General features: G+C 43.4%; 1 protein-coding gene, 2 non-coding genes and 1 pseudogene across 3 annotated transcripts; all 4 read left to right on the top strand.

The window, feature by feature from the left end:
* Positions 1 to 147842: 147842 nt before the first annotated feature.
* Positions 147843 to 148349, top strand: LOC120990738 (annotated as a pseudogene).
* Positions 148350 to 241195: 92846 nt separating this feature from the next.
* LOC120992504 (cytochrome c oxidase subunit 7C, mitochondrial) lies at positions 241196 to 244294 on the top strand. Its single transcript, XM_040421519.1, has 3 exons — positions 241196 to 241354; positions 243154 to 243293; positions 244214 to 244294. The coding sequence occupies exons 1-2, from the start codon at positions 241277 to 241279 to the stop codon at positions 243268 to 243270; spliced, it is 195 nt and encodes a 64-aa protein (XP_040277453.1). The 5' UTR covers positions 241196 to 241276; the 3' UTR covers positions 243271 to 243293; positions 244214 to 244294.
* On the top strand, positions 241515 to 241578 carry LOC120992650. Its single transcript, XR_005777047.1, has one exon. It is a non-coding gene; the product is annotated as a small nucleolar RNA Z39 (small nucleolar RNA).
* LOC120992649 lies at positions 244079 to 244139 on the top strand. The gene has a single exon (XR_005777046.1). It is a non-coding gene; the product is annotated as a small nucleolar RNA Z39 (small nucleolar RNA).
* Positions 244295 to 288358: the final 44064 nt, after the last annotated feature.

Genomic DNA, 288358 nt, shown 5'->3' on the forward strand with positions numbered 1-288358 from the left:
AGTGTGTGTCAGGCCCTCTTCCACTGACTGTAGTGTGCCCACTGCCAGTGCCAACCACTCATACCGGGTGGCACAGTAGCTTGCCGATAAATAAGGCATTTAATTTTTACACTTTAGTGTAATTTCAGTTGCTTGCCTGCTGCCAGTGTGTGTCAGGCCCGCTTCTACTGACTGTAGTGTGCCCACTGCCAGTGCCAACCACTGATACCATCTCCCCGTTCGAAAAATCTATTCAATAAATGGCACCCAGATTGGGGACGTTAGAGGGATTAAACTGATGAGAATAGTACTACAGAAAATACCACTCATATCGGGTGTGACAGTAAATTGCACGGCGCAGACGCAGTCACCGTGGATAAAAACAAAGGGGAGGGAGCCAGCGTTTTTTTAACCATCTCCCCGTTCGAAAAATCAATTCAATTGACCTTTCGGGGACCCTTGGTGTTGTACGTGGCTGGGTGGAGGAAGAAACCTTCAATGACATCACCGGGACGTGGCTAGCTTGGTATCCAACCTTGTGCAAATGGGGAGTTTGCGGTTGTGCAAATGAACTGTTTGCGGTGCATTAAAAGGGGAGTTTGGTCTGTCAATGTCTGTGATGCGGGCGTAACCCTTACACTACCTGATCGATACAACATCATACCTGATCGTATACACACACTGGATGTTTTAAAGCACGTTATTCCAAACAATTTAGGAATGTTAGTTGATTTATGCCCTTTATGGATTAAAACCCGACTCTGCGTCCACTACGTAATTTTCCATGGGAGTTTTGCCATAGATCCCCCTCCGGCATGCCACAGTCCAGGTGTTAGACCCCTTGAAACAACTTTCTCATCACTATTGTGGCCAGAAAGAGTCCCTGTGGGTTTTAAAATTCGCCTGTCTATTGAAGTCTATGGCGGTTCGCCCGGTTCGCCAGTTCGCGAACATTTGCGGAAGTTCTCGTTCGCTGTTCGCGAACTGAAAATTTTATGTTCGCGACATCACTACCTGCAGCCAGTGTACTCTCTGAATGTGTATTTAGCACGGCAGGAGGCGTCATTACAGACAGACGCAGCCGCCTGTCCACAGCCAACGTGGACAAGCTCACGTTCATTAAAATGAACCAGGCTTGGATCCCTCAGGACTTGTCTGTACCTTGTGCAGAATAGACAGTTCTAACAGCCTCAACCATCTATCCTTGTACTCAAGTGCACTTATTCCTTTTTTTCTTTTTTATATGTCCCAATATTTTGGGGGATACCCCTACGTAAAAATGCAAAATAACACACATCTGTGTTGGCTAGCTATTCCTCCTTCGCCGCCACTTCCACCTAGACTGCCACGTGAGCCTACACGGCCACATCCACCCATTCACCGCCTCCTCAACCTCTTCCTCCTACATCATTCCTAATTTTGTATTTTTTTAAGGTCTTTTATGTTTTTTTAATTCATTTTCCTATCCATATTTGTTTGCAGAGCATTTGCCATGCTCTTAAGCACATTTTGCTGCCTTTTGCAGCCCTCCAGCTATTTCCATGACATTTTTACAGCCATTTTAGTGCTCAAAGTTTGGGTCCCTATTGACTTCAATGGGGTTCGGGTTCGGGGTCAAGTCCGGGTCCCGAACCCGATTTTTTTTTTCAAGTTCGGCCGAACCCGAACATCCAGGTGTCCGCTCAACTCTATACATAACTTTTACTGCCCACTGGTTGAACCTTGTGATGGCCGTCAAGAATGTAACCCGTGGCACCCGTGTGGATTTGGTGTTACCCCCACGGATTGCATGCAGGCCTGCCTCTTCTCCTCCTCCTACTCCATCCTCCGTCTCCTCCTCAGCTGACTCCTCCTTTTCCACTGCTACTGCCTCTTCCGCTGCACCTTCCCCAGCTCCCCAGAACCTATTCAACATGCCAGGTCAGACGTTGCCATGCTGTGCTGCGGCTGTTGTGCCTGGAAGCCAAGAGCCACACTGATCCTGCACTGCTTTCAGCTCTGCGGTCACAGGCCGATCAATGGCTAACCCCGCTCAATTTGACAGTTGGTAAAGTGGTGTGCAACAATGGTGCCAATCTGCTGAGCGCGCTGAAACGGGGCAAAATAACACACGTGCCGTGCATGGCACACGTCATGAACTTAGTCGTGCACCGATTCGTAGTCAAATACCCCGGGGATCAGGACGTCTTGTGGCAGGCCAGGAAAATCTCTGTCCATTTTAGAAGATCTTACACGGTCATGGCTCGCCTTGCTGACGTTCAGCGGCGACACCACTTGCCCGTCAGACGTCTGATTTGTGACTGCCCGACGTGCTGGATTTCCACCTTGTATATGCTTGATAGGCTTCTCCAGCAGAAACGTGCCGTTAATGACTACCTGTGCGAACTCTGCGGCAGGACAGGTTCTGGGGAGCTTGTTTTTTTACCACCACACCAGAGGCTGCTCATGCGCGACGCATGCAGACTTCTGCGGCCATTTGATGAGATCACCAAACTGGTCAGTCGCAGTCAGGGCGCCATCAGTGACATCGTACCTTACGCCTTCTTTCTGGAGTGTGCATTGCATTGTGTCATTGATCAAGCTGTCGAGGAGCAGGACCAGGAAGATGAGGAAGTCGCAATGCTGAATGAATTCCCAGGGGGGCTACTCCATCTGAGACAAGTCAGCAGGAGTCTGAAGAGGAGTCAGAGGAGGATGGTGGCTGGGGGAAAGAGGAGGAGCAAGAAAAGCAGGCTTTAAACTTTTCTAGGTTCGCTGTTGTTGTCCTTGGATAGGGGGAGGATACCGAGGATGACATTCTCCTGGGCGATGAGCAGGAGCCAGGCCGCTCCACCGCTTCCAATTTAGTACAAATGGCGGCCTTCATTCTCAGACGTCTGGCACAATGAAAGGTATGAAGTGGGCTCGGCATGCATGTTGGTTCCAGCATCCCTTGGAAGTAATGAAAGCCATTATGGCACCAAAAAGGGTAAAAGGCAGAGTGGACCCAGAATGCATGTGGAACCAACACTTCCTGAACTTTATAGCGGCCATTATGGCGCATAACAGGTAGTATTTAGTGTTAGGTTCCCGTCTTACAGAGATCGCCTTGACGTTTGGCAGACGGGCTCAAATGTTTTTGTACAAAATGCATTTGCCAAGCATCTCACTTTATAAATAAGTGTAGCATTAGTACTATAATATTTTTTGTGACTATAGCATTATTGTACTTTATCTGGTTTGCAGAGTGCTGTTGCATTGTCTTTTTTTCTATGTTTCTAGCCATGGCAGCGTGCTCCTGCGCATTGGGATGTGCTGACTAACCCCCTTTTCTTTCGACATGTTACCAGCATCATAGAGGGCTGTCAGAATGCATCATTTCCAGGCCTTGCTGCGAAAGATGCTGCATTCTGCTGTTGCGGGCACTGGCAGAGGAATTTCCACCCACAGAGAAACAGTTGCGAGTACCAATCCTACAGCGCATGCAAGAAGAGGGTTTGAAGATGTGTTGGTCACTTCGGATATGAGATCATTCTTGCAGCCAACCCATCGACAGCCGCCCTCCGTATCCAGCCTCACTGAACTCCTAGACCAACAGGTGTGCGACTACATCGGGTTAACGGCCGATGTTGACGCTCTGAGAAGCGAGGAACCCCTGGACTACTGGGTGTGCAGCCTTGACCTGTGGCCAGAGCTGGCAAAATTTGCCATGGAACTTTTGGCTTGCCCGTCATCTAGCATCCTGTCCGAAAGGACGTTCAGCGCAGCAGGGGGGATCGTGACCGATAAGCGCACTCGTCTAGCTCACAACAGAGTGGACTACCTCACACTTCTAAAAAGGAATTAGGCATGGATCTTGGAGGAATTCAACACCTGTGACGACCACGTGTAATTTAATTTCCTCAGCCCACACATATCCGCCACCACCCAGAACAAAGAATGGTCCTTGTCTTATGTATATACAGCAGCATAAAAGTCCTTTTCAGTCAGGTGAATGCCTAATTTTTGGGGTCTCTACTCCAGTGGCTTACAGTAAAATTTTTATCCAGTGACCGCCTAATGTACCTCCAGACACATAATCACTAGTTCTTTTCTGTCAGGTGAATGTCTAACTTTTGGGGCCTGTACTGGCCTACAGTAAAATTGTTATCCACTGACTGCCTAATATACCTTCAGCCACATAATCACTTGTTCTTTTCTTTCAGGTGAATGACAAGTTTTTGGGGCCTGTACTTCACTGGCCTACAGTAAATTAGTTATTCAGTGGCCGCCTAATGTACCTCCAGCAACATAATCACTTGTTCTTTTCTGTCAGGTGAATGCCTAATTTTTGGGGCCTGTACTGGCCTACAGTAAAATTGTTATCCACTGACCGCCTAATATATCTCCAGCCGCATAATCACTTGTTCTTTTCTGTCAGGTGGATGCATAATTTTTGGGGCCTGTACTACACTGGCCTACAGTAAAATTGTTATCCACTGACCGTCTAATATACCTCCAGCCACATATTCACTTGTTCTTTTCTGTCCGGTGAATGCCTAATGTTTGGGGCCTGTACTCCACTGGCCTGCAGTAAAATTGTTATCCACTGACCGCCTAATATACCTCCAGCAACATAATCACTTGTTCTTTTCTGTCAGGTGAATGCATAATTTTTAGGGCCTGTACTACACTGGCCTGCAGTAAAATTGTTATCCACTGACCGTCTAATATACCTCCAACCACATAATCACTTGTTCTTTTCTGTCAGGTGAATGCCTAATTTTTGGGGCCTGTACTCCACTGGCCTACAGTAAAATTGTTATGCACTGACTTAGAAACATAGAATGTGTTGGCAGATAAGAACCATTTGGCCCATCTAGTCTGCCCAATATACTGAATACTATGAATAGCCCCTGGCCCCATCTTCTATGAAGGATGGCCTTATGCCTATCCCATGCATGCTTTAACTCCTTCACTGTATTTGCAGTTACCACTTCTGAAGGAAGGCTATTCCATGCATCCACTACTTTCTCAGTAAAGTAATACTTCCTGATATTAGTTTTAAACCTTTGCCCCTCTAATTTAAAACTACAGTATGTCCTCTTGTAGCAGTTTTATCCTGCAATCCATGTACTAGTTTAGCAGCTCTTCTCTGAACTCTCTCCAAAGTATCAATATCCTTCTGGAGATATGGTCTCCAGTACTGCGCACAATACTCCAAATGAGGTCTCACTAGTGCTCTGTAGAGCAGCATGAGCACCTCCCTCTTTATACTGCTAATGCCTCTCCCTATACACCCAAGCATTTTGCTAACATTTCCTGCTGCTCTATGACATTGTCTGCCTACCTTTAAGTCTTATGAAATAATGACCCCTAAATCCCTTTCCTCAGATACTGAGGTTAGGACTGTATCACTGATTTTATATTCTGCTCTTGGGTTTTTACGCCCCAGGTGCATTATCTTGCACTTATCAACATTGAATTTTGATTCAATGTTGACGGTCTAATATACCTCCAGCCACATAATCACTTGTTCTTTCCTGTCAGGTGAATTCATAATTTTTGGGGCCCGTACTTCCGTAGCCTAAAATAACATTTTTCTAGGCTGCAGCAGGGCACATTTTTGAAAGTTTCCCTTTAAGATGCATAAAATGGCCCCTGATTAAAATACATATTTTTTGTGAGAATTTTTGCCATTGACCCCCCTCTTGTATGTCACTGTCCATGTTGTGGGACTATTTGTGCACTTCTAATAAGTATTTGGTGGCTGCAAATATGACCTGAAGGTTTTTCAGGTTTGCCTGCCATTAAAGTGAATGGAGCCTGCAGCGAACACGCGGTTCACGAAACGTCCCGGCCGATGTTCGTCTATCACTACAAGAGAACCCCACAAAAATATGAACCCAAAAAATGGAAATAAATAAAGAGAAATCATATATTGAACCACGCATCATATTCCTCCTAAGTGAAAAAACAATATACAGCCTGGTCCATAAATATTGGGACATCGACACAATTATAACATTTTTGGCTCTGTACACCACCGCAATGGATTTGAAATGAAACAAACAAGATTTGCTTTAACTGCAGACTGTCAGCTTTAATTTGAGGGTATTTACATCCAAATCAGATGAACGGTGTAGGAATTACAACACTTTGCATATGTGCCTCCCACTTGTTAAGGGACCAAAAGTAATGGGACAATTGGTTTCTCAGCTGTTCCATGGCCAGGTGTGTGTTATTCCCTCATTATCCCAATTACAATGAGCAGATAAAAGGTCCAGAGTTCATTTCAAGTGTGCTATTTGCATTTGGAATCTGTTGCTGTCAACTCTCAAGATGAGATCCAAAGAGCTGTCACTATCAGTGAAGCAAGTCATCATTAGGCTGAAAAAACAAAACAAACCCATCAGAGAGATAGCAAAAACATTAGGCGTGGTCAAAACAACTGTTTGGAACATTCTTAAAAAGAAGGAACGCACCGGTGAGCTCATCAACACCAAAAGACCCGGAAGACCACGGAAAACAACTGTGGTGGATGACCGAAGAATTCTTTCCCTGTTGAAGAAAACACCCTTCACAACAGTTGGCCAGATCAAGAACACTTTCCAGGAGGTAGGTGTATGTGTGTCAAAGTCAACAATCAAGAGAAGACTTCACCAGAGTGAATACAGAGGGTTCACCACAAGATGTAAACCATTGGTGAGTCTCAAAAACAGGAAGGCCAGATTAGAGTTTGCCAAACGACATATTAAAAAGCCTTCACAGTTCTGGAACAACATCCTATGGACAGATGAGACCAAGGTCAACTTGTACCAGAGTAATGGGAAGAGAAGAGTATGGTTAAGGAAAGGAACTGCTCATGATCCTAAGCATACCACCTCATCAGTGAAGCATGGTGGTGGTAGTGTCATGGCGTGGGCATGTATGGCTGCCAATGGAACTGGTTCTCTTGTATTTATTGATGATGTGACTGCTGACAAAAGCAGCTGGAAGAATTCTGAAGTGTTTTGGGCAATATTATCTGCTCATATTCATCCAAATGCTTCAAAACTCATTGGACGGCGTTTCACAGTGCAGATGGACAATGACCCAAAGCATACTGAAAAGCAACCAAAGAGTTTTTTTTAAAGAAAAGAAGTGGAATGTTATGCAATTGCCAAGTCAATCACCTGACCTGAATCCGAGCATCACCAGGGATGAAACCCAGCGTCTGGTGATGTCTATGCGTTCCAGACTTCAGGCTGTAATTGACTGCAAAGGATTTGCAACCAAATATTGAAAAGCGAAAGTTTGATTTATGATTATTATTCTGTCCCATTACTTTTGGTCCCTTAACAAGTAGGAGTCACATATGCAAACTGTTGTAATTCCTACACCGTTCACCTGATTTGGATGTAAATACCCACAATTTAACGCTGACAGTCTGCAGTTAAAGCACATCTTGTTTGTTTCATTTCAAATCCATTGTGGTGGTGTATAGAGCCAAAAATGTTAGAATTGTGTCGATGTCCCAATATTTATGGACCTGACTGTATATATATACTCATTATAAAATTTGGTGAAATCTTTTTCTCTGACTCGTACAAAACAACTGATATATTTATCACGAGTATGACATATTCTTGGCTATTCTTAAAAGTGGTTTATGGTTTCACATTCATTTTCAACAACCCAAAACTTGGCTTGCTCACAGATGGGTAAAGAGTGCGACAAACACCGTCTGCCAAGCAGCTGATGACTTGCGGAGTGCAGGTGAACTGGTGTAACAGTAAGAGGTGACAAAGAGCATTTGGATGAGAACACAAACTATCACAAGTCTGTTAAGCTCTGGGATGTGCTACTTATGTAACTGTTCCTACTGCACTGTGTATCATAACAATAAACAATGTTGCTTTTTTTCTTTAACAGTATTTCATGGACAGCTCCACAAGTGGAACAATATCTCAAAGAAAAACAAAAATTATGATATATTGCAAGGAGCCATATAGTAAAGCTCAAAATTTGCACTTTACTTGACATCCAAAGCTGCGGTAAAATGGTCTGGCTTCTCGAAAAATCTCACAGTTTACATAGATTTACAGCTGATCAACTAAGATGCAGCTGTCTGGAAGATGAACACTATTTATATCACGCTGAATCTCAAGCTTAGTCCGAAACTATTCAACTGAAAACGCGTGTCCCACAGAGCACCATATCAGCTGCAAACGTGATTGACTTTCTAGCTTCTGCAGTCATTTCACTAAGATGATCCTATAATAGGTACAATTTTATTTTTCTTGCAAATTTAATAGCTATCAGTATTAAGAATGTTTTATACTTACAGCAATGCTTTGAGGTCAATGTATTTTTTATAGAGGACAGATCCTATCATGTACAATATAATGACATTTTACTGTTGAAAAATATAGTCATCATTTTTCCCCCATATAGCAGAAAGATAAAGTACATTGCTAGTCATTAAACTACATACAAGAAATTATTCTGTAGCTTAAAAGATGACATTAATGAAAATGCAATTCTGAATGACTGAAAAGAGATTATGGCTAGAATTTGATGCAGTGTGTAGCAGAGGGCAAGATAAATTGAACACCATTGCTTCTAAACATACAGGAAATATGGCATATATTATTCAACCTCCTACATGGTTCAGAGATGCTGATTAATCAACACTAATGCCAGCCTTTACTAGTCCATTGAAAGGGCTGTCTAATCACAAGCAGCAACTTTAACTCCTTTCTGACATCTGCTATACAAATTCAATGGATATTAGGTCTTTAATGATGGTGCGCACTCAGAAGCTGAGCAGACACCATGGCCACCGGGTGCCTGCTGTTTTACATAGCAGACACTATAAAGCAATGTCCATGACTGGCAATAATGCAGATCATGGACATTTAACCCCTCAGATGTCGTGATCAATTGTGACCATGGCATTAGAGCGGTGAAACCCCGGGAGCACTGCAATCCCGATGCCCTAACTCAGGGATAAGCAACCTTCAGCACTCCAGCTGTGTTGAAACTACGACTCCCAGCATGCACACTTGCCTAGCTGTTTTCAGAACTCCCATAGAAGTGAATGGAGCATGCTGGGAGTTGTAGTTTCACCACAGCTGGAGTGCCGAAGGTTGCTGACCGCTGCCCTAACTGCTCCCCTGCATTAAAGTCAAGGCAGCCATTTGGGTTGCTATTGCAGCTATTGGGCTTCTGAAGGATGCAAGGCCTGCCACAGCAATGCTCTTATGGAACAAAGGCTGCAATGTTAAATTGTTGCAGTCTATGAGAGCAGCAATCAGACGATCACACATTAAAGTCCTCTAGGGGGACTTAAAATATGTGTAAAAAAAATAAAAAAATAAATATATACACTCACCTAAAGAATTATTAGGAACACCTGTTCTATTTCTCATTAATGCAATTATCTAGTCAACCAATCACATGGCAGTTGCTTCAATGCATTTAGGGGTGTGCTCCTGGTCAAGACAATCTCCTGAACTCCAAACTGAATGTCAGAATGGTAAAGAAAGGTGATTTAAGCAATTTTGAGCGTGGCATGGTTGTTGGTGCCAGACGGGCCGGTCTGAGTATTTCACAATCTGCTCAATTAATGGGATTTTCACGCACAACCATTTCTACGGTTTACAAAGAATGGTGTGAAAAGGGAAAAACATCCAGTATGCGGCAGTCCTGTGGGCAAAAATGCCTTGTGGATGCTAGAGGTCAGAGGAGAATGGGCTGACTGATTCAAGCTGATAGAAGAGCAACGTTGACTGAAATAACCACTCGTTACAACCGAGGTATGCAGCAAAGCATTTGTGAAGCCACAACACGCACAACCTTGAGGCGGATGGGCTACAACAGCAGAAGACCCCACCGGGTACCACTCATCTCCACTACAAATAGGAAAAAGAGGCTACAATTTGCACGAGCTCACTGTTTAAAACTGGAAAAAAGTTGCCTGGTCTGATGAGTCTCGATTTCTGTTGAGACGCTCAAATGGTAGAGTCCGAATTTGGCGTAAACAGAATGAGAACATGTATCCATCCTCTGATGGCTACTTCCAGCAGGATAAAGCACCATGTCACAAAGCTCGAATCATTTCAAATTGGTTTCTTGAACATGACAATGAGTTCACTGTACTAAAATGGCCCCCACAGTCACTAGATCTCAACCCAATAGAGCATCTTTAGGATGTGGTGGAACGGGAGCTTCGTGCCCTGGATGTGCATCCCTCAAATCTCCATCAACTGCAAGATGCTATCCTATCAATATGGGCCAACATTTCTAAAGAATGCTATCAGCACCTTGTTGAATCAATGCCACGTAGAATTAAGGCAGTTCTGAAGGCAAAAGGGGGTCCAACACTACTGTATTAGTATGGTGTTCCTAATAATTCTTTAGGTGTATATATATATACACACACACACACACACATTCAAATCAAGCCCTATCATCATATTCAAAATAAATAAACAATAAAAAATAAATAACATGTGTCCCAAAAAGCCTGTACAATTAAAATTGAAATATATTTATCCCTTATGGTACATTTATCCTTAAAGGGGTATTCCCATCTCAGACAATGGGGGCATATTGCTAGGATCGAGAACGGAGCAGAGAGCGCTGTGGCTGGAGGACCCCAGATTTCCCGGGGTCCGTCCACAAACAAGCGCTAATCCCCGCCTCTCCCATAGAAGTGAATGAGAGCATGCCGCGCATACGTGGCCCATGTTTCCATTCATTTCTATGGGGCAGAAGGCAATAGTCGAGCCAGCACTCAGCTATTTTCGGCGGCCCCATAGCAATGAATGGAGGGCAGCTGTGCATGCGCAGTGTGCCCTCCTTCACTTTCGGGGCTCCGTTATCGATATAGGTGGGGGTCCCAGCGGTGGGACCCGCACCTATAAGACAATGGGGGCATATCCTAGCGATATGCCCCATTGTCAGAGATGATAAAACCCCTTTCAGGGTACATTCACATAACCGTATATATTTTGCAGTCCACAAAATTCAGATCAGCAATAAAAAAGGATGACGTCCGTGTTGCATCCTTTTTTTTCAAGACCCGTTGACGTTATTGGGTCCATTAACTGCATTTTGTGGCTAAGTATAGGACATGTTCTATCTCCTGAGGACAAAATATACGTACATACAAATCATCATTGTGCTTTCTGCATCTGTATGTCTGTTTCGCAGAAACATAGACAGTGTCCTATACTTGTCCGCAAAATGCAGTTAACGGACCTATTGAAGTCAATGGGTCCGCAAAAAAAAATGGATGCCATACGGACGTCAATTATATTTTGCAGATCCGCGTTTTGCAGACTTCAATATACGGTTGTGTGATGTACCCTTATGGCTGAATGCACACGGCCGTGTTCCGCGGCCGAGAGCGGTCCGTTGTATGCCGGGCTGGATTCCTGTTCAGAGCAGGAGTGCACGGCGTCAGTGGTTGCTATGACGCCGTGCGCTTCATGTCGCCGCTGCACTACAGTAATACACTATACGAGTGTATTACTGTAGTGCAGCGGCGGCATGAAGCGCACGGCGTCATAGCAACCAATGACGCCGTGCATTTCTGCTCTGAACAGGAATCCAGCCCGGCATACCACGGACCGCTCTCGGCCGCGGAACACGGCCGTGTGCATTCGGCCTTACTGTGTGGTACAGCAGAGCTTTAACCTTAAACACAACTCTGGGATTTCTTGATTTTTCCATAGACAGGCAAATCAACTTAGATATCACTGTCTTACGTTATATAAATCAGCGAGATGTCATTATACACAAAACAAACCTTTCAATGATAAATGATCTGTGCAAGCCTATATGTGTATAGCCAGAGACAGCGAGAACACACGTTAGAATACAATTATTTATTGATGCATAAATCACATTTTCATCTTTCAAGGATACTTTTCCTAGAATGTCAGCTCATCGCCTACTTTACAGACGTTTCAGTGACTCCAGTAGGCAGACCACCTTGAGTTATGAAAATGGAAACGAGAAAATGCTTTTTGTCTTCTAGTTAAACTCCACTGCCCTCTACAGTCAATGCTTCCCACTCTCCACAACGGGGAATTTTCAAACATGTTTTGCTTGCACAATTTGGTTCGGGAGATACAGACTATGATTAATTAAAGCACTAGACACAAAGACAAGCTGATTAATTAAACTCATCTAGAAACTTTGGCTGTACCTTGGACACATTACATTGCATGAAATAAAGATATTAATCACTGGCCAGAAAAGTATATTAGAACAAAAGCAAATTAGCTTAAAACATGGGCACACGGGTCCGTTGTTATGTTATCAGGAGTTCGGGGAAGTTCTTCCCAGGTCAGCTGATAAACATCCAGCTAACTTGTAAGGTAAGCAGCATTTACTGTAGATACAAAGGGATAGAAAACTTGTCCAAAACGATACAACAAATAGCAGCAAATACAAAACATAAAGGTAATACATGTCATGATATTTAATGCCATGTAGACCAATCTTATTTATGTTTTTGATATGGATATTCATTATCATTTTACTGTAAAGCAGAATTTACTTTTTTTTTTTGAACCTTAAAAATTTGAATAAAAAAAGAATTTTAACAGATTTACTAATGTGATTTGCTTCAAAACGTTGTCTAAAAAAGTGGAGCAAATGGGCACATCTAGGATTTCTACACTTTTTTCAGACACTCATGGCAAAGGGGGAAGGCTTTGAGGAACTGGTGGAGCTTCACAGTGAAGGGGATGGGGCCTAGATTGTGACATTTTGCACCAAAATTGTGCCACTATTTTGGGGTAAAAATCTGTCTGAAAGTAAGCCAATCAATAGTTTTTATAGAGTCAGAGAAAAGTGTCTATCCCTGCACTACATGTATTATTCAACCTGAGCCACTGTGATAAATCTGGTGCAGGTCTAGACAGTCTGACATTTATGACATCTTTAGGATTAATAAATCTGGTCCATAGTGTGCAGTCTCACCCTAAACAAGAGGCATAAGTCATACAGTACTGCAAAATAAATGCTACTGCAGTCACATTACAACAACAGGACTGTATCACCAACAAAGGTTGCTTCCTAAGGGAACACTTAGTGCTCATAGATATGAGCAAGTCTCACCCGTGGGGCCGTGGGTGCTGAACTGTGTTTAAAACAGACAGCACCTGCAGTGAAAACTGACCCATTAAAGATCATGGGTTTATGCACTGATGCATTTTTTCACATATTAATTTGTTCCACTACAAATTTCTTTTATTAATTATTTTTGAAAAAGTCACAAAGTTTCAAACTCACTCCACTAAGCAAGTGTCGTGTAGAAACTGCAGTGGCCTGTCTAGTCAAAAGTATTAGTTGTCAAGATGCACCAAATTTAACAAACATTCACTGCCTGATTAATTTGGCACAAAGTACCCCAACACAGACGTGACCAAAACAAACTAATATTAATGTTATGGTGGCTCAGTGGTTAGCACTAGTGCCTTGCAGCGCTGGTGTCCTAGGTTTGAATCCAACTATAGACAACATCTGCATGGAGTTTGTATGTTCTCCCTGTGCTTGCATGGGGTTTCTCCAGGTACTACGGTTTCCTCCCACACTCCAAAGACATACTAAGAGGGAACTTAAATTTTGAGACCCTTTTGGGACAGCTTGATGCTAATGTCTGTAAAGCGCTTTGGAATATAGCAGCGCTATATAAGTGCATAAAATAAATAAATATATTCCCCCCACAGAGTTCAGACGAGGATGCCATGAAAGCTGCATGAAGCCAAATGCATGCAGAGGTACACTAGAAACATTATGTATCTCTAAGGCTCAATATAAAACAGTTGTCATATGGCCTTGTGCCTAAAAACAGTCAGTTGAAAGGAGGCATAAAGAATAAGTAAAAAAGGTCTCAACCAGAAGAAGGGCTACTCTTGTCCAAGGCTATATCTGGTATTGTACTTCATTCCATTGTAATAAATTGCGCTAGATGCAATAGTACTGTACATACAGCCCACTGAAAAGAGTGGTTCTGCTTTTGGAACAAAAGAAGACCATATTTTCTAATCCTGCATCATAAACAACATAGTCCATACAATGAAAATGAATTAACTTTGTGTAACATGCATAATCTGTGCTAATCTATTTTCCAATTACTGTTTGATAAACCACATCTTGCATATTGAAATGCTTTAATAGTACCAGGTGCACAGTCTGTTGATTTCTTCTTAACTGAAAAGAAATGCTTCTTTCTATAGTAAAGTTAATACTATTCACTGACGATTACCTCAAAATGACCACATATCACAGAAAAAATGGCATACTTACTGGTACAAAGTTAAAACACTAATTCACAACTTGACACTGCCAAGTCCAATGGTATATGATGGAGGTTACACATCTGTAAAAACACTGGTCCTCTCAGGCAACTCGATTAGAAACTATCTCATGCTAAAATTTTAAATTCTTCTGCTGCATTATTTCTGGGCAGAAGAGTGCTGTTTTGACAACATGCTCTACTGACCAGAAATTATAATTTAGGTGACTGCATGAACAAGTTTCACCCAATGAATGAGTGTTTCGCTCGTTCATCGGCTAATCGGCTGCACCTTTAAACAGGCAGATTGTCAGGAACGAGCACTTGTAGGAACATTTGTCCCTGATAATCTGGCTGACAATCGGGCTGTGTAAATCTGCTATTAGGGACAATGATGGGAAGAGGAGATAATCCAACAATTGAACAATACCAAGACCTATATCACAATTAATCATGACTCTACCCAAGAAATACTCAGAACTATCCTCCATTATAAATATGGCTAAAGACAAGGGTGTGATACATAAGCATCTTGAAGAATATCTCACTCCAGCATATTCAAGAATTCCCTTTTGTATACCCTACCCAAGAGTCATAAAAACTTAGGATACCCCCCACCCCCCAAGAAGAACCATTGTATCTGACTCTTTATTTCAACCAGCATTCAAGATGTTAGATTATCTACACCATGTGCTCAATTGGCAAAATTCTTCCATAGAGACATCAGAGATTTCCTCATTAAAATTCTCAAGAATTTGGATCTATTCAGCCTCTACACTAACATCCCCACAGAGGAAGATATTCAATGTATTAACCTATTTCTGACATTGCAATTTTGTGTTTTTGCATTTTTGAGAGACCTTGTATCTAGAGATGAGTGAAGTTTTGAAACATTAGATTCATCTGCTTTTCTGAAGTTCGACAAGATATTAGATTCGTTATGAATTACTTTATCCTGACTTGCTTTCCATTGTATGGAGCGGGCGCAATGACAGGGAAAGGCATTCAACTCAGATTGCAGCTTCTGTGACTCACATTAAGCCTTTCAGGGTTTAGTCAGGGGTTAAAAAAAAAACTCATCTACTTGCTGACGGAGAGTCCTTACGCTCCAGTCTTGATTGAAGAACAGCCAAAAAGGACCTGCGAGCGTGATGACGTCACTGCTGATGATGTCACTGCGCGTGCCCAGTGTGATCACGTGGTGAGGTCATCATGCTCGCTGCAGGTCTTTTGGCAGGTTTTCTTCAATCAAGACGGGAGAGGACAACCTCTCTGCGAGCAAGTGGATGCGGTAAATAATTATTATATTTTTTTCAGCCATTTTAGGAAAAATTTATTTGTTACTACGAAGTGAATTCCAGAATTTTTCCTGAAGTTCAGGTCGAAGTCCACTTTGGATACTTCTATTTACTCAGCACTACTGGTATCTACTGACATACACTGACATAATGCTGTCAGTATAATTCAATAGATTGTCGGTATCACAGGGACACACCCATGTTCACCATTAAGTTCACCATGAAAATGCAAACTAATCTGCAGGCAGCATGTTGTAAAGCAGGAGGAGATGAGTAGATAAACATATTCTGAACTTTGAAATCAAGGAGGCGGTCTTATTAGTGATTGGCAGCTATCGCTTATAGCGGGAACGCAGCTAATCAGTGATAGGACCAACTCCTTGACTTAAAAGTCCATGTTGAGCAGGATTTTAAATAAATAAAAAATACATTTTACTGAACCGTTTCCCAGAAAACTTTATAACAATCTGCTCAGCTCCTCCTGGTCTAAAACATGCTGCCTACAGCTCCAATGTTCAACATGACAGATTTTCTTTAATTGCTATATGAGAGCAGTATTCTAACGACCAGGAAGAAGCGATTGTAGAGGGAAACAGGCTGTTGTCCATACATCAAATTAGAGATGAGAAATGTTTTAAAAAATAAGATTTGGGCCCTTCACTGAATTTCTCCAAGAAATTCACTTTGTTCTAAATCAGTGATGCCCAACCTACGGCCCGCGGGCCAAATGCGGCTCGCGAAACCGTGTCACGCGGCCCGCGCAGTGACCGGACTTTATCAGTGCAGGGCGCGCTGCGAATGGCACAGGCAGCAAAGCGATGCTGTCTGTGCCTGCAATATCCCCGCCCAGCGCCGCCTCCTAGCTAATTTATTCACTGCACTTGCCTCTGTGAAATCTGTGAATGACACTGAGGGGGGGATATCTGTGGATGACACTGAGGGGGGATATCTGTGGATGACACTGAGGGGGGGATATCTGTGGATGACACTGAGGGGGGATATCTGTGGATGACACTGATGGGGGGATATCTGTGGATGACACTGAGGGGGGGGATATCTGTGGTTGACACTGAGGGGGGGTGTATCTGTGGATGACACTGAGGGGGGAATCTGTGGATGACACCTAGGGGGGGAATCTGTGGATGACACTGAGGGAGATCTAGGGAGGGGTGTGGGGATGTTGGGGTGGGAGCTCTGGAAGGGGTGGGAGGTCCGATAGGTATGTGGGGGTGGGAGATCCGGGAGGGGGGGGCCCATAATTTTTTTTTGCTATGGGGCCCATTCATTTCTAGCTACGCCCCTGATTGGTAAGATTGGGCAGGCACTGGAGCGATAGAGCGCCCTGCTGTAGGAGAAGCGGGCGGGAGATGAAAGGAGGAGGGGCCAGCTCCTGGTGGTGTCGGGCACACGGCGCAAGCATGGCGGTGGAGGATCTGACTGAAGCCTAAAGACCAGACATCAAGGTAGACCTGCAGAAGAAGGTGACAGCGCAGTATGTGATGTATACATGTGTGTAATGTATGTAGTGCAGTGTGTGATCATCACATACTGCACTACATACATTACACACATGTATACATCACATGCCCCCTCACAGTAATAATGCCAAGATATGTGCCCTCTTCACAGTAGTAATGCTCACACATGCCCCCTCACAGTAGTTATGCCCAGATATGTGCCCCCTCACAGTAATAATGCCAAGATATGTGCCCTCTTCACAGTAGTAATGCTCACTCGTGCCCCCTCACAGTAGTTATGCCATGATATGTGCCCTCTTCACAGTAGTTATGCCCTGATATGTGCCCTCCTCACAGTAGTTATACCCAGATATGTGCCCCTCACAGTAATAATGACAAGATATGTGCCCTCTTCACAGATGTAATGCTCGCACATGCCCCCTCACAGTAGTTATGCCCAGATATGTGCCCCCTCACAGTAGTTATGCCCAGATATGTGCCCTATTCAGAGTAGTTATGCCCTGATATGTGCCCTCCTCACAGTAGTTATGCCCTGATATGTGCCCCCTCACAGTAGTTATGCCCTGATATGTGCCCCCTCACAGTAGTTATGCCCAGATATGTGCCCTCTTCACAGTAGTAATGCTCACACGTGCCCCCTCACAGCGTTTGCATTTCTTTCTGGCAAAGCTACCTGGTTCCGGCCCGCAAAATTTATACCAAGTCTAGTGTGGCCCTCAGACGAAAAATGGTTGGGCACCACTGTTCTAAATTAATTTGTCATGAAGCGCATTAAATCAGGTATCTTGGTGTATATCAATGTGCATTGCAGCAGCAGGAATAGCTAGTCCTTTCTGGTAGTGAAACAGTTACTGTGTGTCAGTATGACAGGGAGGTCAACAACAGTCCTACATAGCTAATCCCTAGCTAAACCAAAAAAAGAACAAAAAAAAGGACATGGAGGCAGTGCCAATAAAGTAGTGGAGAAAAAAAAGGTTGTTTTAATCCATGTTGTGGCAGTACAAACACATGCTTGTAAATCACTTCTGTTAGCTGTAGAATGACTGTGCATCACTAATAGGCTCAGTTCACACTTCACTTAATAGGCCAGTTACGAGTAGAGATGAGCGAATCGAAGTTGACGAAGTGGAATTTGTTCCGAATTTCAGGAAAAATTCAATTTGCACAGAATCTGAATCTCCTCACACTTCGTGGTAACGAATTGCATTTTTACCTAAAATGGCTGCTGCACGTGTTAGGATGGAGCAAAGAACTGTGGGAACAAGGGGTCACTCACAATTTCATGCATGCAGCCAATCAGCAGCCAGCCAGCATTGTGATGTCACAGCCCTATAAATACCCTCAGCCATCTTGGATTCAGCCATTTTCCAGTGTACTTAGAGCAGGGAGAGACATTAGCAGGTGCTAGGGACAGTGCTAGGAAAGACTTGAAAACTTTTATTTTGCTAAATAGAACTTCAGGGAAAGATCATTAGAAGTGTAGGGAAAGGATAGGAAAGAATTATTCCACTGTATTGAAGCAGAACAGGGTCCAATAGGGGAGTGTACGACCTGGGTAATAGGAACAGTTCTATTACACCTTACTGCACCGACTGAGGATCCAAATTGCCATTATACTGCTGCTTTCAGGTTTGCAATAGATGATACCTCTGTAATTTCAGCAAACCTTGCTTGTTATTGGGGTGCAAGTGCTGGGTGATACAGCCATTAACAGGGTGTATTACTAGGAAATATTTATATGTCTTATTAGCCCTTGTGTGGTGCAGTTATATGTTCTAAAGCCGTTTTTGGCATGTATAAATTGAAAAAAAACAAGGGCTTATTTGCCGTTCAGCTGTGCAGTTATATGATCTAAAGCCTTTTTTGGGGTGTATTAGTGGAAAAAAAGGGCTTATTATCAATTGTGTGGTGAAGTGATAAAATTACATTTTTGGCATGTAGTATTTTTTGACATGTATTAGTGGAAAACAAATAGTATTATTTGCCATTCAGCGGTGCAGTTATATGTTCTAAAGCCTTTTTTGGCATGTATAAGTGGAAAAAAAATAAGGGCTTATTTGCCGTCTCCAGTTATATGTTCTAAAAGACTTTTTTGGGGTGTATTAGTGGAAAAAAGGGCTCATTAGCCGTTCAGCAGTGCAGTTATATGTTCTAAAGCCTTTTTTGGGGTGTATTAGTGCAAAAAAGGGCTTATTAGCTGGTGTGTGGTGAAGTGAGAAAATTACAGCCTTTTTTTGGCGTGTATTAGTGAAAAACAAATAGTATTATTTGCCGTTCAGCAGTGCAGTTATATGTTCTAATGCCTTTTTTGGCATGTATAAGTGTAAAAAAATAAGGGCTTATTTGCCATTCAGCGGTGCAGTTATATGTTCTAAAGCCTTTTTTGGAGTGTATTAGTGGGGGGAAAAAGGGACTTAGTAGCCGTTGTTTGGTGAAGTGAGAAAATGACAGTCTTTTTTGGGGTTTATAAATTTCCTTTTTTATTTATTTGATCTAACAAAATATCAGACAGAGAAGTGACAGGCCCTGCACAGGGGAGGGGCAAAGGCCTAAATGTATCTGTCACAGCAGAGTAAGGGGGCATGGCAGCAGGGGCCACTTTGAGAGGCCTGAGCTCACAGTGTCAGCTAGCAGTCATGTCTTGGCCAGCAAACCAGTGGTTCTTGAATGGTTGACTCGGTCATCCACTTCATCTCAAGTGACACCAGACACCTCCAGCCAAAAGTCAGTGGGTTAGTCAGAACCCTTAGTTGGCAAGGCCTGGGAGCAGGCCCTGTGCCCTCACTTGTCCTCAACCTGCCTCTGTTCTTTTCTGTTTCCTCGACCAGAGAAGTATTATATGTTGTGGGCTCTGCTCCACTATACAGTGAAGACGAGCTACTAGAGGACAGTCAGCAGCTACTGCCCAGCTAAGATCTGGAGGAGACATCCGCTGCTTCCTATGGTAGGCGGGCAAGTAGTGATGAGGAGAGTGGCGTGGGAGCTGGTGTTGAGAGTGGTCAGGCTCCTGTCTCAGAGACCGTTGAGAAGGACATCAGTGACATGCAGGCAGTACTCGATGATGATCAGGAGAAGAGGATGGCAGCTTGCACGTGAGGCAGCGGTGGAGCCAGTAAGTCGGTAGTGTGGCCAGGAGTCAGCAGGGTGGCAGCAGTGGGAGGCCTACCTGCCCAGAAAGTAGTGGTGCAGGGTTTTACGGAGGCAGCGGTCAGTCAGTGCGGAGTGTTGGGGGTAAAATCACCTACTAGGCGGTGTGGCAGTTTTTTGTTAAGCTGCCGGAGGAAGTGAACATGGCCATTTTCTGAATCTGTGGGCAGAAGGTGAAGCGTGGCCAGGGTGCCAATGTTGGCACCACGGCCCTGCGTCAACATATTCAGCATCACCATAAAGTGGCCTGGGAGAACCGTGGCTCCAATGTGGTGGTCCAGCCTGCTGAAGCAACCGCTGCATCACCCAGTGGCATGCGCCCGATTTCAGGCATTCAAGGCTCCACCACCTCAGCCAAAGAGAGCTGTCTGTCTTTCTTATCGTCTACTGGTCCTGATGCTCCTCGCCCTCTTACTTCTCATCAGTCATTCCGTCAGCAATCGATCACCAAAGCAATTTCCAAGAGACAACAGTATGCGTGCACTAATCCAACGACGCAGAAGCTGAATAAGCTCCTGGCCAAGTTGCTGGTGCTGTAGTCCCTCTCTTTACAAGTGGTGGACTCTGCACCTTTCAGAGAACTGATTGCTTGTGCCGAGCCTTGGTGGAGAGTCCCAAGCCGCCATTTCTTTCCCAAAAAGGCAGTACCAGCCCTGCACAAATATGTAGAAAAGAAGGTGGGCCAGTCCTTGAGCCTGTCTGTGTCTGCCAAAGTGCAAGGCAGAGCCGACATGTGGAGCTGTAACTACGGTCAAGGACAATATACAGTATGTCCTTTACGCCCCACTGGGTAAATGTGGCTCCTGCCCAGCCAAATCAGCAACTTGGCCAGGTGATGCAGCTTCCGCCTCCACATTCTCACGCCATTGGTCCTGCGACAATGTCCGCCCCTGCCTCCTCATCCTCCACTGTGTCCTCAGCCTCCACTGCAGGGACAATTCACAGTGCCCCACCAGTATACCACATGTGCAGGGCACAGTGGTGTCACGCTGTTCTGCACCTAGTTTGCCTGGGCAAACTGAGTCACACAGGGGAGGAACTGCTTTGTGTCCTTCATCAAGAAATTGAATCCTGACTTTCTCTGCGACAACTCAAAATCATAACCATGGTGTCAGCGCTGCGTCAAGGACGGCTGAGCCATGCGCCCTGCAAGGCGCACATGTTCAATCTGGTTGTCAAGCGTTTCCTGAAGTCTTCCACCCATCGGAAAGACATCCTAAAAATGGCCAGGAAACTTTGCATGCACTTCAGCCACTCGTACATCGTAAAGCATACCCTTCTTGAGCTGTGGCGGCAGAAAAGCATCCCGCAACATAGGCTGATATGGAACGTTTTCCACCATTTGGAATTCCCCCCTCCATATATTGGATCAACTATACGAACAGAGAAAGGCCATAAACGATTTATTGATGATAAAGGCGGACGGAGGTACTCTCTTGTGTAACTTCAATGTTAGCCAGTGGCAGCTCATGCGTGACACCTGCCGTTTGCTTGTCCCCTTTGAGGAGGCCACTTTAATTGTCAGTCGCCAGAACTACAGGATGAACAACGTAATTCCACTGATTCATGTCCTGGCAAATATGCTGGTAAATCTGGCTGGTCAGGGAACTGGAGACGTGGCGCCTACATCTCACGGCCACATGAGGCCTGTGGGAGCTGAACTGGAGGAGGACATTGGAGCACAAGCAATGTGTAGCGAAATGGGTGGTTCTTCGACACAGGTGACAGGAGAGGAGGAGCAGGAGCAGCCGGAGGAGCAAGAGGGAGATGAGGAAGAGGAGGCAGAGGACCCAGACACACCGTGGCAGTATGCAGTGGAGATGGAGGCAGGGAGTTCCTCCAAGTTACTTGCGCAACTGGCCCCCTTTATGCTCACTTGCTTGCGTGGTGAAAGCCGAATTGTCACCATTCGGCAGAGGGATGACTACTGGCATCTCCACCATGTTAGACCCTTGCTACCGGTCCAAAATGGGGGTCTTTTTTACACCCATTGAGAGGGGGGACAAACTGAACTACTATAGAGACATCCTATGTAGTCAGTTGGCCGCTGCCTATTTGCGCCATCGTCTATCGCCTCGCAGGACCGACAAGAGGGGCCCTCTGCGCTCACGTTCCACTGCCATGGCTGCTGTGGCGAGATGGGGGGGTAGGAGCAGTACCAGCTCCATCAGCAGCAACTTCAGTCTAGAGTCGCTGATGAGCAGCTTTTTTCACCCGCCTAGTGAAGAAACTACTTACCAGCAGCATCAGCTAGATATGGAGCAGAACATCCTCATGCTGCTGAACCAGCAGGTGGTGGGGTACTTGGAAAGCATCCTGCCACCCCACACTGAAGATCCGCCGGACTACTGGGCAGCCAAACTGGATTTGTGATCGCAACTGGCCAATTTTGCCCTGGAAAAACTGTCCTGCCAGGCCAGTATTGTGGCATCAGAGCAAGTATTTAGTGTGGCGGGGGCCATAGTTACCCCAAGTAGAACTCGCCTGTCCACCCAAAATGTGAAGAGACTGACCTTTGTCAAGATGAATCAAGCGTAGATAAGCCAGGATTTCCACCCACCAATGCCGGATGCATCAGATTAGATCATCCATGCTGCCTCACCCAAACCTTGACAAAAGAGACGGTTTTCTTCTGGCTACCTTCCTCAGCTACTATTCCGATGCTGCCACCCACCTGATGCCATATATCTGATGCCAAGTGCTCTTTCTTACACCCACCATAATCACCCGGTACTGTTATTGCCACCCACCTCCCCACTCTGTCAGCGGGTCACTCTGTGGTCTGCTGCTGCCACCTCCACACTCTGTCATTGTGCCACTCTGTGGTCTCTTCATGCTACTACCACCTCCACACTATGTCACCTTGCCACTCTGTGGTCTCCTCATGCTGCTGCCAACTCACAACTCTGTCTCTGGGCCACTCTGTGGTATCCTCATGCTGCTGCTTCCACCTCCACACTCTGTCATTGTGCCACTCTGTGGTCTCTTCATGCTACTACCACCTCCACACTATGTCACCTTGCCACTCTGTGGTCTCCTCATGCTGCTGCCAACTCACAACTCTGTCTCTGGGCCACTCTGTGGTATCCTCATGCTGCTGCTTCCACCTCCACACTCTGTCATTGTGCCACTCTGTGGTCTCCTCATGCTGCTGCCACTTCACCACTGTGTGGTCTCCTCATGCTGCTGCCAAATCCCCACTCTGTGACCTCCTCATTCTGCTAAGCTATGTCACTGGGCCACTCTGTGGTCTCCTCATGCTGCTGCCAACTCATAACTCTGTCTCTGGGACACTCTGTGGCCTCCCCATGCTGCTGCTGCCACCTCCACACTCTGTCATTGTGCCACTCTGTGGTCTCCTCATGCTGCTGCCACTTCACCACTGTGTGGTCTCCTCATGCTGCTGCCAAATCACCACTCTGTGACCTACTCATTCTGCTGCTATCTTAATACTGTGTCACTGGACACTCTGTTGTCTCATCATGCTGCTGCCAACTCACAACTCTGTCTTTGGGCCACTCTGTGGCCTCCTCATGCTGCTGCTGCCACCTCCACACTCTGTCATTGTGCCACTCTGAGGTCTCCTCATGCTGCTGCCACTTCACCACTGTGTGGTCTCCTCATGCTGCTGCCAAATCACCACTCTGTGACCTACTCATTCTGCTGCTATCTTAATACTGTGTCACTGGACACTCTGTGGTCTCATCATGCTGCTGCCAACTCACAACTCTGTCTTTGGGCCACTCTGTGGCCTCCTCATGCTGCTGCTGCCACCTCCACACTCTGTCATTGTGCCACTCTGAGGTCTCCTCATGCTGCTGCCACTTCACCACTGTGTGGTATCCTCATGCTGCTGCCAAATCACCACTCTGTGACCTCCTGATTCTACTGATATCTTTTTTTTTTTTATTGAAAATTTTTATTGTTTTAAATTTTTAAAAGCTTTGTACATTTTCCAAGAGGTAAAGTATACAACAATACATGTGACATAAAAAGAAGCGACAGTCACCTATCTTTAGGCGTCACAAGTGTAACTAACTAACGGGCGGTTAAGCCCAACATGACAGGCATCAGCAAGAAAAATCATATGGTTAAATCAAATTGAGCATAGAATCGTGGAGGTTAAGACCAATTACCAGTGGTGGATGCGTATGTATGAGGGGGGGGGGGGAAGATAAGTAAATAAATTTCTATCTAAGAGTGAAAGAGGTAGGGCAATGAATGATAACTGTTGACCTCCGTTCCTAGACAAAATTTCTGTATAACTTCCAAGGTGACCAAGATTTTAAGAAAGAGGATCTAGAGTGCGACTCCCAGTGTGAAATTTCCTCTAGTCTGTAAATCTGGTCAACCTTATTAGTCCAATGCTCAATACTAGGGATATCCGAGGATAACCAGTGAGTTGGTAGCAGTCTAGCAGCTGCCAACAAGAGAGTAAAAAGGGATTTTTTATATGGGCCCAAGCCTTCCATCCCAAGTGATAATAAAATCAATTCAGGAGAGCAGGCGAGGGATGATATACATATCTGGTTACATAGTTGAGTTATTGTGTGCCACCATGGGTTAATTAGGTCACATGCCCACCAAATGTGTATAACGGTTCCTTTAGCTTTGTGGCATCTCCAACACAGATCAGAGGCAGTTTTGTTATATCTATAAGTTTTGTCTGGAGTCCTATACCATTGCATAAGAATCTTATAGCTGTTTTCTTGGATGCGTATGCATCTAGATATCTTGTGTGGAAGGATTAGTATTTTAGAAGTTTCTTGAGGTGTCAAGGACTGTTGAAGGTCTTTCTCCCATTTGCCCACTATTGCGGGCTTAATAGTGGAGGTAGGAGACTTCAGACGTTTATAGATCGTAGAAATAGGTTTAGGGGGATATCTCTTATTACTCAACATTTCCACAAACCAGTTTATTTCTTCTGATGGAGGAGGGCTTTTTGCCTTACTAAGTAACTCTGTTCTAAGGAAATGTAACAGGGTGGGGTTGTGAATCTGCGTCCCCAGGAGTTTGCATATTACCAGGTCAGAAAGAATACAACCCTCAGGATCTAGAAACTGAGATATGGGAATCACCGAGGACCTTATGTGTAGCGGACAGCTTTCTTTCAGCTCTTTGGGGGCCAAATCAATTATATCTTTTATAAGCATAAGTGAGGTGAGAGGCAATGGGGCCCCACAGCTGGACGAGAAACCCCCCCAGACACTTAAAGTGCTGCGTATAAGAGGGTTGGGTATTGAACTTAGGGTCGGGGGTAGTCTGTCAGCCAGCAAGAGGGCCCAAGGAGAGGAGGGGAGGAAAGCGGTCTCCAATGTGAGCCAGGATTTATAAGTGGGTTCTCTAATCCAATCTATAGCTCTAGAAAGCTGGATAGCAAGCATATATGATTTAGGATCAGGGAGGACTATGCCCCCTCTAGCCCTAGGTTTAGTCAAGGTGTCAAAGGAGATGCGCGGGCTTTTACCTTGCCAAATGAACTTGCAGACATGTTTGTTCAGGGAGGCAAAGTATGACCTAGGGATATCAATAGGGAGAACCTGCATCATATATGTGAGTTTTGGCATGATCAGTGACATAAAGATGTTCTTCCTTCCGAACCAGGAGAGATAGGGAGAATCTAGGGAATCCATTTGAGTTGTCATAGATGCTAGGAGGGGTTTGTAATTTAATTTAAATAAATCAGGCAAGTGAGGGGATAATTTGATCCCTAGGTAGGTTAATTGTTGGGTTTGCCAATTGAAAGGGGAATTAATTTGGAGGGAGGAGAGACTGGCGGGAGAAAGGCCCATGTGTAAAACCTGGGATTTGGAGGGGTTGACCTTAAAGTTGGAAAGGGAGCCAAAAAGGCTAAGCGTTAAGAGGATCTTGGGCATGGATCTCTGTGGATTAGTGGTGACAATCAGTAAGTCGTCAGCAAAGGCTGCTAATTTAAATTCTCGAGTCCCCACTTTCAAGCCTTTAATTTCACCGTCCTGTCTAAGGGCTTGAAGAAGAGATTCCATTACAAGGACAAAAATGAGTGGAGAGAGGGGGCATCCCTGCCTCGTTCCATTTCTAATGGGGAAATGGGAGGAGAGAAGTCCATTTACTGACACGGACGCCGAGGAGCAAATGTACATGGAAAATATAGAGTTGATATATTGTTCCGGTATTTGGAATTTAGTCTGATATAAGTCCAGTCAACTCTGTCAAATGCTTTCTCGGCGTCCGTGCCAAGCAGGACCAGGGGGGTGGATTTATGTGAGGCAAAGAACAGGGCATCTAGAATTCTACTGATATCTTAATACTATGTCACTGGGCCACTCTGTGGCCTCCTCATGCTGCTGCTGCCACCTCCACACTCTGTCATTGTGCCACTCTTTGGTCTCCTCATGCTGCTGCAAACTCAACACTATGTCACTGGGCCACTCTGTGGCCTCCTCATGCTGCTGCTGCTCACTCAACACTATGTTAGTGGGCCACTCTGTGGTCTCCTCATTCATTAGATTCCACCTCCACACTATGTCACCTTGCCAGTCTGTGGCCTCCTCATGCTGCTGCTAACTGAACACTATGTCACTGGGCCACTCTGTGTCTTCCTCATGCTGTTGCCACCTCAACACTATGAAAATGGGCCACTCTGTGGTCTCCTCATGCTGCTGTTGCTGCCACCTCCCCACTTTGTCACTGGGTCACTCTGTGGTCTCCTTATGCTGCTGCTACCTCATTACTATGTCATTGGGCCACTCTGTGGACTTCTCAAGCTGTTTTTCCACCCTCCCCACTCCATGACTGTGCCACTATTATGCCTTTTTGGCCTTGTTGACATCATCATTTGTTTGACCCTTCTTCTGTTCTGTCAGAAGGAAGGAAAAATGAGACGCACAACTGATCCTGTCTCTGTAGCAGCTGTAATGCCTGTATGGTCCCATCAGAATTGGCTTATGATTTGGTAGCCAAAAGCAGGAGTGGCTACAAAACACAGAAGGCATGAAAATATTTCATTCACGTGTCATCTCTGTTTTGGATCCACTCCTGTTTTTTCGGGGTTTTTTTTGGCTTTAGCATAACTGATGGATTGCTGACCGAGTGAAGGCAAATGCTCAACAGACAGGATTCGTTTTTTGGGGGGGTTATTGTTCTGACGGCTCAGAGGAAGGGCAAAATAATCAGTGACAACAACACAAACTTACTGCTGACACCCTCTCCACTGTGTCAGGGGGGCTCTACTTGTATAAGCATTTCATAGAACAGGTTCTGTAGACATCTATGTGGAATCAGCTGACGACAAGCTCTTTCACGCTACAGTAGGATCTTGGGCCTCTGCACGGTTCTTTATACCTGGCGCTAACATCGACATGTTATTTGGTCACACTTGAGTTATTTGGTCAGTTTTGGCCCTGTAACTGCCCAAATAAGTGAAGTGTGCAGTGATTCTAAAAGTGACACCTGTCATGTGCGTGTCATACTGACTCACAGTATTGTTTCACTACCACAGCAGATTCCCTATCCATGTTACTGCAAGGCACAGTGTTCTACACCACTATATAGGCTCTCTGCAGCCAGGAAATAGCTGTCTTATAACACGATTCGCCGCAAATAAATTCAGATCAAATCTTTTCAGAAAATTCGGCGAACCGGCTGAATCGAATTTTTTAGAAATTAGCTCATCTCTAGTTATGAGTCAAAAACACAGAACAGGTGCAGATCTTTCTACAATACTTTATTTGAGAGTAGGATTCGTTTTGGCTAACCATACAGTCACTGCTAGAATTAAGTGGCCAAATAACTGATGTGTGAACTCAGCCTTACAGGTTAATGCTTAACAGTGCAGTGGCCCAACATTCTAATATAGAGGGAAAGACCTGTCTCATTTTACACCGTCTGCTTTGTCCACATTGATTGATAGATAACCTATTCTGTTAGACACTGATTCTAATATAGTGTAAAAGAGATGTGTCATTTCACTGTTTGTGGGGTGTCCACATTGATTGATAGATAACCTATTCTGTTATCCACTGATTCAAGTAGTGGCCCCATTGCAGAGTGTGGAGGGTGTCAGCAGAAAGGTTGTGTTGACGTCACAGTTTATTTTTCCCTTCTACTGATCCATCAGAAGAACAGCCCAAACAATCCTGTATTTTGAGCATTCATCTTCACATGGTCAGTATTTGGTTAGTAATTGATCAGTATTTGTAAAGTAAAAACAGGAGTGGGTCCAAAACAGAGATGAAATGTCATGGAAATGTTCTCTTGTCTTCTGTGTTTTGAACCTACTCCTGCTTTTGGCTTCCAAATCATAATGAAATCCTGATGCAAAATTGTAATAGAGGCCTTATGAATGCTCCAAAGACAGGATCTGTTGTGTTTTGAATTTTTTTGTTTTCCTCACAGAAGAACAGTAAAATAAACAGTGATGTCAACAAGGCCAAACAGGGACACAAGTGGCAACAGCACGAGGAGTCACAATAGTAGCCCTATCACAGAGTGCTGAGGGTGTGAACAACATTATGAGTCACAATAGTGGCCAAGTCACAGAGTTGGGGGGGCATCAGCAGTGGCAGTAACAGCACAAGATGGTGGCAGTAGGAGAAGAAGGCAGCAGAGGCAGCAGGCAGGTGGCAGCATCACAATAGTGGCAGAAGTAATGGGCCATTTTTCACAATGATCTGTAATGGCAGTACAGTGCAGTCAGATCATTACTTGCATCAGGCACCAGTGTAGAAACCCTGGCTGATCCATGCCTGATTAATCTCTCAACATTTCCTGTTGAAACTGGGTCAGTTGCAGCCACAACTTAAGTGGGGTGACAAGGTGCAGTCCAAGTATTCCACCACCTGCTGGTTCAGGTTCTGCTCCATTTCTTGCTGCTGCTGCTGGCTGGTTTCTTCAGTAGGCGGGTGTTAGAAAGATGCTCATCAGAAGCTCGAGATTCAAGTTGCTGCTCCTTGGTGCTGCTCCTGCCTCCACCCCCACCCACTTTAGCTGTCATGGAAGTGGAGCGTGAGCGCAGAGGTTCCCTCCCCCCCCGGTCAGACCTTTGTGAGGATGGGGGATGACGCACATTGGCAGCGACTAATTGACTACATAAGATGCCTCGATAGTAGTTGAGTTTTTTATCCCTCTCAGAAGGTGGCCTGGTAGCGAGGGTCTAACATTGTGGAGAATAATCATTCCACTGCCGAATGGTCATAATGCAGCTGTCACTTTGCAAGCAACTCAGCATGCATCCTGCCATTTGCACAAGGGAATGGTAGGGACTCCCCGCCTCCATCTCCACTGCATACTGCCACAGTCTGATGGGGCCATCTGCCTGGTCTTCCTTATTGCCCTCCAGCTACTCATGTTCCTCCTGCTCCTCTCATGTCGCTTGGGCAGATAAAACACCTATTTCTGTATACAAAGACCTCTCTTCTCCTGGCTCCCATGTGCGATCGGCTACATCATCATCAAGTACTCTCTGGTCATCACTTAATATCATCTTCACCAGTCTCATGGCCACGTCCCTGACTACTCGCGACACCTGCTCCCACACGACTGTCATTGCCACTACTTGCTTGCCTACAGTAAGACGCAGCGGACTTGTCCTACAAATCTGGGCTATAACTGCTGACTATCCTAAATAAGCTTGTCCTCGCTAAAAAGCGGAGCAGAGATGGAGGCATACATTACTTGCCTGGCAGAAGGATCAGCAAAGGAAATAGGCAGCTTCAGGACAGGTGAGGGCACAGAGCTTGTTCCTGGGTCATGTGGTATCAAAGGAACCCACCGACTCCAAGCTGTTTGTGTCTGATGTTAGTTCAGATGATTTTGACGATTGAGTCAACCATTCCAGGAGAGCAGGATTGGTCAACAAAACACGACCACTAGATGACAGTGGCAGCTCCGGCCTGTTGCTGCAGCAGCTCCTACCATACTCCACCTTCTTCTGTTGCTGCTTGTGCCAGCTACAGCAACATTCTTTCCACTGCACATTCCTTTGGAGGGCCCAGGCAATTGTCTGTTAGAGATACTGTACAGTAACACTAACTGTATATGTAAAATATTGAATAGATTCAGTGCACACGCAAATGTAATAAAAATATATCTTTTAATCTTCCAAGGGGTATTTATATATGAGTTCCCACTGTCTCAGCCCAAAAAATTAAAAATAAGGATAAATCATAATTTCAAGAATTGTTTCTCAGATGGATGATGATTATGACGATCATGGTGACCTTTTTCAAGTATCATCTGTGCAAAATAAGAAAGGGAAAGGGTGAGAGGCATGGAAAAATTTAGAAAATGAACAATAAAAAATCAAAATAGAAGACGTATTCCGTATTGGATGGCTCAAAAATTCAAAGAGTACATAAAGAGCACAAGCAGAATGGATATAGCAGGTGTATTATGTGGTCAAAAATGAGGCAAACAATTAGGAAAAAATTCTAAGATAGCTAATATATGGTCTGGATGTAGACTGGGGCAAGTAATTGATATGGAATGAAGGAAAAGGGTAAATGGAAGGGAAAATGGGCTATGTGCATACTGGAGAGTATTGTGTGTGTGTGTGTGTGTGTGTGTGTGCGTGTGCGTGTATGGAAGGTGTGAATGAATCTATGTATATGGGAAATGATTGTAATGTTCTAGAAGTAAACATGGGAGGGATATAGGTAATCAGAAGCAATAAGTATATGCAGTGGAAATGGTAACAGAAGGTGCAGTATGTATGTATGCGGAAGGTAAATGGGTGATAAATATTTGGTAAACGTGTGGTAGTAGGAAGAAAGAGATAAGTGACAGTAGACATAGGTTATGTACACTGGGGATGGTATGTAAGTACAGTTAGCAGGTATGGGGGAAGTAAATGCATGGTATGGCAGTATGGAAGTGGAAGAAGGATGCAATATAGAGGGGTAGGGATAAGCAGCTGGTGGCAGAAGGTCATATGCAGAAAGAACAGGTATGGCGGAGGAGTTATCACCAATGGGTGATCCTGAGGGGCAATAGTGCTGAGACCAGGGCCGAGTGTAATGGCTGGCCCCCTTAAATAGAGCAGGGGGAAGTTTGCCTGGTGGCGTGGTGACGGAACGTACCGCCGGCGGCGAATGACGGGATGACGTCACCCGCAGCATGAATGTGCGTGCTGGCAAGGAAAAGTAATTTATACATGGGGCATATGTGATTAGTGCCGCGGGTGACGTCATTACGTCATTCAATTAGATAGCTCTCTGCCTTACACTGCTTCAGCACCTCAGCTTCAGATTACAGTCCCTGCACTATCCCTAAACTGTCCCTTTCACACTGGCAATTCAGTATTCTCTTTTTCTACAAATCGTCAGCACTACTATCCCTCGCGTAACTGATAATGCCATGCAGTCAGCAAATACGCAGATAGCCATCACAGCCCTTTAAAAGCCTCATCCTGTGCGGTCTCCGCCATTTCACTGTGAGTTGAGCATAGGGAGAGACGTGGAAGCGCTGTTGCACTAGGGATAGTAGTGCTGACAATCTGTAGAAAAAGAGAATACTGAATTGCCAGTGTGAAAGGAACTTAAATCTGAAGCTTAAGGGATCCATAGGAAACACCATGATAGATTCAAACTGTGCTGTCTCGTATGCATCCATTCAGCTTCAGATTACAGTCCCTGGAGAAAATGCACTTTATTAGATATGCAAATGAAGTCCAAAATGCCCAGTAGGGCATCAACAACTGTTTTAAGAGCCCAGGACTGCCTCCTCTAAGTACCATGTCCACCTCTCCCATCTGTAGCATTACCTCCCCTATGTGCTTTAAACTCTGCCCCTTTTCTTAGACATCACTATTTCACTGAACACCTGTGCAGGAGTAGAGCATGAATCTGTCTGCGCACTGCCTTCCCTGCCGTGGGCATTGGATTCACTGTATGTATAGCGGAAGAAGATGGGTGGAGTGGAAAGCGCAAGGGAAGATAATGCTAGAGGTGAAGATGCAGGCTTGGGCTCTTCCAAGAGGTGGGATGGGGCACTAAGTGGGCCTCATTTGCATACCGATTAAAGTGCATTTTCTGGTACAGATAAAGCTATAAGAGATATGATTAGACAGATGTACATTCTATTGGTGTTGCTTACATATAGTAGAAGATGACAGATTCCCTTTAAGGTCCTTGAACAGCTCTTGCACATATTTATGCCTAGGGACTACCATAGATGTATGCAACTGTGGCAATGCAGTCATCACTTCAAAGTTGGGCAGTGTGAGTGGCCATTGGCCCCAGGAAGCATTGGGACCCTAGCAGCTACCAAAACCATCCAAATTATAATCCAGCATTTTTCTGGCTGATTACAGTCTCTGTCTCTAGTGCTTCGCTGTGCCAGTCTGACGCTGTCCAAAACATGAATTTTGTGAGAGTTATCATGAAGGTCTATGCAATTACAGTCACCATCTCATTGTTGGAAGCGCTCTTTGTAAATTCAGTTACTTTGAGTCTACTGGAACATGTTATGTTATAGGCATACCATATCATCACTTAATAGGAATTGGATCATTTACACTTATTTGATCAAAACCTACGCTTCAAAAACAAGGCATATTTATGTTATAGCCCTCATGAATATGTTATATGGCCAATTACTTCCAATAAAAACATCTAATTAAGTTCCAACTAATTTTCAAATTGAAAGAGAACATTTTCTGCTCCTGTAATTACTAAGCAGTGCTCAGTCATTGCAAAAAGGATCCATTGAGACTTGATTTCGTAGCTGCTAATGATAATTCATTTGGATTGTCTTTAATTGCATAGCATATGAGGAGGAATTCAATGTGTTTATTTAAATGAAAATAAAGGTGTAGTGCTACTTACTCTGTATCCTGCCGAGATGACAGACTCATTATACCAAATATCACTTCATACTCTGTTTCATAGTGGTTTCCACTTTTACATAATTTCAAGAAAAAATTATATTTGCCAGTTACAGGATACTGAACCCAAACGCATCCTTTATACACTGCTCAAAAAAATAAAGGGAACACAAAAATAACACATCCTAGATCTGAATTAATTAAATATTCTTCTGAAATACTTTGTTCTTTACATAGAAAACGAGAGAAAGGAAGCTCAGAGTACCAAAAATAATAATAGCAAAATTGATATTTTATTGAATCAAGAACATGATAAAAAAACACACATATACAATTGATGCCAAAGACAGGGAAGGGGGAGCAGGGAAGGAGAGAACAAGCGCCACCCTGGATGACCACACAGGTCACAAAATACATAAATACATAAATAATAATATTAGGATCATGAAAATGCATAAGGTACAGTGACCGGCTCATGAAGCGTATACAGAAAATATATACCCCCTGACGAAGGCACGCCGAAACGCGCGTTGGGGTAGCGCCATCCTGGTTCTTTGTGTCCACACTAGGTCCATTTTGAGGTAAGTGTTTGATCATTGTTTCCCTCCCACGGCTTATGTGCCGCCGATGCTGAGACCTCTCACTTGGCGCTATCATTATCCTGCTGGCTTCATACTATTCTTATACTTTACTCTGGTCAGCACAACATGCACTATTGCCGTGGTTGGCTTCCTCATTGATCTTTACCTTACCTCATATCATCATTTATATATTTTCTGTATACGGTTCATGAGCCGGTCACTGTACCTTATGCATTTTCATGATCCTAATATTATTATTTATGTATTTATGTATTTTGTGACCTGTGTGGTCATCCAGGGTGGCGCTTGTTCTCTCCTTCCCTGCTCCCCCTTCCCTGTCTTTGGCATCAATTGTATATGTGTGTTTTTTTATCATGTTCTTGATTCAATAAAATATCAATTTTGCTATTATTATTTTTGGTACTCTGAGCTTCCTTTCTCTCGTTTTCTACCATTGCACTCGGAGCTTGTACCGAGTTATCTCCTTTTCGGATGTCCCAGTACATCTATACTGAGTAGGCACTGTCCCTCACTTGTGTCTGGTACATCCGGGGTCTTTCTCCCCTTTTCTTTGTTATTTACATAGTTGAATGTGCTGACAAAATCACACAAAAATAAAAAAATGGAAATCAAATTTTTCAACCCATGGAGGTCTGGATTTGGAGTCACACTCAAAATTAAAGTGGAAAAACACACTACAGGCTGATCCAACTTTGATGTAATGTCCTTAAAACAAGTCAAAATGAGGCTCAGTAGTGTGTGTGGCCTCCACGTGCCTGTATGACCTCCCTACAACGCCTGTGCATGCTCCTGATGAGGTGGCGGACAGTCTCCTCCCAGACCTGGACTAAAGCATCTGCCAACTCCTGGACAGTCTGTGGTGCAACGTGACCTTGGTGGATAGAGCGAGGCATGATGTCCCAGATGTGCTCAATTGGATTCAGGTCTGGGGAATGGGCGGGCCAGTCCATAGCATCAATGCCTTCGTCTTGCAGGAACTGCTGACACACTCCAGCCACATGAGGTCTAGCATTGTCTTGCATTAGGAGGAACCCAGGGCCAACCGCACCAGCATATGGTCTCACAAGGGGTCTGAGGATCTCATCTTGGTACCTAATGGCAGTCAGGCTACCTCTGGCGAGCACATGGAGGGCTGTGCGGCCCTCCAAAGAAAGGCCACCCCACACCATTACTGACTCAATGCCAAACCGGTCATGCTGGAGGATCTTGCAGGCAGCAGAACGTTCTCCACGGCGTCTCCAGACTCTGTCACGTCTGTCACATGTGCTCAGTGTGAACCTGCTTTCATCTGTGAAGAGCACAGAGCGCCAGTGGCGAATTTGCCAATCTTAATGTTCTCTGGCAAATGCCAAATGTCCTGCACGGTGTTGGGCTGTAAGCCCAACCTCCACCTGTGGACGTCGGGCCCTCATATCACCCTCATGGAGTCTGTTTCTGACCGTTTGAGCAGACACATGCACATTTGTGGCCTGCTGGAGGTCATTTTGCAGGGCTCTGGCAGTGCTCCTCCTGTTCCTCCTTGCACAAAGGCGGAGGTAGCGGTCCTTCTGCTGGGTTGTTGCCCTCCTACGGCCTTCTCCACGTCTCCTGATGTACTGGCCTGTTTCCTGGTAGCGCCTCCATGCTCTGGACACTACGCTGACAGACACAGCAAACCTTCTTGCCACAGCTCGCATTGATGTGCCATCCTGGATAAGCTGCACTACCTGAGCCACTTGTGTGGGTTGTAGACTCTGTCTCATGCTACCACTAGAGTGAAAGCACCGCCAGCATTCAAAAGTGACCATAACATCAGCCAGGAAGCATAGGAACTGAGAAGTGGTCTGTGGTCACCACCTGCAGAACCACTCCTTTATTGGGGGTGTCTTGATAATTGCCTATAATTTCCACCTGTTGTCTATCCCATTTGCACAACAGCATGTGAAATTGATTGTCACTCAGTGTTGCTTCTTAAGTGGACAGTTTGATTTCACAGAAGTGTGATTGACTTGGAGTTACATTGTGTTGTTTAAGTGTTCCCTTTATTTTTTTGAGCAGTGTACTTATGTACATCAGAGAGGAATTTATGTGCTGACTACATACTGATCCGTCCAGAGTCTATAATGAAATATAAACACTACATACAAAGGGGTGCATTTATTAATCTATTTAGGTTGCAAATTTTGTTGCCCGTCACTCACTTCACGTTGTTTTTGCTGCAAGGAATTTTCCAGGTCATTACCCCCAGGATAGTCTATAATCCACTGTGTCTACAGAGCAGCAACCAGCAGTTGAAGGCAAGGTTGATCTGACCACAGGTCAAATTTAGAGATGTCATTTTAAGGTCTTGGGCCCAATGCAAAATCTGGTACTGAGTTCTCCACCTACCATATGCTAATTATAAAATCAGTGTCCTCTTATGTGTCAGGACAGATATTGGGATCCCTCAAGCATCCAGGTTTGACTGCTACCTCTGATCAGATGGCAGTGATGCCAAAGAACAGTGGAAAGGCAATGTTGCAAATGTAGGCAAATGATTAAGATCATAAGTCAGCTATCTGAAATGTCACAACCAAGGAGAAGAACTGAAAACATAAGCCAACAAAGGGCAAGGAACCAGGATCATCCAAGAATACAATATATCAAGAATATAGGTAGGTCTTAGGCTAACCATAAACATGTCCAAAGATATCAAATATCTCTTCTGATCTGATCTCCACATGAATGCCTACTTACCTGTACATGTATGTGTTGTGAATGGTGAAGGGGAGAAAGCTGCTACCAGACTCCTCTGGCAGCCGCTTATCTCCCGAAGAATACAATGGATCAATCAGTTGAAACCCAATGGCTCGATCTTTATCTCCCTCTGGGATGACAGGGGGAGTCTAGAGAATCCCATATACATTAGGTGGTCAGTGGGACCTGCCGACATTTATCTAATTGTATGGCCCTCTTTAGTTTGGAAGTGGATAGCCTCCTTAACCCATTAAGGGCACAAACATGTTGACTTTAAGAGTACAACAAATGTGTTCAATCTGACTACAGGATGAGTTGTATTGTGAGAAATCAGAAAAAAAAACTTTATAGACATCTATATTAAAATGTAGTCTCAGAATGAAAGTATACATTTATTTGGGCTCTATATTACCGGTCTATATAGCACAGTTGAGTTTTGCTTTCTTTAAATACAAAGACAACTTCTATTGTACAGGTTCTTTATGGTTTGGTTAGGATTTTTGGAGTATTATACAATATATAGTATTTGTACCTAAACAAAATAATAGTGCTGCATAAAAATGGGAGTGCTCAAATGTAATATGCATCAGCAAAGCAGTGCCTAAAGAATAATCTTTAGAAGTGATTAAAAAAATAACTTTTAATAGTGAATAATTGTATAAAACAGCCAATAAGAAGATCCAATATTGATGGCCGCAAACTCAAAGCATTTTGCAAAGGGAAGTCAAATCTTTTCCCAGGAACCCAGATGGGTAGTACAGTATAACATCTAATATATATGCAAAAAATGTTACCTTGCAGATCAGCTTAAAAAAACAAATATGTGTATCTCCTTCCAGAATGAAGCGATAGAAACATTTGCAATCTAAAATCCTTTTATGTGAGACGCATATTCCTGAGCTAGAGCGTGAAGTGAAGGGATTATTAAGTCTAACATCTAACTGAAAATGACATTAGACTATTATGGACTACTAATTGTCAACTAAATATCATATAAAGTGTTAGAAATTATTTTGCGTGACACTAAGGAAAACATCTTACGAAGCCTCTGGTAATGAGTGCTGTACTTTGTCACTGATGTGAATAATTTGATATTCTGGTGCAGTAAACAGCATTAAAGGTTACTAAATCTTCCAAGGAAAAGAATTTCACAAGGTGGCCATTTCAAGATATTCGGTTATAACTGATAAGGAGCATGAGTCAGTAGATATAGGATACTCTTTAATGTAGCTACAGAAATATGGTTTATAAAAATATATCCAGTAACAATAGTTTACCTGGAAACTACGGTATTAGCAAATGTCTCAAGTAGAGATGAGCGAATTTCATATTTAGAAATTCGCTCACACTCTGCTTGTTGGTTAAAGGAAAATTGCGTTATGGATTCCGTTACCATGGACCATAACGCAATTCTATAACGGAATGCATAACAGAATGCCTTTAGATGCATTCCGTTTTTCATTCCAACATAATAGAAGTCTATGGATCCGTCCCGTTTCCGTTATGCAGGGGAGTCCTCCAATCAAGCAGCATGAAAGAAAAAGTTAGACCTTCATAGGGTTCGTGCAAAAGGATGGAAAATTATGCATGCTAGACACAATATTTCTGGATACCTTCCAGATCACATTATTTAATAGCCATACACAGAAAAATATTGAATTTGCTAAGTATACCATTGTGTAATACTTATCGGTAAATGACACACTCACATGAGATTTCTGTTACAGCAATATAAAGACTGAAAAGTGACAGTCCCAAACGCTCAGCTTTATTCTGTACCATGTCAAGTAAATCCTCTTAACACAGATATAAGTTCAAAAGGCCTCTTAGCGATTTAATGGCAATTTAACAACATCCGTTTTCTTCCCCTTCTGAATTCAGTATATTAAGCATGAATAAATAGACATTCTTTGATGTTTTAACACAATAAATGATCATATGTTACACTCGTGAAGTGTTTTCTTTAGAGAAATGCAAGCAATCAATAGCAATACAGCACAGTGCTAATGACAATCCCAATAGAAATACAAAAAAAAAACTAAAAGTACAAGCTCACACGGTTTTACTTCACAGCTCAGTTTTTAATTTTATTTTGTTTTTACACTTTTCAAGAGACTTTGTCAGCTTTAAGAGAGAACAGCTTATCCACAAACACCAGTAAAGTGTTAAGCAGACAAACCAGAATCTATTTAAATGTCTTATACAGTATAAATTACAAATGTTGTCTGAAAAATAGACTCTTGACATGAAAACCAAATCTACATTAGCCAACATTTTGCTAAGATAATGCTATGGAGAAAGCTTTAAAACATGAAAAGTGCATTAATGACTTTACAAACTTGACAAACATGCCTAAAAACGTGAATGCAAAGCTTAGAGATAATTGCCCAATGTGCACTTATCATTAGGCCCCATGCACATGGACGTATGTGTTTTGTGGTCAGCCATTTTTTTTCTACCTCTTGTAGAAATGTCCTACTGTTCTCCGCAAAACAGATAAGAATAGGACCTGTTCTATTTTTTTTGCAGGGCCGCAGAACGGACCTAAGGATACGGACAGCACATGGCATTTTTTGTGGTCCCATTGAAATAAATGGGTCCAATGGGTCCGCATTCATTTCGTGAAAAATGCAAATCAGTTGCGGAGCGAAAATACGATCTTGTGCATGTTGCCTTATGCACACAATTTATAATAGAGAGTCTACAACAATTTTTTATTCTACATCTAAAAAAAATTTTCAAAATATTCAAAACAAATGCCAAAGAATATGGATTAAAGGATATCATTCTTCAGATATGGACCTCAGAGTGTAAATGCAAGTTTCTGGTTTAAAATGTAGAAAAATCAAGTATTATATGCCGTTTACTAGCTTCATGATGCACACTCCATTGATTTCAATATGGTGCAGAGTATTAAGTGCCTTAAAGTGCTGCAACCTTTTACGTTCTTTCTGGTGTCAGATGAAAGAGAGAAAAGAGAAATAAGTAAACACAGAGTTCTGGCACACAAGAATACCAGAAGATCTGCCTGTGGGCCCAGGCTCTACAGCCTAATTATGAAACCAGTAGACTGGAACCTACTGGTAGATCTTTGGAAGGTCCAGCGTAAATAAAAATGCCTTATATGAGTTTTCCCATCAATAAATATCATATTCATTGTACAGCTCATAAAGATGAACGCTGTTTATCATTTACTTGCTATTAACAATCCAGCTAATGGGCTGAGTGCTGGTGCTCAGTCACTTTCCCCACAACCATGTTTCTTCATTTTGACACAGTGATGTACCTTTCCGCTTTGTGTGTCAGGAAGACCATCGTCTGTGGAGCAGCATGGAAAGTAAGCGATTCAAATGTCAACTACCAGAGATTAAAGGGGTTCTCAGGAATTAAGAAAATGAAAATACTTAAATATTACTTTTTTATAAATATATTCTCAAATACCTTTCATTAGTTATAATTAGAGATGAGCAAATCGAAGCTGACGAAGTGCACGGAAGGAGAATTTCCTCGCGCTTCGTGGTAACGAAATGCATTTTTTCCTAAAATGTCTGCTGCACGTGTGAGGACATGGAGAAAGGAACTCTGGAAAGGCGGGATCACCCATAAAGCCATGCTTACAGCCAATCAGAAGCCAGCCAGCCCTGTGATGTCACAGCCCTATAAATAGCGGCAGCCATCTTAGATTCTGCCATTTACCAGTGTACTTAGTGCAGGGAGAGACGTCTGCAGGCGCAAGGGACAGTGATAGGAAAGACTTGATTGTGGTGAAAAAACAATTTATGAGTGCAGCGAAAGGATAGGGAGGAATCGTTCCACAGCATTTGTGTAGAACAAGGTTCAGTAGGCGAGGTTGACTGGGTAATAGGAACAATGCTATTACACCTTGGTGCACTGACTGGGGATCCAAATTGCCATTATACAGTTCTGTCATTCCAGGAAATAGTTCTTGTTATTGGGGTGCAAGTGCTGTTTGAAAAAGCCATTAAAGACTTGATTGTGGTGAAAAAACTATTTATAAGTGCAGGGAACGGATAAGGAGGAATCATTCCACAGCATTTATGTAGAACAGGGATCAGTAGGGGAGGTTACTAACTGGGTAATAGGAACAATCCTATTACACCTTGCTGCACAGACTGGGGATCCAAATTGACATTATACAGCTCTGTCATTCCAGCAAACCGTTATTGTTATTAGGGTGCAAGTGCTGTTTGATACAGCCATTAACAGGGTTTATTACAAGGAAATATTTCTACAGTGCGTCTTATTTTCCCTTGTGCGGTGCAGTTATATATAAGCAGTTTTTGCTGTGTATTAGTGGCGAAATAAAAATATATTCGCCGTCCAGCGTAGCACTTATCTGTTGAAAAGCCTGTTGTGTTGTGTAAAAGTAGAAAAAAAAATTGGGCCTAATTGCCGTTCAGCTGTGCAGTGATATATTCTACAGCACTGTTTGCCGTGTATTAGTGGAGAAATAGAAATATATTCGCTGTTCATCATTGCACTTATCTGTTGAAAAGCCTTTTATGTTGTGCAAAAGTAGAAAAGTAGAAAAGAATTCGGGCCCAATTGCACTTGTGAGGTGCAGTGATATATTCTAAAGCCATGTTTGCCGTGTATTAGTGGCGAAATAAAAATATATTTGCCGTCCAGCGTTGCATTATCTGTTGTGTTGTGTAAAAGTAGAAAAAAATTAGGGCCTAATTGCCATTCAGTGGTGTAGTGATATATTCTAAAGCCCTGTTTGCCGTTGTGACGAATACCACACCTCGTACCTGCTTGACGTCGCCTACGTCGAGCTCACAAGATGCGGTATGGTCACGGGTTACCAAAAATGTGACGTTACGCTCTCCAGAGGAGCAGGTAAGGTCAGCTTGGTACAGTTTACACAGACACCTCCTGTCCACGCGGGCACAGAGAGGCAACAAGCTGAGAGAGCCTTTTCACTGCTGCAGTGAAAACATTGCTGTTTCAGCCCGGGTATCTGCCACCAGCTTCTTTTTTTATATAAGCGCAGTCCACTAACGGGATTATATAGGGTGAGAAACCAACCCACGGTAGCTTATAACTAGGCCAAAACACGGACGTGGGGATTCGTGATCGAGATACAAGATAGCACAAGATTAAATTATATATTTAATCACTGTAAGGACACACTAGATATAACACAATATACACAGAGAATATATACAGTGGTCTGAGATTACAGATATAGGTTATATGGGTACAACAGGGTTAAGCAGAGCAAAAGTCAGTTACCGGGTAAGATGAAAGTTCCTTTCGGTTGTGGTGTGTTCTTTGCTGTAGTCACATGAAGGGCAGTGATCTCAGCTAATTCCTGGGTCCCCTAAACACATTACACGATGTGACCTTTCTTCAGAGAAAGACCCGCCCGCTTGCTGGCACAAGCCTTTTAACCTGTAGCCGGCCCCTCCCCTCCCGGCCTTTGGGAGGGGTCCACCCCCCCCTCTGCTGGACTGGCTGCAAATGACCCACAAAACCCTTTAGGGTTTATAGCTCCATTCCAGAAGGTCACAGGGAGATGTTTCTGGGACCAACGGATCCGCCTGGGTTCCGGCTACAACTAGAGTCCAAACATGGTGCTATATATATTCTCTGTCCAGCATTGCACTTATCTGTTGAAAAGCCTGTTGTGTTGTGTAAAAGTAGAAAAAAATTAGGGCCTAATTGCCGTTCAGCGGTGTAGTGATATATTCTAAAGTCCTGTTTGATGTGTATTAGTGGCGAAATAAAAATATATTCGCCTTTCAGGGTTGCACTTATCTGTTGAAAATCTTGTTGTGTTGTGTAAAATTAGAAAAAAAATTAGGGACTAATTGCCATTCAGTGATGCAGTGATATATTCTACAGCCCTGTTTGCCGTGTATTAGTGTCGAAATAACAATATATTCGCCGTTCATCGTTGCACTTATCTGTTGAAAAGACTTTTGTGTTGTGTAAAAGTAGAAAACAATTAGGGCCTAATTGCCGATCAGCGGTGCAGTAATATACTCTAAAGCCCCGTTTGCCGTGTATTAGTGACAAAAAATATATATATTCGCCGTTCAGCGTTGCACATATCTGTTGAAAAGCCTATTGTGTTGTGTAAAAGTTGAAAATAATTAGGGCCTAATTGACGTTCAGCGGTTTAGTGATATACTCCAAAGACCTGTTTGACGTGTATTAGTGGCGAAATACAAAATATTTGATCTAACATTAAATTATTTGATCTAGTAGTACAGTATGTCTGACAGAGAAGTACCAGGCCCTGCACAAGGGAGTGGCAGAGGCCTAAATGTTTCTGGCGCAGGCAGAGGTTGCAGCAGAGTAAGGGGGCATGGCAGCAGGAGTTGCAGCGAGAGGCCTGAGCTCCCGGTGTCATCTAGCGGTTGTGTTTTGACCAGCAACCCAGCACTTCTTGAATGGATGACTTGGTCATCCACTTTGTCCCAAGTGACATCAGACACCCCCAGCTAAGAGTTGGTGGGTTTCTCTGACACGACGCTTAGTTGGCATGGCCTGGGAGCAGGCCCTGTGTCCTCACCTGTCCTGAACCTTCCTCTGTCATTTTCAGTTCCCTCACCGCGAGAAGTACTGTATTATATGCCGTAGGCTCGGCTCCACTTTTCAGCGAGGAAGAGCTACTAGAGGAGAGTCAGCAGCTATTGCCCAGCCAAGATCTGGAGGAGACATCCGCCGCTTCCTCCTCTAGGTGGGCAAGTACTGATGAGGATAGTGGAATGGGAGCTGGTGTTGCTAGCGGTCGGGCTCCTGACCCAGAGACAGTTGAGGAGGACATCAGTGACGTGCAGACAGTACTCGATGATGATGATGATGTAGCTGATCGCACTTGGGAGGAGAGTGATGAAGGGGCTTCATCATCATCGGGAGAAGAGGGTGGCAGCATTCCCATAAGCCAGAAGGTCGTTAGCGTGGGCGGGAGTCAGCAGCGTGGCAGCAGTGGGAGAGCCAAACATGCCGGGGTTAGACCAGCCGGGGAGCCTACCTGCCCGGGAAGTAGCGATGCAGTGGTTCAAAGAGGCAGCGGCGGTAGCAGTCAGTCAGTGCGTAGTGTTGGGGGTCAAATCACCTACTCGGCGGTCTGGCAGTTTTTTGTTAAGCCACCGGAGGAGGTGAAAGTGGCCATATGTAGAATCTGTGGGCAGAGCGTGAAGCGTGGCCAGGGAGCTAATGTTGGCAATACGGCCCTGCGTTGACATATGCATCGTCGCCATAAAGTGGCCTGGAAAAACCGTGGCTCCGATGTGGTGGTCCAGCCTGCCGCAGCAACTGCTGCATCACCCTCCCCACTTTATAATAGGGTCACTATTTTGCCTTTCGGCCTGGCTGACAACATCATTTATTTAACCCTTCTTCTAATCTGTCAGAAGAAAGGAAAAATTAGACACACAACGGATCCTCTCTGTGTAGCAGCTGTAAGGCCTGTATGGTACCATTAGAACTGGCTTATAATTTGGTAGCCAAAAGCCAGAGTGGCTACCAGTGATGGCCAGTAGAGATGTCGCGAACATAAAATTTTCCGTTCGCGAATGGCGAACGCGAATTTCTGCAAATGTTCGCGAACGGGTGAACCGGGCGAACCGCCATAGACTTCAATAGGCAGGCGAATTTTATAACCTACAGGCACTCTTTCTGGCCATAATAGTGATGGAAAAGTTGTTTCAAGGGGACTAACACCTGGACTGTGGCATGCCGGAGGGGGATCCATGGCAAAACTCCCATGATAAATTACGTAGTTGACGCAGAGTCGGGTTTTAATCCATAAAGGGCATAAATCACCTAACATTCCTAAATTGTTTGGAATAACGTGCTTTAAAACATCCAGTGTGTGTATACAATCAGGTATTATGTTGTATCGATCAGGTAGTGTAAGGGTTACACCCGCTTCACACTGACAGACCAAACTCTGACAGACCAAACTCCCCGTTTAACGCACCGCAAACAACCGCAAACAGTCCATTTGCACAACCGCAAACTCCCCATTTGCACAAGGTTGGATACCAAGCTAGCCATGTCCCGTTCCTTGTCCTCACTGACGTCATTGAAGGTCTCTTCCTCCACCCAGCCACGTACAACACCAAAGGTCCCCGAAAGGTAACAACAAGCCCCCAGGGACGCCTGCTGTGGTTGGTCTTCCACCTCCTCAAAGCCACCTTCCTCCTCTTCTTCAGACTCCTCTCTCTGCATTGCCGCAGGTCCAGCAATCGACGACGACAAGGCTGCTTCTAGTGGTGATGGTGACCACAACTCTTCCTCTTCATGCTCATCTGCGGCCTGATCCAGCACTCTTCGCAGGGCACGCTCCAGAAAAAACGCATATGGGATGAGGTTGATGATGTTGCCTTGGGTTTGACTGACCAGGTTTGTCTGCAAAAGGACGCATGAGCCTACAGCCATTGTGCATGAGTGTTCAGTAACGCAGCCAAAAAATACCTAGCTCCGCAGAGGCTGTCCTCTTTTTTTTTTATTAAAAAAATCTGTTCTTATGAGTTTAATCTCTGTTTTGTCCCCTATCAGGGGCCGGTGTATGGAATAGATTTTAGGAACCGGGAGATGAAAAAAGATGGTTGGTCGGTCCTCTTACTTCCAATTTGGGGCACTGCGCGTGCGCCGTGCAATGTACTGTGCCACCCTATATGAGTGGTGTTTTAAGTAGTACTATTCTTATCAGTTTAATCCCTGTTACGTCCCCTATCAAGGGAACGTGTATCAAATAGGTTTTAGACAACCGCAAAGAGTTGTCAATAGTTGACACACTCATGACATAAATTTTATTCCTCTATGCGTCAATCTTGGTGTAGTGATGACTGTGCTCGTGCGCACGTTTGGGAGATTGCAGGCGATGGCGGTTTTTCAAAGCCTATGGTCGTGCTGAAGTAGTTCAGTGACAGTTAAGTGACCCAGAAAACAATGATTCTGCAGTGTGGGCCCATTGTTGGCCTAGTAGGCTTTAATGATCACCTTAGATGATCACAAAGAAAATTAATGATTTTTCTATGAAAAATTATCCAGCCGATCGCTTTTGGTCTGTTCACAATGAAGACACGACCTAATCATCTGGGGTGTGCCAACATTGCCAACACACTCATAGAGGTGATCGCTTTATTGTGATACGCAAGCCCCTTCACCACAACAAGGTAACGATCACGAAGGGGAATTGACACATGTATGTGCCTTTTTTTTGTTTTCTTTTTGCAGCCACAGTGCAGCACCAGAGGCCAGAAAAATTAGGCATGTACACATGCCTGAAAAATTAGGTATTGTTGCAGCGGCCGGAAAAATTTATGTTTTCCAGGCAAAAAGTGCACTAAAACATTGCGGCTTGAACCCTAGTTGGTGGCGGAGAAGTCACGCAAGTCATCCGGCATGCAGGGATTAAATACAGCAGCGTGTGGACCATTTTTATCCCAAGGCATCTCATCAGGCCTTTTTTAGTCAAATGCATCCCCCACTGTCAGTCCCTTTGGGATCCATGCCTCATTCATCTTAATAAAGGTGAGGTAATCTAGACTTTTTTGACCTAGGCGACTTCTCTTCTCAGTGACAATACCTCCTGCTGCGCTGAAGGTCCTTTCTGACAGGACACTTGAAGCGGGGCAGGCCAGAAGTTCCATCGCAAATTGGGATAGCTCAGGCCACAGGTCAAGCCTGCACACCCAGTAGTCAAGGGGTTCATCGCTCCTCAGAGTGTCGATATCTGCAGTTAAGGCGAGGTAGTCTGCTACCTGTCGGTCGAGTCGTTCTCTGAGGGTGGACCCCGAAGGGCTGTGGCGATGCGTAGGACTTAAAAAGCTCTGCATGTCCTCCATCAACAACACGTCTGTAAAGCGTCCTGTCCTTGCCGGCGTGGTCATGGTAGGAGGAGGATTACTTTCACCTCTTCCCCTGTTAGATTCCTGCTGTCCTGTGACATCACCCTTATACGCTGTGTAAAGCATACTTTTTAACTTGTTTTGGAACTGCTGCATCCTATCCGACTTCCGGTAATTCGGTAACATTTCAGCCACTTTCTGCTTATACCAGGGGTCTAGTAGCGTGGACACCCAGTACAGGTCGTTCTCCTTCAGCCTTTTTATACGAGGGTCCCTCAACAGGCATGACAGCATGAAAGACCCCATTTGCACAAGGTTGCATGCCGAGCAACTCATGTCCCGTTCCTCGTCCTCACTGATCTCATTGAAGGTCTGTTCTTCCCCCCAGCCACGTACAACACCACGGGTACCAGATAGGTGACAACGAGTACCCTGGGATGCCTGCTGAGGTTGGTCTTCCTCCTCCTCAAAGCCACATTCCTCCTCTGACTCCTCTTCCTCAGACTCCTCTTCCAGCGTTGCCGCAGGTCCAGCAAGCGATGATGATAAGGCTGTTTCTGGTGGTGATGGTGACCACAACTCTTCCTCTTCCTCTTCACGCTCATCTACGGCCTGATCCAGCACTCTATACCTGCCCTGACCGTGCTTTTCAGACCAGGTATCAGTGATCAGATGGACCCTTGCCCCAACACTGTGTGCCAGACATGCTATGACTTCCTTTTACACAATAGAGTACAGGTTGGGGATTGCCTTTTGTGAAAAAAAAATTGGCTTCTTACGCTCAAACATTTCCTTGACAGACACCTGACTGTGGGCAGATGAGCAGAAACTGCTGAAGGTAAGAGGCGGAGTGGCGGGTGGTTGAGAGGGGGCAAGGAGGACAGCAGTGGTTGACGTGGCTGAAGATGCTGCGCCAGGAGGAGGATGGTGGCTTTGAGTTTGTGTGCTGCTTGTACTCATCATGTGTTGATCCCATAGGCGATTGTGATGTGAGATCATGTGCCTTCGCAAAGCAGTTGTACCTAGGAGGGTGTTGGACTTCCCACGACTCAGTTTCTTTTGGCACAGGTTGCAAATGGCATCGCTGTTATGAGAGGCAGACACACAAAAAAAATACCACACTGCTGAGCTTTGCAATGATGGCATTCTGGTGGTGGCAACAGCATGCGTTGATTGGCGTGCTGTCTGGCTGACCCCGGGTGTCGATACATGCTGTCTGACTGTGCCACTAGCTCCTTGCGACAACCTCCCCCTGCTTCCAACTCATCTCCTCCTCCTCCTCTCTGTCTCCCCATCTGAACTTTCCCCCTGTTCTTCTTCTCTTCGAGCGGGCACCCACGTGACATCCACGCACACATCGTCATCATCAACCGCTTCACTTGTATCTGACAACTCAGCAAAGGAAGCAGCAGCGGGTACAACATCATCATCATCACACCGTACGTCCATGTGTGTAATGCTGCCTGACTGAGAATATCCCTGTTATCTACATCCTCTGGCAATAATGGTTGCGCATCACTAATTTCTTCCAACTAATGTGTAAATAACTCCTCTGACAGATCAAGTGAAGCGGCTGTGGTGCTAGTGTTGGTGGTGGCGGCGGGCGGGCGAGTGGTAACTTGAGAGGTGCCCGAAGATGAGCTGGAGGAGGATGGTGCGTCAAGGTTCCGAGCGGAAGCTGTAGAAGATTGGGTGTCCTTTGTAAGCCAGTCAACTCTGTCCTCATAATTTTTCTAATTCAGGGTACGTGGCCTCTGAACACTGGGCATTATTCTAGGGCCAAAGGAAATCACAGCACCACGACCACGATGGCCCCTGCGGGGTAGCCTGCCTCTGCCTGTCATTTTTTTTTAGATTAGTGGTACTATGCGTGCAAGGTACTGTGCCACCCTATATGAGTGGTGGGCAGTGGGCACAGTACAGTCTGTGGGCCTGACACACACTGGCAGGCAACTGCAATTATATTACAGAGAAAAAAATAAATGACTTTTTTATCTGCAAGGTGCTGTGCCACCCTATATGAGTGGTGGGCAGTGGGCACAGTACAGTCTGTGGGCCTGACACACACTGGCAGGCAACTGCAATTATATTAAAGGGTAAAAATTAAATGACTTTTTTTATCTGCAAGGTGCTGTGCCACCCTATACGAGTGGTGGGCAGTGGGCACAGTACAGTCTGTGGGCCTGACACTCACTGGCAGGCAACTGCAATTATATTACAGAGGAAAAATTAAATGACTTTTTTTATCTGCAAGGTGCTGTGCCAGCCTATATGAGTCATGGGCAGTGGGCACAGTACAGTCTGTGGGCCTGACACTCACTGGCAGGCAACTGCAATTATATTAAAGGGTAAAAATTAAATGACTTCTTTATCTGCAAGGTACTGTGCCACCTGATATGAGTGGTGTGCCTGTGGCCTCTCACACACGGGCAGGCAACTGCAATATATATATAGAAAAAATATATATAAAAGCAGACTGATGTACCAGCCCTAAAAAGGGTGTTTTGGGGTGCTGTCAGGACGCTGTCCTTACAGCAGATGAGTCTTTGAGGACTGGAGTGGACACAGAACACTGGCCTAGCTAACGATTTCCCTATTAATTCAGCAGCAGCAGCACTCTCCCTGCTCTAACTAACACTGCAGCTTCAGATCGAATCTAAGATGGATGCTGTCCTTGTTTTTTGATAGGAGGTGGGAGGGTCTGCGAGGGAGGGTATGCTGATTGGCTGGAATGTGTCTGCTGACTGTGAGGTACAGGGTCAAAGTTTGCTCAATGATGACGTATAGGGGGCAGACCGAACATCGCATATGTTCGCCCGCCGCGGTGAACGCGAACAAGCGATGTTCACCGGGAACTGTTCGCCGGCGAATAGTTCGGGACATCTCTAATGGCCAGTTCGCAGTGTTCTCCAGCGAACACATGCGGGCTGCCATCTTGACTCACAAGTCCGGCGATGCACAGGTAAGCTGCTACCTGTGCCGCGAGCCGGTCTGAAACAAATGTGGTCACCGGGGGCAGGCAGTTCCGAGAACAGCCCGATGAAGGCCCGCGGCGGCTGTTCTCGGAACTGCCTTTTCCCGGTGACCGCATTTGATTTCAGACCGGCTCGCGGCACAGGCACAGGTAGGGGCTTACCTGTGCATCGCCGGACTTGTGAGTCAAGATGGCAGCCTGCATGTGTTTGCTGGCGAACACTGCGAACTGGCAATCACTGGTGGCTACAAAACACAGAAGACATGCAAATATTCTCTGTTTTGGATCCAGAAATACTGGCATTAGAAATACTGATGGATTACTGACAAAATGCTGACCGAGTGAAGGCGGATGCTCCACAGACAGGATCCGTTTTTTTGTGGGTTATTGTTCTGACGGATCAGAGGAAGGGCAAAATAATCTGTGACATCAACACAAACCTACTGCTGATACCCTCTCCATTTTGTCGAGGGGTCTACTTGTATAAGCGTTTAATAGAACAGGTTTTGTAGACACGACGATGTAAAAGAGGTGCGCTTCTTCTTGGCGCTAACATCGACCATTGATACTTGAGTTATTTGGTCAGTTTTGGCCCTGTGACTGCCCAAATAAGTGAAGTGTGCTGTGATTCTAAGAGTGACACCTGCCATCTGCATGTCATACGGACTCACAGTATTATTTCACTACTAAAGCAGACTCCCTATGCGTGTTACTGCAAGGCAAAGTGTTTTACACCACTATAAAGGCTCTGTGCAGCCAGAAATTAGTCATTTTTTAACGTAATTCACCGCAAATAAATTTGGATCAAACCAAATTTTTCCTAAAAATTTGTCGAACCGGAGAATCAAATTTTTAAAAAATTCGCTTATCTCTAGTTATAATGGCTCATTTTGTCTGGGGAGCAATCATCAGGGGAAACAAAATGGCCGCTGTCCAATTAGTTCACACAAAACCTGTCCTGATCACACATGAGGACAAGTTAATTTACAACACTGAGGTAAAGAGCTGCCTCTTCCTCCTCCTCCTCCTCTCTACTTGTCAGGGATTATGATCCTGAATACAGATGATAAGAACTTTAGCTGAATCTCTGGAGAATTTAGTTCATGAGGAGACATTAAGTACACAGAGGATGGACAGGGCAGACTGTGGTAATGTGGGGCTGACATAATGGAGACTGTAAACAAGTGCTGCTGCCCAATAGCCACACTCACCCTCCTCTCGTGTCTCCTCATCTTCTCTATTCCCACAGAGATTCACCTGTATTCAGGATCATGATTCCTGACGAGCAGAGCAGAGAGGAGGAGGATGCAGCACTATGGCTCATTGTGGTGATGTAACTTGTCCTCCTGTGTGATTAGGACAGGTTGTGAGTGTACTGATAGGACGGAGGCCATTTTATTTCTACTAATGATTGCTCCCTAGACAAAGCAAGCCATTATAAGTAATGAAAGGAATTTGTGAATATATTTGGGAATATATTTATTATAAAATAGTATTTAAGTATTTTCATTTTTTTAATTCCTGGAGAACCTCTTTAATGGAGACTGGAAGCAAAAAAAGAAAATTATGGCCTTTTAGGACTTTTGGTATGCGTTTTCGTTTTTCACTCCCTTTGTTCCTGGAGCACAAACTTTTTTATTTTTCCATTCACATAGCCGTATAAGGGCTTGTTTTTTGTGGGTCAAGTTGCAATTTTTAATGGTACCATTTAATATTGCATACAAAGTAGTGGGAAGCTGGAAAAAAATAGCAAATGGGCTGGCATTAGAAAAAATGCAATTCCGCCAAAGTTTTAGGGGTTTTGTTTTCACGGCGTTCCCTATGCAGTAAAACTAACCTGTTTCCTTCATTCTCCAGGTCAGTACCATTACAGCAATACCACATTTGTATAGTTTTTCTTGCCTTTTAATACTGAAAAAAATGTAAAAAAAAAAAATTTTTTAAAGTTTTTTTTGCTTTTCATCACCATTTTCTGACCACTTTACCTTTTATGTAGTTATGTGTATGGAGCTGTGTGACGACTCATTTTTTTGCAGGGCGATCTTTCCTTTTTTTATATCATTTTGGGGTGTGTATGACTTTTTCATCATTTTTTTAACAGGAGAACATAGAATACAAAGAGATGCTGATAGTAAGACATGCAATCGTTTCATGAAAGAAAATTAACTCATTTAGAACTTGGTGGCAGCAACGCATCTCAAAAAAGTTGGGACAGGACATGTGTACCATTGTGTAGCATCCCCTTTTCTTTTAACAAGTCTGTAAATGTCTGGGAAGTGAGGAGACCAAAAGTTTCTTTCCAGATCTGTAAGCTGCCATACCTTTGGTACTTTTATCACCATTTCCACTCCCTAGAACATTGATGGATATGCAAATTGAGTTTTCAATCTTCCAAAGAGCCCAAGCGCTCCCAAATCTGCCCCCTCCAGCTGCAAAGTAACTGATCCTCTTGTCCTCTGTCTGTGACTTCAGCGAGCCTCTGCATTCAAATCTCACACAGGGGCAGAAAGGCAATCTGCCTGCACAATACAGTACATAATGTGGGCACAGGCCTCACAGCATACAAGGCACGTGAAGTCACAGGCAGAGGTGAAAAGGATCACTGACATCACGGCAGAGGGGACAGCCTTGGAAGCACAAGGGCGGAGGAACTGGAGATTGGTGATAGTTTCCCTTTAATTAAAACATGGAGTAAGTTGCACCATGTATTGAGAGGCACATTCTCATGCTCATAATATGTATGTGCACGCTCAATGTAGGCATAGATCTCATTTCCTGTCTTTAGGACAGCCTAAAGAAGCCCCACTTTCATTAAAAAGCATTATTTGGGTACAGTGTGGAGATTTATCATAGACCAGTGCTTTGTACGCTGGTCTTGATATTCCCTGCACTTCCGGAGGATGTGCCTAATTTATGATGAAGTGCAGCCCTCTTTATAAATTAGGGGCATCCTCTGTCAGTCCATGTGACTAAACAGAAATCTATGGCAGATTGGAGCTGCCGTTGACTTCTGTCTTTATCGAGGCCAGAAAACAGGTGTAAATTAAGATAAATGAGCCGGGCTCGCTGGCTCTGCCCTCTCCTCGCCACGGCCCTTTTATCGGAAGTGGCTAGGGCGGATCATAAACACCACTTGCAACAAAATTTTGTTGCAAGTGGTGTTTAAAAAGTTAGAAACATGGGTCAGTACTGGGCCCTATTGTCTTCAATATATTTCATAATGATCTTGTAGAAGGCTTGCACAGTAAAATATCAATTTTTGCAGATGACACTAAACTGTTTAAATTAATTAACACGGAAGAGGACAGTATACTGCTACAGATGGATCTGGATAGATTGGAGGCTTGGACAGCGAAGTGGCAGATGAGGTTTAACACTGACAAATGTAAGGTTATGCACATGGGAAGGAATAATGGAGGTCAGCAGTACATAATCACACAGATATTTAGACAGTACTCCTTAAGTGATGATAATTAATGGTTTTATTTCACTTCATATTATTTCAGCCGGAGTAAGTGGTATATCAGCGCCGGCTGTAAGCACACTGTGGTCTTCAGAGTGCCTGATGAAAGGCGATTGTTAGCCCGAAACGTTGCAACTGATATACCCAACGTTGCAACTGATATACCACTTACTCCGGCTGAAATAATATGAAGTGAAATAAAACCATTAATTATCATCACTTAAGGAGTGCTGTTATTTGTGTGATACCTACAGTTCTTGAGGTGGAGCTACAGAACACAACCCGGACGTGCACCACCCTTGTTTTTTATTGAAAAGAGTGCTTTGGCCTATTTACTTAAAAAGCAGTACATAATCAATGGTAAAACACTGGGTAACATTGACATAGAAAAAGACCTAGGAATTTTAGTGGACAACAAACTGTAGAAACCAGTATCAGGCAGCTGCTGCCAAGGCCAATAAGATAATGGGTTGCATCAGAAGGGGCATAGATGCACGTGATAAGAACATAGTCCTACCACTTTACAAATCACTAGTCAGACCACACATGGAGTACGGTGTACAGTTCTGGGCTCCTGTGAACAAGGCAGACATAGTAGAGCTGGAGAGGATACAAAGGAGGGCAACTAAAGTCATAACTGGAATGGGTGGACTACAGTACCCTGAAAGATTATCAACATTAGGGTTATTCACTTTAGAAAAAAGACAACTAGGGAGAGATCTTATAACTATGTATAAATATATCAGGGGTCAGTACAGAGATTTATCCCATCAGCTATTTATCCCCAGGATTGTGACTGTGACGAGGGGACATCCTCTGCACCTCGAGGAAAGAAGGTTTGTACACAAACATAGAAGAGGATTCTTTATGGTAAGAGCAGTGAGACTATGGAACTCTCTGCCTGAGGAGGTGGTGATGGTGAATTCACTAAAAGAGTTCAAGAGGGGTCTGGGTGTATTTCTGAAGTATAATAAGATTACAGGCTATAGTTATTAGATTTATAGAGAAGGGTTGTGATCTAGGGAGTTATTCTGATTGCCTGAATGGAGTCGGAAAGGAATTTTATTTTTTCCCCAAAATGACAAAACTGGCTTCTACCCCACAGCGGTTTTTTTGCCTTCCTCTGGATCAACTTGCAGGATAACAGGCTGAACTGGTATAACAAAAAGCTCTGCAACTTCCGACAAATATTTTAATTCTTCACTAATTGCAACATCTTTCTGTGCTGTCAGTGGATAATAACATTCTTTCTTACATCCAGACTAAGGACTCTCTTAGGCTAATTAACGGGAACATATTTTTTAAGAACTTTGTTCCCAAAAATTGACCTCTGTAAAGATGGCACCAATAATCAGACAAACGTAGAAAACGCTTGTTTGTCTGTTAATTCGTATTGTTGATGTGGCTGTTGTAGGACCCAAAATCATTGTCAGAAGCAGGGGATGTGCTGTCCACAATATGCAACGAGTATTTGAGACAAACAGTTGTAATTGTTTGATTGGGGGATTGTTTGTCCCCCTTTCACTTTGCATTGTGCAGTGTGAAAGATACGTGTGATCACACATTTACTGCCCAGCATTGGCCTGTGTAAGAAGGCTCTAAAAAGCCTGCACTGCAGACGGATACTGATAGCAAACAATGCACCAACCTGCTGTATCAGGTTGATTTGTCATGCTGCCGATATATTTAACTCACAGGGGATAGCCTCGACTGGATACAGTTAATCTACTTCTTAGCAAAGAGCAGCACTAGGTAGAATATTCAATATCTGACCCAGTTGTTTTTTTTTTACAAACTGTGTTTCTCATCTTAAAAAAAACAATGAAACCTACTTATTTACACCACAGGAAATCATAATCTTAGCACCATTGATTTTTCTAGGGTAAAAAAATATCTACATTCAAGGACAAGAAAAATTACAAACCAAAAGGAGAGATGAATTCTTGGTAAAAGAAACTATAATTGAATCTCAAGAGAATATGATATCAAGGTCAATGAAATGTCATAGCAACTGTGGGAAGTCAGTACACTGTGTGTTACCTGCAAATTTAGAACTTCCCAATTGAACGGTTGATACAGTACTTGGCGGGTTAACCCCTTAAAGAGGACCTTTCACAGTTTTTTTTTATTGTAGATAAATAGCTTTACTTGCAGCTGCTGCTGCCACCATAAATGTTTTTTTTTTAAAATATCGCTCCTGTGCCCCGCTGTGCCCCCCTGTATTTTTCGCGCTCAGTATGCTAATATTGAGCATCGGTAAAGGGAGAAGGAGACAGCAGGGTTTTTCAATGTGCGTCTCCTTCTCCCTGGCTGTGCCGCGATACAATCACAGCGGAGAGCGTCACAGCCAGGGAGAAGGAGACGCCCATTGAGAAACCCTGGCATCTCCTCCTCCCTGTAGCGATGCTCAGTGTTAGCATACTGGGCACAGCGGGGGGCAGGAGAGATATTTAAAAAAAACATTCAGGGTGGCAGCATCAGCGGAGGATACCCCACAAGTAAAAGTATTTATCTACAATAAAAAAAATATGTGAAAAACTGGTCAATTTGGCATTATAAGGGTTTTCTTGTTTTAAAAATGGGCCAAAACATGTTGAGAACTGAACAAAGAATCACTGCTCCCCTTCACCAATCTCCCGCCACTGCTGTTCCCATGCTGCTCCTTATTCTTCTGTACAGCTGTAGACGCTTGGAAAGGCCACTCATGCAAACACTGGTTAGGGTGCGTTCACTGTTTGCTTTCCGTTACACTGATCCATTAGAAGAACAGAAAAACGGATTATTTTGAGCATCAGTTGTTATCAGTTTGTGCCACCTCCGTCAGAGATCAGTTATTTTTCACCATAGAAAATATACCTTTTCTCCCAGCTATGGAAATTATAAACATCACTAATGGGCCAGAATATTTGTAGGTAGTATGTCTGGCATAATAAGGTTATATGGCTATGGGCACTAGGGATAACTTTATGGAGCAGTGTGGATATAAGCCTTATTATTGGTATTATGAGGCACTAATGCAATGGGTGATTGCTGGTATCATGGGATTCTACAGCTGTAGCTAGCGATGGTCTTGCGGTTCGCGGTGAACTTTGCTTGTTCGATCTTCGCCGAACATGCAAACATATGGCGATATTCGCACCCGCCATTTTCTTTTACATTGTGAGAACTTTGACCCATGACACATCCATCAGGTGGTACAGGACAGCCAACTGAGACGTTTCAGCACATGTACACACCCCCTACCTTATAAATAAACCTGATCTGGCCTCCATTTTACATTCAGTCTTTTGCCAGTGTAGGCAGAGGTTGCTGTGTGGAGCAGGGACAGGCTGTTTGGTACACCAAACGCTAGCTAATAGGGGCACAAAAGTCCTTTTAAGGACTGTTATAGGTGTGCTATCGATAGGTGTGACATACTAAGGGTTGTAATATACTTACAATATTCTTTCCAACATAGAAAGTATATTATATTGCAATTGTATTGTGCAGCAGTTGTGTGCGGTTCTGCTGTGATACTGCAGCTACACAGAGTGACAAACGCTATTGGAACAAATCATTTATACTGGTGTGATATACCAGTTGAACCCCAAAAAAACTGATTGAGGCAGAGCGGTTATATACCAATAATATACTTTCTATACAGTGCATTTAGGTAGTGCAGCGTTACCGCAACTGCACAAAGTGACAAACACTATTGGAACCAATCACTTCTACTGGTGTGATTTACCAGTTGCCCCCAAAACAATTGATTGAAGCAGGGGTGTTATATACCAATTATATACTTTCTATATCGTGCATTTAGGTAGTGCAGCATTTGTTTGCAGTTTTGCTGCGTTACCGCAACTACACAGAGTGACAAACGCTATTGGAACCCATAATTTCAACTGGTGTGATTTACCAGTTGCCCCCCCAAAAAACTGATTGAAGTAGGGGTGTTATATACTAATAATATACTTTCTATATAGTGCATTTAGGTAGTGCAGCATTAGCTTGAGGTTTTGCTGCGTTACCGCAACTACAGTCGTGGCCAAAAGTTTTGAGAATGACACAAATATTAGTTTTCACAAAGTTTGCTGCTAAACTGCTTTTAGATCTTTGTTTCAGTTGTTTCTGTGATGTAGTGAAATATAATTACACGCACTTCATACGTTTCAAAGGCTTTTATCGACAATTACATGACATTTATGCAAAGAGTCAGTATTTGCAGTGTTGGCCCTTCTTTTCAGGACCTCTGCAATTCGACTGGGCATGCTCTCAATCAACTTCTGGGCCAATTCCTGACTGATAGCAACCCATTCTTTCATAATCACTTCTTGGAGTTTGTCAGAATTAGTGGGTTTTTGTTTGTCCACCCGCCTCTTGAGGATTGACCACAAGTTCTCAATGGGATTAGGATCTGGGGAGTTTCCAGGCCATGGACCCAAAATGTCAACGTTTTGGTCCCCGAGCCACTTAGTTATCACTTTTGCCTTATGGCACGGTGCTCCATCGTGCTGGAAAATGCATTGTTCTTCACCAAACTGTTGTTGGATTGTTGGAAGAAGTTGCTGTTGGAGGGTGTTTTGGTACCATTCTTTATTCATGGCTGTGTTTTTGGGCAAAATTGTGAGTGAGCCCACTCCCTTGGATGAGAAGCAACCCCACACATGAATGGTCTCAGGATGCTTTACTGTTGGCATGACACAGGACTGATGGTAACGCTCACCTTTTCTTCTCTGGACAAGCCTTTTTTTGCAGATGCCCCAAACAATCGGAAAGAGGCTTCATCGGAGAATATGACTTTGCCCCAGTCCTCAGCAGTCCATTCACCAAACTTTCTGCAGAAGATCAATCTGTCCCTGATGTTTTTTTTGGAGAGAAGTGGCACTCCGATCCCGCAGCTGAATCCTCTTTAGGAGACGATCCTGGCGCTTGCTGGACTTTCCTGGACGCCCTGAAGCCTTCTTAACAAGAATTGAACCTCTTTTCTTGAAGTTCTTGATGATCCTATAAATTGTTGATTGAGGTGCAATCTTAGTAGCCACAATATCCTTGCCTGTGAAGCCATTTTTATGCAACGCAATGATGGCTGCACGCGTTTCTTTGCAGGTCACCATGGTTAACAATGGAAGAACAATGATTTCAAGCATCACCCTCCTTTTAACATGTCAAGTCTGCCATTTTAACCCAATTAGCCTGACATAATGATCTCCAGCCTTGTGCTCGTCAACATTCTCACCTGAGTTAACAAGGCGATTACTGAAATGATCTCAGCAGGTCCTTTAATGACAGCAATGAAATGCAGTGGAAAGTTTTTTTTGGGATTAAGTTAATTTTCATGGCAAAGAAGGACTATGCAATTCATCCGATCACTCTTCATAACATTCTGGAGTATATGCAAATTGCTATTAGAAAAACTTAAGCAGCAACTTTTCCAATTTCCAATATTTATGTAATTCTCAAAACTTTTGGCCACGACTGTACATAGAGTGACAAGTGTTAAGGCTGGCCGCAGGCTAGTCTGGATTTGTGGGAGGGGCCGGTACCTGTCTTAAGCAGTCCGGCTCTCCCAGGCAGCACGTCGGCATTCGGACGTCTGCTACTTCTGGGTGTGACGTCATCAGCAAGCGTCCTGCACGAGTCGAATCTCAGAGAAGCCGGGTGTACCTTTCCCTTCAGTCTGCAAGCTGTTCAGATCGTTTTCCAAGATAACTGGTTTGTTTGGGGAGTGTGGCAACGTGGGGGAGGGTAGGAGGGTGTGTAGAGAGGGGGAAGTGTGCCGGAGGATCGCTTCTCCTCACTGCGTTCAGGCACATGCAATTCAAGTTTTGGCACCAGGGGGCAGCATTGTCACATAGTTGGAGCTCATTGCCTGTCTCAGCATAACCTGTATCTAAGTTCATACAGGGGCTGCGAGTCATCTGGGCTCAGCAGGTTAAACTCTGGCAGCTGGGTCCTGGTGCCATTACTGGGTTGATTACTTACAAGGTTGCTGCTTGTGCACATGTTTGACACTCATCACATACACTACATACATACCTTAGACACATAGTTCGCACATCAGGCAGTTTGACGAAAAAAAAAAAAAAAAAGGGTACAAGTGGATTGTTAAATAAAGTAAAAAAAAAAATAAAAAAAAAAAAGGGTACAAGTGGATTGTTAAATAAAGTAAAAAAAAAAAAAAAAAAAAAGAGTGGGTTGTTCAAATAAGGAACCTTTATCCACCAAGCTTTATCCATACACCTCTAGCATAGGTACATCCGCCAATACAGCTACACGCTCGCACGACATACACATCCCGTTTCATCTCGTAGACTAGTGTCATACGTCATACGGTCTGTTTTCCACAAATCCTATACTTACATACATCACCTACCACGTCTGTAGGTTCGTTAGCCCGCAGTATTCGTTTTTAATTAATCTGCCACGTCACAGATTTACACAAACTCGGGCTCGCTTCATACATCAGTGGAAACGACTATCATACTCCCTGTCAGCCTCGAAGGCTTTTCGTTCAATCGTTTCACGCTGCTGGGGGGCGGGGGGGGGAAGGGGAGGGGCTTATATTCTGTCATCTTGTCTGTCAGCATACGGGCAGCAGGTCGTAGTGAATGTGCAGGCACTAGACCAGCTGCTGCGGCTTCATCCGGTTCAGCCGTTCCGTACATTCCTGGTGGAAGGGTTTTCACGGGGGTTTCACACTGGGCTCATCACCTTGCCCCAGCAGACTTATGAATGCCCCAACTTGCAGTCGGCTTCTAAACATGCTGGTCTGGTGGATTCACTCTTGGCAGTTGAGCTGGACAAGGGTTTCATCATTGTCCTTTCCAGTCCCCCCCTTTCTGCACTTGGAGGGTCAGCCCGGTGGGGGTGGTGCAGGGAAAATATTCCAATAAATTTCGTTTGATTTATGATTTGTCTGCTCCACATTCTTCCCACGTTCCAAGTCTCAACTCGTTGATTCCGTCCGAGGAATTTTCCTTAAAGTATACTTCCGTAGACCAGGCTATCCAGGTCATTCTTCAGACAGGCATGGGGGCTTGGCTGTCCAAAGCAGATGTCTCTGATGCGTTCAAACTGCGGCCCATTAGCCCATCTCTCTGGCAGTGGCATGGCATCAAATGGAGAGATGCGTACTATTTCGCCACCAAGTTGACGTTTGGTTCCAAGAGCAGCCCCAGTCTGTTTGACAAGTTAGCGCAGGCACTGGAATGGATTTTGTTGGAAGTTCAGGGTTGCCAGAATGTCATTCACTACCTGGATGATTTTCTGTTGATCGAAGAACCCTCACAGGCGCCTGTTGACTTGCAGGTTCTCTTGCAGGTCTTCAAGGAGTTAAACATTCCAGTGGCCGAACACAAAACAGAAGGGCCTGCGCAGGTTGTCACGTTCTTGGGGATCTCTCTGGATTCACGCGCCATGTCAGCCAGTCTGCCACAAGACAAACTCGACAGAATCAAATCAGGTGTCCGTTCCTTGCTCATGTATTAGGTTTGCACCAAGAGAGAATTGCAGTCTCTGTTGGGCATGTTAAACTTTGCCATGAGGATCATTCCTCAGGGTAGATCATTAATTTCAAGATTGCTAGTCTTATTACAACAGACCAGTGATTTGGACGCATCAGTGCATCTTAATGCGAACGCCCGAGCAGATCTGTTCATGTGGGACAGATTTCTCAGCGGGTGGAACGGCATTTCCATGTTTATTCCGAGGGCCACTTCTGATTCTCCACACGTATTTTCAGACGCGGCTGCCTCGGTAGGTTTCGCGGCCATATTTGTCTCACATTGGTTCACCGGCTCATGGCCCACACACGTGCTACAAGTGCGGGGGTTTTCTCAGACGTCGGCATTGTTCGGGATCTATCCTATCGTAGCAGCTGCTATAGTCTGGGGGCATAGGTGGTCGGGTCACACGGTGGTTTTCCACACTGACAACATGGCGACCGCAGAGATCATTAACAAGGGCAGATCTAAATCGTTACTCATCATGTCTTTCATGCGTAGATTGACCTGGATAGCTCTGGAACAGGGGTTTCATTTTCATGCCCTGTTTTTGGACGGGGTCAGCAACGTTGCAGCTGATGCTTTATCTCGTTTAGATTTTTCTCGCTTTTTCTTACAGAACCCAGAAGCAGACTCAGTGGGCACCCCGGTACCGGACTGGCGGCTGCTGGTCTTGGATTAGACCCTCTGATGGTGGTCGCCAGTTCACTCATTACCAAGTCTTTGTCGGCCAGTACGTTGCGGTCGTACCGCCGAGCGTGGGTGGTTTTTCGAACTCTCAGTTGGCATATCCTAGAGGTGACACAGGTCAGGTCAAGTATATGGTGGCTTTCGTGTCTTATTGTCATTCGGTATTGGCTTTATCCTACAACACCATTAGGCTATATTTGGCTAGGGTGCAGCATTTTTTGGCACTTCAAGAGCCAGACAGACCCTCTATATTTTCAGCTCACCCGATCAAGGCCATCCTCAGAGGCATTCAAAAAAGCCAGGTCACGGTCAAGTCGGTCCGTCGACCTATTACGGGGGACACGTTTCGTAGCCTGTCGGAAGTTCTCACATTGTCACCATTCGGAGTCCTTCCCAGCCTGGTGATCAAGGCGGCGATGTACTTGGCGTTTTACGGGTTTTTAAGACCAGGTGAAGTGACACAGGCCAGACAAGGGGCGGTGGCTCTCCGCAAGGGAGATTTAGTCAGGATGGGCAGTAACTTTCATTTGCAGTTGCCTCACAACAAAACAAGGCAGGTAGGTCCCGGCCATGTAGTTAAGTTCTTCCAGACCACAAACGCATGGTGTCCAGTGACAGTCTTGGACAACCTCTTGCTGGCCCTTAGTCTTCACAGCCCCACCGACCCATTACTTCCATTCCCTGTTGGTCCACTGATGTCCAGCCAGTTCATCAAACATATTCGCATCCTGTTGACCAGTGTAGGATTGAATCCGGCTCAATTCTCGGGGCATTCTTTACGCATCGGTGCGGCATCCGCAGCGTCCAAGCATGGAGTCCCTGTGCATATCATCAAACACTTGGGGCGCTGGCGCTCGGGGTGCTTTGTACGGTATATCCCGGAGCCACAAGCGGAGCTGGTCCAAGCATTCAGTACATTGGCAGAGTAGCACCTCAGGCCAATCCTTCCCTCACTGGTGGGTTTTGCCCCCTTTTTCAGGCATACCGACCTAGTGAGGCCAAGGCACACCTCAGGCCAATTAGGTAGGGGGGTGGTGGTTGGGCATCTTCCACTCGTTTAGGTCCTGACCACAAGTGTTAAGGCTGGCCGCAGGCTAGCCTGGATTTGTGGGAGGGGCCGGTACCTGTCTTAAGCAGTCCGGCTCTCCCAGGCAGCACGTCGGCATTCGGACGTCCCCTGCCCACCCATTCCCATTCTTCATTCAGTCATTCAACCATCACATTCAGGGTATGCCCCCTTTTTCAGGCATACCGACCTAGTGAGGCCAAGGCACACCTCAGGCCAATTAGGTAGGGGGGTGGTGGTTGGGCATCTTCCACTCGTTTAGGTCCTGACCACAAACGCTATTGGAACAAATCATTTCTACTGGTGTGATTTACCAGATGCCCCCACCCAAAAAAAGTTGATTGAAGCAGGGGTGTAATATACCACTTATATACTTTCTATATACTGCATTTAGGTAGTGCAGCATTTGTTTGCAGTTTTGCTGCGTTACCGCATCTACACAGAGTGACAAACGCTATTGGAACAAATAATTTCGACTGGTGTGATTTACCAGTTGCCCCCCCAAAAAAACTGATTGAACCAGGGGTGTTATATACCAATAATATACTTTCTATATAGTGCATTTAGGTAGTGCAGCATTTGTTTGCGGTTTTGCTGCGTTACCGCATCTACACAGAGTGACAAACACTATTTGAACAAATAATTTCTACTGGTGTGATTTACCAGATGCCCCACAAAAACAATGATTGAAGCAGGGGTGTAATATACCATTTATATACTTTCTATATAGTGCATTTAGGTAGTGCAGCATTTGTTTGCAGTTTTGCTGTGTTACCGCATCTACACAGAGTGACAAACGCTATTGGAACCCATAATTTCGACTGGTGTGATTTACCAGTTGCCCCCCAAAAAAACTGATTGAAGTAGGGGTGTTATATACTAATAATATACTTTCTATATAGTGCATTTAGGTAGTGCAGCATTTGTTTGTGGTTTTGCTGCGTTACCGCATCTACAGAGTGACAAAGGCTATTGGAACAAATAATTTCTACTGGTGTGATTTACCAGTTGCCCCCCCAAAAAATTGATTGAAGCAGGGGTGTTATATACCAATAATATATTTTCTATATATTGTATTTTTCGCCCTATAAGAAGCACCGGCCCATAAGACGCACCTAGGTTTTTGAGGAGGAAAATAAGAAAAAATATATTTTTAACCAATAGGTGTGCTTTTGGTGGGTTTTGAACTAATTGTGGTCTGTGGATGGCGCACTGTTATGGGGGATCTGTGGATGGCGCACTGTTATGGGGGATCTGTGGGTGACGCACTGTTATGGGGATCTCTGGGTGACGCACTGTTATGGGGGATCTGTGGGTGACACTTATGGGGGATCTGTGGGTGACACTTATGGGGGATCTGTGGGTGACACTTATGGGGGATCTGTGGATGGCTCTTATTGGGGTCTCTGGATGGCACTGTTATGGGGATCTGTGTATGACAGTTATGGGGGGGATCTGTGTATGACACATATATAGCATCTTATGCTATGTGTCATCCACAGATCCCCTCCATAACAGTGTCCCTGTAGTGAATGACCCTCAATACAGGGGGTGGAGGTCGCATCTGCTTTTATAATGACAGCGGGGCCCGTGCAGTGACTGTATTCGACTACACAGGCCCCGCTCACTGTATAATCGTATCTGTAATAGTTAATTGTTATGTATATAATCGCATAATCAGCGCCTGTATACTTACAACTACAAGCGCTCGGTAAGTAGCAGAGAGGAGGGAGGAGGCAGGCCGGGAGGCTAGGCGCTGGCAACATGAGTCACTACGTCATGCGCCCATGCCGCCTGCTTCATTCATAAAGTGGGCGGTGCAGGCGCGTGACGTAGTGACTCACGCTGCCAGAGCCCGTCCTCCCGGCCTGCCTCCTCCCTCCTCTCTGCTACCTAATTATATACATAATTAACTATTACAGATACGATTATACAGTGAGCGGGGCCCGTGTAGTAGAATACAGTCACTGCACGGGCCCTGCTGTCATTATAAAAGCAGATGCCAGCCCCCAGCCCCTCCTCCCTCACAGCTGATACACCCGCCACGCGGCATCGTGTTGGGTGTATCATTGAAAATTCTGCAAAATCAGCAGCATTCGCCCCATAAGACGCACTGCTATTTTCCCTCCACTTTTGGGGGGGAAAAAGTGCGTCTTATAGGGTGAAAAATACGGTAGTTCATTTAGGTAGTTCAGCATTTGTCTGCAGTTTTGCTGCATTACCGCATCTACACAGAGTGACAAACACTATTTAAAGAAATAATTTCTACTGGTGTGATTTACCAGTTGCCCCCCCAAAAAACTGATTGAAGCAGGGGTTTTTTATACCAGTAATATACTTTCTATACAGTGCATTTAGGTAGTGCAGCATTTGTTTGCGGTTTTGCTGCATTACCACATCTACACAGAGTGACAAACACTATTGGAACCAATAATTTCTACTGGTGTGATTTACCAGTTGCCCCCATTTTTTTTTTTTTATTGAAGCAGGGGTGTTATATACCAATAATATACTTTCTATATAGTGCATTTAGGTAGTGCAGCATTTGTCTGCGGTTTTGCTGCATTACTGCATTTACACAGAGTGACAAACACTATTGGAACAAATAATTTCTACTGGTGTGATTTACCAGTTGCCCCCCCAAAACAATTGTTTGAATCATGGGTGTTATATACCAATAATATACTTTCTATATAGTGCATTTAGGTAGTGCAGCATTTGTTTGCGGCTTTGCTGCGTTACCGCATCTACATAAAGTGAAAAACACTATTTGAACAAATAATTTCTACTGGTGTGAATTACCAGTTGCCCCCCAAAAAATTTTATTGAAGCAGGGGTGTTATATACCAATAATATACTTTGTATATCGTGCATTTAGGTAGTGCAGGATTTGTTTGCGGTTTTGCTGCGTTACCGCATCTACACAGAGTGACAAACGCTATTGTAACAAATCATTTCTCTTTGTGTGATATACCAGTTGCATTCCAACAAACTGATTGAGGCAGGGGTGTGATATACCTTCTTTCACAAATACTGCTCTTCTATAGGGACTTTTTTCACAGGGTCCTTTTGAAAATGACAGGCAGAGGAAGAGGCAGGCCATTCCGCAGGGGTAGTAGGGGTCGGGCAGGTGCACCAGGCCGGAGCCTAAGTGGGAAGTTGCAGAAGGTGCGTGCGATTAGGTCAAAGGACACACCAGACTTGGTTGAGTGGCTCACTCAGCCTTCCGCTTCTGCACCCTCCTCATCCTCTCTATCTGCACCCTCTTCACTTTCTGCTGTGTGCACCCCCAAAGACACCACCACCACCATATCCCCTCCGATCGAGTCAGAGGAATTATATTCCCATCCATTACAAGACCTTACCGATGTGCAGCCATTCTTGGCATCGGATCAGGAAGAGGAGGTATCAACGGTCGCCACCCAGAAGTCTGACGATCCCCAGATCAGGCCAATGAGGGTCGTCCCCGCTGTTGCTGCCTACTCCAAGATCTCTAATGTCAGTGGTGGTGAAGGTGACAAAATCGATGATGACGTGTCGATGGACGTCACGTGGGTGCCCACAAGAGAGGAAGAGGAGGGGAGTTCAGAGGGGGAGACGGAGCAGCAGATTGGGCGGAGAAGGAGGAGAAGCAGGCAGAACTTACAATGCATAGGAGGCAAAAAGCAGACTGCAAAGTATCTGGAACGAGCCATCCACCATGCACGGCCACATCTGGCGCTCCCAGGACGCCGGCATATGGCTGCGCAGTGTGGGCTTTTTTTAACGTGTCCACTGCTGACAATAGTGTTGCCATCTGCAGGCTGTGCTGTCAATGCATAAGTAATGGTAAGCCCAACACTCACCTAGGGATGACCACCTTAAGAAGGTACCTGGCCTCTCATCACCGAGCCTAGTGGGAGCAACACAGTGAGAACCCATAAAGCCACACTCCTGGTGCTCCCCGTCCTGCCTCTTCTCCTGCTCCTCTCTCCTCCAAGTTGTCCTCAACTCCACCTTCCACAGTGCCGTCGTCGCGTTCATCTGGCAAAAGGCAGGCTTCCTTGCCCCAAATGTTCGAGCGAAAAAAGATGACGACGCCGGATAACCCTCTTGCCCAGCGGCTAAACGCTGGCTTGTCAGAACTGCTAGCCCGCCAACTACTGCCATATAAACTGGTGGACTTTTAGAAAATTTGTGGCCATTGGCACACCACAATGGAAGGTCCCCAAAAGGAAATATTTCTCCCAGAAGGGCATCCCAGAGCTATATGGCCACGTTCAGCAGCAAGTGAATGTATCTCTGGCACACATTGTCGGTGTCAAGATACATCTGACCACAGACACGTGGTCTAGAAAACACAGAAAGGGAAGGTACATAAATTTTACTGCCCACTGGTGAACCTTCTGACGACCGTCAAGCATGCAACCCGTGGCACCCGTGTAGATTTGGTGTTACCACCATGGATTGCAAGCAGGCATGCCTCTTCTTCTCCTCCTCCATCCTCCCTCTCCTCCTCGGCTGACTCCTCCTTTTTTACTGCTACCGTCTCTTCCACTGCACCCCCCAAGCTCCCCAGAACCTATGGTGAGATGTTGCCATGCTGTGCTGCGTCTGTTGGGCCTGGAAGCCAAGAGCCACACCGGTCCAGCACTCCTTTCTGCTTTGTGGTCACAGGCCGATCAGTGGCTAACCCCGCTCAATTTGACAGTTGGTAAAGTGGTGTGCGACAATGGTGCCAATCTGCTGAGCGCGCTGAAACAGGGCAAAATGACACACATGCCGTACATGGCACACGTCCTTAACTTAGTCGTGCAGCAATTCTTTTCCAAATACCCCGGGGTCCAGGATGTCTTGCGGCAGGCCAGGAAAATCTCTGACCATTTTAGGAGATCTTACTCGGCCATGGCTTGCGTTGTTGACATTCAGCGGCGACACCACCTGCCCATCAGACGTCTGATTTGTGACTGTCCGACGCGATGGAACTCCACCTTGTATATGCTTGATAGGCTGCTCCAGCAGAAACGTACGGTTAACGACAACCTGTACGAACTCTGCGGCAGGATAGGTTCTGGGGAGTTTGTTTTAATTTCACAGCGCCAGTTGCTGCTCATGTGCGACGCATGCAGACTTCTGCGGCCATTTGATGAGATTACCAAACTGGTCAGTTGCAGCCAATGCACCATCAGTGACATCGTACCTTACGCCTTCTTTCTGGAGCATGTATTGTGTCATGTCATTGATCAAGCCGTCGAGGAGCAGGAGCAGGAAGAGGAGGAAGTCGCAATGCTGGATGAATTCCCAGGGGGGGCTACTCCATCTGAGACAAGTCAACAACAGGAGTCTGAGAAGGAGTCAGAGGAGGATGGTACCGGGGCGGAGGAGGAGCAAGAAGAGCATACTTTAAACTTTTCTGGGATCCCTGGGGGGAGGAGAACGAGGACGACATTATCTGGATGATGAGCAGGAGCCAGGCCACTCCACTGCTTCCAGTTTAGTGCAAATAGAGGCCTTCATGCTCCAGTGTTTAAAGAGGGACCCCCATATAAAAAGCATAAAGGGCAAGGACCGTACTGCGTGGCAACGTACTTAGACCCACGGTACAAACACAAAATGGACATGTTACCACCATCACAGAGGGCTGTCAGAATGCAGCACTTCCAGGCCTTGCTTCAAGAAATGCTGCATTCTGCTTTTGCGGGCGCTGGTAGAGGAATTTCCACTCACAGAGAAACAGTTGCGGGTAACAATCCAACAGCGCATGCAAGAAGAGGGCGGTTTGAAGATGTGTTGGAGCCGTCCTCCGGATCCAGTCACAGGGAACGCCTAGACCGACAGGTGTCAGACTACATCGGGTTAATGGCCGATGTGGACGGTCTGAGAAGCGATGAACCCCTGGACTACTGGGTGTGCAGGCTTGACCTGTGGCCAGAGCTGGCACAATTTGCCATGGAACTGTTGGCTTGCCCCTCGTCCAGTGTCCTGTCTGAAAGGACATTCAGCGCAGCAGGGGGGATAGTGACCAGTAAGCGCAATTGCCTAGCTCACGACAGTGTGGACTACCTAACATTTCTAAAAATGAATGAGGCATGGATCTCGGAGGAATTCAACACATGTGACGAGTCGACCACGTTTGATTGAATTTCCTCATGACAGCCCACAAATATCCGCCACCACCCAGAACAAATCATGGTCCCTATCTTAGGTAAAAAGAGCGGCATAAAAGGCCTTTTATGTCCGTTGAATGCCTAATTTGTGTGTCCTGTAAATGCCGACAGTTACATATTTATCCTATGACTCCCTAATGTACCTCCAGCCACAGAATCCAAAGTTCTTTGCTGTCAGGTGAATGCCTATTGGCTAATTTTTGGGGCCTGTACTGGCCTACAGTTACATTTTTATCCTGTGAACGCCTAATGTACCTCCAGCCACAGAATGCAAAGTTCTTTGCTGTCAGGTGAATGCCTATTGGCTAATTTTTGGGGCCTGTACTGGCCGACAGTTACATATTTATCCTGTGACTGCCTTAGGCCTCTTTCACACTTGCGTTGTCCGGATCCGTCATGTACTCCATTTGCCGGAGGTGCCCGCCGGATCCGTAACACCGCAAGTGAACTGAAAGCATTTGAAGACGGATCCGTCTTCAAAATGCGTTCAGTGTTACTATGGCACCCAGGACGCTATTAAAGTCCTGGTTGCCATAGTAGTAGTGGGGAGCGGGGGAGCAGTATACTTACCGTCCGTGCGGCTTCCGGGGCGCTCCAGAATGACGTCAGGGTGCCCCATGCGCATGGATGACGTGATCCATGCGATCACGTCATCCATGCGCGTGGGGCGCCCTGACGTCACTCTGAAGCACCCCGGGAGCCGCACGGACGGTAAGAACTCTGCTCCCCCACTCCCCACTACACTTTACCATGGCAACCAGGACTTTAGTGTCCTGGCAGCCATGGTAACTATTCAGAAAAAGCTAAACGTTGGATCCGGTAATGCACCGAAACGACGTTTAGCTTAAGGCCGGATCCGGATTAATGCCTTTCAATGGGCATTAATTCCGGATCCGGCCTTGCGGCAAGTGTTCAGGACTTTTGACCGGAGCAAAAAGCGCAGCATGCTGCAGTATTTTCTCCGGCCAAAAAACATTCAGTTTCGGAACTGAAGACATCCTGATGCATCCTGAACGGATTTCTCTCCATTCAGAATGCATGGGGATAATCCTGATCAGGATTCTTCCGGCATAGAGCCCCGATGACGGAACTCTATGCCGGAACAGAACAACGCAAGTGTGAAAGAGCCCTAATGTACCTCCAGCCACAGAATCCAAAGTTCTTTGCTGTCAGGCGAATGCCTATTGGCAAATTTTTGGGGCCCTTACTGGCCGACAGTTACAATTTTATCCTGTGACTGCCTAATGCACCTCCAGCCACAGAATCCAAAGTTCTTTGCTGTCAGGTGAATGCCTATTGGCTAATTTTTGGGGCCTGTACTGGCCGATAGTTACATATTTATCCAGTGACCGCCTAATGTACTTCCAGCCACAGAATCCTACAAAGTTGTGTGCTGTCAGGTGAATGCCTTTCGCCTAATTTTTGGGGCCTGTACTGGCTTACAGTACCATACTTATCCTGTGAACTCCTAATGTACCTCCAGCCACAGAATCCAAATTTCTTTGCTGTCAGATAAATGCCTATTGTATATTTTTGGGGCCTGTACTGGCCGACAGTTACATATTTATCCTGTGAATGCCTAATGTACCTCCAGCCACAGAATTCAAAGTTCTTTGCTGTTAGGTGAATGCCTATTGGGTAATTTTTGTGGTTTGTACTGGCCGACAGTTAAATTTTTATCCTGTGCCAGCCGAATGTACTTCCAGCCACAGAATCCAAAGTTCTTTGCTGTCAGGTGAATGCCTTTTGTCTAATTTTTGGGGCCTGTAATGGCCGACAGTTACATATTTATCCTGTGACCGCCTAATGTACCTCCAGCCACAGAATCCAAAGTTCTTTGCTGTCAGGTGAATGCCTATTGCCTAATTGTTGGGGCCTGTACTGGCCGACAGTTAAATTTTTTTATCTCTAGCCACATAATCATACCCTTGTCTCACTCCTCTGCCTCTCATTATGGTGGCGTATGAACTGCATTCACCATAAGGATCTTCTAATGTCACAGGGTCATGTGACTGTGCCCCCCACCCTGTACTGTGCCCCTCACCCCGTACTGTGCCCCCTTATACCCTGAATTGTGCACTCTTACCACACCCTGTGCAGTGCCCCTAGTCATTCCCTGTACTGTGCCCTCTTATACCCTTGTTTCAGGTCACGGTATGGCGGTGTTATACAGTCACTGTACAGAGGTATTATCCGGTCAATGTATGGCGATGGTATCCAATAACTGGATGGCCATAACTGTATCCCTTTCCCTGCCCACGCCATCCTTTTTTAGACCTGGCATGAGCGGGAAAAATATACAGATTGCGGTGCTAAGGACCTTTGCTCCACAATCTGTGTCAGAAATACGCCGAACATATTACGCCGTATTTCTATATAATAAATGACCACCTAATTGTATTATTATTCGGGGGTAGGGATAATACCTATATATTATATAGATTATAGTGTATGATACTGTGCCCTGTATTTCCCAGTAGAAAATGATCCTTGGGAAACACAGTCCTCATCTCTGACACCAGGACCAGGTAGTGCTCGGTCAGTACATGGCGACCTCTCCTCTCCGCCACGCTGCTCCGCTGTTTACTGGTGCTTATTCTGACACTAAGGCTGGGTTCACATCCTATATTTGCCATCCATTTAATGCTTACCAAAAATGTATGCATAAACAGATGCTTCAGACTGATGCCGTACAGTGGCGTCCGTTTTCCATACAGTTCCATGGTAGAAAAAATTATTACGTTAACGTATAAAAAAATTTATTGGAGTGCTGCACATTTGTATACATCAAACCAATAGGAGATAAAAAAATTCTAGGCTCCAGCAGGGCACATTTTTGAGAGTTTCCCTTTAAGATGCATAAAAATGGCCCCTGATTAAAATACATATTTTTTGTGGGAGTTTTTGCCAATGATCCCCCTCTGGTATATCACTGTCCATGTTGTGGGACTATTTGTGTACTTCTAGTAACTGTTTTCTGGCTGCAAATGTGACCTGAAGGTTTTTCAGTTTCACCTGCCATTAAAGTGAATGGGGCCCGCCGTGAACTTGCGATTCGCGAACATTTGATCGCGTTCGCGTGATTGTGTTCGTGAACCGTCCTGGCCGATGTTCGTCCATCACTAGCTGTAGCCTCTATGATAACAAGCTACTAAGACTGTAGGCACTATGGCTGGCGTCATAGTTCTCTATAGCTGTAGCCTCTATAACAGGGTACTATGACTGTAGGCATTATGGCTGGCATCATGAGTCTCTATAGCTGTAGCCTCTATGATAACAGGGTACTATGATTGTAGGCACTATGGCTGGCATCATGGGTCTCTATAGGTGTAGCCTCTATAATAATGGGGTACCATGATTGTAGGCACTGTGGCTGGCATCATGAGTATTAGAGCTGCAACCTCTATGATAAAGGGGTACTATGACTATAGGCACTATGGCTGGCATCATGGGTCTCTACTGCTGTGGCCTCCAAAATAACAGAGTACTAAGTCTGTAGGCACGATGGATCTGAATAGTTTAGTAACTAGCTGATTTTATGGGCAACTAAGGCTCTAGGCATTGTAAATTTGGGTTGGGGAATAATGGCTGTATAAATTATCACTGGCATTATAGGAAACTATGCTTGAATATGATGGGATAGTATGGCTTCAGACACTATAGCTTTGGACATCATAGCTGGCTTTTTGAAGCACTGTGGATAGCATTATAGGGCACAATAGCTTTAGTCATTATTGCTGCCATTTTGAAGTACTATTGCTGTGGATTTAGATAGTATTCCTGTAAGCATTATGGCTTTCATTTTGACATAATGGGTCTGATTTACTAATCCTATAAATGGTGTAAACTTAGATGGGCTGTCTAGACCTGCACCAAATTTATCACAGTGGCTCAGGCTAGATGATAACAGTGGTGCAGGGACAGACAATTTTCTCTGAGTCTATACCAACTATTGGCTCCCTTATTTTGAGACAGTAGTTTACATCAGAATTCTGTTGCAAATGTTTAAACTAAACATTGCATGGCATTATGGGGTACTATGGCTGTAGGCATTATAGCCACCATAAAGGGGCACGGTGGTTATATGCACAGTGGATTGCTTTGAAGCTCAGCATGGCTGACATAACAAAGTACAGCATAAGGTATGCAAATTTTTTTTTCAAATTGATCCAAAGTAATTGTAAAAGTTACTCAACGTTATATCTATTCCTTAACTCCTAAATCTAATTAAAGAGTTTTTCTGGGAGTACAATATTGATGACTTTTCCACAATATCAGATCAGTGGGGGTCTGACTCCTGGCACCCCTACTGATCAACTATTTGAAGAGGCTACGGCACTCCGGGATGCCCTAACAGTGCATTTTGGGAATGTTAATAGGAAAGAAGGACTTTTTTTCTGATCTCGAGTCTCCTCTGTGCCAAATTACCACAAATGCCTATAATTGTCATTTCTAACTATGGTAAACAACAAATATTCTTGAAAAACAGAGATCTTCTAATGTGTGCAAAGACACAGAAGTGTGACAACTGCTTTTATAGGCTAGCACTGAAGTCATAGTAGGACAAAGGTTTATAAGTAGGGATAAACAAATTTTTAAAAAATTTATTCAGCAACTTCACCAAAGTTTGCCAAGAAATTTGATTAATTACGATTAATTTGTCACGAATCGCTATAAATAAGGTATACCCAGGACACTCTGCCTTAGGGTACGGCCACACAGAGCCTTTCATGTAATAATGAAGACCGCACTGTATAGTTGTTCTTCATTGTTAATGGTCGGGTGGCTTCTTTAATGCACCTTTAAACAGGAGCTGTTGCTGGTATGGGTTTGGCTGGTTAGGTGGAGGGACAATATGCATATTGCTGTTCTTGCCTGCAATCTCCTGCAGGTTATTTGACAGTAAACACTGAATATTAATCAGCTCTGGCATACCCACTTCTCCAACCCCAGTGCTATCATGCCCTACAGGTGGGAGCCCTCCTGCAATTTGCTTTCCTCCTTTTCTACATCATCTAATATCAATAAGAATATGTCATCAGGAACATCCAGTTCTTCCTTTCTCTGCATCTTGCTGACTTTTCTAAGACATGGAGACTTCGAAGGATGATTTGGAAGTAGTAAAGTCAGCTAAAGATGAGGATGGTCATCATTAAGACCTGGCCCCCATAAGGGGTGCAGACTGGATGGTATTGGTTGGCACGCTGGCACCGGAATAATAAAGGCCTATATCTTATTGGTATTGAATTACATTTATGGCTAATGTAGGAAAAAGTAAATGTAGGAATAAATAAACAAAACTGATGCAGAGTAAGTCTCCTTCACTCTCCCTGTAGTCTGCCTGCACTCTTCCGCTCCAATAATCTTCTATTAATAATTTTTTGCAACACTGTCCCTAGCTCATGAGCACTTGCCACGTCTCTCCCTATGCTCAGCTCACTGGACAATGGCGGAGACCATGTGGGATAAGGGTTTTATAGTGCTGTGACATCACAGGGGATGGCTAACACGCTTTCTCCTCCTCTATCTCCTTCTCCTCATCCTCCACCTCGTCATCCTCCAGAACTGTGCCTTGGCTGGACAATTGTGTACCTGGCGTTTGTGGGTGCAGGAACCCACCCTCTGAGCCACTTGTGAGTGACTGGTTGGAAACCCTATGAAATGATCCCTCTTCCTCCTCCTCCTCCTTTGCCACATCCTCTTCCATCATCAATAGAAGCGTTTTTCAAGGAGGCATAGTAGTGGGATAGTAACGCTGAGAACGGCGTTATCGGCACTGGCCATGTTGGTGGAGTACTCGAAACAGCGCAACAATGAACACAGGTTTCGCATGGAGGCCCAGTCATTGGTGGTGAAGTAAAGCTGTTCCGCAGAGCGACTCACCTGTGCGTGCTGCAGCTGAAACTCCACTATCGCATGCTGCTGCTCGCACAGTTGCCAGCATGTGGCGAGCATGTGCAAGATGGAGTTCCACCTTGTGGGTACTTCGCATATGAGGCGGTGAGCGGGAAAGCCGAAGTTATGCTGCAGCGCTGACAGGCGAGCAGCAGCAGGGTGAGAATGCAGAAAGTGCGCACAGACGGCCCGCACTTTCTGCAGCAGCTCTGACATATCGGGGTAATTTTTAACGAACCTCTGCACCACCAAATTAAGCACATGCACCAGGCAAGGGATGTGCGTCAAACAGGCTAGTCCCAGAGCTGCTACGAGATTTCGCCCATTATCGCACACCACCAGGCCGGGCTTGAGGCTCACTGGCACCAACCACTCATCGGTCTGTTGTTCAAGGCCCGTCCACAGCTCCTGCGCGGTTTGGGGTTTGTCCCCCAAATAGATAAGTTTTAAAACTGCCTGCTGTCGTTTACCCCTAGCTGTGCTGAAGTTGGTGGTGAAGGTGTTACGCTAACCAAATGAGGAGCCAGTAGAGGATGAGGAAGCGGAGTAGGAGGAAGCAACAGGAGGCAAAGAGAAGCGCCCTGCAATCCTCGGTGGTGGAAGGACATGCGCCAAACTGCTATCTGCCTCAGGCCCAGCCGCCACTGCATTTACCCAGTGTGCTGTTAGGGAGATATAACGTCCCTGACCGTGCTTACTGTTCCACGTATCCGTAGTTAGGTGGACCTTGCCACAGATGGCGTTGCGCAGTGCACACCTGATTTTGTCGCCTACTTGGTTGTGCAGGGAAAGGATGGCTCACCTGGAAAAGTAGTGGTGGCTGGGCATGACATACTGTGGGACAGCCACCGCCATAAGGCTTTTAAAACTCTCCGTCTCCACCAGACGGAATGACAGCATTTCAAAGGCTGGTAATTTTGAAATGCTGGCATTCAGGGCCAGGGATCGCGGGTGGCTAGGGGGGTACTTCTTCTTTCGCTCCAGTGTTTGGGAGATAGAGAGTTGAACGCTACCATGGGACATTGTGGAGATGCTTGGTGACCCAGGTGGTGGCGTTGCTGGCAGATCCTGTTTGCGGGATGGCAGGTGCCACTGTCACTCCAGAGGTGGATGAAGAGGCCAAGACTGCAGCAGAAGAGGAAGCAGGAGGAGCCAGAGACCTTTCTTGGTTTTTGAGGTGTTTACTCCACTGCAGCTCGTGCTTTGCACTTAGATCACTGGTCATTGCAGGTTGTGCTCAGGTTGAGAACGTTTATGCCTCACTTCAGGCTCTGATTGCACAGCGTGCAAACCACTCGTGTTTTGATGTCAGCATATTGTCTAAAGAACTGCCAAGCCAGGGGAACTCCTTGGAGCTGGCTTTGGTGTGCTCGGTCCCTTGCTACGTTGGGCAGTAGCAGGCATACTGTCTAGGGAATGGCCGCTCCGCTTTTGCACCCTGCTTCCTCTTCTGCTGTGTTGGTGGCTCTCTGCGACCACCGCCTCTTCCTCCGAACTACACAGGTCACTCGCATGACCTTGATTCCATGTGGGGTCGAGGACCTCATTGTCCTCCACATCATCTTCCACCCAGTCTTCACCCCTGCCCTCCTTGTTAGTCTGCACACTTTCGAAAGCCACAGCAGTTAGCACCTGTGTTTCGTCATCATCCGAGACGTGCTGCGGTGGTCCTCCCATGTACACATCTTGAAACATAAGTGGTTTGGCATCAGTGCACTCAATCTCTTCCACTTCTAGGGCAGGCCTATGTGGATGGCCCTGGGAAACCCTGCAAGCAGAGTCATCAAAAATCAGAAGAGACTGCTGCATGACTTGGGGCTCAGACTGCTTGGCTGATTTGCAAGGGGGTGAGGTGAAAGACTGATGGACATCGGCTGCAGGTGCTTACTCTGATCTTTCAGCAGGAGACTAGGTGGGAGACAAGGTGAAGGAACTGGAGGCACTGTCAGCAACCCAATCTACTATCGCCTGTACTTGTTCTGCCCTTAACATTCGTAGAGCCGCATCAGGCCCGACTAAATACCGCTGCAGGTATTGTCACCTACTCGCACCTGAGGAAGGTGTTTCACTTGTGCGTGTAGCTGGCACAGATCGACTACGTCCTCTCCCTGCAACAGGAGCTCCACCAGCAGCACCACGACCCTTATTCGACGCTCTCCTCATTCTCCGCAAATTTTGTATCTTGACCAAAATGGGTGTTTTTTTCAAAACAGAATAGAACACCAATATCTAACATGTGTGTTTTACACTGACAGATGCAGCCAAGGCTGCAAATTTTGTATTTTGCCCAAAATGTGTGTTATTTTAATAACAGAATAAAACAACAGTATCTAACGCGTGTATTTCACACTGACAGATGCAGCCAAGGATGCAAATTTAGTATTTGGCACAAAATGGGTGTTTTTTTAAACCCAGAATATTACTGCAGTATTTCTAGCTTGTATGTCACACTAACAAATGCAGCATAGGCCCCAGATGTATGGTATTGCCCAAAATGGGTGTTTTTTTAAACCCAGAAAATTATTGAAGTATTTCATAGAAACATAGAATGTGTCGGCAGATAAGAACCATTTGGCCCATCAAGTCTGCCCAATATACTGAATACTATGAATAGCCCCTGGCCCCATCTTCTATGAAGGATGGCCTTATGCCTATCCCATGCATGCTTGAACTCCTTCACTGTATTTGCAGCTACCACTTCGGCAGGAAGGCTAGTCCATGCATCCACTACTCTCTCAGTAAAGTAATACTTCCTGATATTACTTTTAAACCTTTGCCCCTCTAATTTAAAACTATGTCCTCTTGTAGCAGTTTTTCTTCTTTTAAATATTCTCTCCTCTTTTACCTTGTTGATTCCCTTTATGTATTTAAAAGTTTCTATCATATCCCCTCTGTCTCGTCTTTCTTCCAAGCTATACATGTTAAGGTCCTTTAATATTTCCTGGTAAGTTTTATCCTGCAATCCATGTACTAGTTTAGTAGCTCTTCTCTGAACTCTCTCCAAAGTATCAATATCCTTCTGGAGATATGGTCTCCAGTACTGCGCACAACACTCCAAATGAGGTCTCACTAGTGCTCTGTAGAGCGGCATGAGCACCTCCCTCTTTCTACTGGTAATGCCTCTCCCTATACACCCAAGCATTCTGCTAGCATTTCCTGCTGCTCTATGACATTGTCTGCCTACTTTAAGTCTTCTGAAATAATGACTCCTAAATCCCTTTTACTGAGGTTAGGACTGTATCACTGATTTTATATTCTGCTCTTGGGTTTTTACGCCCCAGGTGTATTATCTTGCACTTATCAACATAAAATTTTAGTTGCCAGATTTTTGACCATTCCTCTAATTTTTCTTAAATCCTTTTCCATTTGGTGCATCCCTCCAGGAACATCAACCCGGTTACAAATCTTTGTGTCATCAGCAAAAAGACATCTTACCATCGAGACCTTCTGCAATTTCGCTGATAAAGATATTAAACAATATGGGTCCCAGAACATTTCCCTGAGGTACCCCACTGGTAACAAGACCATGGTCTGAATATACTCCATTGACTACAACCCTCTATTATTGTCTATCCCTCAGTCACTGCCTAATCCATTCAACAATATGGGAGTCCAAGCCAAAAGACTGCAATAAATTGGTAAGCCTTCTATGTGGGACGGTATCAAAAGCCGTACTAAAGTCTAGATAAGCGATGTCTACTGCGCCTCCGCCATCTATTATTTTAGTCACCCAATCAAAAAAATCAATAAGATTAGTTTTACATGATCTCCCTGAAGTAAACCCATGCTGTTTTTCATCTTTCAATCCTTGGAATTTTAGATGTTCCACAATCCTCTCCTTAAGTATGGTTTCCATTAATTTCAAGCTTGTCTTTCACATTGACAAATGCTGCAGAGGCACCAGATATAGGGTATTGCCAAAAATGGGGGTTTATGTTAAACCAGAATATTATTGCAGTATTTCTAGCTTGTATGTCACACTGACAAATGCTGCAAAGGCACCAGATGTAGGATATTGCCAAAAATTGGTGTTTTTTTAAACCCAGAATATTATTGCAGTATTTCAAAGTTGTATATCACATTGACAGATGCAACCAAGGCCGCAAATTTTGTATTTGGCCCAAAATGGGTGTTTTTTTTAAACCCAAAATATTATTGCAGTATTTTTAGCTTGTATGTCACAGTAACAAATGCAGCATAGGCCCCAGATGTAGGGTATTGCCAAAATGGGTGTTTTTTTAAACCCAGAATATTATTGCAGTATTTTTAGTTTGTATGTCACACTAATAAATGCAGCAAAGGCCCCAGATTTAGGGTATTGCCAAAAATTAGTGTTTTTTTAAACCCAGAAAATTATTGAAGTATTTCAAGCTTGTATCTCACACTGACAGATGCAGCAAAGGCTGCAAATTTTGTATTTTGCCCAAAATGGGTGTTTTTTTAAAATAACAGAATAGAACACCAATATCTAACGCATGTATTTCACACTGACAGATTCAGCCAAGGCCGCAAATTTAGTATTTGGCCCAAAATGGGTGTTTATTTAATAACAGAATAAAACATCAGTATCTAACGTGTGTATTTCACACTGACAGATGCAGCAAAGTCTGCAAATGTAGTATTTTGCCCAAAATGGGTGTTTTTTAATAACAGAATAGAACACCAGTATCTAACACATGTATTTCACACTGACAGATGCAGCCAAGGCCGCAAATTTTGTATTTGGCCCAAAATGGGTGGTTTTTTAATAACAGAATAATACACCAGCATCTAACGTGTGTATTTCACACTGACAGATGCAGCAAAGGCTGCAAATTTTGTATTTTGCCTAAAATGGGTGTTTTTTTAATAACAGAATATAACAACAGTATCTAACACGTGTATTTCCCACTGACAGATGCAGCAAAGGCTGCAAATTTAGTATTTTGCCCAAAATGGGTGAATTATTTACAGGGAGTGCAAAATTATTAGGCAAGTTGTATTTTTGAGGATTAATTTTATTATTGAACAACAACCATGTTCTCAATGAACCCAAAAAACTCATTAATATCAAAGCTGAATATTTTTGGAAGTAGTTTTTAGTTTGTTTTTAGTTTTAGCTATTTTAGGGGGATATCTGTGTGTGCAGGTGACTATTACTGTGCATAATTATTAGGCAACTTAACAAAAAACAAATATATACCCATTTCAATTATTTATTTTTACCAGTGAAACCAATATAACATCTCAACATTCACAAATATACATTTCTGACATTCAAAAACAAAACAAAAACAAATCAGTGACCAATATAGCCACCTTTCTTTGCAAGGACACTCAAAAGCCTGCCATCCATGGATTCTGTCAGTGTTTTGATCTGTTCACCATCAACATTGCGTGCAGCAGCAACCACAGCCTCCCAGACACTGTTCAGAGAGGTGTACTGTTTTCCCTCCTTTGTAAATCTCACATTTGATGATGGACCACAGGTTCTCAATGGGGTTCAGATCAGGTGAACAAGGAGGCCATGTCATTAGATTTTCTTATTTTATACCCTTTCTTGGCAGCCACGCTGTGGAGTACTTGGACGCGTGTGATGGAACATTGTCCTGCATGAAAATCATGTTTTTCTTGAAGGATGCAGACTTCTTCCTGTACCACTGCTTGAAGAAGGTGTCTTCCAGAAACTGGCAGTAGGACTGGGAGTTGAGCTTGACTCCATCCTCAACCCGAAAAGGCCCCACAAGCTCATCTTTGATGATACCAGCCCAAACCAGTACTCCACCTCCACCTTGCTGGCGTCTGAGTCAGACTGGAGCTCTCTGCCCTTTACCAATCCAGCCACGGGCCCATCCATCTGGCCCATCAAGACTCACTCTCATTTCATCAGTCCATAAAACCTTAGAAAAATCAGTCTTGAGATATTTCTTGGCCCAGTCTTGACGTTTCAGCTTGTGTGTCTTGTTCAGTGGTGGTCGTCTTTCAGCCTTTCTTACCTTGGCCATGTCTCTGAGTATTGCACACCTTGTGCTTTTGGGCACTCCAGTGATGTTGCAGCTCTGAAATATGGCCAAACTGGTGGCAAGTGGCATCTTGGCAGCTGCACGCTTGACTTTTCTCAGTTCATGGGCAGTTATTTTGCGCCTTGGTTTTTCCACACGCTTCTTGCGACCCTGTTGACTATTTTGAATGAAATGCTTGATTGTTCGATGATCACGCTTCAGAAGCTTTGCAATTTTAAGAGTGCTGCATCCCTCTGCAAGATATCTCACTATTTTTGACTTTTCTGAGCCTGTCAAGTCCTTCTTTTGACCCATTTTGCCAAAGGAAAGGAAGTTGCCTAATAATTATGCACACCTAATATAGGGTGTTGATGTCATTAGACCACACCCCTTCTCATTACAGAGATGCACATCACCTAATATGCTTAATTGGTAGTAGGCTTTCGAGCCTATACAGCTTGGAGTAAGACAACATGCATAAAGAGGATGATGTGGTCAAAATACTCATTTGCCTAATAATTCTGCACGCAGTGTATATCAGAATACAACACCAGTATCTAACGCGTGTATTTCACACTGACAGATGCAGCCAAGGCCGCAAATGTAGTATTTTGCCCAAAATGAATGTTTTTTTAAACCCACAATAGTATTGCAGTTTTTCTAGCTTGTATGTCACACTAACAAATGCAGCAAAGGCCCCAGATGTAGGGTATTGCGAAAAATGGGTGTTTTTTTAAACCCAGAAAATTATTGAAGTATTTCAAGCTTGTCTTTCAACATGACCAATGCTGCAAAGGTACCAGATGTAGGGTATTGCCAAAAATGGGTGTTTTTTTAAACCCAGAAAATTATTGAAGTATTTCAAGCTTGTCTTTCACACTGACAAATGCTGCAAAGGCACCAGATGTAGGGTATTGCCAAAAATTTGTGTTTTTTTAAACCCAGAAAATTATTGAAGCATTTCAAGCTTGTCGTTCACACTGACAAATGCTGCAAAGACCCCAGATATAGGGTCTTGCAAAAAATGGGTGATTTTTTTTAAACCCAGAAAATTATTGAAGTATTGCAAGCTTGTATTTCACACTGACAAATGCTGCAAAGGCACCAGATGTAGGATATTGCCAAAAATGGGTGTTTTTTTTAAACCCAGATTATTATTGCAGTATTTCAAGGTTGTATTTGAATGTCACAAATGAACATATGCTGTGCTGGTGCATTAAGCTTGCATAAAATGGCTGCCGCCACCCACCTGACAACCAGACAGATAAAAGTTATTTTTCTGTGTCACTGGGCTCAGGGCAGGGTAAAAAGTTTGTGCACTGCACCCACAAAACAAAATCTATGTAGATCGCTGAGTTAACAAACACTTCAGATTAAAGATTCTTTCCTATTCTCTCCCTCACAGCAGCAGCATCCTATCCCTACACTAATCAGAGCAGAGTGATGTGCAGCGCTACATGACTCCAGCTTATATAGAGGCTGGGTCACATGCTGCACTGGCCAATCACAGCCATGCCATTAGTAGGCATGGCTGTAATGGCTTCTAAGGGCACAAGAGTAAAACGCTTGTTGATTGGCTGCTCTGCAGCCTTTCAAAAAGCGTCATTAAATCGTCGAATACCGAACCAAACTTTTACTGAAAAGTTCGGGTTCGGGTCCGGGGTCCAAAAATCCTAAAGTTCAGTAGGAACACGAACTTTACAGTTCGGGTTCGCTCAACCCTACTTCCAACTAATTGCTAAAATCCAAAATACCAGAAGACTTTTTGCTTTACATATGAATTTATTTCTTATTGATTCTGTGATGTGCAGCCCAGTTCACAGGGTAATCTCATCATTAGCTCTAAATACATTAGTGATTTGTGATGGAGGCTATTTTTACTGCTCTTCATTATTTACAACCGCCAAGTGGTGTATAATGTCAAATTGTTTATTTTAATTGCTTATATGACTTTAACATGCTGAGTGGTATCAATTTTATCATTAAAAGTTATGTGCAATTTTGCAACTATTTTTTGTGCACTGCTACATCTAATCTAACTTCTATATAAAGTCTTGATTAAAATATCTTATAGTTTTGCGTGTAAAATTTCGACGCAGATCTCCATGGTAACAGTACCTATGTGCATACTATCAAAAAAGTTCACGCGTGTGGAAACACACATAGCTATAGTTAAGAATCATTTGATAAGATTAAAAAGAGATTAATTGGAAACTATAATTTAAGTTCACTAAAATATAAAGTATTGCAAGATTTGTAACACTGACAGGCAGCCTGTTACACCGCAGAAGGAGCTGAGCAGATTGATATACATATATAGTTTTGTGGGAATGATTCAGAATAACTAACCTAGACTGTGCTCTTTCTGAGCTTAGGAGTCTAGTAGGTGGTCCTACTCAGGGACCGTCGGCTATCTCTATACTCACACTCGTAAAAGGAAGGCTGCCAATCACCAATAAGACCACCCAATGTACAGTCGTGGCCAAAAGTTTTGAGAATGACACAAATATTAGTTTTCACAAAGTTTGCTGCTAAACTGCTTTTAGATCTTTGTTTCAGTTGTTTCTGTGATGTAGTGAAATATAATTACACGCACTTCATACGTTTCAAAGGCTTTTATCGACAATTACATGACATTTATGCAAAGAGTCAGTATTTGCAGTGTTGGCCCTTCTTTTACAGGACCTCTGCAATTCGACTGGGCATGCTGTCAATCAACTTCTGGGCCAATTCCTGACTAATAGCAACCCATTCTTTCATAATCACTTCTTGGAGTTTGTCAGAATTAGTGGGTTTTTGTTTGTCCACGCGCCTCTTGAGGATTGACCACAAGTTCTCAATGGGATTAAGATCTGGGGAGTTTCCAGGCCATGGACCCAAAATGTCAACGTTTTGGTCCCCGAGCAACTTAGTTATCACTTTTGTCTTATGGCACAGTGCTCCATCGTGCTGGAAAATGCATTGTTCTTCACCAAACTGTTGTTGGATTGTTGGAAAAAGTTGCTGTTGGAGGGTGTTTTGGTACCATTCTTTATTCATGGCTGTGTTTTTGCGCAAAATTGTGAGTAAGCCCACTCCCTTGGATGAGAAGCAACCCCACACATAAATGGTCTCAGGATGCTTTACTGTTGGCATGACACAGGACTGATGGTAGCGCTCACCTTTTCTTCTCCGGATAAGCCTTTTTCCAGATGCCCCAAACAATTGGAAAGAGGCTTCATCGGAGAATATGACTTTGCCCCAGTCCTCAGCAATCCATTCACCAAACTTTCTGATGAAAATCAATCTGTCTCTGATGTTTTTTTTTGGAGAGAAGTGGCTTCTTGCTGCCCTTCTTGACACCAGGCCATCTTCCAAAAGTCTTCGCCTCACTGTGCATGCAGATGCGCTCACACCTGCCTGCTGCCATTCCTGAGCAAGCTCTGCACTGGTGGCACTCCGATCCCGCAGCTGAATCCTCTTTAGGAGACAATCCTGGCGCTTGCTGGACTTTCTTGGACGCCCTGAAGCCTTCTTAACAAGAATTGAACCTCTTTTCTTGAAGTTCTTGATGATCCTATAAATTGCTGATTGAGGTGCAATCTTAGTAGCCACAATACCCTTGCCTGTTAAGCCATTTTTATGCAATGCAATGATGGCTGCACGCGTTTCTTTGCAGGTCACCATGGTTAACAATGGAAGAACAATGATTTCAAGCATCACCCTCCTTTTAACATGTCAGGTCTGCCATTTTAACCCAATCAGCCTGACATAATGATCTCCAGCCTTGTGCTCGTCAACATTCTCACCTGAGTTAACAAGACAATTACTGAAATGATCTCAGCAGGTCATTTAATGACAGCAATGAAATGCAGTGGAAAGTTTTTTTTGGGATTAAGTTAATTTTCATGGCAAAGAAGGACTATGCAATTCAACTGATCACTCTTCATAACATTCTGGAGTATATGCAAATTGCTATTATAAAAACTTAAGCAGCAACTTTTCCAATTTCCAATATTTATGTAATTCTCAAAACTTTTGGCCACGACTGTACTCTTTAGCTCAGAAAGACCAGAAGTTTAGCTCAAAAAGTTATATTGAATGACTGCCCACTAAACTATGGGGGAGATTTATCAAGATGCACGCTTTCTGCACTGGTTTTGATATCCTCTACACAACATTTATGATGAGGAGCAGGACTAATCATAAATTAGGTGCATGCTCCAGCAGGCAGTGTGCCTAATCAGTAATCTACGGCAGCTCAGAGCTGCCTTAGATTTCTGGCTTCATTTGTGCCAGAAAACTGACGTAAATGAAGATAAATTTGTCGGGGTGGCTGGCATTTCCCCTTACCCAGCCTTGCCACGCCCCATTTAGGAAAAGTGGTGAGGGCTGCTTAAAACTTATAGATGCGACAATCTTTGAAAAAGTCGCACCTGCAACTTTTTAAAGTCATTTTTCAGGCTCAAGGGAGATCTGCCCTATATGTTAAACTGTTCAGCTCCTCCTGCTCTATAAGTGTTCACCCTGTTGAACTTGCCGGCTTTCAATCCTGGGGTCTGTGGATCGGTGGACAGCTGTTCCTTGTACTTAATCAAGCTTGTAAAGTTCTGTATGTTGTTTCAGTTGCGCAAATCTGTAGTTGTTTCTTCAGAAAATACTTGGGCACTTTATAGGTACTTCATTAAAACCAAACATGTTTCGGAGTGTATATAATTTCTCACTCCTTCTTCAGTGGTAACTTGACTATGAATAAATGTGCCCTTATATACCATCTCTAATTGGGGTTGAAGTCATCTTAAATATATGGAACTGGATTATGGTATCCAACAGCTCAAGACATCATTGACTTGACATACAATACCATATTTCAAAAATACATATTCAATCCTGCATAATTTTAAAGTCCTATAGCGTATTGATTAGCTAGAGAGACTGGAAACATGTTTGGGGGCATTATAACACACAAAAAAAAACGCATGTAATTTACATTGCGGTTTTAATGCGTTTTCAATGCGTTTTTTTGGGCCCACATGCATTTTTTGTATATTTGTGTCCAAAAACACCAAAAACATCGATCTCATGTTTCTAATACATATATTTTCATTGCTGCTAACAGATATTCAGCAAAATGTGCTTTTATACTTGAAAATGTCTCCAAGTCTGAAGGTAGAATATGTGTGGTAGGGGAGGTGGTGCATTCCCGGTAAGGAGGACCCCGGTTTAGAAAAATCCTCTGGGGTACCTCATTGCCGAGAGTGCATCACCTCCTTCACAGAAAGCCAAGCAATTCTATTTCAGCGTTTAAGCCCTGTGGTATAAGTGTATTCAGTTCAAAAATTAGTCTAGATTCTAAGCGTGACATACGACACACATGATTTCCCCCTCTCCAATGTAGATAGACTTTATCAATGGCTGCATACATAAGACCTGTGGGGTTTTGATCGTGATGTTCCTTAAAGTGTTTTGACAATATATGGTTTTCATACCTCTTTTTTATGTTAGCAATGTGTTCCGAAATTCTTTTTTTCATAGATCTTTTTGTTCTTCCCACATACTGCTTATTGCAGGAACATGTGATGATATATGTCACATTAGTCGAACTACATGTCAGACACTCTCTGATTTTGTGAATGTAGGCATTACTAGTTGAGATAATCTCTATAGTTTTTTTTAGGGAATCTAGTGATTGAGCAGTTACTGCAAACCCCACACTGATAAAAATCCTTTAATCCTATCCACTCTTGGACCAAGGGCCTCACCTTTCATTTATTTGGTATAGATGGTGCCACCTTTATGCCCATATTTGGGGCCCTAGTGAATGTGAACCTGGGGTTTACTCGCACCAGATGTCCTATCCCTTTATCTCTTTGTATAAAATGCCAGTGTTTCTTTAAGATCTGTTGGATTCTCTTAGGGTCCATTCACACGTCCGTTGTTTCTTTCCTGATCTGTTCCGTTTTTTACGGAACAGATCTGGACCAGATCTGGACCCATTCATTTTCAATGGGTCCTGAAAAAAAATCAGACATTGAGCTGTCCGATTTTTTGCAGGACCCATTGAAAATGAATGGGTCCAGATGTGGTCCAGATCTGTTCCGCAAAAAACGGAACAGATCAGGAAAGAAACAACGGACGTGTGAATGGACCCTTATATTGTGGATTAAATTGTATAATCAGTCTACAGTCCATCTCGCCTTGAGTTTCCATAGTTTTTTCTTTTTGTTTGAAAAACATGCTTCTGTCCATCTTTTGGACTTTAATCAATGCGGTTTCAACCACTATTTCTGGATATTCTTTTTCAGTTAGTTGTTCCTTTAATTTGCCAGCCTCTTCCTCAAATTGTTTATTTTTGGTGCAATTTCTCTTTAATCTTCTAAACTGTCCCAGTGGTACATTTATCAGCCATCTTGGTAGATGACAACTGGTGTATCTAATGTAGCTGTTTTTGGAGGCAGGTTAATGAAAAGTATTGCACACTAGACTCTCATTCTCTACTGTAATTTGTAGGTCTAGATACTCTATGCTTATTTTAGATAGGGTTGATGTGAACCTTAAGTTCAAATCATTGAGATTTATCTCTTCCAAGAATCTATCCAGAGTTGGTCTATCTTTTTTCCAAATGAATATCACTTCATCGATATAACAATGCCAGAGCACCAGGTCTGACCCCAGCCTCGGCGCAATCCGTTGTCTCTCCCAATCTGCCATAAACAGATTGGCATAGCTGGGGGCAAACCTGGTGCCCATGGCAGTCCCTTGCACTTGCAAATAAAAATCTCCCTAAAAATAAAAATAATTATGTGTCAGGATAAAATTTACACTAGCTTCTAGAAAGTCAATTTGATTTTCAGGAATATTACCATCATTTAATAATTGCGTTTTCATAGCCGCTATGCCTTGTTGATGATTAATGATTGTGTACAAGGACTGTACATCAAGAGTTCTAATGGTCCACTTGGGGTCATACTTGACATTTTCCAATACACTAATAATCTGAGTTGTGTCTCTGATATAGGAATTCGTTTTTTGCACCACTGGTTGTAATAATCTGTCCACATAATTGGACAGGTTGGTGGTGAGGGATCCTATGCCTGATACTATCGGACGACCAGGGGGGTTAATTGGGTCTTTGTGCAACTTGGGAATACAATAGAACACAGGGAGTCTCTGTTCTGTTGTGGTTATAAATCTATATTCCTCTTCCGTTAATATTCCCTGTGTCAGTCCTTTGTCACACAGTGTAATTAATTCTTTTTGATACTTGAGTATAGGATCACATTTGAGTTTTAAATAAATTGTTTGGTCTTCCAGCTGTTTTAGGCATTCTTGGTTATAATTGACAAGGTCTTGAACCACTATGGCTCCGCCTTTTTCTGCCGGGCGAATAACTATCTGTTCTTGTTCCTGTAATTGTTTGATTGCCTGTATTTGGGCCTTATTTAAATTATTCCGTCTAGGGTTCCCTTCTTTTAGTTGTCGTATATCATGTTCCATACGTTTTCTAAATGTTATTAATTCTTGACTCAATTTGTGTCTGGGATATTTGGTAGATTTAGCTCTTAATTTCGTATGTTGGTAATTACCTAGTTCTTTACTTGGTGTTTGTGTAGTGATGGGATTTTTCATAAAGTATTTTTTTAAAACAGTTTCCTAAGAAATTTTTCTATACCGATATATGTATCGAATTTATTTAACTTATTAGTTGGTGCATATTTTAAACCTTTGTTTAATAATGTGATTTACGGGTGAGTTAAAGTGGTTTTACTAAGATTGACCACTATATCTTGGTCAATTACTGGTGTCTGTGATAGTTTATTCTTGGTTCTACCTCCTCTGCGTGTTTTCTTCTGTTTGGATCTTGTGGGTATGACCTGTGGTGTTCCGTCTGTGGTGAATAGTGCCTTGGGCCTGGCATATGTGCTGTCCGATTGTGTGAGTCATATCTCTGTCTGTGTGGTTGATTGTGATGTCTGTGTCTGAGGTTGTATGGGTGCCGAATTGGCGTAATTGTCCTCTGTATAAGTGTTGGTGACTGATGTGTTTTTTGTCGATTTCTTGATTTGTGATGGGGTGGCGTTTGGTCTAAAAAAGACTCCTCTGACAATATTTCAAACCGATTGTTTACTGGTATAGCAACATTTTTAGAAAAATTTTGTGTATTAGTGTTCGTGCTGCTTTTTTGCTCCATATTTCCCTGACTAGATTTTATATTGGAATTGTTGGTATTTCTCAATTCTTTCTTTTTTTTGGAAACAATTTCTTGTTCCGTTTTATCAAGACTATTGCAAAGTCTTTGTTGCCACATATTAAATTGGTAATTTTTTGGAAATTTATCTATTGTGATTTTCATGTGTTCAATTCTATTGGTGACCTGTTCCAATATTTGTAGTCTTCTATTAATCACCAATTGGATTAAACTTAATGACTGTTCCTTTAAGAAATTATCCCATTGGGCATTGAACTCTACACTACACAAATCTTGTGCAGGTGTTTTGGTTAGGGATAAGCCCTTTGGTATCTGTTTTTGTGTTATATATTGTTGCAATGATTTGACTTCCCATCTTTGCCTTAGCTGTTTTAATAGTAGGCTCTCTGTCTCCCTAAATATATCTGTCATTGATTCCTCCTGATTCGTACTTTCCTCGATCATAGTGTCAAATGTAAACATTTCAATCATCAATCACTTGTTTTCCGCATGATTCCAAATATCCATCTTCACCTAAATGTGAGCTCTACCCAAAAGACGGGGGAATAAATAGTTAAAAATAAAAGTATAATTGGGTGGCTCCACAAGATAGGTGAGATGGATGGGTGCTACTATCAAATGATCCCCCCTTTCAGCAAAAGTATTAATTGTTCAAATTAGAGATAGGCACAACCAAATACTTGGGTCACTTGGAAAATACAATAGTTTTATTAAACATCCGATAACATAAGAATATAAAAGAAATATACTAAAAAACATATACGTAAAAACCTATTGGCTCTCACCACAGGTAAATAAAACAAGGAGATGAGTATTATAAAATCACCAAGCAGTAATGTGCAATGACAAAACAATGGTCACATATAAATATATGGGATGAACTGTGGACTCCAATCTATAAATGACGAATCAAGATTGGATCTGATACATTGTCTCTCCAGGAATAATACAAGTTGGTTGTGTGCTATGCGTCCTAACACTGACGTCACTCAGTGTTTTCCCCAAGATTTCATAAAGTGGGGATATTGGATATATTGTTACTCGTCCACTTTAAATGAACCCCAGATCTCTACAAATTATTCTTTCGGAGTATCGGTTGACAGGGTACTCACGGTTGATGTAACCAAACTGCGGATAGAGTTGCACGCTGTGTGGCGTCCCACCTGTATTCAGCGTGACTGTGGTTTTTTTGTGCAGTAAGTCTCGTGAGTTATCACAGGACTTTGGAGTGTTCACCCTGTTGAACTTGCCGGCTTTCAATCCTGGGGTCTGTGGATCGGTGGACAGCTGTTCCTTGTACTTAATCAAGCTAGTAAGCACGATTTTGTTGGTAAAGTTCTGTATGTTGTTTCAGTTGTGCAAATCTGTAGTTGTTTCTTCAGAAAATACTTGGGCACTTCATAGATACTTCATTAAAACCAAACGCGTTTCGGGGTGTATATATTTTCTCACTCCTTCTTCAGTGGTAACTTGACTATGAATAAATGTGCCCCATCTCTAATTGGGGTTGAAGTCATCTTAAATATATGGAACTGGATTATGGTATCCAACAGCTCAAGAAGACATCATTGGCTTCACATACAATACCATATTTCAAAAATACATATTCAATCCTGCATAATTTTAAAGTCCTATAGCGTATTAATTAGCTAGAGAGACTGGAAACATGTTTGGGGGCATTATAACACAAATAAAATGTGTTTTTTTGGGCCCACATGCGTTTTTTGTGTATTTGTGTCCAAAAACACCAAAAACATTGATCTCATGTTTCAGATACATATATTTTCATTGCTGCTAACAGATATTCAGCAAAATGTGCTTTTATACTTGAAAATGTCTCCAAGTCTGAAGGTAGAATATGTTGAGTAGTTCAAATTTATTTTGAACTACTCGACGATTGTTAAACCTTTAACTGACATGAATAGGAAAGGTTCAGATGTCTGAGTCTGGTCTGATTGGTATGATGAGGCATTACAAGCCTTTTCAGCTGTGAAGGAATGTTTTGCTTCTGCTCCTATACTGATGCAACCTGATGTGTCACAGCCTTTCATTGTGGAAGTTGACGCATCAGAGGTAGGGGTAGGAGCTCAGAAGCTCAGAAGCTCTCTGCTGCTGAGAAAAATTATGACATTGGTAATAGAGAGTTGCTGGCCATTAAGTTGGCTTTTGAGGAATGGCGTCATTCGTTGGAAGGAGCGATTCATCATATTACTGTAATTACCAATCACAAAAATCAGGCTTATCTGGAGTCGGCTAAACGCCTAAACCCAAGACAGGCCAGATGGTCATTGTTTTTTACCAGATTTAATTTTGTTGTCACCTATCGCCCTGGGGTTAAGAACGTCGAGGCAGATGCTTTGTCACATAGCTTTCCTGGGGGGGAAGAGAATTTGGAAGTTCCTGCTACGATATTGGCTGAAGGGGTGGTAATATCCATCCTTTATCCCAACCTTGAGGCAGAGGTGTTGAAGGCCCAGGGAGATGCACCGGATTTCTGTCCTCAAGGGAGGTTGTTTGTTCCTGCTGAATTGCGGCACAAGGTGTTCGAGGAACATCACTGTACGGTTCTCACAGGACACACTGGGAGCAGATCAACTATCGATCTCATTTCTCGCAGATTCTGGTGGCCAGGGTTGCGTAAATGTGTTGAGGATTATGTGTCAGCTTGTGGTACTTGTGTACGTGCTAAAGTGAAACATACTCAGCCTTCAGGATCTGTACTTCCGTTGTCCATCCGGTCCTGACCTTAGACTCATTTGTCCATGGACATTATCACAAATTTGCAGAATTCCTCAGGAAAAACTGTGATTCTGGTGGTTGTTTATCGCTTCAGCAAGATGCTGCATTTTATAGCATTATCAGGTCTACCTAATGCTAAAACTCTCGCACAAGTGTTTCCAAATTCTGGAAGGTGTTCTGTACTCGCCTGAGGGTACAATTGTCCTTCTCTTCGGCCTTCCATCCTCAGTCGAACGGACAGACTGAGCGCACTTACCAGAATCTGGAAACTTTTTTGAGATGCTTTGTCTCGGAGAATCAGGAGGAGTGGTCCATTTTTGTCTTTGGACGAGTTTGCCATAACCGTAGGCAGGAGTCCACTGATAAGTCGCCGTTTTGGGGGAATATGGGTTCCATCCGCAGTTTGGCACATTTTCTGGTACTGAGACTTCTGGTATACCTGAAGAGGAAAGATTTTCCTCTTCTTTGTCATCTATTTGGCGGAAAATTCAAAATAATTTAAAAACGATGGGCAACAAGTATAAACATATGGCTGACAAGAGACATATGAGTGGTCCGGACCTGAGAGTGGGTTATTCTGTGTGGCTGTCCACAAGAAACATTAAGTTGAAGGTACGGATGTTATCTAAACTGAATGGGTTAAGCAAACACCTTCAATTGCTTTTCAATGGCTTTTGTCTCAAGATAACGCAATGACTTAAGAAATTTGAGTTAAGAGCTTGAGTGCTAACCCTGCTACATCTGTACCTTCTTGAAAGTTGGGTCCAAGGTTTATTGGTCCATATAAGATCTCTGCCATTATTAACCTGGTAGCCTTTCGTCTTGAACTTCCGCAGGCTTTAAAAATTCATAATGTTTTCCACAAATCATTGCTGAAGAGATATGTCAAACCTGCTGAACCGTCCTCCTTGCCTCCCGCTCCTGTCACGGTGGGCGGTAATCTTGAATTTCAGATCTCCAGGATAGTGGACTTACAAATTCTCTGTAGATCCCTCCAATATCTCGTTCACGTGAAGGGTTTATGGTCCAGAGGAGAGAATATTGGATCCAGTGGCCAACGTCAATGCTAGTCGCCTTGTGAGAGTCTTTCACAGGGCTCATCCAGATAAGGTTGGTCCTGGGTGTCCGGAGGTCACCCATAGAAGGGGTGGCAGTGTCACGATCCCTCCCATGATGGAGGTTAGAAAATCTGAGAGACTTGCATCACGCGAGGTTATCTGACAGCCTCTTGGTTTTCACTTTACATTGTTGTTCTTGGTATGATCACACCTTTTGTTTCAGGTAGAGCTTGTGGTCATTACTGTTCCTCTATTTAGTCTGGACTCATACTTCTTACCATGCGGGTGATATTATCTGCCTGCAGTTGGAAGAGCTGGTGTGTTGTCCTCTCCTGAGTTCCTGCCCATCCATTTTCTATTGAAGATAAGTGTACTCCCCTTTGTATTTTGTTTTCCCCTTTTGCTCATTGTTTCCTGGGCCTCAGGGAGATGCTGGTTCATTCATCTGGGAAGGAACCAGTGGTCTCAGACCCTGCCACTATGTCTAGGGATTTTCAGGGTTTCTAGGGCCTAGGTATACGGTGTATGAATATTCCCACCTTCAGGGTCTATTCATACTGACAGGAGTCAGGGCTAGGTTTAGGGTTTCCTAGGCGGTGACCTTTTCCGTTCCCTAGCTGTGAGGCCTAGTTTCGGGTCATTTTCCTTCTGTTGTCATTCTGGTGTTCCTCCCCCTACTTTGTGACACTTACCCAACAGACTGCATTTTCAATGTGGCAGGTTCATTTTACTGCCTTTTAGTAACATTTTATTGTGGATGTGTAAAAAAAAAACTTAAAATATGCACATAATTTGCTATACTGATTCTGCATCTATGGTAACAGGAGCCCAGCAGAATTCTGAATTGCCAATATTTATGATTTTGTGTTTAGTACATTATTGCATATTAAGTCAATATATAATTTTGTGTTCAAAAACCTGACCTTTATATTTATAAACTTTTTGAATGAAGATGAAATATTGCTATGTTCACATATATTATGAAGTTTTGGGGATTTTGGCATATTGATGGCATATTCTGAGGAGAGGACATCAATATCAGACCAGTGAGGGTCCACCTCTCGGCACCCTAATTGATCAGCTGTCTTAAGGGACATCTTCATTGTTTACACAGGCCTTCATCATGTACAGTACAACGGAATGGAGAATAGGCCATCAATAGACTGAAATTGGAAGGCCCCTTTAAACAAATAAAAATGTATCATATGTATGCATTTTTTTTTTTTTTTTTTGGGGGGGGGGTATTGCTTCTGGAATATTATATGCAACATAAAAACATTAGATGCCAAAGCATCATTACACAACTCTGCAATAACATTAAAACCAAAAGGAGCAGCATGTCTTTTTCATACACTCATATGCATAAGTAATTCAAGATAAAAAAAAGTAGACATCTTGTTAAAGGGGTTTGTCAAGGCTTTCTAACTGATGACATATCATCAGTATCTGATTGGAGATGGTCCAACACCCGAGACCCCCGCTGATCAGTTCTTTAAGAAGACCCCAGGGTCCCTGTGAGTGCCGCGGCCTTCTGATAGTTTGGCCTAGACCAGTGACATCATGTTCATGGGTTATGTAGCCAAGACGCAGCACAGTCCCATTCAAATGAATAGGGCTGAGTGCGATAGCAAGCACAGCCTCAGTACATTGTATTGCTCTGTGCTTAGTAAGCTGCAAGAAGGCAATGGTGCTCCCAGGTGTGTCGGGGACATCTCAAACAGCTGATCAGCAGTGGTCCCAGGTGTTGAACCCCCAACAATTAGGAGGATAGGTCTCAGAAAATCCCTTTAAATGAATGCTAAGATCAAGACACTATGCTTTGGCTTTTCATTTATAACTTGATGTTTTCTGTCAGCAAGTTGCCAAACACAGTGCATTCAGTTTCATTTTGTGGACTTAACGGTGTAAAACATTTTTCATATCCCAGATAAACCTTACACAACAGTCATTAGATCAATTTGGGAATCATAGAGCATGGCTCTGAACAGCTTTGTTTTAGCCCAGTAATTCTCTGTTGTAAACTGACTATTGAGCGTAGACGAAAGATGCAATTAAAATATAAAATGTAATTTTGCCGTGTGGGACAGTATTCACGGTTTAATCCATAAGTGAATAGGACACAATAAAATACTGGTAATATAGTTGCCTGGCACTGAAACCAAGGATTATATTCTGGCTAGGTCAGGTTAAACAGACTTTGGCTTCAGCTGTGAAAATGTAGATTTTATTATGTAGTGTATAATTTTTGCTCTTTTACTGTGGAATATACGTATTGCTAGCATTTGCACTTTCTGGGATGTGCTATTCACTGCTTCATGGTCCTGACACTTAACCAAACTGTAAATTGTATATTTCTAACACCAACACTCCTGAGATTTGCAAATTATAAATGTGCTTGTGCAAATGAAAATAACAGATGATATGCCATCCGATACATTAAATAAGTGATGGTTTAATCCTCTCAAATTGTAATGCAATGTACCAAAGTGTTGTTTTAAGAAAATCAGCAATACCCACAAAACATAGTTAAGGCATCAAATTTGTCATTTTAATCGGAAGAGTTAAGGAATTAGCCTAAATATTTCACTACTTGTTAAATATTCTAACTGTAAAGCGCATGAATTTTAATAGACTGACTCAACGGCAATGCCCAGGCTAATTTACAAGATTTACACCAATTACTAATCTCAAGAGCTAGAAAATACTCGCTTACGTATTTATAGAGTGTTGGGGGGAAGGTAGAAAAAGATTTAGCAGGACTGTAAAATGAAGTATCTGGCACATTTAATTTTAGTTGAATGCAAAATTAAAGTGCTGTATCGACCTTGGCACTTATAAACATAAATTATTATTCTGTATGTAATCCGCCGGCTAACATATGCGTGACAGAGCGGGTTCAGTATTTATTGTGACAGTTGTGAAGCATGTCCCATATAACGTAATTATTTAATATACTGAGGCCCAGATTTACTAATGTGTCTGTGCCTTGTATCTGCTTAAAATGTGGCGTTTTTTTCTGACTTGCAGGAAGGGGTCAAGCTTAGCAGATAGGGGCATGCTCTATAATGCAACATTTTGCACTACAATTTTGCCGCAATTCTGGAGTAAAATTCTGTATCAAAGTAAGCAAACCAATAGTCGGTATAGAGCTAGACAAAAGGGTCTATCCCTGCACCAAATTTATCTTCCAGCCTAAACCACTGTGATAAGTCTGGTGCAGGTCCAGACTGCCTGTCCAAGTTTACGCCATCTCTTGGAGAATAGTATCAGTGCCTATTGATTATCTAGTGAGGTTCATAGATGACTACCTAATCCAGTTTTGAAACATATCCTCATTAGGGAAGGGTCATAGGCTAAAACAAAGCTTTATTAAATATGCATTAAAAGTGTTATAGGTCATCAATAAATTCATGCATAAAAAGGGCAACTCATAAATTATGTACAGTGGACTGAAAAGCTTTCTGGATTATCGGGGTCTATTCAAAGCCATAATTCAGTTATAAACTACATCGGTATAAAAAAACAAAACAAATGGTGAGGCAAACCTGCCACCTTTCTTGTTGTGATGGCCAAAATCTAACAATGTGTGTAAAGAATATGTCAAATTTTTCTCTCATTATGAAAATAAAATCTATTGCCAATACCAAATATTTGGCTTATGTTTTTTGTTTTAACCCATTCAGAACCTCCGCCATACATGTACAGGAGTTCCATATTAGTAAAAGATTACATTATTACAAAAAGGTTATGCCTAAAATGTGAACAAAAGGTTCAAACAAAACCCCCCTTACAAGCCAACTCTACACCAATACAAATACCTACAAAAAGACACTATAGTCTAAATGGCTTAAATATAAAAACATCTATATTACATGATTAAATATAACATGACTTATCCTGCGTATTAAAGATGGAGGGGGAACTATAATAGTGGAACCAGAGGCTATAGCTCAGCGCTTCCGGGAATTCTATCAAGATCTGTATGAGGCTCGTGTTGATTATACTACAGAGACAGTTAATACTTACCTGCAGGAGTTAGATTATCCCAAGCTCTCACAAGACTTAGCTCAATCTTTGGAAGGTCCAATATTGGAAAGGGAAATAGTGGATGCCATCAAATCTTTAGCGAATGGAAAATCCCCTGTTCCGGATGGGCTACCATTAGAAATATACTCCAGATATGCTGATCAGTTAGTAAATCCCTTATTGCAAATGTACCATGACTCCTTCTCAAAGTATGAGGCTACTATTGTAATACTGCTCAAACCGGACAAGGATCCGACTGATTGCGGATCATATAGACCCATATCATTATTGAATCTAGACTATAAGATTTTAGCTAAGATTTTAGCACAGAGGCTGAATGGGGTCATAGTAAATCTTATTCATCCCGATCAGTCTGGATTCTTGCCCGGTAGATCTACGACAGATAATATACGTAGAGTACAGGTGGTCACTCAGATTGGCCTTCAATGGAAGAAGCATTGGGCCCTTGCCTCATTAGATACAGCTAAGGCATTTGATTCAGTGGAATGGCCCTACTTATTGGCGACTTTAGAATGTTTTGGGATAGGTCCAGCATTTATTAAGTGGATTTCAGTACTGTATAAGCATCCCTCGGCTGGTATTCTGGTGAACGGTATGGGCTCCGCGAACTTTGATCTGGGCCGTGGGACCAGACAGGGGTGCCCACTGTCACCATTATTATTTGCCTTGGCGATTGAGCCTTTAGCTATTCGAATCAGATCTGATGCCCTGTTCCAGGGGATATATATAGGAGATCAAGAGGACAGAGTGGGTTTATATGCGGATGACATGATACTGTTCATGTCAGATGTAGAATCCACACTACCTCGAGCCACTCATCTCATTGAAACATTTAGTCAGTTTTCAGGTCTCAAGATTAACTGGACTAAATCTGTTCTATTTCCACTGTATGCCTTATCCTCATCCTCTCTGAATACAGAATTACCTATAGTATCTGAGTTTAAATATCTGGGAATTCATATTACCAAAGACGTAACATCTTTCCACACCCTCAACATACAGCCTCTCCTGAACTACAGTGCGGACAAATTCAGGATTTGGAGTGGGCTCCCTCTGTCCGTTCCGGGACGAATTAACCTGATCAAACTGATTATTTTGCCTAAGTGGTTATATGTTTTGGAGCATGCTCCCTGCATAGTGCCTAAAAAAATATTTCAACGCTTCAGGTCTCTCCTATCTCCATTCATATGGGGTAATAATAGACGTAAATTGTCCATTGATGTGTTGTGCAGGCCAAGAGGTGAAGGAGGTATGTCGTTGCCTGATTTATATTTGTATTACCTGGCGGGGCAAATGAGGCAGTTAAAGTCATGGATTTCCTCCGAAGGTACTCTAACCAGAGCGGAAAAGCAGTTAGCGGTGTTCTTAGATATTTCATCATTATGGTCAGTACTGGAACAACCAAAACTGTTTGGACGAATGCTCCTGCCTATACACAAGCTAGCCGCCCAAGTCTGGGAAGCCGGCAGGAAACTGCATTCTCATACAGACCTGACACCTGAGGTACCTTTATGGGATAGCCCTATGTTTCCTTCCCTTCGCACAGGAATAGATGGACGGTTCTGGAGGGACCATGGGGTTGGTATACTGGGAGATTTATACACTAGTAATGTGTTTAAGTCCTTTGAGCAATTGAAGGAACGCCATGATCTCCCTAGAACATCCTTTTTTAAATATCTTCAGATACGTCATGCAATGAGCACTCACTTTGGAAATATAACATGACTTGATTATCAGATAAAAAGTACAGTAGAAAAAGTACGGTTCCCCTGAGCGACGGTATGGCACTACAATATTATTCTATAAATATTGTAACAAGGGGAGTCCATAATATAAAGTCAACAAAAGACAAATCCCATATGTCATCAATAGATAATCCCTACCTATTAGTAAAGTGCAAGTGTTGGGACAAAAAATTCAAACAGGTATCTAATTCAAAGGGAGAGGGGCTCCCACCCAGATAGCACAATACAACTAATAAACCACAAATAACATTAGCAAGATACCGATCATGTTGTGATGACCCTCAGGAGAACTGCACACATTTCAGCATGTATCAAGCGTCTCATCGGTGGTCATTAAATATCAATGTGATAATAAAAGGATATATATATATATATCACACAGGCATCACAATAATATAAAAGAGTGTATAATGAAGTGTTATAAAAATAAAGTCCTAGTGAATTAGAAACATATAATAAATATGCCAATAAATAATGTCGAAAAATAAGTAATTAATAAAGAAAACATATGCAACGGCCAGGGCCCCTTTTGTAATGGTGGTGGTCCAGATCTTTCACCAATAGAGAACATTTGGCGCATCATAAAGAGGAAGGTGCAACAAAGAAGGCCCAAGACGATTGAACAGTTAGAGGCCTGTATTAGACAAGAATGGGAGAGCATTCCTATTTCTAAACTTGAGAAACTGGTCTCCTCGGTCCCCAGACGTCTGTTGAGTGTTGTAAGAAGAAGGGGAGATGCCACACAGTGGTGAAAATGGCCTTGTCCCAACTTTTTGGGGATTTGTTGACACCATGAAATTCTGATTCAACATATTTTTCCCTTAAAATGGTACATTTTCTCAGTTTAAACTTTTGTTCCGTGATTTATGTTCTATTCTGCATAAAATATTAGAAGTTGGCACCTCCACATAATTGCATTCAGTTTTTATTCACGATTTGTATAGTGTCCCAACTTTTTTGGAATCCGGTTTGTACTTTGCTACATCCGTTGCTCTCTGGCTCTGCTGTACTGACAGGGTAGCTGTATAACTTAGCTTCTTCTTTATGCTGCAGCTTCTCTCTTTGTAGTTTGTCTCTTAATTATACCGGGGAACTCTCCTCCTGGCTCCTGAGGCTCTAAGCTATGGCCATAAATCACAGAAAAAAGGTGCACCACAATAATATGCGATTGACCATACTGGCTAGACCCTCACGCTGATGTTAAAATCTGAGACTTTAGCCAATATCTTCCAGTCAGGAACATATCGGAGCCCTGCGCACCCTGTCAAGGTATCTCAGTGTGGCATGGGTCTAACGCTAAACTACCTATCGTGTGTGAACACAGTCTGATAGGTGCTAAGGACCGACTCACAGCCAAGCTCCTACATACCTCCATAGTAAGATCCCGAATACAATGGGAGGGAGGAGGAGGCTGCAAGCCCCACCTATAACAGGCCATGTGACACAGGCTACCAGGTGCACCAGAATGTTACCAATGACAAGCATTAGCACATTCAATACATGTAAAGAAAAATCACTGAATAAAGTGGTCTAAATGGGAGGAAATGCTCAACCCCAAACACTGTAGCGTGTTGATAATTGGGGGAGCAATTCCTCCGCGAGTGATCCGTTGCTAGCGGCAATCCCCAGCAAAAATGCATACAATGGAGGATGTCGGCAGCAGACCACATGCACCACAAAACATCCTACACAAGATGGAATAATGTGTGGATGAAAACATATCATCATGTTTTTATATAGCAACAGATCACTTGCGGAGAAATTGCTCCCCTGATTATAAACAAGCTACAGTGTTTGGGGTTGAGCATTTCCTCCCATTTAGGCCACTTTATTCAGTGATTTTTCAAAGCTGTGGCCTCCATATCCAGCAGAGCTGAAGGTACTCTAACTGGCTTGGCTTGGGTACGTCCTGCAGAGACGTGCCCAGCACACCCTCCTTCCCCTAGCAGGGGGTAGGCTAGACTCACTGAAAACTCGCCCCCACCCTTCCTGCATGAAAAGGGACTCGCCCACTTCTCCACAGAGGGGGGTTAGGATGGAATGGAAAGCTCCATTCTACCTAAGCATAGCTCTGCCGTGTTTGCTTCCACCTGCTGGTGAACCAGGCACATTACATTTGAATATAACAATTGCAAAAAAATTAGGAATGCACAGTGTAGAGGACCTGAAATAAATGCATAGATGACATGATATTAGCCCATTAAAGACAGTAACGGGGTGAAGAAGTGGTAATGCCACTCTGAAACGTTACACATACACAAGTATATAATGCATAAATAAGTGAGAAAATAACTAAAAAATATATACAGAAAAAGTAAAGTGACAAAGGGCAAGAGCATGTGAACTAATCAGTTAAGCAAAAAGTGTAAAGTGACAAAGTGCAAATACATATAGACAATCCATTAAACAAAACGTGTATATAATGAATACAACATAGAAATTAACATAATATATTTCATATCATCATGTTGAAGTGAAAAATAAAAATATATAAAAATGAAAAAATGCATAATACGTGAAAATGTGAAAAATAGAAAAATCATAATAAAAATAAAAATTTAAATATAAAAATATTTTAAAATATAGTAAAAAATAAATGACAACGCACCAAAAATAACTATAATAAATACTGTAGGAAGGCGCAAGGGGCTGTCATTGATGGAAGTTATGTGTCACTGAGATTCCTGGCCTCGGTGAGGTAAGAGTCGGTAGTTTTAAGTGTCAGCGGCAGCTAGTGCTGACTGACACAGTTTTTTGTTAGTATGGCTGTAAAGTCGATCCAGGCCGGCTCTTAGTGGGTGTAGCCAAAGTGCTGGCTGGGTGGCTTCTCCCCACGCTCCAGGCCGGGACTTTTTGGCATATATAAAAAACCCAGCCAGCAGTCTCAGCTGGGTGTGGTTTATCCTCCATCTGACAGAGAAGCTGGGGAGTCTCTGTGTTTTGTGACCTGTGAAGTTGTGCCGTGCTAAAGGGCTAAGAGTCGCATGCCGGGAAACAGGCCCCTAAAGCCTGCTGTGGACTGCAGGTGGAAAACTGCTAGCCAGCTGAAGATATTGTTCTATGGACATTGCATAGTGTGAACAAACACTAAGACTGTTAACGGTCATTTTTGTTTTTCCTTATCTAATATATAAAGCTGAGTGTATGTGTGTATGTCCGCTAAAAGAATCCGCACTGTCGCATTTAAAATCGCGAAATTTGTCACACAGGTACATCAGGTGTCCGGGAAGGTTTTAGAACAGGTCTCAGCTCTCCAGGAGGTACCATTCCTGAGATATTCCCCAAAAATGCATTAGCCAATAGAAGCTTGGTCACATGACCCTTATCAGCCAATAGAAACTCGCAGGTCCTTTAGCCTCCACATACAGTTTTACTCCAGGTTTCCATAACAACCCCGCCATTTATTTTCACTGCTGTAGGTCAGCTTTAAAGGAAATCTGTCACCAGGATAATCACTATTGAAGTAAAGCCATGGCCTAATAGCACTTAGTAACTTATTTCCAGATGTGCCTTTGTTCCAGCGATAGATGTTTTTATCCTCTGAAAATCCAGTTTATTTGGTATGCAAATAAGCCAGTAAGGTGCCCAGAGGGGCGTAACTCTTGCAGGAAGAAGCCCAAACATGCCCCATGCCACAATGTGTCCACCCTCAAAAGACAAACTTAAAACCCCGCCCCCAGGTCCAAATAAGCCATGCCCCAGATCCGGTTAGACCACGCCCCCTCCAACTCCTTAGCCGACAGGGATTGAAAAAATTAAGTTAAAAATCAACTTCTATGTCCCGCTAGTCCACGCCCCATTTCAGTTAGGCCACGCCCCCTCCCACTTCTTAGCCGACAGGGATTGAAAGAATGAAGTTAAAAATCAACTTCTGTAAGCTCCAGAGGTAGGAGGGAGGGTGACTTTCTCCCTGAAGCTTACACTCGGACAGCACAGTGCTGTTGTCTTAGACTGAGCTGTTCAAAAGTACATGCCCCCCATCCAGTTAGGCCACGCCCTACCACTCAGCCGACAGGGAGTGAGAAAATGAGGTCAAACTTGCAGCCAGCAAACACTAACTAGAAGTACACAAATAGTCCCACAACATGGACAGTGATATATACCAGAGGGGGATCATTGGCAAAAATTCCCACAAAAAATATGTATTTTAATCAGGGGCCATTTTTATGCGTCTTAACCCCTTAAGGACACATGACGTACCGGTACGTCATGTGTTGTTCCGATCACTGCCAACCGGCTGGCGGTGATCGTAACAAGGTGCCTGCTCAAATCAAAACCAACGTGATCAGAAACTTTAACATGGCCAAAATATAGATTTTCACCCCCCCCTTGCGGGCGGGCGGTACGGGAGGCGGGTGGTGCGGCAGGCGGAATTGCGATCCCCTGCCCGCCTCCTCTTGAATAATCATTGGTGGCCAGTGGTTATACCAGAGTGTCAGGACATTGCTGACACTCTGGTATCAACGGCTGATATCTGTGCTGTGATGTCAGCCGTTTAACCCTTTCCATACCGCGGTCCGTACGGACCGCGGTATGGAAGAGCAGAGGTTAACAGTCGGGAGCTCCCTCCCAAAATAGTACCAATCAAACCGTAATCTCTACCCAAGATAATCGCCCAAAAACTGAAAAAACTATGGCTCTTAGACTATGGAAACACTAAAACATGATTTTTTTTGTTTCAAAAATGAAATTGTGTAAAACTTACATAAATAAAAAAAAGTATACATATTAGGTATCTCCGCGTCCGTATCGACCGGCTCTATAAAAATATCACATGACCTAACCCCTCAGGTGAACACTGTAAAAAGATAAAAATAAAAACGGTGTAAAAAAAGCCATTTTTTGTCATCTTACGTCACAAAAAGTGTAATAGCAAGCGATCAAAAAGTCATATGCACCATAAAATAGTGCCAATCAAATCGTCATCTCATCCCACAAAAAATGAGACCTGACTTAAGATAATCGCCCAAAAACTGAAAAAACTATGGCTCTTAGACTAAGGCCTCATGCACACGACCGTTGTGTGCACCCGTGGCCGTTGTGCCGTTTTCCATTTTTTTTTCGCGGACCCATTGACTTTCAATGGGTCCGTGGAAAAATCGGAAAATGCACCGTTTTGCAGCCGCATCCGTGATCCGTGTTTCCTGGCCGTGAAAAAAATATGACCTGTCCTATTTTTTTCACGGCCAACGGTTCACGGACCCATTCAAGTGAATGGGTCCGTGAAAGAACACGGATGCACACAAGATTGGCATCCGTGTCCGTGATCCGTGGCCGTAGGTTAGTTTTTATACAGACGGATCCGAAAATCCGTCTGCATAAAAGCTTTTTCAAAGCTGAGTTTTCACTTCGTGAAAACTCAGAACCGACAGTATATTCTAACACAGAAGTGTTCCCATGGTGATGGGGACGCTTCTAGTTAGAATACACTACAAACTGTGTACAAGACTGCCCCCTGCTGCCTGGCAGCACCCGATCTCTTACAGGGGGCGTGATCAGCACAATTAACCCCTTCAGGTGCGGCACCTGAAGGGGTTAATTGTGCTGATCACGGCCCCCTGTAAGAGATCAGGGCTGCCAGGCAGCAGGGGCTAGACCCTCCCCCCCCCTCCCCAGTTTGAATATCATTGGTGGCCAGTGCGCCCCCCCTCCCTCTATTGTAATAATTCGTTGGTGGCACAGTGTGCGCCCCCCCCCCCTCCCTCCCTCTATTGTAATAATTCGTTGGTGGCACAGTGTGCGCCCCCCATCGGCCCCCCCTCCCTCTATAGCATTTACAACATTGGTGGCCAGTGTGCGGCCTCCCATCTCCCCCCCCCCCCATCATTGGTGGCAGCGGAGTTCCGATCGGAGTCCCAGTTTAATCGCTGGGGCTCCGATCAGTAACCATGGCAACCAGGACGCTACTACAGTCCTGGTTGCCATGGTTACATAGCAATAGTACAATAGTAGAAGATTCATACTTACCGGCTGCTGCGATGTTCGTGTCCGGCCGGGAGCTCCACCTACTAGTAAGTGACAGGTCTGTGCGGCGCATTGCTAAATGAACTGTCACTTACCAGTAGGAGGAGCTCCCGGCCGGAAGTAGACATCGCAGCTCCCAGGTAAGTATGAATCTTTTACTATTGTACTATTGCTAGTAACCCGCTGCCACCACTGATGAATGGGTGGGGGGGAGGCGGGAGATGGGAGGCCGCACAATGGTCACCAATGTTGTTAATGTTATAGAGGGAGGGGGGGCCGATGGGGGGCGCACACTGTGCCACCAACGATTTATTACAATAGAGGGAGGAAGGGGGGGGGCGCACACTGTGCCACCAACGATTTATTACAATAGAGGGAGGAAGGGGGGGGGCTCACACTGTGCCACCAACAATTTATTATAATAGAGGGAGGAAAAGGGGGGCGCACACTGTGCCACCAACGAATTATTACAATAGAGGGAGAAAGGGGGGGGCGCACTGGCCACCAATGATATTCAAACTGGGGAGGGGGGGGTCTGCCCCCTGCTGCCTGGCAGCCCTGATCTCTTACAGGGGGATATGATAGTACAATTAACCCCTTCAGGTGCGGCACCTGAGGGGTTAATTGTGCTGATCACGGCCCCCTGTAAGAGATCGGATGCTGCTAGGCAGCAGGGGGCAGTCATGTACACAGTTTGTAGTATATTCTAACTAGAAGCGTCCCCATCACCATGGGAACGCCTCTGTGTTAGAATATACTGTCGGAAATGAGGTTTCACGATCTAACTCATATCCGACAGTATATTCTAACATAGAGGCGTTCCCATGGTGATGGGGACGCTTCAAGTTAAAATATACCATCGGATTGGAGAAAACTCTGATCCGATGGTATAAAAGGGACTCCAGACTTTACATTGAAAGTCAATGGGGACGGATCCGTTTGAAATGGCACTATATTGTGTCAACGTCAAACGGATCCGTCCCCATTGACTTGCATTGTAATTCAGGACGGATCCGTTTGGCTCCGCACGGCCAGGCGGACACCAAAACGGACACCTTTTTTTTCATGTCCGTGGATCCTCCAAAAATCAAGGAAGACCCACGGACGAAAAAACAGTCATGGATCACGGGAAACGGGACCCGTTTTTGCGGACCGCAAAAAAATACGTTCGTGTGCAGGAGGCCTAAGAAGACACAAACATTTTTTTGGTTTCAAAAATGAAACCATTGTGTAAAACTTACATAAATAAAATAATTGTATACATATTAGGTATCACCGCGTCCGTGACAACTTGCTCTATAAAATTACCACATGGTCTAACCTGTCAGATGAATGTTGTAAATAACAAAAAAAAATGGTGCCAAAAAAGCTATTTCTTGTTACCTTGCCGCACAAAAAGTGTAATATAGAGCAACCAAAAATCATATGTACCCTAAACTAGTACCAACAATACTGCCACCCTATTCCGTAGTTTCTAAAATGGTCACTTTTTTGGAGTTTCTACTCTAGGGGTGCATCAGGGGGGCTTCAAATGGGACATGGTGTCAAAAAACCAGTCCAGCAAAATCTGCCTTCCAAAAACCGTATGGCATTCCTTTCCTTCTGCGCCCTGCCGTGTGCCCGTACAGCAGTTTACGACCACATATGGGGTGTTTCTGTAAACTACAGAATCAGGGCCATAAATAATGAGTTTTGTTTGGCTGTTAACCCTTGCTTTGTAACTGGAAAAAAAATATTAAAATGGAAAATCTACCAAAAAATGAAATTTTTAAATTGTATCTCTATTTTCCATTAAATCTTGTGCAACACCTAAAGGGTTAACAAAGTTTGTAAAATCTGTTTTGAATACCCTGAGGGGTGTAGTTTCTTAGATGGGGTCACTTTTATGGAGTTTCTACTCTAGCGATGCATCGGGGGGCTTCAAATGGGACATGGTGTCAAAAAACCAGTCCAGCAAAATTTGGCTTCCAAAAACCATACGGCGCACCTTTCACTCTACGCCCTACTGTGTGCCCGTACAGCAGTTTACAGCCACATATAGGGTGTTTCTGCAAACTACAGAATTGGGGCAATAAATATAGCATTTTGTTTGGCTGTTAACCCTTGCTTTGTTACTGGAAAAAATGGATTAAAATGGAAAATTTGCCAAAAATTCTGAAATTTTATCACCATTTGCCATTAACTCTTGTGGAACACCTAAAGGGTTAACGACGTTTGTAAAATCAGTTTTGAATACCTTGAGGAGTGTAGTTTCTAGAATGGGGTCATTTTTGAGTGGTTTCTATTATGTGACCCTCACAAAGTGACTTCAGACCTGAACTGGTCCCTAAAAATTTTTGGAAAATTTCGGAAAAATTTCAAGATTTGCTTCTAAACTTCTAAGCCTTGTAACATCCCCCAAAAATAAAATATCATTCCCAAATTGATCCAAACATGAAGTAGACATATGGGGAATGTAAAATAATAACTATTTTTGGAGGTATTACTATGTATTATAGAAGTAGATAAATTGAAATTTGCAACTTTTTACAAATTTTTGGTAAATTTGGTATTTTTTTATAAATAAAAATGATTTTTTTTACTTCATTTTACCAGTGTCATGAAGTACAATATGTGACGAAAAAACAATCTCAGAACGGCCTGGATAAGTCAAAGCGTTTTAAAGTTATCAGCACTTAAAGTGACACTGGTAAAATGTAAAATAGGGCTGAGTCCTTAAGGGGTTAAAGAGGTTGCCGGTCCCAAAATCAAAATTATTTTTATGTGCTCCTAACACCCCTCACCATGCCTACATAAGCCCACAATACCTGTTTTTCATGTCTGAGCTTTCCTTCCTCCCTGGAAGACATCACATTATCCTGGCAGATGTTTACTTTCTCCCCTTCTTGTTTTGTTGAATACATAACTTTATTAATACACAAGCCTGGCTGCACTGCACAGAGATGAGTCACAGGCTGGCCCCCCCCCCCCCCCCCACTCTGCTCTGTCTGCAGCAGCTACTCCATCTATAACTCCTGTGTCCATCTTTCTACACCCAGACAGGAATCTACTTCTCACACAGTGTCTGAACCCCATCACTGACCGTCCACGGGCTCTTCCCTCACCATCTCCATAGTGTAATGAACAGCTAGAATCAGCAAGCACATCCAAACACATCTGTGTCTAATCCTAACATGTATGTGTGCCTGATACAGAGCCTGTTGTGTGCGATACTGCCTGCTGAAGTGTGTATCTAATCCCATCTTCTATGATACAGCCTGCTGAGCTGTGTATCTAATTCCATCTTCTATGATACAGCCTGCTGAGCTGTGTATCTAATTCCATCTTCTATGATACTGCCTGCTGAAGTGTGTATCTAATCCCATCTTCTATGATACTGCCTGCTGAAGTGTGTATCTAATCCCATCTTCTATGATACAGCCTGCTGAGCTGTGTATCTAATTCCATTTTGTATCATAAAACCTGCTGAGCTGTATCCGTATCCATTTTGCGATCCACATTTTCTGCACTCCCATTGAGTTCCATGAATTTGAGGTCCTCATTTTGAGGACCAGAATAGGACATGTTCTGTCTTTACTGGAACTGACATACGGATGTAAAAAACACACTGATGACGTCCATGTGCTCTCCACATCCGTATGTCAGTTCTGCGAAAGATAGAACATGTCCTATTCTGGTCCTCATAATGCAGATCTTAAACCCATAGAAATCAATGGGACTGCAAAAAAAAAAAGAAAAGTGAATCGCACATGGACAGTAACCTTATTTAGTGGATCAGTAACTTGCAGACCGCAAAACAGATACGGTTCTGTGCACAAGCCCGATCACTTATACTCAGCGCCCATAGCAGTGCCATCCACAGTGCCCCCATAACAGTGACATCCAGTGTCACCATAGCAGTGACATCCACAGCGCCCCCATAACAGTGACATCCACAGTGCCCCCATAACAATGACATCCACATCGCCCCCATAACAGTGACATCCACAGTGCCCCCAAACAGTGACATCCACAGCGCCCCCATAACAGTGACATTCACAGTGCCCCCATAACAGTGACCTCCACAGTGCCCCCATAACAGTGACCTCCACAATGCCCCCATAACAGTGACATCCACAGTGCCCCCATAACAGTGACATCCACAGTGCCCCCATAACAGTGACATCCACAGTGCCCCCATAACGGTGACATCCACAGTGCCCCATAACAGTGACATCCGCAGTGCCCCCATAACAGTGACATTCACAGTGCCCCCTTGTTTGCCATGCAGTGGCCCTGTTTGCCATCCATTTCCCCTGTTTGCCATCCAGGGCCCCCATTGTGCCATTTATTGCCCCCTTGTGCCATCCAGTGTCCCTTTTTGCCATCCAGTGCCCCTTTGTGCCATCCAGTGCCTCCTTGTGCTATCCATTGGCGCCATTGTGCCATCCAGTGTCCCTGTTTGCCATCCATTGCCCCCCTTGTGCCATCCATTGCCCCCTTTGTGCTATCCAGTGCCCTCATTGTACCATCCATTTCCCCCGTGACATCCAGTGCCCCCACTGTGCTATCAGTGCCCGTTTGCCACCCAGTGCCCCCCTTGTGCCATCCAGTGCCCTCATTGTGTCATCCAGTGCCCGTTTGCCATCCAGTGCCCCCTTGTGCCATCCAGTGCCCCTTTGTGCCATCCATTGCCCCCTTGTGACATCCATTGCCCCCTTGTGCCATCCAGTGCCCTCATTATGTCATCCAGTGCCCCTGTTTGCCATCCATTGCCCCCTTGTGACATCCATTGCCCCCATTGTGCCATCCAGTGCCCCCTGTTTGCCCCCAGGGACACGCACAGCATAGTAATCAGCTTCTGTGGCTGATCGCTATGCTGTCACTCCTGCACAGCGCTTGCATCGCGCTGTGCAGGAGTCAGTGCAGGCCTCACATAGAAGAAAGCGGCTGGCAATCCCACGCATGCGCACTATGATTCAGCATAGTGTGCTTGCATTGTAAGAGAGGACAGTCGGGCGGAGCTTTCTTTTGCAGGAGGTGGTGACGATCCATCTCCTGCACAAGAAAGGAAGAGAAGACAGGAAGAGAAGAAGACGGAGACTCACCGGAAGACAAGAAAGCCTGACAGGAGCAGTCATCTGACCGGGTGGTGGATCTTGGAACCGGCTGCACTGTGGAAGGTAAGTATGTGCTCAATAATCTTTCCTCCACAGGTTAGCTTTTAATCCCCCCAAAAAAATGTTAAGCCCGGAGAATTCCTTTAATGTTGCTGTCGGCCTCTTGGTAGCCTCCCAGACCAGTTTTCTTCTCGTCTTTTTATCAATTTTGGAGGGACGTCCAGTTCTTGGTAATGTTACTGTTGTGCCATATTTTCTCCACTTGATGACTGTCTTCACTGTGTTCCATGGTATATCTAATGCCTTGGAAATTCTTTTGTACCCTTCTCCGGACTGATACCTTTTAACAATGACATCCCTCTGGTGCTTTGGAAGCTCTCTGTGGACCATGGCTTTTTCTGTTGGATGCGACTAAGAAAATTTAAGGAAAGACCAACTAAACTTTATTTGGGGTTAATCAGAGGCACTTTAAATGATGGCAGGTGTATGCTGACTCCTATTTAACATGATTTTGAATGTGATTGCTTAATTCTCAACACAGCTATATCCCCAGTTATAAGAGGGTGTGCACACTTATGCAACCACATTATTTTAAATTTTTTTGTTTTCTTCCCTCCACCTAAAAGATTTCAGTTTGTTTTTCAATTGAGTTGTACAGTTTATAGGTCACATTAAAGGTGGAAAAAGTTCGGAAATGATTTATCTTTGTCTTATTTTTTTACATCACAGAAACGTGACATTTTAGCAGGGGTGTGTAGACTTTTTATATTCACTGTATATGATGTTTATGCAGTTTTTCTTTATTACTTCAGACATGTGGAAACCATCTCTCTAGTCCACAATGTTCAGAAGATCCTTCATTCTTCATTTCCATCATGTTTTTTTTTTCTTTCCTTCTTCTGTTCCATTTCTGTCCCTCCTTCCTCCCCCCTCTACCTGCCCAACCCCTTTTTCCTTCCTTCTTTTCATCCTTCCCCTTTTCTGACCTCTCTCTTCCATCTCTTTTTCCCCCCACTCAACCATTTATACTATGGTTTATTACACATTTTATTTTTTCATTCTCCCCTTTTTCTTGATTTTTTTACATGCTTGTAGTACCCCGTATTTATACAGCTTTTCACAATTATATACAACAATTTTCTTCCTGATATTTTTTTCAGGTTTGACCATTTTTCTAATGTATTTTAATGTTTCATTTTTTATTGCCTCCTTTTTTCTCTAGTATAATAGTTTCATATTTTTATATTAATACTCTAGTATTTCACTGCAAGCAGCATATTGCTCTATTGGGGATTTACAGTGGAACGCCTCACTTCTGCACCAAGGGGTCTGTTTACTATGGTTACCCATATCAGGCTGACCTTTAGCGTGTGCTATTTTACTTGCCATGGCAATCAACATCATGCCGCTTTCGGGCATGCCGAAGTCATGATGTACCCACCTCCCCATCCTCACCCCCCAACCCCCGCTGTATAACTCTTCCCAAGTTACACTACTATCTCTTTAGCCACAGTCACACACATTAGTTTTATGTATATCCACTATATCTATTTTTATGTATATCTAATATAGTTTTGAGCTGTATAATGGATATTATCTGTCAACTGTCAACTGTATATTTTCCGGCTATAGCAACTTCTTAAATGGTGTATCAGTAGGCATATGGAGTGTGAGACCCAAACTTTTGCAAATCTAACAATGTACCTGTTGAGCTCACGACATAAGCTATATTCACCATACACTTCATCATATACAATATGCAATGATAACATGTATCCATTATGTTGCCAGTCTCAATTATGCATGCAGCTAAGGGCTCATGCAGACAAAGACACAGTATGGCAGTACACATACACCATTAGGCGCTGTATTGTTCTCTAGCAGAAATACAGTACTTCTAGATGAGAATAGCTCCATAGCTATGTATACAATGGAGCATGTCATAATTTATTTTATCTTAGTATAAAACTGACGATACTGCATAGATCTGTATGATTTTATGGGTGCAGATCTGTACTTCAACTGTGTACACGAGCTCTAAAAGTCAATTAATTAGTCAGTATCAAAATGTAATGTCTAATTGTATTCCCATATTACTTCACATAATAAAGGTTTCTGTGTGATGAAGCCACATATGTAACATGCATCTTTTATTCTATTTTGACCATAGCCTATTACACAGAAAACATGCCAAAGAGTTATTATTATAACATATAAACATATAAAATTATTATAACATACGCTTACATCAAATAATCACATTGACTATGACAAAAGCAGATCCACAATCATTCTTCATATACATGGGAACAGGTCTTTTCACATTGAGGAGGTACGTCATAATTAGAACAACCCCACATTTTTAATGAAGCAGAATTAATCCATAAAACTCTTTTACCAATTTAACAAAACCATTAATTCTATACCCAATACCACTTATTTGTTTACTTATCTACACACCAGCCTTAGTTCAAGCACATGTTCTTCTTGGTTTTCTGGATATGCCATCAATATCAGATTGGTGGGGGTCCGACTCCCGCATGGGAACGCCACAGCTTCTTCAAAAGCTGATCAGTGGCGGTGCTGGGTGTCGGAACCTCACTGATTAGATATTGATGACCTATCCAGAGGATAGGTCATCAATATTTTTCTTACGGAAAACACTTTTAACCCACAAATAGGAACGATCTTTTAAATCTGTCTTTGGCTTCATGAAGGAGCTTTACTGTCCTGTTCTCTTTCTGGCTCCTATTTGATTTTTGATTTTTTTTGTGACCACTAGACTACTATGGTCAGTGATACAAAACGTGATGACATTTGACTGACAGGCATAATTTGGAGACAGGAAGTGATTACAATTGATTGACAGATGTAAACAGGATATCACTTGAATGGGCAAGTCCTGCGTGAAAAACTGATGAAAAATGAACATGCTGCTATCCACTCGCTAGGTCATCAATATAAGATTGGTGGGGGTCCCACACCCTGCACCCCTACTAGACAGCCGCTGATACAGGAAACAGTACAGTGGAAATAGCCAGAAGCAGAATTCTCCATCCAGCATGCAGTGCTCATGCCAGCATACTGCAGCTCAGCTCCTGATTAAAACTGTGTGCACCCATAGTAACATAGTATATAAGGCCGAAAAAAGAAATTTGTCCATCCAGTTCGCCCTGTTATCCTGCAAGTTGATCCAGAGGAAGGCAAAAAAAAAAACTGTGAGGTAGAAGCAAAATTTCCACACTTAAGGGGAAAAAAATTCCTTCCCGACTCAATTCAGGCAATCAGAATAACTCCCTGGATCAACGACCCCTCTCTAGTAGCTATAGCCTAAAATATTATTACACTCCAGAAATACATCCAGGCCCCTCTTGAAATCTTTTAATGAACTCACCATCTCCATCTCCTCAGGCAGAGAGTTCCATAGTCTCACTGATCTTACCGTAAAGAATCCTGTTCTATGTTTGTGTAAAAACCTTCTTTCCTCCAGGCGCAAAGGATGTCCTCTTGTCACAGTCCTGGGGATAAATAGATGATGGGATAGATCTCTGTACTGACCCCTGATATATTTATACATAGTAATTAAATCTCCCCTCAGTCTTCTTCTTTTCTAAAGTAAATAACCCTAAATTTGATAGTCTTTTAGGGTACTGTAGTTCCCTCATTCCAGTTATTACTTTAGTTGCCCTCCTCTGAACCCTCTCCAGCTCTGCTATGTCTGCCTTGTTCACAGGAGCCCAGAACTGTACACAGTACTCCATGTGTGGTCTGACCAGTGATTTGTAAAGTGGTAGGACTATGTTCTCATCACGGGCATCTATGCCCCTTTTGATGCCACCCATTATCTTTTTGGCCTTGGCAGCAGCTGCCTGACACTGGTTTTTATAGCTTAGTTTGCTATTCACTCAAATTCCTAGGTCGTGTTACCCAGTGTTTTACCATTTAGTATGTACGGGTGACTTGCATTATTTCTACTCATGTGCATAACCTTACATTTGTCAGTGTTAAACCTCATCTGCCACTTCTCTGCCTAAGCCTCCAATCTATCCAGATCCATCTGTAGCAGTATACTGTCGTCTTCCGTGTCAATTACTTTACACAATTTAGTGTCATTTGCAAAAATGTAAATTTTACTGTGCAAGCCTTCTACAAGATCATTAATAAATATATTGAAGAGGATAGGGCCCAGTACTGACCCCTGAGGTACTCCACTAGTGACAGTGACCCAATCTGAGTGTGTACCATTAATAACCACCCTCTGTTTTCTATTACTGAGCCAGTTACTTACCCACTTGCAGACATTTTCTCCCAGTCCGAGCATTCTCATTTTATATACTAACCTTTTATGCGGTATTGTCAAATGCTTTGGAGAAGTCCAGATATATGACATCCATTGATTCGCTGCTGTCAAGTCTAGAACTTACCTCCTCATAGAAACTGATTAAATTAGTTTGACATGATCGATCCCTCATGAAGCCATGCTGATATGGTGTTATTTGCTTATTTTCATTGCGGTGCTTCAAGATAGTATCTCTTAGAAAACCTTCAAACTGTTTACCCACGACAGATGTTAAACTTACCGGCTTATAGTGTCCGGGCTCTGTTTTTTGGACTCTTTTTGAATATTTGCACCATATTTGCTATGCGCCAATCCTGTGGAACACTCCCTGTCAGTATAGGTCAGTCTGGCTATGACATTACTTATTTATCTTAGGATACGGGGGTGTATGCCATCTGGTCCCGGCAATTTGTCTATTTTAATCTTTTTAAGACGCCGCTGTACTTCTTCCTGGGTCAGACGGGGCATTTTTAATGGGGAATTTACTTTAACATTCTGCATTTCATCTGACAGTTTATTTTCATTAGTGAATACAGTGGAGAAAAAAATATTTAATAGCTTTGCTTTCTCCTCATCGCTCTCTGCCACTCCCCCCTCATCACTCTGTAAAGGGCCGACACCTTCAGATTTATACTTTTTACCATTTATATAATTGAAGAACATTTTAGGGTTAGTTTTGCTCTCTTTGGCAATTAATCTCTCGGTCTCTAGTTTGGCCACTTTTATTAGTTTTTTACATATTCAATTTTTTTCCTTATAGTTTTTCCTCCTGTTTTAGCTATTTAAATGCTTTTTTTCTTGTCATTTATTGCTTTCTTTACAGTTCTATTTATCCACATTGGTTTCTTCTTGTTCATTAACCTTTTATTCCCATAATTTATGTACCTCTGACAATTAGATTTTAGAATGCTTTTAAAAATATCCCATTTTGTGGCTGTATTTTTATTTTTGAAGAGTTTGTCCCAGTTAGTTAGGCCTATGGCCTCTCTTAGTTGGCTAAATTTAGCTTTTTTTGAAGTTTGGTATTTTTGTTTCTCCCTGTAGAAACACTCTTTTGAATGATAATTGGAAGGTTATTACTTTATGGTCACTATTTCCCAGGTGTCCCCCAACCTGCACATCTGTTGTTCTGTCAGGTTTATTGGTTAATATTAAGTCTAGTATGGCTGTCCCTCTAGTCGGGTCCTGAACTGTTGTGAAAGGTACTTTTCTTTGGTTATTGCCAAGAACCTGTTTCCTTTATGAGATGTACAGGTTTCAGTTTCCCAGTCTATATCTGGGTAGTTGAAGTCCCCCATATTAACAACCTCATTATGATTTGCCGCCTCGTCTATCTTGTTTAGTAGTAGATTTTCTGTGGACTCTGGTATATTAGGTGGTTTATAATAAACTCCTATTAGTAATTTATTATTGTTTTTGCCTCGATGTGTTTCTACCCACAGTGACTCCACATGTTTATGTCCCTCACTTATATCTTCTCGGACTGTGGGCTTTAGACAGGAGTTAACATAAAGGCAGACCCCTCCCCCTCTCTGGTTTTGGCGATCCTTTATAAACAGACTGTAACCCTGTACATTCCCCAGTTTTATTATTCAGGCTTCTGGCATTATTAGTCAGACATCTCCCGACGAAGCTGAGGCAAAACGCGCATCAAGGTTCCTATCCTGTCCTGTGCTGTTGTCTTCACCCCCCATCATGTCTTGCGGTATACATTGATTTGACTATGACTTTTTGCTGGGCACATTTTACCCTTTACTATATGCATTTCTACTCTTTGAGGGACTAACTCTCCCTCTTGTCTCTAGAAGTAGCCTCTGCTGTATTCCTGTCTCTGGCTAGGGTTTCTATCATCTCTACTACCCATATGGAGATTTTATTCTAGAGCTGTGTCCCTTCTGACAGGTATGTATTTAGGTGATAATTCCATGTCCTGTACTGAGCTATAGTAGCATTATTATTATTATTGCTTTTTAGTGACTGGATTATCTTTATACATATTATCTGTATACCTGACATGTTTTACATCTCTTGGTGGGGGACAGCGGTATATGCCAGTGGATTGTGGCATGTGCCTTTCTGCTGGTTCTCTTCCCTGTTATCTCTATTATTTTTTTATGTATATCATGATATGTTATATATTTATTACAATAAAATGAATAATATTTTTCGATTACTTTTGGGCATTTTTTGTTGTTTGCGTGTCGACTAACAACATTGTAGGTTTATACTGGTTTTAAATTCTTTGCCCAGACTTATAGCTTTGTACTGTATATTGAGGCCTTTTTTCTTGGTTCTATTCTGGCATTAGTATACATGGGTGAACATTTTGCCCCAAGTGGCAGCCGTTGAATGAAAACCTTTTTTCGGACTTTGTGCGCTTTCCAAATACTGCATTTCATTGACTATAGGAACTTTTAGCTGAACAATTGCCCTGAGAAAGCCAAAAATAGACAAATGTGAAGACAAACCTCAATGTTTCCCCTGTTGATAAATTGGGTCCTTATTTATCTAAGTATGCTGGAAGTAAAAATATTAAATGCCCCAATTCATAAACAGGGGACAATTTGAAGATTCTCTTCAAATTTTCTTATTTGTATAAAGGTAATGGTCTCTGTACCAAATTTCTGAAAATGCGCACAACACTTGTTTCATTTACACTGAAGAAAAACTATCTGCTGACATACTGGGTAACTTCTATTGCAGTGCCATAGAGAGCATCCTGACCAACTGTGTTACAGTCTGGTATGGGAATTTCTCTGTTGCTGACCACAAAGCACTGCAGCGGGTGATGAAAACCACCCAATGCATTACAGGGACTCCACTTCCTACTATGTTCACAAGAAGAGATGTCTACGTCGGGCATGCATCATTCGTAGGGACTCCTCTCATCCTGCCAATAAACTCTTCCAGTTACTTCCTTCAAGAAGGCGCTACAGGAACCTTCAGACTAAAACCAGCAGGTTTAGGAACAGTTTCTTCCCCACAGCTGTCATCCTACTGAACTCAGTCCCAGTGCTCCAGACAAAAAAAAAAATAACCAGGAGCCATTGGCTCCTAAACGAGAAAATTTAGGAGCCAAATTTAAAATGCATATAATTAAAAAAAGGACTTGACAGAAAAGATGAGACGCAGGTCACATTAGTGAGCCAGCACTACATATAGGAGAATACAGCACCACATACCTCTCACATCCAGTGCCATATTTTGGGGGACAAGGTGACAAAAAATGGCGAATTGCACCCATTTTTTTTTTTTTTCTGTCACGGTCTTCACCAGAGCGGAAGTATTTCTTTATATTTTCATAGCTCACACTTTTTCAGATGTGGCGATATGTAATATGTTTATTTTTTATTGTTTGTAAATTTTATATGTAAAATTGGGAAAGGGGACTATTTAAACTTTAAGTATTTTGGTGTTTTTTAAACTTTTTATTTAATAACCATTTCCCCCCCTAGGGGCTATAACCTGAATCTTTTCATCCCTTTCTATCCACGATAGAGCTGTATTAGGGTGACTAGGACTTCACACTCTCCCTGCTGCCCTGTGCATAGTACACACAGCAGCAGGGAGATTACCATGGTAGCCAGGGCTTCAGTAGCATCCTGGCTGCCATGGTAATAAATCGGAGCCCCAGCAGTGTAATATGCCACTGCCACAATGAAGGGGAGGGGACCCTGTGGCCACCATATAACAATGAGGGGGGGGGGGGGCTGTGGCCACTGCGCCACCAATGATACTAATAATAGGGGGGGGTGGGCGCACTGCGATACCATTGAATGTAATTAAAGGGAACCTTTCATGGGTCCAAAGAATATGTACAAACCGGATTCCAAAAAAGTTGGGACACTAAACAAATTGTGAATAAAAACTGAATGCAATGATGTGGAGATGGCAAATGTCAATATTTTTTTTGTAATAGAACGTAGATGACAGATCAAGCGTTTAATCCGAGTAAATGTATCATTTTAAAGGAAAAATACGTTGATTCAAAATTTCACGGTGTCAACAAATCCCCAAAAAGTTGGGACAAGTAGCAATAAGAGGCTGGAAAAAGTAAATTTGAGCATAACGAAGAGCTGGAAGACCAATTAACACTAATTAAGTCAATTGGCAACATGATTGGGTAAAAAAAGAGCTTCTCAGAGTGGCAGTGTCTCTCAGAAGCCAAGATGGGTAGAGGATCACCAATTCCCACAATGTTGCGCAGAAAGATAGTGGAGCAATAACAGAAAGGTGTTACCCAGCGAAAAATTGCAAAGACTTTGCATCTATCATCATCAACTGTGCATAACATCATCCGAAGATTCAGAGAATCTGGAACAATCTCTGTGCGTAAGGGTCAAGGCCGTAAAACCATACTGGATGCCTGTGATCTCCGGGCCCTTAAACGACACTGCACCACAAACAGGAATGCTACTGTAAAGGAAATCACAGAATGGGCTCAGGAATACTTCCAGAAACCATTGTCAGTGAACACAATCCACCGTGCCATCCGCCGTTGCCAGCTGAAACTCTACAGTGCAAAGAAGAAGCCATTTCTAAGCAAGATCCACAAGCTCAGGCGTTTTCACTGGGCCAGGGATCATTTAAAATGGAGTGTGGCAAAATGGAAGACTGTTCTGTGGTCAGACGAGTCACGATTCGAAGTTCTTTTTGGAAATCTGGGACGCCATGTCATCCGGACCAAAGAGGACAAGGACAACCCAAGTTGTTATCAACGCTCAGTTCAGAAGCCTGCATCTCTGATGGTATGGGGTTGCATGAGTGCGTGTGGCATGGGCAGCTTGCATGTCTGGAAATGCACCTTCAATGCAGAAAAATATATTCAGGTTCTAGAACAACATATGCTCCCATCCAGACGTCATCTCTTTCAGGGAAGACCCTGCATTTTTCAACAAGATAATGCCAGACCACATTCTGCATCAATCACAACATCATGGCTGCGTAGGAGAAGGATCCGGGTACTGAAATGGCCAGTCTGCAGTCCAGATCTTTCACCTATAGAGAACATTTGGCGCATCATAAAGAGGAAGTTGCAACAAAGAAGGCCCAAGACGATTGAACAGTTAGAGGCCTGTATTAGACAAGAATGGGAGAGCATTCCTATTTCTAAACTTGAGAAACTGGTCTCCTCGGTCCCCAGACGTCTGTTGAGTGTTGTAAGAAGAAGGGGAGATGCCACACGGTGGTAAAAATGGCCTTGTCCCAACTTTTTGGGGATTTGTTGACACCATGAAATTCTGATTCAACATATTTTTCCCTTAAAATGGTACATTTTCTCAGTTTAAACTTTTGTTCCGTGATTTATGTTCTATTCTGAATAAAATATTAGAAGTTGCCACCTCCACATCATTGCATTCAGTTTTTATTCACGATTTGTATAGTGTCCCAACTTTTTTGGAATCCGGTTTGTACTAAGTAGCAGGCTACATAGAGCGGTGCCCAGGGATCTAAGTGCACTTACTATTATTCCTGGGCGCCGCTCCGTTCGCCCGATGTGGCTCCCGGTATTTTCCTTGCTCTGAATGTTTAAAATACTGGGAGCCACAGCGGGCGAACGGAGCGGCGCCCAGGAATAATAGTAAGTGCACTTAGATCCCTGGGCGCCGCTCTATGTAGCCTGCTACTAAGTTCATATTTTTTGGACCTATAAAAGGTCTTCTTTAACTCATTTATACAAGTGTCGGCAGCGGTATCACAGACCCGGCCCTCGGCCTCAATAACAGAGCATTCGATCCGCGGCAATTAACCCCTCCATTGTGCTAGTGAAGAGAACATGGCGCGTGCCATGTTCTTTAACTGATATTAGGCTGCGCAGCGGTCCAGTCGCAAATGGCGACAAGACTAAAAAGTCTTGTCGCCATCTGCAAATATTTAAGGCGCATTGGCGACCGTTTTGGTCGCCATCTGGAGCCCTGAGTCCCCCGCTAAACCTTTTCATCCATACTCACTAAACCCTCTACACTCCTCCTCCCTCCATCCCTTCTTATGACCATGGTCATTCATTCATTCTCAACATTCATGGTATGTTCATATTGGTCACTGCTATAGTTGGGACACTGTCATAGCATAAGTCTCTGCTATAGAACGTACTTACACTACATTGTTCACTATTACAGTCTGTCCATAGCGCTACTCTTCAACTTCTGGAGCTATATTCATAGCATTTTGCAGATCTGTTTACTATACATCTGTAAATTTGTATATACGTAGCACATCTGTATACTTGTTTATAGTACATCTGTATATTTGCCGTCTGTATAGCAATAGAACGGTTTATATGTATATATGTATACATTAGTACATCTGTATATTTGTCCATAGTACATCTGTGTATTAGCTCTCTATATAGCAATATAAACACTTGTATACTTAACTTATTTGTACATAATCTGTACATAACTATTCCTACTTTCTACACTATCCTTATCTGTATATAACTTGTTTTTTATTGCACTTGCTGCCCTTTGCACTTCTGATTAGATGCAAACTGTATTTCGTTACCCTGAATTTCACATGTGTAATGACAATAAAGTTGAATCAATTCAAATCGAATCAAAATCAATTTAGCACAGGCAAACAACTACAGGAGGTCAGGGGTTGAGTGCAGCTTAGACAAATGTTTGAGACTTTCCCTAAGATGTACATATGACCAAAAACCATACATCCAAAGCATCTGGATTAGTAGCTGCAAAAAATAACATTGGCCTGTCGCAGACTATTGATATATGCATCTTACAATGAAAACAACAGAAAAGTTCAAATTTATTTCAAACTAAAGACAAAACCAGTTTAAAAAATCAGGGCCTATAATGTTCCACTCGCTGCTTGGTGTTAAGTCTCATTCCTCCAGTGGACATTCCACTCTTGCTGAAGAGATCCTGATGCTCAATCTGTGCTCTGGAATTGAGCAGATATAGGCTTTTTACTTCATGGGTTTGGGAGGTCAGTATATTTGTGTATCACCGCCAACAATTATGCAGCACCATTCTCTTCTTCACAAATCCTTTTGGAGGAGAATGGTGTTATGTATAGTGCCAATACCAATAGATTAGTTATGTTTGAGGATGTCCAATTCAAGCTCCAAACACTTTTCAAAGTCCGCTAGACTTTCTCATTAGTGGAAACATCTATTTTTCAGCGTGAGGCCTGTTTCAGCACAATTTAGGGTTCGTATCATGTCCGCTACATCCATGTGGTTCAGATGATCTGACCTCAAATCACTTTAGGGCGCTATGGTCATAGAAGCCTGGATAAGTAGAAAGGGGTGTGGCCGTGTGTTGGCCATATGGCCATCTTTGAATGGATGGAAAATCTTTTAAATAGCAGAAAGTTCCATTTTTTTTAAAACTTCATTTTAGATCACGGTAAACAAAGACAAAAAAAATGACAGAAAATATGACAGAAAAAGTTTAATTTACACAATTTGGCTAGTTTACTTAAAGTGAATTATATGTTCTTAAAAAGAAAATATATGTGATTGCCTCAAAGGTTAATTGAGAAAAAAAAGAATCATCTCAAAGCAAATAGCAGTTAAAATTACATGTTGGTCTTTTTGTCATTGCCCAAGGTGTTTTCAAACTGTGACTGATGACAGATGATTAGTCACAGCTCAGGAAAATCTATAACGAAGTAATGGGGTTTTGGAAGATTGGAGGAGAGAGCAGTTTACTTCTTTCCTTTGTAGCATAGTAATATCACTGATAATTACACTGCCCATAGCACTGTTTAAAAAAACTGCATAAGTTTTACTTTTTTGAATAGCTATCATAAAGGAATCACAAATCCATGAAGGAGGAATGAAAATAGCACGAATTAACTTCATTTTAATGTAAATTATGTTCAGCTGCTTTGTATCTATACATGTCTGTTCAAGTTTGATGTTTTATTTTAGTCTTTAGTTTTCTTCTGTTCTGCATTGCTATTTATTCAAAGACATGCTAATTATACAGTGATTACAGATACTTCAAAAATAAGGGAGCATTAAGCTTTGTTTCAGTCAAATGAAACTATGAACTACCACTGTGTCAGATTTTTCATTCGCCAAAAAAAATGGATCCATGAAAAACTTCCATAGTTTCCATATGCTTTACTTTTTTTCTCACTTTTCATTCATAGAAATAGCTATTTTGATCCACAAACATGGACCAGTATAGGACATACAGTTAGTTTCTCAGAGCGGGCACCCGGATCCATTGAAAAAAGAAACAGACCCACTGACTTGTATTGGCCCATGTGCTGTCCTTTTTAAAAAAAATGTAGAGCAAACAGGAGATAAAAATGATCATATAAATACGGTCTTCTCCTATGAAAGACAAAAAATTGAAGAGAGAAATTGACTATTTTTTGTATTCAATAAAAAATCTCTGCAACCAGAGACAGATAGATTAGACGATAGATAGATAGATAGATAGATAGATAGATAGATAGATAGATACTGTAAATAGATATCACAGATAAAAAACTCTCACCCACTAGGGATTCAAAAACTAGCAATTTCCAAGGTCCTAATAAAAAAAGAACTGTGGTTTATAGGTATTACTTCAACATCCAAGAACTTTTCGTACGATGGAATCTCAGGCAAAGTATGTTTTTGTGATGCTCCCCAGAAGGCTGGCATAATAATGTTCACACAGTATTCTGCCAACATGCATCAAATACAGATCTTGTAAATGTAGAACTGTCTATGGAAGCCTGTGAGACCAAGCCCCCTGTCAGAACAGTCATTTTTTGTCACCTCACCTTATAAAATGCAAAATACCGAGTGATCAAAAAGTCTTATGTATCCTAAAATGGTACCAATGAAACTGTCACCTCATCCCACTAAAAATGAACCTCCACATAAGACAATCACCCAAAAAATAAAAACCAATGGCGCATAAACCAATCCATCAGAATCTGTGCTGCAAAAGCCATATGGTGCTCCTTCCCTTCTGAGTCCTGCCATGTTCCCCTACAGAAGTTTACCACCACAAATGGGGTATTGCCATGTTTCTCCTGTTACCTCTTGTGAAAATTAAAAATGTAGGGCAAAAGCAACATTTAACTTTTCACAGCTAATTATTTCTAAATTTTGTAAAAAGCCTTTGAGGTCAAAGTGCTCAGTACACCCCTTGTGTTCTGCTTCGCGTTATTGAACTGTTGTATAACACTAGTCAGACAGCTTAACAATAATTCAGAAGTCAAGAAACATAAGACATCAGATCTGTATTCTTTTTTCTGAATAACTTTGTAAAATTACAGCATAAGCACAAACAAAACATATGTGTCAGTACATTAAACATTATACAGCAGCCTCACTCCATCAGTGAGAGTACTCACACACAATTCCATCATTAGTCTAGGAATAGATCAAGAGCTCCTCTGCATGCAGTCTGCTAGATCCAGGAGCAGTCATAAAATGGAGGAAATACAGTTCCAGGTTAAAGGTTACTGCCTCTCATTATGAGAAAAATACCACTTCCTGTCAAGCTCTGGCAAAATAATAACTAACTCTGACCACTAGATGGCAGCAACATCAAACTAACATTGCAGTATAATCTGTAACAGCACATTGCACACATTTACTATGAACAATATGGGCAGAACACTCCCTGTCTGGCATAATTTATTATGTCACTACCTAAATAACTACTACTATGCAGAAAAAAACATATATACAAGAAAATGGAATCCTAGCTAGTCTGAGATCAAAACTATAATGTCAGTTATAGGTCTTGATACCGCGCTCTGTCAGTTTTAGCTGCAATGTGAATGAGCCCCCCTCACACCCTCTATACGGACTAAGCTGTGGGATGTCACAAATCTGAGTTACCTTTACTCTAGATGTTTTCTCCCAAGTCCTAGGTCCTTTTGGGATGTGTCTGGAGTTTTTTTTGCAGGCGCAGGTCAGGTCAGAGTGTCTTGAACCTGCGCATTATACATTATATGATCAGTAGTAGTGTTGTTCGCGAATTTATATCGCAAATATCGGCACTTCTTAATTGCGAATATTCTAGTATTTTTATCAGTGAGTGAGGTGACTGGTTCTGCAAATGCGCGGGATTTGGGACATGAGTTCGGGAGGAGGGTAGGATCTTTAGATCTAACCCCACCTCCCCTCTTATAACGGGAGGTGGGGTTAGGAATGGTAAGTGACGAGGTAAGCATTTAGTTTACATAACTTAAAAAAAAAGCGAAAGTGGACTGTAAAAGAAGTACTTGGAGGTGTTTAAGAAAAAAAAAAACTAGGATGATTAGGGTGGGAGAGAACTATATCAGGTTGACGATAATTCTTATGGTTAAAAACCGGTGACCGGTTCCCTTTAACAAGATGAAAACCAAAGTTAGCATATGGCAAAAACTACCACAGAGGGTGAGTTCACATCACCGTTATGGATTTCGTTATTGTTTTCCATTATAACATGGTTATACGGAAAATAACGGAATCCATAAAACAGAAGTCAAAACAGAAGCCTTTAGGAGGCGTTTTGATCCGTCATAATAGAAGTCTAAGGGGAATCATAACGGATTCGTCTGGTTTCTGTTATGCAGGAAGAAAAAGAAAGTCCTCTCGACAGGACTTTGTTTTCGTTCTGCATAACAAAAACAAAGACTTCTATTATAATGGATAGCAAAACAGAATGCTTTTTAAAGGCTTCCGTCTTGCATTCCATCATAATACAAGTCTATGGGCAGCATAACAGATCTGTCCTTGTTTCCGATATGAAGGACTGGACTCCTGCCTAATGGAAACCAGGAAGGATCCGTTATGCTGCCGATAGACTTCTATTATGACGGATTAAAACAGAATGCCTCTTAAAGGCTTCTGTTTTGACTTCTGTCTTATGCATTCCGTTATTTTCCGTATAAACATGTTATAACGGAAAACAATAACGGAATCCATAACGCTCATGTGAACTCACCCTTATTAGGGTGGACAAAAATTTACCTAGTTAGGGTCCATTCACACATCTGTGTGTGTTTTGCGGATCCACGGATCCGCAAAACACGGACAGCGGCAATGTGCGTTCTGCATTTTGCGGACCGCACATTGCCGGCACTAAGAGAATATGCCTATTCTTGTCTATTCTTGTCTATTTTTTTCAGGATCGGAATTGCGGACCCAGAAGTGCGGGTCCGCAATTCTGGATCGGGGCCGCACGTCGTGAGGCCCCATAGAAATGTATAGGTCCGCAATTCCGTTCCGCAAAATGCGGAATGAAATTGCGGATGTGTGAATGGAGCCTTAAGATGATAATCCTCCTCCAAACATTATATGTTCTTGCCCCATGCATGATATGGATAGAGATAATCAAAAAGACTATAAATCAACTGATATGAAGAAGGAAAAGGGTCAGAATAAAAAAAAAAGTATTTATGGCTGCCAGAAGAGATGGGAAGACTATCACTTCCCTTCTTTCACTGATATTTAGTGGCTTCACAACTACAGTGGATTATCACTCAATAAGATCTCATGCACACGGCCGTTGTTTTGGTCCGGGATGCGGACCCATACACTTCAATGGGGCCGCAAAAGATGTGGACAGCACTCCGTGTTCTGTCCGCTTCCGTTGCTCCGTTCCGTAGCCCCGCAAAAAAAATATAACATGTCCTATTCTTGTCCGCACTTTGCGGACAAGAATAGGCAGTTATATTAAAGGCTGTCCGTGCCTTTCTGCAAATTGCGGAACGCGCACAGATGCCATCCGTGTTTTGCGGATCTGCGATTTGCAGACCACAAAACACACCAAGGTCATGTGCATGTAGCCTAATACAGGATATAGTAAAAAATTCTGAATTATGACTAGAGTTTAGCGAACACCTGGATGTTCGGGTTCGACGGGTTCGGCCGAACTTCACAAAAAAGTTCGAGTTCGGGACACGAACTTGACCCCGAACCCCATTAAAGTCAATAGGGACCCGAACTTTTGAGCACTAAAATGTAAAAATGTCATGGAAAGGGCTAGAGGGCTGCAAATGGCATGAAAATGTGGTTAAGAGCATGGAATGTGGATAAGGAAATGACTTCAAATAACATAAAATACGTAAAAATAAAAAATAATAATCTTTATCTTGGAGGACAAGGTCCATATGGAGTAGGAGGTTGAGGAGGCAGTGGATGTGGCGGTGTAGGTGGAAGCGGCGGTGGAGGAGGAGGTAGCCAACACTGGTTTTTGGATTACATTTTTTTGTTTAAAATATGGTATACCCCAAAACATTGGGAAACCTGTTATAACCCCCTCCAGCCATCAAACAAACGTTCAGACAATACACTGGCTGCAGGGCAGGCCAGCACCTCCAAGGCGTAAAGGGCAAGCTCAGGGCAGGTGCCCAATTTGTAGACCCAGAAGTTGAAGGGGGCAGACCCATCAGTCAGTACATGTAGGCTTGTGCACACATACTGCCCCACAATGTTGCATGTCCCAGTGATGTCCATGATTCAATTGGATATCTGCTCTATCAACTTTTGATGTTCTTTTCTGCGCCTACCATGTTGATCACGGTTAGCGGGGAATCAGGGTTCCACGCTGGAGAGGGAGCGTGAGAAAGGAAGACCATATCAAAGGGAGGTCAATGGCTGCAATGTGATCGAGCTGAAATGTGGGACAAATTATTAAAGCAGAAGGATCGAATGAAAGGGCCAATTAAAGATGAATTTTACAAATTTCATTCCCTGTCACCTATGCAGAGCAGGGGGTTTTCATCGCCAGAAATGGGTTAATGTCACCCACCAATGGAACAGATGATTTTAAAAAATTTCGGTCCCTGTCACCTATGCAGAGCAGGGGTTTCTTCACGGCAAAAATGGTAAAATGTCACCCAAGAATGTAACAGAAAAATTAGTACAGCCGGGGTATATCACACACAAAAATTGGTGAATTTCACCCGAATATGTAACAAACAAATTAGAGAAATGTTACCCGTCTACTAGGTAGAGCAGGGGTATATGACACCCAAAAATTTGTGAATTTCACCCGAATATGTAACAGACAAATTAATGTTTTTTTTTTACCTGTCTACTAGGCATAGCAGTGGTATATTACACGCAAAAATTGGTGAATTACACCCGAAAATGTAACAGACAAATTTGTGAAATGTGTTTACCTGTCTACTAGGTACAGCCGGGGTATATCACACCTAAAAATTGGTGAATTTCACCCGAATATGTAACAAACAAATTAGTGAGATGTTACCTGTCTACTAGCTGGAGCAGGGGTATATCACACCCAAAAATTGGTGAATTTCACCAGAAAATGTAACAGACAAATTAGTGAAATTGCATAAAATAAAATAAAATAAAATAAAGTACGTACAAATTAAAAAGGTGGAGGTCCATATGGAGTAGGAAATTGAGGAGGCGGTGGACGTAGTGGTGTAGGTGGAAGCAGCGGTGGAGGACGAGGTAGCCAACACTGGTTTTTGATTTTAATTTAATTTTTTATTAGGGTACACTCCAAAAGAGTGTGAAATATCCAAAATACATGTCTATTCTGCACAAGGTACGGACAAGTCCTGTGGGATCCATGCCTGTTTCATGTTAATGAATGTGAGCTTGTCCACATTGGCTGTGGACAGGCGGCTGCGCTTGTCTGTGATAACGCCCCCTGCTATGCTAAACACACGTTCAGACAATACACTGGCTGCAGGGCAGGACAGCACCTCCAAGGCATAAAGGGCAAGCTCAGGCCATGTGCCCAATGTGGAGACCCAGAAGTTGAAGGGGGCAGACCCGTCATTCAGTACGTGTAGGCGTGAGCACACATACTGCTCCACCATGTTGCTGAAATGCTGCCTCCTGCTAAGACGTTCCATATCAGCTGGTGGTGCTGGTTGTTGTGGTGTGCTGACAAAGCTTTTCCACATTTCGGCCATGCTAACCCTGCTTCTGAGGTGCTGGTGGTGCCCCAGCTGCGTTGGGGGCATTTTCCTCCTCCTCTGCCTTCGCCTTGTGCTTCCACTGTGCCCCCGCTGTCAGGTGGGAATGCCACCAGCAGCGCGTCTACCAGCTTGCGCTTGTACTCGCGCATCTTACGATCACGCTCCAGTGACGTAATTAAGGACGATACGCTGTCCTTGTAACGGGGATCCAGCAGCGTGGCCACCCAGTAAGCAGCACAATTTAGAATGTGGGCAACTCGGCGGTCGTTGCGGAGACACTGCAGCATGTAATCGCTCATGTGTGCCATGCTGCCACAAGGCAACGAAAAGCTGTCCTCTGTGGGAGGTGTATCGTCTGTGTCCTCTGTATCCCCTCAACCACGCACCAGTGATGGCCATGAGCTGGTTTGGGTGTCACCCTGCTGTGAACACAGTTCCTCCTCCTCCACCTCGTCATCCTCCAGAACTGTGCCCTGGCTGGACAATTGTGTACCTGGCGTTTGTGGGTGCAGGAACACACCCTCGGAGCCACTTGTGAATGACTGGCTGGAAACCCTATGAAATGATCCCTCTTCCTCCTCCTGTGCCACATCCTCTTCCATCATCGCCAGCAGTGTTTTTTCAAGCAGGCATAAAAGTGGGATAGTAACGCTAAGAACGGCGTTTTGAGGTGTCTACTCCACTGCAGCTCGTGCTTTGCACTTAGATGCCTGGTCATGCAGGTTGTGCTCAAATTGAGAACGTTTATGCCTCGCTTCAGGCTCTGATTACACAGCGTGCAAACCACTCGTGTCTTGTCGTCAGCACATTGTCTGAAGAACTGCCACACCAGGGAACTCCTTGGAGCTGGCTTTGGTGTGCTTGGTCCCTTGCTGCGGTGGACAGTAGCAGACGTACTGTCTAGGGGATGGCCGCTCCACTTTTGCACCTCTTCCTCCGAACTGCACAGGTCACTCGCATGACCTTGATTCCATGTGGGGTCGAGGATCTCATCGTCCTCCACATCATCTTCCACCCAGTCTTCACCCCTGCCCTCCTTGTCGGTCTGCACACTTTCAAAAACCACAGCAGTTGGCACCTGTGTTTCGTAATCATCTGAGATGTGCTGCGGTGGTCCTCCCATGTACTCATCTTGAAACATAAGTGGTTAGACATTGGTGCACCCAAAATGGGTGTTTTCTTAATAGCAGAATAGAACAACAGTATCTAAAGGGTGTATCTCACAATGACAGATGCAGCAAAGGCTGCAAAATTTAGTTTTTTGCCCCAAATAAGTGTTTTTTTTAATAGAAGAATAGCACAGCAGTATCTAAAGCGTGTATCTCACACGTACAGATGCAGACAAGGCCTCAAATTAAGTATTTTGCCCAAAAAGGATGTTTTATTAATAACAGAATATGACAGCAGTATATAACGCTTGAATTTCACACGTACAGATGCAGCAAGGGCTGTAAAATTGAGTATTTTTCCTCAAAAAGGGTGTTTTTAAAACCCAGAAAATTATAGCTGTATTTCTAGCTTAAATTGCACACTGACTAATGCGACAGAGGCCCCAGATGGAGGGTATTGCCAAAAATGGGTGTTTTTAAAAACCCAGATTATTATTGCAGTATTTCAAGCTTGGATTTGAATGTCACAAAAGCACATATGATGTGCTGGTGCACTGAGCTTGCATAAAATTGCCGCCACCGCCCACCTAACAGAAGGATAAAAGTTATTTTTCTGTGTCACTGGGCTAAGGGATGGGTAAATAGATTGTGCACTGGACCCACAAAACTAAATCTATGTAGATCGCTGAGTTAACAAGCACTTCTGATTAAAGATTCTTTCCTATTCTCTCCCTCACAGCAGCATCATCCTCTCCCTACACTAATAACAGCAGAGTGACGTGCAGCGCTACGTGACTCCAGCTTATATAGAGGCTGGGTCACATGCTGCACTGGCCAATCACAGCCATGGCATTAGTAGGCATGGCTGTGATGGCTTCTAAGGGCACAGAGTTAAAAGCTTGTTGATTGGCTGCTCTGCAGCCTTTCAAAAAGCGCCATTAACTCGCCGAACACCAAATCCGAACCCAAACTTTTACTGAAATGTTCGGGTCCAGGGTCCAAAAATCTGTAAAGTTCGGGTTCGCTCAACCCTAATTACGAGGGCATACTAATGAAAAGGGATTATAAAAAATGTAAGGTATGTGAAATGCAACAATAATCTGGGATATGGCTCAAAAAGATGTTTGGCATCAAGTATTCCCCCTCACCTTCTCTCCGCTGTGGCACAATATTTATTTAGCAGAATTTATAAAGACTCTGGATCACCAATTTTTGGTGGATAAGGGAATTTATTTAATCTCACATTTATTTAAAGAGGATAATATCTGGCCATTATCGAAACTTAATATAAGTGGGAAAATTAACACAATTATAAAATTTCGGTATAAGCAGCTCATACACGCACAACTGATTGATGATTATTTTTATTAAATCACACAAGGTTACTCAAGTATGTTTAAAGACAGGGGAAACACAAATCTCACTTTCAGCAATACCTATATTTTTCGAAGCATAAGACCCCCCTTCCCCCAAGTTGGGGTAAAATGCCACTGCGTCTTGTGGGGTGAATAATAATGAGTGCTTCCATTATGGAAGCACTCATTAGTACCAGAGGTCTGGGAAGCATCGAATGCGGCACTCCCCGGGCTCTGTACTCACCGCTTCCTGGTTCTCTGCCATCGGCTGTGCTGCGACTGCGCACAGCATTAAGACGCTCTGTGACCTCACACTGTGCGCGCCTGTTCACAGCACAGCCGACGGCAGAAAGAAGAAAAGCGCTGAAGGTGAGGAGTGGCGGTGTTCGAAGCAGGATAGGTAAGTTGATTTTTTTATTTATTTTTTTGCTCTGAGGCTGGGGGCTGATCTAAGGCCGGGGGTTGATCTGTGGCATGTGGGTCTGATCTAAGGCATGGGGACTGGTCTTGGGCATGGGGTCTGATCTGAGGCATCGGGGTCTGATCTGGGGTTGGGGCTCTTATCTGAGGTCTGATTGGGGGTCATTCACATTGTGGGTCTGATCTGAGGTCTTATTGGGGTCTGATTAACATTGGAGGTCTGAGCTGAGGTCTAATGAAAATTATTGTTTTCTTATTGTGCTCCTCTAAATCCTAGGTGCCTCTTATGGGCCGGTGCGTCTTATAGGGCGGAAAATACGGTATATAATAAAAATGATAAATGGCAGAAATGATAAGATTTAAATGTCAAGGGAAATGGGACAGAGGCATAGGGACAAGAGGTGCTTATCAAAGGGGACAGGTATATAAGAATATAAAAAATGCTTCTCTGTCAAAACATTCTAGGATGATATTACACAGTTTATATTACACCCCAAAACTTTTACATAGGAGCAATGCAAAGAAAAACTCTAGATGCTGGAAATGTCAAATGGAAGATGCAGACTTAATAAATTTAATATGGAATTGTCCTACAATACAACTGTATTGGAGTCAGATCTTCCAAATGAACTAAACCGAGTAAAGAAATACCACAACTAGACCGCACCTCCAAAAATAAAATATAATTTATTGAAACATTCTAGTTAAAAGCATCAATACATGGAGCAAACCCCACCAATGGGTAAAATTGTATCCAAAATTACATCCGGGGCCACCATTGAAACAATCAATGTGTGTATAAACATCAAAAGATATGGCAACAAAATACCAGCAATTTCTTATATGATATACTTATCGGAAACACAGTGGTGGCACGTTCAGAATGTAGACCCATAGGGGGGAGAGCAGAAAACCCTCACGCGTATCGCTAGTACATAGACTAGCTTCCTCAGAGGTCCATGTGAATATGCATTGGCGATCAAAGTTATTATAGTCTTTGTAATTAAACAATAATCAGATATGGCTGTGATCAAGTGAGTAAAACAATGGAGGGAGGAGGAATAAGGGAAGGGCGCACATAGGCGTTACCTGGATTCTCCCCGGTGCATTTTCCGAGCGCGAGTGCGGGCGCCAGAAAGAACGGCAAGCTGGATAAGCAGACGCGCATGCGCAAAATGGCGCCCGAGCGGAAGTCGACACCGCGATGCGTTCCACGGGACGGAAACACATCGCGGCCTCGACAACGCTGCAGAGCGACAAGCCGCGCAAATACATCCCCAAATGGATCTATTGGTTCCGGTGTGCAAACAGGGCATAACAATTTGAGACAGATGTCAATCAAAGAGACAATACATAAAGTTGCAGTAGTTTCAAAAACATGATTCAAAATTATATACAGTTTAATGGAAGAGGCCACATGATGATAAGTAAAGTGCAATACTAAATAAATAAACAAACATAGTGTGCGCATCGTGCACAATAAAACATAGTAAATATATACGTTATACATATATACATGTGGTGTACAGTGCATGATCAAACAAATAAAAAAAATATATATATAAATAATATATATATAAAAAATATTTAACAAAAATATATGAATAACGAAATCAATCACCTTTCTCCCTGACATAACAACACAAACAAACCGAATCATGGATAATTACATAATTGCATAAATAAATTAAGCATATCATTATTTATTTTTTTATATTATTGTTATAACTTATTTGTTTTTTGTTATTATTATTCACCACATTGTGGCCTAGCCACACCGTACCTATATTTATTGTATCCTGAATATTGAGTTGTTGTCACGAGGGTATCAAGAGCCACGTCTGACTCCGTTATACCCGGGGTCAGGAAGTCGCAGCGGGTGGCTGCACGCTCTATATCTAAAGATCATGGTGTTTCTTAGTTATTGTTTTCTGTGTTTGCCTTGCTATCCTTTTTGTCTCTCTCAGGGATCCGTAGCTTCTCCTCCTCAGCTGTTTCGTGTCTGCCACTCCCTACCTCCTTATATTCTCCCCTCACACTTCTCTAGTTGCCAGTTATAGAGCTTCCTGCCTGGACATCTATACTGACCCACTGGAGTGGTTAATCCTGGTTGTTGTTCCTGTGTGCTACCCTCCGGATCCCTGTTTGGCTTACTGTTGTCTCCTGTTGTCGCCCACCTGGTAATATATGTTGAGTCTGTGTTGTCTGTCCTCCCCTTGGTGTTTTCCCTTAGAGTTAGTGGTGCGGACTAGTGTTCCCATCGCCCTGTTCACTACCTAGGGCTCAGCTCAGGGAAAGCCAGGGCTTTAGGCACGTGATCGGCGTACGGGTGAGGAACCCGTCTAGGGACGTCAGGGCAGCCAGGTGCCAGCCGCCAGGTGAGTCAGGGGTCACCATCTTCCCTCTCACTTGGGCAGGGCCTTCCTCGTTCCCTCCCTCTGTGTCACGTATGTGATAGCCACGCCGACCGTGATAGTTGTCCTTATTAAAAAAATCAATAAGTCAGACTATATCATTTTAATAATAAATAAAAAATTAAAAATGCAAATTATCAATCCAAACTCATGTCCTCTGACCCAAGACTTCGGTGAGCCAAGAGGATAACGGACCATGCACCAGGGAGGAGAGGGCCAGAAAAGCAAGCGCAAAATAGAAAGCGAACAATTCATATATAAGTATCATAAAAATAATCAATAAATGATGCAAAAGGGAAAAGAGTATAAATATACTCCATCATAATAGTATATAAAAATATGCAGTTCCATAGGATATCGAAAAATACCAAAAGTACCCAAGTAAGAGGTGACGACGATCGGGTTGTGTGTGGTGACGACGATCGGGTTGTGTGTATTCAAATAACCAACAGTTATTAAAGTGCTAAGTGCCAATCTATATGCATGATCTTCCAAATGATAAAGAGATACATCTGGTGCAAAATGGTGTGAATCCCCGAAAGTTGCGTCAGTGATGTGGATAAATGAACTAAATGGAATTAAACATAAATGCATTCTACGAGTTCTTCTAATAGCACGTATTGTTATCACTAGGTAATAAGTCTCGGAAAAATCACCTGCAATAAAGGAGTAGGAATGTCTGTTGAACAAGGTTATTAAACATGAGAAAATATATTTTCTGTGTATAAATCAATTAAATATATCTGGGCTCCTTGACTGGGAACAAATCTACCACCAGCAGAGTAAAGAACGGAGGGAATTATATGAAATATTATTATTTTTTCTTTTTTTTTTCTTTCCAGCTGGTCCTCTGTGAGGGTGGTGGGGGTGGTGGTATGGGATTGGAGGGATTGTGTGGTATAAATTGGGGTTTTAGTAGTGTAGTCAAACGATTCATTGAAGCTTCTGTGATCAGTGGGCAATTTCACCTAGTGTTATCCATGTTTGGCTTGGTCTATGCTAAAATAATGTATTTATCAACTAACATCTCAGCTGAAAGTTTTGCACTAGTTACTACTTGAAGAGGTGGATCAGCACTGCTCTCACTGATGTAGGTATAAAAGTAGGGACAACCATGAAAGAAAATCACAGTGGTGCTCTACATGAAGAAACACCAGAAGACAGAAGAGATGTGTACAGACAGATGACGGCTGTTTTGGCTGATTCCGTGCTTCCACAGGACCTGCAATAGTTACACTGTTCTTTCCCCCTAACACTGTATATTCAGTGCTAGATCCGGCCTCTATCCACTGAGGCCAGACACAAAAACTGAAAATGCAGCGTTTTTCTGTCTGGCGCTATTTGGCATCCGGCATGGTAACTGATGTGCAAGTGGTATAAGAACTGCCCAATTGAAAACTATAACATCACAGAGACCTGATGTTAAAATAGTGTCTGTCTTAGATAACATGAAGAGACAGAAGGATATGAGCAAGCCTACATCCAAAGAGGATCTGTGGTTAGTTCTCAAAGATTTTTGGAACAACCTCCCTGCCGACTTCCTTCAAAAACTGTGTTCAAGTATACCTAGAAGAATTGAAGCTGTTGCTATACCAAAAATTGGTTTGATACTTTTTTTTTGCTTATAATGGAAGTCAATAGCAACAGGATAGGAGTATATATGCGTCAACTGTATGGTAAAAATGTGGTGAGATATCATCATAAACTCCATTACATGCTAGCACTCTTACACCAAAAGCTCCCACACCCACAAGTTATGCATAATTACCATTTTTGACATTTTCTAAGGATTCGTTTTAGCACACCTAGACATCTAAGGAAACTATACCCTCTTTACCTAAGAAAGTTTCCCTAAAGGATGTTCATTCAAGTAGAGAAGACCAATTCTGTTTTGAACAAACACTTTCCCAGATTTACTAATCGTGAAGATGAAGAAAGCTTAGGCTGTCTAGACCTGCACCAGATGTATTCCTGGGGCTCAGGTTGGAAGATAAATGTAGTGCAGGGATAAACATTTTTCTTCAACTGTGTGGAAACTATTGGTTGACTTACTAATGGCTGACTTATAGACACATTTTTATGCCAGAATCTTAGGCCTCTCATCTCCTTTCCTGCTAAGCTCTACCCCTTTTAGACCCTTGTCAAGTATGACGGAAAAGTGTAGAAACCCTAGATGCAGTAAATTGGGTCACTTTTTGACAGATTTTTGGTGCAGACCCCTTAGTAAATCTGATGTGGGGCTCAGCTTAAGTGCAGGGAGAGCTACTAATTAGTAACAGTTGTTTTTCTCTGCACTTTTTCACATCAGCTCAGTCTGACAGGAGATAAAGTAAGATAAACCTTGGACAGAGTATTCTTAAAGGGAACCTGTCACCGAGATTTTGTGTATAGAGCTGAGGACATGGGTTGCTAGATGGCCGCTAGCACATCCACAATACCCAGTCCCCATAGCTCTATGTGCTTTTATTGTGTAAAAAAACCTATTTGATACATATGCAAGTTAACCCGAGATGAGTCCTGTCCCTGAGATGAGTCAAGGACAGGACTCATCTCAGGTTAATTTGCATATGTATCAAATCGGTTTTTTTTACACAATAAAAGCACACAGAGCTATGGGGACTGGGTATTGTGGATGTGCTAGCGGCCATCTAGTAACCCATGTCCTCAGCTCTATACACAAAATCCAGGTGACAGGTTCCCTTTAAGGAATACTTTGTCCAACAGTGGAGTGCCCCCCCAAGTGCATGGTTAAATAGATAAGTACAGTCAGGTCCATAAATATTGGGACATCAACACAATTCTAAGATGTTTGACTCTATACACCACCACAATGGATTTGAAATTAAACTAACTAGAAGCGCTTTAACTGCAGACTGTCAGCTTTAATTTAAGGGTATTTACATCCAAATAAGGTGAACGGTGTATGAATCACAACAGTTTGCATATGTGCCTCCCACTTGTTAAGGGACCAAAAGTAATGGGACAGAATAATAATCATAAATCAAACTTTCACTTTTTAGTACTTGGTTGCAAATCCTTTGCAGTCAATTACAGCCTGAAGTCTGGAAGGCAGAGACATCACCAGACGCTGGGTTTCATCCCTCATGATGCTCTGCCAGGCCTCTACTGCAACTGTCTTCAGTTCCTGCTTGTTGTTGGGGCATTTTCCCTTCAGTTTTGTCTTCAGCAAGTGAAATGCATGCTCAATCGGATTCAGGTCAGGTGATTGACTTAGCCATTGCATAACATGCCACTTCTTTCATTTAAAAAAAACTCTTTGGTTGCTTTTGCAGTATGCTTTGCGTCATTGTCCATCTGCACTGTGAAGCGCTGTCCAATGAGTTCTGAAGCATTTGGCTGAATATGAGCAGATAATATTGCCCGAAACACTTCAGAATTCATCCTGCTGCTTTTGTCAGCAGTCACATTATCAATAAATACAAGAGAACCAGTTCCATTGGCAGCCATACATGCCCACGCCATGACACTACCACCACCATGCTTCACTGATGAGGTGGCATGCTTAGGATCATGAGCAGTTCCTTTCCTTCTCCATGCTCTTCTCTTCCCATCACTCTGGTACAAGTCTCATCTGTCCATAGGATGTTGTTACAGAACTGTGAAGGTTTTTTTAGATGTCGTTTGGCAAACTCTAATCTGGCCTTCCTGTTTTTGAGGATCACCAATGGTTTACATCTTGTGGTAAACCCTCTGTATTCACTCTGGTGAAGTCTTCTCTTGATTGTTGACTTTGACACACATACACCTACCTCCTGGAGAGTGTTCTTGATCTGGCCAACTGTTGTGAAGGGTGTTTTCTTCACCAGGGAAGGAATTCTTCGGTCATCCACCACAGTTGTTTTCTGTGGTCTTCCCGGTCTTTTGGTGTTGCTGAGCTCACCGGTGCGTTCCTTCTATTGAAGAATGTTGCAAACAGTTGTTTTGGCCACGCCTAATGTTTTTGCTATTTCTCTGATGGGTTTGTTTTGTTTTTTCAGCCTAATGATGGCTTGCTTCACTGATAGTGACAGCTCTTTGGATCTCATCTTGAGAGTTGACAGCAACAGATTCCAAATGCAAATAGCACACTTGAAATGAACTCTGGATCTTTTATCTGCTCATTGTAGTTGGGATAATGAGGGAATAACACACACCTGGCCATGGAACAGCTGAGAAGCCAAATGTCCCATTACTTTTGGTCCCTTAACAAGTGGGAGGCACATATGCAAATTGTTGTAATTCCTACACCGTTCACCTGATTTGGATGTAAATACCCTCAAATTAAAGCTGACAGTCTGCAGTTAAAGCACATCTTGTTTGTTTCATTTCAAATCCATTGTGGTGGTGTATAGAGCCAAAAATGTTACAATTGTGTCAATGTCCCAATATTTATGGCCCTGACTGTATATTGTTGTACTCCACCAACGCCTACTCTTTGTCTTCCCTTTGTTACTGAAGTATGATCCAGCCTCTGTAACCCTTCTCTTTGACTACTTCCTCTCTTATTGGTAATAAAGTGTATGCCTTCTTAGCACCAGTTTCCTTGTTACATGCTTCACTCTGCCTTAGTATTGAATAATATAATCTCCCGAGCCTCCTGAATTCTCTCTGCTCCTGTGTTGTGGTCTCCTGTATCTTCTTTCTTCTTTGCCTGTTCAATAATAAATTGTTCTCTGGTTTAAGGCTGCTGGGCTACATCCCCCCTATCTTATCAGTTTTCAAATTAAAGGGCATCTGTCAACAGATTTGTACCTATGAAACTGGCTGACCTGTTGCATGTGCGCTTGGTAGCTGAAGGCATCTGTGTTGGTCCCATGTTCATTTGTGGCCGATTTGTTAAGAGATACATGCACTTTGCTGACAATCAGTTTTTTGATCCAAGCAGTCATCCCAACCACCACCTACTGTTGACAATGTGATGTTAGACTTTGTGCAATTACATTGCAGTACAAAAGTAAGGTTAAAAATACGAAACCTGAAATGGAACAAAGTTTAAATTTCAGAGTTAACAAAAGTCAGCTACATCCACTGTGTATAACTAAAGGCAATGCAATAAAGCAGTGTTTATGAGCAATAAAACAATACCTTTGTGTGGTTTATCCATGTAGACAAATGCCGGAAAATGAAGTTTGTTTAATATGCTAATTATGTTTAGTTTGAAATGCTTACCAATTGCATGGTGGGGCGTTGGTGATATTAACTTCCTGTTTGTGGCACATTAGTATATGTGAGGGGGGAAACTTTTCAAGATGGGTGGTGACAATGGCGGCCATTTTGAAGTCAGCCATTTTGAATCTAACTTTTGTTTTTTCAATAGGAAGAGGGTCATGTGACACATCAAACTTATTGGGAATTTCACAAGAAAAACAATGGTGTGCTTGGTTTTAACGTAACTTTATTCTTTCATGAGGTATTTACAAGTTTCTGACCACTTATAAAATGTGTTCAATGTGCTGCCCATTGTGTTGGATTGTCAATGCAACCCTCTTCTCCCACTCTTCACACACTGATAGCAACACCGCAGGAGAAATGCTAGCACAGGCTTCCTATATCCATAGTTTCAGGTGCTGCACATCTCGTATCTTCACAGCATAGACAATTGCCTTCAGATGACCCCAAAGATAAAAGTCTAAGGGGGTCAGATCGGGAGACCTTGGGGGCCATTCAACTGGCCCACGACGACCAATCCACTTTCCAGGAAACTGTTCATCTAGGAATGCTCGGACCTGACACCCATAATGTGGTGGTGCACCATCTTGCTGGAAAAACTCAGGGAACGTGCCAGTTTCAGTGCATAAAGAGGGAAACACATCATCATGTAGCAATTTCACAGCTAATATCCGCCGAAGGGATGTGTCTCCAGTGACATGCGGCGAGTGCTACGCTGTGGGCTCTTGCTGAATGAAGCTAGGACAGCCACTGATGTTTCTTCATTAGAGACAGATTTCATGCGTCCACATTTTGGCAAATCCAACACTGAACCAGTTTCACGAAACTTAGCAAGCAGTTTGCTAACTGTAGCATGTCAGATGGGTGGTCTCGTAGGGTGTCTTGCATTGAAATCTGCTGCAATGACCCGGTTACTGCGTTCACCAGACATCAACACAATTTCTATCCGCTCCTCACGTGTTAACCTCTGCGACATGTCAATGGCTGTAAACAAAGAGAAACTTGTAAATATCTCATGAAAGAATAAAGTTACGTTAAAACCAAGCACACCATTGTTTTTCGTGTGAAATTCCCAATAAGTTTGATGTGTCACATGACCCTCTTCCTATTGAAAAAACAAAAGTTGGATTCAAAATGGCCGACTTCAAAATGGCCGCCATGGTCACCACCCATCTTGAAAGGTTTCCCCCCTCACATATACTAATGTGCCACAAACAGGAAGTTAATATCACCAACTATTCCCATTTTATTAAAGTGTATCCATATAAATGGCCCACCCTGTATATCTGAAGATTCCTTATCCGCATCTGGTTGATTCCTTGCGCCGAGGGATGCTCCTCTATTTCTACCTTAAAGACAAAAACAAAGACCTCTCCTCCTGGTTTAAGAGAAAAAACATCTCAAGTAAGTCTCCAGACTTTGATTGGTGTGTTCCGTTTGTCCGTTCGACTGAGGATGAAAAGCCGAAGAAAAGGACAGTTGTACTCCCAGTCAAATACAGAACGCCTTCCAGAATCTGGAAACAAACTGAGTCCCACGATCTGAGACCACATCAGAGGGAATGTCATGGAGTTTCACAATGTTGTCAATAAAGTGTTTTAGCATTAGGTAGGCCCAGCAACGCTATAAAGTAAGTCCGTGGTCTGGACGGGATGGGCAATGGAAGCCCGAGTATGTGTCACCTTAGAAGTACACAGGTATTATCAGCTGATACATAGTCCTCAACATACTTACGCAACCCCGGCCACCATAATCTACGAGAGATGAGGTCAGCAGTGGATCTACTCCCAGGGTGTCCCGTAAGAACCGTACAGTGATGTTCCTCAAACACCTTGTGATGCAATTCCGATGGCACAAACAGTTTCCCAGATGGACAAGAATCCGGTGCGTCTCCCTGAGCCTCTAACACCTTCACCTCTAGGTCAGGGTAAAGAGCGGGTATCACCACCCCTTCCGACAGTATAGGACTCGGATTTTCAAAATCACCACCTCCAGGAAAACTACGTGACAAGGCATCTGCCTTGACGTTCTTAAAGGGGTTGTCCAGTAGAAAGAGGGAGGTGCTCATGCCGCTCTACAGAGCACTAGTGAGACCTCATTTGGAGTATTGTGCGCAGTACTGGAGACCATATCTCCAGAAGGATATCGATACTTTGGAAAGAGTTCAGAGAAGAGCTACTAAACTAGTACATGGGTTGCAGGATAAAGCTTACCAGGAAAGATTAAAGGACCTTAACATGTATAGCTTGGAAGAAAGACGAGACAGAGGGGATATGATAGAAACTTTTAAATACATAAAGGGAATCAACAAGGTAAAATAGGAGAGAATATTTAAAAGAAGAAAAACTGCTACAAGAGGACATAGTTTTAAATTAGAGGGGCAAAGGTTTAAAAGTAATATCAGGAAGTATTACTTTACTGAGAGAGTAGTGGATCCATGGAATAGCCTTCCTGCAGAAGTGGTAGCTGCAAATACAGTGAAGGAGTTTAAGCATGCATGGGATAGGCATAAGGACATCCTTCATATAAGATAGGGCCAAGGGCTATTCATAGTATTCAGTATATTGGGCAGACTAGATGGGCCAAATGGTTCTTATCTGCCGACACATTCTATGTTTCTATGTCCGGGTTCAGAGCTGAACCCGGACATACCCATATTTTCACCCAGGCATCCCCCCTGATGTTAGCATCGGAGCATGTCATGGTTCCGATGCTCTCCCTTGCCCTGCGCTGAATCGTGCAGGGCAAGGGCTCTTTTATTTACAATAACACACTGCCGGGCGGAGGCTTCCACCCAGCAGTGTGTTCGGTGACGTTACCGGCTCTGATGGGCGGGCTTTAGTGCTGCCCTTCACTGCTGGGCGGAAGCCTCCGTCTGGTAGCCCCATGGAGAGCCCGGTTCATCACTGGAACTTCAAAAAATGCCTTTGCTCTGCGCAATTTAGCACAGGGCAAAGGAGAGCATCGGAGCATGAACTGCTCCGATGCTCAAGTCAGGGGGGCTGCCTGGGTAAAAATGGGGATATGTCCGGGTTCAGCTCTGAACCCGGACAACCCCTTTAACCCCAGGACGATAGGTGACAATGAAATTGAATCTGGTGAAAAACAAAGACAATCTGGCTTGTCTCAGGTTTAGTCGTTTAGCCGACTCCAGGTAAGCCAGGTTTTTGTGATCTGTGAACACCATGATTGGATGAATCGCCCCTTACAACCAATGACTTCATTCCTCAAAAGCCAACTTAAGGCCAGTAACTCTCTGTTAACCACATCATAATTTCTCTCTGTGGAAGAGAGTTTTTTAGAGAAAAAGGCACATGGACGCCATTTACCAGGTGACGGGCCCTGTGATAAAACTGCTCCTACCCCCACCTCGGACGCGTCACTTCCACAATGAAAGTTTGATACATCCGGCTGCACCAATATAGGGGCAGAAGAGAAGCATTCCTTAATCGCAGAAAAGGCTCGCAGCGCCGAATCAGACCACACTGAGACATCTGTCCCTTTCTTAGTCATGTCAGTTAAGGGCTTTACTATTGTCCAATAATTCTGAATACATTTTCGGTAATAGTTGGTGAACCCCAAAAATCGCATAAGAGCCTTCAGATTTTCGGGTCGATCAGAGTCCAATACAGCATGGACTTTCTCTGGATCCATTTGAAAACCTGAAGATGATAGCAGGTAGCCCAAAAACTGCACCTCGTGTACAGCTAAAACACACTTCTGTAATTCTGTGTACAGTTTATTTTCCTTTAGGATCTGTAACACCTGTCTAACGTGATCCTGATGTGTTTCCAAGTCTGGAGAATAAATTAGAATGTCATCCAAATACACAACTATAAACCTCCCCACAAGGTGATAAAAAATGTCATTCACAAAATGCTGGAAAACCGCAGGAGCATTGGTCAACCTGAAAGGCATGACCAGGTTCTCAAAGTGCCCCTCAAGAGTATTAAAAGCCGTCTTCCATTCATCCCCTTCCTTGATCCTAACCAGATTATATGCCCCCCTTAAGTCCAACTTGGAGAACACCTTGGCACCAATAATCTGGCTAAACAAATCGGGATCAAAGGAGGGTAAGGATCACGGACAGTAATCGGATTTCACTTTGAAATCAAAGAACATTTATCCTGTTTATCATCTGGTGTAATATACAGTTGCAAGAAAAGTATGTGAACCCTTTGGAATGATATGGATTTCTGCACAAATTGGTCATAAAATGGGATCTGATCTTCATCTAAGTCACAACAATAGACAATCACAGTCTGCTTAAACTAATAACACACAAATAATTAAATGTTACCATATTTTTATTGAACAAACCATGTAAATATTCACAGTGCAGGTGGAAAAAGAATGTGAACCCCTAGACTAATGACATCTCCAAGAGCTAATTGGAGTGAGGTGTCAGCCAACTGGAGTCCAATCAATGAGATGAGATTGGAGGTGTTGGTTACAGCTGCCCTGCCCTATATAAAACACACATCAGTTCTGGGTTTGCTTTTCACAAGAAGCATTGCCTGATGTGAATTATGCCTCGCACAAAATAGCTCTCAGAAAACCTACGATTAAGAATTGTTGACTTGCATAAAGCTGGAAAGGGTTTTAAAAGTATCTCCAAAAGCCTTGCTATAAATGGAGAAAGTTCAGCACTGCTGCTACCACTAGAGCGGTGTTCACATTTGAATATTCCCCTATGGCCCAAATAATCAAAAAAGCTATTTTGAACAATTGGCATATGCTACAAAGAGATCATCTCTTGAGAGATAAAACGCAGAATATGCCAATTGTTAGCTTTAGGCAAAACTATAGGAGATGTAGTCACTAATAGTAATTTTGTGAGCTCGCAAACTAATTGTTTGGAGAAATGGGGACCAAGGGGAAATTTTAGATGTGGACACTGCTCTATGTGTGATTCGGTGTACAGAAGTGCATCAATTTATGTAGGAGGTATACAGCACACAGTAAAAGAATTTATTAACTATAAAACTACATATGTTGTATATGTTATTCTCTGCCCATGTGGTCGATTTTATATAGGTAAAACCTATAGGCCCCTATATATTCGTTTCAGGGAATATAAGAAATCAATTGAATCTGGTATCAGAGCGACCCGCCTCATTGAACATATACAGATTGCACATCAGGGAGATCAAAAGGTTTTAAAATGTGCTGGCATAGAAGTAGTTAAACTACCCATGAGAGGAGGAGATAGAAAGTGAAAACTATTACAAAAAGAAGCTGAATGGATTATTAAAACTAATGCCATGGGACCGTTGGGTCTGAATGATAAGAATGACCTGGCTGTCTTTATATAATGATGTTGTTTTTAACATTGTATGTATTTGGATTAGATACATTGACATGTAATTGTCTCACCTGTTGACTGGTCACGTGGAGGAGTGAGTGTGGTATTTACCGCGCCCCTCACCCACGTCACGGGAGGCTTGACAAAGCACTGTTTAGTGCGAAACGGCTGTTGCCTTGGATTGCTGTGCAGTGACCCGCATCTAGCATGTTTTTACCCAGAAATAAAGCTACTATCAATACAACAAATGGTGAGTGCCGCTTTTTCTTCATCATCTTTTTTCTATGACTGCTGCTACTCTCCCTAGGAGTGGCTGTCCTGTAAAGATGACTGCAAGAGCACAGCGCAGACTGCTCAATGAGGTGAAGAAAAATCCTAGAGTGTAAGCTAAAGACTTACCATCGTCTCTGGCATATGCTAACATCCCTGTTAGAGAATCTACGATACATAAAAAACTAAACAAGAATGGATTTCATGGGAGGATACCACAGAGGAAGCCACTGCTGTCCAAAAAAAACATTGCTGCACGTTTACAGTTTGCACAAGAGCACCTGGATGTTCCACAGCAGTACTGGCAAAATATTCTGTGGACAGATGAAACCAAAGTTGAGTTGTTTGGAAGAAACACACAACACTATGTGTGGAGAAAAAGAGTCACAGCACACCAACATCAAAACCTCATCTCAACTGTGAAGTATGGTGGTGGGGGCATCATGGTTTGCGGCTGCTTTGCTGCGTCCGGGCCTGGACGGATTGCTATCATCGAAGGAAAAATTAATTCCCAAGTTTATCAAGACATTTTGCAGGAGAACTTAAGGCCATCTGTCCACCAGCTGAAGCTCAACAGAAGATGGGTGTTGCAACAGGACAACGACCCAAAGCATAGAAGTAAATCAACAACAGAATGGCTTAAACAGAAGAAAATACGCCTTCTGGAGTGGCCCAGTCAGAGTCCTGACCTCAACCTGATTGAGATGCTGTGGCATGACCTCAAGAAAGCGATTCACACCAGACATCCCAAGAATATTGCTGAACTGAAACAGTTCTGTAAAAAGGAATGGTCAAGAATTACTCCTGACCGTTGTGCACATCTGATCTGCAACTACTAGAAACGTTTGGTTGAAGTTATTGCTGCCAAAGGAGGTTCAACCAGTTATTAAATCCAAGGGTTCACATACTTTTTCCACCTGCACTGTGAATGTTTACATGGTGTGTTCAATAGAAAAATGGTAACATTTAATTCTTTGTTTGTTATTAGTTTAAGCAGACTGTGATTGTCTATTGTCGTGACTTAGATGAAGATCAGATCACATTTTATGACAAATTTGTGCAGAAATCCATATCATTCCAAAGGGTTCACATACTTTTTCTTACAACTGTATTTGTTACACTGTACATGAAAAAAACAATATATCGGCAGGGCTAAACGCACTTTAAAGAAACATAGCTGAAAATATAGCAAATATCAAAAAAGGCTACGATTAACATTCTGTATCTAAACACTTTCCAGAAGTTCACAACCGAGACCCCAGCCAACTACACTGCTCAAAAAAATTAAGGGAACACAAAAATAACACATCCTAGATCTGAATTAATTAAATATTCTTCTGAAATACTTTGTTCTTTACATAGTTGAATGTGCTGACAATAAAATCACACAAAAATAAAAAAATGGAAATCAAATTTTTCAACCCATGGAGGTCTGGATTTGGAGTCACACTCAAAATTAAAGTGAAAAAACACACTACAGGCTGATCCAACTTTGATGTAATGTCCTTAAAACAAGTCAAAATGAGGCTCAGTAGTGTGTGGGGCCTCCACGTGCCTGTATGACCTCCCTACAACGCCTGTGCATGCTCCTGATGAGGTGGCAGACGGTCTCCTGAGGGATCTCCTCCCAGACCTGGACTAAAGCATCTGCCAACTCCTGGACAGTCTGTGGTGCAACGTCACGTTGGTGGATAGAGCGAGACATGATGTCCCAGATGTGCTCAATTGGATTCAGGTCTGGGGAACGGGCGGGCCAGTCCATAGCATCAATGCCTTCGTCTTGCAGGAACTGCTGACACACTCCAGCCACATGAGGTCTAGCATTGTCTTGCATTAGGAGGAACCAAGGGCCAACCACACCAGCATATGGTCTCACAAGGGGTCTGAGGATCTCATCTCGGTACCTAATGGCAGTCAGGCTACCTCTGGCGAGCACATGGAGGGCTGTGCGGCCCTCCAAAGAAATGCCACTCCACACCATTACTGACCCAATGCCAAACCGGTCATGCTGGAGGATGTTGCAGGCAGCAGAACGTTCTCCACGGCGTCTCAAGACTCTGTCACGTCTGTCACATGTGCTCAGTGTGAACCTGCTTTCATCTGTGAAGAGCACAGGGCGCCAGTGGTGAATTTGCCAATCTTGGTGTTCTCTGGCAAATGACAAACGTCCAGCACGGTGTTGGGCTGTAAGCACAACCCCCACCTGTGGACGTCGGGCCCTCATATCACCTTCATGGAGTCTGTTTCTGACCGTTTGAGCAGACACATGCACATTTGTGGCCTGCTGGAGGTCATTTTGCAGGGCTCTGGCAGTGCTCCTCCTGTTCCTCCATGCACAAAGGCAGATGTAACGGTCCTGCTGCTTGGTTGTTGCCCTCCTACGGCTTCCTCCACGTCTCCTGATGTACTGGCCTGTCTCCTGGTAGCGCCTCCATGCTCTGGACACTACGCTGACAGACACAGCAAACCTTCTTGCCACAGCTCGCATTGATGTGCCATCCTGAATAAGCTGCACTACCTGAGCCACTTGTGTGGGTTGTAGACTCCGTCTCATGCTACCACTAGAGTGAAAGCACCGGCAGCATTCAAAAGTGACCAAAACATCAGCCAGGAAGCATAGGAACTGAGAAGCGGTCTGTGGTCACCACCTGCAGAACCACTCCTTTACTGGGGGTGTCTTGCTAATTGCCTATAATTTCCACCTGTTGTCTATCCCATTTGCACAACAGCATGTGAAATTGATTGTCACTCAGTGTTGCTTCCTAAGTGGACAGTTTGATTTCACAGAAGTGTGAATGACTTGGAGTTACATTGTGTTGTTTAAGTGTTCCCTTTATTTTTTTGAGCAGTGTATATTTTACAGCTTTGGAAAAGATCAGAAAACATTGCCGGGGGGTGGGGGAGGGAGATTATATAGCACAGATGTCTAGAGCCGAATCGGAAAATATATGAATTCGACAGAAATTGAAATTTTTGGGTTCATTTAATTTAGACCGCGGTATGTGCGCCGACCATTGACGGGATATCGACCTATAGTTATATAGCGCTGATTCCCCTCCCTGGTTGGCCTACATATCTCAATTTCTCCTTATTTGAAAGCCGCGCAATTGTTTATTATCAGCAAATCAAAGATCCCATATAAAAAAAGTTGCTTTTATTTTTATTATTTTTAGACATTTTAAAAGAGTTTTTGGATTTATACCATTCTTACATGTTTATGATTGGTTCCTTTTCAAAGGACAAGTGTCCATGTAGTAAAAAAGAGAAAACGCAACAATAACGCAAGCAAAATGCATCTGCGTTTTTTCTAATTTTATGATACATGGAATGTATGATAAGTTAATACATCTATATTTTACAAAAGAGGATCGATATATGTTGGAATTTATATGTATGACTTCTATTATAGCTTAATGCAATCCCTGTATATATCTGGATTTCCACCATGGTTTAGTATGTATTTGGACTCCACTTAGATCTTAATCAATGCCATTTTATAAAGCCAAGGTTTTTGTAAGTATGGTTTACCACTGATGAAGGAGACCTCGATCTCTGAAACACGTCTGGTGTTCTATACAAAAATCTTTGGCGATTTCAAGAATAATTCTCTATCTCAACTCATCATCAGTCACAGCAACAAGCATAAGAGACTGAATTGTACCACCCGAGCACTGCTACATCTATCACTGGAGGAACACAACCTGTTCTAGGATCCGGCATACTCACAACGAGACTGCGTCCCGATCACGTGGGACGCCACGGGAATGCTTTCTGAATCTGACCGCCACAGACAGCAGACAAATGTACACATCCCAGCGCGGTCTCTACAGGCGGTAAAGTACATATTCCAACTAATATCGGTTGTACTTATCATCACCTTATAAATCCAAATCTTATAAGTGGCAATATAGGTGCATATCATAAACGAAAACGCTTTAAAGACTTATTGGTAGCACAGTATACAAACTGTTTATTGATGGTATGCAAATGACCTATTTAACAAACTTCCATTTTAAAGCTCAGGCTGTGTCAGCTACCTATATTACAGTTTATTGTCACCATACAGGATACATTAACCCTTTGAATATTTTTGCTGGAACAGACAATATCAACCTTACTGTGATTCCTGATATTGAAATTAAGATAATTACCATCGGCACAGTAATCAAGTGAGAGAACCATTATTGACACAATAATCAAGCAACTAATGTTTATATCTCTTCCCTATAATAACAAGATAAGTGTGGATTTTGAGATATATATCTATATTTACAAGTGGAATAATATGTGATTTTAATGATTGTATAGTATTTATTATATTTTTTTATTCAGTACTTTGTTTCTATTTTTATAAGAGAGATCTCAATAAAAAATTATTTTATATATATTATAAAGTCATTAGTGTTGATCGAGCACCTTGGTGCTCGTGTGCTCGAGTAGAACACTTTGCGATGCTCGGATGTTCTAGCGAGCACTGTTAATATAAAGTCGTATCAATGTGCTAGTCAACTTTTCACCTTGCCTAGATACAACCGGTTTGGCCATGCATGTCCAACACACCTCAGTAAATTCCTGTGACATTCCTGTGTTTGCCCCAGGAGGAATGTCAGGCAGGAAATACTGTTGTGGAGAGTTGATATGTACGAGTCCTACGACAACCACATTACTGTATACCAAATATTCCAATCATAAGGTATTTAGATGTATATAAACAGGGAAAAATAGTAATAGTAATAAGGGGTTGTTATGATAATATTTATATGTACAGTTCTGTTTTATGGTAGGGATATGGATATACATGTATACAATTATAATACTACGGTTGTGTTTGTGTATCCCAACTGTGATGGACTACCCAGGAACTGATTATTATCACCCATCAAACCAGTTCCTTGGTGTAAAATCCCAAGGAAACAATATCAGATTTGTTTAGGGGTAGCTAAGGGATAGGTCATAAATGTCAGTGTGTGGAGATCTGATTATCAAAGGAGTCAGTGTTCACGTATCTACAGCTAAACACAATAATAAAAGGAGCCCTTTGGAGAGGGGTGGCAGATTCCCAGGACCCATCTTTGGGAATTGGGGATATCCTAATAACAGGCCAAACAATAGTGGCCTTGCGCACAACCAGGCTAATAACATGGGGGGTGGTGGTGGCATGAACTTTGGGGCATTCAGCATTGACCCTACAATGATGGCTGCTGCTCAGGCGGCCTTACAGAGCAGCTGGGGGATTATGGGTATGCTTGCTAGTCAGCAGAATCAACCTGTTCCACAGGGTATCAATCAGTGGCAAGAGAATCAGCCAAGAGACCAGCCACAGAGTTTTGGCTCGAGTAGTAATTCTTATGGCTCGAACTCTGCTATAGGCTGGGGTTCTCCTAATGCTGGCTCTGGTACTGGGTACTTCAATGGGGGCTTTACCTCGAGCATGGAATCAAAGTCCTCTGGTTAGGGTATGTAGATAGTATGGCTTAGTGTGGGGGGTAGGTAAGTCAACATTTCCTAATTTTATGGTAATTACAAGTGTAAAATTTATTTACAGACTTTTTCCCTAGAGGTTTTCTTCAAGCTTGCTGGTGGTTCAGCTGCATATCTTCTATGAAGGAATTATGGTGTGATCCCATGATTAAGTAGTTCATGAACCCTACCTGCTTGTTGAAGAAAACTACTTGCTTTTGTTTGGCATAGGCCAGTGACTAACTTAGAATTTTTTTTTTATAGATACAGTCCTGATCAAAAGTTTAAGACTACTTGAAAAATGGCAAAAAAAAACATATTTAGCATGGCTGGATCTTAACAAGGTTCCAAGTAGAGCTTCAACATGCAATGAGAAGAAATGGGAGTGAGACAAAACATTTTTTGAGCATTCAATTTAATGAAAACAACGAATAAACTGAAACAGGCTGTTTTTCAGTTGATCAAAAGTTTAGGACCACACCTCCAAAAAAACTAAACCCCCCCAAAACAGAAATCCAACTTCCAAACATGAACTCAGTAATGAGTAGCTCCACCGTTATTGTCTATTACTTCCAAAATTCGTTTCGGCATGCTTGATGCAAGCGTTTCCATGAAGTGAGTGGGAACATTTCTCCAAGTGGTGAAGACGGCCGCACGAAGGCCATCTACTGTCTGGAACTGTTGTCCATTTTTGTAAACTTCCCTTGCCATCCATCCCCAAAGGTTCTCAATTGGATTTAGATCAGGGGAACACGCAGGATGGGCCAAAAGAGTGATGTTATTCTCCTGGAAGAAGTCCCTTGTCCTGCGGGCATTGTGTACTGTAGCGTTGTCCTGTTGAAAAACCCAGTCGTTACCACACAGACGAGGGCCCTCAGTCATGAGGAATGCTCTCTGCAACATCTGGACATAGCCAGCGGCCGTTTGACGCCCCTGCACTTCCTGAAGCTCCATTGTTCCACTGAAGGAAAAAGCACCCCAGACCATTATGGCGCCCCCTCCATTGTGGCGCGTAGAAAACATCTCAGGTGGGATCTGCTTGTCATTCCAGTAACGTTGGAAACCATCAGGACCATCAAGGTTAAATTTTTTCTCATCAGAGAATAAAACTTTCTTCCACCTGTGAGAAGGCCATAATAGATGATAGATACGTGTCACCGAGGTGCCTGGCCTCAGTGAAATGAACCAGTAATGTTTTGTCAGTAACCCTAGGTTACTGACAGTTGCTAGAGGTAGTTTAGCTGCTAGCTGCAGCTGATTCGGGCCGGGTTTCATTGGAGTAGTCAAAGAGCAGGGTGGGATGACTACTCCCACGTATCCAGGCCAGGTGTTGGCTGGCCTATTTAAGCCAGGAATCCCAGGAGAGCTAGGGGTGTGATTCCTAGTCTGGAAGTGTAACAGACTGGGAGTAAAGCTGTGTGGTGTGTAGCTGTGTTGCTGTGGATAAGCCTGTCATTACCTACTTTTCTTTCCCCCTCTCCAGCGGGTGGTGGAACTCTGGAACTACAGAGGACTGTGAGTTATACCATTTCATATGAACTGTGTTTCTTTCTGTTTACCCGCTGAAGTAAGGGAGCATTTGTTAAGGCTGTGTTGAACAAAATAAAAGACTATTGTTTAAATGACACCTGAAGTCACTGTTTGAGCTGATCCCCACACACCTTTGAATGTCCCATGTTTGGTGCTCTCTTGCAAAGTCCAAACAAGCAGTTCTGTGGCGTTCAAGGAGACGTCTTTGAAGACGTTTTTTAAGACCTTCAGTCTCAGATGCTGTCTGATGGTTATGGGGCTGCAGTCAGCACCAGTAAGGGCCTTAATTTAGGTCAAGGATCGTCCAGTGTCTTGACGGACAGCCAATTGGATCCTCCGGCTCAGTGCTGATGAAATTTTTTTGGGTCTTCCACTTGACATTTTTGTTCCATAACCCTCAGGATCATTTAATAAATTCCAAATGACTGTCTTATTGCGTCCCACCTCAGCAGCGATGGCGCGCTGTGAGAGACCCTGCTTATGCAGTTCAACAACCCGACCACGTTCAAAAAGGGAGAGTTTTTTTGCCTTTGCCATCACAACGTGTGACTACCTGACAGAAAATGACAATGAATCCACATCATTGCACAGATTTGGCCTTTTAAAGACATGTGGTCCTAAAATTTGGATCAGCTGAAAAACAGCCTGTTTCAGTTTAAGGCTACATTCACACGTCAGTATTTTTCTATAATCCGATTTTCTGTCCGTTTTTTGCGGATCCGTTGTTCCTGAAAATGTTTCCGTATGTCATCCGCAAAAAACGGAAGCATGTATAAATTTCAATAAGCAAATAAAGTTGTTTGGATTTCTTGAAAAAAATAAATAAATAAATAAATTAAAATGTAATTTCCAGGAACGGATTCCGTATAAAACGGATGACATACGGAATGACATCCGTATGTCTTCCGTTTTTTGCGGATCCATTGACTTTGTATTGTACCAGGATCCGATTTTTCAGGAAAAGAATAGGACATGTTTTATATTTAAACGGACATGCGGAACGGAACAACGGAAATGGACAGCACACATTGTGCTGTCCGTTTTTTTCCAGGACCCATTGAAAATGAATGGGTCCAGATCTGGTCCAGATCTGTTCCAGAAAAAACGGAACAGATCAGGAAATAAAAAACGGACGTGTGAATGGACCCTAATCGTTATTTTCAATTAATTGAATGCTCAAAAAATGTTTTGTCTCACTCTCATTTCTTCTTGTTGCATGTTGAAGCTCTACTTGGAACCTTGTTAAGATCCAACAATGTAAAATATGATTTTTTGCCATTTTTCAAGTGGTCTTAAACTTTTGATCTGTATATTTCATGTTTTTTTCTCTTTGATGTAAATGAGAATCACATCTTGTTTAGAACAGTCTTCCTAAATTGTGTTCACTGCTTCAACTACTGATCTCTGCTCTGCACATTTGTCTCTCTGGGACCTGGCGCTTAGTTCTGTTTTATATCCTGCCCTGGAATCAATTCTTAAAAATCCCCATCAAGAAATCTTCTGCTGCACACAGCGATTCTTAAGATGGTGGGTGATTCAATTTTTGTCCACTACTTTATTTAGTGTAAGTCATACCAGCACTTTGAGAACGCACGGTTGTGAGATGGAACCAGAAGTCTGTTTGAACTGTGGGATTGTTGGTACCAAGGCATGAGAGGCTTGGGATATGAGTGAGATACAGAGAGCGTGCAGTGACCTGGTGGTGCATTTTGGGATTTTTTTTCAACAAGTTGGAGATGTGTCTCTCAATCCAGTGGCCATAGTGAGCGTGTGCAGAGAGCAGTGGGAGCAGGTAACGTACCAATGTTTCTTGTTCATTTGGAAGACTGGAGCTTATTTTTTTTTCCCTGCCTAAAAGATATAACTGTTTGAAATGCGTTTACAAAAAAAAAATACAAAAAAAAATATTTTCCCTCTCCTTGAAATGTCTACTACTGTGAATGCTGTATGAGGTATGCATTCTTTTCTGTTTAACGCCAATGAGTCCTTGTGAACTGCATATGCTCCTGTTCATAGTGTTGGGAATGTTTAAGTTTGTAAGTAATAACCAGGATGCTGTTTGCTGCAGTCATGTGTTCTGTGTTTGGATACTTTTTACAAGACCTGTCAATGTAGGATTCCCTTACGTCCTACCAGCAGCACAGATGGGGTTAACCACCCCCTGTGGACTGGTAGGACCGGCGGAATTTTTAATGAGCCCAAGTAATAAAACAATAAAACACTTAAGTATCCCCTATAAAGGAGGGAATCACCTCCAGCCCACTGTGTTTTTTTCTGTCCTCCCGGACAGGTGGACTAGGCGGTGATTCCCCCTCTTTTTCTAGGGGGGATCTTTTTTTCGTTTTGTCAGCCGGGCTGTGGCCCTCTTTTTGTTTGAGTAATCTGGCCGGCAGCTTACCTGCTGCCGGCTCCGCGAGGCTGCGCTTCGCTGCGGTGGGTTTGGCGGCGTTCTTGGTCCAGTTTTCCTGCGGCCGCTGGGCGCCGCCATCTTCCGGAAGTGACGTTGGAGTGCTCTGATGTCACTACCGGAGCTTCCTTGCAATGCGGTTTCACGTTCGCTTACTATATATTCGGCGATCTTTCCTCCTGTTGGAGGATTTCTAGTGTTTACCTGCTTTGGGGGAAAGCTTTTATTTTGATAATCAGGAGTTTCTCCCTCTGGGGGCGGGGTTTTGTTTCTGGGCCCATCCCCTCCCCTATTTAAGGAAGCATTGTGCACCAGTTTGGTCTCTGGCTGCACATGCTTCTCAAGCTAGCTCCCAGAGTCCCTATAAGTCGGTATTTCTCCACTTATTGGTGCCTTATTCTTCTGGTCCTCATATTCAGCTTCCGTCGGTCTGCCTTCTACCTTTTCTCCTTAACATTTTGGGCATTTTACAAATGTTTTACTTGTCTTTTTTTCCCGCAGTGATGTCTTCTCCGCGGGATTCAGAAGGCAGAAAGGCGAGTTCCATGAGGAAATATTTATCCTGCTACGATTGTAGCGCTCTTTTGGAGGATAGCTGTCCCTACTCCAGGTGTGACAACTGCCGTCCGAGGGTTCAACCTTCTAGTGAACCTACGATGCAGGACATGTATCAATGGGTGAAGACCTATGTGGATGGGTCTATCAAGGGAGTTGTAAGCCTGCTTGATGAAAGGCTTCCTGCTCAGACCCCTATGGAGTCCTCTCCTCCTGTGAAGAGACCTTCTGTGGTCTCCTTAGTTTCTTCCTCCTCGGATGAGGAGGAGCTTACTTCATGTTTCTTCCCTCCAGAAAAGACACAAAAATTACTTAAGTCCATCAGGTCGAGGGACCATGATGTTGACCCGGGGGAGCCCTCTGATCCCACTAGTCGGGCACTTCGTGTCTTTAAAGAAGATGAGACCCTCCTCTCTGTCATGCGTACAGAGTGGAAGAAACCTGAGAAAGGTCTGATTCTAACCAGGAAGGTTAGAACCATGTTCCCGATGGCTAAATCCTTGGTGGAATTGTGGGGTTCCATTCCCAAGGTGGACATGGCTATTGCCAAATTGTCCAAACGCACTATGGTTCCAGCAGATGATGGGTCTAGTCTGCAGGATCCCCTTGACAGGAGAGCGGAGTGCACTCTGAGGAGAGGTTATACGGCAGCCGCAGCTTCCGCTTCTACAGCCATTGCTGCTACTGAGGTCTCTACGTTCCGGACACGCCTGAACCAGATTCAGACGGCTGTGGATCAGAAGGTGTCTCGTTACAACATTCTGGCTGCTTTCAAGACTATTAACTTGGTGACGAATTTGTGTGATACTGCGCAGCTTCAGCTGAAATTGGCAGCCAAATCCATGGCCCTTGTGTCAGCGGCCCGTAGGCCTTTGTGGCTTAAGCCTTGGGTCGCTGAAAACTCCTCTAAATATAATTTATGTTGCCTTCCCTTTGAGACCAACCGTTTGTTCTGCTCGGAGCTAGATAAAATCATGGAAGGCCTGTTTGACAAGAAGGGGAAGAGTCTTCCCCAGAAGTCCTTTCGAGGGCGGGGCAGACAGAACCGTGGTGGTAGGTCTGGCCAGCAGTCAAGAGCCAGAAGGGACTGGGGAGCACAGCGAAGAGGTTCGAGGCACTCTCGCGAAGGAGCCAAGGATAAAAGATCCACCTCCTGACTACGGGCCTCCTCGAGGCTCTTGGATGACTCCCGTTACTCCTGCCTTCCTGCCAGAAAATGTCCCCACTCCTCTGCCTCATCTTCCCGTCGGGGGTCGTCTCTCCCACTTCAAGGACATTTGGATCCGAGAGATTTCAGATCCCTGGGTCCTGAACGTCATCTCCGAGGGGTATTTAATCAATCTTATTTCTCTTCCTCTGGACAGGTTCATCAAGACCAAGCTCTTACAGGCTGCCAAGCAGTCGGTTCTGGAGGCTTACATTCAGGACTACATCCGCAAGGGGGCTCCGGAGGAGGTTCCGGCAGGGGAACAAGGCTTAGGGAGATATTAGAGATATTTCAATCGATATATAAGGAAGGTGAGGTTTCGTATGGAGACCTTCAGGTCAGTGGTTCACGTTCTCAATCCTGGAGACGTGATGGCAACCCTGGATCTCAAGGATGCATATCTGCACATCCCGATTCATCCTGCTTCCAGGAGATATCTCAGATTCGCGGTCCGGGTTTCGGAGGTCATCAGACACCTTCAGTTTGTTGCCCTTCCTTTTGGCATTTCTTCTGCCCCTCACACTTTCACCAAGGTGGTAGTTTCTGTGGTGGCGGCTTTAAGACTTCAAGGACTGACCATCATTCCTTATCTGGATGACTGGCTTTTAAAAGCCTCTTCTCTAGCGGTCCTAACCCATCATCTTCATGTAGCGATCGCCTTTTTGTTCTGCCTGGGTTGGATCATCAACTGGCAGAAGTGGAACGTGAGCCCGTCGACTTCAGTAAGATATCTAGGCTTCATAATCGACTCCGTCAGAATGTCTCTCCAGTTGACTCCAGAAAGAAGATCCCGAATACAGAACACGGCAGAGTTCCTATCCGTTCCTCGGCGAATCCCAACTTGGACCCTCATGAAGATGTTGGGCCTTATGTCAGCGTCTGCAGAAGCAGTCCCTTGGGCTCTTTGGCACCTCCGCCCGCTACAGTCGGAGGTCCTCTCCAAATGGAATGGCAGCCCCGCTGGGCTAGACTCCCTATCTTGGTGAACTCGGTATTCACTCAGATGGTGGTTCCATCTTTCAGACAGACAGTCTATGACCCAGCCAACCTGGTTCATATTGACAACAGATGAGTCCCAGGTAGGCTGGGGCGCTTACCTAAACGGCTCTCCAGTCCACGGATCCTGGTCTCCTCAGGAGCAGCTTCTCTCATCCAATCTTTGCGAGATTCGAGCTATCCGGATAGCCCTTCTTCACTTTGCCCCTCAAATCCGGGGCAAAGTGGTGAAAGTCCAGTCAGACAGTATGACTGCGGTGCTTTACATCAACAAGCGGGGAGGCACAAGATCACTTCCCCTCTTATCAGAGATCGGGGTGATTCTGGATTTGGCAGAGTCTAACCTTTCCCACTTATCAGCGATCTACATTTGAGGCTCCCTAAATATGATAGCGGATTGGCTGAGCCACGGTCTTCACATTCGGAGATATTCAAGCAGATAGTCCTCAAGTGGGGGATGTCAGAGGTAGATCTTATGGCAACAAGGTATAACGCCAAGGTGGAGAGGTTTTGCTCCCTTTACAGGGAGGACAACCCCCTGGCGATAGATGCTCTGTCAATATCCTGGAGGTTCAGGCTGGCTTACATCTTCCATCTGTTTTCCATGACTCCAAGGGGATTGATGACTCTACCAAGAGAGCCTACTCACGGATTATGAGGATATTCTCATCCTGGTGTACCTCAAAGGAGGTGGCGTCTGCAGATCCGCCCCTCTCCGCCATCCTTCAGTTCCTGCAAGACGGCCTTGACAAGGGCCTTGCTCCATTTACTCTGAGGGTTCAAGTTTCAGCCATCTCAGCTTGCCTCAACGGGACTTTTTCTCAGGACCCGCTCATCAAACGGTTCCTTAAAGGAGCTGAAAGATTAAAGCCTACAGTACTGAGACCCATTCCTCAGTGGGATTTATCAGTAAAATAGAAGAAACCCGGCACTCCAATAATCTTTGCTGATAAGAAATTTATTGGTCACTCATATTAGGGTGACGCGCGTTTCGGCACTCACAGGTGCCTTTTTCAAACAGAAAGTGAGCAGCTAGTATGCTCATACTAGCTGCTCACTTTCTGTTTGAAAAAGGCACCTGTGAGTGCCGAAATGCGCGTCACCCTAATATGAGTGACCAATAAATTTCTTATCAGCAAAGATTATTGGAGTGCCAGTTTTCTTCTATTTTTCTGAAACGGGATTACATCCGCACAAACCGAGCACCAATTGACCAGCACGCAGTGCCGCCTGACTTTATCACACATGGGATTTATCAGTAGTTCTCAAGGGGTTAGCATATCCCCTCTTTGAGCCTTTGGAGGATGTGGATTTCAAGTTTGTCACTTGGAAACTTGTTTTTCTCCTTGCAGTGACTTCGGCCAAGAGGGTCTCTGAGCTTCAAGCTCTCTCAGCACACGAGCCCTATACAATTTTTTTTGCAGGAGTGGGTCCTTTTAAGATTTCTCCCATACTTTAGGCCTAAAGTTCCTTAATTTCAGTATCAACCAGGTGATATCCCTCCAGGTTCTTTCTACACCTTCTACCTCCTCAGAGGAACCTGTTAGACATCCTCTGGACGTCTCCAGATGCCTCCAGATCTATGTGGATAGATCAATGGAGTTCAGGAAAAATTAAAATTTCTAATCCTGTTTGCCGGTAAGTTTAAAGGCAGTAAAGCATCTAAACCATCCATCAGTCGTTGGATTAAAGAGGCTATTAGGGAATCTTTTGTTTCCCAATCTCTAGACCCTCCGGGGTTTGTGAAGGCCCATTCTACCAGGGCCGTAGCTACTTCTTTTGCCAAGAGGAGTCTTCTTCCTCTCAACATGATTTGCAAGTCTGCCTCCTGGAGCTCTGAATCAACATTCATCTCCCATTATAGACTGGATGCCAGATTAGCTGAATACTCGGCCTTTAGGCAGACTATACTTTATTCTGCCAAGCATGAGGGCCCTCCCTAGGGGTTCTTCTTGCTATCTCCCCATCTGTGCTGCTGGTAGGATGTAAGGGAATCGTTAATTTCTAACGATAATTTGTTTTCCCTTAGTCCTAACAGCAGCACACAAATATCCCACCCTAGTAAGGGTAGTTTTTATTTTTGCTATAACACAGTGGGCTGGAGGTGATTCCTTCCTTTATAGGGGACACTTAAGTGTTTTATTACTTGGGCTCATAAATTCTGCCGGTCCTACTAGTCCACGGGGAAGGGGGGGTTAACCCCATCTGTGCTGCTGTTAGGACTAAGGGAAAACAAATTATCGTTAGAAATTAACGATTCTTAAATAAAACTGTTTAAACAAAAAAAAAAAAAAGAGACTACTATGAGGTTTTTCTGACACAGTTTAGCATTCAGCTTTATAGCTGAGTGGATAAGGTTCTTGCCTCTAATGTAAAAGGGGTTGGGAGTTTGAATCCTGGCAAAAACTTTTCAGAAATAGAAATTACATTTAAATACACTGACTCGAGCATCGTGTTCGGCCGAGCATGCTCGATCAACACTAATAGTCATGTAATTGATCCATACAGTGCCGGATAGAGAGTGCCAACCTATTTATATTATAATCAGTAATCCGATTGAGTTCACGGAAATCCAGACATGACCGAAGACCTCCGTCCTTTTTTTTAACAAAAAAGAACCCTGCTGCCACTGGAGACTTGGAAGGTCTTATGTGTCCTTTAGCCAAACTCTCGGTAATATACTCTCCCATGGCCAGTCTTTCAGGTCCAGAAAGGTTATACAACCTAGATTTTGGCAACTTAGCTCTGGGAATAAGATTGATAGGACAATCATATTCCCGATGCAGAGATAAATCCTGGCATCCACTCTCAGAAAACACGTTGGCAAAATCAGATATAAAAGAGGGTAATGTCAATGCAATAATCACCCCAATCTCCTCTCACCCCTCCAAGAGTCAGTTGGGAAATTAAACGTCCCTATTTTTTCCATTGAATGCATGGACATACTCTGATAAAATGTCCCTTTTGTCCGCAGAAAAAACACACTCCCTTCCTATTACTAGTATGCTTAAAAGCAGATCCAGGAGTAGCTCCCCCTAATTGCATGGGTTCGTCCCCAGACATAAACCCAGGAGTAGCTTCACCCAAAGTATCAGAGGAGGATGATACATCATGTGATAGTACGTCCTGAGAGTGGGGGCCCCTAGATCTCTCTCTCAGGCGTCTATCCATGTGTATAGCCAAAGACATAGCAGCCTCCAGAGACACTGGGGTTTCATGAAAGGCCAATAAGTCTTTCAGCCACTCTGATAACCCTTGACAAAACTGGCTATGAAGGGCAGGATCGTTCCATTCCATATCCGTAGCCCACCTCCTAAACTTAGAGCAATAAATCTCAATGGAACGATCACCCTGACGAAGGCCGCGCAGCTTGGTTTTGGCTAGAGAGGTCCAATCCGGATCATCATAGAGAAGAGCCAAAGCTTCGAAAAATTTATCTACCGACCGGAGAGACTGCGATCGGTCTGCAGAGAAAAAGCCAATGACTGCACATACCCCTTAAGCAAGGAAATAACCACACCTACTCACTGTTTCTCATCCCCAGATGAGTGTGTACGTAGCCTAAAATACAGTTTGCACGCCTCCCTAAACAAAATGAAATTATCACGTTCCCCAGAGAATCTGTTCAGGAGGGCAAATTTAGGTTCAAGACAAGCCTGGTAACCACCACCACCACCACTAGGACCAGCAGCCTGTGGTGTCTGCATCTGCGAGATGGTCGTGCGGAGGTCAGCTACCTCCAAAGATAGCCCTTGCAGCTGACCTGCCAGTGCAGCAATAGGATTCATGGCTGCACACAAACAAAAAATTACGGTTTAGGCGGTTTATAATGTCACGCTTCGGTGTGGGAGGGAAACACCACACCGAGCATAAGAGGGAAGGGGGAACAGGGAACCAGGCCTGAGAACTAGGGAAGGAAGATGGACACCTCCTAGTAAAACCCTAACCAAAATCCTGACTGACTACCAGTATGAAATAAAGAGTCCAATAGGTCGGCACTGCAGGTAAATAGTTTGTGGTGCTCGCGTCCTAGGATTGGCATCCCACAGAACAATAGATGCCAAGCTGGGCGAATTTTTAATTAACCAACATCCGATCATCCCGGTGTTTTACACTTTGCCTAGAGTTCATAAATCTATGACTTATCCACCAAGCCGCCCCATAGTGGCTGCTACCGATTCTATTCTCTCTCCCCCTGCTATACTCTTAGATAAGGTATTAACTCCCCTGATTAGAACAGCACCCTCATATTTGAGGGATACTCAACACTTTCTATCTGAGGTCAAATCAGTGCAGCTTGATGCGGATTGCATTTTGGCTACATTCGATGTTTGTAGCCTCTACACGTCGATCACACATACAAAAGGTCTGGAGGCAGTACGTGATATGCTAGAGGATAGTACATATAAAAGCGAAGAAAAAGATTTTTTTGTTTCACTCCTCACTATAGTATTGGAACAGAATTATTTTCTGTTTCAAGACACTTTTTAGCAACAGCAATGTGGGACTGCGATGGGGTCGAATGTCGCACAGCCATATGCAAATTGCTATATGGCGCGGTTTGAACGCGATTTTATTTATTCGAATCCACTGTATATACAGTACTGTATATTTTGGCGACGATGTGTTTTGCATATGGCGGTGTGACATTCCGACCCTTGAGCGATTTTCTGAGTCTATTAATTCGGTGTGGCCCGAACTTCAATTTACTTTACAATTCGATAGTAGTCGAATCTCCTTTCTTGATACGTGGGTGTTTCAAAGTGCAGAGAATAGGATTGTGACTGATCTATATACAAAAGACACAGATCGCAATAGCATGTTGTTCTATACTAGTAATCATCCCACTAACACAAAAAGGGCATTACCATATTCTCAATACCAACGGGTGAGACGTATTATAGGGGATCCTGAACAATGTGAAATCAGATTAAATGAGATGTCAGCTAAATTTGTAGACAGAGGATACCCTTCACATTTACTTAAGAAACAGAAAAATAGAATTCCACAGACCAAGGATGGAAAAGTAAAAAAAACTTTTATCCCTTTAGTGGTTAAATATCACCCATGGATACAGAAAGTTCGAACTATAGTAACTAAACACTGGCATATCATCAGTGAATCCTACCCCTTGATCAAGAAGTTCCAACAACGGCCTATGGTATGTTACAAAAAAACTAAAAATATTTGTGACAAAATCGTAAGGACCGACATTGGTAGTGATATAAGGGAATTGAAACAAAAAACGCTTGCATCTCCGAGACAGGGAACATTTCCCTGCCTCGGATGTGTACACTGTTCGAGTGGCATTAAAAGCCCTTATATCACCCATCCAAGATCGGGAGAACATATCCCTATCAAGGGTTTCTTCACATGCGACAGTAATTATGTCGTATACATCTTAAAATGTCCATGTGGTCTTTTGTATGTAGGGGAAACGTCCACAAGAATGAAAGATCGATTCAGTAAGCACAAGTCCACGATCAGAAAGGAGAATTTGCTACTACCAATACCGCACCACTTTCATCAAGCGAGACACAACATATCGCAGTTGCGGTTTCAGATCATTGAAGGGGTTAAACAGCCCAGGAGAGGAGGTGATAGGAACTCATTACTGAGAAAAAGGGAGGCATATTGGATCCATAGGCTCCAAACCTGGAACCTATGGGTCTAAACCGTGACTATTAATTAAACAGTTTTTTATGAAAGGATCTCTTTTATTTTATAAATGAGTTTTTTCTTCAGTTTTTTTAATAAAATTTTCTTCAGCTTTTCTTCAGTTTTGCACTTGATTTTTGCGATTCAAAATGATCGAATTGAGCTGCTACTAATATTTGTATGAAAATATGGATGGGTTTCCATGATAGTTATGTTTATACATGCTTTTCTATAGGTGAAGTGATACGATAATATGCGGCATATTGTGAATACGAGCAGGAGAAGACCATATCACAGCTGAGATTTCTTTGTTTAAATGAATATTTGTTTAAATTGTGTGTCTACACCTGTTTTTAGGAGGTGTGTCTTATGAAATCACGATCATGTGATGTGCACACCTGAATGAAGGGTTGGGCTATTTAATGGTGGTTTTTGTATTGTGTGTATTGCTGTTTGACAAAGACACCTGCGAGTGTCGAAACACGTCACAGGATTATGTGGCAATAAATGTGAAATTGCAGACAACTTCAGTGAGTGCCGGTCCTTTCTGTTCTTGACTACCAGTATGAACAGACCCCAGAGGTAAGTGTGTTCATACACAGGAAAACCTAGAGTCCTTTCTAGCCCTATAGGACCCTGGTACTAATGGCAGAGACGAGACTACATGTTTCTCCAAAAGGAAGGACGAACAGGAATCTCCTTCAGGCCTAATACAAACAATAGGGAAATGCAACACACAGAACCCAAACAAAATGCAAAAAGGGAAAGAAAAGACTTAACTTCAAAGGAGCAATGGAAGCACCAGGAACTCCACTGAGATCCACACACCAGCTATCCACAACTGAAACTGAAACTATAAACAGCACAGCATTGTGGGAGAAGCAACAATAAATAAGGAAGGTTAAATGACCACATTAGTAACACCTGAGGCAAGAGGTGTGGCCATTACCAGAAACAACACAGATGCCTATTGATACACAAGGAAAACCTGCCAGATCAAACCACGTGTTGCCAGTCTCACCGATCTCCTGCCACCGTCCGTGACATAGGGACAGTGTTTAAGAAACCTTTTTATTTTAGAATATTACATAGTAGCATAGTTTGTAAGGCTGAAAAAGACATCTGTCCATCAAGTTCAGCCTGTTATCCTGCAAGTTGATACAGAGGAAGGCAAAAAAAAAATCTGTGAGGTAGAAGCCAATTTTTCTCATTTTAGGAGAAAAAAATCCTTCCCGACTCCAATCAGGATAACTCGAAATTATCTGCCTGAATAGACGTATGAAAGAAAAATAATAAATAGTTTATTTATTAATATATTAAAACGAGAAACTGAATATCACATCTGTGACTATCAGGCTTCCAGACTCAGGTGAAGTGGTGTAGGAGAGGGATTAAATCCACACCACAACCTAAGAGTCCGGACAAGAACCCTATCCAGCTAGCACGTGGGTGCTAATAAATGCTGGCAAGGGAAACAGGCCACGGCTCTTATAGTTTCATCAGGCACAGGTGCCTCATATGTGGATCTACCTGGCTGGGCGATGTGAGGTAGCTAGCGAGTGAAATGAAACCCAGTGAGGGTAAAGCGTCCACCAAGTACAACATGTGTGGACGCTCACTCAGCCATCTCCATCAGCCTGCCTAAACCTTTAGGTGTAATAAAGATCACAGACCATATGTATGTACAAGTCAGCTGTCGCGCTGCTTATAACAAATGAACACCCTCCCTAGAGAGCCGTGTCCAGACACAAGATCACCGGCTCAACGCGTTTCGCTATGGCAGGATAACTCCCTGGATCAACGACCCTCCGCCCGACATCTAATAATTAGAACCTGTAATGTTATTACACTCAGGGAAAAACATCCAGGCCCCCCTTGAACTTCATTAGCGAATTCACCATCATCACCTCCTCTGGCAGAGAGTACCATAGTCTCACTGCTCTTACAGTAAAGAATCCTCTTCTATGTTTGTGTAGAAAACTTCTTTCCTTTAGACCCAGAGGATGTCCCCTCGTCACAGTTACAGTCCTGGGGATAAATAGATGATGGGAGAGATCCCTGATATATTTATACATAGTAATTAGATCTCCCATCAGTCGTCTTTTTTATAAACTGAATAACCCTAATTTTGTTAATCGTTCTGGGTACTGTAGTCCATAGTCCATTTAGTGGAAAGTATTCCAAAAGCACACAGATGCTGACGGTCACAAGACAACCGTTGGTTAAAGATACACCTCCTGTCTTCCAAATCGCATCTTGGGAAGGTCCACATAAAATGGCATGTGAACTCAAACCCTTTATCAGCCAACATCACAAATGTAGCACGTGGTCCAGCAGAGCTGGGCAATCTTCTGGGCTCTAGGAGGGTTAACTGGTTGGCCTGCAGCTTTTCATTCATTATAGAAGTATGGAAGGTGCAGACATCAGATGATTTCTATATCAGCAATTATAAACTTGGAGGTACTGTCCGCCAAGGCCAACAGCACCTCAGGAAAATACTGATTATAACTGAAATATCCGGACCCTGAGTGAGGCAGCTTATTAACACGAATGTGTGTTCCATACATTGCCCTGATACACTTTGGAAACTGCACTGAACCTGGAAGCCCTCCGTGATATGGAGCCAATTTTCCACCTTGGGCTGCAGCATCACCTCCTCACAGAGTCACTGCAAGACGACTTGACAAATGTATAAGATGATGGAAGTGCTCCTTCCTGAATGGTTGAAAAACAATGGGATGAACCCTCCTTCTTCTCATTGGTTCTTTATCCAGCAGAGGTGACTGCCATCTGTGTCACTGAGAAAGAGGCCAACACAGGAGGAACTCATCTTCAGAGACTTCCAGCATGGTGATACAAAGAAAATGGCAGAATCCAATGCCAAAGAAATTACCTGACCTTCATATATTTCTGTTGCCTGGGGATTGGGGCTTAAATTGTGCCAATTTTCCCCTTCCATTATTTTTTGCAATCCGCAAAAAATGGATGACAAATATATAACATTACGAGAATATCTTGCGGAATCACTGTGGAAGCACAACTAACAGAAATACGGGAACACAGATGTGCAGTTTTCAGACCACAATTTCGGACACAGTCCTGTGCAAGGTATATAAGTCAATGAGCTAGATGATGAACACAGTAAATCATAGTGGAGAAAGTGAAGGCATCCAAGTCTTGGGGGAGAGGGGGGCAGATCAGTTGTACTGTATCAAAGTGTAGATAAGAAAAACAGCAAACATAACAGTTAGAGATGAGCGAACTTCATATTTTGAAATTCGTTCACACTTTGTTTGGTGGGAAAAGCAGAATCGCGTTATGGATTCCGTTACCACGGACCATAACGCAATTCTATGATGGAATGCATAACGGAATGCCTTTAGAGGCATTCCGTTATTCATTCTGTCATAATAGAAGTCTATGGGCTGCAAAACGGATCCGTCCTGTTTCCGTTATGCAGGGGAGTCCTCTCCTGCATAACGGAAACGGGACGGATCCGTTATGCAGGTCATAGACTTCTATTATGACGGAATGAACAACGGAATGCCTCTAAAGGCATTCCATCATATAATTGTGTTATGGTCCGTGGTAACGGAATCCATAACGCGATTCTGCTTTTACCACCAAATGAAGCGTGAACGAATTTCATAACATGAAATCTCTAATAACAGTCTACAGGTTGACATACTGTACAAAACAATGGAGGAGAAAAATCACACACTCCTCAGCATCAGCGTGTCAGAAGAGAGAAGAGATCCTTCCAGAGCTGCAGAATGGTAAATCATTATAGAAATGTAGTGGTGCTAATACATAAGATCTGCTGAAGACAACAACATCCTAGACACACAGGTCCTGATTTATCATACCTTCACTCCAGAATTCTGGCTTTTGCAACTTTTTACACTCACATGCACAATTTTTTTTACTTTTTCATGTGTACACCACTCACTCCAGTTTTTTAATATGGGTGTAAAAGTGGGTGTGGTTACCTAGGTTAATGAGTTTCACTCTAGATTTATGATTGAGACTTTTTTTAAAAGTCGCAAATAAGTTGCATTCTCACTCCAGGAGCAGGGTGGAGTAGGAAAATTGGAGTAGCTTCTCTATTTTTTTTTTTTTTTTTTTTTTTTTTGAGTTTCAAAATATTTGTATTCTGAATCATGAGCAGAAAATACAAAAGGTACATAAACCCCACATTGGGGTACTTGCCATACAGCCAAAATTGAACACACAATTAAGTACCATCAATATAGGGGGAGGGGGGGAGGGGAAGGAAAAGTAAGAAGGTAGGTAAGTAGTGGGGAGGGGTAGGGGGGGGGGGAGAAAAAACCTACGACCCAGATACAAATACTGTATATAAATACTGTGTAGCCCTAAACACTATTAGGACGAAAAGGCTCTAATTTTTTTCCATGGGGACCATGTGGCTTCAAACACATGTGATCTCTTGGTTTCCCACCCAGCAATTTGCTCCAATCTGTAGAGCGCATCACATTTCGCAGTCCACTGGGAGATAGAAGGGGCTCTGTTACTCTTCCAGTTAAAGGCTATGAGAACCCTAGCAGCGGCTAATAGTTGACCCAGCAAAGCGGTGATATGTCTATTCCCTTTAAAGTCTCCCATCAACCCCAACAGACACCCTTTAGCTGAAGGTAAAAACTGCATCCCACTAATCTGTGAACATATAGTACATATCCTTTTCCAGTACTTGACTATATCCGGGCACGTCCACCATATATGCACTAGCGAACCTTCTGCGTTAAGACATCTCCAACATCTGGAGTCACATTCTGGGTATATAAGATGCAATCTACGGGGTGTGAAGTACCATCTTGTAATCACCTTGTAAAGGTTCTCCTGCAATTTGACACATCTAGATACCTTTGGTGTGATTGAGCATATCTGTCTCACCTCTCTATCTGAGAAATGTATATTTAGATCTTTCTCCCATTTGCTAATGAAACCATATGCGGCAGGTCTGATCTGGGAGACCAACACAGCATATAGCCGCGAGACTTTTTTCAAGGGAGGGACCTTAGCAAGGACCATTTGCTCAAATTGAGTTGTAGAGGCTGACGCGGAAATTTTCTTCTTTCCCAAATACTGTTTAATATATAATTTGTGAATAAATGATAACTTTTGTAATTTAGGATGGCTGTCCCAACCCTCTATTAAATGACCTGTCGGATCCAATAGGTCAACCAATGGAAATGACAACTCTGTAAGATCACCTGGCAAAGTAGAGCCAAATAGATCTCCAGAGCTCCATAGGATGTCTCTAATCTGAAGCACCGGCGACACCTCGTGGTTTGAAAGTAGCACCCCCGACAGATCGGAGCGCCACAGGTTCAAAGTGTTCTTTGTCGTGAGGCTAAGTGTTCTAATCTGCTGAGGCATATCTCTAGGGGGAGAGAGAAGAAATGATCTCAGAGGGAGTTTCCTATCACCTGCTTCTGCTAGGATGTCAAGTCTATTTTCCGGGCCTCTAATCCATTCCAAGCATCTCATCCCTTGAATCGCCCTATAATATTCTGCCATATCCGGCAATCCCATACCCCCCATCCTATTAGGCTGAATCATCGTCGCATGTGGAATGCGAGGTCTAGATTTTTTCCACAGAAATCTGGAAAAACATTGTCTCAGCTGGACAAAAAAGGATTTTGGCAAGTGAATTGGGAGTACTAGCATATGATACAGGATTTTGGGAACTAACACCGATTTTATCAATGTGCGTCTTCCAAACCACGAGGTGAAGGGAATACACCACGCATCTATGGTGGCTGATATTGATCTATGGAGATTACTGAAATTCTCCTCAAATAGTGCCTCAGGATCCGAGGTCAAGTTTACTCCTAAAAATTTTATAGAACGTGTTGTCCAGCCATATGCATATTGCTTTTCCAATGTCAACTGTAAGTCACTACCAGCCGTAACATTTAAAGCTTGGGATTTCGAGGGATTGATAAGGAAATTAGACAAATTCCCAAACCTCTGGAATAGCTCTTGTACTGCAGGAAACGCCTCCAAAGGATTGGTTATTATGACCAAAAGGTCATCGGCGAAAGCCGCCAACTGGTGAGAGGTATTTCCCATCCTCATACCCTGGATTCTATCCTCCTGACGGATCGCCTGAAATAAGCATTCCACCACAAGGATAAAGAGCAGGGGAGACAAGGGGCATCCTTGCCGTGTGCCGTTGCCAATGGTAAAGCTGGGAGATAGGGTGCCGTTAACCATCACTCTAGCCGTGGGGGAAGCATACATAGCCATTGTGGCTGCAATGAACTGGGGCGGAATCCCAAACTTAGCCAAGGCCAGACGCATAAAAAGCCAATCAATACGATCAAACGCTTTTTCTGCGTCTGTCCCCAGGAGAACCAAAGGAATGGATTTCTCCCTAGCTTGATGTATAACATTCACAATCCTAACAGTATTCATCCTTCCTTCCCTGCCAGCCACAAAACCCACCTGTTCAGCATTAATTAAATTGGGTAAGAAAGGTTGCAACCTAAGAGCCAGCATCTTGGCATATAGCTTCAGGTCTACATTCAAAAGCGAGATAGGTCTGTAGCTGGCGCAGGAGGAAGGATCCTTACCCTCTTTTGGCCAGGATAGTTATAAGGGCCGACAACATTTGTGATGGTAGCGGATTACCCTTGTACACCTCGTTGTATACAGCCAGCATCCTAGGTAGCAACAATGTTGAGAAAGTAGCATAGTAACCCGCAGTTAATCCATCTGGCCCAGGACACTTATGTCTAGGGACCGTATTTAGTGCCTTATTCAATTCCAGCAACGTGAATGGTTGAGCCAGGGACAGGGCTTGAACATGGGAAATGACCGGGAGGCGTAACTCTGATAGCCAATTTTGAATGTCTACTGCTCTTCCAGCAATGTCCGCTTCGCTATCAGTCTTCCTAAGATTATATAGGGAGCTATAATAATTGCAAAACTGATTTGCTATAAGATCAGTAGACATAAGAGTTTTAGCTGAGGCATCCTTAATAGAGTGTATATACGATTTGACTCTACGTTTTTTCAGGCTTGACATCATAAACTTCGATGCCTTGTCCCCATGTGCGTAGTATTTGAACTGCGCCGACAAATAAAGTTTGGCCACCCGGTTATTCAGCACATTCTTAAGCTCTGCCCTCAATTTATTTAGTCTATCTAGGACTTCCGGCGTCATCCGTTTCTTATGCAATACTTCCAGTTTTTGAATCTGGTCCTGCAACAACACAATAGAGGCTTCCCTCTTCTTTTTTATATGTGCATTCAATGCAATGAAATGCCCTCTCACAACTGCCTTGTGGGCCTCCCAGACCAGACCCGGCGACATATCCTCCGTCTCATTTAAACTGAAGTATTCTTCCAAATGTCTACTGATGCCTTTAATATATTCCTGTTTGCTCAACCAGGTCTCATCCAATCTCCAAGTGAACTGCGATCTGGGTAGGGACTTAATCCTCATTGTCAGATATACCGGGGCATGATCCGACAGAAGGATATTGCCTATTGACGTTTGAGAGCAATCACCCAAAGACCCTGGGGTGACAAACATGTAATCCAACCTCTGGTAGGACACATGCGCCACTGAATAGTAGGTATAATCCTTTGAAGTAGGGTTCATAGCCCTCCATACATCCACTAAACCTAAGTCAGCTAACTTTTTCTTAATTCTCCTGATGGTAATCTGGGACATTGCCGAGGAGCCTGTTGATGTATATAGCTGGGGATTTAAAGCCACATTAATATCTCCTCCTACCACCACAGTACCTTCAGCGAATTCCTGTAGTTTAGTCAATGTTTTTTCCATCCATAGTGCCTGAGCTACATTGGGGGCATACAAATTGCCTATAGTGATTTTCTGATTACCTAATGACCCTTTCAAAAACAAATATCGACCTTCTTCTTCATCTTGGAGGGTTGAATGCACCACCAGCGGCACATTTTTGTGAATCGCTATAGAAACCCCTTTTGAGGCTCCAGAAGAGGATGTACCATGGAACCATTGATTGTATATCATATGAGAAAGGCGCGGAACGTGGTCTCTCTTAAAATGGGTTTCTTGCAAGAGAGCAATGCTCACTTTCTTCCTGTTAAGAAGCTGACAAATTTGAGTACGTTTGGGTGGTGCATTCAATCCTCTCACATTATAGGTACATATTTTTAATTCAGCCATAGTCTACCCATGGTAATCTTCTCTCGTTCATAGTACCTCGAGCCGGTAAACCTACTGGTTATTGCCTGGGGCGTAGGAGGAAGGGGAAGAAAAGGGGGGAAAAAGGAGAACTGGGGATCACATACAAAACATATAAAACACATTGAGATTTCCAGAGATAAAACCTCAAAAACCCACTGTCTGTTCCCAACAGAGCATTTGGAATTAAGCAACGCTACTGTGGGCATCTATAGGGGGTAGAGAGGACCAAGAAACGGGTCCTATGTGTGAATAACGAGTATCCTGACATAAATGGTAAAACCTAGTCATAAAATCAAAAAAAAAACCATAGTGAAGTCACCTTAGTGAAATCACCCTGCAGCCGACCGGAAGAGAGCGCATGTAAGGCGGCGCACTCACTGCCGCACCATAGCTACAAATTCCTTTCCAACTGGGAAGGATTAAACTATAGGGGTAACTGAACTCCTAATTGGTCAATATAACAGCCAACCCACTGGAACACAGGCGACAATACCGGCCCAGATCGGCCCATTAAGAAAGTCCCACATCAGATGTATAACTTAGAAGAGACTTCTCACTCAGTGTCCATTCCTGGATTAGCCAGCAAGGGGTCTCCGGACCTCCTACCCCTGCGGCGTTCCTTCGGGCGGCTCACCTGGCTCCACGGTTCTCCTCCTGGTAAGTCCGGTAAATCGGTCAAATCCCTGGCCGCATGCCAGTTCGGGACCTCAACCGAGCCCACTCCTAGAACATCACAGACTAAAGGAATGTCCGCAGGTGACCGCACTGTTAACTTTCTGCCGGGTGCGTTGATCAGCAGGCCGAAAGGGTGAAGCCAGCGATAGGTAATGCTCTTGTTCCTCAAGATGTCCAGGAGAGGTTTGAGCAATCTTCTTTTTTGTAGGGTAATTGGTGACAAATCCTGGAAAATCTGTACCTCCACATCCCCATAAGGAATCGATTTCTTAGCTCTGGCTGCTCTCATTATCTGATCTTTGGTCAAAAAGCTAGACAGCCGGCAAATCACATCTCTTGGGGGCTCCCCCTGTTTCGGGGGGGGATGCAAAGCCCTGTGAATCCTATCCATAGTGAGATCTCCCACAGAATCGGGGCCCACCAGAGCTGTGAACATCTCGGTCACCGCGTCACGCAAGGCTTCAGGCCCTATCTCTTCTGGTAGGCCTTTCAGCCTGATATTATTACGGCGGCCGCGGTTGTCCTGATCCTCCACCATCTCATACAAGTGGTTAATATGGGCCTGTGTTCTATCCAAACAGGTTGCCACCGCCGCGCTATGCAGAACATGTGCCTCTTGTCGGCTTTCAACCCCTTCCACCGTCTCCTTCACTTGCCTTAGATCTTTCTTAAAGTCCTGTAGGTCTTTTCGTAGAGGGGAAATAGTGTCAGCCAGGAGCTCCTTCATAAATTTACGAGATAGCGGCAAATTGTCACCTTCCCGCTCCTGTTCATGATCGCTGTCCCTGTCAGATTCTGCCGAAGCCTCCGATGCTGCAGGAGTTTCCGCTCTCGGCGCCATCTTGGAAGTCTGCTTGCCTCCCGCCGCGCTCTGCTTGCGGACAAATTTATCCATCTCTCCGTGCCTAGAGCTGGATTTGTTCGGTCCTGGTGTGTCCTTGGACCTATCTCTAAGTGTCTTGCCCATTTTCTGGCTTTGGTCTGTGCAAATGAACCTCGTTTTCACCGGACCCAGAGCAGAGCTCACACCGACATGTGTGTCTCGCTCTGCTGCCAAGCTCCGCCCCGAGTAGCTTCTCTAGACAGAAGTGTTACTGTAGGTTTAAGGACAAGCCAAATTTATGAAACAACATGCAACATTTGATAAATAATACTCCAACACAGACTCAAGCAAAACTTCAAATATTCTCCGAATGATAAATTCCTCCCACAGACTTCACATCCAACACTTATTACTGGGAGGGAAACAGTTATGGTGGGTTTACACAGCCCGATTGTCAGATAGATTATCGGGGATGAACATTCCTACAAATGCTCGTTCCCGACAATCTGTCCATCTAATAGTTCGGCCAATCACCTGAGGCACAAGCGAAACACTTGTTAATCGGGTTAAACAGTTGTTCGCGCAGGCAAGTAAATGATTGTTTCTGGGCAGCATATTGTGTAGTCTTCTGCCCAGAAACAATGCAGCTGTATGAGGAAGCTCATCCTCATACTCTGGAGGTGACTGCTGCTTGTAAATGCAGCGCTTCACACCCATTGAATGAGCAGCCAGTTGTCGGGGAGGAATGCTTCCTTCCTGATAATCGTCTGCTCCTCTGGCCGTGTAAACTCACCATTACATGAGATTTCTGTAGTAAATTAAAGGAAACTGGTTGGCCCTCTTCCCTCTAGCTAAGCCTGCCCAACTTTTCAAAAGTGGTGAGAGTGTCATAAAATTGAAAAAAGTAATTTTTTTAAAGAAAAATGTTACTTGAGTTAAATTTTATACCGTTTTGTAGTCAAGAAAACTGGCATACAGTGCCCTCCCAAAGTATTTACCCTAATTAGAGGAATGTTTAGAATTGCTATTTAACTCCTTCATGCATTATCATGTACATGAACTTGATAATGTGAGAGATAATGTATGGAGCGGGCTGCTGCAGTGATACAGCAGGCACTCGGCCTCGCTGATGGGGAATGGAGATCGCGCCAAACCCCGTCATTTAACCCCTCAGATGTTGTGACCACGGCATCTGTGAGGTAAGGCCCGCTGCCCCGCAGTGAAATTGTGGGGATCCGATCGGTTACCCATGAAAGCCTGGGGCCTTTCATTTTTGCAACATTTCATTTTAGCAGAGTACCTGAGTGTCACTATAGGAGTTGGCCCCAGCAAAGCACTTTATTCTTATATGGGCAGTTCCCACATATCATGGATGTGGGTTCCGGTGCTCTGTGATGGGGTAATGTCCCAAAATGGTAGAAAACAGGAATCACGGCACTCGGATATAGAATGCAAGAAATTCAAATATTTATTTCATCCGAAATGTTTTCACTGCAAGTGGCCAACGTTTCGGTCCATTCTGGACCTTGTTCATGGCCTACAAAGACATATGCAATATATACAGACATAAGTCCATTTGGACAAAATATTACAAATAGCAAAATAAAATGTGTGAAAACTAAATACACAATGCGGGGTCACAGAGAGGGATATACAGGGATATACAGACACACAATTCAACTCCCTTCTTTGTCTGCGTTATTGTTAGCAGGGGTGCAGTGAGTTTACTACACAGGTTGTGAAAAATGCTTTAAAGAATCACAGTCAGATACCTGTAAAAATGTAGATGATCCTCAGACCTAGCAATTTCCAAAGGGTTGCAGAAGTCATCAGAGTATCTCTGGTAATATGGTAATGTAAAAACTATCAATACAAACCCTTATATCTAAAACAAGAAAAACAGTAACCTAGCAAAGGGAGCACATGAATCAGCCATATACAAACCGTGACATGATACAGTCCACTGTGACACCCCTTAGGCTACTTTCACACTTGCGTTGTTCTTTTCCGGCATAGAGTTCCGTCACAGGGGCTCTATACCGGAAAAGAACTGATCAGTTTTATCCCCATGCATTCTGAATGGAGAGTAATCCGTTCAGTTTGCATCAGGATGTCTTCAGTTCAGTCGTTTTGACTGATCAGGCAAAAGAGAAAACCGCAGCATGCTACCGTTTTCTCTCCGGCGAAAAAAACTGAAGACTTGCCTGAATGCCGGATCCGGCATTTTTTCCCATAGGAATCTATTAGCGCCGGATCCGGCATTCAGAATACCGGAATGCCGGATCCGTCCTTCCGGCCTGTGCATGCGCAGACCGATAAAAATGTGAAAAAATGTACAAGACGGATCCGTCTGTCCGCATGACAAGCGGAGAGACGGATCCGTCCTTGCAATGCATTTGTGAGACGGATCCGCATCCGGATCCGTCTCACAAATGCTTTCAGTCAGCGGCAGATCGGCGGATCCGGCGGGCAGTTCCGTCGTCGGATCACACTGCCGCAAGTGTGAAAGTAGCCTTAAATAGAGCAGACCTCTGAACGACCTCTAATTTTTTTTACAGCCTCTCAATATATCGTATTAATATAAAACAAAAAACAAGCTCTCACAAAGATATGTGAATGGGAAAAAAAAAATGTTAATGGCAAAATAAAAGTTATGGATCCAGAAACTCAAAACATGGGAATCTGATCATTCAAGAAAGGGTTAATGTAATGTTATCTATTTAGTTTATTAATTTAAACTAATATATATATTTTTTCTACAGGACTCATTCAAGTACAAAAGAGCCTGATCAACAATTGGCAGTAGAGACAGATGCCATGAATGGGCCTCTTACCTCACACAGTTCTGTCTTAAAAACTCAAGGTCCCATGCCCGAATACTCAGCCTTTACCGAAGAACAACCAGACGATACTTGGAGAGAGAGTTTCAAGTGGATATTAACAGGCCAAGGACAGGTAGGAGACAGGCCAATAATATGGAGGCTCTTGCAAGGATTTAACGAACCCTTGCTGAGATTTGACCAAAAGCTGACTTTGGTATCAGAACGTATTCAGCAGCTGGAGCTGGAGATGAGGCAGCCAGATCCCATGATACCAAATCAGTAGTACAGCCAAACTCTAACTCATTGACCAGATGATGCCATAGCAGAACTGTGATTGTCGATGGAATTTTTTTGCGCAGTCTGTTTTCCTGCACCGCACCCACCCCCAGTCCTATCCCCCATTCACTATACTACCCCTGTCCCAATCCTAGCCCCCTTCCCAATCCTTCCCCCATCATCTTCATATTTTCAATCTGTGCCTTTTTTAGGTCTGTATCCCTACACCTATGTCTAAAAACCCACCGATCCCTCATCACATTCTGCTATATGTGCACCAACCGTAGAACACTTTTTGGACTAGTTGTGCAAACCATATTTTGTGGAAAAGTTTTGATATTATACTATATATATTTCACGATATTGGAACACTATTGGCTTGATCACCTTTTGGGTATCTGTCTTCAGACCCACACTCCTGTCCAGATTTGGAAAAGCATTGACACATTCTTCATGCCGCTTGGACATGGATCTTATGCTCCACAACCCATGCTACTGCTATCTGTCCCCAGCTGTCAATATCCGCCCTGGTGCTACTGCAGCTAATAGCTGTCTGCAACAGTAACATCCCCAATTTCTAGATGTGACAAACTGAGCTGACACAAGGGTGGAAGGTCAATGCTACATCACAGTCACTGATTATAGTGGTGTGAAAGCAGATGTTGACAGCTATTTAATGTGAGTGGCTGCCTTTAAACATTTTGAGTACCCTGTAATAGGAATAACAACTCTTTTTGATTATCTGCATCATTCTTTATGCCCACTTATTGTGTGCTTCTGCACTGACAGCATAGAGGTCTCGTCCATAAGGGAAAAAGTCACCTATCTAATAATAATAGTATTGTCCATAGAAAATCGTGCAGAAAATCAAGAATGGCTAGTCCCTGTTTCTCCATACCTGTTCATAAACCCCTGCTCTCTAAAAATTTGTTCAATTTATAAGTTAAAGGCTACGGACACCTTTGGGGCCAATTGTGCATTTTACTAATGTTGGGCTAAAATCATTTTTTCATTTGGCCTTTATTAAAAATAATGAGCCGTTCTGTCACAAAGGGTAAACGGTTTTTCTAGCTTTGTGAATTCTTCTTTCACCTTGTGGCAGTCATCTAATAACCATTATCTCTAAATGACTAAGCGTTCACAAACACTTATTTAAGTCACATTCTTATCAGTAAGATAAGGATTGAGCTTTAATGAGTGTTTATATTGTCAGAGAGCAGAGATAAGGAGTCATCAGTTTTCTGTCTGATGGAAAAGAGAAAATTAAGATCCTGCTAATAGAGCATCTCAGCTCTGTACAGAGAAAAGGACTCCATATTTTTTTATAACCAATTGAAAAAAAATATTTTTACCTCACAATGAGTACAATGCAATAATAAAAAAAATGCCCCCAAAGGTGTATAGTCTTTAAGTTAATGGTATACAGAATAAGATTATATGTGATTACTTTTGCAACACATATTGAACAATTAAATAATTTTATCTAGTACCAAATTTAACAGATAACTATATAGAAAAAGTGTTTTCAGAGAATGATATTCCTATTTTTAGGTAATTTAGCCAGATACACTCAAAATGAAAAGTTTACACACAGTCATATCATTTGATTTTGCCCAGGCACAAACTCTTTCTCAGAAAGAAAGTACTGTATTTTTCGATTTATAAGACGCACCTGATGATAAGATGCACCTAAGTTTTTGAGGAGGAAAATAAGAAAAAAAATATTTTGAACCAAAAGGTGTGCCTTTGGTGGGTTTTGAACTAATGGTGGTGTGTGGATGACACTATTATGGGGGATCTGTGGATGGCGCACTGATATGGGGGCATCTGTGGGGGCATCTGTGGATATGGGGGCATCTTATGCTATATATGTGTCATCCACAGATCCCCCCCATAAGTGTCCCTGTGTAAATAGTGATCCCAATACACTTGGTCTGCGCACAGCAATGTTCATATGTAAAGTGTAGTAATGTAATCCTAATTAAAGTAGCGCAAACCTCTGCAGTAGTACTTACTATTAAACTACCGTAGCAGGCAGGCCGGCCGGCAGCGTAACGTCACTCACTCCGTCGCGCGCCTGCTCCTCCCATTTTATTAATGAAGCAGGAGGAAAAGGCGAGTGACGGAGCGAGTGACATTACGCTGCCGGCTGGCCTGCCTGCTACAGTAGTTTGATAGTGAGTACTACTGCAGAGGATTGCGCTACTTTAATTATGATTACATGACTACACTTTATATATGAATATTGCAGTGCGGGGCCTGGTGTAATAGAGTACAGTGACTGCACTGGGCCCCGCCGCGAGTTGCCGGCCTCCAGCCCCTTCTCCCTCCCCCTGATACATCGCAGGCTGCGCTGTGCAGCATAGCGGCCAGCGATGTATCAGTGTCAGCAAAGCAAAAATGGCAGCATTCGCTTTATAAGACTCTGAACCCGAACATAGAAACATAGAATGTGTCGGCAGATAAGAACCATTTGGCCCATCTAGTCTGCCCAATATACTGAATACTATGAATAGCCGCTGGCCCTATCTTATATGAAGGATGGCCTTATGCCTATTCCATGCATGCTTAAACTCCTTCACTGTATTTGCAGCTACCACTTCTGCAGGAAGGCTATTCCATGCATCCACTACTCTCTCAGTAAAGTAATACTTCCTGATATTACTTTTAAACCTTTGCCCCTCTAATTTAAAACTATGTCCTCTTGTAGCAGTTTTTCTTCTTTAAAATATTCTCTGTCTGTGATAACCTCCTCCTGCCGTGCTAAACAAACGTTCCGACAATACACTGGCTGCAGGGAAGGCCAGCACCTCCAAGGCGTAAAGGGCAAGCTTAGGCCATGTGCCCAATTTAGAGACCCAGAAGTTGAAGGGGGCAGACACATCAGTCAGTACATGTAGGCGTGTGCACTCATACTGTTCCACCATGTCGCACGTCCCCGTGACAATCCACAATCCAATTGGATATCTTCCCTATCAACTTTCGATGTTCTTTTATGCGCCTACCATGGTGATCACGGGTAACGGGGAATCAGGGTTTCATGAGAGGGAGCCTGATAAAGGGATACCACATCCAAGGGAGGTCAATGGCTGAAATGTGATCGGGCGGAAATGTGGGACAAGTTATTAAAGCGGAAGAATCGAATGAAAGGAGGGGGCGTGCGTCAATTACCCACTCCCGACTCGGGGAGGTAATGACCAGTGATGGCCAGTTTGCAGTGTTCGCCAGCGAACACATGCGGGCTGCCATCTTTAGTAAGGTAGACTCACCCGTCCGGCGATTCACAGGTAAGCTCTTATGTTTTAGGTAGTTGGCTTCAGTGATAGTATTTTTCTTACAACTACCAGTTAAGTATTTTCTTGGTTGATAAAAAGCTCTTACCTATGCCTGTGCAGGGAGCCGGTCTGACATCAAATGCGGTCACCGGGAGCAGGCAGTTCCGAGAACAGCCCGACGAAGGCCCCCGGAGGCTGTTCTCGGTAAGGGCTTACCGGAATCACCGGATGGGTAAGTATACCTTACTAAAGATGGCAGCACACATGTGTTCGCTGGCGAACTGGCCATCACTGGTAGTGACGATAAATAACAATACAGGACTCTTAAGATGCCCTGTTATTGGAATGAGTAATAAAAAATTGCAGGGAATGTCACTGCGGTAATTTGGATTAGGAAACGTTATACAGGAGAGGCCCTGCTGCCGCTTTGTTGACTCTAGATAACGTCTGCCTGATCGCACGTCCCCGTGACGTCCACGAACCAATTGGATACCTTCCCTATCAACTTTCGATGTTCTTTTATGCGCCTACCATGGTGATCACGGGTAACGTGGAATCAGGATTCCATGCCGGAGAGGGAGCCTGAGAAAGGGATACCACATCCAAGGGAGGTCAATGGCTGAAATGTGATCGGGCGGAAATGTGGGACAAGTTATTAAAGCAGAAGAATCGAATGAAGGAAGGGGGCACGTGTCAATTTCCCACTCCTGACTCGGGGAGTTAGTGACAATAAATAACAATACAGGACTCTTAAGATGCCCTGTTATTGGAATGAGTAATAAAAAACTACAGGGAATGTCACTGCGGTATTTTGGATTAGGAAACGTTATACAGGAGAAGCCCTGCTGCCGCTTTGTTGACTCGATAACTTCTGCCTGATCAAACGTTTCCGTGACAGCCACGATCCAATTGGATATCTTCCCTATCAACTTTCGATGTTCTTTTATGTGCCTACCATGGTGATCACGGGTAACGGGGAATCAGGGATACATTCCAGAGAGGGAGCCTGAGAAAGGGATACCACATCCAAGGGAGGTCAATGGCTGAAATGTGATTGGGCGGAAATGTGGGACAAGTTATTAAAGTGGAAGAATCGAATGAAAGGAGAGGGCGCGCATCAATTACCAACTCCCGACTCGGGGAGGCAGTGATGATAAATAACAATACAGGACTCTTAAGATGCCCTGTTATTGGAATGAGTAATAAAAAATTACAGGGAATGTTACTGTGGTATTTTGGATTAGGAAACGTTATACAGGAGAAGCCCTGCTGCCGTTTTGTTGACTCTAGATAACTTCTGCCTGATCGCACGTCCCCGATCCAATTGGTTATCTTCCCTATCAATTTTCGATGTTCTTTTATGCGCCTACCCTAGTGATCACGGGTAACGGGGAATTAGGGTTCCATGCCGGAGAGGGAGCCTGAGAAAGGGATACCACATCCAAGGGAGGTCAATGGCTGAAATGTGATCGGGCGGAAATGTGGGACAAGTTATTAAATTAAATTCAGCACATGCGCCAGGCAAGGGATCTGCATCAAACCGGCTAGGCCCAGAGCTGCTACGAGATTTCACCCATTATTGCACACCACCAGGCCGGGCTTGAGGCTCACTGGCACCAACCACTGAGCGGTCTGTTGTTTCATGCTCGTCCACAGCTCCTGCGTGGTGTGGAGTTTGTCCCCCAAACAGATAAGTTTTAAAACTGCCTGCTGTCGTTTACCCCTGGCTGTGCTGAAAGTGGTGGTGAAGGTGTTATGCTGACTGGATGAGGAGGCGGTAGAGGATGAGGAAGCGGAGTAGGAGGAGGAAGCAACAGGAGGCAAAAAGAAACGCCCATTCAATCCTCGGTGGTGGAAGGACATGCACCAAACTGCTATCCACCACAGGCCCAGCTGCCACTGCATTTACCCAGTGTGCTGTTAGGGAGATATAACGTCCCTGACCGTGCTTACTGGTCCACGTATCCGTAGTTATGTGGACCTTGCCACAGATGGCGTTGCGCAGTGCACAGCTGATTTTGTCCCCCAATTGGTTGTACAGGGAAGGGATGGCTCGCCTGGAAAAGTAGTGGTGGCTGGGCACAAAGTACTGTGGGACAGCCACTGCCATCAGATTCTTAAAACTGTCCGTGTCCACCAGACGGAATGACAGCATTTCAAAGGCCAGGAATTTTGAAATGCTGGCATTCAGGGCCAGGGATCGCGGGTGGGTAGGGGGGTACTTCCTCTTTCGCTCCAGTGTTTGGGAGATAGCTGAACGCTTCCATGGGACATTGTGGAGATGCTTGGTGAACAAGATGGTGGCGTTGCTGGCACATCCTCTGTTTGCGGGGTGGCAGGTCCACTGTCACTCCAGAGGGGGATGAAGAGGCCGAGACTGCAGCAGAGGAGGAAGCAGGAGGAGCCAGAGACCTTTCTTGGTTTTTAACGTGTCTACTCTGGGACGAGGGTACCCCAAGTAGAGTCCCCTTTTTAAATACACACACACTCAAAAGCCTAGAGGCCCCCTTTATTATGCTTTAAAATAGAAATATTCATTTGCTTGGAGCTGTGTCCTAGTAATTGAAAATGACACTTCCCCGTCATAAAGATAAGGATGGGAGCTTCAAAAGCACCCCTGCCGAGGCTCATTGTAAAATACTGGATCCTGGGATAACATTAGCCAGACTATAGTCCCAGCAGGGGACCAGAGAGAGATGGGAATGCGACCTATTGAACCTTTGAGGGACTCAAACATAGTCATTTTTCATATCTCTGGTCATAGGCATATTCTGCACTGGCTAAGGCCGGATTTAACCTCCGTGGACCAGTGCGATCACGGAGATATCAAACAGTATGTTCTTGTGCCCTTGGAAGGCTGAAAAGCCGTCCTGGAGAACCACAAGCCCCAGCAGAGTCAAGTTTGGTCTTGTTAGACTCGTAAAATCATAAGGGTCATTAATACATGAATTTCATAGCTGTATTTAGTGGTTCCACAGAACTGTGGGCTCAGCCAGAATAAGGACATTCTGGGATGAACTTAGCTGGGTCATAAACCTTGCTGACACCTCCTCAACCCTGCCCACACGTTCTTACCATTGATGGGCAGAACTGCTGTCACCTCCTGTTTTAGAACTGTTATAAGATGCTGCCAGGGCATTGTATGGCAACCCTGCCTTGCATTAACACCTGGATTTGTATCGCATTCTGAATGTCAGTGCTCAGGGTCCACTGATATTATACTAATTGGATTGCACAACAGCTTCAAGGACTGAAACAGAGGAACTTAAGTATACTTTTCATCCATTATCCTTTTTATTTTAACTGTTGTGAATCACTATTACCTTGAATTATTATTATATAGAATAGTCATTTTTCTGTAAATGTATATATGCACTGTTTTTCCTTTCACCTTTTATTAAAAGATTGAAAAATCTTATTTGCTAAGTCTTCTGTGTTCTAAGCAAAGGAAATAACTAATCCTGTCTCTGAAGAGAGTAACGTTACCATTTTGTGTGAGAAAGGTCATTTTGATTGTTGCTTGGCTGAACGATTGCGATCAGTCAGCAAGTGGTAGCTGGTTCATTCCCTGCTCTGCGTGAGCGACCGGTAGTCGGTTTGTTTGCCGTTAAAACACATGGTGGCAGTATACCGAAATGTATCTATAAAGGGTTAACTACCCCTTGTCACGTGCGGTATCCGTCTGAGTACAGGTACGTTCGTGACATACTCCACTGCAGCTCGTGCTTTGCACTTAGATGCCTGGTCATGCAGGTTGTGCTCAGGTTTGGAACGTTTATGCCTCCCTTTAGGCTCTGATTGCTCAGCGTGCAAACCACTCGTGTCTTGTCGTCAGCACATTGTCTGAAGAACTTCCACGCCAGGGAACTCCTTGGAGCTGGCTTTGGTGTGCTCGGTCCCTTGGTGTGGTGGGCAGTAGCAGGCGTACTGTCTAGGGGACGCTTTTGCACCCTGCTCCCTCTTTTGCTGTGCTGGTGGCTCTGTGCATCCCCCGCCTCTTCCTCCGAACTACACAGGTCACTCGCATGACCTTGATTCCATGTGGGGTGGAGGACCTCATCGTCCTCCACATCATCTTCCACCCAGTCTTCACCCCTGCCCTCCTTGTTGGTCTGCACACTGCAGAAAGCCACAGCAGTTGGCACCTGTGTTTCGTCATCATCCGAGATGTGCTGCGGTGGTCCTCCCATGTACTTATCATGAAACATAAGTTGTTGGCCATCGGTGCACTCAATCTCTTCCACTTCTGGGGCAGGTCTATGTGGATGGCCCTGGGAAACCCTGCTAGCAGAGTCATCAAAAAGCAGAAGAGACTGCTTGGCTGATTTGCAAGGGAGTGAGGTGAAAGACTGATGGCCATGGGCTGCAGGTGCAAACTCTGATCTTTAAGCAGGGGACTGGGTGCGAGACAATGTGAAGGAACTGGAGGCACTGTCAGCCACCCAATCTACTAGCGCCTGTACTTGTTCTGGGCTCACCATTCATAGAGCGGCATTCGGGCATACTAAATAATGCTGAAGGCTCTGACGCCTACACGCACCTGAGGAAGGTGTTTCATTTGGGCGTGTTGCTGGCACAGATCGACCACGTCCTCTCCCTGCAACAGGAGCTCCACCAACACCAGCAGCACCACGACCAGGGCCACGTCCCTTATTTGACTCTCACCTCATTTTTTGCCGTCACCCACCGAAGTAACAGACGTTTTTGTCACGGAACCATGAACCAGACGTACAACAAGAGATAAGTGAAAATAAGAAGGCTTTATTGAAAATAAAGCTGTAAAGCAAAAGTCCAAACGGATGGTGAAACCGAGCAGAGTCTTTGCGAAGCCAGAGGTCAGGAACCAGAAGGGTAGTCAGACGAAGCCAGGATCAGGAACCAGCAGGGTAGTCAGACGAAGCCAGGATCAGGAACCAGCAGGGTGGTCAGACGAAGCCAGGATCAGGAACCAGCAGGGTAGTCAGACGAAGCCAGGATCAGGAACCAGAAGCAGCAGCAGTCTTAGAAGCATGTGAACACAAGAGGACCAAGCAAGGAACTGAAGCCACAGACCTCCTATATATATGAGCTAGGCATCCAGCTCCTCCCAGGGGAAGGAGGAGCCGCAGGGTGGAAGGCTACAAGAAACCCAGAAACCAAGATGGCCGCCAGCACATGTCAAACGAAGGAGAGCAGCAAGCAGGTAAGACCATGACAGTTTTTACTAAATTAAGTTCCTGTCAGCAATGCAGAGCAGGGTTTTTTCAATTGCAAAAATGGGTTAATGTCACCCACCAATGAAACAGACAAATTTTAGAAATTTAAGTCCCTATCACCTATGCAAAGCAGGGGTGTTTCAACGGAAAAAATGGGTTAATGTCACTGCAAAAATGGGTTAATGTCACCCACCAACGGAACAGACGATTTTTAGAAATTTCGGTCCCTGTCACCTATGCAGAGCAGGGGTTTTTCAGCGGCCAAAATGGGTTAATGTCACCCACCAATGGAACAGACGATTTTTAGAAATTTCGGTCCCTGTCACCTAGGCTGGGAAGGGTGTTTTTAACAGCAAAAATGGGTTAATGCCACCCACCAATGTAACAGACGATTTTTTTAAAATTATTTCCCTGTCTGCTATGTAGAGCAGGGGTATAAAACAGCCAAAAAAGGGTTAATGTCACCCAACAATGTAACATGAATTTTTTAAAATTATTTCCCTGTCTTCTATGTAGAGAAGGGGTATAAAACAGCCAACAATGTAAATATGTCAATCCCTGAACTCACAGACAAATTAACTATATTATTGTCCCTGGCACATATGCTGGTGCAGGTGAACTTCACACAAAAATTGTGTACCTGGCCTATGTTGGTGCAGGAACCCACCCTCCGAGCCACTTGTGAATGACTGGCCTGATAACCGTGGAAATGTCACCCCATAATCCTACAGATGGATTTACTGTATTTATTTGCCTGGCTGTCAGATATGCAGCGCAGGCCGCAAAGGTACTTTATGGCAAAAAAAAAGTGTTTTTTTCACCCACAGTGAAACAGATGGATTTAATGATTTTATGTCCAAAAAGTGTGCTTTTTTCAAATGACAATGTAACAGCAGTATTTAACTGTTTTATTTGACTAGCAGAAATGCAGCACAGGCCGCAAAAGTACTATCTAGCACAAAAAGTGAGTTTTTTTCAAACGACAATGTAACAGCAGTATTTAACTGTTTTATTAGACTGTCAGAAATGCAGCGCAGGCCGCAAATGTACTATCTCACAAAAAATGAGTTTTTTTCAATGACAATGTAACAGCAGTATTTAACTGTTTTATTGGACTGTCAGAAATGCAGCGCAGGCCGCAAAAGTACTATCTAGCACAAAAAGTGAGTTTTTTTCAAACGACAATGTAACAGCAGTATTTAACTGTTTTATTAGACTGTCAGAAATGCAGCGCAGGCCGCAAATGTACTATCTCGCACAAAAAGTGAGTTTTTTTTCAATGACAATGTAACAGCAGTATTTAACTGTTTTATTGGACTGTCTGAAATGCAGCGCAGGCTGCAAATGTACTATCTAGCACAAAAAGGGTGTTTTATTCAAACAAAAATATAACAGCAGTATTTAATGGTTGTATTGGTCTGTCAGAAATGCAGCGCAGGCTGCAAATGTACTATCTCACACAAAAAGTGAGTTTTTTTCAATGACAATGTAACAGCAGTATTTAACAGTTTTATTAGACTGTCTGAAATGCAGCGCAGGCCGCAAATGTACTATCTCGCACAAAAAGTGAGTTTCTTTCAATGACAATGTAACAGCAGTATTTAACAGTTTTATTGGACTGTCTGAAATGCAGCGCAGGCCGCAAATGTACTATCTAGCACAAAAGGGGTGTTTTAAAAAAAAAAAAAAATAACAGCAGTATTTAACGGTTGAATTGGACTGTCAGAAATGCAATGCAGGCCGCAAATGTACTATCTAGCACACAAAGAGTGTTTTTTGTAAACAACAATATAACAGCAGTATTTAACGGTTGTATTGGACTGTCAGAAATGCAGCGCAGGCCGCAAATGTCCTATCTAGCACAAAAAGGGTGTTTTTTTCAAACAAAAATATAACAGCAGTATTTAACGGTTGAATTGGACTGTCAGAAATGCAACGCAGGCCGCAAATGTACTATCTAGCACACAAAGGGTGCTTTTTGTAAACAACAATATAACAGCAGTATTTAACGGTTGTATTGGACTGTCAGAAGTGCAGCGCAGGCCGCAAATGTACTATCTCACACAAAAAGGGTGTTTTTAAAAAAAAATATATAACAGCAGTATTTAACGGTTGTACTGGACTGTCAGAAATGCAGCGCAGGCCGCAAATGTACTATCTAGCACACAAAGGGTGTTTTTTTTAAACAACAATATAACAGCAGTATTTAACGGTCGTATTGGACTGTCAGAAATGCAGCGCAGGCCGCAAATGTACTATCTAGCACACAAAGGGTGTTTTTTTTAAACAACAATATAACAGCAGTATTTAACGGTCGTATTGGACTGTCAGAAATGCAGCGCAGGCCGCAAATGTACTATCTAGCACAAAAAGTGATTTTTTTTTTCAAACTAAAATATAACAGCAGTATTTAACGGTTGTATTGGACTGTCAGAAAAGCAGCGAAGGCCGCAAATGTGCTATCTAGCACAAAAAGGGTGATTTTTTTTCAAACAACAATATAACAGCAGTATTTAACAGTTGTATTGGACTGTCGGAAATGCAGCGAAGGCCGCAAATGTACTATCTAGCACAAAAAGAGAGTTTTTTTCAAACAACAATGTAACAGCAGTATTTAACTATATTATTGGACTGTCAGAAATGCAGCGCAGGCCGCAAACGTACTATCTAGCACAAAAAGTGAGTTTTTTTCAAACAACAATGTAACAGCAGTATTGACTGGTTTTACTGGACTGTCAGAAATGCAGTGCAGGCCGCAAATGTACTATCTAGCACAAAAAGTGTGCTTTTTTCTACCAACAATGTAACAGCAGTATTTAACGGTTTTATTGGACTGTCAGAAATGCAACGCAGGCCGCAAAGGTACTTTATGGGAAAAAAATAAGATTTTTTCACTCACAGTGAAACAAATGGATTTACAGATTTTATTTCACTATCAGATTTGCAGTGCAGGTCGCAAAGGTACTTTATGGCCAAAAAAAAAGACACAATTCACAGGAAGCAAATTTGTTGTATAAATTTCTGCGGCACAGACCAATCGCATACATCTGAAGGGGGTTTGTGACAATCCTTGCGTGGTGCAGAAGCAACCTCATTGAGATATACAACACAGACTTTTTGTCACAGTCGGTCAGCCACATGGAAACATACCCTTACAACCTGCAAGTTTTACAGCTCCCACTGGAGCAAGTGATTGAAACTTATCACAATGGGTCCATTCAATGTCCTGAGTCAATGAAGTAGTTTTGATAGCAGAATGTAAAGTTTTTGAGTTAGGCTACTTTCACAATAGCATTTTTGCTGGATCCGGCAGGGTTCATCAAAAACGCTTTTGTTACTGATAATACAACCATCTGCATCCGTTATGAACGGATCCGGTTGTATTATCTTTACCATTGCCAAGACGGATCCGTCATGAACTCCATTCAAAGTCAATGGAAGACAGATCCGTTTTCTATTGTGGCAGAGAAAACTGATCCGTCCCCATTGACTTGCATTGGGGGTCATGATGGATCCGTCTTGCTCCGCACCCCAGGATGGAAAGCAAACTACAACATGTTGCAGTTTGCTCTCCGGTTTGGGAACACAACTAAACGTAACAGAATGCATTTTGGAGCATTCCGTTCTGTTCAGTTTTGTCCCTGTTGACAATGAATGGGGACAAAACTGAAGCGTTTTTTTCCGGTATTGAGCCCCTATGACGTATCTCAATATGGGAAAACTTAAATGCTAGTGTAAAATTAGCCTAAGCTAATTATTTCTGATTGTAGATGTTTTTATTCTACAGTATTTTCTGAACGTTATTGGGGCAGCCTTGTTGCCTGTGCTGGTCTTAAAGGGGTTGTTCATCTTCGAGGGTGCTTTTTTGTCAGATCCTCCTCAGGTGGCCAGACCTGCATAGGGAAGCACGCAGTACTTACCTGCTTCCCACCGCTGGGTTCACATGACGAATAAAGGACAAACCACCAATGCGGCCAGTCATTTGCTGCAGTAGCAACGGTACCCACGACAAACAGCATGTTGACATACCAAGACTGGATCGAGTCAGCGGAGCAGGAACCCAGAGGCAGGAAGCAGGTATGTATGTATGATATTTCCCTCTGCAGGTCTGGAAGAAAGGCCCCCTGAAGACAAACAATCCCATTAAGAGCATTCAGAGATTTGCTTGACAGCAGCCACATGGGTCAGAGATGCAATAAACTAGAAATGTTCATTGGCCTTTATGGCAAAGTTTTCTAGACATGCTGTATGATGTGTGCAGCGGTAATTATGCAGGGAGGGGGAGGAGATAAGCTATGACCATCATCTATCGTGAATGGGGGATTATGTGTTATCTGTATATAGGTGATACTTTTCATTGTAATGCTTACTGTGATAATTAGTTGACAACTGAAAATTGATCTTTAAAGAACAGGAAAGTTCAAGTCTTTATTCATGTTCAGTGGAAAGACAAAAGGGTTTTAGGGGTGTTTTTTTTAACATATTGACTCTGAGAATGAAAAATAATATCACCATAAATTCTTAAATATATGGTTACCATAAAAACCTGATTTGAATAATAGGTAATTTTCTTAAATCTCTTCCTCAGGCAGCTATTTTAAGTTTGTTCATTTTCTACAGATAAGTTGTACTGTCTAATTACACCATTTAATATTGCATATGATGTAGTGAAAAGCTGGGAAAAATCCTAAATGGAGTGGAATTGGGAAAAAAAGGATTCTTCCATACTTCTATCGGTTTTGTATTTACTGGGTTCACCACAAAGTAAGGCCTCATGCACACGACCGTTTTTTTTGCGGTCCGCAAAACGGATTTCCATTGTTCCGTGACCGTTTTTTCGTCCGTGGGTCTTCCTTGATTTTTGGAGGATCCACGGACATGAAAAAAATTTCATTTTGGTGTCCGCCTGGCCGTGCGGAGCCAAACGGATCCGTCCTGACTTACAATGCAAGTCAATGGGGACGGATCCGTTTGACGTTGACACAATATGGTGCAATTGCAAACGGATCCGTCCCCCATTGACTTTCAATGTAAAGTCAGGAGTCCCTATTATACCGTCGGATCTGAGTTTTCTCCAATCCGATGGTATATTTTAACTTGAAGCGTCCCCATCACCATGGGAACGCCTCTATGTTAGAATATACCATCGGATTTGAGTTAGATTGTGAAACTCAGATCCGACAGTATATTCTAACACAGAGGCGTTCCCATAGTGATGGGGACGCTTCAAGTTAGAATATACTGAGAACTGTGTAATAACTGCCCCCTGCTGCCTGGCAGCACCCGATCTCTTACAGGGGTGTGTGATCCGCACAATTAACCCCTCAGGTGCTGCACCTGAGGGGTTAATTGTGCGTATCATAGCCCCCTGTAAGAGATCAGGTGCTGCCAGGCAGGAGGGGGAACACCCTCCTCCCTCCCCAGTTTTAAATTCATTGGTGGCCAGTGCGGCCCCCCTTCCTCCCCTGTATTACTGTACATTCATTGGTGGCCAGTGGGCCCCCCCTCCCTCCCCTCTATTACTGTACATTCATTCGTGGCCAGTGGGCCCCCTCCCTCCCCCTCCTAATTAAAATCCCCCCCATCATTGGTGGCAGTGGAGAGTTCAGATCGGAGTCCCAGTTTAATCGCTGGGACTCCGATCGGTAACCATGGCAACCAGGACTCTACTGCGGTCCTGGTTGCCATGGTTACTTAGCAATTTTTAGAAGCATTATACTTACCTGCGAGCTGCGATGTCTGTGACCGGCCGGGCGCTCCTCCTACTGGTAAGTGAAAGGTCTGTGCGGCGCATTGCTTATAGCACAGACCTGTCACTGGCCACCAATGAATGTACAGTAATACAGGGGAGGGAGGGGGGGTGCCCCCTCCTGCCTGGCAGCACCTGATCTCTTACAGGGGGCTATGATACGCACAATTAACCCCTCAAGTGCGGCACCTGAGGGGTTAATTGTGCGGATCACAGCCCCCTTAAGAGATCGGGTGCTGCCAGGCAGCAGTCATGTACACAGTTCGTAGTATATTCTAACTTGAAGCGTCCCCATCACTATGGGAACGCCTCTGTGTTAGAATATACGGTCGTATCTGAGTTTTCACAAAGTGAAAACTCAGCTCTGAAAAAGCTTTTATGCAGACGGATCTGCGGATCCGTCTGTGTGAAAGTAGCCTACGGCCACGGACCACGGACGCGGATGCCAATCTTGTGTGCATCTGTGTTTTTTCACGGACCCATTGACTTGAATGGGTCCGTGAACAGTTGTCCGTCAAAAAAATAGGACAGGTCATATTTTTTTGACGGACAGGAAACACGGATCACGGCCACGGATGAACAATGGTGCATTTTCCGAGTTTTCAACTTACCCATTGAAATTCAATGGGTCCGCAGAAAATCACGGAAAACGGAACAACGGCCACGGATGCACACAACGGTCGTGTGCATGAGGCCTAAAACTGACATTTTTATTTAATTCTGTGGGTTAGTATGATTTCAGCGATGCCACAGTTTTATACCTTTTCTTGTTTTAATACTTAACCCCTTCATGACATAGCCATTTTTCACCTTAAAGGGTTTCTACCACCAGAAATACTTTTATGTAGCTGACTGACATTAGCGATGCGCTAATGTCAGCACTACATAACAGTATGTTTCTAACATTAGTCCCTGCAGCCGTTTTTGTAAAAAAAAAAGCACTTTTATTATATGCTAATGAGCCTCTAGGTGCTATGTGGGCGTAAAATCAGCACCTAGAGGCTCCGTCCACTCACGCTTTATTCCGCCCAGGTCCAGTGTTCTGCCCGCCCAGCTCCTCTTGATTGATGGCACTGTTCCCTGCATCGTTGGCGAAATCCCGCGCCTGCGCCATTCACTTCTGATTTCGGCGCAGTGAGTGAATGATGCGATCCTGGTGCCGGATTCCTCATTGCGCCTGCGCCGACTACGTCACAGTGAGGAAGCCGGCATCAGGAGAGCGGCCTTCACTCACTGCGCCTGCGCCGAAGACAGAAGTGAATAACGCAGGCGCGGGATTTCGCCAACGATGCAGGGAACAGTGGCATCAATCAAGAGGAGCTGGGCGGGCAGAACACTGGACCTGGGCGGGATAAAGCGTGAGTGGATGGAGCCTCTAGGTGCTGATTTTACGCCCACATAGCACCTAGAGGCTCATTAGCATATAATAAAAGTGCTTTTTTTTACAAAAACGGCTGCAGGGACTAATGTTAGAAACATACTGTTATGTAGTGCTGACATTAGCGCATCGCTAATGTCAGTCAGCTACATAACAGTATTTCTGGTGGTAGAAACCCTTTAAGTACCAGGTCATTTTTTGCAAATCTGACATGTGTCACTTTATGTGGTGATAACTTTAAAACGCTTTTACTTATCCAAGTCATTCTGAGAATGTTTTCTCGTCACATATTGTACTTTGTGACAGTGGTAAATCTGAGTCAAAATATTTCAATTTTATTTATAAAAGAATACAAAATTTACCAAAAATTTAGAAAAATTCACAATTTTCAAAATTTCAATTTCTCTGCTTTTAAAACAGATAGTGATACCTCCTAAACCAGTTATTACTTTACATTTCCCATATGTCTACTTCATGTTTGGGTCATTTTATAAATGATTTTCTTTTTTTTGGAACATTAAAAGGCTTAGAACTTTAGAAGCAAATCTTAAAATTTTTAAGAAAATTTCCAAAACCCAATTTCTAAGGACCAGTTCAGGTCTGAAGTCACTTTGTGAGGCTTACATATTAGAAACCACCCATAAATGGTCCCATTTTAGAAACTACACCCCTCAAGCTAATCAAAACTGATTCCACAAGAATTAAAGGTAAATGGAGATTAAATTTTGGCAGATTTTTTTCATTTTAATCAATTTTTTTCTGCTAACAAAGCAAGGGTTAACAGCCAAACAAAACTCAATATTTATTACCGATTCTGTAGTTTACAGAAACACCCCATATGTGGTCGTAAACTGCTGTATGGGCACACGGCAGGGCGCAGAAGGAAAGGAACGCCATATCGTTTTTGGAAGGCAGATTTCACTGGGATAATTTTAAGCTGCCATGTCACATTTGAAGACCCCCTGATGCACCCCTAGAGTAGAAACTCCAAAAAAAGACCCCATTTTGGAAACTACAGGATGAGGTGGCAGTTTTGTTGGTACTATTTTAGGGTACATATGATTTTTGGTTGCCCTATATTACACTTTTTGTGAGCCAAGGTAACAAAAAAAAGCAGTTTTGGCACCGTTTTTATTTTTTATTATTTACAATGTTCATCTGACAGATCATGTGGTATTTTTATAGAGCAGGTTGTTACGGACATGACAATACCAAATTTGAATTTTTTTGGTTGTTTGTTTCAGTTTTACATAATAAAGCATTTTTGAAACAAATGATCTTTTAGAGTCTCCATATTCTGAAAGCCATAGTATTTTTTATTTTTTGGGCAACTGTCTTATGTAGGGGCAAGTTTTTTTTATATGAAATGACGATTTGATTGGTACTATTTTTTGGCACAGTTTTCATTTTTTACAGTGTTCATCTGAGGGGTTAGGTCATGTGATATTTTTATACAGCAGGTTCTTATGGATGCGTCGATACCTAATATGTGTACTTTTTTATTTTATTTAAGTTTTACACAACAGCATTTTTGAAGCAAAAAAATCATGTTTTAGTGTCTCCATATTCTGAGAGCCATAGTTTTTTTATTTTTTGGGCAATTGTTTTAGGTAGGGTCTCATCTTTTGCGGGATGAGATGATGGTTTGATTGGAATGATTTGGTATAAGTGTGATTTTTTGATCGTTTGGTATCACACTTTTTGTGATGTAAGGTAACAAAAAATTGCTTTTTTGGCACAGTTTTCATTTTTTATAGTGTTCATCTGAGGGGTTAGGTCATGTGATATTTTTATACAGCAGGTTCTTACGGATGCGTCGATACCTAATATATGTACTTTTTTTATTTTATTTAAGTTTTACACAACAGCATTTTTGAAGCAAAAAAAATCATGTTTTAGTGTCTCCATATTCTGAGAGCCATAGTTTTTTATTTTTTGGGCAATTGTTTTAGGTAGGGTCTCATCTTTTGCGGGATGAGATGATGGTTTGATTGGAATGATTTGGTATACGTGTGACTTTTTGATCGTTTGGTATCACACTTTTTGTGATGTAAAGTGACAAAAAATTGCATTTATTTTTTACACAGTTAAAAAAAAATTATGGTGTTCACCTGACGGATTAGTTCCTGTGATATTTTTATAGAGCAGGTTGTTACGGACACGGTGATATCAAACATGTGTAGTGTATTTTTATCAATTATAAGACATTTTTTTTTTTACTTTTTTTTTTGACCCACACCCAATTGGTCTGATGCCTCTATAATACACTGCAGTACACTATATAGTGTACTGCAGTGTATTGTGACTTTACACAGCCTGATCAGCCTCCTGCCTTTAGGAGCCAGATCAGGCTTAGCTATACCATGGCAAGCCAGAAGCCTGTGAAGGCATCCGGTTGCCATGGTAACCATCGGGACGCTGCCACAACAGAGCAGCGGCCCAATGGGGGAGGGAGGAAGCCCCCTCCCTCTGTGAACCCGTCAAGCATCGGATCGCTGCAACAGCACAGCAGCGGCCCTCCCTGTTAACCCTTTCCATACAGTGGTCCCTATGGACCACAGCATAGAAGGGGTTAAACGGCTGACATTGGTGCCAGCACCAATGTCAGCCGTTTCAAGCAGAGTCTCAGCTGCATGCTGACACTCTGCAAACAGCTTGACCATCCTGAAAATGGGGGAAGAGGGGGCGGGAGATTGCGCGCCCGTCCGCTTGACCATCCTGAAATTAGGGGGCCACATAAGCTTGAGCCTATGGGGGGGGGGGTTATTATATATATACATATATATACATTTTAGAAGGTTCTGATCCTCACAGTTAAGGACTGTGGGGATCAGAACCTTTCAGCCGGCATTAGAATCCTCTGATTGGCTAGTTTGTACAGACTAGCCAATCAGAGCGATCGCCGGCCCGAGACCACCCTTATTGATCCCGGGCCAGCTAGCTCAGATCCCTGGCTGTGTGTAACAGCCAGGGTCTCAGTGCTGTCACCATGTCTGCAGACATGGTGACAGTTTAATGCCATGACGTGTATACTCGTCATGGAGTACCAAGTAGCAGAGCTCCATGACGAGTGTACACATCAAATAGCACTAAGTGGTTAAAAGAAACCTTTGCAAAAAATATTTTCTTTGCATCAACATATTCTGACCCCTATAACTTCGGAGCTGCGAGAGGTCTTATTTTTGCAGGGCAATATGTATTTTTTAGCATTACATTTTGGTGTGTATATGAATCTGTTATTACTTTTTATTCAATTTTGGGGAGGTGAAGCAACCAAAAAACTATGGATTTTATTTTATTTTTCCATTTCACGTCATTCACCATATGTGAAAATACTTTTACATATTAATAGTACAAAAATTTTAGGATGCAGTAATAACCTTTACTTTTTATTGTTTATTTTTACAATAGGAAAAGGGGGTGATTTAAATTGTTATATCTTTTTAGTTTTTTAAAAAATTTTGCCCCTTTTTTTTACATTTATTTTTAGTTGCCCTAGGTGACTTTACCAAGTGATTTTGCAGCCTACAAGATTTCCTTGATAGAAACTCACTATGACAAACTAAAAAGCATTCAGACAGCCCAAGGCTACCATAGCAACTGAACGGCTACCATAATCTCATGGTAAGGGAGCTGTTTGGACACCAGAAGGGCAGTACTCCCGGTAAATGACTGCATGGATGCAGTGGTCGCAATTGACCATTGCATCTGAGGAGTTATAAGGCGGGTATTAGTATTATTGCCTATCATATGCTCTGTAAAACAGCAGACAACTGGTGGCTACAGTTTAATGCTCTCCTTTCTGAGAACAGCATAAACTAGGAATAACCCTATGCATAAGGGATAAATAGATAGATAGATAATACAGGGAGTGCAGAATTATTAGGCAAGTTGTATTTTTGAGGATTAATTTTATTATTGAACAACAACCATGTTCTCAATGAACCCAAAAAACTCATTAATATCAAAGCTGAATATTTTTGGAAGTAGTTTTTAGTTTTAGCTATTTTAGGGGGATATCTGTGTGTGCAGGTGACTATTACTGTGCATAATTATTAGGCAACTTAACAAAAAACAAATATATACCCATTTCAATTATTTATTTTTACCAGTGAAACCAATATAACATCTCAACATTCACAAATATACATTTCTGACATTCAAAAACAAAACAAAAACAAATCAGTGACCAATATTGCCACCTTTCTTTGCAAGGAAACTCAAAAGCCTGCCATCCATGGATTCTGTCAGTGTTTTAATCTGTTCACCATCAACATTGCGTGCAGCAGCAACCACAGCCTCCCAGACACTGTTCAGAGAGGTGTACTGTTTTCCCTCCTTGTAAATCTCACATTTGACGATGGACCACAGGTTCTCAATGGGGTTCAGATCAGGTGAACAAGGAGGCCATGTCATTAGATTTTCTTCTTTTATACCCTTTCTTGCCAGCCACGCTGTGGAGTACTTGGACGCGTGTGATGGAGCATTGTCCTGCATGAAAATCATGTTTTTCTTGAAGGATGCAGACTTCTTCCTGTACCACTGCTTGAAGAAGGTGTCTTCCAGAAACTGGCAGTAGGACTGGGAGTTGAGCTTGACTCCATCCTCAACCCGAAAAGGCCCCACAAGCTCATCTTTGATGATACCAGCCCAAACCAGTACTCCACCTCCACCTTGCTGGCGTCTGAGTCGGACTGGAGCTCTCTGCCCTTTACCAATCCAGCCACGGGCCCATCCATCTGGCCCATCAAGACTCATTCTCATTTCATCAGTCCATAAAACCTTAGAAAGATATTTCTTGGCCCAGTCTTGACGTTTCAGCTTGTGTGTCTTGTTCAGTGGTGGTCGTCTTTCAGCCTTTCTTACCTTGGCCATGTCTCTGAGTATTGCACACCTTGTGCTTTTGGGCACTCCAGTGATGTTGCAGCTCTGAAATATGGCCAAACTGGTGGCAAGTGGCATCTTGGCAGCTGCACGCTTGACTTTTCTCAGTTCATGGGCAGTTATTTTGCGCCTTGGTTTTTCCACACGCTTCTTGCGACCCTGTTGACTATTTTGAATGAAACGCTTGATTGTTCGATGATCACGCTTCAGAAGCTTTGCAATTTTAAGAGTGCTGCATCCCTCTGCAAGATATCTCACTATTTTTGACTTTTCTGAGCCTGTCAAGTCCTTCTTTTGACCCATTTTGCCAAAGGAAAGGAAGTTGCCTAATAATTATGCACACCTGATATAGGGTGTTGATGTCATTAGACCACACCCCTTCTCATTACAGAGATGCACATCACCTAATATGCTTAATTGGTAGTAGGCTTTTGAGCCTATACAGCTTGGAGTAAGACAACATGCATAAAGAGGATGATGTGGTCAAAATACTCATTTGCTTAATAATTCTGTACAGGGTGTATATATACACTCACCTAAAGAATTATTAGGAACACCATACTAATACGGTGTTGGACCCCCTTTTGCCTTCAGAACTGCCTTAATTCTACATGGCATTGATTCAACAAGGTGCTGATAGCATTCTTTAGAAATGTTGGCCCATATTGATAGGATAGCATCTTGCAGTTGATGGAGATTTGAGGGATGCACATCCAGGGCACGAAGCTCCCGTTCCACCACATCCCAAAGATGCTCTATTGGGTTGAGATCTGGTGACTGTGGGGGCCATTTTAGTACAGTGAACTCATTGTCATGTTCAAGAAACCAATTTGAAATGATTCGAGCTTTGTGACATGGTGCATTATCCTGCTGGAAGTAGCCATCAGAGGATGGATACATGTTCTCATTCTGTTTAAGCCAAATTCGGACATTTGAATGTCTCAACAGAAATCGAGACTCATCAGACCTGGCAACATTTTTCCAGTCTTCAACAGTCCAATTTTGGTGAACTCGTGCAAATTGTAGTCTCTTTTTCCTATTTGTAGTGGAGATGAGTGGTACCCAGTGGGGTCTTCTGCTGTTGTAGCCCATCCGCCTCAAGGTTGTGCGTGTTGTGGCGTCACAAATGCTTTGCTGCATACCTCGGTTGTAACGAGTGGTTATTTCAGTCAACGTTGCTCTTCTATCAGCTTGAATCAGTCGGCCCATTCTCCTCTGACCTCTAGCATCCACAAGGCATTTTTGCCCACAGGACTGCCGCATACTGGATTTTTTTCCCTTTTCACACCATTCTTTGTAAACCCTAGAAATGGTTGTGCGTAAATATTCCAGTAACTGAGCAGATTGTGAAATACTCAGAGCGGCCCGTCTGGCACCAACAACCATGCCACGCTCAAAATTGCTTAAATTACCTTTCTTTCCCATTCTGACATTCAGTTTGGAGTTCTGGAGATTGTCTTGACCAGGACCACACCCCTAAATGCATTGAAGCAACTGCCATGTGATTGGTTGACTAGATAATTTCATTAATGAGAAATAGAACAGGTGTTCCTAATAATTCTTTAGGTGAGTGTATATATATATATATATATATATATATACAGTACAGACCAAAAGTTTGGACACACCTTCTCATTCAAAGAGTTTTCTTTATTTTCATGACTATGAAGGCATCGAAACTATGAATTAACACATGTGGAATTATATACATAACAAAAAAGTGTGAAACAACTGAAAATATGTCATATTCTAGGTTCTTCAAAGTAGCCACCTTTTGCTTTGATTACTGCTTTGCACACTCTTGGCATTCTCTTGATTAGCTTCAAGAGGTAGTCCCCTGAAATGGTCTTCCAACAGTCTTGAAGGAGTTCCCAGAGATGCTTAGCACTTGTTGGCCCTTTTGCCTTCACTCTGCAGTCCAGCTCACCCCAAACCATCTCGATTGGGTTAAGGTCCGGTGATTGTGGAGGCCAGGTCATCTGGCGCAGCACCCCATCACTCTCCTTCATGGTCAAATAGCCCTTACTTTCAAAGTTTTCCCAATTTTTCGGCTGACTGACTAACCTTCATTTCTTAAAGTAATGATGGCGACTCATTTTTCTTTACTTAGCTGCTTTTTTCTTGCCATAATACAAATTCTAACAGTCTATTCAGTAGGACTATCAGCTGTGTATCCACCTGACTTCTCCTCAACGCCACTGATGGTCCCAACCCCATTTATAAGGCAAGAAATCCCACTTATTAAACCTGACAGGGCACACCTGTGAAGTGAAAACCATTTCAGGGGACTACCTCTTGAAGCTCATCAAGAGAATGCCAAGAGTGTGCAAATTAGTAATCAAAGCAAAAGGTGGCTACTTTGAAGAACCTAGAATATGACATATTTTCAGTTGTTTCACACTTGTTTGTTATGTATATAATTCCACATGTGTTAATTCATAGTTTTGATGCCTTCAGTGTGAATCTACAATTTTCATAGTCATGAAAATAAAGAAAACTCTTTGAATGAGAAGGTGTGTCCAAACTTTTGGTCTGTACTGTATATATATATATATATGCACTGCTCAAAAAAATAAAGTGAACACTTAAACAACACAATGTAACTCCAAGTCAATCACACTTCTGTGAAATCAAACTGTCCACTTAGGAAGCAACACTGAGTGACAATCAATTTCGCATGCTGTTGTGCAAATGGGTTAGACAACAGGTGGAAATTATAGGCAATTAGCAAGACACCCCCAATAAAGGAGTGGTTCTGCAGGTGGTGACCACAGACCACTTCTCAGTTCCTATGCTTCCTGGCTGATGTTTTGGTCACTTTTGAATGCTGGCGGTGCTTTCACTCTAGTGGTAGCATGAGACGGAGTCTACAACCCACACAAGTGGCTCAGGTAGTGCAGCTTATCCAGGATGGCACATCAATGCGAGCTGTGGCAAGAATGTATGCTGTGTCTGTCAGCATAGTGTCCAGAGCATGGAGGCGCTACCAGGAGACAGGCCAGTACATCAGGAGACGTGGAGGAGGCCAACAACCCAGCAGCAGGACTGCTACCTCCGCCTTTGTGCAAGGAGGAACAGGAGGAGCACTGCCAGAGCCCTGCAAAATGACCTCCAGCAGGCCACAAATGTGCAAGTGTGTGCTCAAACGGTCAGAAACAGACTCCATGAGAGTGATATGAGGGCCCGATGTCCACAGGTGGGGGTTGTGCTTACAGCCCAACACCGTGCAGGACGTTTGGCATTTGCCAGAGAACACCAAGATTGGCAAATTCGCCACTGGCGCCCTGTGCTCTTCACAGATGAAAGCAGGTTCACACTGAGCACATGTGACAGAGTCTGGAGACGCCGTGGAGAACGTTCTGCTGCCTGAAACATCCTCCAGCATGACCGGTTTGGCATTGGGTCAGTAATGGTGTTGGGTGGCATTTCTTTGGAGGGTCGCACAGCCCTCCATGTGCTCGCCAGAGGTAGTCTGACTGCCATTAGGTACCGAGATGAGATCCTCAGACCCCTTGTGAGACCATATGCTGGTTCGGTTGGCCCTGGGTTCCTTCTAATGCAAGACAATGCTAGACCTCATGTGGCTGGAGTGTGTCAGCAGTTCCTGCAAGACAAAGGCATTGATGCTATGGACTGGCCCGCCCGTTCCCCAGACCTGAATCCAATTGAGCACATCTGGGACATCATGTCTCTCTCTATCCACCAACGTCACGTTGCACCACAGACTGTCCAGGAGTTGGCAGATGCTTTAGTCCAGGTCTGGGAGGAGAGGCTTTAGTCCAGGTCCGCCACCTCATCAGGAGCATGCACAGGCGTTGTAGGGAGGTCATACAGGCACGTGGAGGCCACACACACTACTGAGCCTCATTTTGACTTGTTTTAAGGACATTACATCAAAGAATATTTAATTAAATCAGATCTAGGATGTGTTATTTTTGTGTTCCCTTTATTTTTTTGAGCAGTATATATAGAGAGAGAGAGATTTACACACACACACTAAACACTGAAATTGAAATACCAAGAAACGCCATGGAATTATGGAAATCACAGGATCGACAGACATGTTAATGATATGCAAATGATTTAAAAAAATGGAATCAAAACATTCAAAACATCTCAATTTACTTAGTATTGACTATGAGCGCCAAAAGCAGAAATACACACACTTACATATCTTGGCATGCTATTAATGAAGTTATTAAAGGGGTTATCCGACTTAAATAAATCTATTCTAATTGCATTTATTGTAGATCAGTGAAAGATTCTTAAAATCACTTTCATCACCTATCTATCACTGTTTGGCCAGTTCAGTTCAGGGTCATGTTACACCTGACGTCAGTAGCACTGACGTCCCGTTTACAAGCTTCTCTCTGCTTGAGGGAGTGTCCAGGCTGTGTAAACGGAACGTCAGAGCCTCTGGTGCCCCCCCCCCTCCCCCCTCCAGCTCTCCTCACACTGCCCGGCTCTGCTCTGCTGCTGATGTCTCGTTTACAAGCTACTCTCTGCTTGAGGGAGTGTCCAGGCTGTGTAAACGGAACGTCAGAGCCTCTGGTGCCCTCCCCCCTCCCCCTCCAGCTCTCCTCACACTGCCCGGCTCTGCTCTGCTGATGACGTCTCGTTTACAAGCTTCTCTCTGCTTGAGGGAGTGTCCAGGCTGTGTAAACGGAACGTCAGAGCCTCTGCCCCCTCCCCCCTCCAGCTCTCCTCACACTGCCCGGCTCTGCTCTGCTGCTGATGTTTCGTTTACAAGCTTCTCTCTGCTTGAGGGAGTGTCCAGGCTGTGTAAACGAGACGTCAGAGCCTCTGGTGCCCTTCCCCCTCCAGCTCTTGTCACTGCCTCAGCACTGCTATGCGATCGAGGCAGTACAAACCAGAGGTGATCTCCAGCAGCACAGGGTATGTTTGTCCCTCCTGCATTCACTGGGGCTAGAGGTGGCAGTTTGTAAACGTTCCCCTCTGCATCTGGGGATCGTTATTACAGCCCTGGGTCCCCCCCCCCCCCCCACACTAGTACACATTCAACACCCCCTGGGAAATATAAAAAAATTATTGGCCATCATTATTATCATCATCATTATTCAGCTATATAAAATCCTTATCTGCCACCAATATATGGATTTATCTAAGCAATATCCATATTGAATATATATTTGAATAATATAGATATTGCTTAGATACAGATAATGCTAATGATATTTTCACACTAGCGGCAGAGCGTATCCGACAGGCTGTTCACCCTGTCGGATCCGCCCTGCCGCTATTTGACGGTGCCGCTGGACGGATCCTTTATTGCAATTCATTTCTAGACGGATCCGCACCTGGATCCGTCTACAAATGCTGTCAGTTGTCACACTGATCGGCGCATCCAGCAGGCACACAGCTCCGATGACGGAGCTGCCTTGCGGATCCGGCGTTGCAAAACAACTGAAGGACGGATCTGCCCTTCCGGTCTGCGCATGAGCAGAACATGAAAAATGAGGGATCCGTCCATCCGCATGACAAGCGGATAGACGGATCCGTTATTGCAATGCATTTCTAGACGGATCCGCACCTGGATCCGTCTACAAATGCTGTCAGTTGTCACACTGAATGGCGGATCCGGCGGGCAGCTCCGACGATGGAACTGCCTGCCGGATCACACTAACGCTAGTGTGAAAGTACCATAAAAAGTCGAAAATCCATAGCTCCACCACCGTCCCCTTTATAGTCAATGGGGACAGAGCGGCAGTCCAGCGGCACGGCAAAATAGCGGCAGGGCGGATCCGACAGGGTGAACAGCCTGTTGGATCGATCCTGCCTCTAGTGTGAAAGTAGCCTTAGGCTCCATTCACACATCCGCAAATGGGTCTGCATTTGTTCTGCAATTTTGCGGAACGGGTGCGGACCCATTCATTTTCTATGGTGACGGAATTTGGAATTAGTGCAAATACGTCCTCCTTGATATACTGTAATAACAGAAAGAAAATTTTTAGACTAGAAACAAAACCAAACATGAAAGAAATGTATGTAAAATAACATAACTGTGCAGCTGCAATGTGACAGGGAGGTCTTCTGCCCTGTGTGTGTATTTATTTATTTTTATGCAAAGTGCAGAGCAGGGTGAAGGAAAGGTCAGGTTGTTCACGCCCAGAAATATTCATGAGGCAGAGCTCAGGCTTTGTTGTTACACGCCCCCTCAGCTTGTACTTCAGCATGTAAACAAACAATGACAGGACCATGAAAAGGTGCAAATATGGGTTTTAACTTGATGAAATCAAGCTTAACCAAATTATATGTATATCCTGATGGATTTTAAGTGTTTTTTTATTTTTTTTATTAACTCGGATAACCCCTTTAATGGTTGTTTGAGGAATGTTCTGCTATGCTAAATTTACTTGGGCATGCAAATCATCAAGATCCGCTGCTGGCAGCAACCTTTCCAATGCTGACCAATGGCATCTCAGATGTGTTCGATGGGAGACAAGCGAAGAGACACTGTAAGCTATGTTTGTACGTTTAGTCCACACAGGCTGCTCATAGTAAGGTAAGCAATATCAGAAGATTCGTCCATGCAGAGGTTTTCCTTTGTGCGTTTCTTGCTCTCATTGCATTTTGTTGTTGGTCTCCCAACCACCAGGAATGTAACTTTGAACAAAGCAGAAGCATCGCACAATGATCCCACATGACTTGATCCGATTTTTGAGGTTTCATGTGGCTAAATAACTTTGCTTTTAATCTGGCTTTTATGCCCTTCCCATATGCCACAGATTGGAGCTAAGTGCTTGAAAATGTGATCATCTGCAGTTCTTAGTGACACCTGCTACTTCCTCAATTGTCATAACCTTCTTGGAGTTGAAATTACAATGTGGTGGAGTCTATGTGTATAGGTGTGTGTGTGTGTGTGTGTGTGTATATATATATATATATATATAGTGATTCACTCTTATTTCCAAGGTTAGCACAATTTTTAGTTTGACTGTCTTAACACAAAAGCTCAGGTTTGAAACATAAAAGTTGAAGTGTGAAGTGGGATTTGTGGATAGAATTGAAGTTTGATACATTAGGCAATTATGGATAGTTTTAGTACAAAGGGTTTATGTTCATGCCTTTTAAAGCTACTGGACTGTAAATAAGACTTATTGGAAGACACTTCACTTTTGGTACAAAGCTCCCGACAAGCTTTCTGTCGCTTTGATGCACTGTATGTGCAGCTCCGAGAAAGACCTTGTACTTAACTGTCCCTAGACTAAATAGGATTATTTGGATTATTACAATACAGAGTGCCTGTGATTTTCACATTTTCAGTAATGTGTGATTAACAATCTCTATCTGCTAGGTGATTCACTGGCACAAAACAGAAAGATAATTTTAAGAGTTATAATTCTTCAGGACACAGAAGCTTGTGGAAATATTCGTGACTAAATCAAAGGGACGCAATCAATTTAATATATTAAAAATATTATATCCAGTTTTATAGGGAATAAAAGAAATGAAAATGCTGTTCACTCCTGTTTGAGAAGCAGTTACATAGTGCTGCTTCTAGACACATGGCAATTCAGTGACTCTCAACCTTTCCATTGGACATCCCATTAAAAATGTTTCCAACGACAGGAAACCCATACTATTATCCCCGTCTTGGTGTATAAGTGGGTAAAACATTCCAAAATTTTGGCCCAGTGGTATAATTTTGATGAGCTGTATTAACTAAGTTTGAGCTGGATTGGTTACCATTATTTTTTACTTCCATCCTCTTAAAATCTCTTTTAATTGGAGGTATGTGTGAGAATTCGGAAATAGGGCTAATATTTTAACTTTTTTTATATTTATGAATTTCTGTGTGTAAGTATAACTGGTGGTTTAAATGAAGATTTAGGAAAAATATTGGGGGTGATTTATCAAAGACTTTTTTTTCGACGATCTTTGCTCGCCCATGTTCTGCCGGAAGATGTGCCTAATTTATGACAAGGCGTGAACCTCATCATAAATTAGCCACATGCTAATTATCTGGCAGTTTGTGGGCCTAGATTGAAATCTATTCCAGTCCCCGGAGCACCATGTCACATTTGCAGAGCCACTGAGGTACTAGTACAAAAAGCACAAAATGTTACCCCATTTTGGAAACTAAACCCTTCAAGGAATTCGCCTATGGGTATAGCAATTGCCTTGAACCCAAAGGTGTTTTTTAAAATTGGGACATGAAATAAAAACTTTAATTTTATTTAAATTATATATAGTTTTAACGTCAAATGATTAATTTTCACAAGTGGTAATAGGAGAAAAAGCACGACAATACCTGCTATGTGGTCATAAACTGCTGCATGGGCACACTGCAGGGTTCAGAAGAGAAAGAGCACCATGTGCATTTAAGGACTACAGCACTGGCCGACAAATGCACATGGTGCAAAGTGAAAATTGTAATTTTTCCACAGATATCCCATTTCAGTGCCCAATATGTTGTGTCCATCATGTGCTAGTGTGAAAAGTTAGTCCTCTTATTATTATGCTATGTTTCCTGGTTTTATAAACACCATACATGTGGCCCCAATCTTTTTACTGGACATACAACGGGGCTCAAGAGAAAAAGAGACAAATGTGTATTTGAGGACCAATGTAGTGTATCTTGCGCTGATATCTGTAGAGGCTCTAGGGCAGGGATGCCCAACCTGCGCCCCCTCCAGCTGTTGCAAAAATACAATTCCCAGCATGCCTGGACAGCCTACAGCTATCAGCCGGGCATGGTGGGAGTTGTAGTTCTACAACAGCTTGAGCATCCCTGCTCTAGGGTGAAATAATACATGACATGAACCCTAAGAAGTTACCCCATTTTGGAAATGACATCCCTCAAGGTATTTATTAAGGGGTGGAGTGAGCATTTTGACTGCACAGGTGTTTTGCAAAAATGAATGCACAGCAAATGATGCAAACTGAAAATTAAAATTTTCCCACAGATATTGCATTTCAGTGCCCATTATGGTGTGTCCATCATGTGCCAGTGTGAAAAGTCAGCTCTCTTATTAACCGCCTCAGGACCGTCGTACGCAGGATTGCGTCCTGGCGGCGGCCCTGCTATTCTGGGTGGACGCATATACGCGTCCTCTCGCTAGACTTCCTGTGAACGCGCGCACACAGGCGCGCGCGTTCACAGGATCGGAAGGTAAGCGAGTGGATCTCCAGCCTGCCAGCGGCGATCGTTCGCTGGCAGGCTGGAGATGCGATTTTTTTAACCCTTAACAGGTATATTAGACGCTGTTTTGATAACAGCGTCTAATATACCTGCTACCTGGTCCTCTGGTGGTCCCTTTTGTTTGGATCGACCACCAGAGGACACAGGCAGCTCAGTAATATGTAGCACCAAGCAGCACACTACACTACACCCCCCCCTGTCAATTATTAACCCCTTATTAACCCCTGATCACCCCATATAGACTCCCTGATCACCCCCCTGTCATTGATAACCCCCTTGTAAGGCTCCATTCAGACGTCCGTATGATTTTTACGGATCCACTGATACATGGATCGGATCCGCAAAACACATACGGACGTCTGAATGGAGCCTTACAGGGAAGTGATCAATGACAGGGGGTGATCACCCCATATAGACTCCCTGATCACCCCCCTGTCATTGATCACCCCCCTGTAAAGGCTCCATTTAGATGTCCATATGTTTTTTACGTATCCACGGATACATGGATCGGATCCGCAAAATACATACGGACATCTGAATGGAGCCTTATAGGGGGTGATCAATGACAGGGGGGTGATCACCCCATATAGACTCCCTGATCACCCCCCTGTCATTGATCACCCCCCTGTAAGGCTGCATTTAGATGTCCGTATGTTTTTTTACGGATCCACGGATACATGGATCGGATCCGCAAAACACATACGGACATCTGAATAAAGCCTTATAGGGGGGTGATCAATGACAGGGGGGTGATTACCCCATATAGACTCCCTGATCACCCCCCTGTCATTGATCACCCCCCTGTAAGGCTGCCTACAGATGTCCGTATGTTTTTTACGGATCCACGGATACATGGATCGGATCCGCAAAACACATACGGACATCTGAATGGAGCCTTATAGGGGGGTGATCACCCCATATAGACTCCCTGATCACCCCCCTGTCATTGATCACACCCCTGTAAGGCTGCATTCAGATGTCCGTATGTTTTTTACGGATCCACGGATACATGGAACGGATCCACAAAACACATACGGACATCTGAATAAAGCCTTATAGGGGGGTGATCAATGACAGGGGGGTGATCACCCCATATAGACTCCCTGATCACCCCCCTGTCATTGATCACCCCCCTGTAAGGCTCCATTCAGACATTTTTTTTGGCCCAAGTTAGCGGAAATTTTTTTTTTTTTCTTACAAAGTCTCATATTCCACTAACTTGTGTCAAAAAATAAAATCTCACATGAACTCACCATACCCCTCACGGAATCCAAATGCGTAAAATGTTTTAGACATTTATATTCCAGACTTCTTCTCACGCTTTAGGGCCCCTAGAATGCCAGGGCAGTATAAATACCCCACATGTGACCCCATTTCGGAAAGAAGACACCCCAAGGTATTCCGTGAGGGGCATATTGAGTCCATGAAAGATTGAAATTTTTGTCCCAAGTTAGCGGAAAGGGAGACTTTGAGAAAAAAAATATATATCAATTTCCGCTAACTTGTGCCAAAAAAAAATTAATTCTATGAACTCGCCATGCCCCTCATTAAATACCTTGGGGTGTCTTCTTTCCAAAATGGGGTCACATGTGGGGTATTTATACTGCCCTGGCATTTTAGGGGCCCTAAAGCGTGAGAAGAAGTCTGGGATCCAAATGTCTAAAAATGCCCTCATAAAAGGAATGTGGGCCCCTTTGCGCATCTAGGCTGCAAAAAAGTGTCACACATCTGGTATCGCCGTACTCAGGAGAAGTTGGGCAATGTGTTTTGGGGTGTCATTTTACATATACCCATGCTGGGTGAGATAAATATATTGGTCAAATGCCAACTTTGTATAAAAAATGGGTATAGGTTGTCTTTTGCCAAGATATTTCTCTCAACCAGCATACACCCCAAAACACATTGCCCAACTTCTCCTGAATACGGCGATACCACATGTGTGACACTTTTTTGCAGCCTAGGTGGGCAAAGGGGCCCACATTCCAAAGAGCACCTTTAGGATTTCACAGGTCATATACCTACTTACCACACATTAGTGCCCCTAGAATGCCAGGGCAGTATAACTATCCCACAAGTGACCCCATTTTGGAAAGAAGACACCCCAAGGTATTCCGTGAGGGGCATGGCGAGTTCCTAGAATTTTTTATTTTTTGTCACAAGTTAGCGGAAAATGCAGATTTTTTTATTTATTTTTTACAAAGTCTCATATTCCACTAACTTGTGACAAAAAATAAAAACTTCCATTAACTCACTATGCCCATCACGAAATACCTGGGGGTGTCTTCTTTCCAAAATGGGGTCACTTGTGGGGTAGTTATACTGCCCAGGCATTTTAAAGGCCCGAATGCGTGAGAAGTGGTTTGAAATCAAAATTTGTAAAAAATGGCCGGTGAAATCCGAAAGGTGCTCTTTGGAATGTGGGCCCCTTTGCCCACCTAGGCTGCAAAAAAGTGTCACATATCTGGTATCACCGTACTCAGGAGAAGTTGGGCAATGTGTTTTGGGGTGTCTTTTTACATATACCCATGCTGGGTGAGAGAAATATCTTGGCAAAAGACAACTTTTCCCATTTTTTCATACAAAGTTGGCATTTGACCGAGATATTTATCTCACCCAGCATGGGTTTATGTAAAATGACACCCCAAAACACATTGCCCAACTTCTCCTGAGTACGGCAATACCAGATGTGTGACACTTTTTTGCAGCCTAGGTGGGCAAAGGGGCCCACATTCCAAAGAGCACCTTTCGGATTTCACCGGCCATTTTTTACAAATTTTGATTTCAAACCACTTCTCACACATTCGGGCCCCTAAAATGCTAGGGGAGTATAACTACCCCATAAGTGACCCCATTTTGGAAAGAAGACACCCCCAGGTATTTCGTGATGGGCATAGTGAGTTCATGGAAGTTTTTATTTTTTGTCACAAGTTAGTGGAATATTAGACTTTGTAAGGGAAAAAAAATTAAAAATCATCATTTTCCGCTAACTTGTGACAAAAAATAAAAAATTCTAAGAACTCGCCATGCCCCTCACGGAATACCTTGGGGTGTCTTCTTTCCAAAATGGGGTCACTTGTGGGGTAGTTATACTGCCCTGGCATTCTAGGGGCCCTAATGTGTGGTAAGTAGTTTGAAATCAAAATGTGTAAAAAATGACCTGTGAAATCCTAAAGGTGCTCTTTGGAATGTGGGCCCTTTTGCCCACCTAGGCTGCAAAAAAGTGTCACACATGTGGTATTGCCGTACTCAGGAGAAGTTGGGCAATGTGTTTTGGGGTGTCATTTTACATATACCCATGCTGGGTGAGATAAATATCTTGGTCAAATGCCAACTTTGTATAAAAAAATGGGAAAAGTTGTCTTTTGCCAAGATATTTCTCTCACCCAGCATGGGTATATGTAAAATGACACCCCAAAAAACATTGCCCAACTTCTCCTGAGTACGGCAATACCACATGTGTGACACTTTTTTGCTGCCTAGGTGGGCAAAGGGGCCCACATTCCAAAGAGCACCTTTCGGATTTCACCGGCCATTTTTTACAGATTTTGATTTCAAAGTACTTTGCACGCATTTGGGCCCCTAAAATGCCAGGGCAGTATAACTACCCCACAAGTGACCCCATTTTGGAAAGAAGACACCCCAAGGTATTTCGTGATGGGCATACACTTTACCATGGCTGCCAGGTTTTTAGCGTCTTGGCAGCCATGATAACCATTCAGAAAAAGCTAAACGTCGGATCCGGCAATGCGCATTAATTCCGGATCTGGCCTTGCGGCAAGTGTTCAGGATTTTTGGCCGGAGCAAAAAGCGCAGCATGCTACGTTATTTTCTCCGGCCAAAAAACGTTCCGTTCCGGAACTGAAGACATCCTGATGCATCCTGAACGGATTTCTCTCCATTCAGAATGCATTAGGATAAAACTGATCAGGTTTCTTCCGGCATAGAGCCCCGACGATGGAACTCTATGCCGGAAGAAAAGAACGCAAGTGTGAAAGAGCCCTAACTTTCGCCCTATGTGTCGCTCCTCTAGCGTGGGGAGATTGAACAATAGTGTCTATAACAGGCCTGACAAAATCTCCCAGTGCCAGTGGAGCGACTCTAGCGTGGGGAGATTGAACAATAGTGTCTATAACAGGCCTGACCAAAACTCCCAGCACCAGTGGAGCGACACAAGTATGTTTCGCTCCTCAAGTGTGGGTAGATTGAACATTAGTGTCTATAACAAGCCGGACCTAATCTCCCAGCGCCAGTGGAGCGACGCAAGTATGTGTCGCTCCTCAAGCGTGGGGACATAAATATACTAACAAAAATTAAAAGTACGCTGATAAACAATATTTATTAAACAAAAAATCCAATATACAACAATACACCCCACTGTAACCACCAACAAACAGGCAAACAAAAACAAACAGAACTTAACGGTTTGTTGAAAATTAATCACAAAATGTTTATACAAATCGGTCCTGCCAGTCCACCCTTCCTGCATCAGAGCAGAAATAATCTGCAAAACAGTCTCTGCATCACTTGACCGCAGTCCAAAACTTTGAATGCTTGCCATCTCGCTATCCTCCGGTATCTGTTCCAAATTTAGTTGTTCTTTTTTAAGGAGGTAGTTGTGTAACACAACAGCAGACTCACCTCATCGACCATTTCTACCTTCATATGAATGGGTTTAGTGAAAATCCTCCATTTTGCAACCAAAATCCCGAATGTGCATTCAACCATCCTTCGAGCCCTGGTCAAGCGGTAGTTGAATGTGCGTTTTTTTAAATCTAATCCACGGCTGGAATACAGTTTCAGAAGATTTCCACACATTTGTACCTGCCAGTGGTTGAGGCAGAGGAAAATCAAATTGTCTGTTATATAGACTACGGCCCATATAAGAATTTTAAAAAACCATTGAATTGTTGGTGCGTCCATAGGCCCCTATGTTGGCGGCAACAAAACGATATTGTGCATCTGCGATGGCCATTAGGATGATCGAGAAATATTTCTTGTAGTTGAAAAACTCTGATCCGGTTCCTTGGGGCTTGATAATCCTAATATGTTTCCCGTCTACCACACCGATGCAGTTTGAAAACTGACAAACATCCCAAAATGTTTCTGCTATTTCTGTCCAATGCTGTCGAGTTGGATGTGGGATAAATTCATCATGCAGTTGTTCCCACAAAACACGGCATGTCTCCTTCACAATTATGGAGACAGTTGATATCCCAAGGCGAAATTGAAAATGGAGTGAGGTGAAACTTTCTACACTTGCCAGAAAGCTAAAAAAAAAATATATAGGGTAAATACTAGTAAAATACTTTTCAAAAAAATAATATACAAGGTACATCAATCGGACTCAATTCTATTGGACCTTATGCCCATTCATTTTTTCGGTCAAAATTTTCTCCGGTCTAAACAATTTTTTAGAAAATGCAACGATAAAACTGTCTCTCCATGGCGAACAATATTGATCACAGTGCTTTCAACATCGTTAATGCCCAATATATGGATGAAAACTTTACCATACAAGATGTTGAAGTCAAGATAATAATGCTGAGCCTCATTTGTAGCCGCAATTATGCACTTTGTAAATGATGCCTGAATAAATTAGGAAATTTCGGTTCTCAAAAATTTATGGTGTCACTTTAAAACCAAAAATATCAACCATAAAAACATTATACTAAAAATAAATTTAGCAATATATAATAATTATTACAATTTTCTCTACCTTATGGTCAGCAATAGGCGTTCTGCTGGGGAAACACAGCGGCGGAAAGTGGTGTTTTGGCTTTGGATGTGAGGTGGCACACGTTGTAAGAGATCATCAAAACTTTCTACGGTCATCCGTAAGTAATTTAAAAACTTTTCTGGATAATCCCTCAATTCAGGAAACAGAGTTTCAAAAGCTCCCCTTCTTATTCTTGCAGAGGTTATTGGATGCACCTAATAGCAACGCTTACGACGCCGTCTGGCTCTGAGACGTCTTCTCCAGCGTGAAACCAGAATTAGAGCCTGAAATCCAAAACGAATATGGACCGGCATCATCTTTGCAATCTTCAGAGGGAGCATCTGAGGGGTAAGTGACCTTCGGTTGTCTTTTATAGCCACTGTAGTATTTTCATAACTGATTGCATCTCTTTCATCTCTCAAAATTTGAATACCAGATCCATCTTTCCGTTTAAAAACTGAAGAAAACGGAATAGACGGATCCGGCAAAAACAGTCTACGGTATCATACGGTTTGACGGCAATGGAACGACGGATCCGTTGCATGAAAAAATGTCCGGTAATGTGCGTTTTGCCGAATCACTCTGCCGCAAGTGTGAAAGTAGCCTAAGAAAAAGAAACACCATATACACCAGTTGCATCTCTTGTTAAAAAGATACATTTATTTAGGGACACAAAACACGAAGAAATTTCAAATCATTCTATACAAATATGACATTGTGTGTGGATCCAAAATATATCCAACACACATGCCCACAACAACCTGGTTCTAAATAAGAACATCTGTATACCACCACATGAATACACAATGTATAAGATACAAAAATATGTCACCAAAAATTATGGAATACTTATCAAATAGACAGATGGGTGGTGCAGGTTGGTGGGCAATACGCCCCACGCGTATCGCCGGATCACGCCAGCTTCCTCAGGGGTCAACTATTCATATTAAAAGTGTCATATATATATACACTCACCTAAAGAATTATTAGGAACACCTGTTCTATTTCTCATTAATGCAATTATCTAGTCAACCAATCACATGGCAGTTGCTTCAATGCATTTAGGGGGTGGTCCTGGTCAAGACAATCTCCTGAACTCCAAACTGAATGTCAGAATTGGGAAGAAAGGTGATTTAAGCAATTTTGAGCGTGGCATGGTTGTTGGTGCCAGACGGGCCGGTCTAAGTATTTCACAATCTGCTCAGTTACTGGGATTTTCACGCACAACCATTTCTAGGGTTTACAAAGAATGGTGTGAAAAGGGAAAAACATCCAGTATGCGGCAGTCCTGTGTGCAAAAATGCCTTGTGGATGCTAGAGATCAGAGGAGAATGGGCCGACTGATTCAAGCTGATAGAAGAGCAACGTTGACTGAAATAACCACTCGTTACAACCGAGGTATGCAGCAAAGCATTTGTGAAGCCACAACACGCACAACCTTGATGCGGATGGGCTACAACAGCAGAAGACCCCACCGGGTACCACTCATCTCCACTACAAATAGGAAAAAGAGGCTACAATTTGCACGAGCTCACCAAAATTGGACTGTTGAAGACTGGAAAAATGTTGCCTGGTCTGATGAGTCTCGATTTCTGTTGAGACATTCAAATGGTAGAGTCCGAATTTGGCGTAAACAGAATGAGAACATGTATCCATCCTCTGATGGCTACTTCGAGCAGGATAATGCACCATGTCACAAAGCTCGAATCATTTCAAATTGGTTTCTTGAACATGACAATGTACTAAAATGGCCCCCACAGTCACCAGATCTCAACCCAATAGAGCATCTTTGGGATGTGGTGGAACGGGAGCCTAGTGCCCTGGATGTGCATCCCTCAAATGTCCATCAACTGCAAGATGCTATCCTATCAATATGGGCCAACATTTCTAAAGAATGCTATCAGGACCTTGCTGAATCAATGCCACGTAGAATTAAGGCAGTTCTGAAGGCAAAAGGGGGTCCAACACCGTATTAGTATGGTGTTCCTAATAATTCTTTAGGTGAGTGTACAGTCGTGGCCAAAAGTTTTGAGAATTAGATAAATATTGGAAATTGGAAAAGTTGCTGCTTAAGTTTTTATAATAGCAATTTGCATATACTCCAGAATGTTATGAAGAGTGATCAGATGAATTGCTTAGTCCTTCTTTGCCATGAAAATTAACTTAATCCCAAAAAAAACTTTCCACTGCATTTCATTGCTGTCATTAAAGGACCTGCTGAGATCCTTTCAGTAATCGTCTTGTTAACTCAGGTGAGAATGTTGACGAGCACAAGGCTGGAGATCATTATGTCAGGCTGATTGGGTTAAAATGGCAGACTTGACATGTTAAAAGGAGGGTGATGCTTGAAATCATTGTTCTTACATTGTTAACCATGGTGACCTGCAAAGAAATGCGTGCAGCCATCATTGCGTTGCATAAAAATGGCTTCACAGGCAAGGATATTGTGGCTACTAAGGTTGCACCTCAATCAACAATTTATAGGATCATCAAGAACTTCAAGGAAAGAGGTTCAATTCTTGCTAAGAAGGCTTCAGGGCATCCAAGAAAGCCCAGCAAGCGCCAGGATTGTCTCCTAAAGAGGATTCAGCTGTGGGATCGGAGTGCCACCAGTGCAGAGCTTGCTCAGGAATGGCAGCAGGCAGGTGTGAGCGCATCTGCACCCACAGTGAGGCGAAGACTTTTGGAAGATGGCCTGGTGTCAAGAAGGCAAGCAAAGAAGCCACTTCTCTCCAAAAAAAACATCAGGGACAGATTGATCTTCTGCAGAAAGCATGGTGAATGAACTGCTGAGGACTGGGGCAAAGTCATATTCTCCGATGAAGCCTCTTTCCGATTGTTTGGGGCATCTGGAAAAAGGCTTGTCCGGAGAAGAAAAGGTGAGCGCTACCATCAGTCCTGTGTCATGCCAACAGTAAAGCATCCTGAGACCATTTATGTGTGGGGTTGCTTCTCATCCAAGGGAGTGGGCTCACTCAAACTTTTGCCCAAAAACACAGCCATGAATAAAGAATGGTACCAAAACACCCTCCAACAGCAACTTCTTCCAACAATCCAACAACAGTTTGGTGAAGAACAATGCATTTTCCAACACGATGGAGCACCGTGCCATAAGGCAAAAGTGATAACTAAGTGGCTCGGGGACCAAAACGTTGACATTTTGGGTCCATGGCCTGGAAACTCCCCAGATCTTAATCCCCTTGAGAACTTGTGGTCAATCCTCAAGAGGCGGGTGGACAAACAAAAACCCACTAATTCTGACAAACTCCAAGAAGTGATTATGAAAGAAAGGGTTGCTATCAGTCAGGAATTGGCCCAGAAGTTGATTGAGAGCATGCCCAGTCGAATTGCAGAGGTCCTGAAAAAGAAGGGCCAACAACTGCAAGTACTGACTCTTTGCATAAATGTCATGTAATTGTCGATAAAATCCTTTGAAACGTATGAAGTGCGTGTAATTATATTTCACTACATCACAGAAACAACTGAAACAAAGATCTAAAAGCAGTTTAGCAGCAAACTTTGTGAAAACTAATATTTGTGTCATTCTCAAAACTTTTGGCCACGACTGTATATACACTGCTCAAAAAAATAAAGGGAACACAAAAATAACACATCCTAGATCTGAGTTAATTAAATATTCTTCTGAAATACTTTGTTCTTTACATAGTTGAATGTGCTGACAACAAAAAAAAAAGTCAAATTTTTCAACCCATGGAGGTCTGGATTTGGAGTCACACTCAAAATTAAAGTGGAAAAACACACTACAGGCTGATCCAACTTTGATGTAATGTCCTTAAAACAAGTCAAAATGAGGCTCAGTAGTGTGTGTGGCCTCCACGTGCCTGTATTACCTCCCTACAACGCCTGTGCATGCTCCTGATGAGGTGGCGGACAGTCTCCTGAGGGATCTCCTCCCAGTTACATTGTGTTGTTTAAGTGTTCCCTTTATTTTTTTGAGCAGTGTATATATATATATATATATATATATATGTAGGTAAATTAAACTATAATCATATTCACCTGTTCTTAAGGTAAAATAAGCTGGAAAGGGAGGTGTGGTGAAACATGTGAGTGTCATCGATGCAAGAACCATAAGGTTATGCAATGGCGCTGTCTAATGTGAAGCAGCGTCTCAGATCTATGCGCGCACATGTGCAAGATGGCGCTAAAGTGGAAGCATCCATGCGATGCGTTCCATAGCCAGGAAATGAGTCCTGGACATGACGGGCACCATCCGCGCAAGCGCGGAAAGTGCATGTTCTGTGCATACCAACGACAGGAAATATATCCTGGCGTGCGTTCCATCAACAGGAAGTATAGATAAATATGAATACCTGCATATTACCATATGTACCATCAAGAGGGGTAAAGGGAAAATTCAATTAAGTCAGATATTGAGTATAAGATAACTATATCACAGCAAATCAAGGTGCCCTATAGTCAAAACAAATCAATTTGTCACAAAACACATGATTATATAGAAAAATCAATAACAAACATGATTGTAAGAATAAATATATATGCGCATATATATAAACCTCCCTTCCTTTTATTTTTTTCCTTTTCTCCTTTTCTTTCCTTCTTTTTTGTGTGTCTAATAAACCAATAATCCATGAATATAGTGATAATAAAGTGCAAAGTTCCTGCATTAATTAAAATAATATATACTATTATATAAATAAGTGAAATATAATGCAAAATTCATATAGACCAATACATTTAACAAAAGTGAAACTATTGCCCCAAAGTCACAACAAATTAATAAATAGATTATTAAGTGCACATAAACCTTCATACAGTTATATCAGGTGATCCATCATGATAATGAAATGTTATATTGATGCCGTGGCTTGCACTCTGAGATTAGTATTTGGTGTGCCCCCATATTCTTTTCTTTCATTCCTATTTATGGGCTCCATGTTGCTTTCAAAAAGTATCAAGGGTCCCAGTACAAATTTAATAGAGCCAGTCGCAGTGATAACTATGGGTATTTCACACTTGCGGCAGAGGATTCCGGCAGGCAGTTCCGTCGCCTGCAATCCGAACGCAAACAGATAGCATTTGTCAGACGGATCCGGATGCGGATTCATCTGACAAATGCATTTAAATACCGGATCCGTCTCTCCGGTGTCATCCGGAAAAATTGATTCAGTATTTATTTTTTTCACAGATTTAATGGTCTGCGCATGCGCGGACCGGAAGAACGGATCCGTCAATGCGGCAATTTTAATGCCGGATCCGACACTAATACATTTCGATGGAAATTAATGGGACTGAACTGAAGACATCCTGATGCATACTGAACGGATTGGTCTCCATTCAGAATGCATTAGGATAAAACTGATCAGTTTTTTTCCGGTATTGAGCTCCTGTGATGGAACTCAATACCGGAAAACAAAAATGCTAGTGTGAAAGTACCCTAATATGTCTATTTTTTTACAGTAGCAAATTGTTAGATTTTTTTTACACTTGAAACTTTATTTTATTAAAATGCGCACTAGTTCGAGCAAGACACCGTGCTGCCCAACTTGGATATTCATAAACGGTTCTCCTGGTTCTTCGATGAGCTCCAGTTTGTAAGTGCTATACTTCCTTATGGTCTCTGGCATAGTGTTAGGGAAATATCCCTTCACCTATAAGGCCCCTTTCACAAGAGCGAGAATACCGTGCGGGTGCAATGCGTGAAGTGAACGCATTGCACCCGTACTGAATCCAGACCCATTTACTTTAATGGGGCTGTGCAGATGAGCGGTGATTTTCACACATCACTTGTGCGTTGCATGAAAATCGCAGCATGTTCTATATTCTGCGTTTTTTACAAAATGCAGGCCCCATAGAAATGAATGGGGCTGCGGGAAAATCACAAGAAGCCGCAAGCAAGTGCGGATGCGGTGCGATTTTCACGCATGGTTGCTAGGAGATGATAGGGATGAGCAACCCCGGACCCCTTTAAGTCTAATCACTGTATTATTTTCCCTTATAACAAGGGTTTAAGGGAAAATAATAGCATTCTTAATACAGAATGCTTAGTAAAATGTGCCTCGAAGGGTTAAAAAATAATAATAATTAACTTACCTCATCCTCTTGTTTGCGCAGCCGGCATCGTCTTCTTTCTTCTTCTTTCAGGACCTACAAAAGGACCTTTGATGACGTAATCCTTCTATCTTCATTCAGCAGGACCTACACTGACGTCACCACGCTCACCACGTGGTGAGCATGATTATGTCATTAAAGGTTTTAGGTCCTAAAAGAAGAAGAAAGAAGACAATGCTGGCTACGCGATCAAGTGGATGAAGTGAGTTATGTTTTTATTATTTTTTAACCCTCAATTGACATTTCACTTTGCATTCTGTATTCAAGAATGCTATTATTTTCCATTATAACCATGTTATAATGGAAAATAATAAAATCTACAGAACACCTAACCCAAACCCGAACTTCAGTGAAGAAGTCCGGGTTCGGGTCTGGGTATCACATTCTGTTTGTTCTCACGCGCGTGCAAAATGCACTCGCGCAGAAAAAAATTAACATCGGAACGCAATCGCAGAGAAAACTGACTGCAATTGCGTGTCTACTCTCGCGGGTTTCCCCCCCAATGCACCCTGAACGCATCCAGCGCTCACCCGCGATGCCCATGTGAAGGGGGCTTAATTGTTGGAATCCAAATTAAAAGGAATTTGAGCGCTCGGGGAAACTGACACATACATTGGATATAGTTGTATCAGATTTCTCTTTATTTCAAACACAAGCTCACAAAAATATATGCTTCAAACAGAAAAAAAGACCATCACATGACAAACATGACATTTGCGGTTACAAGATATAAATCACAAGAACATACAAGACCATGCATAGGTTTCCATTACTCTCTCCTCTCCCACCCCCCACCCCCGCACTTTCTATGGCTCAGACTATACCTCTGCTAGAGAGGAAACTGTGGGGAGGGGAGAGGAGTGTGTGCAATCAACACACATTTTTTACCTTGTTTTTAGCTTTATTATTATCTGTCTATTTAACCCTGTAAGCTCCATTTAGGACCTGACCTAAATATCCCATATACATAAGATGGAGGACATGTTTATACAAAATGGATTCTCATTCCTCACAATTCCCCCATTTTGAGATATCTTCTGTTCTGCAGCAGGCGCAGGACAAAAGATTTTTTTGTGCACATAAACAGTAGCCTAAGCAATACATATGCTATGAGGATAACTATGGCGACTTGGACAATCATTTGAAGAATTCCCATGAACCACCCTCCCAAAGTTTTGAACCAGTTGGCAGGGTTGAGGAAGGAAAAGGTGCCTCCCCACCATGAGTCTTTGTCTGCACTATTTTCCTGTAACCATTTGTCTCTCATGGCCTTCACCTTTTCTATTTCAGATTTTACCTGTAGGTTATCTTGGGGATCTATATAATGGCAACAAGCAGGTCCTACAACCTGACACATACCTCGTTCCTATTCTGTCAGGTAGTCTAAAACCAAGGTGTGTTGATTGGTGACAATGATTATCTGGTTTTGGACAATGTTAGAGGTGTTTATGAGTCTTAACATCTCCCATATCTGATCATCCAAATAATCAGTTGCCACCACTAGCTTATCCCACATCTGCATTACCACGGGGTACAAGAACAAGGTACTGAAAATCTTATTGGAGATGCTCATCTCTACTACGTGAGGTTTACCATTTGGTCTGGGTGTATTGTCCTTGGCCCTTCGATACAAAGTATGTTTAGGTACAGCGTTTATATCTATGTTGGAATGGGGTATTATAAAGGTTGCAGGAGTAAGCTGGGCAATTGTACATAGACCAGTGACATTTCTGGGCAACCACTTGTATGCCTTATGCCCACAGACCAAGAATATATCTTCTGGGACTGCAACCACCGTACTATTAAACAACTAAGTTATCAGTTTGGCCAGTCGGACACCTTCTGCCAGTTTTGGTCCTTTTTCCTGACCCCCTGAGGAGTTAGAGGTTATTCCAGCAATTAAATCAACTCAGGTACGGTTGTTGCAGGCCAGATTCTTACCCTTTACAGGATCTATACAAAAACACTGCACAAGGCTGTTCGGGTTAGTGATTGCAGCCGAACTTGTTATGAGGACTAAAAGACATACCTTTCGATTGTATTTGCAAACAATAACAGTGTGTTCAACTTGGAAAGCATGACACATTGCACCACATGTTCTTGTTCCAGGGGGTAGAGCTATAATCAACTGGTGGCCCTGATCTGTTTACCATGAGCAAGGGGGGCTCAGCCCATCCTGCAACATGCAAGGGTGCTTCCCTGTCTCTAGTTTTAGATTTAACCTGCTTCATGCCTGAGAAAAAGATAGTAGTTCAGTCAGTTCAGAAAATTGAGGGGCACCGCGAAATAGAGCATACTGGCTGAACTCACAAGACTGTGAGTACAGATCCAACAGTCCCTCAATTTTTCAATGTTATTCAGTCCTTCAAACAGCACCTGATGGTGCCGTATCAAAGCATTGTCCCATTCATCATCCACTGCTTATAGAAGCCATCTTTGGGCAGAGAATTTCTTCTGGGACTTCAAAGTCTACGTGACTAGTCCCATCTGGATGTAGATGGATACTGGCCCCGAGCGCTTGGAGTACATCAGTTCCCAGAATAGGTTCAGGGAGATCATCCTTGACCAAAATTTGAGTGATAACCGTACTGTCTTTGATTTTTAGTTTGACTGGTTCAGACTCATGGACAAACACGGTTTCCCCAGTGAAACCCATGGCTGGGACGTGGTATGGACTGAGTTGATAGGGTTTTAAAAAGTTCTGGTCAACAAGTGTTTTGGCTGCCCCCGTGTCGACCAGGAATGGTACTGCCTTTTTATTTACTAGAGATACCGGGATATGTATTTGGGGGCCCGCGGACCACGGGGGTACCGGTATCCTAGTCTGAATACATTGGATATAGTTGTATCAGATTTCTCTTTATTTCAAAGACAAGCTCACAATAATATATGCTTCAAACAGAAAAAAAGACCATCACATGACAAACATGACATTTGCGGTTACAAGATATAACTCACAAGAACATACAAGACCATATAAGACCATACGTAGGTTTCCATTCCGCTCTCCTCTTCCCTTCCCCCCGCACTTCCTGAGGCTCAGACTATACCTCTGCTAGAGAGTAAACTGTGGGGAGGGGAGAGGGGTGTGTGCAATAAACACACATTTTTTACCTTGTTTTTAGCTTTATTATTATGTCTATTTAACCCTGTAAGCTCCATTTAGGACCTGACCTAAATATCCCATATACACAATATGGAGGACATGTTTTTACAAAAAGGATTCTCATCCCTAACAATTGAATAGCCTGCTGAAGCTCTCAGAATCCAGCATAGTCGGATGTTACTACATGTCCACCAGCCCCAATTGACTATAATGAAATATGAATATGGCATATTTTCCGGGTAGTGGCTGGATCTCCACCCGATCCCATTATAGTCAAGGGGTCAGTGGGAACGACCTAACATCCAGCTATATTGGATCCAGAGAGCTCCAGCACACTGTTTTCTGCTAGGACAGCCTGCCAGATAGCTTATATGCAAATGTGAAGCCGGCCAGAGGCCTCTAACTCTAGTCTGATACTATCCTAAGATGAACAAAATGCTTAGACATATAGGTACCTATCAGAGATTTAAAGCAGATCCAATGGAAAGATGTTATGGGAAATTGAAGAAAATACAAGAGAGGTAAATGATAGGGATCCTAAATAAGAAAGAATATGAGTTGCTTGATAATTGATAAAAGTTCCCTGTTATAAACAAAACCCTTCCCCCTATAGTATTGGGTCTCTTTTGGCCAATTTAGAGGCATATACATAGTAACATAGTTCAAGGTACAAAACTTTATTCCAGCGTTTTTTTTAAAACTTTCAATACACGGATACACTAGTTACGCGTTTCAGACCATTCTCAATATAGGTCCTTCATCATAACATCATGTCATGATGAAGGACCTATATTGAGAATGGTCTGAAACGCGTAACTAGTGTATCCGTGTAGTGAAAGTTTTTTAAAAACCGCTGGAATAAAGTTTTGTACCTTCAACATCGGAGCAAAGTTTTTTTGAGGTTATACTAATAGTGCAATCCAGGCGCTATGTCCGTGCTCGTGGCAAGGAGACACAGGTGAAAGCTGCCTTTTTATGTTTTTGTTACATAGTATATAAGGCCGAAAAAAGACATTTGTCTATCCAGTTCGGCCTGTTATCCTCCAAGTTGATCCAGAGGCAGGCAACAAAACCCCTGTGAGGTACAAGCCAATTTTCCCCACTTAACCCCTTAAGGACCGGGCTCATTTTCACCTTAAGGACCAGGCCATTTTTTGGAAATCTGACCAGTGTCACTTTAAGTGCTAATAACTTTAAAACGCTTTGACTTATCCAGGCCATTCTGAGATTGTTTTTTCGTCACATATTGTACTTCATGACAGTGGTAAAATGAAGTCAAAAAAATTATTTTTTTTTCACAAAAAAATACCTAATTTACTAAAAATTTGGAAAAATTTGCAAATTTCAAAGTTTCAGTTTCTCTACTTCTGTAATACATAGTAATACCCCAAAAAATTGTGATGACTTTACATTCCCCATATGTCTACTTCATGTTTGAATTATTTTGGGAATGATATTTTATTTTTTGGGGATGCTATAAGGCTTAGAAGTTTAGAAGCAAATCTTGAAATTTTTCTGAAATTTACAAAAACTAAATTTTTAGGGACCAGTTCAGGTCTGAAGTCGATTTGCTGGGCTTACATAATAGAAACCACCCAAAAATGACCCCATCTAAGAAACTACACCCCTCAAGGTATTCAAAACTGATTTTGCATACATTGTTAACCCTTTAGGTGGTGCACAAGAGTTATTGGCAAATGGGGAGGAAATTTGAGAATTTCATTTTTTTGTCTAATTTTTCATTTTAACCCATTTTTTCCACTAACAAAGCAAGGGTTAACAGACAAACAAGACTGTATCTTTATTTCCCTGACTCTGCCGTTTACAGAAATACCCAATATGTGGCAGTAAACTACTGTACGGCCACACAGCGGGGCGTAGAGTGAAAGGTGCACCGTTTGGTTTTTGGAAGGCTGATTTTTATGGACTGGTTTATTTACATCATGTCCCATTTGAAGCCCCCTGATGCACCCCTAGAGTAGAAACTCCCTAAAAGTGACCCCATCTAAGAAACTACACCCCTCAAGGTATTCAAAACTGATTTTACATACGTCTTTAACCCTTTAGGTGTTGCACAAGAGTTATTGGCAAATGGAGATGAAATTTGAGAATTTAATTTTTTTGCCTAATTTTCAATTTTAACCCATTTTTTCCACTAACAAAGCAAGGGTTAACAGCCAAACAAGACTGTATATTTATTGCCCTGACTCTGCTGTTCACAGAAACACCCCATATGTGGCTGTAAACTACTGTACGGGCACACGGCAGGGCGTAGAGTGAAAGGTGCGCCGTTTGGTTTTTGGAGGGCTAATTTTGCTGGACTGTTTTTTTGACACCATGTCCCATTTGAAGCCCCCCTGATGCACCCCTGGAGTAGAAACTCCATAAAAGTGACCCCATCTAAGAAACTACACCCCTCAAGTTATTCAAAACTGATTTTACATACGTCGTTAACCCTTTAGGTGTTGCACAAGAGTTATTGGCAAATGGGGAGGAAATTTGAGAATTTCATTTTTTTGTCTAATTTTTCATTTTAACCCATTTTTTTCCACTAACAAAGTAAGGGTTAACAGACAAACAAGACTGTATCTTTATTGCCCTGACTCTGCCATTTACAGAAATACCCAATATGTGGCCGTAAACTACTGTACGGCCACACAGCGGGGCGTAGAGTGAAAGGTGCGCCGTTTGGTTTTTGGAAGGCTGATTTTTATGGACTGGTTTATTTACAACATGTCCCATTTGAAGCCCCCTGATGCACCCCTAGAGTAGAAACTCCCTAAAAGTGACCCCATCTAAGAAACTACACCCCTCAAGGTATTCAAAACTGATTTTACATACGTCTTTAACCCTTTAGGTGTTGCACAAGAGTTATTGGCAAATGGAGATGAAATTTGAGAATTTAATTTTTTGGCCTAATTTTCAATTTTAACCCATTTTTTCCACTAACAAAGCAAGGGTTAACAGCCAAACAAGACTGTATCTTTATTGCCCTGACTCTGCTGTTCACAGAAACATCCCATATGTGGCCGTAAACTACTGTACGGGCACACGGCAGGGCGTAGAGTGAAAGGTGCGCTGTTTGGTTTTTGGAGGGCTAATTTTGCTGGACTGTTTTTTTGACACCATGTCACATTTGAAGCCCCCCTGATGCACCCCTGGAGTAGAAACTCCATAAAAGTGACCCCATCTAAGAAACTACACCCCTCAAGGTATTCAAAACTGATTTTACATACGTCTTTAACCCTTTAGGTGTTGCACAAGAGTTATTGGCAAATGGAGATGAAATTTGAGAATTTCATTTTTTTGCCTAATTTTCCATTTTAACCCATTTTTTCCACTAACAAAGCAAGGGTTAACAGCCAAACAAGACTGTATCTTTATTGCCCTGACTATGCTGTTCACAGAAACACCCCATATGTGGCCGTAAACTACTGTACGGGCACACGGCAGGGCGTAGAGTGAAAGGTGCGCCGTTTGGTTTTTGGAGGGCTAATTTTGCTGGACTGTTTTTTTGACACCATGTCCCATTTGAAGCCCCCTGATGCACCCCTGGAGTAGAAACTCCATAAAAGTGACCCCATCTAAGAAACTACACCCCTCAAGGTATTCAAAACTGATTTTACATACGTCTTTAACCCTTTAGGTGTTGCACAAGAGTTATTGGCAAATGGAGATGAAATTTGAGAATTTCATTTTTTTGCCTAATTTTCAATTTTAACCCATTTTTTCCACTAACAAAGCAAGGGTTAACAGCCAAACAAGACTGTATCTTTATTTCCCTGACTCTGCCGTTTACAGAAACACCCCATACGTGGCCGTAAACTGCTGTATGGTAGAATAAAACAACACCCGTCAAGGTATTCATCTAGGGGTGTAATGAGAATTTTTAGCTTTGTTATGGGTTTTATTAGAATGCCAATTGAAATGTGGAGAAACGGGAAATTAGAATTTTTACCAGCATACAGTTTCAAGGGGGTGTTTTATAAAATGATCAAAGGGGGTTTAGTTAAAAGTCAACAGAGGTGTGGTAGATTCTAAAGCAATCTTTTATGCAAAGACCTGGCTTTGAGGGGCACGTCTCACAATGATGAATTGTGTCTTTCCTGATTCCATTTCTGGAGCATACCCGACACCTTTTTTGTGGCCTTCTCCGTGTCTCTGTGGGGGGAACTACCCCAGGGAAATGCTGTCCTCGTATTATTCTGCTCTCACTTCCTGTGGCCCTGCTCCCTTCCCCTTCCTGTTCCCCAAATAAAAAGTTCTTTATTACTTTTTCTTGAAAGTGCAGGAATTTTCCTCTGTTTCCTGCACTTCTGTAAATTACAAAAGCATTATAGAGGGCAATTTGCGTCAGGTGCAATGCCAATTTTTTATACCATGCCCGAGTTTTGCAGAGGGCACTGTATGGTTGCAGTACCTGGTCTGACAGATCCACCCCTCCCATAAACTTATTATAGTCCTGGATGCACACAGGTTTGGGGACTGATTCTGTGGATCCACGTACTGTAACAGTGGTTGATCTGTCGGCATGTATGGTAGTAAGTACAAAGACGTCACGCTTGTCTTTGTACTTAACAAGCATCATGTTATCATTGCAAACTGCCCTGCTTTCCCTCACTCTTATCCTTTGGTCTATAAAATTTTTAGGCAGATGTTTTTGGTTTCGTCTGATAGTACCGCATGCAACAGTGTCTCTGGAAAACAGGCATTTCAGTAGTGGGACACTTGTGTAGAAGTTGTCAAGGTACAAGTTGTACCCTTGACCTAGCAGGGGGTGAATCAAGTCCCATACTATTTTTCCTGCTATTCCAAGGAGAGGTGGGCACTCTGGGGGTTCAATTTTTGAATCTTTTCCCTCGTAAACTCTAAATTTATGTGTATAGCCACTTTGGCTTTCACATAGTTTGTAGAGTTTGATGCCATATCTGGCCCGTTTGTTGGGCATGTATTGGCGAAAATGCAGTCTGCCCTTGAAGTGCACAAGGGATTCATCAATGGACAGATGCTTTTGGGGGGTGTAGACCTGGGCAAACTTGAGATTATAATGATCTATAATGGGCCGAATTTTGTATAAACGATCGTATCCAGGATCATTAGGGGGTGGACAATCTGCATTATTGTTATAATGTAGAAATTTCAGGAGACTTTCGAATCGGGTCCTGGACATAATGGTGCGGTATAGTGGTGTGTGATGTAGAAGGTCATTACTCCAATATGACCGTAGTGATGGTTTTTTAATTATCCCCATATTAAGTATTAGACCCCAAAATTTTTTCATCTCCAAAGGGGTCGTGGGAGTCCACTGAAGGGGTCTTGCATAGTATGAGTTGGGGTGGGCGGCTAAAAATTGATTGGCATAAATATTAGTTTGCTCCACTATCATGTCTATCAATTCATCAGAAAAAAAAAGGTGGAAAAAATCAGCTTCCGTGAAACCTGCAGTGTTCACATGAATGCCTGTAGTGGCCGTAAAGTCCGGCAACTGAGGTACAAAGTTAGTAGCAGAAGTCCAGCTGGGGTCATTTGTAGAAGCTGATGCGCTGCTAACTCTACTGCGTCTGTGAGAGGGTTCGTCAACTGAGGAATCAGATGAAGAGCTATACACAAGAAAAGATTCTTCTTCTCCACTGTCAGCGTCAGACTCTGAGGCAAGTATTTCATAAGCCTCCTCAGCGCTGTACACCCGTTGAGACATTTTGTAAAATTTATATATATATATATATATATTCAGAAAAAAATGGAAAAATAAAATTGTGGAGCTTTATATCACTGGTAGAAGATAGAGGTTCGGAGGTATGGGGGGGGTTTGAAACAGAGTATTTATAATCGGGGACAAGTACGGACGTCCCCAATATTGTTTTATTATTTTTTTTATTTTTTTTTAATTTTTTAAATTTTTATTTTATTTTAATAAACGTCTAACTTACCCTAAAACAAGAGCTCTAACCCTAATAACTCCCTAACTAACCCTAATGATTTGCCAAAAACAAGTATGGATGACAGGGACTGGGGTGCTGATGTACTGTCACTATTGGCAGACAGCACACAGGCACAGGGTCACAGGGGACTAATAAGTGGGGTGATGAAGGGCACAGGAGACAAATGAGGGGTGATGAGGATCACAGGGGACAGATGAGGGGCACTTTTGGTGTGTGTGTGTTTTATCACAGGTCTAACTGCACTGCCTCCAACTTCTCTGACTGAAATGACAGGATCGAAGGTGAGAGATAGCGTCCTGTACATAACTCATTGTGATTGGTCCTAACTGTGGACCAATCACAATGAATTATATTCAGACAGCTATTTCTCATCTCCGATCCTCTCATTTCAGCGACAGCCGGGTGCCAGAAGAGGAGGAGATGTGTGCGCGCATGCGCACACGCGTGAGATCGCTCTTTTGAACGAACGGGATCTGCGGCCGGGACCACTGCTGATCGGTCCCTGGCAGTCAAGGGGGAGATGTTTGGTCCCCGATACAGCACGGTAATATGCGCATCAGGTGCGCGATCTCGGCAGGGGAGCATTTAAATGAACGCCGTGCATGTACGGCGTTCTGCGTTCTGGCACAGTTTTCCCCGCCGTACATGCACGGCGTTCTGCGCTAAGGGGTTAAGGGGGAAAAAATTCCTTCCCAACTCCAATCAGGCAATCAGAATAACTCCCTGGATCAATGACCCCTCTCTAGTAGCTATAGCCTGTAGTATTGTTACACTCCAGAAATTCATCCAGGCCCCTCTTGAACTCTATTAGTGAATTCACCATCACCACCTCCTCAGGCAGAGATTCTTAGCGTAAAGAATCCTTTTCTATGTTTGTGTACAAACCTTCTTTCCTCCAGACGCAGAGGGTGTCCCCTCGTCACAGTCCTGGGCATAAATAGATGATGGGAGAGATCTCTGTACTGACCCCTGATATATTTATACATAGTAATTAGATCCCCCCTCAGTCGTCTTTTTTCTAAAGTGAATAACCCTAATGTTGATAATCTTTCAGGGTACTGTAGTTGCCCCATTGCAGTTATTACTTTAGTTGCCCTCCTCTGAACCCTCTCCAGCACTGCTATATCTGCCTTGTTCACAGGAGCCCAGAACTGTACACAGTACTCCATGTGTGGTCTGACTAGCAATTTGTAGGACTATGTTCTCAACACGGGCATCTATGCCCCTTTTGATGCAACCCATTATCTTATTGACCTTGGCAGCAGCTGCCTGACACTGGTTTTTACAGCTTAATTTGCTGTTCACTAAAATTCCTAGGTCCTTTTCCATGTCAGTGTTACCCAGTGTTTTACCATTTAGTATGTACGGGTGATTTGCATTATTCCTTCCCATGTGCATAACTTTACATTTATCAGTGTTAAACCTCATCTGCCACTTCTCTGCCCAAGCCTCCAATCTATCCAAATTAGGGCTGCAGTAAACGATTATTTTAGTAATCGAGTATTCTATCGATTATTTTTTACGATTAATCGAGTAATTTAATAAGAAAAAAATAATACTGTTTTCCTTTATAAAAACTCAGACGCCCTGCCATTAGCCCCCAACACCCTTTGTTCCCCACTGTGCGATCAGCCCAAGTGCATCAGTTCCCCCCAGTGCCATCAGCTCTGCCCCCTTGTGCCATCAGCTCTGCCCCCTTGTTCCATCAGCTCTGCCCCCTTGTTCCATCAGCTCTGCCCCCTTGTTCCATCAGCTCTGCCCCCTTGTGCCATCAGCTCTGCCCCCTTGTGCCATCAGCAGCTCTGCCCCCTTGTGCCATCAGCAGCTCTGCCCCCTTGTGCCATCAGCAGCTCTGCCCCCTTGTGCCATCAGCAGCTCTGCCCCCTTGTGCCATCAGCAGCTCTGCCCCCTTGTGCCATCAGCTCTGCCCCCTTGTGCCATCAGCTCTGCCCCATTAGCTCTGCCCCCATTGTGCCATCAGCTCTGCCCCCATTGTGCCATCAGCTCTGCCCCCATTGTGCCATCAGCTCTGCCCCCATTGTGCCATCAGCTCTGTTGCCATGCTCCTCCTGACACCCGTAGTGCACAGCGTCACTGGTTTCTATGACGCTGTGCACTCCAGGCGCCTGGCCTTAGTTGCGCCCCCACCCCCTCGGTTTCATCCACTTACCTTTCCAGCAGGGGCGCTGCCGACACTCCATCGTTCTGCGCTGCTCTGCTCCTGACGTCACACAGTGCGTCGGGTCACGGCGTGCGTACGTCAGGAGGTCAGAGCAGCGCGGGACCATGGACGTACTGTGGAGTGTCCGGAGGCCGCCTGCTGGAAAGGTAAGTATTCCAAGCGCCGCAGGAGACCACGGAGCGGGAGTAATAGCAAGCGCTTCACTCCCGCTCCATGGTCACATGACACAAACGAATCTTCGATGCAAAAAATTTGCATCGAGGATTTTTTTGTGTCGAATTACTTGATTTAATCGAGTAATCGTTTCAGCCCTAATCCAAATCCCTCTGTAGTAGTATACTGTCCTCTTCAGTGTTAATTACTTTACACAGTTTAGTGTCATCTGCAAAAATTAATATTTTCCTGTGCAAGCCTTCTACAGGATCATTAATAAATATATTGAAGAGAATAGGGCCCAATACTGACCCCTGAGGTACCCCACTAGTGACAGTGACCCAATCTGAGTGTGTACAGTTAATAACCACCCTCTGTTTTCTATCACTCAGCCAGTTACTTACCCACATACAGACGTTTTCTCCCAGTCCGAGCATTCTCATTTTATATACTAACCTTTTATGTGGCTCAGTGTCAAATGCTTTGGAGAAGTCCATATATACGACATCCATTGATTCGCTGCTGTCAAGTCTAGAACTTACCTCCTCATAGAAACTGATTAAATTAGTTTGACATGACCGATCCCTCACGAAGCCATGCTGATATGGCGTTATTTGCTTATTTCCATTGAGATGCTCTAAGATAGCATCTCTCAGAAAACCTTTAAACAGTTTACCCACAACAGATGTTAGACTTACCGGCCTATAGTTTCCAGGCTCTGATTTTGGACTCTTTTTGAATATTGGCACCACATTTGCTATGCGCCTGTCAGTATAGAGTCTGTAAATATCAGAAATACAGATGGCTTTTTACCAAAAATATAAATATATATATTAAAGATTCATCTGAGGTTATTAAAATATTAGGGAGTATTGAGGAGATGATTCTATGTACTGTGGATGTGTCATCCCTATGCACCACCATTCCCTATAATAAAAACATTATTGCAGTGAAGACGACCCACTTATTAATTACCAGCATAGGAATTCATCCTGCAGTGTTTGGAGCTCGCTTTAACAAAAAATTACTTCTGGTGGGAGGGCAATACTACTTGCAGAATACTGGGACAGCGATGGGGGCAGAATTTGCCACCAGTTACGCCAATTTATTTATGGGGATGTGGGAGGAACATTATGTATATTCTAATAAACCCAAAGAATTAAAGAGGTATTCCCATCTCAGACAATGGGGGCATATCGCTAGGATATGCCCCCATTGTCTGATAGGTGCAGGTCCCACCTCTAGGACCCGCAGCTACCCCGAGAACAGAGCGGGGATGGTGGTGTCCGGATGGCCCCGGGTTTTACGGGGTCTGGCCACAGCAAAGCGATCTCCCCACAGAAGTTAATAGGAGTGAACCGCGCTTGCGCAACCATTGCTCCCATTCACTTCTATAGGGCCGACAGAAATAGCCGAGCTGTCACTGTTACCCAATACATTCCAGAACTGTAAGGGTTACATAGCATTATAAATCAATATAATGCTATGTGACCCCAGCAGTGCTGGAAGTTTAGGCCGGGTGCAAAGTCGTCTGAAAGGGGCCTTACAAAAACACTGATATACGTAATATCCAAAAAACCAAAAACCCAGAAAAAGTCTTCCACTCCACAGTACAAAAAAAAGAGTATGACCTCGTTCACATCTCCATCAAGCAGATCCGGCAGGCTGTTCTGGCAGATTTTGCCGGATCCGGAATAGCAGGATTCTCTAGTTGACCGATGGATCCCCATTGACTGTAAGGTCCGGCGGTAATTATTGGAGAGGAGCTGATATTATTAGGATATTATCATGCAAAGAGACTGAGTTTATTTATTGATTGAATAGGATGTCACCCAATGGCTTGAATATTGATCTTAAAGAGGTTGTCCGGTCCCAAAATCAAAATTCTTTATATGTGCTTCTAACACCCCTCACCGTGCATATATATATGCCCCCAATACCTGTTTTTCATGACTGTGCTTTCTTTCCATTTGTCTGAGCATCAGACTATCCTGACAGAAATGTTTACATTCACAGCTTCCAGTGTAGCCTGGGTGCTCTGCGGTGATTAGTCACAGGCTGGCCTCGCCCCCACACTGATCAGTACACCCATACATGAATCCTGCTAGTGTCTCTACATCACATCTCTAACAGTCCACAGGCCCTTCCCTCACCATCTCCAGAGTACTGCTTGAATCAGCAAGCGTATCCAATAACATCTGTATCTAATCCTATCATGTACGATACAGCCTGCTGAGGCTGGTACATAGCTGGTTGTGTGCGATACTGCCTGCTGAGCTGTGTATCTAATTCTATCTTGTACAATACTGTCTGGTGTGGTGTGTAACTAAGCGTATCATGTCACATACTGTCTGCTGTGCTTCTGTATCTAAATCTGTCATCTGTGATACAGTCTACTGTTCCTGTATATTCTCATGTGTGATACTGCATGGTGAAGTGCGTATCTAAAGCCTTATGTACATGACCGTATCCATTTTGTGGTCTGCAAGTTGCGGATCCGCAAAATAAGGATACTGCCCGTGTACAATCTGCATTTTTTTCCAGTCCCAATGATTTCTATGAGTTTGAGGTCTGCATTTTGAGGACCAGAATAGGACATGTTCTGTCTTTTGTGAAACTGACATACAGATGTGGAAAACACATGGACGTCATCCGTTTGCTTTCCCCATCCGTATGTCAGTTCTGAAAAACAAAGAACATGTCCTATTCTGGTCCTCAAAATGCAGACCTCGAACCTATAGCAATTATTGGGTCTGCAAAATACAGATCACACACGGACAGTGGGGGAGATTTATTAGACTAGTGTAAATCAGAACTGGCTTAGTTGACCATAGCAACCAATCAGATTCCACCTTTCATTTTCCAAAGTAGCTGTGAAAAATGAAAGGTGGAATCTCCCTCAGTATCCTTATTTAGCAGATCCACAACTTGAACAGCAAAACGGATACGGTCGTGTGCATGAGGCCTAAACGTATCTTTTTGGTCCTGCCTGCTGAAGAGTTTATATCGGCTTATTATGTGTGATACCACCATGATCAGCCCGGGAAACACGGTCCGTGTGCAGGCCGCATCTCCCAGGCCTACCACACACTTCTGACCCGAACTGACTCCGTCACAGTAATTTATGATACAGCTGGCCTCTTATCTGATCGGGGGGTAAGTACACATGATGAGATGAGTGCACGACAACTGCCTCACAGTGAGATAAAGACTAGTTGTACCATAAATTACTATCATACAGTCAGTTTGGGTCAGGGAAGACATGGTCGGCCTTGAAAATGTTGCCGACACATGGACCGGGACATGAATTCCTGGCCTGATCACGCCCTATAACTGTTATGTTTCATACTGAGCACCCATCACAGTGCTATCCACAGCTCCCCCCATCACAGTGACATCCACAGCGACCCCCATCATAGTGACATCCACAGCGCCCCCCCATCATAGTGACATCCACAGCTCCCCCCTTCACAGTGACATCCACAGCGCCCCCCATAACAGTGACATCCACAGCTCCCCCAATCACAGTGATATCCACAGCGCCCCCATCATAGTGACATCCTCAGCGCCCCCATCACAGTGACATCCACAGCGACCCCCATCATAGTGACATCCACAGCGCCCCCCCATCACAGTGCTATCCACAGCTCCCCCCATCACAGTGACATCCACAGCGACCCCCATCATAGTGACATCCACAGCGCCCCCCCATCATAGTGACATCCACAGCTCCCCCCTTCACAGTGACATCCACAGCGCCCCCCATAACAGTGACATCCACAGCTCCCCCAATCACAGTGATATCCACAGCGCCCCCATCACAGTGACATCCACAGCGACCCCCATCATAGTGACATCCACAGCGACCCCCATCATAGTGACATCCACAGCTCCCCCCATCGCAGTGACATCCACAGCTCCTCCCATCGCAGTGACATCCACAGCTCCCCCCATCACAGTGATATCCACAGTGCCCCCATCACAGTGACATCCACAGCTCCCCCCATCGCAGTGACATCCACAGCTCCTCCCATCGCAGTGACATCCACAGCTCCCCCCATCACAGTGATATCCACAGTGCCCCCATCATAGTGACATCCACAGCTCCCCCCATCGCAGTGACATCCACAGCTCCCCCCATAGCAGTCACATCAACATCGCCCCCATCATAGTGACATCCTCAGCGCCCCTATCACAGTGACATCCACAGCTCCCCCATCAGTGACATCCACAGCAACCCCCATCATAGAGACATCCACAGCTCCCCCCATCGCTGTGACATCTACAGTCCCCCCATCAGTGACATCCACAGCTCCTCCCATCACAGTGACATCCACAGCGCCCCCCATCGTACTAACATCCACAGTGCCCCCATGACAGTGAAATCCACAGCGTCCCATTATAGTGATATCCACAGCGCCCCCCATCATAGTGACATCCACAGCGCCCCCATCACAGTGACATCCACAGTGCACCACATCACAGTGACATTAACAGTGCCCCCCATCATAGTGACATCCACAACGCCCCCCATCACAGTGCTATCCACAGCGCCCCCATTACAGTGACATCCACAGAGCCTCCCATCAGTGACAGCCACAGCTCCCCCATAACAGTGACTGCCACAGTGTCCCCCAAGTGACATCCATACTGCCCAAGTGACATCCAGTGCCCCACCATAGTGACAACACAGAGGCTGATCGCCATGCTGTGACTCACACACAGTGCTTACATTGCGCTGTGTATGAGTCAGTACAGGCTTCACACAGAACCTTTACACTGACAAGACGGTCGGTGGTCCCGGTGCATGCGGAATAGTGTGCAAGCGCCGGGGTCAAAGAAGACCGGCAGGAGGCAGTGATGTCTCCTGCTTTGGAGAGGAAGAGAAGAAGACAGCGACGGACTGGAAGCCCTGCAGGAGAGGTCACGTGACTGTGAAGAGCATCCTGGGAACACCTACACTGCAGAGGGTAAAGCTGTCCTAATCTTCTCTCTACAAGTAAAGTTCAAGGACGAATGTTGGTCCTGGGGCTAGAGAACCCCTTTAAGGCCTCTTTCACACAAGCGAGTTTTCTGCGCAGGTGCAATGCGTGACGTGAACGCTTAGCACCCGCACTGAATCCTGACCCATTAATTTCAATGGGTCTGTGCATATGAGTGTTTTTTTTTCACGCATCAGTTCTGCGTTGCGTGAAAAATGCAGCATGTTCTATATTCTGCGTTTTTCACACAGCCCTGGCCCCATAGAAGTGAATGGGGCTTCAGTTAAAAAACGCATTGTATCTGGAATCAAGTGCGGATACAATGAGTTTTTCACGGATGGTTGCTAAGAGATGTTGTTTGTAAACCTTCAGTTTATCACGCGAGTGAAAAATGCATTAAAATGCATTGCACCCGCGGCGAAAAAACTGAACAACTGAACACAATTGCAGACAAAACTGACTGAACTTGCAAAATGGTGCGCGTTTCCCTGAATGCATCCGGACCTAATCCGTCATGCTCGTGTGAAAGACGCCTGTTTTATTAGGAAGGGCTAATATGTGACGGGGTTAGGCCTCCTGCACACAACCGTTTTTTTTCCCCGTTTACTGGCCGTTTTTTGCGTTACGTATACATTTCAATGGTTCCGCAAAAAAAACGGAATGTACTCCCCGTTTCCGTATTTCCGTTCCGTTAAAAGATAGAACATGTCCTATTATTGCCCGCAAATCACGTTCAGTGGCTCCATTCAAGTCAATGGGTCCGCAAAAAAAACGGAACACATACGGAAATGCATCCGTATGTCTTCCGTTTCCGTTCTTTTTGCGGAACCATCTATTGAAAATGTTATGCCCAGCCCAATTTTATCTATGTAACTACTGTATACTGTATATGCCATACGGAAAAACGGAACGGAAAAACGGAACAGAAACAAAAAACGGAACAACGGATCCGTGAAAAACGGACCGCAAAACACTGAAAAAGCCATACGGTCGTGTGCAGGAGGCCATAATTGGGAGGGGTTGTAAAAAAGGGTTTTAGCTGTATGTGTGATCACCAGAAGTATACCCCTGACAAAGCTGCGAAACTGGTTGGATTCTGTTAGTGAAAACCCCTACCCCCTATTTTATCACCATGAAAATGCAATGTAAGCTACAGTCAGCATGTTATAGAGCAGGAGGAGCAGAGCAGATTTATATATGGCTTTATAGGAAGATTCAGTACAACTTGTATTTCATTCATTTATATTCCAGCTCAGTCTGAATTTATGAGTCATGGAGGCGGTCCTATCAGTGATTGATTGGGCAATATAACTTTTACCCCACAAGTGACCCCATCTTGGAAAGAAGACACCCTAAGGTATTTCGTGATGGGCATAGTGAGTTCATGGAAGTTTTTATTTTTTGTCACAAGTTAGTGGATTATGAGACTTTGTAAGAAAAAAAAAAAAAATCATCATTTTCCACTAACTTGTGACAAAAAATAAAAAATTCTAGGAACTCGCCATGCCCCTCACAGAATACCTTGGGGTGTCTTCTTTCCAAAATGGGGTCACTTGTGGGGTAGTTATACTGCCCTGGCAATTTAGGGGCCCTAATGTGTGGGAAGTATTTTGAAATCAAAATGTGTAAAAAATGACCTGTGAAATCCTAAAGGTGCTCTTTGGAATGTGGGCCCCTTTGCCCACCTAGGCTGCAAAAAAGTGTCACACATCTGGTATCGCCGTACTCAGGAGAAGTTGGGCAATGTGTTTTGGGGTGTCATTTTACATATACCCATGCTGGGTGAGCGAAATATCTCGGCAAAAGACAACTTTGCCCATTTTTTTATACAAAGTTGGCATTTGACCAAGATATTTATCTCACCCAGCATGGGTATATGTAAAATGACACCCCAAAACACATTCCCCAATTTCTCCTAAGTACGGCGATACCAGATGTGTGACACTTTTTTGCAGCCTAGATGCGCAAAGGGGCCCAAATTCCTTTTAGGAGGGCATTTTTAGACATTTGGATCCCAGACTTCTTCTCACGCTTTAGGGCCCCTAAAATGCCAGGGCAGTATAAATACCCCACATGTGACCCCATTTTGGAAAGAAGACACCCCAAGGTATTCAATGAGGGGCATGGTGAGTTCATATAAATTTAATTTTTTTGGCACAAGTTAGCGGAAATTTTTTTTTTTTTTTTTTTTCTCACAAAGTCTCCCTTTCCGCTAACTTGGGACAAAAATTTCAATCTTTCATGGACTCAATATGCCCCTCACGGAATACCTTGGGGTGTCTTCTTTCTGAAATGGGGTCACATGTGGGGTATTTATACTGCCTTGGCATTTTAGGGGCCCTGAAGCGTGAGAAGATGTCTGGAATATGTAGGTCTAAAAAATTTTACGCATTTGGATTCCGTGAGGGGTATGGTGAGTTCATGTGAGATTTTTTTTTTTTACACAAGTTAGTGGAATATGAGACTTTATAAGAAAAAAAAAACAATTTCCGCTAACTTGGGCCAAAAAAATGTCTGAATGGAGCCTTACACGGGGGTGATCAATGACAGGGGGGTGATCAGGGAGTGTATATGGGGTGATCACCCCCCTGTCATTGATCACCCCCCTGAAAGGCTCCATTCAGACGTCCATATGTTTTTTACGGATCCACGGATACATGGATCGGATCCGCAAAACACATACGGACGTCTGAATGGAGCCTTACAGGGGGGTGATCAATGACAGGGGGGTGATCAAGGAGTCTATACGGGGTTATCACCCCCTGTCATTGATCACTCTGCTGTAAGGCTCCATTCAGACGTCCATATGTATTTTGCGGATCCGATCCGTGGATCCGTAAAACACATACGGACGTCTGAATGGAGCCTTACAGGGGGGTGATCAATGACAGGGGGGGTGATCACCCCATATAGACTCCCTGATCACCCCCCTGTCATTGATCACCCCCCTGTAAGGCTCCATTCAGACGTCCGTATGTGTTTTGCGGATCCGATCCATGGATCCGCAAAACACGTACGGACCTCTGAATAGAGCCAGCCTTACAAGGGGGTGATCAATGACAGGGGGGTGATCAGGGAGTCTATATGGGGTGATCACCCCCCTGTCATTGATCACCCCCCTGTAAGGCTCCATTCAGACGTCTGTATGTGTTTTGCGGATCCGATCCATGTATCCGTGGATCAGTAAAAAACATATGGACGTCTGAATGGAGCCTTACAGGGGGGTGATCAATTACAGGGGGGTGATCAGGGAGTCTATATGGGGTGATCACCGCCCTGTCATTGATCACCCCGCTGTAAGGCTCCATTCAGACGTCCGTATGTGTTTTGCGGATCCGATCCATGGATCCGCAAAACACATACGGACCTCTGAATGGAGCCAGCCTTACAAGGGGGTGATCAATGACAGGGGGGTGATCAGGGAGTCTATATGGGGTTATCACCCCCCTGTAAGGCTCCATTCAGACGTCCGTATGTGTTTTGCGGATCCGATCCATGTATCCGTGGATACGTAAAAAACATATGGCCGTCTGAATGGAGCCTTACAGGGGGGTGATCAGGGAGTCTATATGGGGTGATCACCCCCCTGTCATTGATCACCCCCCTGTAAGGCTCCATTCAGACGTCCGTATGTGTTTTGCGGATCCGATCCATGTATCTGTGGATCCGTAAAAAACATACGGACGTCTGAATGGAGCCTTACAGGGGGGTGATCAATGACAGGGGGGTGATCAGGGAGTCTATATGGGGTGATCAGGGGTTAATAAGGGGTTAATAAGTGACAAGGTGGGGGTGTAATGTAGTGGTGCTACTTATTACAGAGCTGCCTGTGTCCTCTGGTGGTCGATCCAAGCAAAAAGGACCACCAGATGACCAGGTGGCAGGTATATTAGACACTGTTATCAAAACAGCGTCTAATATACCTGTTAGGGGTTAAAAAAAATCGCATCTACAGCCTGCCAGCGAACGAACGCCACTGGCAGGCTGTAGATCCACTCGCTCACCTTCCAATTCTGTGTGCGCGCGTTCACAGGAAATCTCGGCTCACGCGAGATGACGCTTATTGGCGTTAGTGTGACCTGGGAGCGCCGCAGCAATGACGCCTTTCGGCATTAGCGAGACGGCAGGAGGTTAATAAGGTATAAACATAAACAACAGAGATAATCTCACTCGAAATAGAGGCACTTCAAAACTTCATGGCGTGCTATAAATAAAGAAAGAGCAACTGCTCATAATTCATCACAAAAAGAGTATTTGAAAGTAAATACACTGCTCAAAAAAATAAAGGGAACACTTAAACAACACAATGTAACTCCAAGTCAATCACACTTCTGTGAAATCAAACTGTCCACTTAGGAAGCAACACTGAGTGACAATCAATTTCACATGCTGTTGTGCAAATGGGATAGACAACAGGTGGAAATTATAGGCAATTAGCAAGACACCCCCAATAAAGGAGTGGTTCTGCAGGTGGTGACAACAGACCACTTCTCAGTTCCTATGCTTCCTGGCTGATGTTTTGGTCACTTTTGAATGCTGCCGGTGCTTTCACTCTAGTGGTAGCATGAGACGGCATCTACAACCCACACAAGTGGCTCAGGTAGTGCAGCTTATCCAGGATGGCACATCAATGCGAGCTGTGGCAAGAAAATTTGCTGTGTCTGTCAGCGTAGTGTCCAGAGCATGGAGGCGCTACCAGGAGACAGGCCAGTACATCAGGAGACGTGGAGGAGGCCGTAGGAGGGCAACAACCCTGCGGCAGGACCGCTACCTCCGCTTTTGTGCAAGGAGGAACAGGAGAAGCACTGCCAGAGCCCTGCAAAATGACCTCCAGCAGGCCACAAATGTGCATGTGTCTGCTCAAACGGTCAGAAACAGACTCCATGTGGGTGATATGAGGGCCCAACGTCCACAGGTGGGGGTTGTGCTTACAGCCCAACACTGTGCAGGACGTTTGGCATTTGCCAGAGAACACCGAGATTGGCAAATTCGCCACTGGCGCCCTGTGCTCTTCACAGATGAAAGCAGGTTCACACTGAGCACATGTGACAGACGCTGTGGAGTCTGGAGACGCCGTGGAGAACGTTCTGCTGCCTGCAACATCCTCCAGCATGACCGGTTTGGCATTGGGTCAGTAATGGTGTGGGGTGGCATTTCTTTGGAGGGCCGCACAGCCCTCCATGTGCTCGCCAGAGGTAGCCTGACTGCCATTAGGTACCGAGATGAGATCCTCAGACCCCTTGTGAGACCATATGCTGGTGCGGTTGGCCCTGGGTTCCACCTCATGTGGCTGGAGTGTGTCAGCAGTTCCTGCAAGACGAAGGCATTGATGCTATGGACTGGCCCGCCGGTTCCCCAGACCTGAATCCAATTGAGCACATCTGGGACATCATGTGTCGCTCTATCCACCAGACTGCACCACAGACTGTCCAGGAGTTGTCAGATGCTTTAGTCCAGGTCTGGGAGGAGATCCCTCAGGAGACCATCCGCCACCTCATCAGGAACATGCACAGGCGTTTCTAGGGAGGTCACTACTGAGCCTCATTTTGACTTGTTTTAAGGACATTACATCAAAGTTGGATCAGCCTGTAGTGTGTTTTTCCACTTTCATTTTGAGTGTGACTCCAAATCCAGACCTCCATGGGTTGAAAAATTAGATTTCCATTTTTTTATTTTTGTGTGATTTTGTTGTCAGCACATTCAACTATGTAAAGAACAAAGTATTTCTGAAGAATATTTAATTAATTCAGATCTAGGATGTGTTATTTTTGTGTTCCCTTTATTTTTTGGAGCGGTGTATATGTAGAACTATCCACATACTTCTACATTTTTTTTTTTTGGGTGGGAATCCCGTGCCGTTGTGGAGGCTAAAGGAAAATCCAATTACCGGTAAGAGTAATTTATGTCTTTTCCCCACGCCTCCACAACAACACTACCTGGAGGAATAACATAGGAGACCTAACTAGGGTTGGACTACCGCAGATAAGACTTTGCGGCCAAAGGACAAGTCTCTATTGGTGGAAATGTCCAGCTTGTAATGCTTAAAGAAAGTACAAGGGTTGGACCATGTCGCTGCTCGACAGATATCTTCCAATGAAGCTGAGGCACCTTCGGCCCAGGATGCTGACAATGCTCTGGTGGAATGAGCTTTCAGTGAAGGAGGTGGAGCAATCCCCTCAGTTTCGTAGGCTAACGTAATGCAGGCCTTTATCCATCTGGAGATGGAGGTTTTGCTGGCTGCTTCGCCTCTGTGAAGTCCCAGATATTGTACTAGCAACTGGTTTGACTTCCTCAAAACTTCGGTTGCTTTCAAGTACTGAAGTACGCACCTTCTAACATCCAAGTTATGGAACAACTTTTCCTTATCTGATGTCGCCTGGGAACAAAAGGAGGGAAGAGTGATTTCCTGTTGACAGTGAAACCTGGACACTACCTTGGGAAGGAACTCTGGAGCATGTTTTAATATAATAATAGGGAGGAGGCTTACCGGGCTTGAGGGCCTGGGAGCATCTGTGGACTTGTCAGGGGCCTCGGATCCAGTTTGCAGGGACATGCTGCTGGAGGACAGAGCTCGTGGCTGCTAGAAACGCCGGCAGCCCGTTCTGTATTTCTACTTCCTGGTTCCGGGTGCGTCATAGCCCCGCCCCCGTGCGTGCTGCCGTGCCAACGTGACTTTGCCCAATCTGGCCGGCGCACGGAGGAGTCACATGGGGAAGCGTTCTCAGGTCCCAGGAACGCCCCCTGCTGCCCAGAGATCTGCCGGTCTGGAGTCCAGGACGCGGGAGGTAAAAGCCCGGGGTCACCGGCGTCCGCCGGATTTACACCGAGAGGAGGGAGGAATGGAAAAAGGGCAACATCCCGCGAACCCTCCTCCTGCAACGGCCCTCCGGCAGAGCCAGGAATACTCACATAAAGGCCGCGCGAGCTGCTGATCCGCGATCCCGACCTTCTGAGGGACAGGAAACAACTGGAGAGGTAAGAGGGAGGGGGCCCTTTATTGGCTGATCTCGCTATTGTTTCCTGTCCCTGAGAAGGCGGGCCAACCTCCAGGTAGTGCCGTTGTGGAGGCATGGGGAAATTTTTTTTTTCTTATTTTCCGCCTCTAAAATCTGGGGTGCGTCCTATCATCGGGTGTGTCTTATAAAGCGAAAAATACGGTAGTCAAATTTAATAAAACCTTTTGGTCTCACGCCTTAAAGAGTAACTAAACTTTTAATTAATTTTTTTGTAAAATGTCCTAAATGCCCTAATAATACTTTTTGTAATATACTTTATTAATGGATTTTTAATAGAGTTTTCTCTCCCTGAAGTGCACCTTTCCCTGTGTGCTTTAAATTCACTTTTCTGTACACCGCTGACTTCTCAGCGGAGTATGGAGTCTACAGTTTATCAATGGGGTCCCATAAGCAGGGAGTACGGGCAGGAGCGCCTATTGCTGCTCCTGCTTGTGCCCCCCAGGGATTTGCTAAACGCTAGCACAGGCCTCCCAAGTGTCCCTCTTTTGGAGGGACGGTCCCTATTTTTGACCCAAACCCCTCTGTCCCTCTTTGCTCCTTAAATGTCCCTCTTTTTGATCTGAGGTATAGAAGTGCATTATTACAGATACAATATTGATCCAGAAATTATTTATCTGGTTGCTATCTATATATAAGAACCTGTCTTGTATATAATTTCATTATTTGATGCAATTTGAATTTGTGAAATTTCTATATTCAGATAATTTTTGTGTTATTGTGGGCAAAGGCTAGTTTGCCAAGAGGCAGCCGGAATAAAAGTACGACATGCTGCCTCTCTGCATGCGCTGCCGTCGGAACTCCACCCCGCCCCCATTATAGTCAATGGGGCTGGAGCAGTAGTCCATGGGCACACGTGCCCGACAGGCTGTTCACCTGCTGGAGTCCCTTGCCGCTAGTCTGAAACTAGCCTAAGAAAACTATTAAAGTGTATAAATATGCACCAAAAATGGATCCTTCACATAATGAACCATAAGTATCCCCCTTTGACGGTCCAAAAAGTTGGGAGGTATGCTAGCATAGCACATGGGTACCCTGTGCCCATGTGCTATGCCAGGATTAGCTGAGCGGCTCCTGTCTGTGCCTGCTTCACTAAGCTAAGAGAGCTGACATGCAGGACTCTTAGCTCAGCTAATCCTGGTATAGCGCATGCTAACAGGGTACCTATGTGCTATGCCAGCATTTAGTAAACCTCTGGGGGTCACAGGCAATATGCGCTCCTGCCCGTACTCCCTGCGCTGTGGCCCCATTGAGAGACTGTACAGTCCGCACTCCGTACACCGCTGAGAAGTCAGCAGTGTACACAAAAGTGAACTTGCACACAATCGTTCTGTTTTTTGCGGTGCGCAAATCGCGGATCCGCAAAAAAAACGGAAGCCGCCCGTGTGCCTTCTGCAATTTGCGGAACAGAACGGGCGGCCCATTGTAGAAATGCCTATTCTTGTCCGCAAAACGGACAAGAATAGGACATGCTATATTTTTTTTGCAGGGCCACGAAACGGAGCAACGGATGCGGACAGCACACAGAGTGCTGTCTGCATCTTTTGCGGCCACATTAAAGTGAATGGGTCCACATCCGAGCCGCAAAAACTGTGGCTCTGATGCGGACCCGAACAACGGTGGTCTGCATGAGGCCTAAAGCGCACAGGGAAAGGTGCTCTTTAGGGCTCATGCACACAAACGAATTGTCTTTCTGTGTCCATAACTTTTTTTTTTTTGCGGACTGTATGTGGAACCATTTGTTTCAACTGGTTTGCAAAAAAAAAACTTAAGTCATTTTGTGTGCATCCCATTTCCGTATGTCCATTACATAAAAAAATAGAACACGTCCTATTACTGTCCGCATTACAGACAAGGATAGGACAGTTCTGTTAGGGGCCAGCTGTTCTGTTCCGCAAAATACAGAACGCACATGACAGTCATCCGTATTTTTTGCGGACGGCAAAACACATACAGTTGTGTGCATGAGCCCTTAGGGAGAGAAAACTAAATTTTACAAAAAACTTAATTAAAAGTTGAGTTAGGCTAAGTTCACACGAACGTGTGTGATCCGTGGCCGTATTGCGGCCCACAATACACGGCCACAGTTCCGTGTGCATTCTGCATCACGGATGCGGACCCATTCACTTCAATGGGTCCACAAATCCGGAACGGCCGCACGGGACGGGACCCCTCGGAAGCACTACGGAGTGCTTCCGTGGGGTTGCGTCCCGTACTTCCGTTCCGAACATGTCCTATCTTTTTGCGGAACGGCCAGATCACGGACCCATTAAAGTGAATGGGTCCGCGATCCGATGCGGCTGACCTACAGCCGGCGATAGTGCATTGCGGCCCGCTATTTGCAGGCCGCAGCACGGGTCACACACGTTCGTGTGAACTCGGCCTTACTCTTTAACCACACTCTCCTGCAGACACTGCAGCAAGCATACCACACAGAAGATGCACGTTTACAAAAAATAAAATACTGCATCATAATGCAAGGTGTGAACAGAGCTTGGAACTTTCGTTTATGACGCGGTAAACATCTTTTTTCATCTGAAAATAAGGGACGTTTTCCCTGCTAACCATATGACAACATACAACTACAGGTTACCATTAACCATTTCCAATACTGTACGAAGATGCAGGCGCCTCATAAACCCAGTGCTGCCACACACAACCTTCCCTTAGTCTGACCTTGACTACATTATATCACTAGTCTCTCTGCACGTGCAAAAAAAAAAAAAGGCGGCACGGAGCGGAAGTAAGCGCTAGTGTCGTCGGGAGTTGTAGTTTTCGGCAGTTCAGCTACTGTCCTGCTTATCGTGTGAGAGGGAAATCGCAAACTACATCTCCCAGCATGCACCTGTACCACAGCCAGCGAGCGCTTCCGTCTCCTCCCCTCTGCTCGGGCGGAAGTAAGAGCTGGAGGTTACAGACGGTGTGCCAGTGTCTCCTTGTCTGCCATCATGTTCGGTCAGGCTGCCCGTAGGTTCACCACCTCTGTCGTCCGCCGAAGCGGCCACTATGAGGAAGGCCCTGGCAAGGTAACCTGAAGGGAGAGGTTAATGGCGGGTTCTCTCTGGTCACATTTTGCTGTATGGCGGGAGAGAAGACTGAGGTGCGGCCTAGGCCCCGGCTGGGAGGCCTCGCTGCCCCTAGGAGGTGGGTAGGTCCTGTGTGATGTCTGCTCCTCGCTGGGACGCGGTACAGGTGATGATGGCATATTAGTATGAGGTGACCTGTGATACTGTAAACGCTTTCTGATGTACCGCTGTCCTCGGCCTCACACTGATTTAAAGGGGGTTTCCAAGACCCTAATAACTGATGACCTATTCTCTGGATAGGTCATTAGTATCTGGTTGGTGGGGGTCCGACACCCGGGACCTCTGCTCATCACACGTTTGAGAAGGCAGTGATGTCATGTGGCCCTGGTGAAGCTCAGCCCCATAGAAGGTGACCACCTCTGGTCATTGTGTGAGCTATGACACAGTAAGGTCTTGATTGGAGAATAATCCTCCAGCCTGTGCTGTGGGTCGTCTGAATGAAATATTACCATTGTTGCACACGGTGCTAACGGCTTCCTTCCCTTTTGTTTTAGATTTTGACGTGTCAGGCCTGAGGCATGCAGCCCCTCATGTCCTAATGAGATCCCTGGATAAGGACAGGGCGTGATGTCCTGCAGGATTCAGGCCTGTCATTTCAAGTTGATAACACTGTAAGAAAGGCTAGTGAAATGGGTTTGTGCTCTTCTCTATCAGTGTTTTATCTACATCTATACGTTTCTGCTCCACTAACCTTATTCTTGGATCTGTTGGCGTCAGTCACAGAAAGGGGCATAGCAAATATTTGGGCTTATTTGCACAGAAATGTTGACATTCTGCATTAGTACACTCCAGTTTTGAAAAGTGGCGGTGGTTGAGCTGATTTAGGGTACTTTCACACTAGCGTTATTCTTTTCCAGTATTGAGTTCTGTCCTAGGAGTTTAATACCGGAAAATAACTGATCCGTTCTATCCCCATGTCTTCTGAATGGAGAGCCATCTGTTCAGGATGTCTTCAGCTCAGTTTCTTATGGTATTTTCTCCGCCCCAAATTCCGTAACACATGCCGGAACCGCATGCGCAGACCTTTAGAAATGTGAAGATTATAAATACCGGGTCCATTTTTCCGGTTGACACCAGAGAGATGGGTCCGGTATTTCAATGCATTTGTCAGACGGATCAGGATCTGTCTACAAATGATATCAGTTTGCATTTGGATTTCCATATCAAGCAGGCAGGTCCGATGACTGAACTGCCTGCCGGATCCTCACAACGTAAATGTGAAAGTACCCTTAAAGGGGATGTCCAGAAAATACAGCCGCACACCTTTCCACAGGTTGTATTTGGTTGTACAGGCGGAGATGCAACACCACACAACCTGCGGACAGATGTGCCACTGTTTAGAATAAAGCGGCCATGCTTTTCTAATCCTGGACAACGCCTTTAAGTTGCAACTCTTAGAAAGCTGCAAACATTTTTGCAGTCTTACTCCAGTGAAGGGATGGCCAACCTGCGGCTCTCCAGCTGTTGCAAAACTATAACTCCCAGCATGCCCAGTCTGCCTACAGCTATCAGCCTACAACAGGGCATGGTGGGAATTGTAGTTTTACAACAGCTGGAGGGCCGCAGGTTGGCCAGCCCTGGCATAGATGGTGGAGAAACTTCTCAAGACAAGTACTAGGTAGATTTGGTACATCTCTAAGTCTAACATGGTGCAACATTTGGTGCTAATTTCAGCAGCACAGACTTTGGCAAAACTGACTAAAAATTCCTCTTGTGATAAATGTCTTTCTCTTCTCCAGAACATTCCCTTTTCTATTGAGAACAAGTGGAGACTTCTTGGACTGATGACTGTTTTCTTCGGCAGTGGATTCACCTTTCCCTTTATTATTGTCAGACATCAGTTGTTGAAAAAGTAATTGGTGATGAAGACAATGTAAAGGTAGGTGTCTTCCCGTCTGTCATGGTGGACTGTTGTGTGGTCCAGTTCTGTAGCTCCAGTCTAGCCTGTCATGTGAACCGAAGAGGACATACAGCAGACGTCTAGTCATTTGTCTGGATTGTATAAATTTCATGAAGTATCAGACTATACAGCTCTCCTCACCTGCACATCAGGTGAACTTGTGCTCTGGGCATCTCAGATGCCAGCATTTAATGTTTTTTGCCTCAATAAAGTGCCACTTGCATAAAGATATCCAGAAATTGTAAATTTTCATCTTACTCGTTCTTCCAAGTGTTGGTGTAAGAGGGCCGCAATATGGCAACGGCCGCATGAATGAGCCCTTACTATGGAACTGATCTGTGTCCGCTAGCCAGATTTAGGTTTGTCCCAAGTGATCAGAAGGAAGGATCCAGGTCCATGCCTGGATTATACATCGCACCAAGACCCAAGCGTTTTGGTTTAAGCAACATGCAGCTCTGTTCATAGCTCCAGGGGTCAGATGGTTGTAGGATTTTGTAGCTATAATACAAAAATCATTTACATTTCTGGCAGAAATTCTGGAGAATTAGTATTGGCTACCACAAATTGCTGGCTAATATACTTATGCAGGAATGACTTGTAAGGCCACGCTCAGAGGGCAGTTTGCAGCTAGGGAGTAGATCTTCAGGGTACGTTCACACGTCCCAGTATTTTGTGCGTTGGGGGTTCTTTTTTTGTTGAAATGCTCATGATTTCATGCATGACTGGTCTGAGGACTGAAGTGCTGGTATCTGGGAAATGGATTTGTGCACATGATGATAAGTAACAGTATGAAAATTCATGATACTGTAAACTCTTTCTGATGCACATAGTTTTTTACTCTTCTGCACGTTATAAATACGTTCTTCTGCCTTCATTCAGAATATTTTTCTCTTTTTCAGGTGCCGTGGACAGTCTGTGAAGCAAACCTATCTATTCCTACCATGCCAGCCATGGGTTGTAAATAAACTAATAACACGATACTCTGCTTCTTCCTTTATTCATTCTTCATCATTAAACGCAGTTAGGATTGTGTGCTTGACCCATTGGGGTTACATTCATAATGATCCTGGGAAAAGAAAACGCCATCTTCTGCTGTTAAGCAGACCACATACCGTTAGTGGCAGTTTGGCCTTAAAGGGAACCTGTCACCTCAAAAGCGCTCATAAAACCACCAGCATTACCTTATAGTATCCCCCAGTCTGTTATTAATGTGTTTGATCCGGGAATCTGATGCTCCATACATGACAAAAACAATGTTTTAATCGCCAACAGCGGCCTCTTTAATTCAAGTCAAGATAAGCACGCCCCCTAACCGCCCCCTCTTCTGTGTGATTGACATTTTGCAGTGTGGCCTGGGATCGCGGTGTGCTAATGAAACACTGCTAATGCTGGCAGTTTTGTATGCATTTTATTTTGTGTGACAGGTTCCCTTTTAAACCAAACCTCCAAAATCATTGAAGGGTTTTCAAAATGCTCACCCCCCCCCCCCCCCTCGCCGATCAGTTGTTTCAGGGAGCCGCCCACTCACTGGAGCTCTGGGGAACGCAGCAGCCGGCCCCCGGCAGTTTTCGAAGCACTGCTCCGTACATTGTATAGCCGCTGTGCTTGATATTGCAGGTCAGCTCCATTGACTTGAATGTGACTGATGTACAGGGATGTCCCATAGCCAAGAAAGGGGCTGTGGTGCTCAAAGAGAATCGGCTCATCAGTGGGGCTCCCAGGTGTCTGACACTCACTAATAACCTATCCTGAGGATAGGTAATAAATATTACCGGACAAGCCCTTTAATGGGGGGTGCACTGACACTTAACACTAAAACAGAAATGTCACCAGTGCATGCTGTGGTCACGGCTGAATCTGTCGTGATGCTTTTGTGCATACTACCACTGTTATACACAGTCCTGCTGCGTTTGGAAACTGGTCCTGGCACTTAATGCCGTCTTCTCTGCTATTACTGAGGACCTGCATTTAGACGTGTACCAGCATATTGTATTTTGGGGTGAGTAGCAGCAATTGAAGTCCCAGCTTGTGACGTTTATGTACACATCTCTGGGCTGATGGGTATCAAACAGGCCCTTCTCTGCAGCAGTTGGTTACAATACTAAGGGCATGTCTGCGATTTTGTGGCATTTTTTGAGCCATCACCAGAAGTGGATGCAGTAGGAAGAGGAGGTCCTTTCCTGTATTTCTCATTCCTTTCTAGTCCATTTCTACAAGAATCTGTGACACTACCCTAAGGAAGTCTACTGCTTCTTGAGTACAGTCCCCTTCCCCCACCACACCCACTTCTTTACACTAGATGTAAGCGGGGAAAATTCGCAGATTGCAGTGCAAATGACTTGCGCCACAATCTGCCAGAAATATGCTTAATATAGGTGTATTTATGATCATAAATGGCCCCCATAGTGTATACCTTTTTTTTAGTCTGGAGGAAAATGTCTGCATTATAACTGCTTAAAGGGTTTCTACCACTTCGTTTTCACATAATTAGCTTTCAGACACTAGCGATCCGCTAGTGTCTGCTCTACCGAACCATCCTAATATAACATCTTTTGGGGCAGCCGTTTCGCTAAAAAAAGAACTTATATTGATATGCTAATGAGCCTCTAGGTGCTATGGGGGCGTCATTAGCACCTAGAGGCTCGGTCTACCTTCACAAAATGCCGCCGCCCAGCGCGTCCCTCCAGCCCGCCCATCTCCTCCGGAATGCCATCCTCCCTGTGAACGTATGTATTCGGCGCATGCGCAGTGAATGTCTGACCGCTTCCCTGCTCAGACATCTCCACTGCGCCTGTTCCTCGGAGCAAAATGACGTCACCGTGCAGGCGCAGTGGAGATGTCTGAGCAGGGAAGCGGTCAGACATTCACTGCGCATGCGCCGAATACATACGCTAAATAATAATAAAACAAAGTGGTAGAAACCCTTTAAAGGGTTTATTCAGGAATCTGATATTGATGTCTTATCCTCAGGATTGGTCATCAAGATCAGATTGGTGGGGGTTAGACACCCAGCACCCCCAACTGATCAGCTACTTGGATAGGTCGCTGCATGCAGCGGAGCTGTGGTGGGCACTGCCGTCTTCTCACAGCTCGCCAAGTACAGCGCTGTAGACGGCTTGCACGGGGCTGAGCTGCACCTACGCCATGTAACAGATGTACAGTGATGTTACTGGCCGGGTCTAAAAAGTTTAAATGGCAAAATTATGTGTATGAAAATGCTAAATAAACTTAAGTTGATTTAAAAAAAAAAAAAATTGCCATTAACTGAATGAGTTAGAAAAATGGCTAAAATGTGTTCAGTCCTGAAGGCCAAAATGGACCATTTTCGTGCAGTTTTTGAAGTTACACTGAGTCGCCTATGGAGAAAAATGTAAGACCTAGATGTTTATTTTTTTTATAGTAATTGACTGTTGACATATGTCATATTTCACTATTGACTTCTTCCTAATATCTGGCTGCAGCATTTTATCCTAAAATAAAATATTAAAACAGTCACCAGAAATCTGTGTAACCGTCTATGGCAGACGATGAAAGATATAGTTTCTTTTAGTTTTTCTCGATCTGTAAAATCTTTCCATACCTGGTTTTGGCTTTAACATACTGATGCGAAATAATGCATTTGGGAAGTGTAAAAGCGCCACATCTGCAATGCAGGAGCCTCCACTGCAGAATCCAGCACGGAAAGCACAAACTACTCCTGTGTGTAGCGTTATCTTTTCTGGCAAAGGCAATGGACCTCATTATAGTCAATGGGATCTGTCGGTGTCTGGCATATGCCAGTTCCAGCACTTCTGGTTTTGTGCTAGAAAAAGAAAACAGGAATTTCACTGCAGGTGTGAACCTAGCCTAAGGCATCCCTGATCCTGAGAACTATGCCCAGCATCACATACGAGACTATCACATGAGAGCCTATCGTAGACTGCAAATCACTGCAGCACAAAGTCTTCTCACCACTCTGAAGTTTGGTTGACACGAAAGACGTGATTTCGTCAGAACATTGACCAGTAAAGCGTTGTAGTAAAATATGTTACAGCTTCGCTATGTCAAAACCTGGCCAGTTCACAATCTTCAAATTCACTAAAAATGATTCATTGTATCAGACAGTGTGTAAGGATAATGCGAGACCATTTGTAAGAAAACTGAAGTTCAACCAGTGGTGGACCTTGCCAATTTAGCGAACCATTCGGTTGACTTGAACCTCGGAGGGGTCCAGGTAGAGCAGCAGCTATTGATTATATTTGTAATCAAGTAATTCACTGATTAATCAAATACTCTAATAAGGAAAAAAAACTAATTGGAAGAACATTTTCCTTTATAAAAACTCATCAGGCTTACCCCCCCCCCCCCCAAAGGCCATCAACTTTCTCTTGCAGAAAATGGTCGGCCATGTGGTGTGGCATATACAGTGCAGATTTGATGGCATATCCTCTGTTACTGGAGCAGCATCTTACAGATCGGCATGTGGCAGTTTATTTTGCAGATTTCTTCCTTTGCAATGCAGAAGGTGAAATTTATCATTTCATTTGGTGTGGATTTTGCTGCAGATACTTGGGCTCATTCACACGGCTGTAGCCGTTTATGCGGCCCACCAATTGCAGATCCACAAAACGTGGACACTGACCGTTTGTGTTCCACATTTTGCGGCATGTAACGTCCGGGCCGTAATAGAACATTCCTATCCTTGTCCGTAATGCGTACAAGAATAGGACGTATGTTTTTGTGGGGCCATGGAACAGAAAAACGGATGCGGACAGCACACCTTGTGCTGTCTGCATCTTTTGCGGCCCCATTGCAGTGAATGGGTCCACATCTGACCCTCAAAACATGCGGATGAAAAACACCTTTGTGTGCATGAGCCCTAAAAGAGTTATATCAGAATATTCACTATCAGATTGATGGGGGTCCAATTTTCAGCATCTCCACTTGTCAGCTGTTTAACCCCTTCCCGCATATGGACATACTGTATATCCAGATTGCATGTTAGTTTCTGCAATCAGGCATACAGTTACGTCTGAACTCTTACCGGAGGTATGGCTCTGTGCCCCCACGCATTAAGTAAGCAAAACACAATGGCAGCTGCTCTGGAACCGAGATAGGTGATGGCACCAAGCCCAGCCGTTTAACCCTTTAGATGCCGCAGCGAGTGGCATCCATGGGGTTAACAGAGGGAAGGAGCTCCCTCAGAATTACTGTTTGTGTCATCTCGCCTCCCCAAAAAATGGAACCAAAAGTAATCAAAAAGTCATGTATCCCAAAGTCCTGCAGAAAGCAACCCCTTCAGATAGCTATGTTGGCTGAAAAATAACTTCTTTTTAATTTAATATTTATGTGGCCCCTTCAAACAACTGGCGGGGGTGCAGAGAGTCAGACCGACCCTCTTCCCCATTCAGATATTGGTGGTAATGTGAAAGCACCTAAACAAGGCAGAACTAATAATCATCGGTAAACACTAAATTAGGTTTGCTAGATTCAGAAAGTCTCGCTGTACTTACATTTTGTGGTGAATTATTTTATCTGATTATTCTAAAAATTAGAAGTGGAGACCACCTACAATGTAGCCATCTGTAGCTTTATCATATGTGTCATTAAGGTCATTTAAGCTGTCACTGGCTGCGAGTTATTTGGATGATGTGTAGGTTGTCCTAGTGTGAAGTACCTGTGACATTGTACTTAATAACCACGGCAGTGTTGATTTCCCACCATGCTGATGCAAGCTGCTCCCAGTACATTGCCTCATTAATGTATTGTCATTTTCTGCATCTCTCAGTACTTGTCAGTAATCCTACGTGCTAAAAGTCATTTTACAAGACTAGCAAAATATTCCTCTGAACTGCACAGATGTGGAAGAATGCCAGCTTCTGTTACTGATAATACAACCATCTGCATGCGTTATGAACGGATCCATAGAAACATAGAATGTGTCGGCAGATAAGAACCATTTGGCCCATCTAGTCTGCCCAATATACTGAATACTATGGATAGCCCCCGGCCCTATCTTATATGAAGGATGACCTTATGCCTATCCCATGCATGCTTAAACCCCTTCACTGTATTTGCAGCTACCACTTCTGCAGGAAGGCTATTCCATGCATCCACTACTCTCTCAGTAAAGTAATACTTCCTTATATTACTTTTAAACCTTTGCCCCTCTAATTTAAAACTGTGTCCTCTTGTGGTAGTTTTTCTTCTTTTAAATATGCTCTCTTCCTTTACCGAGTTGATTCCCTTTATGTATTTAAAAGTTTCTATCATATCCCCTCTGTCTCTTCTTTCTTCCAAGCTATACATATTAAGGTCCTTTAACCTTTCCTGGTAAGTTTTATCCTGCAATCCATGTACTAGTTTAGTAGCTCTTCTCTGAACTCTCTCTAGAGTATCTATATCCTTCTGGAGATATGGCCTCCAGTACTGCGCACAATACTCCAAGTGAGGTCTCACCAGTGTTCTGTACAGCGGCATAAGCACTTCACTCTTTCTACTGCTTATACCTCTCCCTATACATCCAAGCATTCTGCTGGCATTTCGTGCTGCTCTATTACATTGTCTTCCCACCTTTAAGTCTTCTGAAACAATTACTCCTAAATCCCTTTCCTCAGATACTGAGGTCAGGACTGTGTCAAATATTCTATATTCTGCCCTTGGGTTTTTACGCCCCAGGTGCATTATCTTGCACTTATCCACATTAAATTTCAGTTTCCAGAGTTCTGACCATTCTTCTAGTTTTCCTAAATCCTTTTCCATTTGGCGTTTCCCTCCAGGAACATCAACCCTGTTACATATCTTTGTGTCATCAGCAAAAAGACAAACCTTACCAGCGAGGCCTTTTGCAATATCACTTATGAAGATATTAAACAAAATCGGTCCCAGTACAGATCCCTGTGGAACCCCACTGGTAACATTACCTTGTTTTGAATGTTCTCCATTGACTACAACCCTCTGTTGTCTGTCACTCAGCCACTGCCTAATCCACTCAACAATATGGGAGTCCATGCTCAATGACTGCAGTTTATTGATAAGTCTTCTATGTGGGACAGTGTCAAAAGCCTTACTAAAATCTAGATATGCGATGTCTACTGCACCTCCACCGTCTATTATTTTATTCACCCAGTCAAAAAAATCTATAAGATTTGTTTGACATGATCTCCCTGAAGTAAACCCATGTTGTTTTTCATCTTGCAATCCATGGGATTTTAGATGTTCCACAATCCTATCCTTTAATAGGGTTTCCATTAATTTGCCTACTATTGATGTCAGACTCACTGGTCTATAGTTGCTCGATTCCTCCCTACTACCTTTCTTGTGAATGGGCACGACATTTGCCAATTTCCAATCTTCCGGGATGACTCCTGTTACTAATGATTGGTTAAATAAATCTGTTAACGGTTTTGCCAGCTCACCACTAAGCTCTTTTAATAATTTTGGGTGTATCTCATCAGGCCCCTGTGACTTATCTGTCTTCACCTTAGATCCGGTTGTATTATCTTTAACATTGCCAAGACTGATCCGTCATGAACTCCATTGAAAGTCAATGGGGGTCAGATCCGTTTTCTATTGTGGCAGAGAAAACAGATCCGTCCATATTGACTTGCATTGGGGGTCATGCCGGTTCCGTCTTGCTCCGCATCTCAGGATGGAAAGCAAACTACAACATGTTGCGGTTTGCTCTCCGGTATTAGAACACAACTAAACGGAACAGAATACTTTTTGGAGCATTCCTGTCACACGCACAGGGAGTGGGGAAGTGATCACTGAGCTCAACCTGCGCCCCTGTCCCTGCCTACTTGCGTCGCAAGTCCTAGTGACAAGGGACAACTGGTCGACAAACCCTCAGCTAGGATAAGTGCAGGGAAGACAGACAATACATGCAACAGAGTAGTCAAACAAGCCGAGTCAGAAACCAAGAGAGCTGCACGGTACCAGAGGAGCAAGCGGGGGATCATCAGGAGAAGCCGAAGTCAGAACCAGGAGGAAACGCCAAGACCAAGGGATGAGACGGACGGGTAATCAGAAGACAAGCAGGACCAACAAACCAGGTAAGTAATATCGCAGGAAGGACCTCAATAACAGGCATCTGTGGCCAGTTTAAATAGGGCTCTAGTGGAGTCATGTGACGTGGCCAGCGTCACATGACTCCTGAGTTCCAATACAGCCGAGCGCCAAGTGATCAGCTTGGCACTCAGCCCCAGTGTGGTTACTACGGGAACGGGCGCACTGTCAGGAAGCAGGGGGTGTTACCCCTTCTCGGGGACCGCGGGCACGGGTTCCCTTTCAGCTCGGTAGAACACCTAGTGCGCGGAATGCGCGCAGTACGCAGGCTGCGTGCGCATTCCCGGGTGCATAGCGTTCCCGCATTATCCGGCTGTCAGGTGTGAGCCTTGCTGGGGGAGGTTCCCAGTACACACCTTCCTCGCCTGCCATTGGTTCCCGGGGAGGGAGGCCTCCTGGTTGCCTTGGGGACCAGGGGGTGGTTCCTACCTTCCCTGGCTATAAAGACCTGGCCTGAGGTCTGGCTCATTGCTGAGTTATTCCACCTTATGGTGAACACCTAGCCTCCCTGTGTATCCTCCTATTTGCCTGTTGTTTCTTTGTATCCTTCCCAGTTACTGACCCTTGGACTGTCTTCCACCTCGACCCGGATTGGACATTGACTACCCCCTCTTGGATTATCCCTTAACTTGTACCACGTTTCTGGGCTGTCAGCTGCTTACTGCCAGTGGGTTCCTCACCCCACTACTGGCTCCCTGGGACGTCTGACAGAATAACTCAGCCATGAGCCAGAGCTCAGGCCAGGTCTTTATAGCCAGGGAAGGTAGGAACCACCCCCTGGTCCCCAAGACAACCAGGAGGCCTCCCTCCCCGGGAACCAATGGCAGGCGAGGAAGGTGGAAGGTGTGTACTGGGAACCTCCCCCAGCAAGGCTCACACCTGACAGCCGGATAATGCAGGAACGCTATGCACCCGGGAATGCGCGCGCAGCCTGCGTACTGCGCACCCGCACCTCGGGCACCAGGTGTTCTACCGAGCTGAAGGGGAACCCGTGCCCCGCGGTCCCCGAGTAGGGGTAACACCCCCTGCTTCCTGACGCGCTGATGACGCGAGCGCACCTCGGCCATCCCCGCCTCCTGGAACCATGCACAGAGCGCATCGTGACAATTCTGTTCTGTTTTGTCCCGATTGACAGTGAATGGGGACAAAACTGAAGCGCTTTTATCCGGTATTGAGCCCCTATGACGGATCTCAATACCGGAAAACTAAAACGCTAGTGTGAAATTAGCCTTACTTTTGCAAAAGTACAGACATTAGGTTTACCATCAGCTTATTCACTTTTGATTATCATTGTAATATCTTTTACTAATAGATGATAATTTACAAGTGATAATGTATGTAAAATATAGAAATTACTTTTTACAGCTTTTGTTTTAACATTAGTCTTATTCTATTAGAAGATTAAAAGTTAATCTCAATAAATTAGAATATCATTGGAAAGTTAAAGGTGTTATCCCATGACTAATGTAAAAAACGAAAATCAGACAATATATAGGACAGGACAATCTCTAGTGACATAGTAACATAGTACATAAGGCCGAAAAAAGACATTTGTCCATCCAGTTCGGCCTGTTATCCTGCAAGTTGATCCAGAGGAAGGCAAAAAACCCTGTGAGGTAGAAGCCAATTTTCTCCACTTTAGGGGAATAAAAAATTCCTTCCCGACTCCAATCAGGCAATCAGAATAACTCCCTGGATCAAGGACCCCTCTCTAGTAGCTATAGCCTGTAATATTATTAAGCTCCAGAAATACGTCCAGGCCCCTCTTGAATTCCTTTATTGTACTCATCATCACCACCTCCTCAGGCAGAGAGTTCCATAGTCTCACTGCTCTTACCGTAAAGAATCCTCTTCTATGTTTGTGTACAAACCTTCTTTCCTCCAGACGCAGAGGATGCCCCCTCGTCACAGTCACAGTCCTGGGGATAAATAGCTGATGGGATAGATCTCTGTACTGACCCCTGATATATTTATACATATTAATTAGATCTCCCCTCAGTCGTCTTTTTTCTAAAGTGAATAACCCTAATTTTGATAATCTTTGAGGGTACTGTAGTTGCCCCATTCCAGTTATTACTTTAGTTGCCCTCCTCTGGACCCTCTCCAGCTCTGCTATGTCTGCCTTGTTTACAGGAGCCCAGAACTGTACAGAGTACTCCATGTGTGGTCTGACTAGCGATTTGTAAAGTGGTAGGACTATGTTCATATCACTGGAATCTATGCCCCTTCTGATGCAACCCATTATTTTGTTGGCCTTGGCAGCAGCTGCCTGACACTGGTTTTTGCTGCTTAGTTTGCTGTTTATTAAAATTCCTAGATCCTTTTCCATGTCAGTGTTACCGAGTGTTTTACCATTTAGTATGTACGGGTGACTTGCATTTTTCCTTCCCATGTGCATAACTTTACATTTATCAGTGTTAAACCTCATCTGCCACTTATCTGCCCAAGCCTCCAATCTATCCAGATCCCTCTGTAGTAGTATACTGTCCTCTTCAGTGTAAATTACTTTACACAGTTTAGTGTCATCTGCGAAAGCTAGAACCAGCCCTGTACCTCACATGGATCCAGAGATCTCCCCATTCATTGCTCTACTGGATTTTATATCAAGCTGAAAGCTCAAGGGGAGGGTCTTTTCTGCTGCAGATAAGGGGGCGTGTCCATGCTCTCCCTATCACAGCTCAGGATTCAGCTGAAGGATGAAATTGAGCATGTGCGGCCTCAGTGAGCAGGACACAGAAATAAGAAATAAACAAACAGCAGGTGGCGCTATACAGATACATTTTATTGAATAACTTACTGGCTATACAAAATATTTAATTACATGCAAATACAATAGTATTCAGATCCAGGTGCTGGTTTGAAAACTGGAATATTTTTCATGGGACAACTCCTTTAATTTATTTCAGTAATTAATTAAAAAAAAAGTGAAACTTATTTATTATGTAGACTCATTACACACAAAGTGATCTATTTCTAGCATTTATTTATTTTAATGTTGATGATTATGGCTTACAGCTAATGAAAACCCAACTCAGTTTCTCAGAAAATTAGAATATGGTGTCACACTCTAATCAGCTAATCAACACAAAACACCTGCAAAGACTTTCTAAGCCTTTAAATGTTCAATCAGTCTGGTTCAGTAGGCTGCACAATCATGGGGAAGACTGCTGACTTGACAGTTGTCCAGAAGACAATCATTGACACCCTCTACAAGGATGGTAAGCCCCAAAAGGTCATTGCTAAAGAAGCCGGCTGTTCACAGAGTGCTGTATCCAAGCATATTAATGGAAAGTTGAGTGGAAGGAAAAAGTGTGGTCGAAAAAGTTGCAAAAGCAACAAGGATAACCTCAGCCTTAAAAGGATTGACAGTGATTGACAAAAGGCCATTCAAGAATTTGGGGGGAGATGGAGTGGACTGCGGCTGAAGTCAGTGCTTCAAGAGCCACCACACACAGACATATCCAGGACATGGTCTACAACTGTCGTATTTCTTGTGTCAAGCCACTCATGACCCAAAGACGTCAGAAGCATCTTACCTGGGCTAAGGAGAAAAATTACTGGAAGCGTCTTACTTGGGCTAAGGAGAAAAAGGACTGGACTGTCGCTCAGTAGTCCAAAGTCCTACTTTCAGATTAAAGTAAATTTTTGCATTTCATCTGGAAATCAAGGTCCCAGAGTCTGGAGGAGGAGTGCAAAAGGCACACAGCCCAAGTTGCTTGAGGTCTAGTGTGAAGTTTCCACAGTCAGTGATGGTTTCGGGAGCCATGTCATCTGCTGGTGTTGGTCCTCTGTGTTATATGAAGTAAAAATTCAGCACAGCTGTCTACCAGGAAATTTTAGAGCACTTTAATAATAATAATAATAATACAATTTATTTATATAGCGCCACCATATTCCGCAGCGCTTTACAAATTCATAGGGTTCATGTACGAAACAAAACTAACTGGCTAATATGCAACTGAAACACTAGGAGTCAGGGCCCTGCTCGCAAGAGCTTACAATCTATGAGGAATTGGGGTTGACACATAAGGTAGTTGATTGTGATAAGTAGGATTTGAGCCATTATTGAACTGACAGGAGTGGTGCCGGCCGATCTGCTTCGGGTTTGGGACTGGTAGAGGATAGAGTTTAGGCCATAGGAGTTGGTTGGGGAAAGGTTTAGTCTGGGAAATGTCATTTTAGGTAGCTTGATAACACTGCATGAAAAGATGTGTTTTTAAGGCGGAGAAGTTGTGAATTGACCTAGTATTCCGAGGCAGAGTATTCCAGAGAGTAGGTGCAGCTCAAGAAGAAGTCTTGAAGACGGGAGTTATGAATTATGGAGGTCGCTAACAAAACGGAGAGCACAAGTACAGTGGTAGATGTAGATGAGGGAGGAGATGTATGGAGGTGCAGCACTGTGGAGAGCTTTGTGGGTGAGTGTGAGAAGTTTGAACTGTATTCTGTGGTGGATGGGCAGCCAGTGAAGTGACTGGCACAGACTAGTAGCATCAGTGTAGCTGTTGGATGGATAAATGAGCCTGGCTGCAGCATTTAGGACAGACTGAAGGGGGGAGAGTTTAGTGAGAGGGAGGCCGATTAGTAATGCATTGCAGTAGTCAAGACGAGAATGAATAAAGGCAACAACAAGAGATTTTGCAGTTTCCACTGTAAGAAAAGGGTGGATTCTGGCGATATTCTTGAGGTGCAGACGACAAGAGCGTGTAAGTGATTGAATATGGGTAACAAAGGAAAGATCAGAGTCAAATGTGGCCCCAAGACAGCGGGCATGTTGCACAGGAGTTATGATAGTGCTGCAGAACGAAATTGAAATATCAAGTTTAGGTGGGTTAGTAGATAGGGGAAAGGCAAGAAGTTCAGTATTTGAGAGGTTCAGTTTTAGATACAGAGAGGACATGATGTTAGAGACAGCAGCCAGACAATTACTGGTGTTTTGGAGTAAAGCAGGGGTGATGTCAGGGGATGAAGTGTATAGTTGGGTGTCGTCAGCATAGAGATATCGAAAGCCAAATCTACCGATAGTCTGTCCGATGGGGGCTGTATAGAGGGAGAAGATTAGAGGACCTATTACTGAGCCCTGAGGAAAGCCAACATCAAGAGGAAGAGGAGAAGAAGAAGAGCCAGCGAATATACACTAAAGGAGCGGCCAGAGAGATAGGAAGAGAACCAAGAGAGAGCAGTGTCCTTAAGGCCAATTGAGTGGAGCATGGTGAGGAGGAGTTTATGGTCTACGGTATCAAACGCTGCAGAGAGATCCAGCAGAATCAATAGCGGATAGTCACCATTTCTTTTTGCTGTTAGGAGATCGTTAGACACTTTAGTGAGGGCAGTTTCTGTAGAGTGAAGAGGGCGAAAGGCGTAAGGGGTCAAGAAGATTATTTGCAGAGAGATAGCTGATTAAGCAAGAGTAGACAAGACGTTCAAGGAGTTTAGAGATAAAGGGGAGGTTAGAAACAGGTCTGTGGTTAGCAGCACAGGTCGGTCAAGAGATGGTTTCTTTAGTAGTGGGGTGATAATAGAGTGTTTGAAAGAGGAGGGAACGATACCAGAAGAGCGAGAGGTTAAGAATTGTAGTTAGGTGAGTGATGACAGCCAGGGAGAGGGACTGGAGGAGGTGTGATGGAATAGCACTATATGCTTCTCTCCGTATACAAGCTTTATGGATATGCTGATTTTATTTTCCAGCAGGGCTTGGTACCTGTCCACAGTGCCAAAGGACCAGTACCTGGTTTAATAACGATGTTGTCACTGTGCTTGATTGGCCAGCAAATTCGCCTGACATAAACCCCATGGAGAATCTATGAGGTATTGTCATGAGGAAGATGAGAGACACCTGACCCAACAATACAGACAAGCTGAAGGCCTTCCATAACACCTCAGCAGTGCCACAGGCTGGTTGCCTTTATGACAGGCTGCATTGATGCAGTAATTCATGGAAAAAGAGCCCCGGCCAAACATTGAGTTCATATACTGTACATACTTTTCAGTAGTTAAAATTATTTTTTAATTTGTCTTATATAAAATTCTAATTTTCTGAGATACTGACTTTTGGGTTTTCATTAGCTGTAAGCGATAATCATCAACATTAACAGAAATAAACACTTGAAATTGATTATTCTGTGTAATGAATCTATTTGAGTTTCACTTTTTGAATGGAATAACTGAAATAAATTAACTTTTCGATGATATAATTTATTGAGATGCACCTGTGGTGGTAGGCAACCTGACATATTGTGGGGTCCTCAAAAGTCAAATAGCTGTACTTAATATTCAGTCAGGTGAAAGGGGCAGACAGACACAATCTGTTTTCTGCGTTATTAACACTGGTGTCATTGCCTCCATTTATAAAGGAAACTAGGACGATGTGCATACCACTAAAATAGTTACTGACAGGTCTCACTTACTTGTAATGGGACCCATCTGGTTTTCATAAAAACTGCTAAAAACATCAACAGATCCAACTATAGAGCCCTAAAAGGCTAATATGAACCTAGCTTTATTCTTCTATCACACTATTATTTTTTTTAACAATCAAAAACTCCAGCATACTAAGTGTTGATGTTTTGGTGGCATTCTAGTAGCATGGTAGCAGTGGCGCACCTACAGGGGGGGTCCAGCGGGTCTGGACCCCCCCCCCCGCCCCCTAGAACAACCAGACAATATATATTTTTTTATCCTTCAGGGCCGCACCGCCGATCACCACAGGCGGCGCGGCCCTGGATGTAATTGCGGCAGCGGTGGGGGTGCCGGGGGGGCAGTAGGAGATGAGCGCTTCCATTGTGGAAGCGCTCATCTCCATATCCATCCTGTGCTGCGGCAGGGGAGGTAGAGGTGTGTCCCTCCCCTGTTCTTCTGATAGGCCGCAGGCACTAATGCCTGCAGCCTATCAGAGGCCGGCTCAGGCGGCGCGATGACGTCATCATCGCGCCGCCTGAGCCGGGCAGCACACAGCAGGGACACAGGCTGGAAGAGGCCTGCTTCACATCACTGCTGATGGAGGTAAGTATTAGTGTTTTCTTTTCTTTTTTTTGGGGGGGGGGGGAGCTGGCACTATGGGGGCATCTGAGAATTCTTACAGCCCAATTTTTTTGGGGGTGGCACTTCTTACTGGCACATTATGGGGAGAGGGGGGCACCATGGGGGAGAGGGGCATCTGGGGGCTCTAAAGGGGCTTTTATTTTTACACATTATGGGGGGCACTATAGGGGATGGGGCATCTGGTGGCACTATAGGGGCATTATTTGGGGGCACTTTGGGGAAGTGGGGGTTCTAAAGGGGCCTTTTTTTCTTTTTGGCACATTATAGGGGGCATTATGGCATCTGGTGGCACTAAGGGGGCATTTTTTACTGGCACATTATGGGAGGCACTATAGGGGAGAGCAGCACTATGGGGGAGTGGAGCACTATTGGGGCATATGGTGGCACTTCGAAGGGGCATTTTTTACTGGCACATTTATGGGGGGACACCATGGGGGAGAGGACCACTATGGGGGCATCTGGGGGGTCTAAAGGGGCTTTTTTTATTGACACGGTATGGGGGGCACTATAGGGCAGAATGGCACTATGGGGCATCTGGTGGCACTATAGGGGCATTATTTGGGGGCACTATGGGGAAGTGGGGGCTCTAAAGGGGCCTTTATTCTTATTGGCACATTATGGGGGGCATTATGGCATCTGGTGGCACTAAGGGGGCATTTTTTACTGGCACATTATGGGAGGCACTATAGGGGAGAACGGCACTATGGGGCATTATTTGGGGGCACTATGGGGGAGTGGAGCACTATTGGGGCATATGGTGGCACTTGGGGCATTTTTTACTGGCATATTATGGGGCACAGTACGGGGAAGGGGGAGAGGAGCCCTATGATGGCATTTACTGGGGCACTATATAGGAGTATTTTATACTGGCACATTATGGGGGCATTATGGGGACATTAGCTCAACAGCGGGCACTAAGCGGGGGTATTTCATGTACTGTCATATTGTAGGGAGAATTATTAGTACTAGGAGGTATTATGCGGAGCTTTACTACTACTGGGGGTCTATGAGGAACATGATTACTAGTATGGGCACTATAGGGGCATTATTACTACTAAGAGAATTATTTCTATTGGTGGGATTTTGAGGAGCACTGTTACTTTGCGGGGCACCCTGCCACAGTATCAGCTTAGCACAATAATTTTTGGGGGACATTATCTTTATACTATTAGTGTCTGGGCATTTTTTAGAGCACTGTGTGCCAATAATTGTTGAAGGCGGTACTATCTGTGTGGTAGTAGTATTTCCAGGGGGACTGTTTCTGCAGTATAGTATTGGGGGTGGCAGGAAAGGGTGTTCAGAAGATGTGAAGATGATGGAAATGTGGGAAACTAATGTCTGATTGTTAATCTCTGCAGAGATGGGAGATGGCTGAAAAATCATCATGGGGGTCTGGTGGAGAAGATAAAGAAAGAGAACGTCTACAACAAAGGTGACATCACTGGATGTAAGAGGTATGTGTCGCTATGTAGGAGAGGAAATGCTCCGGCGCCTCCCCCTGCCATTTGCAGAAGGAGGATTTAGAGCTGGGTGAGGATGGTCAAAGGGGGCAGCAGGCCACGGGCGGGTGGCAGATGGTGGGGGGAACCATAGGCTTGAGCAGGATCTGGGGAGGGAGGAGAGCGGAGGAGCTTCCTGGCTGTAGCTTGTTGTATAAGCAGGCAGTGCAGCCAGGACAGACCCTCCCCTCTCCGTATGATATGTAGAGACAGGCCTAAACAATAGAATTCCAGCTGTACAGTGTTTGTTGGGAGTGGCCTATTATATGTAGGAGGGGCTTTTAATAATGGGCGGGGCTAAAAAATGTGGTGTATTCTGTTCCTGCAGAGCTTTTGGAATCGCGCAACACACTACACCACCCCGCTGCATTTTTAAATATAAAGGGGGCTTTGAAAAATGGGCAGGCAAAAGACACGTGCCACATTTTTGGGCCTTTCGGACCCCCCTAGACAAAATTTCTGGGTGCTCCCCTGCATGGTAGCATAGTTGTGGATTTTTTTTAAACAAATAATGGGGCATATTTACTAAACTTATGGATGGCATATAGACCTTTTTCTGTCTAGACCTGCACCAGATTTATCACGGGGGCTCAGGCTGGATGGTACATCGGTTACAGGGACAGACACTTTTAGCTAACTCTATATCCACTATTGTCTGGCTTAGGGCTCGTTCACACGACCGTGCCGTTTTTTGTTGTCTGCAAAGTGCGGATTCGCAAAAAACGGATGCTGTCCGTGTGCCTATTGCCTATTCTTGTCCACAAAACGGACAAGAATAGGACAGGACTCATAGTTTTTGTGGGGCCACGGAACGGAGCAACGGATGCGGACAGCACACAGAGTGCTGTCCACATCTTTTCCGGACCCATTGAAATGAATGGTTCTGTATATGGACCGTATCCGGAATGCATAAAACGGCCCGTATACGGAACACAAAATACATTCGTGTGAACGAGCCCTTACTTTGAGACAGAATTTTATCTCAGAAATGTTCCGCAATTTTGGTACAAAACTTTGCATCTTAGGCCTTACCCCTTTCCAGTGATTCCTGTAATTTGGCAAACATTGTAGAAAGCCTAGTTGTGCCAAATTGTGTCAATTTGTGACACTTTCTAGGTGGATTTCAGGCCCAGATACATTAGTAAATCTAGGCCAGTGCGTTTTATCTGGTGTGCCTTTTTTTTTTGCAAGCCATGCATTTTTTCTACATGAATGTATATAACTTCCTATGATGTCACTTCCTCTTTAAATAAATATTAAAAACCGGCATGCTAAAGAAATGTAAATCATCATAAAAAATTGCAATACACATTGACACTTGTATTTTTGCTAGCAGGGCCAACAAAAACAATTGGTGTCTATGGACAAAAATGAGGCAAAAAAAATGCCACAAAAAAGATTCATGTTTATACAAAGTTAAATAATCCTATAGACTCCCAGACAACATTTGCAGGTGGTGTTTTTTGTTTATTTTAGATAAAGAAGCCATAGCGAGAAGCAAAAAAACATTTTTATAAATCCTAAAAATGCTTGAAAAAAAGACTTTGGGGAATGTATTATTCTGGAGTAAAAAAGACACAATTTTGGTACGAGGAGACAAACTTTGGAAATGGGAAAGATACTACAATGCCTCCATAACAGAGTTAGGGCTCATGCACCTGACCGTTGGTTGTTTTGCGTTCCGCAAATTGTAGATCTACAAAACACGCATACCAGCTGTGTTTGTTCCGCATTTTGTGGAACAGAAGGACCGGTCCCTAATAAAACAGTCCTATACTTGTCCATAATGCAGACAATAATAGGACATGTTCTATTTTTTTTTGCGGAACGACCATGCGGACAGACACAGAATGCACACAGAGTCACTTCCATTTTTTGCGGCCCAGTTGAAGTGAATAGTTCCTCATGTGGGCTGCCAAAAAAACGGAACGGGCAAGGGAAAAAAATATATTCGTGTGCATGAGCCCTAACTCTTTTATTGAAAAAGGTGAAGTTCAGCATACGGTGTCTCTGTTAAAACATCCTGCTGTACAGTACAGCAGGATCTGTCTACGCATTTTGAACTTGATAGTTCAGGTCATGATTAAGAACTATCATGTTTGAAACACATTGGGCCAGATTTATCATTACTCTGACAGCTCACTCCACTTTAACATATGGCTAAAGTCAGTTTTAGCCAAGTCAGATTTATGATCGGCCCTTTAAGACTGTAATAAATGTGGTTTGACGGTAGCAGTTTATCCGTCAGTAAGCAGCTTTACAAAAGTCGCACATCTTTACGAAAAAGTTGCACGTTTTTATGAAAAAGTCGCATGTTCTATTAAAAAGTCTCATAAGATAAGCATGGTCCTCACTGGAGTGAAATTGCGACTTTTTTAAATAGTCCCAATAGTAAATCTGTCTAGAGATTCATTTACATATGAAAACACGCCCACTTTCAGAAAACTGGCGAGCATAGTGCAGAGCAGAAAAAAGTCGCAAATTTGTGCGCAGTTTTACCCTTTGGGACTTTTTTGGGGACTTTTTCTCTCCATTATTCTGACCTGAGCTAATGATAAATCTGGCCCATAGACTGATCCAACAGACTTTATTAAATGGCTTTAATAGCTACACCCTGTGCTGGACTTCACCTTTTCCATTATGTATTTCCTTGCTGCAGAAGTCCATGCACCTGCAGTGTCCTGTAGCGGAGCAGGATGTTTTTTCTTTTTTTATGATTTTTCCAACTCTTCCTTCATGGCTCACTGTGAAGGAGTACTCATGCCTATCATTATCCAGAGGAAGGCAGCTGCACCCTATGAATTTGGCTGTCCATGGAACCGCATGCAGCCCATGAGCCACCGATTGGGTATGATTGGTGTAAGGACCACTGCACAGGCTATGTACAGTAAGATATTATGGAGCCATAGCCAATATATATGGTGCTTCGAAAAACATTCTCTCCTAGAAGTATTCAAGAAAAACTGATACATAGCTCTGTATGAAATTGAAGGCCAATGAAAGTATGTATCTTTCTATCAATGTCATATGGCTCTGTACAATTCAGAAGTTTTAATATGGTCATGTTCATGAGGCCTACAAAAAGTCCAAATAAGGGCTCATTCAGACGACAGTATGCTTTCAGCAAAAATGCGGATCCGTTTTTTTGCGGATTAGATGCTGTCCCATTTACTTCTATGGGGCCTTTTCTTCCATTGCACAGCTCATCAAAACAAATGACACATGTCCTATACTTGTCAGTGAAAATCAGGACATGGCCCCATTGAAGTCTATGGGTCAGCAAAAAAACTAAAATACAATCAGTTTTTTTGCGGACATGCTGAACTGTCCACAAAAAAACAGATCCGCATTTTTGCGGACAGCATACGGCCGTCTGAATGAGCCCTTAATCCAAATGATTCAGTGTGGTTACACAGTAAACAATTTAAATAGTCTTAGGTGGAGGGAATACATAAAAGCACTATGTTTATACTACGGTAAATGTGCTCGATTTTCTAATTTACTTGCCATTTTTTGTATTACCATACAATCATTGGAGCCTGTTTATATTGATTTGTCTTTCAGCATATTTGGATTTTATTACTCCAAAAACTGCTAGATGAAAATGAAATAGGCATTTATCCAGAAATGTTCTACTTCTGACTGAATATCCCCTACATAATCCTTACACGGTTTCATCTTTTAGAAATGTGCATTTAAATGATCTTGACTGCATGATTAACTTTGTTATTGCTTCAAAGAGTAGCCATAAGGTTCCCCTCCGCTATTGCAGGGATGATAGAAATATTGTAAGGTGAAGCTTATGATCAAACAGCATTAAAGTGGCTTACTACAGGATTGTAGATTATTATAAGACGTCTACAATCTGACAAGAAATATTGAGTGTTTGGTGACTTCTTTCTGTTGAAAAAGGAAAAAAAAAAAACTTGTTACACTTTTACAGAGGAAGAGCACTATCAGGCACACATACTTTCTAGTAGGCTGCACAACCTTTTCTGGTCCAAGGGTCACATTGCCACACTCAACCAATCCCAAGGGTTGAAAATTTAGCTTTAAGGAGTATTACGCACTGAAATATTTCTGCTATATCGAACATATATAATTTAAATATCTAATAGGTATATATTCCATTCCACTCTGCCATACTGTACTGCAGTGATGGTTGACCTTCTGGAAGTTCAGCCAGAGTGACCATTGGGTTCTTAGTCACCTTTCTTATACCAAGGCTCTTCTCCACCAATTGCTTAGTTTTGTGGGGTGGCCAGCTCTGGGAAGAGTCCTAGTTATTCCAAACTTCCATTTATGAATTGGTTTTAATATGTAATGTATATTATTTTAATAAATGTGTTGCAATTTATGGTGTTTTCACTGGAACCTAAGATAAAGGACGTGTATAAAAAAGGAGTGTCAACCAAATTTTTGCTACCAATTAAAAGCAGATCATGATACATATTCTTTAGTTTATTTATTTTTTTAGATTTTATTCTTTTTTTCTCTAAATCATTACGGGGGGCAACCATTTTGCCTGAGCTGCCCTTAAAGGGGTTGTCTCACTTCAGCAAGTGGCATGTATCATGTAAAGAAAGTTAATACAAGACATTTACTAATGTATTGTTATTATCCATATTTCTTACTTTGCTGGCTGGATTCATTTTTCCATCACATTATACATGTCTCGTTTCCATGGTTACGACCACCCTGCAATCCAGCATTGGTGGCTTTGCTAGCACGCTATAGAAAGAAGGGCCAGCCTCTCTGGTGGCCAGAATCATAGGAGCTCACATAGGCTGGTGCTTTTTCTTATAGTGTGCAAGCACGGCCACTGATGCTAGATTGAAGGGTGGTCATAACCATGGAAATGAGAAGTGTATAATGTGATGGAAAAATGAGTCTAGCCAGCAAAGACAGCAATATGGATAATAACAGTACATTAGTAAATGCCTTGTATGAACTTTCTCTACATTATAAATGCCATTTGCTGAAGTGAGACAACCCCTTTAAGGTCAGCCATTAGACATAAGCTTTACAGCAGTCATATACACCATAGACACAATAGACAATAGACCCTCTCCTCCTTCTGTGACCTGCAGCATTTGGTTCCTGTCACCAATCAAGGCGTTTTACTGTTTTGCTTTATGCCAGTATGGATATGTGCTTCATGTATGTTGTTTTTGTGATTGTTCTATTGTTCATTTCTTCCCTACTTTAAGTCCTGAGGGTATCTGAGTGCCAAGAGGCTTTGGAAAAGTGACTACTAGAGATGAAGTCCAGTTCTGTGATCTTGCACATAAGCCGGAATCATTAAAGACCTGCTGAAGGGGAGTCAATGTATGCTCTCCTGATTGGGAACCTGAAAGGTTCCCAGCACCATGAGCAAACAATGTCATGGGACGCTTCCTATTATAGGTCAGTGGAAGTCTCTCATTAACAATATCCTCCCTTATGAAAAGGTTCTGTATCAGAACCGCAGATGCTCTGATACATTTTCTAAAATATGGTTCCAAAGTTATGCATTAACAAACACTTTAAATCAAAGAGTTCTTAGTTGGAGATCATAGCTGGAGTTCATCCTGTTGAGTGGCCGAGATCCCACATGTGTGCAGGTCACTGCTGGGCCCGGCGCCAGCTATCCCTAGTAGAATGCCGTTAGCTGGCGGATGTACACTGCTGGGAGCGATGACGATGCCAGGAGTCAGACCTCCACTGATCAGATATTGATGACCTATCCTGATGATAAGTCATCAATATAAATGGCAGGACAACCCCTATAACCATTCTTTGGTAAAATGAATTGTGTTCTTAGGATCATTGTCTTGCTGCATGACCCTCATTCTCTTGACAGCTCATGGACAGATGTCCTTACGTTTTCTGATATAAGTCAAAATTCATTGTTCCATCAATGATGGTAAGCCATCCTGGCCCAGATGCAGCGAAACCATGATACTACCACCGTGTTTCACAGATGGGCTAAGTTTTTATGCTGGAATGCAGCATTTTAATTTCTCCAAACATAATGCTTCTCATTTAAATTAAAAAGTTCTATTTTGGTCTCCTCTTCCCACAATATATTGCTCCAGTAGCCTTCTGGCTTGTTCAGGTAATCTTTAGCAAACTGCAGAAGTTTTTTGGAGAGCAGCGACTTTCTCATTGCAATCCTGTCATGCATACCATTGTTGTTAAATGGAATCTGTCACCTAGTTTTACCATATAGAGCTGTGGACATGCAGGGATAGATCTCCGCTAGCATGTCCGCAATATACCTGTCCCATAGCTCTGTGTAGTTTTATTTTGTTTAAAAAATGATTTTATAGATATGTAAATTAGCCAAGTAAGGTGCCCAAGGCATGGTTACTTACGGTTAAGGAGCCCAGCACCGCCTGCATCTAGGAAACTCCTCCTTGCTCACAAAGTTACAGTGCCGTAATCTCGCGATGCGCGAGCTAGCGCATGCGCAGTTCGTTCACTGAGGGTGATGCCAGCAAAGGGAACAAACACTTTGCCTGCACTGTGCATGCGCTAGCTTGCGCATCGCGAGATTACGGCACTGTAACTGGGCTGGGCTCCTTCACAGGAGGCGTGGCTGGGCTCCAGAACCGTAAGTAACCATGCCTTGGGCACCTTACTTGGCTAATTTACATATCTATAAAATCATTTTTTAAACAAAATAAAACCACACAGAGATATGGGACAGGTATATTGCGGACATGCTAGCGGAGATCTATCCCTGCATGTCCGCATCTCTATAGGGTAAAACTAGGTGACAGAATCCCTTGTGTCCTCCTCCTGTCGGTGAACTCAGGAACAATTACTGTACTTTAACTAATGTGAGGAAGGCTTTTCGTTTCTAAGAGGTTACTTTGGGTTCCTTTGTGACCTCACAGACTATTACACATCTTCCTCTTGGTTGGTGTGATCTTTTTTGGTAGACAACTCCTGGGGAGGGTAATAATGATCTTGAATTTCCTTCATTTGTACACAACCGATGTGACTGCTCTATCCTCCTCAGGCTACTTTCACACTAGTGTTTTGCTGGATCCGACAGGGCTCAGCAAAAACGCTTCCATTACTGATAATACAACCATCTGCATGCGTTATGAACGGATCCGGTTGTATTATCTTTAACATACCCAAGACGGATCCGTCATGAACTCCATTTGCATTGTGGGTCATGTCTAGTGTTGATTGAGCATGCTCGGCCGAACACTAGTTAGGCTCGAGCATCTCGATGCTCGGCACATGGCGGTACTCAGCCGAGTACCGCATGTGCTAAAGTGCAATGCTTCAGTCTCCTCCCCGCACGTTTCTTGGCTACTACGCAGCCAATAAACATGCAGGGAGGTATTGGCACGCAGTGTAATGCCGTAGCCATGTTGGCTACTAGCATTACAGTGACTGGCTGGCCAGAACGCTTCATCGGGTGCTTTAAAGCACCCGATGACACGTATTCAGCTCAGTCTTAGTCAGGGAGAGCTGAGCATAGGAAGGGAAAGATAGTGTAGGGAGTGTTATTGGGGAAAAAAAATTACAAAAACTTTTCTGAGACCCAAAAGTCCTTTTAAGGACAATTGTGTGTGACAGCAGCAATATATGTTTGTAGCGCATACTGTGCTAAATAGTGTCTAATAGGCCGCTGCGGACAGTTCAATTATCCGCACCACATCTCCTGTGTAAGTGTGCGCATCCCTAAAATATCTGTGACATCCAGTGTACTTTTTCCATAGACGGAGTCCACTGCGGACAGTGGGATTAGCTGCGCCTCATTCCCAGTGTAACGTGTGCACATCCAAAAAAATATCTGTGACATCCAGTGTACTTTTTCAATAGACGGTGTCTAAAAATTTAATCTGTGACATAGAGTGTACTTTTTACGTAGACGCTTTGGACAGTGACATTACTGGTGGTACCTCTCCTGTATAACGTTTCCTTATCCCAAATACCTGTGACATTCCCTGTAATTTTTTATTAGCTGCTGGTGACAGCATTGACATTATCTGCGGGATACCTCCTGTGTGACGTTTCAACATCCCAAATACCTTTTTAAATTTTTTTGCTCATACTCTTCCAAATCCTACGCTACTGTACGTGTGACATACTTTCAAGCATACAGTAGATGCTGTGAACAAGTGTGATCACGGCATCTAAACAGTGAAAAAAAACAGAAGCGCGTACTGCCAATTCACTTTAATACACTCTCTGAAGAAACCCAGCGTATTAGAGCTGCAATTCTTACTTTGGCCAGCAGGTGGCAGACCACCATGCTCCTGTATTGAGTGTGGTAACATTGAATGAAAAAAATAATAATTTGTGAATGTTGTAGCCTCCTACACTGGCTACAAAAGCATAAAAAAAAAAGTAAAAAAAACTATATTTAAAAAAAAAATCTACAAAAAAATTTAAATCACCCCCTTTACTTAGAGTAAAAAAATAAATACATAAATAATAAAAAAAAATCTAGACATCATGGGCATCACCACATCCAAAAAATGCACGTACCAAAATATAAAAACATTTTTCCAATACAGTCAATAGCGTAACGGAAAAAAATATCAAAATGGCCGATTTGCCATTTTTTCATTGCTTATCAGCAAAAAAATTTAATAAAATGTGATCAAAAAGTCACACACACTCCAAAATGGTATCAGAAAAAACTACAGATCGTCCTACAAAAAATGAACCACCACACAGCTCCGTAAACATAACTATAAAAAAGGTATGATGCTCAGAATATGGTGATGTAAAAATAATGTTTTTTCAAAGTTAATTTATTTTTACAGTATTTAGACATATAAAACCTATACATATATGGTATTGTTGTAATTGTACTGACCCATAGAATGAAGGGAACAGGTTAGTTTTGCCACAAAGGGAATGCCGTAGGGACATAACCCGTAAAATGGAGGAATTGCATGTTTTTTCCAATTCCACCGCATTTAGAACTTTTTTTTCCCCGCTTCCCACTACATTGTATGCCATGGTGGCATTAGAAAATAAAACTTGCAAAAAACAAGCCCTTATATGGATATGTGAACATAAAAATAAAAAAGTTATGGCTCCAGGAAGATAGGGAATAAAAATGAAAATGAAAAAATAAAAAAAAGGGATAATGCAGAAAAACTGATCATTCTGAAGGGTTTACAAACTTTCAAGTGCCACTGTATGTGCATTGAACCTGTATTCACTGTTAACTTAAAGGAGTTGACCCACGAAAAATATTCTAGTATTTAAACCAGCACTTGGATCTGAATACTTTTGTTATTTTAGTTATTTTATAAAATGTATCTGTATAGCGCCACCTGCTGTTTTTGTCTGATTTCTTTGGCTCACTGAGAAGGCCGCACATGCTCAGTTTCATCCTTCAACTGCCTCCTGAGCTGTGATAGGGAGAGATCTTCAGCAGAACAGACACTGCCCTTGAGCTTCCATCTTGATATAAATCTAGCAGAGCAATGAATGGGGAGATCCTTGGATCCATGTGGTACAGGGCTGGTTCTAGCTTTGTTAGAAAGAGGTTGTCATGTACAATATGATGATTGATTTTCATTTTTTACATTAGTCATGGGATAATCCCTTTAACTGATGGGATGTTTTGTACCATGAATTAAATGTTGACCTGCTATCACCTCTTTGGTAATACATTGGTTTTTGTATGTATGTAATTACAGAAAATGAAAAAAAAAATTAATTAAAAAAAGAAAAACAAGGTCACGTGCCTTAGTAGCTGAAGGAGCTCATCTATGCGCATGGTATGGGTGTTTAGACACAGTAGGTTTCTTTAAAGGAAATGTGTCACCCTAAATTTTATCTGCAAGTTAAAATCAGAGCGTAACACATCCTTTTTTTCTAATCAATTTTTATGTTCTGATTATTGATTCGTTATTCTATTTCCTATACACGATTATGGGGGCGAACATTTTACCTGAGCTGTAAAGCATTAAGAAAATTGCTTTACAGCAGCCTCATGGGCTAAAGACACAATGGTCAGGTGGGGATCCTATTGACTTCTACGGGAGAGTTTTCTAGGCATGCTCTGTGTCCTGTGCAGAGGTCATTGTATTAGAAAAGAATAGATAAGCTCTGACAATCACCTATATTGAATGGTAGATCCTGACTGATCTATACACAGAGGTGATATCATTACAGACAGGATTAGAATGAGTTAACTGCAGTAAAGTAATCTATATAAACCAAGAAGTGGCGCCAATTATTAGACATAGTGGTCAGTGCAAAAACTGCAGGATTTTATATTTTTTGTTTAAATTTATGGAATACAAGGACAATTAAAAACAACATCATCCAAAAAAATATAAATATATGGTAAACCTAAAAAAGTGATTTAACCACCTCCGGACCGCTGTACGCACAGACGCGCGCGCTCACAGGAACGGAAGGTAAGAAAGTGGATCTCCAGCCTGCCAGCGGCGATCGTTCGCTGGCAGGCTGGAGATGTGATTTTTTTAACCCCTAACAGGTATATTAGACGCTGTTTTGATAACAGCGTCTAATATACCTGCTACCTGGTCCTCTGGTGGTCCCCTTTGTTTGGATCGACCACCAGAGGACACAGGTAGCTCAGTAATATGTTGCACCACACTACACTACACCCCCCCCCCGTCACTTATTAACCCCTTATTCACCCTTGATCACCCCTGATCACCCCATATAGACTCCCTGATCACCCCCCTGTCATTGATTACCCCCCTGTCATTGATCACACCCCTGTAAAGCTCCATTCAGACGTCCGCATGATTTTTACGGATCCACTGATAGATGGATCGGATCCGCAAAACGCACACGGACGTCTGAATGGAGCCTTACAGGGGCATGATCAATGACTGTGGTGATCACCCCATATAGACTCCCTGATCACCCCCCTGTCATTGATTATCCCCCTGTCATTGATCACCCCCCTGTAAAGCTCCATTCAGACGTCCGCATGATTTTTACGGATCCACTGATAGATGGATCGAATCCGCAAAACGCACACGGACGTCTGAATGGAGCCTTACAGGGGCATGATCAATGACTGTGGTGATCACCCCATATAGACTCCCTGATCACCCCCCTGTGATCGATTACCCCCCTGTCATTGATCACACCCCTGTAAAGCTCCATTCAGACGTCCGCATGATTTTTACGGATCCACTGATAGATGGATCGGATCCGCAAAACGCACACGGACGTCTGAATGGAACCTTACAGGGGCATGATCAATGACTGTGGTGATCACCCCATATAGACTCCCTGATCACCCCCCTGTCATTGATTACCCCCCTGTCATTGATCAACCCCCTGTAAAGCTCCATTCAGACGTCCGCATGATTTTTACGGATCCACTGATAGATGGATCGGATCCGCAAAACGCACACGGACGTCTGAATGGAGCCTTACAGGGGCATGATCAATGACTGTGGTGATCACCCCATATAGACTCCCTGATCACCCCCCTGTCATTGATTACCCCCCTGTCATTGATCACACCCCTGTAAAGCTCCATTCAGACGTCCGCATGATTTTTACGGATCCACTGATAGATGGATCGGATCCGCAAAACGCACACGGACGTCTGAATGGAGCCTTACAGGGGCATGATCAATGACTGTGGTGATCACCCCATATAGACTCCCTGATCACCGCCCTGTCATTGATTACCCCCCTGTCATTGATCACCCCCCTGTAAAGCTCCATTCAGATGTCCGCATGATTTTTACGGATCCACTGATAGATGGATCGGATCCGCAAAACGCACACGGACGTCTGAATGGAGCCTTACAGGGGCATGATCAATGACTGTGGTGATCACCCCATATAGACTCCCTGATCACCCCCCTGTCATTGATTATCCCCCTGTCATTGATCACCCCCCTGTAAAGCTCCATTCAGATGTCCGCATGATTTTTACGGATCCACTGATAGATGGATCGGATCCGCAAAACGCACACGGACGTCTGAATGGAGCCTTACAGGGGCGTGATCAATGACTGGTGATCACCCCATATAGACTCTCTGATCACCCCCCTGTCATTGATCACCCCCCCTGTCATTGATCACACCCCTGTCATTGATCACACCCCTGTCATTGATCACCCCCCCTGTCATTGATCACCCCTCTGTAAGGCTCCATTCAGACATTTTTTTGGCCCAAGTTAGCGGAATTTTTTTTTTTTTCTTACAAAGTCTCATATTCCACTAACTTGCGTCAAAAAATTAAATCTCACATGAACTCACCATACCCCTCACGGAATCCAAATGCGTAAAAATTTTTAGACATTTAGATTCCAGACTTCTTCTCACGCTTTAGGGCCCCTAGAATGCCAGGGCAGTATAAATACCCCACATGTGACCCCATTTTGGAAAGAAGACACCCCCAGGTATTCCGTGAGGGGCATATTGAGTCCATGAAAGATTTAAATTTTTGTCCCAAGTTAGCGGAAAGGGAGACTTTGTGAGAAAAAAATTAATAAAATCAATTTCCGCTAACTTGTGCCAAAAAAAATAAATCTCTATGAACTCGCCATGCCCCTCATTGAATACCTTGGGGTGTCTTCTTTCCAAAATGGGGTCACATGTGGGGTATTTATACTGCCCTGGCATTCTAGGGGCCCTAAAGCGTGAAAAGAAGTCTGGGATCCAAATGTCTAAAAATGCGCTCATAAAAGGAATGTGGGCCCCTTTGCGCATTTAGGCTGCAAAAAAGTGTCACACATCTGGTATCACCGTACTCAGGAGAAGTTGGGGAATGTGTTTTGGGGTGTCATTTTACATATACCCATGCTGGGTGAGAGAAATATCTTGGCAAAAGACAACTTTTCCCATTTTTTTATACAAAGTTGGCATTTGACCAAGATATTTCTCTCACCCAGCATGGGTATATGTAAAATGACACCCCAAAACACATTCCCCAACTTCTCCCGAGTACGGAGATACCACATGTGTGGCACTTTTTTGCAGCCTAGGTGGGCAAAGGGGCCCACATTCCAAAGAGCACCTTTCGGATTTCACAGGTCATTTACCTACTTACCACACATTAGGGCCCCTGGAAAATGCCAGGGCAGTATAACTACCCCACAAGTGACCCCATTTTGGAAAGAAGACACCCCAAGGTATTCCGTGAGGGGCATGGCGAGTTCCTAGAATTTTTTATTTTTTGTCACAAGTTAGTGGAAAATGATGATTTTTTTTTTTTTTTCTTACAAAGTCTCATATTCCACTAACTTGTGACAAAAAATAAAAACTTCCATGAACTCACTATGCCCATCAGCGAATACCTTAGGGTGTGTACTTTCCAAAATGGGGTCATTTGTGGGGTGTTTGTACTGTCTGGGCATTGTAGAACCTCAGGAAACATGACAGGTGCTCAGAAAGTCAGAGCTGCTTCAAAAAGCGGAAATTCACATTTTTGGACCATAGTTTGTAAACGCTATAACTTTTACCCAAACCATTTTTTTTTTACCCAAACATTTTTTTTTTATCAAAGACATGTAGAACAATAAATTTAGAGCAAAATTTATATATGGATCTCGTTTTTTTTTGCTAAATTTTACAACTGAAAGTGAAAAATGTCATTTTTTTGCAAAAAAATAGTTAAATTTCGATTAATAACAAAAAAAGTAAAAATGTCAGCAGCAATGAAATACCAGCAAATGAAAGCTCTATTAGTGAGAAGAAAAGGAGGTAAAATTCATTTGGGTGGTAAGTTGCATGACCGATCAATAAACGGTGAAAGTAGTGTAGGTCAGAAGTGTAAAAAGTGGCCTGGTCTTTCAGGGTGTTTAAGCACTGGGGGCTGAGGTGGTTAAACAGCAGGTCATTTTCTGATGACACATTCCCTTTAAGGGCTCATTCAGGCCGCCATATGCTGTCCACAAAAATGCGGATCTGTTTTTTTGTGGATTAGCTGTGGACACTTCTATGGGGCACTTTTCTTCCGTTCTACGGCTCTGCAAAAGAAATAAAACATGTCCTATACTTGTCATTGAAAATCAGGATGTGGCCCCCAGTCTACGGGTCAGCAAAAATGCGGAATGCAATCAGTTTTTTTGCGGACCTGCTGAACTGTCTGGAAAAAAAAAAACGGATCCACATTTTTGCAGACAGACAGTGAGATTTCTGTTTTTCACATCCACACCTTTAGCATATAACAAAGGGCCATTATCAATTTTCTTCCGGTAGTTCTTCTTTAAGTCTGATCGAAGATATAAAATTGAGTTGGATTCTGACCTCACTACTCCGACTGGATAAATAGTTTCCACCGTGCATGATTAAGCTCACACAGAAACACTGATCAATTCCTCATTGAATATTAGGATAAATGAGGCAGCGGACCACATACTCGGTTTCGCCTGGTAATAAATGTAGATGCCTCTGCTTTAAATTGCAAATAGTGTATTCTCCCATCTATTCTGATCTCCGACTCTAAAGCATTACAAGTACATTCTGCATAACGATTGCCATCTCTGTGACTATTGATATGAACCATTAACCTCTGTCATGCTGAAAGTATGATGCAGCTACTAAACCCCAGATATTGGTCGACTGAACACATTTAACATACTAAAGAGAAAATAGTTTTAAATTGCTGGCTCCGGGCATGTTCCAGGTTTATGATCACAGTATCTCCAAGTAAAGCTAGATTAATGGCTGCATTTACTAATCTACTATTTATAGCCTCGTATTAACTAAATTGCCATTTTTTTTCCGCAACTCAGCAAAGCAGTATAAATATTCTCAAATGTTTTTTCTAATGTATTTTATATAACTTAATGTAAGAGTATGATAAGCTCATTTTCCCTGTTCTTTGTTCTTGCACAAACTCCATTGGTTTAGCATGGTGATTCATACATTTGGCTCAAAGTTTCCATCACAGAGTTTCCTGCACTTTAGGCCTCATGCACACCACCGTTGTTGTGTTCCGTTCCGCAAAATGGGGTTCCGTTGTTCCGTGATCCGTTTCCGTTTTTGTTTCTGTGTGTCTTCCTTTATTTTTGGAGGATCACCAGACATGAAGGAAAGTAAAAAAAAATCTAAGTCAAGTTTGCCATGCAAATGATAGGAAAAAAACGGAGGCGGACGCGGATGACAATCTTGTGTGCCTCCGCGTTTTTTTCATGGTCCCATTGACTTGAATGGGTCCGCGAACCGTTTTCCGTGAAAAAAATAGGACAGGTTAGATTTTTTTTGACGGACTGGAACCACGGATCATGGACGCGGATAGCAAACGGTGCATTAGCCGAGTTTTCAATGGAAAATCACGAAAAACTGAACAACGGACACGGAATAAAACAACGGTCGTGTGCATGAGGCCTTATCGGAACTTGAAGATAAGTTTAAAATTCATTGGTTGATTTTTGTAGGAAGCGAATTTGAGTCAGTAGCATTGTATGGAGTCATCTACTATGGCTCATGCTTGCCGCTCAGGTCTGAAGATAGTTTCACGAACAAAGGCTTGCTTATTCATTAAATGAGTTTTCTAATGATATTTTAATAGACCTGGTTGTTACAGATACCTAATATGTCAACTTTTTTTATTTTATTTTTTAACTTTTAACACAAAAAAAAAAAAAAAAAAAAAAAAAAAATCATGTTTTAGTGTCTCCATATTCTGAGGCCTCTTTCCATATACGGAACCATTCATTTCAATGGTTCCGCAAAAAAAAAAAGGCATATACTCCATATGCATTCCGTTTCCGTATTTCAGTTTTTCCATTCCGTTGAAAGATAGAACATGTCCTCTTATTGCCCGCAAATCACGTTCCGTGGCTCCATTCAAGTCAATGGGTCCGCAAAAAAAACAGAACACATACGGAATGTACTCCGTATATCTTCCGTATCCGTTCTGTTTTTGCGGAACCATCCATTGAAAATGTTATGCCCAGCCCAATTTTTTCTATGTAATTACTGTATACTGCATATGCCATACGGAAAAATGGAACAGAAAAACTGAACGGAAATGTAAACACAGCGGAAACAAAAAACGGAACAACGGATCCATGAAAAACAGACTGTAAAATACTGAAAAAGCCATACGGTCGTGTGAAAGAGGCCTGAGAGTCATAGTTTTTTATTTTTTGCCCGATTGTTTTATGTAGGGGCTCATTTATTGCAGGATGAGGTGACAGTTTGATTGGTACTATTTTGGGGGACATATGCCTTTTTGATCGCTTGGTGTTTCACTTTTTGTGATGTAAGGTGACAAAAAAAATGATTGTTTTAGCACAGTTTTTATTTTATTTTTTCTACAGCATTCAGGTGAGGAGGTGGATCAGGTGATATTTTTATAGTCTTTTTTTTATAAGACTGGTTTTCTTTTTTCTATTTTTATTTTTACAATTTTATGTGTTTTATTCTGGGAAATTATTTTTATTTATTTTTTACTTGAAACTTAAATATTTTTTTGTATGAAAACCCATTTATTTTTTTACTTTTTTTTTTTTACTCTTTATTTTTGTCCCACTATGGGACTTCAACTTCTGTGGTCTTATACCCTCTGCAATGTATTACAATACATCCGCAAGACGCAGAGGATGTCTCCTCGTCACAGTCACAGTCCTGGGGATAAATAGATGATGGGATAGATCTCTGTACTGACCCCTGATATGACAGCCTGCCTGTGAGAACCAGCCTAAGGGCTGAGAGAGAGAGCAGTGACATTGCTGTGCTCTGTGCTTTCATCTGGAACCTATTCCTTGTCCAATTACATTATATAGTTAGTTAGCTCATATATATATATATATATATATATATATATATATATATATATATATTTAATGCGGATAGTTAGTATGAGATAGTCAGTGTAGGTTAGACAATGATATAGTGTAGCTGATAGGTTCCAGTGCAGGGTGTTAGGCAGTGTGATAGGAATTACTGTTTCTCTGCTGTCCATACATACGTGCTACAGACATAGTGCTGTGATGTCACAACAATACTTAGGGCACCAATCAGTAATATCTACTTAGACCTGATAAAATGTGAAGTTGCATGTATTGCGCAATAAATATGCACATCATTAGTGCCGATTTGCGCAATAGTGAAAATAATGACTGGAGATCACCAATTCTAGAATTTGCAAATGTATTGCAAATATTATGTGAAAAATTTGCGAAAATGAATATTGCCTATGCCGCTCATCACTAATTGGGAGAAGACTCCATGTACAAATTGAGTTTGATGGAGCCCAGAGGTTGTGCTGCCATGTTCTCAAGAAGCCTCAAAGACTCCATGCCAGTATGAATAAGCACTTAAACTATCATTTCACTTTATTTTTAATATTGTATAGGGGCATGGATGTTAAAGGGGTTATGCCATGATTGATGTAAAGAAATAAAAATCAGGCATAAAATAACATAGTAACATAGTACAGTCGTGGGCAAAAGTTTTAAGAATTACATAAATATTGGAAATTGGAAAAGTTGCTGCTTAAGTTTTTATAATAGCAATTTGCATATACTCCAGAATGTTATGAAGAGTGATCAGATGAATTGCATAGTCCTTCTTTGCCATGAAAATTAACTTAATCCCAAAAAATCCTTTCCACTGCATTTCATTGCTGTCATTAAAGGACCTGCTGAGATCATTTCAGTAATCGTCTTGTTAACTCAGGTGAGAATGTTGACGAGCACAAGGCTGGAGATCATTATGTCAGGCTGATTGGGTTAAAATGGCAGACTTGACATGTTAAAGGAGGGTGATGCTTGAAATCATTGTTCTTCCATTGTTAACCATGGTGACCTGCAAAGAAACGCATGCAGCCATCATTGCGTTGCATAAAAATGGCTTCACAGGCAAGGATATTGTGGCTACTAAGATTGCACCTCAATCAACAATTTATAGGATCATCAAGAACTTCAAGGAAAGAGGTTCAATTCTTGTTAAGAAGGCTTCAGGGCATCCACGAAAGTCCAGCAAGTGCCAGGATCGTCTCCTAAAGAGGATTCAGCTGCGGGATCGAAGTGCCACCAGCGCAGAGCTTGCTCAGGAATGGCAGCAGGCAGGTTTGAGCGCATCTGCACGCACAGTGAGGCGAAGAAGGCCTGGTGTCATGAAGGGCAGCAAAGAAGCCACTTCTCTAAAAAAAAAAAAAACACCAGGGACAGATTGATCTTCTGCAGAAAGTATGGTGAATGGACTGCTGAGGACTGGGGCAAAGTCATATTCTCCGATGAAGCCTCTTTCCGATTGTTGGGGCATCTGGAAAAAGGCTTGTCCGGAGAAGAAAAGGTGAGTGCTACCATCAGTCCTGTGTCATGCCAACAGTAAAGCATCCTGAGACCATTCATGTGTGGGGTTGCTTCTCATACAAGGGAGTGGGCTCACTCACAATTTTGCCCAAAAACACAGCCATGAATAAAGAATGGTACCAAAATACCCTCCAACAGCAACTTCTTCCAACAATCCAACAACAGTTTGGTGAAGAACAATGCATTTTCCAGCACGATGGAGCACTGTGCCATAAGGCAAAAGTGATGACTAAGTGGCTCGGGGACCAAAACGTTGACATTTTGGGTCCATGGCCTGGAAATTCCCCAGATCTTTATCCCATTGAGAACTTGTGATCAATCCTCAAGAGGCGGGTGGACAAACAAAAACCCACTAATTCTGACAAACTCCAAGAAGTAATTATGAAAGAATGGGTTGCTATCAGTCAGGAATTAGCCCAGAATTTGATTCAGAGCATGCCCAGTCGAATTGCAGAGGTCCTGAAAAAGAAGGGCCAACACAGCAAATATTGGCTCTTTGCATAAATGTCATGTAATTGTCGATAAAAGCCTTTGAAACGTATGAAGTGCGTGTAATTATATTTCACTACATCACAGAAACAACTGAAACAAAGATCTAAAAGCAGTTTAGCAGCAAACTTTGTGAAAACTAATATTTTTGTCATTCTCAAAACTTCTGGCCACGACTGTACATAAGGCCGAAAAAAGACATCTGTCAATCCAGTTCGGCCTGTTATCCTGCAAGTTGATCCAGAGGAAAGCAAAAAAAAAACCTGTGAGGTAGAAGCCAATTTTCCCCACTTTAGGGGAATAAAAAATTCCTTCCCTACTCCAATCAGGCAATCAGAATATCTCCCTGGATCAACGACCCCTCTCTAGTAGCTATAACCTGTAATATTATTATACTCCAGAAATACATCCAGGCCCCTCTTGAATTCCTTTATTGTACTCACCATCACCACCTCCTCAGGCAGAGAGTTCCATAGTCTCACTGCTTTTACCGTAAAGAATCCTCGTCTATGTTTGTGTACAAACCTTCTTTCCTCCAGACGCAGAGGATGTCTCCTCGTCACAGTCACAGTCCTGGGGATAAATAGATGATGGGATAGATCTCTGTACTGACCCCTGATATATTTATACATATTAATTAGATCTCCCCTCAGTCGTCTTTTTTTCTAAAGTGAATAACCCTAATTTTCATAATCTTTCAGAGTACTGTAGTTGCCCCATTCCAGTTATTACTTTAGTTGACCTTCTCCAGCTCTGCTATGTCTGCCTTGGTTACAGGAGCCCAGAACTGTACACAGTACTCCATGTGTGGTCTGACTAGAGATTTGTAAAGTGGTAGGACTATGTTCTTATCACGGGCATCTATGCCCCTTCTGATGCAACCCATTATCTTATTGGCCTTGGCAGCAGCTGCCTGACACTGTTTTTTGCAGCTTAGTTTGCTGTTTATTAAAATTCCTAGATCCTTTTCCATGTCAGTGTTACCAAGTGTTTTATCATTTAGTATGTACTGGTGACTTGCATTATTCCTTCCCATGTGCATAACTTTACATTTGTCAGTGTTAAACCTCATCTGCCACTTATTTGCCCAAGTCTCCAATCTATCCAGATCTCTCTGTAGTAGTATACTGTCCTCTTCAGTGTAAATTACTTTACACCGTTTAGTGTCATCTGCGAAAATTGATACTTTACTATGCAAGCCTTCTACAAGATCATTAATAAATATATTGAAGAGAATAGGGCCCAATACTGACCCCTGAGGTACCCCACTAGTGACAGTGACCCAATCTGAGTATGTAGCGTTAATAACCACCCTCTGTTTTCTATCATTGAGCCAGTTACTTATCCACATACAGACGTTTTCTCCCAGTCCGAGCATTCTCATTTTATATACTAACCTTTTATGTGGTACAGTGTCAAATGCTTTGAAGAAGTCCAGATATACGACATCCATTGATTCGCCGCTGTCAAGTCTAGAACTTACCTCCTCATAGAAACTGATTAAATTAGTTTGGCATGACTGATCCCTCACGAAGCTATGCTGATATGGCGTTATTTGCTTATTTCAGTTGAGATGCTCTAAGATAGCATCTCTCAGAAAACCTTCAAACAGTTTACCCACAACAGATGTTAAACTTACCGGCCTATAGTTTCCAGGCTCTGTTTTTGGACCCTTTTTGAATATTGGCACCACATTTGCCATGCGCCAATCCTGTGGGACATTCCCTGTCAGAATAGAGTCCGCAAATATCAGAAATAAGGGTCTGGCTATGACATTACTTAATTCCCTTAGGATACGGGGGTGTATGCCATCCGGTCCTGGCGATTTGTCTATTTTAATCTTTTTAAGTCGCTGATGTACTTCTTCCTGGCTCAGACAGGACACTTTTAATGGGGATTTTTTTTTTTTTTCATTCTGCATGTCATCTGACAGTTTATTTTCCTCTGTGAATACATTGGAGAAAAAAATATATAACAGCTTTGCTTTCTCCTCCTCGCTCTCTGCGACTCCCCCCTCATTACTCTTTAAAGGGCCGACACCTTCAGATTTATACTTTTTAACATTTATATAATTGAAGAACATTTTAGGGTTAGTTTTACTCTCTTTGGCAATTAATCTCTCGGTCTCTAGTTTGGCCGCTTTTATTTGTTTTTTACATGTTCTATTTTTTTCCTTATAGTTTTTCAGTGCTTCTTTGCTACCCTCCTGTTTTAGTGATTTATATGCTTTCTTTTTGTCATTTATTGCTTTTTTTACAGTTCTATTTATCCACATTGGTTTCTTTTTGTTCCTTAACCTTTTATTCCCATACGGTATGTACCTCTCACAATGAGATTTTAGGATGTTTTTAAAGATATCCCATTTTGTGGCTGTATTTTTTATTTTTGAGGACTTTGTCCCAGTTAGTTAGGCTTATGGCCTCTCTTAGTTGGCTAAATTTAGCTTTTTTAAAGTTTGGTATTTTTGTTCCTCCCTGTAGAAACGCTCTTTTGAATGATAATTGAAAGGTTATTACTTTATGGTCACTATTTCCCAGGTGTCCACCAACCTGCATGTCTGTTGTTCTGTCAGCCCTATTAGTTAATACTAAGTCCAGTATGGCCGTCCCTCTAGTCGGGTCCTGAACCAGTTGGGAGAGGTAATTGTCTTTGGTTATTGCCAAGAACCTGTTTCCCTTATGAGATATACAAGTTTCAGTTTCCCAGTCTATATCTGGGTAGTTGAAGTCCCCCATAATAACCACCTCATTATGATTTGCCGCCTCGTCTATCTCGTTTAGTAGTAGATTTTCTGTGGACTCTGGTATATTAGGTGGTTTATAGTAAACTCCCATTAGTAATTTATTGTTGTTTTTAGCTCCACGTATCTCTACCCACAGTGACTCCACATGTTCATGTCCCTCACTTATATCGACACGGAGTGTGGGCTTTAGACAAGACTTTACATAAAGGCAAACCCCTCCCCCTGTCCGGTTTTGACGATCCTTTCTAAACAGACTGTAACCTTGTACATTAACTGCCCAGTCATAGCTATCATCCAGCCATGTCTCAGTTATTCCCACTATGTCATAGTTCTCCTCACACATCACTAATTCCAGCTCCCCAGTTTTATTAGTCAGGCTTCTGGCATTAGTATACATACATTTGAGAGGTTTATGTATATTTTTTACCCTACATCTTTCCTTCTGAACTGTTCTAGTCCCTCCTTCCATTCCTCCCCCAGTCCCACTACCTTGCCCCCGGTCTCTATCTGCACTATCTTCCCCTCCTATAGTGTAATTTCCCTCCCCCCAGTCCCTAGTTTAAACACTCCTCCAACCTTCTAGCCATCTTTCTCCCCAGCACAGCTGCCCCTTCCCCATTGAGGTGCAGCCCGTCCCTACGATAGAGCATGTAGCCGTTAGAGAAGTTGGCCCAGTTCTCCAGGAACCCAAACCCCTCCTTCCTACACCAGTTCTTGAGTAATCTCCCACTGCCTTTCTTGTGTGGCTCGTGGTACAGGCAGTATTTCAGAAAATACTACCTTTGAGGTCCTTGCCCTAAGCTTTTGACCTAAATCCCTGAAATCATTTTTAAGGATTCTCCACCTACCTCTAACTTTGTCATTGGTTCCGATATGGACCATGACCGCTGGATCTTCTCCAGCCCCTCCCAGTAATCTGTCAACTCGATCCGCGATGTGTCGAACTCTAGCCGCCAGGAAGACAGCACACTGTTCGGCGATCACGGTCTTTGTGACAGATTTCCCTATCTGTTCCCCTAATAATGGAGTCTCCCACTACCAGAACCTGTCTGGCCTGCCCTGCTCTCCTGGTTCCCTGCTTACTGGAGCTGACATTCCCCTGACTGGCAGAGGAAGTGTCCGGCTGCAGCAGTGCCGTCCCTGGACTGACATCCCCCTCATCTGCCAAACGTGCAAACTTGTTGGGGTGTGTCAGATCAGGGCTAGCCTCCCTGGCACTCTTCCCTCTACCCCGCTTTCTAACTGTTACCCAGCTAGCTACCTCACTTTCCTCAGCCTCCTCTCTGTCACCCTTCCCCTCATCTATCCCAAAGAGTGCTTGCTCGGTGAGAAGCAAACTCTTTTGCAAATTGTCAATGCCTCTCAGTGTTGCAACTTGCCCGTTTAGAGACTCGATTTGCAATTCCAAACGGGTAATTTGCTCACATCTTGAACAAAGATATACACCCTCGAACGGCTGTTCCAGGTCTGCATACATCATGCAAGATGTGACTGGACTGCGTTGTCAATTGTGCAACACATACTAAATGGGGATTACAACAGTAAAAAATTAAAACAGTAAATATGATTTAGAATTAGACCCTGTCTGCTGTAGTTGAAGGACTACCTAGAATTAAGCCAACAACACACAAGGAAATTATATCCAACCTTAGTTTCCAACTCCTTTTCTTGAACTCCTTTTTTTAACTCCACTTAATAAGAAGCCAACTTAGTAGAGCAAGCCTCAGAAAGAGCAAGCTCTAGAGAGTCTAGAGATTCAATTTATAGCACCTGGTTGCCCAGGCCACTCCCCTTAATCAAGCAGAGAAAAAGAAATGGGTATAAATGGCAACACCCAGCAGAGAAAAAAAAAGTTTTAAATGGCAGTACTAAAATGCAAAACCTTAACTTTCAAGGATCTCTGCTTCAAACCACACTCAGCCACCAGCAATCACTCCCACAAAATCACACTCAGCACTAGAACTCCTTTTTTGTAACTCCACTTAATAAGAAGCCCACTTAGTAGAGCAACCTTCAGGAATTTCTTACAAAGCTAGAACCAGCCCTGTACCGCACATGGGTCCAGAGATCTCCACATTCATTCGTCCAACTGCTCTCCTAGATTGTCTTCAAGAGCATCTGTCAGCATGATCAACCCTATTCAAGCAGGCATACTGCCTAGTAGGGGTTATCATGCTCATTAAAATGATACCTTTCTTTTGTCACCAATGGTCTGACAGATGCCCTTGGAACACCATTTTTATAACTCCTCTGTGCTCTCTGCACTCCCCCTTAATTGATAAAGCAAGACCTCTCTTCTAGCCCTGTATTCATACACCCGCACCAAGTCAGCTCAGTGAATTGTCACTTGTGTATTGGATCTGATGCTGCTTCCCAAGCTCATAAGATCCACTGTACAAGAGCTCAGTATCAGAGCTGACTTGTGACAGGTGCGAGAATACAGGGCACAAATATGTCATAAGGGACGTACTGCTGAGAGAGCTGCGTTGTAGAGAGCTTTGTGTCTGCATTGCATGGAGAAATAACATGCAAATGGAATTAAGAAGCCCATTAAAGGGTTAAAGGGACACTAAACTCTGATAGTAGCTGATAAGAGAGAATAAGAGCTACCATATACAGTGGATATAAAAAGTCTACACACCCCTGTTAAAATGTCAGGTTTCTGTGATGTAAAAAAAATGAGACAAAGATAAATCATTTCAGAACTTTTCCCACCTTTAATGTGACCCATAAAATGTACAAATCAATTGAAAAAACAAACTGAAATCTTTTAGGTGAAGGGAAGAAAACAAAATAAAACCAAAACAATGTGGTTGTATAAGTGTGCACACCCTCTTATAACTGGGGATGTAGCTATGTTCCGAATTAGGCAATCACATTCAAAATCATATTAAATAGGAGTCAGCATACACCTGCCATCATTTAAAGTGCCTCTGATTAACCCCAAATAAAGTTCAGCTGCTCTAGTTGGTCTTTCCTGAAATTTTCTTAGTCGCTTCCCACAGCAAAAGCCATGGTCCACAGAGAGCATCCAAAGCATCAGAGGGGTCTCATTGTTAAAAGGTATCAGTCCGGAGAAGGGTACAAAAGAATTTCCAAGGCATCAGATATACCATGGAACACAGTGAAGACAGTCATCAAGTAGAGAAAATATGGCACAACAGTGACATTACCAAGAACTGGACGTCCCTGCAAAATTGATGATAGACTCATACCCAAAAAGACTGAGTGCTGTTATAAAATCAAATCAAAAGGTGCTTCAACAAGGTATTAGTTTAGGGGTGTACACACTTATGCAACCATATTATTTTATTTTTATATTTTTTCTTCCCTCTACCTAAAAGATTTCAGTTTGTTTTTCAATTGAGTTGTACAGTTTATAGGTTACATTAAAGGTGGAAAAAGTTCTGAAATGTCTCAGAAACCTGACATCTTAACAGGGGTGTGTAGACTTTTTATATCCACTGTATATGTACATATATCTACACTGCCTGGCCCAAAAAAAAGTTGCCACAAAAAAAAAAGGTCACACACGTTTTAGCTTTGATTACGGCACACATTCGCTGTGGCATTGTTTCGATAAGCTTCTGCAATGTCACAAGATTTATTTCCATCCAGTGTTGCATTAATTTTTCACCAAGATCTTGCATTGATGATGGTAGAGTCTGACTGCTGCGCAAAGCCTTCTCCAGCACATCCCAAAGATTCTCACTGGGGTTAAGGTCTGGACTCTGTGGTGGCCAATCCATGTGTGAAAATGATGTCTCATGCTCCCTGAACCACTCTTTCACAATTTGAGCCCGATGAATCCTGGCATTGTCATCTTGGAATATGCCTGTGCCATCAGGGATGAAAAAATCCATTGATGGAATTACCTGGTCATTCAGTATGTTCAGGTAGTCAGCTGACCTCATTCTTGGAGCACATACTGTTGCTGAACCTAGACCTGACCAACTGCAGCAACCCCAGATCATAGTACTGCCTCCACAGGCTTGTACAGTAGGCACTAGGCATGAATGATACATCACTGCCTCTCTTCTTACCCTGATGCGCCCATCACTCTGGACCAGGGTTAATCTTGACTCATCAGACCACATGACCTTCTTCCATTGCTCCAGAGTCTAATCTTTATGCTCCCTAGCAAATTGAAGCCTTTTTTTCTGGTTTGCCTCACTGATTAGTGGTTTTCTTACGGCTACACAGCTGTTTAGTCCCAATCCCTTGAATTCCCTTCACATTGTGCGTGTGGAAATGCTCTTACTTTCACTATTATACATAGCCCTGAGTTCTACTGTTGTTTTTCTTTGATTTGATTTCACCAAACGTTTAAGTGATTGCCGATCACGATCATTCAGGATTTTTTCCCCGCCACATTTCTTCCTCGAATGCGATGGGTCCCCACTATCCTTCCAATTTTTAATAATGCGTTGGACAGTTCTTAACCCAATTTTAGTAGTTTCTGCAATCTCCTTAGGTGTTTTCTCTGCTTGAAGCATGCCAATGATTTGACCCTTCTCAAACAGACTAACATCTTTACCACGACCACGAGATGTGTCTTTCGACATGATTGTTTAAGAAATGAGAAGCAACTCATTGCACCAGTTGGGGTTAAATTACTTATTGCCAGCTGAAAGATAATTGACCATGCAGTAATTATCCAATAGGAGGCTCATACCTCCAGGTGGCAACTTTTTTTTGGACATGCAGTGTATATTCAAATCTTCCCCTTTCCTCTACAATCCCCCTGTTGTCGAGTACACGACAATAAAGTTAGAGGGAAGGGTTGGGATATATTTGCCTCCTCAACCCCACTCACTGTTGGCAACAGTTCAGGAAGGACTGAAGTATAAATCTGGCTCTTAGGTACTTAGACATCACCCATCGCGACTGACACCTCCGACCTGCCCCTTAACATAACCAAACGTCTCCATCCACAGAATACACCTTCTTCTTCTTCTCTGGCTCTTGGTCTGGAACTTTCTTGGTCTGCGGTCTGTCAGTGTTGATCTTCAGGTATCAGACACTCCCAATGTAGTCTTTTCCTGACTCTGGAATGGCTTCACCCTCACAGTCTCTAGGTCGATCCACATAGCAACCGTGGACTGGCCTCCTTTCATTTCTGCTGTCAGTGTCGATCTACAGGTATCAGCCGCTCCCACTGTCATTTTTTAATTGGTCTGACTCTGGTATGGCTTCACCCTCCTAGTCTCTTGCAACCATGGACTGGCCTCCTTTCAGCAAAGGCACAACTTTCTTCCGACACTTCTTCCATCTTGATTGAAGAATCTCTCGTTGAGGAGGTTCTCCCATGGACAGATATGCAGGTCTATACAAGGCAGGTCAGAATTCATGAGTAAGAGGTGATGTCATGGTTCCTAAATTCTAACTGCGGGAAAGAACACCGCACTAACTGACATTCAGTCCAACCCTTACGAACTTCACCGTTCTTAGGGTTAAAGTGGCAAATAACTTAGTAGAGGAGAGGGCCTGTTCCTAGGGGATCTACTCTTTTCCCCATTCACACAAAAACAGATCCTCATCCCTCCCCCAACCAACACCACCAAACCAATATGACAGTAATATACTCAATACTAATACGACATTATGGGGTTTCAGGACCGGTTTGAAATCCTGTCCCCAACACTCATAACCATACATATAAGTCCTAAGGTTTCCGGGCTTCTCATAAGTTAGATCCTGAACCTTCTACTTCGCTGTCTCTCATGTCCATGAGGTACCTGGCCTCAGGTTTTTACTGGAGTTACGTCCTGAGCCTCCTTCTCCGGTTAGCTTTGTGAAGTTCTGTCTGGTTCTGGTGTAACTTGTGAGCAAGTCTCTTGACCCTCTGGTGACAGTCCCATGTAGATGATGATAACCAGAACCAGAAGAACTTTCACTGGGTGTATCACAAGATTGTAGCCTTAGAACTGTAGCCAAATAGACTCTCCCACCATGAAACCTTGGATCTTGGTCTTGTCATGGGTTAGTTGAATGGTGGCCCGATTCTCAGTCTCTCGAAGATTGAGTTATTTATAGAGTTGAGCGGACACCTGGATGTTCGGGTTCGGCGGGTTTGGCCGAACTTGAGAAAAAAGTTCAAGTTCGGGACCCGAACTTGACCCCGTACCCGAACCCCATTGAAGTGAATGGGGACCCGAACATTTGAGCACTAAAATGGCTGTAAAAATGTCATGGAAAGGGCTAGAGGGCTGCAAATGGCATCAAAATGTGATTAAGAGCATGGCAAGTGTTCTGCAAACAAATGTGGATAGGTAAATTACTTTAAATAACATAAAATAGGTAAAAATAAAAAATTATAATCTTGATCTAGAAAGACAAGGTCCATATGGAGTAGGAGGTTGAGGAGGCGGTGGATGTGGCGGTTTAGGTGAAAGCGGCGGTGGAGGAGGAGGTAGCCTACACTGCTTTTGGTTTTACATTTTATTTTTAAAATTAGGGTACACCCCAAAACATTGGGAAATATAACCTGTCATGCTAAACACACGTTCAGACAATACACTGGCTGCAGGGCAGGCCAGCACCTTCAAGGGGTAAAGGGCAATCTCAGGCCATGTGCCCAATTTGGAGACCCAGAAGTTGCAGGGGCTGACCCCTGTCAGTCAGTTCGTGTATGCGTGTGCACACTTACTGCCACCATGTCGCACGTCCCCGTGATATTCACAATCCAATTTGATATCTGCTCTATCAACTTTCGATGTTCTTTTATGCGCCTACCATGGTGATCACGGGTGGCGGGGAATCAGGGTTCCAGGCCAGAGAGGGAGCGTGAGAAAGAGACCACATCCAAGGGAGGATTAATTTTTTCAAATGTAAAATTATAGGGTTGAAATATGGGAGAAATTATTAAAGCATAAAAGTGTGACAACTTTTCAAAGTTTAAGCATTGAATGAAAGGATGTGGTGCGCATTAGGTACTGAATAATTTATTAAATTATATTCCCTGTCACCTATGCATAGCAGGTGTTATTCACG

The sequence above is a fragment of the Bufo bufo genome, chromosome 2, assembly GCF_905171765.1.
Source record: "Bufo bufo chromosome 2, aBufBuf1.1, whole genome shotgun sequence".
Taxonomy (NCBI): Eukaryota; Metazoa; Chordata; class Amphibia; order Anura; family Bufonidae; genus Bufo; species Bufo bufo.

Coding starts and splice junctions, on each gene's coding strand:
- LOC120992504 (XM_040421519.1), top strand. CDS start 241,277: ATGTTCGGTCAGGCTGCCCGTAGGTTCACCACCTCTGTCGTCCGCCGA. Junction 241,355..243,153: donor ATGAGGAAGGCCCTGGCAAG/GTAACCTGAAGG, acceptor TCTCTTCTCCAG/AACATTCCCTTTTCTATTGA.